This window comes from Gorilla gorilla, chromosome 10 (assembly GCF_029281585.2).
Source record: "Gorilla gorilla gorilla isolate KB3781 chromosome 10, NHGRI_mGorGor1-v2.1_pri, whole genome shotgun sequence".
Classification (NCBI taxonomy): Eukaryota; Metazoa; Chordata; class Mammalia; order Primates; family Hominidae; genus Gorilla; species Gorilla gorilla.
In genome coordinates, this window is record NC_073234.2 from 90,597,159 (window position 1) to 90,885,516 (window position 288,358).

General features: G+C 36.4%; 5 protein-coding genes and 1 pseudogene across 13 annotated transcripts; 4 read left to right on the top strand and 2 right to left on the bottom strand.

Annotated features, from left to right (window-relative positions):
- Nucleotides 1–436: 436 nt before the first annotated feature.
- CAPS2 (calcyphosine 2) lies at nt 437–115,180 on the bottom strand. 9 transcript variants are annotated; one of them, XM_063694160.1, is made up of 19 exons: nt 54,411–54,911; nt 50,992–51,101; nt 49,813–49,862; nt 47,725–47,770; nt 47,522–47,635; nt 45,915–46,091; nt 40,757–40,879; nt 37,289–37,356; nt 29,217–29,336; nt 24,263–24,337; nt 23,300–23,395; nt 23,115–23,208; nt 17,667–17,785; nt 16,169–16,245; nt 14,056–14,210; nt 9,403–9,522; nt 6,690–6,786; nt 3,426–3,509; nt 437–2,127 (listed from the first exon to the last, which is right to left on the bottom strand). In XM_063694160.1, exons 1-19 carry the CDS (start codon nt 54,436–54,438, stop codon nt 2,120–2,122), a joined length of 1,761 nt encoding a protein of 586 aa, XP_063550230.1. In that variant the 5' UTR covers nt 54,439–54,911; the 3' UTR covers nt 437–2,119. The 9 variants fall into 9 exon arrangements, with proteins under 9 accessions (XP_063550230.1, XP_063550229.1, XP_063550233.1 ...); XM_063694159.1 differs by having other exon boundaries at nt 437–3,509; nt 54,411–54,909; XM_063694163.1 differs by lacking the exons at nt 47,522–47,635; nt 49,813–49,862; nt 50,992–51,101; nt 54,411–54,911 and adding exons at nt 65,351–65,405; nt 115,080–115,162 and having other exon boundaries at nt 437–3,509.
- Nucleotides 29,377–30,821, top strand: LOC115936471 (necdin-like; annotated as a pseudogene).
- Nucleotides 58,643–94,545, top strand: GLIPR1L1 (GLIPR1 like 1). The gene is given in 6 exon segments (XM_004053591.4): nt 58,643–59,198; nt 67,984–68,229; nt 71,925–72,025; nt 87,384–87,472; nt 94,239–94,265; nt 94,360–94,545. Coding segments are annotated over 6 exon segments (729 nt in total). The 5' UTR covers nt 58,643–59,024; the 3' UTR covers nt 94,452–94,545.
- Nucleotides 115,181–115,330: 150 nt separating the features above from the next.
- GLIPR1L2 (GLIPR1 like 2) lies at nt 115,331–156,034 on the top strand. Its single transcript, XM_004053592.5, has 6 exons — nt 115,331–115,592; nt 134,629–134,874; nt 137,799–137,902; nt 147,118–147,203; nt 154,934–154,960; nt 155,043–156,034. The coding sequence occupies exons 1-6, from the start codon at nt 115,359–115,361 to the stop codon at nt 155,381–155,383; spliced, it is 1,038 nt and encodes a 345-aa protein (XP_004053640.3). The 5' UTR covers nt 115,331–115,358; the 3' UTR covers nt 155,384–156,034.
- A 48,811-nt stretch (nt 156,035–204,845) lies between these two features.
- On the top strand, nt 204,846–226,141 carry GLIPR1 (GLI pathogenesis related 1). The gene is made up of 6 exons (XM_004053594.5): nt 204,846–205,243; nt 206,033–206,278; nt 214,341–214,453; nt 219,491–219,576; nt 222,638–222,664; nt 222,768–226,141. Exons 1-6 carry the CDS (start codon nt 205,070–205,072, stop codon nt 222,920–222,922), a joined length of 801 nt encoding a protein of 266 aa, XP_004053642.1. The 5' UTR covers nt 204,846–205,069; the 3' UTR covers nt 222,923–226,141.
- Nucleotides 219,746–236,486, bottom strand: KRR1 (KRR1 small subunit processome component homolog). Its single transcript, XM_019039055.4, has 10 exons — nt 235,819–236,486; nt 232,578–232,750; nt 231,086–231,220; nt 230,770–230,895; nt 230,602–230,685; nt 229,471–229,527; nt 228,186–228,356; nt 226,215–226,292; nt 226,015–226,108; nt 219,746–223,899 (listed from the first exon to the last, which is right to left on the bottom strand). The coding sequence occupies exons 1-10, from the start codon at nt 235,901–235,903 to the stop codon at nt 223,757–223,759; spliced, it is 1,146 nt and encodes a 381-aa protein (XP_018894600.1). The 5' UTR covers nt 235,904–236,486; the 3' UTR covers nt 219,746–223,756.
- Nucleotides 236,487–288,358: the final 51,872 nt, after the last annotated feature.

Genomic DNA, 288,358 nt, shown 5'->3' on the forward strand with positions numbered 1-288,358 from the left:
GAGTATAGGGAGATGAGCTTAAGAAAACCAGATCGTTTAGGTTTTATGTGTTAAGGTCAGAGCTTGAACTTTTCTGAAAGATATGAGGTATCAGGGAAGAATTTTATTCAGGAAGTAATGTATATTGTAAAAGGGCATTCCAACATCAATGGGTTCAAACAGGATTGAGAAGGAGGCAGAGTTGATGAGGGGGAGTACACATGAGAAGTGGTAAGAATTTGAACTAAGTCATAAGCATTGAAAACAGTGAACGAGAGAGAGTTAAAGAACCAATGGATAAATTCAAGAACCAATAGCACCTGAGACTGAGTGGATAATAGAGAGTGTGAGAAAAATCTAGAATATCTCAGAGCCTTGGCCTACTGCAAGGGTAGTGCCACTCACCCTGTACAAACAACTGACTAGCAGAATAAATAATGATTAAGTGCACAGTGGCTCCAATATGAAGCATTTATTCTTTATTAAGTACATCCAAGAAATCAGTTTACCTCAGAAGTTTATAGAACTTTAAAATAAAAATGGAAGGATATGACAAGAGCTTCTTCTCATGATCAGAAACGAATACATCCATGTCCACCCTGCAGATTGTCTTTGCTCTTCTCTTGCTTGGCTTATTTTATATATGCCCATTACTTTCTATTTCTTTGTTTTAAGCGCTTTCTTTTTTTTTAAGCACTTTCATGTTTGTCCTTGCTGGTAAACCAAGTAGTGATTATAGTTTATCAGGGTACATGTTTTATATTTGCAAGCACTACAAACTATAATCTCATAAAAGCATGTTACATTATTTGCAGTAAACATAGCCTAATGTACACAATTCTCTCCTGAAATACTTGATAACAAACAACTTAAACTGGAAGTCAAAAGTAATATGTAAAATAAGATATGATCTACAGCTGTATCAAGATTATTAATTACTCTAAGTGACTGCCTCTATGCAGAGTCGCTGGTTCATTAGCACATATATTTATATACTATAAAATTTAAAACAGGGACATACATTTTTAACTATAATTAATTGCTCCATCATGCAAATATGTATGTCCTTTCCATTAAAAGTTAGCTTAAAATTCCTATATAATATACCTTGTCTTTTTAATAAAATGTTTTTCCTTAAAATTCTCAACTTTTATATTTAAAATATAAAAACAGAAAAATCAGTATATACAATTCCATAAACAGTATGGTTAACTGAGAAAGCAATTATATAGCATACAAGCAAGTAACTTACAAAGACATAGAGATCTATAAAATATACATAACTATAAAATTCATGTAACAGCATTACAACATATAATTTAATATTTTAACATTTTCAAAAGGTCTTTTAGAATTACAAAGACTATTAAGCATAGGATTTCAAAAGTCAGTTGTGTTGTGGATGTTTGAAATGTCACTTCTCTTAAATGCTCTTTTATTAAGTTTAACACAAAATAACAGATTTTACTATACCAAAATCAAAGAAGAATGCAGGCAGTCAGGCAAATCCAAAAGCAGAATGATTTACTGTGTCACCGGTTCTAACAAAATACACCAAAAAAATCTCATAAATAGAGCTATTTCCTACAAATAACCACATGTGAATGCTTATGTTAGGAAGATTAAGATTAATACTAAGAGTATGCTGTCATGTTAACACGTTACATTCCAAAAGTAGCTTCCCTTTTTTTTTACAGTATAACAGACTATACATTTTCTGATTATAGTAACAGAAAAACGTGACATGCCAACATTAAGAACAGGTTTCTTAAGAACTAAATAAAAATTATCAATGAAAAACACTATATGCATATTGAGCACCCCCAGTATTAGTCATTTTTAACAAGAACAATTTGTAGGGTTTAAGATGTCTATAGTTGGATAAATTTTTCCAAGAAAAAGATATGTGACAAAAATAGTGTTATAGACTTATTTCTGCCAAAATGTCTTCTAGCATACTGTTTTAATTTTAATAACCTAATTTTTAAAAAAATCAAGAAATAAAGAATTTAGCCAGTGAAAATAGCACTAGAGGTTTACACATATTTTCCCTCTCATGTTTTAGTATTAAGTTTTAGTACCTTCTCACATCTTGAAAAGTGCAACTTTGAATTTGTTGGGTTCACATGTATCACACTTCTCATGTTGCTGCCAAGTATAGATGGATACAGTGATATGTCTAAAGTCATATTCTACAAAGTAAATATTTTCATTTTGAATCACTTATTTTTCTAATTTATGTTATATTAACATAGAAAATTTAAAATTATGAAGTTGAAAACAACTCATAAAGTTGTCTCTTTTCTCTGTATTCCCAGGAAGAAATGACTAGCAAATAATTCAGAAAGAATGATTATAATACATGTAACTATTAAATAACATATATTTAGAAGGAAATGTTTCAATTGTTTGTTATACTAAAACAGATGTTTAGAATATCATACATTCATTTTAGGATATAAAATATGCTTTCACATTTTAGGCAATAATTACTGAACTATTCCTTGGATTCATATATGCAACAATATACTTTTAGGATCTTTGTTTAATAAGATAATGTATTGATTTTAATAAAGAACATTTCCCTTTCATATTGCTCAATAACAATCGTATGCTGGTAAAAAGGATTACAGTTAAAAAACAGAATAAAAGAACAAATACAACTGGGCATTAGAATAACTACATTGTGCTCTATTTAACCAACAACAGTACATAATTTAGAAGACAGATTTAAAAGACAAGTCAGTATTTAAATGAGCATCATGGGGTAAACCTCCATCATTCGAAATATTCTATATACAGAAAACATCTATAATCACACTGCTTGAAAAATTTCTCTTGCATATCCTTTAATATTTTCATGTGTTAAAAACACATTGAATTATTTCACTGGCTTTGGGCCCAATTCTAATTTATCAAATTGACTATGGTGGCAAATATATTCTGAGGAAGAGGTAGCAAAAAACAATGTGAAAGGACAGGAAACTTGGTTAATAAATAGATGTTGCCATATTGTTTGATGCAGATGTAACTTTCCTACTGAAGTTAATAAAAAATGACCTCTAAAATATATGCAAGATAAGTAATAAACCAAAAAGATATCTTTACAAATGTAAGGACATGTGAGCAGGCATACACATGCACAAACACTAACACACCCCTACATCTATCCTTCTGGATAGTTCTTTCCAAATTCAACGTTTTTGAGAAAACAAAACAAAACAAAACAAACAAACAAAAAACCAGAATAAAGGAAGTCCTAGGAAAATATATTCCAGTGTTTGATCATCCTTTACATTGATATCATCTCTCCAAAAAAATGCTTAGTGTTGATGACATATGTATTATTAAAGACTAAATCCCCCATGGAGTACGTAAGATGTTAACAAAATCTTCATCATCTACTATTCCTATACTTAAACCTTCATAGTAATCTTCAAATTCACCATATGACACTTCATCAGACTTGCTGCAGGCAACTTTTAATGTTTCTAGAAAGGATGATTTGATTTCTTCCTCTGTTGAATGGCCTATAAAATAATACTGAGTATGAAACTGTTTCCTGAAAAGTTCAGTGAAATGACTGATGATGATAAAGGAATACTTAATCATCTTATGAAATACTTTCAACAATTTGAAATCTTCTGTCAAACTACCAGCCAATTTATTTACACATGAACTGGAATTATTTCATCTCATTCGATTTGCCACTCCTTCCCTGCCCCCTGCCCTCCTGCACTGATCTATTTCCAGGATCCCAGCACAGAACACAATTTTTTTGATCATAAATTTTTAAAAAGAACAGAGGAATTGAAAGATGAAAGGAAGCTATAGTGACTGGTCAGATAACACTGAAAAGAGAATAAACAGAGGCCCATATATAATAGTAGAAAAAGGGTCAAAAATTTCTATGTGACCCTCTAAAACGTTTTAAAGTCAGGTTATGTTTTAAATAACAGGCTTAGATGGGAATACTACTCAAACCGTTTGTCTAATGGGGTGGACAAAATTAAGGTGAGAGTTAATTTTTTTTCCCTCAAACCAGAGGTTCTCTAATGGACTTAGACAATAATGCATTGCAAAGGGCCTTTCAAACTAAAGGAATGAAATCTACTTTGAATATTAAGAAGTTTGCTTTCTTTTAAAAACATACACAAGAAATAGAGAAAAAGTGATTACTTTATAAAATACAAGTTGAATGTAAAAAGACTGAATAATGGTGCTACGTAGAGATGGTAATATAAAATAATAAAATGAAGTTTTAATTGAATGTTAGTCAAGGCTAAAAATTAATCAAGATCCAAACTATATGAAAACATAGATTTTGGTAGAAATTTCCCTCTTTGTTTACCAGCCATACTTTTGAACAGAGGAGTTTTAACACAGTTTTTTTCCTGAGGAAACATTTTTCACTCAAATTTATATTTCAAATAGCGAAGAATTTCATACCTCCTTTATACCCCTCACCCAGGAAATATCTACCTCCTATCATCTATAACTAAATTTTTTTCAGTCCTCTCGGAGACCAGAAAATATTTACAGCAAAAAATGTTATATTTCTAAAACTATTATACAGAAATACATTTGGGATATACCATTTCTATTAAACCTTAAAATACTTTTATCTAATATATTACTTAAGCAAATTTAAGAAGGAATATTTTCTATAGTTAAAATTAAATTGTATGTGGTATAAGAGCCTTACCTTAAAATCAATTGTAAATTGTGAACAAACTATATCCCAGAGGTGGGCATGTGAATAGATTATAATTTGCAATAATAAATAATAATGTGGTACTTTTTTTCTTCTTTGAAATACAGTGACAAGCTTTCTTCTATTTAGGAATATTTAGCTTGCCTGTTGTCACTTTTAATATGAACGCAAAGACAAATTATGGAATTTTTGAAACCAAAAAAGGCTTTCCCAACAACAACAAAAATAAAACCCTCATCAAAAATTCCATGACACATAATAAAACTGAAGCTATTTTAGCAACCTAATTAATATTATTAGATGAGAAAAGAGAAAGAAAAAATACATGATGTTAAACTATTTCATTCTTATATTTAGTATGACTAACTAAGAGAAAGAAACAGATAATGACGTGTTTAAAGGAAAAAAATACACTAGCAACAATTAAACATACACTAAAAATTCTCATAGAGTAGCTGTAGTTTATTTAATGTTATGAATAAGCAAATCAAACTATTTCAACAAGAAATAGATAATTAGAAATTTGGAATCCAGTGATGACTAGTTTTAATCTTCATAACCAAATCTCATGTTTTTCATTTCATACTTAAAAGTAATAAATTAACCATATATGAGGGTTAATGATGACAAGAAACCAAAGTAATTACAGTGTATCTCTTTTAATAGTAAGGAATAAAATTCTAAAAATAATAGTATTCTATAGTATTTAGCAGTACAGAATTAAACTGTTGAAAAGAAATTGTTCATAAAATATTGTCAATAAATATTCCTTAAAGATGGACAATCAATAAACATACAAATGTAGGTTTAACCTCCCTAGTAATGAAGGAACTCCAAGTAAAATGGGTTTTTTTAACCTATCAGATTGGCAAAGTGAAATTTTTTGGCAAAGTTGTGGAGGAAAAGAACTCTTCAACAAATGGCTATATAATTTAATATAGTCATTTTACAATGTAATTTGGAAGTATCACTTAAAATTTTAAATGCAGACATCCCAGTAATTCTAGGTATTAATATCACTTCAGGGAAGCAGTAGAAAACAGGCCTAAAGAGTCACAAATAAGCACATTTATTGCTTCATTAGTTGTTGATCAATAATTAGAACTTAAAATCTAACAATAAAAGAATGGCTAGGTAAATGATAGTATATTGATTCATAAAAAGAATAATATACTGCAAGATAAAAAATAAGGTGGCTCAATGTGGATTAACATATAAAGAACTCCAAAACATACTTGTGAGTGTAAAAAGCAAATTATATAACATTATCTTCAGTGCGCCTTTCATGTCAAAAAAACTTCAAAAAGTATTAAATATTTATAGTATGCACACAGCCATGAAAATTCATAGAGTAAGTAAAATTCATAATGTATTAATTGAAATATATATATGCTAAATGATAATTTTGACTTCTATGGAAGGAAATGTAAAGAGGAGAGTTGTGGTGGTCAAATGCTTTCTTTATAAAAAGCATGCACTTATAAAACAATTATGTAAAAAAGAAAAAATATAGTAGGATATAAATCTCTAGAGTTACTTTAGGGAATTTAAAATATCCTCAAATTTTGATAGATATATGTATGTTCATTATATGCATAGCTCCATCCCTAGAGAAAGACACTCCTTCATTCTGCTTAAATCCTTAAGTATGGATAACTATATAAGCAGATACAGTAAAAATAACTCTGAGAACCTGCATATGTATTTATCTATTGTCTAAACCTATTTCATTCTTTTTAACTTAAATCCCTTACTATCTCCTAAGTAGGAAATGAGTTCTATACTGATAATAAATATCAAATAATCAAATGAGTATGGGCAATAGACCTAAGAATTTTTAAATGAAGAAAGGCAAATAGTTCATAAGTTTCCGGTTCAAAAAAATAGTTTATTTCCTCCCTAATGGCCTCAGTCTAAGGTTTAAATTAATATAAAGATATTATCTTTATTAAGTAACATTTTCAAAGTCCAATGCATTTTAACTCCGAATAATTACCTGAAATTACTTGAGAATGCTTCTTAGCACAGTAACATTTTCTTATGTTTATAATAGGCACACTGCCACTTTTGTTGAAATCCAGTTTCATAAAGGCCTAAACAGACAAATATTATTATTATTAGTTTGTTGGTTGGTTGTTTTGCTTTGCTTTGAGACAGAGTCTCGCTCTGTCACCCAGGCTGGAGTGCAATGGCGTGATCTCAGCTCACTGCAATCTCCGCCTCCCAGGTTCAAGTGATTCTCCTGCCTCAGCCTACTGAGTAGCTGGGACTACAGGCGCCCGCCACCACGCCTAGCTATTTTTTGTATTTTTAGTAGAGGCGGGGTTTCGCCATGTTGGTCAGGCTGATCTCAAATTCCTAACCTCAGGTGATCCACCCGCCTCGGCCTCCCAAAGTACTGGGATTACAGGCATGAGCCACCACGTCCGGCCTGGCAAATGTTATTTTTTAAGTAAAATTATTAGACATAGGAATCTAATATTCTGTTTTACAGTAGGTTATTTCTGAGCTATAAACAAGACATTTTAAAAGTACTATACTGATACACGAAAGAACAATTATAAATACAGGAGGAAAGATAGTGAAGCAAGATATTAGGAAATCTGTACTCAATTAGAAAGTTCTACCACTTTCTAGCATCCTGACCTTGAGAAAGTAACCTGACCTCTATTTCCATGGCCTCTCTCCCCTGAAAACTGAAGACATGGGTAAAAGACCTCTCAGGTAACTTCTATCTCTAGGATTCATATGAAACGCATAAATGGCCAAAAGAGATTGCCAAGATGAATATTTTAACTCAAGAAGTGAATTTGCAAATATTTCCTCCCTAAAATCAATGAAAAAGTGAAATACCTTTTCAATGAGTTATGTTACTCTATTTCTTGAAATTTAATACACTTTTTAAAATGTAGTTGTGCTATTGTTCCTCTAATTCAGTGTAGCTTTATCATGAGATATCATGAAATATTTCACTGGGAAGAGTATTCACTACTTAGAAAGACACAAGCTACCCAAAGCAACATTCTGCATTCGTAGTGGGGTCAAAACTAGAATCAAGTCTGGTTATTCATAATATTGCATTCACAGAAATATGGAAGCTGTTGTAGATTGACTTGTGTTCCTCCAAAATTCATATGTTGAACCTAATCCCCAGTAGCTCAGAATATGACTGTATTTGAAGGTAGGACCTTTAAAGGGATAGTTAAGTTAAAATGAAATCATTAGGGTGGCCCCTTATCCAATATGACTGGTGTCTCCTTATAATTAGGCAGTAGGGCCAGGCACGGTGGCTCATGCCTGTAATCCCAGCACTTTGGGAAGCTGAGGTGGGTGGATCACCTGAGGTCAGGAGTTCAAGACCAGCTTGGCCAACATGGCGAAACCCTGTCTCTACTAAAACTACAAAAATTAGCCAGGCATCGTGGTGCGTGCCTATAATCCCAGGTACTTGGGAGGCTGAGACAGGAGAATCGCTTGAACCCAGAAGGTGGAGGTTGCAGTGAACCAAGATCACACCACTGCTCTCCAGCCTGGGCAACAGAGCAAGACTCCACCTCAAAAAAATAAATAAATAAAAGATAGTAGGACACAACACAGACAAAGGGAAGACCATGTGAGGACACAGAGAACAGGCAGCCATCTGCAAGCCAAGGAGAGAGGCCTCAGAAGAAACCAAACCTGCTGACACCTTGTTTGTGAACTTCTAACCTCCAGAGCTATGAGACAATAAATTTCTATTATTTCAGTCACCTAGTTTGTGGTATTTTGTTATGGCAGCCCAAGCAAACTAATACAGAACTGTGTAACACTTCTCTTGCCCTCTATTCCCATTACCAAGATTTATGAAAGAGACAAGCCTCCAATTTCTACACCAGATTCTCAAACCTATCACCAGGAAGGACATGGGAAGTATGAATAAGTACACATTTATAAATATTATGTGGTGAATTTGTTTAATTTAAGGTTTTTACTATGTCTCTTGCCCAGTAAAAGTACAGACTAATTTCTCTATTTGGGATTTCTATAGTTATTTACATTATATAGAATAGCTTTGTTTCAATATTAAGTACATATGCAAAAGAAAAAAGATAACTATATTTCTCAAAAGTATGCTGTAAAAAATGGCTACCAAAATCCAAGTAATACATAGCTTCCTATTAAAGTCAGTACTCCTGTTTTTAATTCCAATTTAACATGATTATCTTAATTTACAAGTTAATATTTATCATGCATATTCTAAAGACCAGAGAAACATTTTTTAGTCATCATCCTAAAACAAAATGACTGGAGTATTGACACTGGAACAGCCACAATGCTAAGAACGGTATATGCATTATCTTATTCAATCTTTACACCAACTCTATGAGATAGGAAACTGAGGCTTAGGAATATTTTATAATACATATATTCACGTAGCTAGTCATTTATGGAGGCAACAACTTATGGAGCTAGTAATTTGTTAACCAAAATTTGATTTCAAATTTTATTTTCCTTTCATAGTATTTTTCTAAAATAAATACACAAGTTATTTTGCTTCATTCTGGGTTGATTTGTGTGCATATGGACCTGTTTTCTGTTTTACTAAACCCAACATATGTTATAAGTAAATAGATTTAAAACTTTTAAAAGGTAATTCATTAAAGTTTTAAAATACTGAACCTAACAATCTATTAAAAATCACAATTTGAAAGATTACTTAACAAAGTTACCTTTCGAACATATGATTTCCTGTATTCATTCATTTCACCAATAATACCACGTTTGAATTCTCCATAATCAACCTTGCCATTGCCATTGTCATTCAGAATTAGCCATGCAGACTCAAAATCCTAGAAATAATCAGAGATAACTGTTGCATTTTTAAGTTACATATCGTCACAACAAAATCATCTTAGTTGTATTTTGTTACATCTTCTGTAGTCCTAGATATGATAACTCATTTAATAAGAAAATTGAAGAAGCTACATAAAAATCCAATCAAAACCACTAAAAAAGTGATTTAGAGGAATCTGTGGTGAATGGTTCTGTAAAGTTAGGAGCCACTTAGGAATGGCAATAGCTCACAAATTAACTTTTTTAAGTTTTATTTTTGATGGACAAATAATAATTGTATATAGTTATACGGCACAATATGATATTTCAATACATGTGTACATTGTAGAATAATACAATCATATCTATCATCTTAAATATTTATCATTTATTTGTGATGAGAACACTTAAAATCCTCCCTTTTAGGTATTTTGAAATATACATTATTATAAACTATAGTTTCCATGCTGTGCAATAGATCACCCAGAACTTAATCCACTGTGTAATGAAAACTTGTACCTTCTGACCAATTTTCCATTTTCCTTGTATACCACCCCTCTCCCCATGCTCTGGTAACAAATTTATCTTTTCAACTTTAATTTATTTCTATATCTATACATCTATCTACCTATAGATATATAGATATGTGTGTGTGTCTGTGTATGTGTGGTTACCATTTACTCAGTTTTGAACATTTAAATACTTTTAATGTATTATATCTGTGTTAATTCAAAAGTCACATCCGGTCCTGGAGTGCTTCCAATGGCATTATAACCACTAACTATATTTCTGCTAGTCTTCATGCTTGAAAATATAGATTTGAATGACTCTAATATTATTCTATAATTTACACTGAAAGGTATAATTTTGAATAAATCCCTTATGCCAGTTTATTCACTTTACCATTACCATTTACTTCTTCAGCAAATGCACTATTAATAGAAAGTTCTAACACAGTTTAACTTGACAACAGAGAAATTACAGCATCATTTTCTCAAACTCAAGTAAATATATTTTTCCAATGTTTTAATCAAGTTGTTAGCTTTAAATGTGAATGTAGATAAAATATCTAACAAGGTGCTTAGCAAATAATAGGTACTCAAAAAACATCATCTTCCACTCCCTCCTATTTTTTCAAATAAAACTTTAACTAGAAAAACAAAATCTAAAGATGCCTGCCTTCCCTCAATTCTCAACAACCCCATACATCTTTGTCTATCATAATGTACTGCACATTATGCAGACTTTAAGTGTCTGTGTAGTTAAACTGAAGATGAGCTTGACCTTTAAAATCATGAGTAATATGTACAGGAGAAGACCAACTTGCTCATCCAATTCATGGATTACTAGAATTGAAAGGTACTTCTTAAAGCTTAAAAGAAATAATTTTCAAGAATTGAGTAATTTAACATAATTGTCAACAACAAGAAATACATATTTATATTTATATATACTTAAGAGATATAAATATATATACTCTTTCTTTCAAAGATACGGTACACAATGGAAAATAATTACATTTTAAAAAGCTGAAGGAAATCACTAATAGTAACTCTACATAAATTAGGCTTTTTAGGGTACATATCAATTTTTTTAATCTCAAATCAGGGAGAATGGCTGACTATGCCTTCCCACAAACATTCTTGTTTCAAAATTAGACCTAGGCTAGTGATTCTTAAGTTCTTCTTCTCGAGCTGTTTGTATATGCTTATCATTGCATGAGCAGTTTACAGTGATATTACAGAAAAAATATAAAATATTAAAATATATGAGAAAAGGAGGAAGCATGCTCATATTTTCATATGTTCCCTCTATGTTAGAAGTCTTATATAATTACTGTAGTTTTTGTTCCTAGATCTAATCATAACAATTTAGCAAATTAATCAAAACGGGAAGTATTGTTATGATACAGAAAAATTACTAGACGGGAATATATTTTCTGCGTTCTAGTCCTATATCAGCTATTACTTGTATGTGATTTTATAAACACATACACACGCAAGCACACACACACAAACACACACATATATATACATATATATATTATATATATATGTTTTCATCCATAGGACCAGTTCATAATTCCCATTGCCCTTCCTTGTTCTTGTTACAATCTTTTATTATGACAGTTGGGCACTTCAGGCCTTAGAAAATGGAATCTCTCTCTCTCTCTCTGACCTTCTCCTGCCCTTCTTTCACCTTAAGCTCCTTTCCCTCTTCAAGGCAGGAATCGTCTCCTGCCTTTCTGTGTTGGAGCTGGCCATAAAATATTCTCTGACCTCCCTTGTCTAATTGTAGGCCATAAGACCCCCATTTCAGAAGGGGTCCTGCCCCCACCATGGAGGAAGGAATGCTGCTCAGAGGCCAAGAAGAGTCAGAACAGGCATTCCTTGCTGGGTTTCCTCCTTCAGTCTATCAGTATTAGGTCATACACTTTTGTCCAATCACATTTCTACACAGTTATGCATGTATCAGTCATGCCTATCCAATGTAGTCTCCATAGAAAAGCCAAGAGGACAGGGTTCAGGGAGCTTCTGGGTAGCTAAGCTTGTGGAGGTTCCTGGAGGGTGGCACCCAGGGAGGGCATGAAAGCTCTGCACTCTTTTCCCGATACTTTGCGTATTCATCTCTTCATCTGTATCCTTTGTAATATCCGTTAGAGTAAACCAGTAAATATAAGTTCTCCTGAGTTTTGTGAGCTGCTCCAGCAAATTAATTGAACCCAAGGAGGGGGTGGTGGGAACCCCCAACTCGAAATTAATTGATCACAAGTTCCAGGGACCCAAACTTGTGACCGGTGCTCTATGCAGAGTGTGTTGGGGGAAGGGGTTGTCTTGTAGAACTGAGATCTCACCCTGTGGGATCTGAGGCTACCTCCAGGTAGATAATGTCAGAATTGAATTGAATTAGAGGCTATCCACTGGGTTTCTAAAGCTTGGTATGGGTGGAACCCCCACATGCATTTGGTTGCAGAAGTATTCTGTGTTGATTATTACTGTGTGAAAGTAGAGGAAACATAGTTTGTGTTATTTTTCTATTCACACTCATGTGATTGTAAGCAAAGACATCAAGGCTTTCTAATTTCCTATTGCTGTTTTGTTATTGTTGTTGCTGTTTTAATCTACAAAACGAAGAGAGGAAGTTAGATGATCCCTAGAATGTATCACTAGGTAGGCAAAAGATTAAACATCATAAAAACCAAAAAGATGGGTATGTCAGAACAATGTTAGGCAACATGATATTGGCACAGAATTGTACAGCTGATATGGCAGATTCCCATGTAATTTTCTTATTTGAGCTTCCAAGCAACCCTAACTATAGCAATTACCTCTGGATTGCTCAGGCAGAGCCCCCCAATCAAAAAAGTTAAAAGACTGGTCCAAGATCATACAGTTCAAATAGCAAAGCTGGAACTTGAAACTAAATGTCCTAAGTTCAATTTACAATGTTCTTTCTACAAAATACACATCTTGTGACAAGATCATTTGAAGCAAAAGAGAACAATGCAAGAGATCCTTTATCTGAAATGCTTGAGACAAATGTGGTTCATATGCTTTTAGAATAAAATCCAACCTTCTTAGCATGACATGCAAGACTTTAATGTACCAGACATTTCTCTCCATTCTTCTCTTTTCCTTCCTTCCATAAATTTATCCATTCAAACTAATGCATTATCTACTTAACTTTCCATATGCTGGGTTCTATTTCAGATGTTAATAAAGAGCAGGAACACAAAAACACTCTGGTCCCCACCCTGATGAGACTTAATGATCTACTGGCAGGCAGAGTCAGAAAATACTTACAAAGTGGCATGAAAAAAATAAAATGAGAAATTGGTATAGAAAGGACCAAGGATCAGATGGGAGTGCTCCTTTAGACAGAAGTGTCAGGGTAATGCTCTTGACAGAGAAAGCTGTGGCCTGAATACTAAGAAAACCCAGTATGCGAAGATCTAGTAGAAGATTATTCACAGTGGAGGGAACAGTATATGTGAAGATTATTAATCATTTGCAGTGTCAGAAACAGGCCACACTCCCTTCCCCTCCAAGCTTTCACATGTGTCTCCTTCTCATAAAATACACATTGTCTGATTCACACTCCTTTTTCTCCCTCGTCTGGTTAATTCCTCCTCAATCTTCAAAACTCAGCTTAGATGTATCCTCCTCCAGGCATCCTTCCGTGATCTTTGTTCTCCTTCCCCAGAACCTGTCTTGGAATCGGGTACCTACCCCATGGTGTTCCAACAACATTCTCCACTGAATACATATTTTGTTTTATGTTCATTGTCCTTCAATTATGGTGATCTTGAGAGTACAGAGTATTATCTCAGAGCTTAGCACAATGCCTGGTTATTAAGCTCTTTATAAATATAGGATGGAGCAATGTTTAAACTTCAAAAACCAACAGGGCTTGTAACCTGATAGCTTAACACTGATAAAGGGCATAGAGAAGGAGAAAATAAATGAAAACTAAAATTTCAGTAGAACAGTGAATAATGCCACCTAAGAATAACATATTATCTGCTGCAGAGAATTTTCTGTATCACATACCTTTTCAGACACTTCTAAGTGAAACACTTTTAGAGCTTGCTTAAAATCTGCCTTATCTAAAAGTCCATTTCCTTCCTTGTCCAACTGTTGAAAATATTTTCCCAATCCAGTCAAAATACGAACACCTCTTTTATGTAGTTTTTCTTTTAGCACATCTGTTCAACAAGAAGAGAGATGAAAACAAATTGTTCCTATGCATAAATGTATAAAGCCGCAGTTATCTTTCATAAGAAAATTAAAGTTGATGTAACTGAAAAAAGGAATGTGAATATTCAAACAAATCAAATGTAAGACAAAAGACTTTGGAAAATAGGATGTTTTTAATCAAGAGGATTAAACATAAAATCACATGTAAATATGCCAGAACTATAGCACCACTGTGTGGTGGAAGTGGTATGTTTTTAAAACAGAAAAATACAGTTTCACTTTATCACCAAGAGAATAACCTAAATATTACAAATAAAATCTTAGATTTGGTTGTGTAGACAACCTCTTTAACCACCCCATATCTTTAATCTGTTTTCCTTTTCTTAGTTTTTATCAACTGAATTACAAAATTGATGACAGGCAAGTCACCCAAAAATTATCAGTTCAACATTTTAAAAATAGTTTGAAATCTCCAAATTGTAACTTGTATACAAAATAGCATCAAGGCTTTTGAATTCTATCCTATACTTATATATTTCATAAGAGGTTATTTGCTTAGATCCCTAGCATTCTCTTTGTAGCTGTTATTTCACTTAATGCACTTTGTACCATATATACTTAAGAGTAGATTGGTAACTTTACTAAAGCAGTTATTAGATATAATACATGAGAGAAAAAAACAAATGTCACCGAGTTCAATTGTGACAAATACTGTATTGACAATGATATAATAGAGAAAACTGTTTACACACTTTGGCATCAAGAACATATGAGAGTCCAAACAAAACTTTTCAAATCTGTTTCTTGCCTTCTTACTGTGAGCCCCTTATCTTTAAAAGATAAATCAGGATTCATGAAAATTCACCAATTAGGCCAAGTGTGATGGTTCATGACTATAATCCCAGCACTTTGTGAGGCCAAGGTGGGAGGATCACTTGAGCCCAGAAGTTCCAGGCCAGCCTGGAGAACATAGCAAGACCCTGTCTCTACAAAAACAGAAAAAAAAAAATTTAGCCGGGTGTGGTGGCATGCACCTGTAGTCCTGGCTACTCAGGAGGCTTGAGGCAAGGAGGCTCACTTGAAACCAGTAATCTGAGGCTGCAGTGAGCTGTGATTGTGCCATTGCACTCCAGCCCAGACAATGGAGCAAGACTCTCTCTCAAAAAAAAAAAAAAAAAAAAAAAAAACATAAATTACATGTTAATTTCTGTGATTGCTTATTCAATATCTCTCTCCATTTTATACTATGAGATCCAACAGAGTAACTGTCTAATCGAGTCTACTATACTGCATTTTTCCAACTTTGGAAAATGTTTTAGTATCCAAAACTGACATATATCTAATTTATTACCTACAACAACCCTGGAAATTTAATATGAGAAGTACTATCATCCCTGTTTTAGAGATGACGAAAGAGATGCAAGAGATTTCTCTAAAGTCGTGTGTGTCTTGCACAACAGAGTCCAAACATGAATCTGGCTCCCAGTCTAGCTTTTTTTTTTCTTTTACACTAGGACACCACAAACCTCTTCAGGATATTATCTAGTACATAAGACAAGTATTATATTACAAAAATTACTTTCACATTTCATTCAGTTTATGAGTAAAACCCATATTATCTAGTAATTTCTAAAACACTTAATTTTATAATTCATATAATACTAGTTGGGACCATTAAAGTAAGGAAAATCTTAAAACGTTTAGAAATCCTAAACAATAAAAGCATATATATATATATATATATATATAGCTTATTTTAAAAAGAATATATATATAGCTTATTTATAAAGAATATATATGTATATATATTCTTTATATATAATATACATATATATTCCTTTTTAAATAAGCAAAGGGTAAATATAAATCAAGTGCCACTGAGAAATATCTGGGAAAATGCTGTTTTACTGATTGTAAAAAAGGACTGAAAATTCAAAGTACTTGAGAGTACAGTAATAACACATACCTTGAATTGCTTTGAAGACCAGCCTATCATTGGTTTCTTGAATGATTATATCATCCTCCTGTTCCATAGAAGCAGTTCTGCAATTGACATGTTCACAGGGATGAAATATATATATATTCTATTTTACAATCTTGAGTATAAAAACTCTAAGCTCTTCCCTGCTCCAGACTCAAAGAAACTCTCAAACTTGGAAGAGTGCTTAGAATTTAATCAAGTCCCAACTCTGCCTGCTGCTTTGATGCCTAAGAAGTTTAAACTGAGAGCTAAAATCCTTAAAATCTTACAAGGACTACTTGTAAAACTACTTGTTTTGTTTTTTGTTTGTTTGTTTGTTTTTGAGACGGAGTCTCGCTCTGTCACCCAAGCTGGAGTGCAGTGGCGAGATCTCGGCTCACTGCAACCTCCGCCTCCCAGGTTCAAGCAATTCTCTCACCTTAGCCTTGTGAGTAGCTGGGACTACAGGCACCTGCCACCACGCCCAGCTAATTTTTGTATTTTTTAGTAGAGACGGGGTTTCACCATGTTGGCCAGGCTGGTCTCAAACTCTTGACCTTGTGATCCGCCCACCTCAGCCTCCCAAAGTGCTGGGATTACAGGAGTGAGCCGCTGCGCCTGGCCAACATTCATTTTGTAACAATTTTAATGTTTTAAACATTTAATTAAAACTATTAAATTTAAAAGCAATTTTACCTTGCAAAGCATAAAATGAAAAACTATTATTTTTAAAAGCCCCCTCAAATGCATTCATTTTTAGCAATATAGTAAATGATGAAGAAACACAGACTTCCTTACAGCCAGTTTGTAGGATATAGCCTCTAATGTGTATCTATATATAAAATATATATTATATATACATATTATATATGTATCTATACATATTATGTATGTATAGATCTATACATAATAGATCTATATATAATGTAATATAATGTATAATAATACATATATAATATGTATATATTATATATAATATCACAGGAATATATATTTTTTAAATCAAAATATATATTCTTGTTATTAAAAAAATTCATTTTAAAAGAAACGTTTGATGTATAGAACTAATTTTTCACTATGCACTTTATCAATCAATGAATACTGTAAGCATATGGGACCCTCAGACTTTTTTAGATACTAAAAAAAAATCATAATAACAATGTGAAAAAATTGTTATACTATTGTATTGATATCCTTTTTTAAATTTATTTCTTTTGGTAATACTTGGTAAAATAAAAGTGTTATAGCAAAGGCAAATTAATAAGGTATCTTTAACATAAAATTGAATATTTTCAAATATTTCATTGATTATAACTGTTCCCACACATGAAGTGTATTTGAGTACAAGATAGTACATAAAAAAGACATACGTAGCTATGCTTGTTTTTTCAAAATATAAACCTTAATGAAGTTATAAATACCTTGTAGTAGAATGTCATTTTAAGATAATTTTAAAATAGTGTTTTCACCTACTTTCAAATTGCCAAATGCATATTTAACTTACTTGAGAGAATCCAAAGCTATTTGATCAATATTTGTGATTCGGAGTTTAAGTAATGTGTTTTCTTTGATGCTTTCTGGAAGGCTGAGATGATCAGAACTCAAAAATGTCAAGGTTGCACCCTAAACAAATGAACAGATGAATGAAGCTAGAAAGCATGTAAGAAATAAAATATAACTAACATCAATTTTAAATGATGGATTTTGATTAATGTGACATGATATACTTTAATAAGGGTAAGAAGTATATTTGGAGAATGCTTATATGTATTTGGAGAAACTATATAATATAGATAAAGAAACCAATATCTCTGTCAATCTCAGAAGTCTTCTATTTAACAATCCATGTGAACAAAAAAGTCAGCAATATAATAAACTCAGTTTGTTTAATGAGAATGAGAGGAAAAAAGAACAAATAAGTTAATTTAAATTATGACCTCCCTGAATAGAGCTAATGGCCCACAGAATGACGTACCACAAATTGAAGAACTGTGAAGATTTCTCATACTCTTTCACAGCTGAACTTTTGATGACAGATGTTGCCTAATTATAAAACCTAATTTCAACCTAATTAGAACATCAAAACTTCAGCCACAAAATTCCTATCAAAAAATCTTATTCTAAACTTATAAAATGATTATTTTTATTTCTGAGCTGCTCAAATAAACAAAGCCAGTGTAAGGACAAATACCAAATATAATTTTTTTTTTTTTTGAGATGGAGTCTCGCACTATCGCCCAGGCTGCAGTGCAGTGGCACGATCTCTGCTCACTGCAGCCTCTGACTCAGGGGTCCCAGCAATTCTCTTGCCTCAGCCTCCGAAGTAGCTGAGATTACAGGTGCCCACCACCACGCCCGGCTGGTTCTTATCTTTATTTTTTTGTATTTTTAGTAGAGACGGGGTTTCACCATGTTGGTCAGGCTGGTTTCAAACTCCTGACCTCGTGATCCACTTGCCTGGGCCTCCCAAAGCGCTGGGATTACAGGTGTGAGCCACCACGCCTGGCCAACAAATACAAATTTTAAATATGGGCTTAATTCTGCCTGTTGAATATAAAGGAAGGATGTCCCTCCCCTCCATTTTCTCAGCACATTTACTTTACAGAATTTGTAATTGTAATGTAAGTACTTTCTCCTCTCTTTGAAATGTATACAAATACTTCTGAAAATTAGATAAGCCTGTTGTCAGCTTTATGACCTAGATAAGGCTTTCTCAAGGACCCCTGAGCCACTCTTTGAGTGTAAATATCAAGGGAGAGAGCACTGTTATCTCCCAGTTACTGTGAGACGGTGGGAGCCTAACTTTCTTAGGCACCTTGCTCTAAGTGCAGAACCATCTCCTGTCACAAAGATATGAAAAGTTTGTTTTTTCCCCCTCCCCCGCCCCGGATAAAGCCAATTAGCTAATACAGATAGTCACTCTAATTACCAGGTCAATCTAGGATAAACTATGTGTGACAAATTGTACCGTGGAGTCTTCTTACTTGAGGACTAGTTATTGTTTACACCAAAAACATGTATGTGTCGGGATTGGAAGGAGGTGAGCCCTTTCCTCCCCATCATAATGCTCATTGCCTACATCCCTGTAACAAAAGGCAAGTTTACAAGAGAATAGCAAAACAAATTTATTAACGTGCATAAGCATAGGAGTCATACCAAAAAAAGAAAAAGAAAAAAAGAAAGAAAACTCAAAGAGCCAGATGGCTGATACTTAAATAACCTCCTCACTGGGGAGAGGGAAATGGGGGAGGTTGTAAATGAATGGGCCTGGAAGACCAGACAGTGTTTTGTAAATGATTCCCTTTAGTTGCTGAATGGGACCAAAGGACAAACAATAGCCTGTGGACAAGTTATGAGAGGTGAAGACCCACCTGTGTAACAGCGAGACCATGTCTCAATTGAAAAAGAAAAACAACAACAACAACAAAGGTAAGATGAAAACTGAAAAAAGATTTCTCAATTTTTTTAGTTAAAGATTTAAACATATTTGACTACAAAACTTGGCAATATTTACCTATACTTCAAATTTAAAGCTTTGTGTTTTTTCCTGGTGGGCAAATATTTCACCTCCCCAGCATTTGGCAAATAAAGCCTTTTGGGAAACCAGCTAGCAAGATGCTGCACCACCATAACTGTCAGTATGATGGAAATTAGTGTATATCCAACATGGCCCTTTTGCACTTATTTAGTCTTTCATCCAGTCTTCACTGACTAAAAATCTGGACACATATGATGTTCGCTTTGTCTTCATGTTTTCAATACAAAAATAGAGATATTAAAAATATCGCTTCAGGAATAAGAGTGGTTTAGGCACTTGTACAAGTTGCAACTTATCACATTTAAATCCATTCATTAAATACATATGTACTCAGTGTCTTCTAAGTACTTGTCATTCTTCAGGTTGCTAGGAACATGGTAGTGGTCATGATAGGTAAGTCCTTACCTTCAAGGGTAGTTATACCATCATGTCAGAGAAAATAATGAATAGATAAAAATATACATATATAAGGTCAGGACTATGAAGAAAAACTAAGCCCACTAAAAGAACAGAGAAGGTATGTTCAGATTTGGACTCTTTCAGTCTTTAATCTTTTAGATCTTCATAATAGAATAACACCCAGAAATTAGGAAGGCTTTGGAGAAATGAGTGATCTTCTGATAGCATGAAAAACAAAACAAAAACCTAAAAGATATAAAGAAAAAACTACCAGAGATAGAAAAGAAGATATAAAAAGGAAGAGCCAAAGAATCTGCAATTCAGATTGGAAGATAGAGAACTATGAGTGATAAAGTGAAATATTATCCTGGATTTAGATTATAATAATCTGGGCAGAACACTTAGTAGAACACAGCAGTTTAGATTGACTTTTTAGTTGAGGGAGGGTAAGATTGAGGATGACAAGATTCAGAGTCTCCTGTAAATAATTATTATGTTAAGCAATTAAGAATATGTGATCTGTGTAACAGTGTTATGCATAGAAGCATATGTGTGTATACTTACATGTGTGCCTAAGGGTACAGTCTGTGTCAGTGCATATATGCGTGCATATGAGTAAATACATATGTGGGTACACTTTTTTTTTTTTTTAGACAGAGTCTCGCTCTGTCACCCAGGTTGGAGTGCAGTGGCGCAATCTCAGCTCACTGCAAGCTCCGCCTCCTGGGTTCACGCCATTCTCCTGCCTCAGTCTCCCGAGTGGCTGGGACTACAGGTGCCCACCACCATGCCCGACTAATTTTTTTGTATTTTTAGTAGAGACGGGGTTTCACTGTGTTAGCCAGGATGGTCTCAATCGCCTGACCTCGTGATCTGCCCGCCTCGGCCTCCCAAAGTGCTGGGATTACAGGCGTGAGCCACCGCGCCCAGCGTGGTTTCACTTTTATGCAGGTGCATCTATGGGCACATGTGCACATTCAGGTATTATCTTAAAAACTGGCACCAAAATTTCTTCTAAGGAGTGTTTAGAAAGACTTAATGGGGCATATAGATATGAAAAGGCAAGTTCCACAGCCACATCTGGAAAACAAAACAGAACACCCCCACCAAAAAAAAAGAGGGATAGGGTTGAATATTTCTGCATAAAACAATAGGAGATTGGGGGGAGGAACAAGAGGTGGAAGAGTTAGAAAAATGGAGAAGAGTGCTTTTACCATGGGAAATATTCAAGGGATGTATTTTTAAGAGTAGGGATATCTAATAAATTGTAAAATGCTTACAATGCTACAATGTGAACCTCTTTTGATATCCCCTTCAAAATGTCTGCTACACACACAGAGCATCACATATGTGGTTTATATGTAGCTGGCTGAATTTCTTTCCTTTCTCTCTTTCTTTCTTTTTCTTTCTTTTTTTCTTTCTTTCTTCTTTCTTTCTTTCTTTCCTTTCTTTCTTGGAAATCACAAAAAAGGACAGAGTTCCACATCTACTTCAAAGAAATATGGAATGAGGATAGTGAGAATAAATCATAAACTACACTAAATTTTTGGAGATATCAGCTCAAACTTTAAACTTGGAATATGCATTAAACATTCTTCTGCAGGTTGTGAAATGGGAGTCGAGCTGATTTTCTCTAGATCAGCTTGAGTGCCATATGTATAGTGTATAGTGTATTTAAGTATAAGATGTAAAATTTTTCCTCAACCCATACTTCTCCCTTAACTGGCCACCAAATTGTACTGACTCTACCTATCAAAGAATTTTTATTCTTCTAATTAGCTTCATAGCCAGAGTCACTTGCTTATTCAGGTTGCCATAATCTCTCTCCTAGATTAATATAATTCAATCCTATCCTGCCCTTATGTATCTAGTCTTCAATTCCTTCCCCACATTGTAACCAGACAGATCTTTCAAAATCACAAATCTGATCACGCAACCTTCCCCCATTCCATCCACATCTTCTCTTCCAGTGACTCCCCAATACATGTTAGATAACTCTTTAACGTGGGCTGCTTTTAATAAGCTCTGACTCATCTCTTGCCAACCTCCACCTTGAACTCTCCTCCAACCAGACTGAACTACTTCCAGTTCTCCAAATAAGTCATGTGCTCTCTTCCTTTTTGTTCTTAGAACAAGCTGTCTTCTCCAACTGGAAGCTTTTCCCCACCCTAACCTATTCCCTTATCCCAGCCTTGCTACCTCCTAGTCAAGGGTAGATGGCATTTTCTCTAGGAAGCCTCCTTTGATTCCACAAAACTAGGCCATCACTCCTCCTATCTGGCCCACATTGCCCCTCCTATCTGGCCCTCTTATCTATCTATGTCTCCTATTAGACTGCCAGCTCCACAAAAGCAGGGAATGAGTCTAACTTACTGTTCCATCTACAGATCTTAGGATAGAAACATATATTACCTGAATGATCACTGTGGATAGTGCTGTATTTTACTCATGATATAAAGTGTAAATATGATTTAAAATTTAAGAGCACTACACAAACTGTAACATTATCTATGCTTCACCCATTCTAGGGAATCCTTGTGACACACCACATGCCGGGAATTTCCCAAAGTGGGAAAATCACAAGGAAGATAGGCTATCCATCAAAAAAATGACAGCTCCAGAGGCCCATACCCCTTCACATGGAGGAAACTGTCCATCCTCAGAGGATAAACCTACTTTGGGTAATATTGAGATAGCCACTTACCCAATGACACAGCTTTGAAGAACTTTTCAAAGTACGAAGATACAACTTCATCTGGAGACAACCCACGTTGTGGAATGGGAAGAGGGGTGTTACAGAAAATAAATGCTATGCTTGGATTCAGACTTGAGATTTGGGGCTGGGAAGCAGAAGCTCCTGGCAAAACATCAACCATTAGCCCACACAAATGACCCTGTTCAGGATGCAGGAGAGGAAATAAATTGAAGACTAGAAACCCTACTCCTCCACCTCCATGGGACTCCACAAAATCCACCATCTGGTAGTAAATGTGTGCGCACACACACACCACTTACAACATAAAAATCACCAAGTCGGTATTGTTTTCCTTTTCTTCGTCCACACTGATGACTATAAATGCTTTTTTGAATAAAAGGAAGCACATTTGTTCTAGAAAGTAAATGAAAAAAAAAATGGAAAGTTATATAGCTTCTCTCGGAAGTGAACATCTCCAGAGTTCTAACAATGTTTTATGGCATACCTATTTTTCCCAAATTGTCGATATTCATAAATTGTAAGGGATTGGTCATGAGTGAAAAAGAACCCAATTAGCTCTCTGCAAGCATCACGTCCATTACTGGAAAAATAGAATGAAATCAAACATCTTCAAATAGAATAATTTTTAGATGAATTAACTAAAAAACATGTTCATCTCAAGAAGGATAGCTAACTCTCTTATGTACGTGGCAATGAGTGAAGGTTATGGGAAACTGTAGGGAAAACACAAAAACATAGCTTGCTGAAATGTCCACTAAAAGTTAGATTTGAATGCAGAAAAAACTTACACTGACATGAAAAGTGGATATATTTACTATGTACATTATTAATTCAACATAGACTTTTAAGACAATGTGAATTATCTTTAAAAGTGTTGAGATTGCAAGAAGGCACCCATAGATACAAATTTATTATCTTTTATTGTCATAGAAAGCTTTAAATTCACTAAACAAATAAGATAATTTAAAATACACATTTTATCAGTAATATACAAAGAACATCAAGTAGAATTATTAATTACTGGAAGACTATAAGACTGAAGTAATAGATTTAAAAATTATTTTCCTTGTCACTTACTGCACCTATCAATAATCTGTTAAATCATTAAGATAAAATTAAATAAAGCAGCTTATAAAACATTAGTTTTCAGTTTACAAAACTCTAGTAGTAATATAACTCTTTTAAAAATTCACTGCTGTTACTTTTTAAAAAATATTTAAATTCACTTTAAAGATAACTTTTAATTAGAATGTTTTTCCTACAGATTCATATTTCCTATATTTTTATAACAGATTAATAGCTATTATTTTTAAATGTTTGTTCTAAATTCACGTATTTTTATTTAAATGATACAAACCTATCTAATCTCATTACTGTCATTTCTATTCAAAAAGAGAATACGTTTTTATAATCATAGGATTAAAAATTGTAATAAAATCACAATTACCGTGATACGATCCTACCATCAAACTGTAATTTATGAGAAAGCACATTTTCAGTTAATGTAGAATGAGTTCTTATCCTGTTAAGAAATACATTTTGTCAGTAATTTTTCAAGATACCTATAACTTGATGGAAACTATAAATGTACAAAAAAAGTTATGTTAATATTTTGAAACCACACAGATTGGATAACAATAAAGGTAAAAAAACTCTTTTTTTCAGATTGCTAATTGTAGCAGACACAAAAGAAATAACTCTGAGATATAGTATATAATACGTGAATGACTTTTATATTAGAATCTATAGCATCAAAGTGCTATAAAAGTAAATATTGAACAGAGATACAACATTTGCGACTGGCACTGTTGCAGGGCTATCTGAATGCCATTTCTAACCCTCTTCTTCTTTGCTTCCCTCACACCATAGAATTTGCTCTTAGCGGCCGGGCGCGGTGGCTCATGCCTGTAATCCTAGCACTTTGGGAGGCCGAGGAGGGTGGATCACAGGTCAGGAGATCGAGACCATCTGGCTAACACGGTGAAACCCCGTCTCTACTAAAAATTACAAAAAATTAGCCGGGCGTGGTGGGAGGCGCCCGTAGTCCCAGCTACTCAGGAGGCTGAGGCAGGAGAATGGCGTGAACCCGGGAGGCGGAGCTTGCAGTGAGCCAAGATCGCGACACTGCACTCCAGCCTGGGCGACAGAGCCACACTCCGTCTCAAAAAAAAAAAAAAAAAAAAAGAATTTGCTCTTAGCATCTTGCAATTAAGGATGAGTAAGGGACCTAGTTCTGCCAGTAAGCTTCCAGGAAAGACTTTCTTTTGTCCTGGTAAGAGAGTGGCATGAGAAGAGTTCCTGCCTGTGAACGTGGCAGGGATGTGATGCTAGGAGCCACTATAGCCACCATGAGATCAAGCCACCACATCAGAACGACCAAAAAGATATAGGAAAGCCAGCCTAGAGCGGTAACATCACTAAGCTACTGAACCAAAACCAGTAAATGCCTACCTCCAAGCAGCTAACTATATAAGAAAAATAAATCCTGACTTGTTTAAGCCACTATCAATCGGTTTTCAGTGATGTGTAGCTGAAAACATTCCTTACCAGAATAACTAAAGAGTGGGGAAGAGTGCTGAATGAAGTTCGAACTTTGTCACAGATCAATAGGTTATTTAATCATTATGGCCTTCAGACAGTACTGAATGATCTCATAAAGGCTGCCAGCCCTAAAATTCTATTTAACAATATAAAGCAAAACCAAAGCACCCTACTGCCAATCATCTCCTTTATATTAAGAGATCTGAAGACTAAATGATATATTTCTCCTTTGCTTCACAAATAATTTAAGAATATTCCTTCCATAAAACTGCAGGTATAATGAAATGGCAGTAATGTAATTAGTAAGTAAGTGTGTGGGTCACTGGGATCTTGAAAGCTATACCTCTATAAAATCTAGGTATCTACAAAAAGGAAGCAGGGAACAGGAAACGTGAGCCTGCAAACCAAATGAGAGTTTGTAAGCACAGAGTAGAGCCATGGGAGTGTAACCATCTCAATTCAATTTAATCTGCTGGGATTAATGTGTTTATTGAATGCCCACTATGTGCCTGAAACAATTCTAAATGCTGAGACAATAACAGCAACAGTATGGCTACCATTTATTGAGAATTTCCCAGACACTAGTCATTGTTAAAATGAATTTAATTGTTAAAATCACTTTAATGTGTATTGGTTTATTTAATGTGTATTGGTTTATTAATACTTATAATAACTCTGAGGTGTTATTATTCCCATTTTTCAAATAAATTTTACAGAAACAGAGACAGATGAGTAAATTGTCCAGGGCCATTTGATTAGTAAATGGCAGAGCTAGAAAAAACTTTGCTCTTAACCATTTCATTATATTGCTTTTCAATAGTAAACAGAACTCACTTTAACAGTGACAAATGGAAGTAATAGCTTCAAGGGCCCTACAGGCTTCTTGAAAAGATAAAAGTAAATATGTATTTACATTATAAAATGCAAAGTGCCATGTTGGGTTTTAGATGCCCAATTCCTTTTAGGAACCCAAGTTCTTTACCAATACATAAAGAAGAATCAGAAAGACTGAAGATTAAAGTATGAATTTTAGTATTGATAAAGCTACTAGAAACCACGGCTTAGGTATGCAGCAACCACAAGCTACTCCTTACCACTATAATTAAACAGACTAACCCACTCATTTCCACTGGGGAGGGACCCTCTAAAACAATGCACAGGGCAGAATGTGCTGCTGCCTCCCAAACAAAGGGGAGAGGAAGGGCTGTACTACTCATGCCAATTCCTGCCTCTAAATTTATGAAGCAGAACTCTCTCCTCCTCTGGGAAAAATAAATGGGGGATAAGAGGAGTGAAAGCTAAAAATTCAATAATTCTAATCGATACCCCCACAGGATTTTTCATGGACCTAGATTAGCTTTAAACAAGCTGTAGGTATTTACTCTAATACAATGCAATACTAATTAAGATAGGATAATATTGACGCAGGGAACAGATAATACTGAAGAAAAAGCCTAGAAACCAAATGCATATTTATATGCATTTGGCATGCATATAAATATGTCATGTCATAACCATGCATATAACAACTTGACATATGACATATGTGGCATTACAAGTCAGAGGGAAAATGATTTAGTGGTAGGCAGAGATTATTTTTAAGGAATATACAAAGGACATTAACAATACAGGGAAAGAGGAAAACTGGCCTATGTTAAAACTCCTACTTCTAATTTTAGTTTATGAGACAGATATAATCAAGAGAATGAAAAGGTAACTACAGAGTAGGAAAAGATATGTGCAACAAATATAGTTGAAAAAGGATTCATTTCTAAAATATGTAAATGAGATCCACAAATAAATATTAAAAAGACAGACAACTCAACAGGCTTGAATGGAAATTTTGTATGAAGATATCAAGATGGCCTATATACATATGGAAAAGTACTCAACTACATTAGTCTCCAGTGAAATGCAAATTAAAATCACTAATACACATCCATAAGAAGAACTCAAATAAAAAAAGGCAGACAATACCAAGCTCTGGCAAAGATATGGTGCAACAAGAACACTCATACTGCTACTGGTGGGAGTGTAAATTTCAGCAACCAGTTGGGAAAGCTATTTGGCTGCATCTTTCAAAGCTGAACATATGGATACTAAGTGGTCCAACAATTCTACTTCTAAGTATATACTCAGCAGAAATGAGTACATATGTTTACCAAAAGGCATGAACAAGGAAGTTCGTAGCACCACTATTCACAAACAGCCAAATATCTATCAACCTCTGAATAGATAGGTTGTGGCATGTGGTATAATGAAATACTATACAACAATGAGATTAAAAAAAGACAACTACAAATAACACCGTGGATAAAACTCACAAACCTAATGTTGGGTAAAAGAAGACAAACACATTTCACTATGTATATCAAAATATCATGTTGTACATCTTATATACAATTAAATTAACAAATAAGTGCCATTAGAGAGAAAAAAACAAGCTGGAGACAGAGTCTAGATTTCTTATAATTTCATTTACATAAATTTCATAACCAGGCAGTTCTAATCTATGATATTAAGATAGAGAGGTTAACCTGGTATAGCAGGGGAAATGAATAGTAACTGGAAGGCAGCATAAAGGGAGGTTCGGGGTACTGGCAATTGTCTGTTTCTTGATCTGAGCATTTGGTACATGAGTGTTGTTCTGTTTTTGATAATTCCTATGTTGTGCATCTAAAATTTATGCACTGTGAATGTACGTTTTATTTCAATGAAAGTTTACTTTTAAAAAGGACAGTTTAGATGTGTGGTACATAAATGACGACCTCCTCTGGCCCAACATGTCTACATCCTAATCCTTGGAACATGGGAATACATTATATGATAGAAGGGACGTGGCATATGTGATAAATTAAGAACATTAAAATGGAGAGATTATTGGGATTATCCGGGTAGATTCAACGCACTCACACATGTCCTTATTGGAGGAACGTAGAGAGAAATGTATCTATAGAAAAAGAGTGCCAGAGTGATGCAGCATGAGACCAGCTATTGAAGACTTTGAAGATGGAGGAAGGGGCCATGAGCCAAGGAATGAAGGCAGCTTCTAGAAGCTGCAAAAGGCAAGAAAATAGCTTCACCCCTAAAACCTCTAGAAGGAATGTAGCCCTATCAATCCCTTGATTTTAGGCATCTGAACTCCAGAACAATTAAACAATAAATCTGTGTTTTAGAATACTAAGCTCATGGTAATTGTTACAGCAGCAATAGGAAACTAACACATAATGCTTCCAAATATTTAAATGGATGAAAGCAACGGCTTTCAGAAAATAAGAATGAGACAAAACGATTAAAAAAAGATAAGAAAGTACTAAGAATTACAGTAGTCTGAAAATATAAAAAAGCTACTGTGGGTACTGGTAGATTTTTTTATGTCTACTAAAGCCGAGGTTAGATGTCAGTGAAACTGTTGAAGAATTTAAGTGGACAGCATCAGAGGATTGTAAAAGATCATACCAATTCTAAGGCTGAAAAAGCTACAACATAAAATGCAAAAAAAATCTTATAATCAACACCAAGTTTTAATACGCCAATGAGATTTAGCCAGTATATATAGCACACGTAAAATTTCTCGGTAACTATATGATACATTTTCACATCCATTATCTCCAAAGGTTGTGGCTTTTTTTCCCCTAAATTACAAATAAAAAATCTGGAGGGCAAAGAGAGTAAAATAAGGTATTGCCCCTAATATCATGAAGTAGCAGAACTGGGAGCTGAACTCAAAAAATTCCACTTTTCTTTATATAGAAAAAAGTGAAACAAACACAAAAGCTCCAGCTAGACACAGAAGTACATTTTAAAAATACTTTTAGAACATAGTGCATCCTCTTTTTATGTAATTAAAATCTTCTTACTTTGTTTCATGTAGTGTTCTTTTTCTAAATCGAAGAGGTGTCATCTTTGAATCTGGAAGGATATGATCACTTTCTTTTTGCTCAATGGCTAAATTTTGTTCTGGATCACTGATTACAGCCCTATACAGGAAAATAAAAAGTCCAACAATTAAATATGATCATGCATTACTTTAAAATTCACATATTTATAAGCAGTTCTAAAAGTTCATATACCAAATGCAAATTTACAACACTGTCAGAATATTTTTATTAAATAAATTTATTAAAAAATATTTTCCATAAGAAAGTAAATATTCCTATCTCTTTTTCCAGAAGTATTATCTAAAACGGAACTGAAATTTCGGAGGGAGCTAAGAGCTCCATGTTTTTATTTTACTATTCTTTAAACAAGCAGACACAGTGCTGGTTTCTGATCATGTGGGAGGTGTGTAGGAGAGAACACAGGTAAAGTAAAATAAGAATATAAAGCCATAAATGCCACAACAGAAATTCAATGAACAAACATAGAAGAGAATAACTTAATTCCTAGAAGACATAGAGAAGAGTTTATGAAAGGCATCCTAGAAGAGGAGATATTTGCACTGATTCTTAAAAGGTGAGAGTACAAGACTTCCTCTCCAGGAGTCGGCGGAGGGAGGGCAGACTCAAAGTGCTTCTGGACGCAGAGGCTCTTGTCAGAGGGCACAGACCGGTTGGAACAAAGTAAGGATCTGAGCGACCCCAACTTTGCAGCCGAGGCCTCCAGCTCCGAGGTGCATAGCAACCCTAGGGTTCCGGTAGGCGTTCCTCCGTCCGCGACCCTGGCAGAGCCGCAGAGCCCTCCTGGAGACCCGACCACTGCCCCAGGCCCCGAGCGACCCGAAGGCTCAGCAGCAGGCCGCGGAGAAGGGCGGCGCCCACCAGGCCCCTAGCACTGCCCAGTCTGGCCCGGCACAGCTGCTGCAGAAGGCGCACGACGAGCTCGTGTGGTACATGCGGGTCAAGGACCAGAAGAAGATGATCATCTGGTTTCCAGACATGGTGAAGGATGTCGTCGGCAGCTACAATTAGTGATGGAGGGGCATATTCAGGCTCACCAGCCTCATCCTCGCCCAGGTGTTCGGGATGCACCGCAGAGGCTGACCAGGCTGCACCTGAGGCTGTCCAACCTCCACACCATGAAGTCTGCGCTGATGAAAGCGCTGGAGCCCGAGGAGCTGGACAGGGTGGCTCTGAGCAACAGAAGGGTCCTGACAGGCCTCCTGCTCATGATCCTGAGCCTCATTCTACTTGAAGGGCCGCGGCGCCAGAGACAGCGCCGTCTAGAACGTGCTGCGCGTCCTGGGGCTGCGGCCCTGGAAGAAGCACTCCACCTTCCACCTTCGGGAACCTGCGGAAGCTCATCACCGAGGAGTTCGTCCAGCAGAATTACCTGAAGTACCGGCTCGGCCCCTACGTGGAGCAGCTGGTGTTCCCGGGCAAGCCGCGAAATTACGAACATGCAAATCATGGAGTTCCTGGCCAGGCAGGCCTTCCGGATACTGGGAAGCTATGGAGGAGGCCAGAGCTCTGTGGGAGGCTAATCCCACTGCCTACTGCTCCTGTAACAGTGTCTCTGAGGACTAGCAAGGTCTGGAGGCCGGTGAATGGTTTCTGACCCTCACCAGGCCTGTGGAAGGGTGGGGGTGGGTCACTAGAGTATTCAGGATTTACAGTGCAGTATTCACGTGTAACTTTACAGTACAGTGCTTTTATAACTTTTAATGCAACGTTGTCATTTGGGTACTACTGTGTAGTGTTTAGGACATACGCATGTTTGTTTATAAGTAAGTTTGGTTGGCGCTTTCGCTTTCGTGCTACCTTTCTTGGATTTTTGTCCCAGAGACGTGCTAAACTGATGAAATATATTGAGAAGGTTTCCATCTTATTCTTTCGTATGGGACTGATGATGTGTATTGGGGTAGGCTGCTCCTGGAAAGTTTGGAAGAACTCACCAGCAAAGCTGGCCTAACCAAGAGAAAAGTCAAGGCCCCTCTCTTCATGACCTTGCTGGGCACAGAAAACATCCTCGCAGAGTGAACTGATTTGAACGGAACTGGCCTCAATGTGGGCACTTGGCACACTTTACTAAACACATTTTCAACCCCACCAGGAGTCAATGTTAAAGTAAACATTAAAGATTCTTGTGATATAATCCAAAAAAAAAATTGAGTACAAGCTAGCACTCAGAGGAGAAGGAGTAAGGGTACCACAAGCAGAGGAACAATATGTGTACGGCCACAGGAGTAGACAGCACAGTGAGGACACACCTGAGGACTGAACACATTGTAATGGAGGAGAGTACAGACTCTGCAACTAGACTGCCTGGATTCAATCCTTGCCTGCCGCGATAATTAGCTGTGTAGCCCTATCTAGTCATTTTGCTCTGGGCCAAAGTTTTCTCATTAATAAAAGAAAGAGTAATGGTGTCTCCCACACAGAAATGCTGTGAAGATTAAATAAATTAGTTAACATATACATATTGTTTAGGAGAGTACCTATAATCTACGAAGTATTATAGAAGCACTCAATAGTTGAGGCTTTGCCTCCGAATTCCCCTTTTACTGCATATTTTACTGAATAGGAATAAATATAGAGGCATGATAGCCCATCAGGTGGCATTGCAATGGGCTAGAAAAGTGATAGTAAGGGTCTGCACTAAGGTGGCAGTAAACACACAGTTTGATCAAGGAAAAAAGATCCAGTGTTCCATAGATCAGTAGGGTGACTATAGTTACAATAATATATAGTACATTTTAAAGTAGCTAGGAGATAATAATTCAAATGTTTCTAACATACAGAAAAGACAAATATTTAAGGTTATGGATATTCCAAGTACACTGACTTGATCTTTACAAATTATATTGTTAAATTATCTCACGTACCCCAAAGCTATAAAATACATAAATACAAGAGAACACAAACAAAATATAATAATAAGTAAATAAATAGACAAAGTAGAAAGAACAAATTCAAGAAACACCAACAGAACTAGAAAACTAACTGGATTTGAGGTCACCAAGTAGAAAGATCTATAGTAACTGAACAATGTGAAATGAGATTCAATTAATAATATAAGGAACATAGGTGTCATCGTGTTTTTAAGGCAGAAGAATAGGGTCTGGAGGCAGGAAACCTAAGGTCCATTCACACTGACTTCCTAGAACTAAATCAAAAGGAAAATCCCAACTTTCCACACCCAAGTAACAACAGGACCAGAGGCTACTCCCTTTGCAACCACCCCCCTTTCCTGTGTGGCAGATGAAAAATTGAAAATACCTCTGATTGGTCCCCTCCCAAGACCAATCAGGATGGTTGTGGGCCAAATCTAAATTTGCATAGGAGGATAACTTTGTAACTCACTTCAGCCTCTGATTGGTCACTTTCCATGACCAATCAGATGTTTGCATAGGGTGCAACTTTGTAACTTCACTTCAGCTTCTGATTGGTCACTTTCCACAACCAATTAGACTGATTGCAGGCCACTTCTTCATTTACATAGACAAAGTAGACAATGTATGTAAATAGATAAAGTAGAAAGAAATGTATGTATGTATTTGTCATTACATACATTTACATGTACACCAAGTAACCAATGGGAAACCTCTAGAGGGTATTTAAGCCCCAGAAAATTCTGCAATCAGGCCCTTGAGCCACTTGCATGGGCTGCTCCCACCCTGTGGAGTATACTTTCATTTTCAATAAATCTCTGCTTTTGTTGCGTCATCCTTTCCTTGCTTTGCTTTTGTGTTTTGTCCAATTCTTTGTTCAAAGTGCAAAGAACCTGGACACCCTCCACTGGTAATAGTTTTGATTTGTTATTGTTGTTATTAATATTATTTTAAGGGTAAGAATGATAGGTTATCCTCATATCCTTAGGAGGCAGGAAAATAGGGGAAATGATGCAGGAAAATAGCAAAAGGAATTAAAAGTTGGATAAAGAACAGAATGAGTAAAAGCATGAGAGCAGAAACAAGGTGAAGGGGTGACTGAGCAAGAAGCGAGATAAGAAGCAGAGGTTCAGCAGCCAAAACAAAAGTGAGATTAAAAAAAGTGAGTAAGGCGCTTGCAGTGAGCCGAGATCACACCACTGCACTCCAGCCTGGGCGACAGAGCGAGACTCAGTCTCAAAAAAAAAAAAAATAAATAAAAAGTGGGTAAGGAGCCCCCATGGCCAGCTAGGTTTGGACCAAACCTGTCAGGGGCAGCTCCTCAGAGATGGGCATGCTCATTAAAAAGAAGTATGCTTAAAATGACCCAATATGGTAATTAGCTACTTATGGTTCATGCATATGGACTGCATATCACGCATGTACTTAGAATTATGGTATGGAGATGACACACAAGCACACAAGGGCCAAATTAACTAAGCAACATCTATCAATCAAAAGGCAGACACGGGCTACAGATTAGGCATCCTTGGGAAGAGAAGAAAACAAAAAAAAAACACATAAAAGACCCAAAGTACCAAACTAAGGTAGATTTCATCTCACAGAGCTCAGTCCGCTCCCCCACTCCAAGAGTGTAATACTTCACTTAATACACTTCTGCTGCTTTGCTTCGCTATCTGCGTGTGTCTCGTCCAGTTCTTTGTTCAGGACACCAAGAACCTGGAACTACATGGCACCATCCAGTAACACTTACTTTCCTCCTTAACCAGGTTGGGTTCCACGATTCATCAAAATATAATCCTGTACACACCTTTTAACAATCTTGCCCTCTCTGGCTTTTTCTACTTGCCTGGCAAAACCCTAAGTCTGAATAAATTTGATGATTAACTGGATAAAAGAATAAATGAGTAGACATTTTTTAAAGGGTATCATGAACCTTCAAAACTATGAAAATGAAACAGCAATTCAAAGATAGAAGAACTTATGAATTTATTGAGTTATTTCAATTGCTGGAACATTCAGGAAAAGCTTTAGTCATCTCTACCATATACTGTAGATTCTGTTCATTTGTGTGCCAAGTTAGGAACTAAATCTTCTTTTTAAATTGAGCATTAAGATATTTTTTAAATCCCCAAATGAAAAAGGCTGGCATTTATAAAAAAGTGGCACCTATTCTATTCTCACACTTTATTTATCAGTTCTGTGTTAAATATACATACACAGAATGTTAGAGTTATAAGAAATCTTAATGTTAATTTGGCAGAAGCAAAAATCAAGACATAAAGAAGGAAAATATGAAAGCTCAAACAGCAAATTAGTCACATAGCTAAACCTAAAACCAAATTCTGCTGATTGTATTTAAGTCCTCTTTTCCAGTTCTTTCATTCATTTGCCTATTCAACAAGTTTTACTATACAGCTACTAGACTAGGCAATGGGAGTGTAATAGTGAGCAAAACTTCCAAAGTGCTCTGCCCTCATGAAGCTCACATTCTGAAGAGGCTGAAAGATAATTAGCATGATAAACAGAGAAAAATACAACATGAATTACATGCCCCTATGGAAGAAAAAAAGAAATGGTAAGAAGATACAAAGTTTTGAGAAAGGGATCATAAATTTATTTATGGTCAATTTATTTATTTAAATTTATTTATGGTTTATTTATGGTAAGGCCAAAGTAGGCCTCACCAAGGTGACTTCTAAGTAAAGATATGAGCTAAAATGAGTAAGCAGACATATAAATTTCTGAGGAAAAGGCATTCCAAGAAGAGGGGAAAATAAATGCAAAGTACCTAAGACAGGAATGGAACCTGGTATGTTCCAGAACAGGGATAAGTCAAATGGCTAGAGGAGAATAGGTAAGAGGGAGAGAAGTCCAAGGTCCAAGGTCCAGTGGTGGGCTTGGATAGACTGTGTTATTGGCCCGAATTTTTTAGTAATCCTGATCCATATCCTTGCTATGGCCTCATTATAGGTGGTATGTACTTTCTCACCCCTTGACCTTGAGCTTTTGACTTGCTTTGGTCAGTTACACACAGCTATACGACTCTGCTAATCTCAACTGAACTAAGTCATGCAAATGGGGGTTGGTTGGAAATCTGTTTATCTAGGATGGTCTCAGCTAAGTAGCTCACTGGCATTTGTAGAAGGACCTTTTTCTTGAGACTACCAGGCTAGCCAAGCAGTGTTCTTCTCTCAAAGGTAGCAGAAGCACTAAAGGGCAAATGGAAACACATGAGATCATTTAAAGCCTAAGATCAAACCTAAGACCATTGCTTTTGCTCATATACAACTGGTCAAAATAAAAAGTAAGGCCCTTCCAGCCATGGCAAGCCTTGATAGCTAACCTAAAGACACATGAGCAAAAATTACTGTTCTTTTAAGCTACTGAGTTTTGTGGTGACACATAATTAATACGTGAGCCTTGTAGGTTTCACTATGATTAAAATGAGAAATTCCTGGAAGGTTTTATCTGGCTTGCCTTTTAATGGATTAACTATGGGGTGCCTGGTTGAAAATAAACCAGTAAGAGGCAAATGCAGAAACAAGGAGGCCAGTTAAGTAGTCCCTGAAATAATCCAGGAGACACACAAAATAAGTTTGAACAGGATGGTGGCAGCAGAGGGAGTAAATCTATGTTGATAGCAGGATTGAGCATGTTTGTTGACAAGCTGGATATAGTATTTGAGAGAAAGAAAGGGATCAAAGCATCACCAGGATTTTAGGTCTTAGTAACATGAAGAATTGAGTTACCATGGAGGAAAATTAAAGATTTGGTCATGGAGGAAGAGAGGGCAATAAAATTTCAGACACCCAGATTGGAGAAAGTTAAATTGAAATCTTAGAGAAGCATCAGAATATAGCTGGTTTTTAAAGGCATGATACTGGATGAGATCACTTAAAAAGCAAACACAAAAGAGGTCCAAGAACTGAGCTGTTGGGTACACCCACGTAGGGAAGATGAAGAAGAACCAGGAGAGATCCTGAGAAGGGGAGAAAGGTAGGAGAACAGTCAAGTGTCACGTGCAGGAAGCCATGCAGAAAAAAAAAAAAACAAAAAACCTGCCTCAAAGAAAATAAAGTTTCAAATGAGACAACTGCTGCAGACGGGTCAAGTAAACGAGAACTGAGAAATCATTAGTCTAGCAATATGGATGTCACTACTTATGGAAAAAAGTTGTTGGAGGCATGGATGGTGGAGGTGAAAACACTAAGTTCATGAGACAATGGAAGGAGGGACATGGGAGTCTAGGTATAATTATTTCAAAGAATTTACTGAAAAACATGCATGTAGAAACAGCCATCATTATTTCTGTCATGCATTCTTTCTGCCACACAACTAAACAGTTTTTTCAAAGCTAAGTCTTACTTTTTCCTTGAAGTAGATTATTCCAACCTCTTCAGAAATTCTAGCATAGTTCCATATTATCAAGCAATTCAGCACTGCGTATGTTAAAACTTTAGTTTTCTAAGGGGTTTTAAAATTCTTAACAGTCTCACAGTTCTCGAACTGCACCAAGGAACCCTGAGGTACCACAGTGAACTCACAGGGGCACTGTGGGATATTTTTAATTTTTGAGGGAAACTCAGTGATACTTGACATCACTTGCACACCAAGTAAACTACTAGTTCAGCCTCAGGGTAGTTCACAGTTTCAACAAGACAGCACACTATACTCCTTCAATGATGTTACATCTTTGCAGAGCTGAGTTTTCTATAGTTGCTATGATAAAAAGCAAATATCAGGTGAAAATCAATATGGAATATAAAGTGAAAGCGGCAGCATTGTAAATGATTCTAGGATTTGAGACACTGTGCAGTGCCCATAAGATGCATACAGATCCTTAGTAAGAATAAAGTAAGGATATCTTCTTTCAATTTATGTGTATTATTTTTTTAAATGGTCATTAGTTGTTAGGAAATAAATATTTATTAAGTTGTTTAGAGAAAAATATTTAACAAATAGAACTGTTAGGTATTTCTATTCGTCTAAGAGTGCTGTGAAAAAAATGACTAAAACACTAACGGTGCGGTAAACAGAGAAAGTTTGGGAACCTCTGAGTTAGCCACCCTTTAATTGACCAAGGATATGAATGTCATGCATGAAAATAAATTTAATGAAAACTTTCTGAATTGATTTCTATTACCAGTTGCTAATTCTTACCTAGATAAGTGGTCTGTCATCACTTGCTCTGCAACAATCTGTTTCTTCTTCTCTGCAGCCACAATTTCCTGGGAAGATTAAATAAAGACAATTTCACCATCCATAAAGCAGAACCATACAATACTTAACACAAAAGTTCTAAAACATAAATTAAATATCTCTGATTTCCATCTTAGATATAGATGGAAATAGATTACTATTATAGATTATAGATTACTTTCCATCATTACTAAATTTAAATTTCAATCATTTAATCTACAAATATCATTTGTTTTCTAAGAAATAATACACTTAAATTTCAGTAAAAATCATCAGAATTTTCATGAGCTGCCTTTGCATTTTATGGAGCAGACTAAAGGAGAAAGAGACTATGGCATCCTTCCACTCTATTCCTCCCCTCAAGAGATGTCCTGCAAAAGGCATCTTAACCTGCTCCAAGAAGGCTACCAACACTGACACAAAATAAGCTTAGTCTAACACTATTCATAGCAAAAGAAGGCAAAACTGAGTTTGAATTGTTCGACCTTTCATAAAATATCCAAAACACGGAAAAACAAACAAAAACTCTCCTCATCAAAAGTATATTTTCTCTGCATATAATGCATCAATAATATTTAATAAACTTTTCTCAATTACTAGCTTGATTAAGCTTTCTTAATACTATTTTTCACTTTTCCAATTCATCTGAAACTATTTTTACTATTTTTTAGGTCATATCTAATTGAAATACTGGTAATCATTTAATTCAAATTATATTATCCTGCAGCTATAATGACTAAAATGTATCTTTAGAAAGGCAAATAAAAGAGGTTAAAAAATTAAGAGGTCAAAACAAAGCTTGTTCTATTTTTAGAATGTAAATTACTGTCATCCCCATTGATCACTCCAATAAATGAAATTAAGATAGAGGCTTTGTAACCTTAGAAAAAGTGCTTTATTTAAAATTGAGACAAAATATCAAATAAGAATGTCTAAAGACATATCACAAAAACAAAAAGTAAAAACTTGTAAGAAAATCGGAAAAGTTGGGCACAATTATTTAAATGCTATTTAGCCTACACTAAATTTAGTTTTTTTGGCTTTTTTTGAGACAGGCTCTTGCTACGTTGCCCAGGCTGGAGTGCAGCGGCACTACCACAGCTCACTGCAACCTCCGCCTCCCAGATTCAAGTGATTCTCATTCCTCAACTTCCCGAGTAACTGGGACTACAGGTGTATGCCACCACGGCTGGCTAACTTTTGTATTTTTAGTAGAGACGGGGTTTTACCATGTTGGCCAGGCTGGTCTCGAACTCCTGGTCTCAAGTGCTCCACCAGCCTCTGCCTCCCAAAGTGCTGGGATTATAGGTATGAGCCACCATGGCCAGCCTAAATTTAGTTTTAATAATAATGTTAAACCAAAATTTAATAAGAATGTTAAAATTAAATTTAATGTAGGTTAAATAACACTCTTATTTAGCCTATATTATAGGCTACATAAGGTAGGTTATTTAACACTTTTATTTATTGATAATGTTTAAATTATTATTAAACACTGTTATTTAACATTATTTAAATATTATTTAGCCTACACTGAATCTAGTTTTTTGGTTTGGTAGAAATTCAAAATGTGTAGTTTACACATTTAATATGTCCTATATAAAGCTTATGTTATTTAATACATCTTGTGTCACTCTCTAAGCTCATGATGCTTTATAAGATTTTTATTTAGTAATAAATTTAAAACAGCAATTAAAATGTTTAAAAATTAGCACAACCTAAAAGTAAAGCAAGGTATTTTTTTAATATCTAAGAGTGATTCATAAAGTGGACACTGACTAAAACATTAAAATTATACACAGAAAAGATCCACATTGGCTGAACACAGATGTAAAACCCAGACAGAAACCAAAGAGGGGAGATTAATTAACACCATAGAGCCCATGCAGAAAGCCCATCTTCAGTGTTGAAGCTTGTAGTGCCTTATACTTTGTAGGAAAGTTTAGAACCCATAGGCACACTGATTTAGAGATCTGTGTAAACATAAAGCAGATTACAAGCAGAAGTGACACTGATGGAAGGATCTGTCAACACTAAAAAATGACAAAGGAGCTAGATGAGATGGACACAAAATCTGTAGTTTCACTGCTTCTATTGTCACTTAAGTAGTTTAAAATTAAATAAAGAAGTTTTCACCTACATTTTAAAACAAATAGGTGCTAATTTCAGATGCCCTGAAAGCTTACTCATGTAAACGTTTCCTTAGGGGAAGGAGGAGACAGTTAAATGAGTACTATCAAAATAAAATAAAACTTGATAATGAATTTAGATACATTGCTCCTAATAATGTAGTTGTAAGGAAAAGAAATCCATTAACATCCAGATTGCTTTGAATTACATCAAGAACAATACCCAATGAGCCTTAATTATTGCAATACCCATTTCAAATATAACTTCAGGGATATATCAAAATAAGCCTGATTTGAAACACTATTTTCCTTATAAAGTAGCTTTTTTAATTTTTAGGATAATCCTGATAATATTCATTCTATTAAACATAAATATCCAAGTAATAATAGGCACCAAAAAAATAATGTGCATGTGGTTTAAGTAAAAGAACTCACAAATTTGCAACTTGGGACATCCACAGAAAATCAGTTCACGTAGTCCAGAGATTGATTATATATGACTATTAATTCAGAACATAATTGATTCTGGATGATTGTGACCCAAATAAAATATATATTGAATTGCCACTCAATGATAATAGTAATGTAACTAACTAAATCCATATTGCTTTGTTACTATTTATGCTATTGAAACCAGAGTTTTCCCAACTTGTGAGCCACCACACTGGCATTCCAACAATCCGTTATAAGTATGCCTAAGACATTAATCACTTGGGTTTCTGGGGTGGTCAGTGACCTCCAACTCCAAGCAGCTTGGTCCCTTACCCCAGAACATTACAGAAATGTTTTAATTATCTGTTTGTGCCAGAACTGGTCTAAACCATACTTGCCAACCTAATTGATTCTGCAAAAGACATAATTTAAAGTTAATATTGAGCATCTGGAGTTTTGCTTCACTTTTCCTAAAAAAGAAAAATAACTTATTTCTGGAATTTCCTTAACTGGCCTGAATTTATCTAATGTTAGGAGCTCATTACTTCAAAAAAATAACCAGGCTGCTTTTTTGGGGGAGGGGGTGACACCAAATAAACTCACTAACATAAATAGCAGCCAACTCACATTTTGAACAGTATAAACTAAATTTTTCAAACACCTAAAGATTCAAGACAATTTTTTTACAGAATATATACCAAATATAATTCAATCATTTATAAAAATGAGGACTCAATTTTCCATTAATGAATATTCACCCGAGTTCAAATTCAACTGTTGCAATTATTTATTCCATTCAGTCTTTAAAATCTTAGAAGGCAAATAAGATTAATGGCTCACCAAATAAGTAAAAATGCTGACAACTTACTGCATCCAATTTTCTTGCCCTCTGTTGTTTATTCCAAGGGTTGTCTGCATAACCTTGCTGTAAGAGGGCTTTCCTATCCAGAGTCGTAAGGTCATCTGTGTTGGCTTCTTCGTCTTGCACACACTATGCATGAAAGAAATAAATGAAGCATCATACACATATTTAGAATGTTTGTTTTTAACAAAATATGGGAATAGATAACTACGGAATATCTCAGTGACTATTTGTACAACAGTTAAAAGTACAGGCTTTGAAAATCAGATTGCTTATATTTGAATCCAGCTCTTCCACTTGCCCGCTAGGTGACCTCTCTGTGCCTCAGGTTACTCATAGATAAAATGAGAATTAATAATAGGAACTACTTCCCCAGAAACAAAAAGGATTAAGAGATATACATGTCCAACACTTTATAAAAACTACTTGACGTAGCAAGCATTAAATAAAAGTTAGCAGCTATTATAATTATTATTGTCCAATTTGAATCTTTGAAAAATTAATAAATGTGGGCATGTCTATCTACTCCATTATAAAATTAAATTCAGAAATAAAATACTAAAAGATGAGTGTAACCTTCGAGGTAAAAGATTCTTTGGGATGCTAAAGAGATAAATACCAAATTGTTCTTTGACTATGAGATGTGTTTACGCTACCCCAGCAAAACAAAAAAAAAGTTTCCAATAAAATAGCAACTTTTAAAAAACTTAATAGATTATAAGATTTCTTCCCCCCAGGGCTTATTCTTACTTTAGATCTTCCTTGAAAGGTCACACTCTATCTTAATACTCCTCTCTGTCTTTATGACCTTTGATTGCTATATAAAATTTTGTTATATATATTTAGGATTTATTGCTTGCCTCTCCTAATGTAAGTTCCATGAAAGCAGGAACCTTGTCTGTCATTTTTATTGCTGTATCGCTGGTGGCAGAACAGGATAACACAAAGTGAGCACTCGATAAATATTTATTCAATAAATGAATAATGAATCTCGCTTAGGTATTTAAAAATCAATTTATGAAGATACTTTATCATTTTATTTATTTACCCACTAATATACTTCTTTCTAAATAGTGATTTATTTAAACAGGCACCAAAAAATGCTTAGCATTTATAGGTAAATTAAGCAGATTAATTTAATGCATATATTTAAATATAAGCAAAGCACTGTATTTTGTTCAGGTTGAAAACACTTTCGAAATAATTTTATTTTGTGTCAGCTTGTTTTCAACCTTTTACAAAAGGAAAACTGATATTTCCACTTAATATTTCAAATTCAACCTTCCAAAACCAGACTTCCTTACAGTCTTCCCCTACCTACAGTTAATGGTAACCCTCTTAGGCCAAAAGCCTTAGATCCATTCTTTTTTTATTTTAAAATATTTAATTGACATTAAAAATTGTAAATATGCAATGTGTACAGTATGATGATTTGATATACATATAGATTATGTAATCATTATCACAATCAAATTAATTAATACATCCATCACCACACATAGTTACCATTTGTATTTGTCTGCGTATATGTGTGTGTATGTGTCGTTAAGACATTTAAAATCTGCTTTCTTATCAAATTTCTAGGAAAAAAATACAGTACAGTATGATTAACTATAATCACCACAAATACAGTAGTTCCTCAGAACTTATTTATCTTATAACTGAAAGTTCACATCTGTTCACCAAGTCCCCATTTTCCCAACCCCTCCCCCCGAGTCCCTGGCAACCAATATTTTACTCTCTGCTTCTGTGGGTTCAACTTTTTTAGAGTCCACGTATAAGTGAAAACATAGAGTATTTGTCTTTCTGTGCCTGGTTTAATGTCTTGCACATTCATCCTTGTAGAGTCATTCTCGGTCTTCCCCTTCTCTCAAGTCTATAACCAGTCCATTCAAAAATCTTCTTAGCCCTACCTTCAGAATCTGTCAACAATATGACTTTGTGAGGCACTACGAAGTTCTAAGTCTGAAGCTACCATCACCTAGGTCCAAGCCATCATCGTCAAATTTTGCCTGGATTATTGTGACAGTCTCCTCAAAGGTCTTCCTGCTTTTATCTTTGTCCTATTCTCAATAAAGCCCATCCTCAAAAGAACAAAGTAGCTTTCTGCCTCACAGAAAAAGGCAAAGTCCTCCCTTGGCTTGCGTGGCCTCCCTGATCTGCCTCCCAAACTCCCTTCAACTCTCTTACCAACCTCCTTCCATCTCTCCCTTGCTCTCCCTCCTTTGACCACACTGTCCTCCTCAATATTTCTTAAACACTCCTACTTCATGACACAGAGTTTCTCCTGACTAGCCTGCTCCTCAGGTGTATGCTAAAATGCTATCTTATCTAAAGGTCTCCCCTGTGATCCTATACAAGTTGCTATCCCATACCCAAAGCCCTGACTTTCCTAGATCCCTTCTATACACCACACTTTTCACCATGTGTCATACAAGCTGGGTTGACTGATTAATCATTCCATTGATTGATTTTTTTTTTCTCCTTGCCATTTCCTTCCATTAGGATATAAGCTCTTTAGAGGCAGAAATTTTTGTCTGTTTTATTCACTGACTTACCCCCAGTGCCTGGACAGGGGTATTGCATAAAGTTAAGCATTCAGTAACTATGTGTTGAAAGAATAAATAATAAATGAATAAATTATATTGATCATTTCTAAAACTAAAAGTTTTTTTAGAGTGAAAAAAGAGGTATTTGAAATGAATAATGATAGGTACAATTAGGAAATAAAGATTATTTTCTACAAAATTGAAGTTTGATGATTTTCATGTTTAATTTCAAGATGTCTCATTATTTTAAAAATATATATGTACACATAAGTTTGCATTTTAGGTAACAAAACAATCTGACAACAAGAGATTTATCACCTTTTATAGTAAGTGGAAGGAAAACACAGCAAAGGAAATTTACCATTAGAATTGCCATGGTTTGGATGTTTGTCCCCTCTAAGCCTCATGTTCAAATTTAATCCCCAATGTTGGAGTGGTGTTTGGGTCATGGAGGTTGATCTCTCGTGAATAGATCAGTGTTGTCCCCTTGGAGGCGAGTGAGTTTTCATTCTATTATTTCCCAAGAGTGCTGGTTGTTCAAAAGAGCCTGGCACCTTCGCATGCTCTCTTGCCTCCTATGTTGCTATGTGATCTCTGCACATGCTGGCTTCCCTTGATCTTCCGTCATAAGTAAAAGCAACCTGAAGCCCTTAGCAAGTGCCTAATCTTCAACTTTCTAGCCAACAGACTCATGAAGCCAAATAAACCCTTCTTTCTTTATACATTACCCAGCCTCGGGTATTTCTTTATAGCAACACAAAATGAACGAAGACAAGAATCAAGTAGAGTCAAACTTCTATTTTGCAGTTCAACTGATTATCAGTTGACTCATGTATCATACTGATTAGTTAGCAGTGATAGCCTTTAGTTCTTGCCCTGGATCCTAAATATTTCTAATTTTAGCTTTGCTTTACCAGTAAAGAGAATCAATTTACATGTTGATCTCTGCTTTAAAGAGGGGCTTATACTTCTGATATCAGGGATGTCTTCTGTTTCCAGAGATTACTAGTGTTAATTCATGTAATTGTAACAGAATTTACTACTAGGCCATTTATATAGCAGTTTTGATTCTCATAATGGTATACATTTGAAAAGATATCAAATAAGTTCCTCAAACCCCTTAAGTACAAAATTATTATACAGAGAATCTACAGAAATGCTTTTTAACTAGAAGTTCTTCTATAAGACCACTAAAAACGTATTAAACTTAATAATTTCACACCTTTAATATAGATTCTAAAAAATCAAAGTGGCAAAATAGCATATTTTCCAGAAGAATTTATGTGTATATTGGCTTCTATAAAGCTCTTTATTCTTATTATATAAATACTTACCAATTTTATGGAAATATCTGTAAATAAAATTTGTTTTTCTCTTAAACCAAAAGTAAAAAAAGTCCTCATTCGAATTTGCATTCAAGGAAATAAAAGTTTTACTTAAAAAATATTTTGAACAATTTTGCTGCCACTCAGTAAGGCATGTGCTTACAGAAACCTTCATTCCGTTTTCCCAACATCTGTACAGTGATCTAAATATCATTTGGTATATCCTGCAAACAATATATGGCGAGATGCTAAAAGGTTATGAAATTATTTTGCCTACTATTATAGACACCAGATTATCATATTTCTGTGTTTATATTTGGGTCTGGAAAAATGTTTTCAAAATAAGAAAGATCAAATAATCCCATTAATTGTGTTACTCTTTCAGCTAATCACTGTGTGATTTATTTAATTCTAGATAGTTCCTACATGGATTAAAAAATAGCTAATCACTGTGTGATTTATTTAATTCTAGATAGTTCCTACATGGATTAAAAAATAGCTGAAATGTCATACCTACTTATAAATTTATTATTATTTACCTACAGGAAAATGCTAAGCAAATACAACATTAAAACGTCCCTGGAAACACATTACTCTTATAGAAAGTTAACTGAATTAAAAATTCTATTAAAATTAAAATTAAAAATTATCTTCTTTATGGCCACTAGTATCATGTTTTTCAAATTATTCCTTCTAAAAATCAAGATTGACTTTTTCTGTATGATTATGAAAGCCATTACAATTATTATGTTTAATTTATTATTATATTCATTAATAGTGAATTTATACCTAATATTACACAAAAACAATTTCAGCAACACATGATGTTAAAAAATCATTTCCCATAATGAGACAAAAGACAGTAATGAAGTGATGGTAGTTTTTGCACAAACCAGGATCACCATAAAGTCTCAAATCACTTATCAATTTTAAAATTTAGACTGTCAGACCAACTGAGTTCAAGACAGCTATGTCAACAAAATACATAATACTGTCTTATTTCTAATCCCAAGGTACGTGAAAAACTTCTAACAGAGAAAAGGTGACAAAACTATATGGCTATAACTTTTTTGTCAGAAAATGATGACAATAACCCTTTAAATTTGTTGTGAAAAACAAACTAGTCAATGTAAGTAAAATATTTACAACAGTCCTTGATATGCAGAAATAAATGTTAGCTATTATACTTATTATTACTAATAGCAAGATATGTCACACAAAAAGAGATTTCTGTAATATGTGCAGTTTTCTTTAAATGTCATTAGAATTTTTTAAAGCCTCATACATTACCTTTTCATCTATCTTGTTTCTTGGAGACTGTTTATGTGTAACATTTGATTTTGTATTTTCTGCATTTCTCTGACTATACTGCTTATAGCCCTCTTTAATTTCAGTTTTACATTGCTGATATTTTAGTTTATATTTGTCTGTTGGTGCTGGCAAATTTTCAGGTATTATGTTCTGATCCTATAGGAAAAAAGCATGCTATCAGAAAAAAAAAGTATTAATTTTCCTTATTGGCATTAACAGGTTTACCTCTTACCTTAGCATCCATTCCTTAAAAATGACAATTATAGTCAATGTTCTAAGCAGAGATGGTATTTAAGACATTCAACTGGTACAGACAGCATCACTGACCAATCAGAGCAGACAGAACTGCTCGGAATGGGCAGTTACCTTAAATACCAGTAAGCTTATACCTTGTTTCCTAGCTGAAGATCCATTTAAGAGGAGAAAAAATGACTTATCTTTCTTCTTAGGAGTTTTGGATAAGCTTTTCTTCTGCCCCAGAAGAACTTCACTGTCAATCATTTTTTTCATAATAGATAGAGCAATTGAAGATCACTAATACTGAGAAGGATTGGTTGTCATTTCTAGAATATCAATATATTCTATCTATTTGCAAACATGGAAATATTTGCAAATAAAATTTGTTTTTCTCTTAAACCAAAAATAAACAAATGTCCTCATTTGAATTTGCATTAAGGAAATAAAAGTTTTACTTAAAAAATATTTTAAGTAACCATTTTGCTGCCACTCAGTAAAGTATGTGCTTACAGAAACCTTCATTCTGTTTTCCCACTATCTTTACAGTGACCGAAATATTATTTGGTTCCCTACCACATTTCCATGCGAGTGAGAGATAATAGAGTCAGTGGATAAGAGAAACCTAAAATAAGTGCTATACAAATACAAGGGCATATTGTATTGACCTAGGGAGGGACAGGCACTCCAAAACGAGCTTTTTATAAAGCCAGTCCAACCCTTGAAAAGTGTTGAGGATATTCATGTCTAACCCAGAGGAGAAGGATGAAGCAAAGCTTCAGGGTATTATTGATGCAATTTTCCAAAATGAAACTAAGAACATGAATAGAGTCAGCTTTATGAAAAGACTAACAAAAACAGAAAAGCCCTACACCTATGCTAGTCAGAATCTATATTCAAATTGTGAAGAAAACACTAGATATGTTTGAAGCATAAACATGTCTCAAGGAGACAATCTGGAATGAGCATAGCTACTTACTCCATAGTATCCCAGCAGCCTAAAGCATGAATCAGTTTCCAAGAGACCAGTCTTACATTGCTTAACCAGCAAGATCTGATCTAAGAGCTTGCCATATTTTTAAAATTCCTCAATTCCATATTAGGATATATGTGTACTTTACCAATTTCATTTAAAAATTTTAAAATACCAATTTCCATGTGTGACAAAATGTAAAACAAGTAAAAATTATTTCACCAACCTTACGGTTTGGTATTTAAATACATAAAATATTTAAACTTGGCAAAACATAGACTGAACATAATAATTTTTTTTTATTTTATCAAGAAATTAAATCCAGTGCTAATAATGCATACTAAAATTCTGAAAATTTGATAAGCAAATAAATACTAACCAATTTATTTAGATGATACTGAGTATATGGAGTTTGACATGGTGTGACCCAGCCAAGAGTAGAAGATGAATTTGGCAGGTTTGCTGTACTAAGTGGAATATATGAAAAATTGTCCTAAAAAATAAAGTTAATGATATTTCTTATATGCTATGTGTAATATTGTGTTTTAATGTTTATTATATTAAATACTAAATAAAAATTACCTCATCATCAGAGTCAACAAGGCTTCCCAAATCAAGTCGTGGGACCCTGAAAGAAATAATCTATGTATCCCGTAACTTTTTAACATGAAACTTTAATAATTGCAAATCTTATACGTTACATGTTTTATAAATAGGTACACTGAAACCAATAGTGCCATGGCTTCTACTGGCTTGTGATAGGCTTTTGTTAAATGTTCAGTAATTTTTAACTGGTTGTTAAACACATCCATCATTAAAAATACATATAAATTTATAATTAAATTAAATTATATTAAATAAATACTTGGCCAGGCGCAGTGGCTTATGCCTGTAATCCCAGCACTTTGGGAGGCCGAGGCAGGCAGATCACCTGAGGTCGGGAGATCGAGACCAGCCTGACCAACATGGAGAAACCCCGTCTCTACTAAAAATACAAAACAGGCCAGGCGTGGTGACACATGCCTGTAATCCCAGCTACTGGGGAGGCTAAGGCAGGAGAATCACTTGAACCTAGGAGGCAGAGGTTGTGGTGAGCCGAGATTGCACCATTGCACTCCAGTCTGGGCAACAAGAGTGAAACTGTGTCTCAAAATAAATAAATAAATAAATAAATAAATAAATAAATACATACATACATACATACTCAAAATTCATCACTTCCTGATGATTTCACTGTACTTCACTATTATCTGTGCTCTAGAGATTATCTATGTATCTATGTTTATCCTGTCTCTATGGTAGTGTAATAGTGTGCACCTCTTTCCAATGCTGTGCTTAGTGATGTCATATAGGTACACTGAAACAGCCTTGATGGGATTATTTACACTGAAATTGGCAAATGCTATGAATAGGACTTGGTTTAATATTTGGTTCATTTCTGAAACTTTAACAAGTGGTGGAGAAAATGTTAATAATGCAGATTCAACCTAAAATTATATCATGTCTATACCTGTCACACAGTGAATAGCCCCAAAATACACTGAAGAAACATGGTTTTATATTGAAAACTATTATTTGACTCAGCCAAGAAATCACTCATGTCACTTTTTAAAGTAAATAGAAATATTAACCAATATTCATGTTGGAACTACACTAGTTCATCAGTTGCAACCATAGGTTAGCTAGAGATACAGAGTTCAGCAACAAAACAAAGAGACAATTCTGTGAAAATCTATTGGCTACATGGAATCTACAAGAGAGACTATATATTTGATTAATATTTGTAAATTGATTGCTACACATCCTTTATAGCAGTAAAAGCTATAATCAACTTAATATATGCTCAAATTTCTTTATACTAAACAAGTAAAATTTACAATAAACTTATAATACACTTTCAGAAAACCAGTCCTTAAACTTTTCTCTGCACACAACTGACACAGCCATTGTTACTTACTCGATATCTTGGATCTAGTGTTTGCACCTAACTCTATTCTTTATGTCAAGATGAGCATACAGGTAATCTATCACACAGAACCACATAAATGTTGATGTTTATTCATTTTGATCTTCAGAAATGTCAATATCGTGTGGTTCAGCCTAGTAAATTACTAAGTTTTTAATTTCTATTTTTAAAGAAGCTCTGTAATCTAAAGTACTTGAAAGAATATAAAAATCATATTATTCCAAATTTTAAAAGTCAAAATAACATGTAACATAAAACATAAATTAATATACTCTAAACCAAAAATAAAATAATTTTAAGATTCATAAAATTGTCATACTCCTCAAAATTAAAGCACAGACATAATTATCCTTAAATTGATGCCAACTAAATGAATTATACAAGGATAAAAATTTATACATCTCTTTAATGAATGCATATAGCTGAATTTTCCAAATAAACAAATATTTTCACTTTTTCAGGAAAATGTAAAACATATTAAGGAAAATAAAAAACCAAAGAAGTATTATCTATAATTCTACCATCTTATCACAACAGCTATTTTAATTTTGGTATAGTAATTTTCAGGCTATCCATATGAATATAGATTTTTCTGTGGTTCACAATCATAGCTACATTTATAATTTTGCTTTCTTTTTTAACTAGTCAATGTATGTTATATATGTGCCCATTAAACAGTCCAAATGTGAAGAAATGTAACTTACACTGGTGGGCAAGAATTCTGGTTTGTCCATGACTCAGAAGTCCACCTTTGCTTTAATTAAAAAAAATTTTTTTGTATCAGTATGAATATGAATGTTCCCTTTATACTTTAAGAGATACACAATAAGTCAATGCAATAAAGCTAATTATAATTTTTCTCAGTAAACTCTATATAATAAATTCTTATTAAGCCCCTTCCTACTGTGCTTGAGACACAGATAAAAAGGCAAGTAAGACAGATAATCCCTACCCACATAGCACTCTGCTGGAGAAGACTTTCTCTCAAATAAACAATAATGGGAAAAAAAAGTCTATAACAGAGCAACTACATAGCAGTATGCCCAACCTACTCTAGGGAATTTAGGAAGCTTGTTTTTGTTTGTTTGTTTGTTTGTTTGTTTTGTTTTGTTTTTTTCTTAAGGCGACCTTTAACAGGAGTTCTGAAAGATGAGGAGGAGTTAGCTAGATGAAAAGAGAAGAAAGAAAATTGGTTCAGCTAGGAAACAACTTGTACTGCACAGGCCTCCAGATAAGAGTTAGCATTTGGAAAGGGGTAAAATCCAGAGTGTGAGGGGGGGTAGGGCCAAGCTGTTACATTATAGTACAAGTTAGGGAACTTAGACCTTGTTTTTAAGGAAATGGGAAGACAGTGAAGGGTTTGAGAAAGAAAGTAACAAACATGTATGTGTTTGTAAACATTCAATCTTATTGCCAAAAAAACTGAAAGGCATAAAAATTACAGCAAGTTTAGCCACCATGAAATAGAAGATATATATGAGTCTTAGAAAAACTTCAAGTTAATGAAAATAGAAAATAATTTACCCATCAGCACTTATACCCTATTTCTGAAATGTTATCTGACTTGTGCTTTTTTTGTGATATTAGTAGCAACCGTAAAAATTACATTCTACTATTTTTCTTTTTTTATATTTTCCTTAAACAAATATTCTTAAATAACAATAATAATACAATAAGTTTAATTTTAAAAAATAAAACTAATTCAAGCAGTGGCAAATTTTCAAGTAATTATTATCTTCAATTTTGGTGGTTCCATTCTTCAAATCTAGGAAATGTTGATCCTAAATATCTGTGAATATAAGTAGTCATAAAACATGAAGAAAAGGTTAAAAAATTATTTATAAGTTATCCTGAAAGAAGAAAATTATATAGAGCTCACATACTTGTAGAGGCTTCTTTCTTCCAAAGAATGGCTGAATTTGGCTCCTAGAAGTGGCAGCAACTCCTTTAACCTCTAAATCCATTTGAGTTCCTGTATTTATCATGCAGTATACTTTGAAAAAGGTAGAGTAAATGTTAAATGGTAATTCTTACTCTAATTTTAAATAAGTCATACAAATTACCTAACAAGTCTACCTGGAAAGAAATCATAAGGTTAATCACTTCTAGTGCTTTTACCAATATCGACTTTTTATAGGGCAATTACATTATGACCTGTGTTAGTATGAATAATGGGCCCCCAAAGAAGGCCATCTCTTAATCCTCAGACCCTGTAAATATACCACCTTACATGGCAAAAAGGACTTCAGATGTGTTTGAATTAAGAATTTTAAGATGGGGAGATTATCCTGGATTCTCTGGTGGGCTCAGTGTAACCACCAGAATCCTTGTAAGAGGGAAGCAAGAAGAACAAAGTGAGACAGAGAAGATGTAAGGATGGAAGCATAGGTCAGAGAGGGGTGAAGATGCTAGGCATTCCGGTTCTGAAGATGGAGGAAGAGGTCATGAGCAGCCTCCTGAAGGCAGAAGAGGCAAGGAATGGATTTTCCTCTGGCGCTTCCAGAAAGAACCTGCCCTGTTGACAGCTCGATTTTAGCCCCTTAAGACTAATGTTGTACTTCTGACCTCCAGAACTATAAAATAATAAATTTATGTTGTTTTAAACCACTAAGTTTAAAAAAATTTTTAGAGCAACAATAGAAAACTAATGCATCTCCCTCTTCTCTAATACCACCATGAGATATACATTTATTTCCTTTACTCATTTCCCAAACCTTTATGAGTTTTGGTTTTGCCAGAGTAGGCTGATGAAAATATTTTTAAGAAGCAGTATTCTTCATTTAGAACAAAGAATAAAATGGAGTAAATGGTCCAATTAGTAATAATGTGGTGATTGGTAAAAATGCTAACAAAAGGATATTCAAAGTAATCAACTTGCAAATATGTACAAAATAAAAATCAAACGAATATATTTCATTGAAATTTTGTATATTTTATACTTCACCTTTATATTACCAAGGATAATTTTACATTTAAATATTTATCCATACTTTTTCTATAGTCTTAGATTTATTTTAATAGTAAATTATTTCTGTTTTGTTTTTTAAAGGAAAGATAGCATGGCATCCTGCCAGCTTGGAATTAGACAGACATACATTGTAATCCTGATTTTTGCCATTTTCCCATAATTCAAGTTTGAGTAAAAACTTAATCTCTATGAACCAATGTTTCTATGTAATATGTAAAATGAATTTAATGTTAGTAATTTTCCTGGTGGAGTAATGTAACATTCAATAAATGGTAGCCATCATTATTATTACAATATACTTTATTTATTAAAATTAAGTATATTTATTAAAATTATTAAAATATACTTTATTTATAAAATTAATAAAATATATTATTAAAATATACTTTTATTTCATGCCCAGTGAAAGATATCCCAATTCCTTACTAATTTATCTACATGGTTCTCTTCACCCCATCCCTAGAGCTTCTTCCTCTAAAAATCCCTTGCCATAAGCTTGGAACTCCACTCTAAAGTCAAGGAGACTTATCAACCAATAGTAAACATATTCTGAAAAAAAAAATACAAATCATTAGATTCGAAAATTATCCTATAGCACTACAGATGGCTTTCTTTTCAGAGCTATTTTTCACAAAGAAGCAACTTTTAAAAGTTGCTGTTGTTTTGTTTTGGAGGCCAGGGTTGGGTTGGTTGTTTAATCACACAAATTATTGTATTTGCGATGATGATTTCTGGCTAACAAACCCAAGTTGAGATAAGGACGCTGAACAATCAGCAAAGTGATTTTCTCCACACATCAGTCTCTCAATTATTTATATCCTAGTAACAGTTACAGCTATTTCAAATCACTATAGGTCATTTCAAATCAGTATAATTTATTTGCAAATTTAAAAAGCGGCAACATGTAAATCCTCAAATGTCCAGGTCCTCCCAGTTCCTGTACTTCCCCAGTCAGGACAGTCTTCACTCTTCATTGTCATTAGATTTTCTTTCCCCTAATAAACAGTCAAGACCAAGAAGGTTGGCGTCTCCCACCCTTAACAAAGCATGGATAGTAAATATTTCGTTAATAAGTAAATTAATGTATAGCAAAATACATGTATACATTTTACACATATTCTTAGATTCCTTTCTCTGCATCTAACTGTAACATAATCACAATGCCAACATACAAATTCTGTCTTCAATTAGATAAGATGTTTAAAGCATTGCATTATAGCTATTAGTCTTTAATGCTAGACTGTAAGCCTCATATTTGCTCACCCTATGTCTCAGAGTTTAGAAAGCCCACAATGTAGTAGGAACTTAACAAATGTTTGTTAAATAAGTGAAGTCGGTCAATTCGGAATGACAAAACACAAAAGTGGTTAACTTAGATATAGTAAGAGTATTCAAAGGGCAATGCCGTCATACATGGAACACTTTCCGATCTATGGAATTAGAGCAGTCAGGCAACTGACACCCTATGTAGATAATCTTAAGATTTTGACAGGGCTTCAAAGACAAAAACAGCTCAACCTTCTGATCTTCAAACCGAGCCAGCTGAGATCAAGAAAAGTGAACTGTACTTCGCTAAATGTTTGCCAGTTATTGCAGACCCGAATTCACACGTGGGTTTCAGATCTCTTTTCAGTACTACAACCTCACTGGTAAAGGTAATGGAAGAATTCGAGGGGAATGAGCTGTAGGGACTAAAAAATTAGAAACCTAAACTTAGTGGTACAAGAATCAGCAAACAACTGGCTGTGAGTGAATCTTTGAAACCTATGCCAAGGGTTGTCTTTGTCATTAAGCACTGAATATCCAGCTGGGCTATGTTGGAGATAGGGAGGAGCAAAAGGAAGGCATAGCACTTCTAAATGGCTTCTGTCCCCACTTAAATAGCTGCATGTCATGAGATGATATTGCTAGCATATAATAAATACTGTTGGCTAATGTCTTTAGTGCTACCAAAAATAACTGAACACACTTCCCATTTCCCTCATTTTTTTTTTAAGGATGACTATTTCCACTTCCAATTATTATCACTTCTCTCTTGGTAGTAATATTACTGGCTATTATGTTACTTATATCAAATCAGAAAAAAATGAAAAGCAAAAAATAAACTGATTTAATTCAGCCCATAAATAAGAAAAAAAGAAAGAGATGTAAATACGATTTAGTATTTAAGCTACATAAAGGTAGGGACCAAGTCTATGTTGATCCCAGACGACTACAGACCCAGATATCTGAATTGAAACTTAGGTCATTCCTAATTTCAAGCAAAACAGAGTAATATCTCCTTTCACCCACATCACTCCCCCTGCTCCCAAATTATATTATACTTCAGAGCACCTGCAGTGTAGCAGAAGGAATTCCTCATCCCCTACCTAACTGGGATTCCTGGACAAGACAGGCGAGGGGCACAAGAGACAGTCAGCCTGATTTCACCTAACAAGCTCGGTAAGAAGAGGTCCAGAGTTAGAAGAGTTGGAAAAGGTATCAACTAGCGCGATTCCTCCAAAAACCGCATTCAGAAAGCTTTAGACAGGACAGTCTGGACAGTCCAGGCCCGCGTCTGCAGGTTGCCGGGCAACAGGCGCCGCAGCGCAGGGCTTCTGATTACACTCTCACCTCCTGGGACGAAAAGGTCGTCGGCCCAAGTCCCTTTTTCGTTCTACGCCACCTCCCGCCCCCTCCAATCTGCCTCCTCAGTTCCGCTGCCTGGCTGACCGGAACTGAGCTTGTGGCCGGAGACCCCGCCACGCTCTCAGAAGTACTTGCTGGCTGGAAAACCCAAAGGGGTGAAACCTCAGCTACAGCCGCCAGAGCCTCCCAGGGAACCGGCTCCGCGGCGCCCCTAAACCCCGGCGAGGAGCCGGAGCGGACTCACTCACCTGCGCTTCTCCTGAGCAGGGAAAGGGCCAAAGCCCGGCCCGGATCCACGGCGGTTGTTGTGTAATTCTTTGTCTAATTGAATTCTGTTTAACATATTTCATAAGGCACCTGTCTGTGCGCACAGCCCAGAATGACGTTTTGAGGACAAGAAATTTAAGCACATGCTGCAATATCTGCTCTCAAGGAGCTTACACTTATTTTTTTTAAAGACTGCAATATATTATATAGAGATACATAGATATTAGACATGGATATTACTTTAAATTTGTGTGACTATGTACATATAGATGATTACATGAATAATTGCATATATAAGTATGTGTATTTGTGTGTGTATATATAATTAAAATTTAAAATGATGTGTGGAAAGGGCAAAGGCCTAGAAATCAAGAAACCTGCATTTTATTCTTTGCCTTTTTTTTTTTTTTTTTTTTTTTGAGACGGAGTTTCCTTCTTGTTGCCCAGGCTGGAGTGCAATGGCACAATCTCGACTCACTGCAACCTCTGCCTCCCGGGTTCAAGCGATTCTCCTGCCTCAGCCTCCCGAGTAGTTGGGATTACATGCGCCCACCACCATGCCCGGTTAATTTTTTGTATCTTTATATAGAGGGGGTTTCACCATGTTGGCCAGGCTGGTCTCGAACTCCTGACCTCAGATGATACCCTGCCTCAGACTCCCAGAGTGCTGTGATTTACACGCATGAGCCACCACGCCCGGCCTAAATATTTTTATGTATGCTCTGTACACAATGTCTTGGCATCAACTCCTCATCTATAAAGGGAAAAAGCTGGTTTGAGATAATTCCAAGGATCCACTCCACTCTAATATGCACTAACTTTCCTAAATTACACAGCCAAGAGTCAGGTATTCAAATTAGAAGTAAGAGTTTATGAAAGTTAATCCAGTTCTTTCATAATCATGTTTTTCTAATCTGCAGTAACTTTTCAAAATTAGCTCCCCTCAGAATGTATGTATCAAAACGTGAATATTTCCAGTATTTCCTGGAGCAAATTTGGGAGTAAAAATACAAATAAATTTTTAAAGTATAAAAATAGTGAAGGAAATGAGGTATAATGTAATCACTCTGTATTTTTCTGCTGCACTCCATAAAATTCATCTATCCATTACCCCCACATAGAAAGAAAAGCAAAAACAAATAGCAGAAAACACACATAGAAATAAAACAGAAAGCTAAATTTAACTTTTAAAAAGTTATAAAAGAGCTTAAAAATTCTGGTGCACCAACTAACCTTGGCCATTCCAGAAATAGATGTTCAAGAAAATAACATTAGGACATGCACTTGTTGATTCCTGGCAATTAGACTTTTTACACCTAAATTGTTTTAGTATTTCTGACTATAGCTGTCTAAGCCATTGGGAACATGATCTAAAAAACATAATGTATACAATTCAGACATTTTGTTAAAAACGTCTCTTAGAAGAGCAATAATCTTGGATTATGTTTGACTATATATACTCTACTTTTGCCAATCTTTAAATTCATTACTCTATGAAATTTCTGTTGTTGTTATATGCAGTTAATTTCTTTATACACTAAATGAAACTAAATTAGCTATCTGTTAACCTTTGTCCCTATTAACCTTATCCCTATCAACCTTTACTGTTTTGCAGTTCCAAAAGAGTTTGCATTTGAAGCTCAACTTTAAATTTTCATTTACTTGATCATTCATTAATGCAGCCAACATTCACTGAGTACCTACTACTTGAAAATATTTTACTTTATCTTTGTATTTATTTGTTCATTCAGCCACTTATGTATTTGACAAACATCCACTGAACACCTTCTATCTTCAAATATACCCAGTGTTAGAAAAAGTGAAATATATAAGCTTACCCAGCATTTCCTTTTATGTGATTAAGTCAAAAATATTTATTGAGCCCCTCATATGTATATATACATATATATAACAATTAAAATATAGTTTCTGCTCTCAAGAAGCTTACAGTTGTATACAACATTATTAGAAAGTTAAAGAGAACTCATTTATTTATTCGACCAATTTTTATTGAGAGCCTAAAGATTCAGTTCGTGTTCAAGGTGCTAGAGATGTAGCAATGAAGAAAACAAAGCTACTGTTGTGGTGAAGGCTACAATCTGATAGAGAAGGCAGATGTTAAAAAAAATAACATAAATTCAGGAGGTAATTAATGCAATGAAGAAAAATAAAACAGGTTAAGTGGATAGGCACTGACAGACAGGGGATGTAGAATGATCAGGGAAGACTTCACTGAAGGGAACTCTATAAAGAGCACTGCAGGCAAAAGTAACAGCAAGTGCAAAGATGCTGAGGAGAGGGCATCCTTATCAAGCTGATGGATGTGGCTGATGCAGAATAAGCCAGGAGAGAATGCCGGAGAACTAGCCATGGTCAGATTATGTAGTGTCTTTTGGGCCATACCTAGGACTTCAGATTTTTTATTGTGGCTCCCCACTGTAATGTGAGCCAGTTCCTTAAAAGTTCTCTCTCTCTTTGTATACAAACATATGTATATGTATATATGCCTATAGACATCTGTATCTCTCTCTGTGTAGATGTGTATATGTCTATAGGCATACACACACATATATGTGTATACAAACAGATTTATACATAGAGAGAACTTTACATATATAAATGTATGTGTGTATATACACACATACATATGTGTATATGTATATGTGTATATGCCTATAGATATCTTTATATCCAGGAAGAGACATATATATATAGACACATGTAGATGTACATAACTGTATTGATTTATCTGTATACCTACACGCACACATATACACACACACACACGTATATATGTTCATGTCTTTGGGTGTGGGATATCAGAAGCTCAGTTTGGACTATGTGTGTGATATGAAAGTAGTATATACAGCAATTCTCCATTAGCTGGTAGTAGACTAGAAATATATTATCTATTGCCCAGTAGAATTTCCATTAGGAGCCTTGCATTTTTCGTTTTTTTATAATTTAATTTTCTGCTTTTTATTTTTAAAAAGATAGTAGCTGCATCAAAGTAGTTTGTTTTGGTTTTTGTTTTTTTGTGTCAAGGTTGACTATGGCGGATCATTCAGCAGATGTAAGTACGTGTTCACTTGAATTAAACAGCATTGTAAACAACCTCAAATTACTAAGTAAAGGTATTTATTTGAAACATAGAAATACTAAAAAAATTAATGTCATGGGGAAAAATGCTGGTTTATTACAGAAAATATAACTGATGTAATGAATTTAAAACATTAAGCCAAATGAAGTTGATTTATATTGCACTGCAGGTAAAATAGACAATCAAATGTACTCTGTCCATCCCAGTCTCAAGGTATCAATTAAAGCAACTCTTGGAGTCTACCAGTCACCATACAGTGGCTCTGTTCCAAACTATCAAAAAGGGAAGATTTTGTCAAGAGGAACTACTTGGCTACATTTTCCAGGCATCTATTTTTATCTGTCTAAGCATTCGGTCTCTTCAGACGAAAAAACAGAAGGAAATTATTAAATATTTGACAAGTTGATAATTTAGGATCACTGTATGTCACTGTGTAAGAATTGCCTATTCTTACTCTATTCCCAATCTCTGAGGGAAGTGGCAATATGATTCTAGATTATTTAGAACAATAAAAATCTATACACGGAAGCTGCGTCTAAGAAACGAATATATAGTGCTTTGCACTCGACTGGCCCATTGTCAGCATCCCGCACTTGTTCTTTACCTAACTTGTGTGGCTTGCATATTGCAATCTGTATTACAATCCAGGCGCGCTCTGCAGATTACAGATTGGATCCACAGAAAGCAGTTTGGATGGTTGAAATTCCCTCCACCAGAGGGCGACTCAGAGCTTTCCCCTGTAGCTCAGAGTGTTGTGGAAGGGGAACCCTGCTGCCTGTTCTTCCCCACAGCGACACTGACAAGCTGATCCAGCCTGCTGGGCATCCCAGCGCTGGGCCCGAGCCTGTGCGGCAGGATGGAGCCAAGGGAGAGCGTGGTATGGGGGCGTGGGGAAATCGGGTTGCCCCAGCTGTTACTGGTCCGCGCAGTCAGGGCATCCTCCACATCCTTCCATGGCTCCGAAGAATAAATTCAGTTGTTTATGGATCTTGGGTCTGTGTTTGGTAGCCAGTACATCTTCCAAAATCCCATCCATCACTGACCCACACTTTATAGACAACTGCATAGAAGCCCACAACGAATGGCGTGGCAAAGTCAACCCTCCCGCGGCCGACATGAAATACATGGTGAGAAACAACCAGGGCTGGGCTCTTAAATCCCTGACTCATCCTGAGGTATCTGGGTGATAAATTTCCGGACTTAACTTGTACTAATTCAATCCGGACTTTACATATATGCAGTTAAAAAGAAAAAAATTCACACCTTGGTTGGGCTGTCTCCTCCAGAGTCATAGGAGTGAACAAGAAAGGAAGACTTGAAGCTGTTCCTTGCCTCTTGCGGGGAAGGTGGGGATGCTGGAGCAGTGTTTGGAAGTTGCTTTGTTGCACCACTAAAGTTATAAGTACTGAACACAGGATTATTTTGTTTCCTTTCTTCCATTTTTTTAGCTAGCAATTTCCACCCCCCACAACTAAGATACAAGATACCAAAGAAATAGCCCAGGAATGGAGATTCTCTTGTTCTCTTACTTATTTTTATATCATATGAATCCAAGATCAAAACAACACTTCATATGTAGTATTATTTGAAAAAAATACAGTACTCTATTGAAGAATAAGCATAAAAAGCATTGGATTATTAAAATAATCCATAGAATTTACAAAATTTTAAATACTTGACTATGAATTGTATGATTGGAAATTTCCCTTGCATTGTAACTTTTTCTTGTTTATAAATGCATCATTATGAGCATAAACGTTGATAGTATTAGTCTATTTTATGTACTATGCAGATGTAGATACAGTATAACTCATATCTATTCCAGCTTTCTTCTTTTCTATCCAGTGGAAAACAAAAGTAATTGTAAAATCACAACTCAGGCATTAAAATAAGTTCAAAACTGTACTAGTCTACCGTATAAGAAAATTATATTTTGATGGGGGAGAAAGATTCAAATATGTATCAGAAATGAAACAAGAATAAACTAATCTCTTTAATGCAGAATTGTTAAGATATTTTAATATGTAATGTTTACCAGCTTGGGGTTGTCCAAGGCATAAATTAACTAGAAATAAATCTTCAACGGAATTCAGAAATACTAATATTAGTATTAATATGGGTGATGCCTTTAGAGTTTTATTGTAAATTGTATGGTAAAAAAGAGTAAATGTGGGGTTAAATATAATAAATGTTCTTTATATTTCTTTTGTGCTTATTGACTATTTAAAGCAAAATATGATAACAATGAATTGTGGAGTTTATAATAATGTAGAAACAAAACACATTATAACCAATGCATAAAAAATGAAGTGTCAATAGAATTATTCTGCTGAAAGTTCCTTATATTGTTAAGAATCACAATAATATTTCTGGATGGACCGTGAGAAGTTAAGAATGCATATTTTAATATCTAGAATAACCATTAAAAATATACAAAGAAGTAGAGCTAAAAATCCAGTAAATAGAATACTAAAGTCCTTGATTAATTTTTGGAAAACAGGAACAAGGAACAAAAGAACAAAGAGGGAATCAATTAAAAATAGCAAATGGTAGACTAAAACTTAACCATGTTAAAATTACATTAAATGCAAATGACTACTACATACTTTAATTAAAAATAAAGATTATCAGATTGGATTAATGCTTTTGTAACAGAAACATATCACAAATAGATTAAAGTAAAAAGATGGAAAAAATACATTATGCAAACTCTAAAATTAAGATAGAGTAGCTATATTTATGGCTACCGAAGTAGATTTTAAGACAAGGAGAACTACCAGAAATAAAAGGGGACATTTAGGAAAATAAAAGGGCCAATTCAACAAAAGACACAGCAATCTTCAATACAAATAATTGTAATAATATATTTTAATACACAAAAATTGGCAAAAGTAAAGGGAGAAAGAGACAAAACAGTCATAGAGATTTTAATCTTAGTGAGTAAGAGAACAAATAGGTAAAAATCAGTAAAAATAAAAAAGATTTGAACATCAATTTTACCTAATTGACATTAAACAATTTATACCACACTGCAAAATACAAATTTTTATCAAGTATTCATTACATTCATCAATATAAACAATATGCTGAACCATAAAAGAAGTCTCAATAAATTAACAGTATTTGAAATTTTGTTCTATATTTTCTGAAAAAAAAGACTTAAACTAGAAATAAAGTGTGCAAAATCTCCCAAAATGTGAAGTCAAGCAGCACATATCTAAATGGTCCATAAGTTAAAGAAGAAATAATAATAGAGATTACTATAATTTAGATTCAAATGTTAATGGAAACACAGCATATCAAAATTTGTGGGATATAGCAAAAGAAGTGTTTGGAAGCATACATATAGATTTAAATGAATATTTTAGGAAAGAAGAATAGTTAAAAATCAAGACCTATTCTTTCAACTCAAGAAGGTAGGAAACAAGTTTAAATTAAGCACAAGAAAATTTTTAAAAAGCTAAAGAGGATCATAATTTGATGAAATTGAAAGTAAAAGTATGAGGACTAAAATCAATAATATCAAAAGTTGGTTTAAAACTATATATTAATAAAATTGATAAGCCAGTAGTAAAAAAAAGATTAATGAAGAAAGACACAACTCAAAAATCAATTTTAGGAATAGAAAATCACTTTTAAAAAACTCCACACATTAAATGGATAGAGAATATTTTGAACAACTTTATACTAATAAATTTGACAACATAAAGAAAATAAATGGACAAATGTCTTGAAAATCAGCATTTTATAAAATTGACACAATATTTTGATATGTTGTTTATTGAATGATTACTAGTGAATAAGTGCATAAAATGCACTAGTTTTAATGTACAATTTTTTTTACATATGTATACGTCAGTGAAACTACCTACCTCAAGATTGGAATTTTTATTTCATATATGCGTGCCATGTTATTTATCACATAAAGTCTCATAAATATTACATTCTGTACTATGTGTTTTATAAAGTAACATTAAATCCTTGAACTTTGCCTAATAAAAGTATTGCTTATTATTTTTATTTCTTTGATTTCTATTATTATTTTTCAACTATTGTCTTCTTTGTCTTGTACAAATGAAAGAATCAGGGTTAGAGATTGCCTTTGAACCCAATATAAATCTTTTAACAGGGATATTTAACCAATGTATGAATGAGATCATTCATCTGCATCTTCATCAATCTAAATAGTCTTATGCCATTACATAAATTAAATATGTAATTTAAAATATTCTTAACAGAAAATTCAGGTGAATTCTAAGAAAAAAGCAACACCAATCTTATACAAATCTCTTTGTGAAACTGAAAGAGAAAACCTTTTGGAACTTTATGAGTCAACTTTTACCCTGACACCAAACCAGAAAAAACATTACAGGTTAGAAAATTATAGCTCAATGTAGATGCAAAAAATCTTCAACAAAATTATAATCAATTGAATCCAGCAACACATATAAAGAATATTATATCATGGGATTTATCTCAGGAATAAAAAGTTGGATTAGGACTTGAAAATTAATCAACATAATCAGGAACAAAACTGGAAACACCATTAACAGAAAACTCCCCAGAAAATGAAAAATCTGTGAGAAATCTGACTTGGATTGGGGGAATTTAATTGCTGTTTACAGTCTGCCACTCTTCATAGATTCAATGAGAAAAATTATATGATCATCTCAATAGAGTCATGAAAACCATTTGGTAAAACTCTGCATCAATTCATTTTATTTCATTTTTTTTCCATTTTTTCCTGTAGGCTTTTTTTAATAATAGTTTTGGGGAAAAAGGTGATGTTTGGTTGCATAGAAAAGTTATTTTTTTTCAGTTTTTAAGTTCTGGGGTACATGTGCAGGATGTGCAGGTTTGTTACACAGGTGAACATATGCCATGGTGGTTTGCCGCACAGATCAACCAATCACCCACGTATTAAGCCCAGCATCTATTAGCTATTCTTCCTGAAGCTCTCTCTCCTCCCACCGCCTTCTGCCTACAGGCCCCAATGCGTGTTGATCCCCCTATGTGTCCATGTGTTCTCATCGTTCAGCTCCCACTTATAAGTGAGAACATGTGGTGTTTGGTTTTCTGTTCCTGCATTAGTTTGCTGAGGATAACAGCTTCCAGCTCCATCCATGTCCCTGCAAAGGACTTGATCCCATTCCTTTTTATGGCTGCATAGTATTCCATGGTGTGTCTGTAGCACATATTTTCTTTATCCATTCTATCATTGATGGGCATTTGGGTTGATTCCATGTCTTTGCTATTGTGAACAGTGTGCAGTGAATATACATGTGCATGTATGTTTATAATAGAATGATCTATATTCCTTTGGGTACATACCCAGTTATGGGATTGCTGGGTCAAATGGTATTTCTGACTCTAGATCTTTGAGGAATTGCCACACTGTCCTCCACAATGGGTAAACTAATTTACACTCCCACCAACAATGTAAAAATGTTCCTTTTTTTCCCGCAACACTGCCAGCACCTGTTTCTGGACTTTTTAATAATTGCCATTCTGACTGGCCTAAGATGGTATCCAGTTGTGGTTTTGATTGCATTTTTCTAATGCTAACTGATGTTGAGCTTTTTTTTCATTTGTTTTTTTGGCCACATGTATGTCTTCTTTTGAGAAGTGTCTGTTCATGTCCTTTGGCCACTTTTTAATGGGGTTGTTCTTTAAATTTATTTAATCTCCTTATAGACTCTGGATATTAGACCTTGGTTAGATGGACAGATTGCTAAAATTTTCTACCATTCTGTGGGTTGTCTGTTCACTCTGATGATACTTTCTTTTGCCGTACAGAAGCTCTTTAATTAGATACCATTTGTCCATTTTTGTTTTTGTTGCAATTGCTTTTGATGTTTTCATCATGAAATATTTGCCCGTGCCTATGTCCTGAATGGTATTGCCTAGATTTTTCTTCTAGGGTTTTTATGATTTTGGGTTTTACATTTAAGTCTTTAATCCATCTTGAGCTAATTTTTGGATAAGGTGTAAGGAAGGGGTCCAGTTTCAATTTTCTGCATATGGCTAGCCAGTTCTCCCAGCGGAAAAGTTATTTACTGGTGATTTCTGAGATTTTGGTGCACACATCACCCAAGCAGTGCCCAATGTGTAGTCTTTTATCCCTCACCCCACTCCCACTCTTCCCCATGAGTCCCCAAAGTCCATCATTCTTATGTCCTCATAGCTTAGCTCCCACTTCGAAGTGAGAACATACAATGTTTCATTTTCCATTCCTGAGTTACTTCAATTAGAATAATGGTCTCCAACTCCATCCAGGTTGCTGCAAATGCCATTATTTTGTTCCTTTTTATGGCTGAGTTGTATTCCATTATATGTATATATTTTATACACACACATATATAAAATATATATGTATAAATATATATATACATACCACATTTTCTTTATTAACTTATTGGTTGATGGGCATTTAGACTGTTTCCGTATTTTTAGAACTGCAAATTGTGCTGCTATAAACATGTGTGTGCTAGTGTCTTTTTCAAAAAACGACTTATTTTCCTCTGCGTAGATTTTTGACAAAGATGCAAAAGTAATTCAGTGGAGCAAGGATAGTCTATTCAACAAATGGTGTTGAAACACCATTTAATGCCTATAAGAAAAGAAAAAACTTTGACCTAAAGAGCAAAAATTAACCCAAAATGAATCATAAATTTAAATAAAACTATTAGAAGAAAAACAGGAGAAAATCCTCAGGACAGGGCTAGATGAAACTTCCTAATATAATGAATTATTTTGATTTTTATCAAAACTGAAAACTATTTTTAAAAAGTCAACAAATTTGACCTCATCAAAATAAGAAACTTCTACTTTCTAAAGTACCCTGTTAGGAAGATGAGAGGACAAACTACAAACTAGGAGAAAATATATTCAAACCATATATTTAAGAAAGAACTCCTATCTAGAGAAAGAAGTCTCAAAACTCAACAGTAAAAATAAAAAAGAAAAAAATTCAATTAGAAAATGAACAGAAGACTGACATTTAGCCACAGAGATACACAGATGGAAAATAAGGACATGAAAACATGCTAAACATCATTAGCCATTAGTGAAATGCAAATTAAAACCACAAGGACATATCACTACACACCAATTAGGAAAGCAAAAATAAAAAATAATGACAATACCAAGTACTGGCGAAGATATGGAGAAAATTGATCAGTCATACTCTTCTGGTGGGAATGCAAAATGGTATAGCCACTCTAGGAAATAGTTTGGCAGTTTCTTACAAAAAAAAAAAAACACCTAAACATACACTTACATATGACTTAGACTTGCAATTGCACTTCTGGGCACTTTTTCCTTTTTCTTTTTTCCTAGAAAAAGGAAAACATTGCTACATAAAAACCTGCTCACAAATATTTATGGATACTCCCGATTCAATGCTCTTGAGAAACAGGAGTTTAGTGACTCTATACATGTTTGTAATAGCTCAAACTTGTAAACATCCAAATTTCCATCAATAGATGAAAGTTAAACTGTGGTACATCTATACCATGGAATATGACTTGGTCATTAAATGGAACAAACTATCAACACATGGAACATCCCCATGGCTCTCAAAGGCATTATGCTGAGTGAAGAGAAGCCAATCTCAAAATGGATACATAGAGTAGGATTCTATTTATATAACATTCTTTTTTTCTTTTTCTTTTTTTTCTTTGAAACAGAGTCTCGCTGTGTCGCCCAGGCTGGAATGCAGTGGCGCTGTCTCGGCTCACTGCAAGCTCCGCCTCCCGGGTTCACGTCATTCTCCTGCCTCAGCCTCCGGAGTAACTGAGACTACAGGCGCCCGCCACCACGCCCGGAGAATTTTTTGTATTTTTAGTGGAGACGCGGTTTCACCGTGTTAGCCAGGACGGTCACGGTCTCCTGATCTCGTGATCCGCCCGCATCTGCCGCCCAAAGTGTTGGGATTACAGGCGTGAGCCACCGCGCCCGGCCTCTTTTTTTTTTTTTTTTTTTTTTTGAGACGGAGTCTCTGTCACCCAGACTGGAGGGCAATGGCACGGTCTTGGCTCACTGCAACCTCCGCCTCCTAGGTTCAAGCGATTCTCCTACTCATCCTCCTGAGTAGTTGGGATTACAAGCACCCGCCACCACACCTGGCTGATTTTTGTATTTTTAGTAGCGATGGGGTTTCACCCTGTTGGCCAGGCTGGATCTCCTGACCTCAGGTGATCCACCCGCCTTGGCCTCCCAAAGTGCTGGGATTACAGGCATGAGTCACCACGCCTGGCCACCTATTTATACAACATTCTTGAAATAACAAAATTACAGAACTGAAGAACAGATTGGTGATCGCCAGGGGTTAAAGATAGTGTGGGTAGTGAGTGGTTGTGACTTAATGGGTTAGCATGAAGGATCCTTGTGGTGTTGAAACAGTGCTGTATCTAGATATTGTGGGAGTGATTACTTCAATTTTTACATGTGATAAAATCACATAAACCTACACATATACAAAAATAAATGCATGTAAAACTGTTGAAATCTGTAAAAGGTCTGTAGATAATATCAATGTCAATTTCTTATTTTGATATCATACTATTTTTACAAAAAACATTACCATTGGGAAAAGTAGGTGAAGTCTACACAGGACCCCTGTGTATTATTTTTGTAACTTCTTGTGAATTTATAATCAGTTAAAAATAAAAAGATGTTTAAAAATAACCTTGGCAATTATACCTACATTAAGACTGTTGCTTTTGTCATGAGTTGTTTCTGGACTCTGTTCTGTTCCATTGAGCTATTTGTCTACCCTTGTGTCAATATGACAATATCTTAATGTAGCTTTATGATAAATATTGATATCTGGTAGAGAAAGTCTCCAATTTTATTCTACATTTAAAAGATTGTCTGAGCTTTACTTGGAACATTGCATTTCCACATAAATTTTGTAATCAATTTCCACCCCAAAAAAGCTACTTGGAGTTTAATTAGAAATAAAATTATATGTCATAATCAATATTCTTTTGCAATACAGAATATTCTGGTCCATGAACATTTTATATCTCTCCATTTATTTAAGTCTTTTACAATTTTTTTCAGTTACGTTTTTGCAGTTTTCAGCAGAGAGAACTTGTATATCACTTATTAAATTTATTTATACATATTGAATGTTTTGCAGCTATTCATTTGTAGAATATACATAGATATATAATAGATTTTTGCATATTTTCCTTGTATCTTTCAACTTTCATAACTTCATTTATTTTTATAGTATTGTTTATGTATTAATTTAAATTTTTATGTATCCAGTCATGTAATCTGTGAATAATGATAGATCCCAATCCTTATACATTTTATATATTTTGTCTTATGTATTTACAACTCATGTATTTTATTATACTACCTAACTTCTTGTACAATAATGAATAGAAATAATGAGGGCAGATATCTTGTTTCATTCCTAATCTTGAGGGAAAGTTTTAGTATTTCACCATTTGATAAGATTTTTGTCTGTTTGTTTGTAGATTATCTTTATCAAATTAAGGGGATTTTTTCTTTCTATTCCTAGTTTTTTGCCCCTTTTAATTATCAATGAGTATTCATCCTTTAATTGTAATAAATTAACATGACCTTCTGAATTACTAGACTTTGAATTCTGGCTTATTTTAATCACATTCCGATTTATTTGTTTAGTGACTCTAGTGTACCAGGCCATCTGCTAAGTACTGGTAATATAACAATGAACTGTCATAGAGTGAGTATAAATAAGTATTTCTGAAGTAGAACTAAAAAGAAATGACTAACTATGAACATAATAAATACCAAAGAAAAACTACATCTTATTAAAATAATAAATTTAAGCAAAACTTAATTGATTACAATCATTAGAATAATTTAATGCAAATACTTATGCACAATTCCATTTAAATTATTTTTATCTTTCAGATTTGGGATAAAGGTTTAGCAAAGATGGCTAAAGCATGGGCAAACCAGTGCAAATTTGAACATAACGACTGTTTGGATTAATCATATAAATGCTATGCAGCTTTTGAATATGTTGGAGAAAATATCTGGTTAGGTGGAATAAAGTCATTCACACCAAGACATGCCATTACGGCTTGGTATAATGAAACCCAATTTTATGACTTTGATAGTCTATCATGCTCCAGAGTCTGTGGCCATTATACACAGGTAAATATTTGACATCTTTATTGATTAGTTCTTATTTGTGCATATTTTATTTGCCAGAATTTATTTCTCTGTATGTAAAGTGCCTTTATTTTTCTGGCTGCCTTTACATTTTTTCCTTTATCATAGGTCTTGAGCAATTTAATAATAATATACCAAAGTTTTCTGTATGTTTCTTGTGCTGCAGTTCACTGGCCTTTTTGAAGTTGTAAGTCTATAACTTAAATCAAATTTAGAAGAATGGTGGCCATTGTTTCTGGAAATACTTCTTTCTCTCACTCTCTCTCTTCCCTTCCCTGGAAGTGGGAAGTTCTCTTCAAGTTACTCATGTAGAAAGCCACTTGAAGTTTTCCCCACATAAATTGATGCTCTTGTCTTTTTTCTTGGTTTTCTTCTCTCTGTGATTAATTTCAAGTAATTTTATTCCTACATCTTTAAGTTTGCTAATCTAGTCTTCTGTAATGTTTAGTCTCCTGTTAATTCCATTCAGTTTGTTTTCAATCTTGCACCTTAAAGTTTGTATCTCTACAAGTTTAATATTTTTACATCTTCAATGAATATACCTAATATGTTTTCTCTTTCATCTAGCTTTTTAAGCATATGAGATAGAGTTGTAATAATTAATATTTTCCCTGATAGCTCTAGTATCTATGTTAGCTCTGTGTTAGTTTCAATAGATTGATTTTTCTCTTCATTATGAATCAAATTTTCTTCCATCATATCATGTTGGGTAAATTTTATTATATTCGCAATTTGTACATTTTTGCCTTGTTGAGTGCTGGGTTCATCTGTATACTATAAATATTCTTGAGCTGTCTTTTTGGGTACAGCTAAGTTACCTGCAATTTATTTGATCCTCTTTGTTCCTGCTTTTAAAATATGTTAGGTAGAATAAAAGTAGCGTTTAGTCCAGAGCTGATAATGATCTCTCACTACAGAGGCAAGATTCTTCTGCACACTCTACCTAATACCCTGATAATTATGAAGTTGTCCAATTTGGAAAGTGGGAATAGGTCCAATTTCTGGCTTTGTGTAAACCGTGGTATTATTTCCTCTAGTTCTTGAAAATGGGTCAGACTAGTTTCTTCACATACATGTTTTGATTAGTACTTTGCTGAATAGATGATGAGGACCCTCTGCACATTGTCCTAGTGTGTCACTGTACAATTCTCACCTCTTCAGTACTATGCCATCTAAACTTCTGTGTCCGTGGTCTCCCCAAGACTCTCAATCAGACTCCCATAACTATGAGACTGTATCAAACTTCTCCTGAGCCATAATCTAGAAACCGTCTCCAGGCAATAAACCAGGACAATTATACAGTTTCTATCTTTTTTTTTCTGCAAATCTCAGGGGTATTATGTTGTGTTGCCTAATGTCTTGAAAACCATTACTTCCTATCATTTTCTCAATTTTTAAAATTATTTCAGATAGAAGTGTAAATGTGTCTAAAATTCACCTTTTGGGCCATACTTTAATCCTAGACATGGTACTGAGCCCCTAGGAAAGCCTGTTTAAGCAATATAAAGAGCTAACCTTCTTCTCTAGACTTACCCATTTGTATAAGTTGAATTAATATATAGGGTCTTAAAGCAACTCGTTCTTATCAGAGGTGCAGTGAACAAATAATAGCAACTTCCATGTTCCCTTTATGTTCACTCTTCGTTCAACAACAGGTTGTTCTAAGTCTAGACACTCTCCAGGACATCAGGAAAGATGTTGGTAAAGTATATGGTTTGGATACTAAGGGAAAATTGAGAGAATGAATCAGGTGTCAGATGTCCTGACTAACAAAAAGATGCAATATCCCTAAGATGATATCAAGGCTGAGTCATAGCTTTTATATATCCTTTGTCTTCTCTTTTGCTGTAAAGTAAAAAAACAAACAAAACAAAACAAAACAAAAAAAGCTGGTTCTCAAATGCCCCTTCTCCCTTCGTATTACTAAATCAGGAAGGGGAGCTTACTCTTTATTGGCTAGTTTACACACAAGGTTAAATAATTAGGAATGGTTATATTCTTATAAAATCAACAACTATATCTTGCTTAATGTTCTAAACAAAATAAGGGAAAATTTTCTTGCACTTATCACCTACTGATATTCATATTAGAGTTACATCCAATGTTCATATTAATATTACATCTAGTTTCTTTAATGAAAGCAATACATCGTAAACCTACATAGTGAATATTTATTCTCACGATTCCAAAAGCCCCAAAAAGTCACAATTTAGATAAAATTTAATGATGTAGTTATTCATAAGCCAAATTGTTAAACATGATTTTTTGGAAATATATATATTTTAGTTGTATTTTTGGTTAATTGTTTAAAACATTCAAAAGGAAAAATGCTCTTTTAATCATCTCACTTTATCTCATTTCATTAAGTGAGAAACTACCTCAGAATTGATCTGTCACTTACTCACCAAAACCACAAAGATGGCTAAAAGCAAAACTCTTTTTTTTTTTTTTTTTTTTTTTTTTTGAGACAGAGTCTCGCCCTGTAACCCAGACTGGAGTACAGTGGCGTGATCTCAACTCACTGCAACCTCCACTTCCTGAGTTCAAGCAATTCTCCTGCCTCAGCCTCCTGAGTAGCTAGGATTACAGGCACATGCCACCACGCTCAGCTAGTTTTTGTATTTTTAGTAGAAACGGGGTTTTGCCATGTTGGCCAGGCTGACCTCGAACTCCTGACCTCGCAATCCGCCCGCCTCAGCCTCCCAAATCTCATTTTTAAGTTCTCAGTTCACTTTGGTTTTTCTTGCACTTTTGCTGCCTCTCAGGCAAACGAAAAGCTGGTAAAATATATTTTGTAAAACTATTGACTCTGGCTAGGACAAGCCTATAGAAAACAATTGATACATCAATTTACGAAATAGCTTAGTACATTTTGCTAATAAAGTTGTAAAATAAATGAGATCAGAAATTTGTGTTAAAATTTATTCTGTGTCTAAATTCCTTGAATTATTTTTCAAATGGAGTAAACCAGTATTTTTTTCCCTTTTTTGTTTATTTGGAAAATGAAAAAATTTTATTCTACCACTGTCACAAAAACTAGTAATGTTCCTCACCTCTTTACCTATCTCCTATAACTAGTTTTCCATAGAAGTCTTCTTCCTTTTGAATAACTTTGCTATTCTTTGCAACTAGATAAAAATAAAGATTCACCATCCTTACAGCAGGCATCTTTGAAAATCAACTCAATATGTTTTTCATTCCTACCTACGTCTTGTGACTTGACAAAGGTAAGAATATGGTTAAGATTGCAAAATTTAAGATGTAATTGGTAAAATTTTTCTGAAAAAACAAATAAATGTAAGTTATTGTTTTCATTTATAGTCTGATTTTCATATTGTTTGTATGATATTCCCAGGGATAGAATTAAAATGTATTTCATAAATAATCTAGAAGAAATTATTTTGGCTGTATATTATGAATTTGGTTATATATTATATTATCCTTTTGATTTATGAGAATTACCAGTAAGGAAAAACTAGCTTGGTAGCTCTCATAAAATCAGCCATAACAATATAAGAATTTTAATATAAATATAAACATTAGAAAAAATATGTAACTAATAAATATTTATGTACATTATTTTTTGTAGCATGACAAAGATTATACCAATTCTCTAAATGCATTGTTTGCATAGAATTGTTTTCCATATTTTATCTTGACATTCCTTTTCTTTATAGTTAGTTTGGGCCAATTCATTTTATGTCAGTTGTGCAGTTGCAATGTGTCCTAACCTTGGGGGAGCTTCAACTGCAATATTTGTATGCAACTACGGACCTGCGTGAGTTATTTTCTCTTAAAAATATTTTAATTGAAATTAATGTTGATGATGGTTGCCAAATAAGAGGACCTTATACTAGACACAAGTGTATTTTTGATAAGTAATGACTCCCTCTACAATGCTAATCAAATGAGATAGGTGAAAATAGAAGATGGTGACAGAATACTGCCTTACTTAAAGAAAAATTATACCTATTATAAGATATTTAAACTTGAGAGAGAAAATGATGGAGACTGATAGGTTTAAAAAAAGAGATAATATAAAATATGTTGCCACAGTAATATATAAATACTGAAACACAAAAAAGCTGGAAGATGCTTCTCTAATATAATATAAAATAAGTGGAATAAGAAAATGATTGAGAATGATTGTAAAAGCACATACTTTTAAGAAAAGAACAACATAACTTTAATTGTCTTGCTGATAATTGCATATCTAAATGAAAATATAGCATAAGCTTAAAGGGAAACTCCAAAAATGAAATTCTAGTCCTCTAATCCCAGTGAATCTATACTAGGAAGACTATAGAAACAGTTAATAACCCAGCTCTTCAACAAACATCAATTTAAAAATAAGCAGTAGAAAAGATAAAAACAAAGACAAAGAATAAATATGCAAAACTGATGAAAAGGAGCTGAGATATGCCAAAAAGTACTAGAGAGAGGCAGAAATGTGTATATATCTCTCTGTATTTTCTTCCATGACCTTTCACTTGGAAGCAAAAACAAGAATGAAAAATACAAATTTTTACAGCTTGGGAAAAGTAGAGTTTTTATAGATTCAGAGAAATTATAAAACTACTGACACATTTATTATCATCTTTTCTCTTAAGGAGACTAATCACAAGATTTGAAATGGAAAGAGAATAATAATAGGGGATGAAGGCTCAAGATTTGATGAAAAAGCAGTTAAGCATCATACTGCTTTGAATAAGTCAGGTTTTGGGGTCCAAACAAATTATGTACGTAACAGATTTCTTACGGGTCTTGTGAAAGCATACGAGAATAGTGTTATGTCACCCCTGGCCAAGTGGTAGGGACCAATATACCCTGTCACTTGAAACAAAAGCCATAAAAAGCAAAACAGATGAAGCACATGAAGCAATGGTTTTAAAGACACTGGCTATAATACAAAAAAGGGCTGTGATCTCTGAAAAATAACAACAAAAAAAAGTTAGCCCTATAATTCCCCCAGCTTTCTGTCTCAGTGAGAGTGTTCAGGTCATGGCATATGAAATTACTAAGACAGAGGTTGGCTGGCTCCCTGGGTTGAAGAAATGGAGCTAAAAGTATAGGAATACCAATACAGCTGGAGTTCACGGAAAAGAGTACCAGAGAAAAGAGAACTACACACAGAGAGAACCCTAGAAATCTGCAAATAATATTCCTTGAGTATTGATTAGCAGAGAGTATTGATTAACACATGCACGTGAGGAAACAACTTCAGGCCAGGTTAAGAAGCATCTGAAAGAATAAGAGGACACAGTTCTTGGCACTCACACAGGGAGCAGAACTAAACTGCTCCAGACCCACCTAACAATTCATAATGTAAAACCTGAAAGGATCAAAATGTTCCCATGTAATTTGACTGTATCCCACATAAGAAATGATTGAGAATGATTATAAAAGCACAGAATTTTAAGAAAAGAACAACATAACTTTAACAACAACAACAACAAAAAAAACTCAAGGAGGTTTACAGAAATACACAATACCCAGCACCTAACACTTACAATGTCTGGCATCTAATGAAATATTACCAGCCATATAAAGAAGGAAAAAAATAAGACATAAGAAGAAGCTGAATCAATAAGTTGAAACGAATGCAGAACTTACACAAATGTTATAATTAAAAGAGAAAGACATTAAAATGGTTATTATAACTGTACTCTATATTTTTAAATGTTAAGCAAAGATATGAAAAATATTAAAAACAGAGGACTACAATGTCTGAGATTTTTTAGAAGTTAAAATTAATGAAATATTAGACATTCCAGAAAAAAAGATTAATGAATTCAAAATCATAACATTAGAAATTATCCAAGACAGTGATTCAGGAGTTCAAGACTGCAGTGAGCCATGATTGCCTTGAGAAACAGAGCAAGACCCTATCTCTTTAAAAAAAGAAAAGAAAAAAGTTATCCAAGATAGACTCCATAGAGGAAAAAATATCCAAAAAGATAAAAAGTGTATCAGCTGCAATACAACTTTTAGTGGAAATTGATTTCCTTACATTGGACTCCCTGCTGGCCAGCGGGGCAGGCTGGAGACTGCCTAAGAAGACCAGGTCCCGGGAGGGAGGGGTGCCCACCACCACTGTGGCTCCAGTTGGCCATTTTCCCCTGCTGCTGGTGCCAGCAAGACTGAGTGGTTTGGACCAGGAGTAATTCCCCACAGCACAGCACAGCCACTGTGACAGTTTGTGGCCAGACTGCTTATTTAAGCGAGACCCTGACACATTCCTTCTTGCCAGGCAGGGCCTACCTGAGGGATTTTCAGCACCCCCAGCCAGGGGTTTATGGACAGATCTCTAATTTCCCTGAGAGGAGCCCCTAGGAGGAGGGGCAGCCGCAGTATCATGGACTGCAATCTTACCCTTTTCTGATGGCAAGCTCTGAGGAGTCTGGGTAGTCTGGACAAGGGAAATTCCTGCTTATTTAAGTGGGTCCCTTATCCTATTTCCCCTGACTGGGTGAGATCTCCCAACAGGGGTCTCCAGGCACTGCATACAGGAGCATTCTGGCGGGCATCAGGTCAATGCCCCTCTGGGACAGAATGCCCAGTGGAAGGATCAGGCTGCCATCTTTGCTGTTCTGCCACCTCCACTGGTGATACTTCCAGGTGTCAGAGGGACCCAGGTGAACAGGGTCTGGAGTAGGCCCCCAGGAAACCACAGCAGCCCTACGGAAAAGGGGCCTTACTGCTAAAAGAACAAACAGAAAGCAACAACAGCATCAATAAAAAAAGACCACAAAAACCCCATCCAAAGGTCAGCAGATTCAAAGATCAAAGGTAGATAAACCCTTGAAGATGAGAAAGAATCAACGCAAAAACACTGAAAACTCAAAAAGCCAGAGTGCCTCTTCAGCTGCAAATGATCACAACACATCTTCAGCAAGGGCACAGAACTGGGATGAGGCTGAGATGGATGAATTGACAGAAATAGGATTCAGAAGATACATAATAATGAACTTCACTGAGCTAAAGGAGTATATTCTAACACATTGCAAAGAAGCTAAGAACCATGATAAAATATTACAGGAGCTGTTAACCAGAATAACCAGTTTAGAGAGGAACATAAATGAACTGATGGAGCTGTAAAACACAACACAAGAACTTCACAATGCAATCACAAGTATCAATATCCAAACAGACCAAGTGGAAGAAAGGATATCAGAGCTTGAAGACTATCTTGCTGAAATAAGGCAGGCAGACAAGATTAGAGAAAAAAGAAACAAACAAAACCTATGAGAACTATGAGATTATGTAAGATTGAACCTATGACTGATTGGGGTACCTGAAATAAATGGGGAGAAAGAACTGAGTTGGAAAACACACTTCAGGATATCATCCAGGAGAACTTCCTCAACCTAGCAAGAAAGGTCAACATTCAAATTCAGGAAATCCAGAGAACCCCCGTAAGATACTCCATGAGAAGATCAACCCCAAGACACATAATCATCAGATTCCCCAAGGTCAAAGTGAAGAAGACAATGTTAAGGGCAGCCAGAGAGAAAGGCCAGGCCACCTACAAAGGGAAGCCCATCAGACTAACAGCAGACCTCTCAGCAGAAACCCTAAAAACCAGAAGAGATTGGGAACAATATTTAACATTCTGTTTTGTTTTGTTTTTTTTTTTTTGAGATGGAGTCCTGCTCTGTCACCCAAGGTGGAGTGTACTGGTGTGATCTTGACTTACTACCACCTCCGCCTCCCAGGCTCAAGTGATTCTCCTGCCTCAGCCTCCTGAGTAGCTGGGATTAGAGGCGCTCCCCACCACACCCAGCTAATTTTTGTATTTTTAGTAGAGACGGGGTTTTGCCATGTTGGCCAGCCTGGTCTCGAACTCCTGACCTCAGGTGATCCACCCTCCTTGGCCTCCCAAAGTGCTGGGATTACAGGCATGAGCCATCATGCTGGCCCAATATTTAACATTCTTAAAGAAAAAAATTTTCAGTCTAGAATTTCATATCCAGCCAAACTAAACATCATAAGCGAAGGAGAAATTAGATTTTTTTTTCAGACAAGCAAATGCTGAGGGAATTCATCACCACCAGGCCTGCCTTGCAAGAGCTCCTGAAGGAAGCACTAAATATGGAAAGGAAAAATGGTTACCAGTCACTACAAAAAACACGCTGAAGTACACAAACCAACAACACTATGAAGCAACTATATAAATCAGTCTGCAAAATAACCAGCTAGCATCATGATGACAGGATCAAATTCACATATAACTATACTAACGTTAAATGTAAATGGCCTAAAGGCCCCATATAAAAGACACAGAATGGTAAGCTGGATAAAGAGCCAACATCCATTAGTGAGCTGCATTCAAGAGACCCTTCTCACATGCAAAGACATATATAGACTCAAAGGGATGGAGGAAAATTTACCAAGCAAATTGAAAACAGAAAAAAGCAGAGGTTGAAATCCTAGTTTCTGATAAAACAAACTTTAAACCAACAAAGATCAAAAAAGACAAAGAAGGGCATTACATAATCGTAAAGTAATCAATTCAACAAGAAGAGCTAACTGTCCTAAATATATATGCACCCAATACAGGAGCACCCAGATTCATAAAACAAGTTCTTAGAGACCTACAAAGTGACTTAGACTCCCACACAATAATAGTGGGAGATTTTAACACCCCACTGTCAATATTAGCCAGATGATAGAGACAGAATATTAACAAAAATATCCTGAAGTTGAACTCAGCTCTGGATCAAGCGGACCTGACAGATATCTACAGAACTCTCCACCCCAAAACAACAGAATATACATTCTTCTCAGTGCCACAAGGCACTTACTCTAAAACTGCACATAATTGGAAGTAAATCACTCCTCAGCAAATGCAAAAGAACTGAAATCATAACAGTCTCTCAGAACAAAATACAATCAAATTAGAACTCAATATTAAGAAACACTCAAAACCACACAACTACATGGAAATTGAGCAACCTGCTCTTGAATGACTCCTGGGTAAATAATTAAATTAAGGCAGAAATCAAGAAGTTCTTAGAAACTAATAAGAACAACGAGCTAACACACTAGAATCTCTGGGATGCAGCTAAAGCAGTAGTAAGAGGGAAATTTATAGTGCTAAACGCTCACATCAAAGAGCTAGAAAGATCCAAAATTGACATCCTAACATCATAACTAAAGGAACTAGAGAACCAAGAGCAAACAAACCCCAAAGCTAGCAGAAGACAAGAAAAAGCCAAGATCAGAGTGAAACTAAAGGTGATACAAACAAGAAAAACCCTTCAAAAAAATCAATGAATCCAGGAGCTAGCTTTTTGAAAAGATTAATAAAACAGATAGACTACTAACTAAATAGAATAATAAAGAAGAGAGAAGAATCAAATAGACACAATAAAAAATGATAAAGGGGTATCACCACTGACCCCACAGAAATACAAACAACCATCAGAGAATACTATAAACACCTCTGTGCAAATCACTTGGAAAATCTAGAAGAAATGGATAAATTCCTGTAAACATATGCCCTCCCAAGACTGAACCAGGAAGAAGTTGAATCCCTGAATAGACCAATAACAAGTTCTGAAATTGAGGCAGTAATGAACAGCCTATCAACCAAAAGCAGCACAGGACCAGACAGATTTACAGCTGAATTCTACCAGAAGAACAAAGAGGAGCTGATACCCTTTCTTTGGAAAATAGTCCAAACAACTGAAAAGGAGGGACTTCTCCCTAACCATTTTATGAGGCCAGCATCATCCTGATACCAAAACCTGGCAAAGAAACAACAACAAAAAACTTCAGGCCAATATCCCTGATGAACATCAATGCAAAAATTCTCAATAAAATACTGGCAAACCAAATCCAGCAACACATCAAAAAGCTTATCCATCACAATCAAGTTGGCTTCATCCCCAGGATGCAAGTCTGGTTCAACATATGCAAATCAATAAATGTAATTCATTATATCATCAGAACTAAAGACAAAAACCACATGATTATCTCAATAGGTGCCAAAAGGCCTTCAATAAAATTCAACATTCCTTTATGTTAAAAACTCCTCTCAATAAACTAGGAATTGAAGGAGCATACATCAAAAAAATAAGAGCCATTTATGAGAAACCCATGGCCAATGTCATACTGAATGGGCAAAAGCTGGATGCATTCCCCTTGAAAACCAGTATAAGACAAAAATGTCCTCTCTCACCACTTCTATTCAACATAGTATTGGAAGTTCTGGCCAGAGCAATCAGGGAAGAGAAAAAAAGGCGGGGGGAGGGGGGGGGGTGGTATTCAAATAGGAAAAGAGGAAGTCAAATTGTCTTTGTCTTTGTTTGCAGATGATATGATCCTATATCTAGAAAACCCCATTATCTCAACCCAAAAGCTTTTTAAGCTTATAAGCAACTTTGGCAGTCTCAGGATACAAAATCAATAAGCAAAAGTCACAAGCATTCCTGTACACCAACAACAGACAAGCAGAAAGTCAAATCATGAATAAATTCCCATTCACAATTGCTAGAAAGAGAATAAGATACCTAGGAATACAGCTAACAAAAAAAGTGAAGGACTTCTTCAAGGAGAACTACAAACCACTGCTCAAGGAAATTAGAGAAGGCACAAACAAATGAAAAAACATTCCATGTTCATGGATAGTAAGAATCAATATCGTGAAAATGGCCATACTGCCCAAAGTAATTTACAGATTCAATGCTATTCCCATTAAACTCATTGACATTCTTCACAGAATTAGAAAAAACTATTTTAAAATTCATATGGAACCAAAAAAGAGTTTGTGTAGCCAAGACATCCTAAGCAGAAAAGAACAAAGCTGGAGGAATCACACTACCTGACTTCAAACTACACTACAAGGCTACAGTAACCAAAACAGCATGGTACTGGTACAAAAACAGACACACAGACCAATGGAACAGAATAGAGAACTCAGAAATAAGACCGCACATCTATAATCATCTAGTCTTCGACCAACCTGACAAAAAGAAGCAATGAGGAAAGGACTCCCTATTTAATCGATGGTGCTGGGAGAACAGGCTAGCCATATGCAGAGAATTGAAACTGCACAACTTCCTTACACCTTATACAAAAATTAGCTCAAGATGGATTAAAGGCTTAAATGTAAAACCCAAAACTATAAAAACCCTAGAAGAAAATCTAGGCAATACTATTCAGGACATAGGCATGGGCAAACGTTTCAAGACAAAAACATCAAAAGCAATTGCAACAAAAGCAAAAATGGATAAATGGGATCAATTAAACTAAAGAACTTCTACACAGCAAAAGAAACTATCATCAGAGTAAACAAGCAACCTACAGAGCGGGAGAAAATTTTAGCAATCTATCCATCTGACAAAGGTCTAATTTCCAGAATCTACAAGGAACTTAAGTAAACTTACAAAACAAAAAATCGTTCAAAAATGGGCAAAAGACATGAACAGACACTTCTCAAAATAAGACATTTATGCAGCCAACGAACTATAAAACACAGCTCAACATCACTGGTCATTAGAGAAATGCAAATCAAAATCACAATTAGATACCATCTCATGCCAGTCAGAATGGCAATTATTAAAAAGTCCAGAAACAACAGATGCTGGTGAGGTTGTGGAGAAATAGGAATGTTTTTACACTGTTGGTGGGAATGTACACTCCACAATAGTCAAACCATTGTAGAAGACACTATGGTAATTCCTCAAAGATCTAGAACCAGAAATACCATTTGACCCAGCAATCCCATCGCTAGGTATATACCCAAAAAATATAAATTATTCTATTACAAAGATAAATGCACAAGTATGTTCAGCGCAGCACTATTTATAATAGCAAAGACATGGAATCAACCTAAACGCCCATCAATGACAGACTGGATAAAGAAAATATGGTACATATACACCATGGAATACTATGCAGCCATAAAAAGGAATGAGATCATGTCATTTGCAGGGACATGGATGGAGATAGAAGCTATTATTCTCAGCAAACTAATGCAGGAACAGAAAAACCAAACACCACATGTTCTCATTTACAAATGGGAGCTGAACAATGGGAATGCTTGGCCACACAAAGGGTAACAACACACACTGGGGCCTGTTGGGGGTAGGGTGGGGAGAGGGAGAGCATCAGCAAAAATAGCTAATGCATGCTGGGCTTAATACCTGGGTGATGAGTTGATCTGTGCAGCGAACCACAATGGCACACATTTACCTATGTCACAAACCTGCCCATGCTGCATTTTTACCCTGGAACTTAAAATAAAAACGAAAATATAATTTAAAAAAAGAAAAAGAAAAGAGATGCTAGCAGATTTTTCACTGGACATAATGCAAGAGAAAAGACAGCAATATCTTTAAAAACAAAAGCAAAATAAAACTGTCAACTGAAAATTCTATACACAGAAAATCTTCTAAAAATAAAGGTTAAATATGTTTATAGATGACTGGAGATGATAAGTTTGTGGATAAATATATGTTTTCTTATTTAATTCTCTTTCAAAGATAATTATTTAATCAAAATAAATGTATTGTGATATTGTATATGTAAAATTGAACCACCTTGAAGTTCTTTTAATCCATGGAAGTGCGATAATCTAACTTGATCGTGATAAGTAAAAGATGCACACTATAAATTCTAAAGTAACTGCTAAAATTAAGCAAAAGAAAGAGTAATCGCAAATAAGCCAACAAAGCAGGTAAAATGGAATTTTTAAAAGATATTTAATTAACCCAAAGAAAGGCAAAAAGAAAGGAAAAGGGAAACAGAAAACAGATGAAGCAAATAAAATGAATAAGATGATAGCATCAAACCTAACTATCAATAATTATGTTAAATTTAAATGGTATAAATGCCCTGAATTAAAAAAGAGAAATTGCACAATTGGTTAAGAAATTGAAAACCAGCTTTATGCTGCCTATGACAAACTTTAGGATTCTTTTTTTTACTTTGAATATAAAAACACAAATAGACTAGAAGCAAAAGAATGGAAAAAAGTTTACCATGCTAACATCAGTCAAAGAAGGCTACAGTGCTAGGCACAACGGCAGACACGTAATCCCAACTACTCAAGAGGCTGATGTGGGAGAATCATTTGAGGCAAGAAATTCAAGACCAGCCCTAGCAACAGAGTGAGACTGCATCTACAGAAAAATTAAAAAAAAAATTACTTTGGCATGGTGGCACATGCCTGTAGTTCAGTTACTCAGGAGGCTGAGGTGGTAGTATAAGTAAAGCCTAGAATTTTGCAGCTGCAGTGAACTATAATTTCACCACTGTACTCCAGCCTGGGAAACAGTGTGAGACTCCATCGCTAAATAAATAAATAAATGCTGCACTTTTTACATTAGTATCAGAAAATGTAGGTTTCAGAGCAAAGAATATTATCAGAGATAAATTTCACTTCACAATAATAATTGGGTTAATTAATCAAGAGAACATAAGAGTCCTACATGTTAAGCAGCTAAAAACATAGATTAAAATTATGTAAAATAAGATCCAATATTACTGTAAAGAGAATTAGATAAATCCATAATTAACATTAGATATTTCAATTATCCCATTTGATAAAAGGAAAAACAAGTAGATAGAAAATAAGTAGGGTTATAGAGTTGAACACTCTCAAGCAACTTTACCTGATGGACATTGGTAGACTATACCACCCCAAAACAGAGGAATACATATTTCTTCAAGTGTACATGAAATATTTAATAATAAAGACCACATGCTATGTCATAAAACAGATCTTGATACATTTAAATGTATTAAAATAATACAAAGTATGTTGTTTGATGACAGCAAAATTAAATCACAAATTAACAGAAAAACCATTGTCCAATGTCCAATGTCCAATATTTGAATACTAACATACTTCTAAATAACTCATGAATCAAAGAATAACTCAAAAAAGAAGTTAGAAAGTATGCTGAACTGAATGAAATTAAAATAAGAACATACGGGATGCTATTAAAACAGTAATTATGAGAAAATTTATGGCACCAAAGGCCCACAATAGAAAAAAAAGAACAGTCTCCAGTCAATGACCTTGCCTTCCACCTAAGAAACTAGGGGACAAAAAAGAGAAAAGGAAATCCAAAGTAAAAAAAAAAAAAATGTAATAACAAAAACAAAAGCATACATAAATAAAATAACAAACAGAAAAACAGTTAAAAACATCGATGAAAACTAACGATTAACATTTTATTAATAAAATTTATCATCTGCAAACCATACTGATCAGAAAAAAAGATAAAAATAATATGAGAACATAGGTGATAACACTACAGATGTTACAGATATTAAAAGTAAAATAAGAAAAAAATAATAACATTTATGCCAATAAATTTTACCACTTGGATGAAATGAATTGTTCAAAAGACAAAAATTACACAGGAGAAATAAAGAGAAAAGTATAGAGCAATATCCCTCACAAACATAGGTACAAAAAAATCTAAACAAAATTTAGCTATTGAATCCAACAATATTTTAAAAGCATAATACACTTTATCTAAGAGGGGTATATTCCAGGAATGCAGGTCTCATTTAACATTCTAAAATGAATCAGTTAATCAACCTGAAAATAAGAATTATATGATTATCTCAATAGATTCAGAAAAAGCCAAGCATTCATTCCTGATGAAGACTCTTAACAAGCTAAAAATAGAAGGGAATGTCACAAATCCAACAAAGAACACCTATGAAAAACTGACAACTAACATTATGCCTAATAGTAAAAAAAAAATTGTACGTAACATACCAGAGAGTAAATATGTTAGACTTTGCATGCCACATACACATTTTGTTACATATTTGTGTTTCTTTTTGTTTTGCTTTTTTAAACCATATATATAATATATTATATATATGGTTTAAATATATATAATATATAATAATATATAATATATTATATATGGTTTAAATATATAATATATAATTATATAATATATTACATATAATTATATATTATATTAGTACAGACTGCATAAAACAGATAAATATATAATATATTATTACAGACTGCATAAAACAGATAGAACATAAAAATATAGAAAAACAGACCATAGGACAGATTTGGCCTCTGGGCCACACTGTGCTGATTGCTACTCTATAGAAAAATCCACTGGAATCTACCAAAACTCATCTAAAACAAATAAGTTTAGCAATCTTTTAGGATACAAAATAAGTATACAAAAATGAATTACATGTCTGTATACTAACACTTAATCAGAAATTGAATGAAAATAACATCATTTATAATAGCATCAAAAAATATAAATTATCTAGGAATAGATCTGGCAAAAGAAAGAGACATGTACTGAAAACTACATAATATCATGAGAGAAACTAACAAAGACACAATAGCGACATATATGTTGTTCATGAGTTAGAAGACTCAGCATTGTTCTTTTTTTTTTTTTTTTTTTTTTTTTTTTTTTTTTTTTTTGCTGAATTGATCTATGAATTCAAGACAATCCCAGTAAAAATTCCACCAGGATTTTATTGTATAAATTGACAAGTTGATCAGAAAATTCATGTGGAAGTGCAAAAATTTTGAATAACCAAAACAACTTGAAATAGAATAAATTTAAAGGACTAATACTATTGTTTTCAAGTGCTAATAATATGGTTTTCAAAAGTTATTAAAACTGTAAAATATTCCCAACATTGTGGTATTTGCATAAAGTTAGACAAATAGATTAGTGGAATAGAATACAGAGATCAGAAATAGACTCACACATTGTTGACCACATTATTTTCAACTAATTTTTCAGAAATGCACAAAGGTATTTCAGTGGAAAAAAATTAATAAATCATACTGGAACAATTAGTTATCCATAAAGTAACCTGGATCTATACAACTACAAAAATTAACTCAAAATGGATCGTAGATGTATTTGTTCATTTTCACACTGCTATAAAGAAATACCCAAGACTGGGTAATTTATAAAGGAAATAGGTTTAATTGACTACAGTTCCACATAGCTAGGGAGGCCTCAGGAAACTTACAATGATGGCATAAGGCAAAGGGGAAACAAGCACCTTCTTCACAGTGCAGCAAGAGAAAGAAAAGGAGGAACTTCAAAACATCTTTAAAACCATCAGATCTCATGAGAACTCACTCACTATCATGAGAACAGCATGGAGGAAACTGCCCCCATGATCCAATCACCTCCCTCTCTCAACATGTGGAGATTATAGTTCCCTCCCTCAACACATAAGAATTACAATTCGAGATAAGGTTTGGGTGGGGACACAGAGCCAAACCCTATCATTCAGCCCCAGCCCCATCCGAATCTCATGTCTTTTTACATTTCCCAACCAATCATGCCTACCCAACAGTCCCTCAAAATTTTAAATGATTTCAGCATTAACTCAAAGTCCATAATCCAAAGTCTCATCTGAGAAAAGGCAAGTCCCTTCTGCCTATAAGCCTGTAAAATCAAAAACAAGTTAGTTCCTTCCTAGATACAATGGGGATACAGGCAATGGGTAAATGCTCCCATTCCAAATGAGAGAAATTGGCCAAAACAAAGGGGCTACAGGCCCTGCACAAGTCCAAAATCCAGTGGGGCAGTCATTAAATCTTAAATCTCTGAAATAATCTCCTTTGGCACCATGTCTCATATCGGGGGCATGCTGATGGGAGAGGTGGGTTCCCATGGCCTTGGGCGGCTCCTTCACGGGCTGATATTGAGAGCTTGTGGCTTTTCCTGGTGCATGGTGCAAGTTGTCATTTGATCTACCATTCTGAGGTCTGGAGAATGGTGGCCCTGTTCTCACAGCTCCACTAGGCAGTGCGCCAGTGGGGACTCTGTGTGGAGTCTCCAACCCCACCTTTTCTTTCCACACTGCCCTAGTAGAGGTTCTCCATGAGGGCTCTGCCCCTGTAGCAGACTTCTGCCTAGATATCCAGGCATTTCCATATGTCCTCTGAAATCTAGGTGGAGGTTTCCAATCTTCAATTCTTGACTTCTGTGTACCCACAGGCCCAGCACTGTTGCAGTCTTTCTTCCCCTTAGCTCAGATAAGTCTGAGGTCTTGTCTCACAACCAGGAAGAATTTCCAGTGTGCAGACACTGGAAAGTGAGTGGAGTAGAATTAATTAAGCAAAAGAGAAACTCTCAACAAAGAGAAATGTGGCAGGAAGGGGATGGTTCCCCTACCCAAAGGCTGGAAAGTACCTCTTTGTGGCTGGGACTGGGGCTCTTTAGGGACTCAGAATGAAGAGTGTGTGCTGATTGGTCTGTGAGTATGCCAAAAAAAAAAAAAAAGTTAAAGTGAAGAAACCACTCAAAGCTGGCCACAACAGTGTAGAAAACTACTTAGGAAAGGGTAGGTATATGTAAACTAGGTGAAGGGTGGGTATCAATCAGAGGAGAGTGCACCAAACAAGAAAACAAGTTCTCAATCCAGTCCAAAGATTTGACTTGTAGCTTGGCTTTCAGGTTTTAAACTGTCTTTGGCTTGAAGGTGGGGTTTCACCAGGAACCCAACCCTATCTGCCTAGGCATTTGGCTGCCTCCTGCCACTCTCAACACCATATGGAAGTCACCAAGGCTTGGGGCTTGCACCCTCTGAAGCAACAGCCCAAGCTGTACCTCAGCCCGTTTTAGCTGAAGAAAGAGATGTAATTGACTCATGGTTCCACGTGACTGGGGAGGCCTCAGGAAACTTACAATCATGACAGAAGGTGAAGGGGAAGCCAGAACCTTCCTTACAGTGCAGCAGGAGAGATAAGAGAGAAGGAGGAACTTCTAAACACTTTTGAAACCATCAGATCTCAGTAGAACTCACTCACTATCATAAGAACAGCATGAGGGAAACCACCCCCATAATCCAATCACCTCCCTCCCTAAACGTGGGGCTTACAGGTTCCTCCCTCAACACATAGGAATTACAATTCAAGATGAGATTTGGGTGGGGACACAGAGCCAAACCATATCAATAGACCTAAATGTAAAACCTACAACTATAAAAACTTTAGAAGAAAAGATGAACAAAAACCTCTATGACCTTTAGATAGCCAAAGATTTTTAAACTACCACATTAAAACAATGATATATAAATTTAATGTCATTAAAATTAAAAATAACTACGATTCAAAGACACTGTTAAGAGAATGAAAAGACAAGCCACCTGGAAGAAAGTCTGTAAACAACAATAATAACAGCAACAATTATCAAATAAAGGATGTACCCTGGAATATAGGAAGAACTCTCACAACTCAATATAAAGAAAACTTAAAACTCAATTTTAATTTTTTTTAAATACAAAGAAGATATGTAGGTAACAAATACACACATTAAAATGCTCAACATCATTCGTCATTTAAAAAATACAAATTAAAGTCACAATAAATACTACTACACCATTATTAGAATGGCTAGAGAGTGACCATGCCAAATGCTGGGGACAATGTGAAGGCCATGGTATTCTCATGCACTGTTAGATCTGTGTCCCTATAATGATGCATGTATGAATGCTTTCAACATTCATAGCAACCCTATTGGTAGTGACCAAAAACTTGACCAACCCAAATGCCCATCAATGGAAGAATATGTAACTAAATTGTGGCATATTCTTTAATGGAATACTACTCATGTTGTTATTTTTTATTTGTGTACTCTAAGTTAAAGTAATACATTTTTAAATCTTTCACAGATAGAAGATAAAGAAAGAGGCTTTGAAAAATTTATGGCTTATACTATTAAAAATCAGGCATAATAGCTGTCAAGTCATACATCATCAAATAGAACTAGATAAGGACTATGATATTATACTGTAAAATTAAAACATAAAACACATGTTTATGTTCATACTTAAATATTATTTCATGTACAAAATGAAGAAATAATCATACTACCTATGACAAAAACTTTGCAACTATCACATGCATAATTACACTGGGTTCACATCTCGTTATTCTTCTATAGAATATTCAAGAATAGAACGTCCACGTGATTCGTCCTGTAAGGAATTGTTTTAATAGCTTATTTTAACAAAAGAAATGAAAATAAAATTGAGACATATTATTATTTTTCATTTTCAACATTTATGACTTAATAAATGACTAAAACAACTTGCATACCTGCATGAACAAAATTGGAGAAATTAACAGCCATTTGGCTAATCAATGATTCTCTTTTTTACAGAGGAAATTTTGCAAATATGCCTCCTTATGTAAGAGGAGAATCTTGTTCTCTCTGCTCAAAAGAAGAGAAATGTGTGAAGAACCTCTGCAGTAAGCAAAAATATATATATTATTACATTTAGAGAGTAAAGTTTCCACATATTTATTAAATTTTAAAATTTGGCTTCTCAAGTTTACAAATTATGGACAAGATTTGACTGCTGTTATCTGATGATATAAATCATGTCATAAATTTTAATACTTAAACTCAGATGATTCCTGCTTTCTTCACTGATTACTCCCCCTCTGAAGCTAAAGAGCAGAAAGGAATGAGGTACAACCATGATTCAATTTGCTGCTGCACTGAAAATAACTATGGGTTGAAATGCTTCTTATTTTTACTCGCTTTCATTGACCTCTTGTTATTAGTTATTAGAATAGTGACCCATTCAGAAGTAATTTGTTAGTCAATGTCCAAAGTAATTATGATTTAAAACTAACATGTTTCTCTTTCATGATCAGCTTTTTGGTTCTCAAAACAAATACGCTTTTTAAGACTAAAAGTATAAATTTTGGGCAGTGAGGCCAGAGGAAAAAAAATGGAGCCATGTGTCAACAAAATATCAAACTCTGTAAAACATTTGAAGAGATTTATTCTGAGCAAATATGAGTGACCAATGGCCTGTGAGACAGCCCTCAGGAGACCCTGAGAACATGTGTCCAAGGTGGTCAGCCTACAACTTGTTTTTTACATTTTAAGGAGACTAAGACATCAATCAATACATGCAAGATGTACATTAGTTCTGTCCAGAAAGGCAAGACAACTGGAAGTAGGGCTTGCAAGTCAAAAGTCAAAGGCAGATTCAAAGATGTTCTGATTGGCAATTGGTTGAGTTAAGTAATTGTCCAAAGGCTTACAATCAATAGAAAGGAATACCTCGGTTAAGATAAGGGGTTGTGGAGACCAAGGGTTTATTAAGTAGACGAAACCTCAAGATATCAGGCTTCTGAGAGACTAGATTGTAAATGTTTCTTATCAGATTGAAAGAGTCTCTTCTATTAGACTTAAGATCTGTATTGGTGTTAATGCTGGTCAGCTTTTTCTGAATTCCAAAAGGGAGGAAGGTATAATGAGACATGTCTGACCTCCCCTTTCCCATCACGGCCTGAACTAGTTTTTCAGGTTAACTTTGGAATGCACCTTGCCAAAAGTAGAGGTCCATTCAGATGGTTGGGGGGCTTAGAATTTTAGTTTTGGTTTACATTCTCCCCCTTCTGGCCAACATTTGCCATAGGCAAGATCAATGGCCAGTAAACATTTACTTTATCGCATAGTGTTGTCAGGGCGGCATGGCTGCCTGCCCCAGGTTCATCCTGTCCCTCAGTGGAACCCCTATTGCCAAGGGACCTAGATCCAAAAACTTATAGCCAATTTAAATGTTCCAGCCCAGATGGGAATGGACATGGACAGGCATTCATTAACTGTTAAATTTTTTTAAGTAATATAAAAGCCAACAAACAAAAACACAAAGGTGAAGATACAAAATTGACTTATCTTTAACTTCTATACATTGAGCTGCTGTAATCTTGGTTTTAGTTACAGACTTATAGCAATTAGCTACACAGAACATAAGCATTATTAAAACCTTTTAAGCTAAGGAATTTAGAGCTTTTTGTTGTGCCACATTTGTTTTTGTTGTCTTTAGTAATGTGTCCCAAGGTGTCTGATAAAAATTTTTAATATATATTTATCTGCATAAATCTCATAACTGGGAGTACCCAGGAGGCTTTGTCATGGGTATCTTTATATTCTTTCAGTAATAATTTGTTGTTAATTCTACAGGAATCAGCAAATTATTTATGGTTAGAATGGATTAAAAGGTGCCACATAACAGCTCAGAAGGCAAAGTCCCTGTTTTACCAGCTGTTTAGGCATCTGTGTACCCATCCTTCATTGAGAGGATCTGAACTAATTATATCCCTCAAAACCAGCCCTTGTAATCTCATGCAACCACCTCTTGCACAATAGTCCCTGGGCCTAGAGGGAAGGTGCTTGTATAGTTTTAGCAACAGAGCATATGCAAAGAAAAGCAGATCAGGCTCAATGGGATTCCAAATGAGGAACATCTGCAGGTTTTGTCAAATCATCTGTTGTCTTCAGAATGCCATGATTCTGGTTTTCCTGGAAGAAGTAAAACCATGAGCAATAAATCACATTAATAATTTGACAATTAAAAAAGAATGTGTGTGTTAGAACAGAAAAAGGAAAGTATTCATTAGAACAGAAAAAGGAAACTATTCCACTAGGGCACTAACTAAAAACATAAAAAATTATAACCTGGTACTCTTTAGAGGATTACTGTAGCCAAGAGATAATTCATAATTCCTTTTACCTTCTTTTGCATATAACTTTTAAATAACCTTTGAATGAAACAAACATTATTTACCTTTCAATAAGAATACATTTTTTAAAAAATGTTTTCCTATCATTTTTTAAGTTGGATGTTGCCCAGAGAGTTAATGAATATACATTGTTAAATATAACTTTAGATTCAAACAAACTTTAGACAAGTTTTTTACAAACATTTATTCTATTACATTCACCTCATTATTTAATAGTTCACCTACAGTATTTATAAAAACTGTGATAGTCATCATTTAAAATTATTTCCCTGTTAACCATTTTTATACCCTACGAATTGTGGGTGTTTAGTCAAGAAATAAACTTAAGGCTAACCATATCAGTATTTTACCAATAATTCAGTATGTAGCTGTTTTCATTAAACCAACAATACCAAATGTCTTATTTAGCAAAAATTACACAAGCAAAAATTATTCTGTTTTGGGCTGGCTTTATAGTTTTATAACCCTTGTGCAAAATTTTGACACCTTATAATATTTGCCAGGGATAAATATGAACCCACTTGATCAATAAACAAAGAAAAATGCAACAATTCTAATTCTAATGTTACTTTACGAAGAATTTTAAAGCCAGTTTATTTATTAAAGATTTTATTTCAGTCATGTGAACTTGAAAAGCATGTGGGCTTATTATTTTACTTAATTTATGACTACTCTTAACTTTAAGCCAATTTGGTACCTTGTGGCCATAATCCATAACAACACATAACATAAACACATACATACACACTCATAGAAAGATCCTACTTTTTATTTCAGAACTTTAGCCATAAGATATTAATACAAACTCACTCGTTTACAGAAAGGGAGAAGACTGGATCTAAACAGTGGGTTTTGTCTCAGTAGAAAAGTAACAGCAGATTTAAAGCAGGCAGAAAAGAAAATAGAGAAGTAGAGAACTTAGGAACTCTTGAGTTGCAGATTGACCTTTGGGCTATGAATTTTTCTTTGACGTAATTTGCCTATTAGCTTAAAATGTGCAAAACAGACCATAATATGTAACTAGTTTGGGTACTAGTAAACCTGGCATGCCCTCAAACTTTTTCATTTTGCACAAACGCTTGCAAAGAGAGGCACCCTAAAACTAACACGGCACCTCAAAGTGGATCATTCTCCTTGTCTTTCCTCTTTTTCAGATTGTTGTTCACTTTTTTTTTTTCTTAAAAGGAGGAATGGAGCTGTGGCCTAGGGTTTTTTTGTGTTGTAGATCAATGTGTGCTGATTTTGGGTGAGACTGCAGTGTTTTACCAATGAGTCATTTGCACGCTCTTATGTGTCTCAGTTTCTCTCTCCAGAGGTCTATCACCTCTGAGAAGGCTAAAAATGCCAAGTGAACAGCTCTATATGCATTTCTTGAATGAGTCTTTTAAAACTAATTTTGTTGAGGGTTCCCTGTAGGGCCACTGCATGTCAAAAGGGGTTAACCACCCAGACATTCCCACTCAGTCCCTAGTCACCCAAGGGGCAGCTTGCAGCTTGGAGTAACAAAATGTCCTTTCTCTTCAGAGCTGAGGAGGTAAGTCTCTCATTTATCTCTAAAAATGACAGTTTAAGTTTCTCACAAAAATGCACAGACAAGCCAACTGCGATTAATTTGGGGAGAAAAAGTAATGGAGAAGACACTTTAGAATACACCTCCAAAGTAGAAACCAAATAGGGTACCCAAAAGGCGGGGGTTCTCCTTGGCTTTAGAAAAAGGCAGTGGAGAAGATCCTTTAGAATGCACCTCTAAACTAGAATTAGGATCCTAAACAACAACTTCCTAGGAGGAGAAAAAAAAAAAAGAACTTTTTGACTCTTTCGTAGTAACACTTAGCTTAAAACACAAACATATTGCATAACTATACCAAAGTATTTTATTTCTTTATGTCCATCTATAAGCTTTTTTCCACTTACAATTTTTATTTTACTGTTTAAACTTTTTGTTAAAAACTGAAATACGAATACACACATTAGCCTAGGCCTACACAGGGTCACAGTCATCAATATAACCACCTTCCATCTCCACATCGTGTACCACAGGAAGATCTTGCACATCAAATTATATTCTTTTTTGTAATATATTTGTTATTATAAATATTTTAGAATTTTATTTTATAATTGATTTTATTGGCTTAAAAAATTTAAATGCTTTTGTATATTAGTCTATTAACAGTTTTACCAAACTCTCTTATTATTTCTGACAGTTTATTGATTTTCTTGGATTTTATATGTTGACAAATCATGTCTTCTGTTAAAAATAATGCAAGTTTTGTTCTTTCTTCTAATCTTTATATTCATTATTTATTTCACAAATATTAACAGATAGTTCATTCATTTCTCCAGTGCAATGTTGAGCATAAGCTGTAACAATAGACACACCCTTCTATTATTCTTAAATTTAAAGACAATGTTTCACCATTGTGTATGTTTGTTTTAGATTATTTTCATTGGTCCTCATAGCCAGGTTATAAAAGTTTTCTCTTTTCCTTATTTTGCTGAGTTTTTAATTTGAATAAATGTTAACTTTAACAATTTTTTCCTGCATCTCTTGAAATAATGCTATTTCTTTCCTTTTAATGTCTTAATGTTGTAAACTGTATCAAAGGGTTTCTAATATAACACAGCTACACTGTAAAATTTCAAAAGGTAGCAGGAGTTAAGTGATGCCCCAGTAATACAATATTACATTATTCTTTCATTCTCGTGATAAATCCAGTTTGGTCATGAGGTTTCCTTAAGAGATGGCTAGATTCTTTTTAACTTTTTATTTACAATTTTTTACATTTATTTTTAGAATTGTGCTTGGCCACATAATTTTCCTCCTGCATTTTTCCTTATTTTGCTGAGTTTTTAATTTGAATACATGTTAACTTTAACAATTTTTTCCTGCATCTCTTGAACTAATGCTACTTCTTTTCTTTTAGTGTCTTAATGTTGTAAACTGTATCAAAGGGTTTCTAATATAACACAGCTACACCGTAAAATTTCGAAAGGTACCAGGAGTTAAGTGATGCCCCAGTAATACAATATTACATTATTCTTTCATTCTTGTGATAAATCCAATTTGGTCGTGAGGTTTCCTTAAGAGATGGCTAGATCCTTGTTAACTTTTTTTATTTACAAATTTTTGCATTTATTTTTAGAATTGTGCTTGGCCATATAATTTTCCTCCTGCATTTTTCCTTGATTTTTGACTTCAAGTTTGTATTCGACTCATTTTAAAAAGTTGGCATTTGGACATAATTTTGCCTTTAGTATTTTGGTTACAGTGTGTATAAGATTCTGATTAATCTTTTAATGTTTAGTAGACATTCTCTGTAAAGCTATTTTGTTCTAGTGTAAGTGTGTTATGTGTAAGTTTTAATTACTGACTAATTTTTTTCATCATTATGGGATATTTGGGTTTGTGGAAGACTTTAGTAAATTTTCTGTTTTATCCACATTTCAATGAAATTCTCATATTTTTATATGTACTTCATGTGTAGTTATGTTTCATTTATGTTCTATGACTTTTGACTTGTACTTTTTCTCTTTTTTGTTGATCAATCTTTATCAGAAAATATATTTTAGCTTGGTTGGCTTCTTATTTGAGAGATAGGCAATATAGCATAACAGTTATATACATAGACCTTGGAGTCAGATGGTTTAACTCAAGAGGTGATTAAGCATATTAAATATGATTAAATACACAAAATTATTTGAGCCTCTCAAAAAGTAATTTTTCAATACATTTTAGCTATTACTATAATTCAGTTCCAAATTTTCTATCATTTAACCCAGTTTATATTTTGTAGCATTCATCGCTGACATTATCACTTTTACTCGTCTTATTTATTTATTTAATTTTGAAATTGAGTATAGATTTTTCTCTCCTCATTTTTCCACAATAAAAGGGATTTTATTTTTTGCTGGTAACCATTATATCCAAAGCTAGAATCATGCTGAATATGTAGTAGAAAGTCAAAAAAATTAATTAATTTTTTTAAAGTAGATTATTTCCTAATGAAGTGCTGGATGCTATTAGAATGGTAAACTGGGGAGGAAAGTTTGATGTGGAAAAGACATCGAGAAATATTTAGAGTAAGGACCATTACAGAAATGAAAGAGATTGTTAATGAGTTCTGCATACAAAAAATTCAACATGAAGAAATTACGTTTCTTCAGGGACTTGAATTGGGAATGAAAGCGTGGGAAAAATAAAGTTAACTACTTTATAGCTTTTTCTGGTTTTGACTTTTGTGCCTTCAACACTCAGAGGTGTTTCAGAAATATTTGTTGATATAACACTGTTGGTAGGAAGCATCGTGAAGAGTTTTAAGTACTGTAGGATTGAGTAGGAAAGTTTCATTTTCTTGTTAAAAAGTCAAACTAATTTTTGTCAGTTGATTGTCTTATTCTAAAAGCCATAAAAGCAAAGAAATATCTTTTCTTGTTTTATAATATTTTATAATATTAACTTTAATTTTTACTTTAGGGACTCCACAACTTATTATACCTAACCGTATGTATCAAAATATTTTAGTATTAATTAAATTATTTCCTCCCATTGAAAATCAATTGAACTCTTAACTATTCTGGTTTTTTGTTTTTGACAGAAAATCCATTTCTGAAGCCAACGGGGAGAGCACCTCAGCAGACAGCCTTTAATCCATTCAGCTTAGGTTTTCTTCTTCTGAGAATCTTTTAATGTCATTTATATACAAAAGAAATTCTCAAATGTTAAAATAAAGGAATAGTTTATTGCTTAATATAACTTATCATCATTTTGCTTCTTTATTGAATCTTCTACACTCTTGCCTGATACCTAAATTTAATGTTTGTTTTTAACTCAAAAAATGTATTGTAGTATGGAAAATGGATAGCAGTAGAATAAAGTCTTAAGATTATTTTCTAATTACAAATCCATATGTATATCAAAAGTGTTCCACTCTTTAATTTTCTAATGAGAATGGATTGTCATTTTAGTTATAGTACATTTAGAGAACTAAAGACATTTCAGATATCAAATAGTTTCCTTATATACCAGTAGTTTCCTTTATGAATACCATCAACATCATTCAGAAACAAAATGTTACTGAGGAAAGTTTTTTCAGATAGCATGTAATGTTATACATTATGGCCATAATCAATGGTTGGGGAATAAATCAATGAATTAAACTCAAAAAGGAAAATTAACTAAATTTTCAACCTTTAAAAAGTAAATATATGTTCTGCAAATTAAAGTCACACTCTTCTAGGAGATTTATTTTTAAATATGCCCCACAGAAAATAAAAGGATGCTAACAGCATATCTTTTAAAAGCCATATAAAATGAGTATAGGTAACAACATTTCTACAAACCAGATAATTATTCAGTTCTGGCATTTCTTTTTTCTGAAGGAAGAAAACATAATATTTAATAAATTCAGTTATCGAAATCATCAATGCTGAATTGTTGACTCCTGTGGAGTAAATTATATGGATGTTTTTCTTCTCAACTAAGGCAAGCTCCAGCTTCCCTCAGCTATTGTATTAGGGCTCTCTAAAGGGACAGAACTACTAGGTTATATGCATGTATAAATGAGAATTTATTAAGGAGAATTGACTCACATGATCTAAAGGTGAAGTCCCATCTGTAAGTTGAGAAGCAAGGAAGCCAGCAGTAGCTCAGTCCAAGTTTCAAAATCTCAAAAGTCGGGAAGCCGACAATTCAGCCTTCAGTGTGTGGCTGAAGGCCTGAGAGCCCCTCGTAAACCACTGATGTAAATCCGAGAGTCCAAAAGACGAAGAGCCTGGAGTCTTATGTTTGAGGGCAGGAAGCATCCAGCACACGAGAAAGATGAAGGCTGGAAGATTCAGCAAGTCGGCTCTTCCATCTTCTCCTGCCTGGTTTATTCTAGCTGGCAGCCGACTGGATGTTGCCCACCCACATTGAGGTGGGTCTGCTTTTCCCAGTTCACTGCTCTCCTTTGGCAATACTCTCACAGACACACCCAGGAACAATACTTTGCATCCTTCAATAAAGTTGACAATATTAACCATCACAAGTCCACCCCTTGTCTACTTGAAAAATACACATCTCCTGAAATCATATATAATCTCCAAATAAAGACAATAATAAGGTTATAATTATGTCTAATATAATACAGCTATCCTTTGTACAACCGGAAGTGCTCTAATCGTTAACCTAAATGTTATTACATAAAGTTAAGAACACTTAAATGTCTAAATGAAGTCAGTAAATCTTATGTCACATGATAAAGGAAAAATAGAGGGAATAAAATGAAGATACTTTCTTAGTACAAGTGTATACATGCACAAACATATTCTTAACAAAATAAGGAGAAAATACTTACGACAATTACAGTCCTCGTTTCTGCAACTGGTCACGTGGTTGTATTTATGACTACCTGTTGTTAGTTTCCCATTGACCTTAATCACAGGCATGGCAAAACTAAGAAACGCTCTATGGAGTCTCCTGTATTCCATACATACTCTTCCTTACCTCCATTAAGGAGTAGTAGGTTGATTTCATCTTTTTTGTTTGTTTGTTTTTTGTTTCTTTTTTGAGACGGAGTCTCTGTCGCCCAGGCTGGAGTGCAGTGGCACAATCTTGGCTCACTGCAACCTCCGCCTGCTTGGTTCAAGTAATTCTCCTGCCTCAGCCTTCCGAGTAGCTGGGATTACAGGTGCCCATCACTGCACCCAGCTAATTTTTGTATTTTTAGTAGATGGGGTTTCACCATGTTGGCCAGGCTGGTCTTAAACTCCTGACCTCAGATGATCCACCTGCCTCAGCTTCACAAAGTGCTGGAATTACAGGTGTGAGCCACCACACCCAACCTGATTTCATCTTGATAGTTTAAGTCAATCACCCCAGCCAACACCATAACTCTTGTTAGCCTGTTGACTTAGAGGTAGGAGGAGCCCAGAGTGACCAGGTGGCAATCCTAACCTCCAGTTTAATAGAATACTTCTTGTATCTCCTGGTGGCAGCATTTCTCCCTCTGGAACTAAGATCTGTAGACCAGCAGAACGTAATGTCATGGGAACAGGAAGCAAAAATTTTGCTAGTGGATCACTAGGGGAGATGGTGAGTGGTGCCACTTCCACTTCCACCCTTTGATGCCTGGACTCGTGAATCCTGGCTATGGGAGAAACTGTGCCATATATTGGATGCTGATTCAGAGCATACATAGCTTCTGAAGAACTTTGCCCCAGCTCTGTAAAGTATTGTCACCTAGTTGGCGTAATTATGACTTCAAAAGGCAATCCCACCACTCTATCAATCCAGCTGCTTCAGGATGATGGGGAACACGGTAAGACCAGTGAATTCCATGAGCATGAGCCCACTGTTGCACTTCTCTAGCCACAAAGTGAGTGCCTTGGTTAGAGGCAATGTTGTGTAAAATACAATTATGGTGGATAAGACATTCTGCGATTCCACAGATGGTAGTCTTGGCAGAGGCATTTTGTGTGCAGATAGGCAAACCCAGATCCAGAGTACATGTCTATTCCAATGAGGATAAATCACTGCCCTTTCCATGACGGAGGCAGTCCAATGTAATCAACCTGCCACCAAATAGTTGTCTAACCACCCCAAGGAATGGTGCCATATCGAGGGTTCAGTGTTGGTCTCTGCTGCTGGCACATTGGGCACTCAGCAGTGGCTGTAGCCAGGTCAGCCTTGGTGAGTGGAAGTCCATGTTGCTGAGCCCATGTGTAACCTTCATCCCTGCCACGATGGCAACTTTGTTCATGAGCCCATTGGGTGATGACGGGGTGTCTGGGGAAGAAAGTTGAGTGGTGTTCACAGAATGAGTCATCCTATTCACTTATTATTAAAATCCTCCTCTCCTGAGGTCAACCTTTGGTGAGCATTCACATGAGATACATATATCTTCAGTTTTTGACCAATCATAGAGGTCCATCCACATACCTCTTCTCCAAATTTCTTTGTCATCAATTTTCCAATCATGCTTCTTCCAAGTCCCTGACCATCCACCCAAACCACTCGCTACAGCCCATGAATCACTATATTATCAAACATCTGGCCATTTCTCCTTCCAAGCAAAGTGTACAGCCAGGTGCATTGCTCAAAGTTCTGCACACTGGGGAGACTTCCCTTCACCAGCATCCTTCAGGGATACCAAGAAAGGGGCTATGGTGCTACAGCTGTCCATTTTGGGGTGGTGTGTGTATATCATGCAAAACCATCTGTAAACCAGGCCCTAGTCTTCTTTTCCTCTGCCAACTGATCATAGGGAACTTCTCATGAGGCCATCGATGCAGGCTGGGGGAGAGAAGGCAGGATGGCAGGAGTGGGGGCCATGGTCATTTGAGCCACTTCCTCATGTAACTTGTGCCTTCAGGATCTACTTGCGCCCCATCATGTATATACCACTTCCATTTGATGATGAAATGCTTCTGTGCATGCCTAACTTTATGGCTAGATGGGTCAGAAAGCACCCAGTTCATGATAGGCATTTCAGGTTGCATGCTAACTTGATGACCCATAGTCAAAAGTTCAGTTTCTACTAAAGCCCACTTACAGGCCAAGAGCTTTCTCTCAAAATGAAAGTAGTTATCTGCAGAAGATAGCAGGGCTTTGCTCCAAAATCCTAGGGGTCTCTACTGTGATTCACCTATGGGAGCCCACCGAAGGCTCCTAACAGCATCTTATCTGCCACTGACGCCTTAAGCATAATTGGATCTGCTGGGTCAGATGGCCCAAGTGGCAGAGAAGCTTGCACAGCAGCCTGGACCTGTTGCAGAGCCTTCTCCTATTCTAGACCCACACTCAAAACTGGCAGCCTTTCAAGTTACTCGACAGATGGGTCAGAGTAACACACCCAAATGAGGAATGTGTTGTCTCCAAAATCCAAATAGGCCCTCTAAGCATTGCGCCTTTTTCTTGGTTGTAGGAAGGGCCAAATGCAACAACTTATCTTTCACCTTAGAAGGAATATCTCCACAGGCCCCATAGCACTGGACCTCTAGAAATTTCACTGAAGTAGAAGGTCCCTGAATTTTAATGGGGTTTATTTCCCATCCCCTCGCATGCAAATATCTCACCAATGAGTCCAGTGTCTTTGCTTTTTCTCACTCATTGGGTCCAATAAGCATTATGTTATCAATGTAATGGGCCAGTGTGATACCTTGTGAAAGGGAAAAGTGATCGATATTTCTGCAAACAAGATTATGACATAAAGCTGGAGAGCTGATATATCCCTGAGGTAGGACAGTGAAGGTATACTGCTTGCTTTGCCAACTGAAGGCAAATTGTTTCTGGTGGGCCTTATGGACAGGAATCAAGAAAAAGGCATTTGCCAAATTAATGGCTGCATACCAGGTACCAGGATATGTGTTAATTTGCTTGAGCTATGAAACCACACATGGTACAGCAGCTGCAATTAGAGTCACCACTTGGTTAAGCCTAGGATAATTCACTGTCATTGTCCAAGATCCATTTATCTTCTGCACAGGCCAAATGAGAGAGCTGAATGGGGATGTGGTGGGAATCACCATCCCTGTTTCTTTTAAGTCCTTGATGGTGGCACTAATCTCTGCAATCCCCCCAGGGCTGCAATATTGTTTTTGATTTACTATTTTTCTAGGTAGAGGCATCTCTAATGGCTTCTTTTTGGCCTTTCCTACCACAATAGCCCTCACCCTATCGGTCAGGGAGCCAATGTGGGGATTCTGCCAGCTGCTAAGTATGTCTATGCCTATTACGCATTCTGGCACTGGGAAAATGACCACAAGATTCATCCAGGGACCCACTGGCCCCACTGTGAGTCAGAACTGAGCTAAAATTCCATTAATTACCTGACCTCCATAAGCCCCTACTTCAACTGGAGGACCACAATGACGTTTTGGATCCCCGGGAATCAATGTCAGCTCAGAGCCAATATCCAGTAGTTCCTGCAAGGTCTCATCAGTCCCCTTTCCCCAGTGCATAGTTACCCTGGTAAAAAGGCAGAGTTCTCCTTGGAGAAGGATGGGAAGAAGATGAACAGTACAAATTTTTGGTAGTATAGTGGGGTCCTTCTTCAAGGGAATCCAGCCTCCTCTTTATTCAAGGAGTTCTGCGTCTGAAAGTGGTTCAAGTCTGGAAACTGATCGAGGGTCTGTGATTTGCTATTTTTATAATACAAATTAGTCTTTTGTCCACTCGACCTGAAAGTTTTCTGCCTATACAAATTAAGTAACAATGCTGTAGGCTTCCTATCAATTTTACTTCTAGAAGCACCATAATTAATTAGCCAGTGCTAGAGGTCTACACGAGTCATACTATTCTGATTGCTGCTTTGGCTGTGCTGTCCATTATGGTAATTATGCCCACCTTGTCTTTGACGGTTGAGTGCCACTACTTGGCCCCTGCCACCTCGGGATCCAATTATTCCCATTGAATGTAAGTTTTCCAATTGAGTGACTGTGGTTCCCACTGTAAGATCTGGCATACAGAGAGGAGCAATTGCAGACTTCAAGGATGTAGGTACTCCCCTCACAAATCTGTTTTGCAAGGTATTGGTGAAGGGTATGTCTTCTGGATCTGCCCAGTTGGAATGAGTAGGTCTAAATGATGAATTCACTCTAGCATTTCAATCTCTCTAAGCCTTTGGATCCCTTCGTCTACATTAAACCAAGGGACATCTGGCATTTCCAGCTCACTCACAGTGGGCCATCGTTTGATCCATGTTTCAGCTAACCAAGCAAATAAACTATTAGAACTTTTTTTTAACTCCCCAAGCTGCAACATTAAATGAAGAATCCCTGTTTAGTGGGCCCATATCAATAAATTCAGCCTGATCCAACTTTATGTTTCTTCCACCATTATCCCACACCCTTAATATCCATTCCCATACCTGTTCTCCAGATTTCTGCTTATATAAATTAGAAAACTCAAGCCATTCTTTTGGAGTGTAGTGCACTTCTTCATGGGTCACACCCTGAACCTTACCTCTAGGGGCCTGCTGGGACTTGAGTCTAATTATAGGTCTAGAAGCAAACAGCAGTGTTGAGGATGTGTCCCAAGGAGAATCAGCTTTGTCTTGCCTGGCAACTGCCTCAGGCAGTACAGGGTTAATCTCCTGAAAGGTGGAAAGGCTGATGGCAGTATGGATGCGAGAGGGGATATTGCTACCACCTCTGGCAAAAAAGGCTCATCAGAATTTAGGAGCTCAGCGTCACCAGCCTCATCCCTCATCAGGGTCCTCCCACACATCCCCATTCCAAGTTGTAGGGTCCCATTCTTTTCCAATCAATGTCCTCATTTTAACAGTAGATACCTGGTGAGGCTGAGTGTGCACCTTTCATTGCAGGTCAGCCACTCGCATGATAAGAGCTTTTGTCTGATTTTCCACAATTTAGCCCTTTGTCTTCAGGAGTTAAGACTCTCACTCAGGGCAATCTTAGACGATCTGAGGCTCAGTATGGGCTTCTGGAGCTGGGAATTAGAATCACTGAGCTCATCATTTTCTTTCATCATTTTGTCCAGGGAATTTAGAAGCAACCAACCAACTTTATTATATTCCTTGATTCTCCACATATAGTTGAAGGTATTATGTATACAGTCACTAAACTCCTTGTTTCTCAAGAGCATTGAATCAGGAGTATCAATGCATTTATTTTGCATAACTCTTTAAACAGTTCATGCCAAGAACTATCAGTGTTCTCCATCCTATCAGAAGTAGAGTCCTTAGCATTTTTGAGTCTAATCAGATTAAGCAGCCAACTCCAGAAACCCCAAAACCAACTAAAGAAATCCATCCTTAAAATTCTGTTCCTCTAAAACCACTCCTGGTACCAAAATCTGTATTTGGCAGGGTTCCCTAAAGGGACAGAACTACTAGGATATGTGCATATATGAAAGGGGTTTATTAAGGAGAATTTACTCACACAATCACAAGGTGAAATCCCACGATAGGCCATCTGTAAGTTAAGAAGCAAGGAAGCCAGCAGTGGCTCAGCCCAAGTCCCAGAACCTCAAAAGTCAGGAAGCCCACAATGCAGCCATCAGTCTGTGAACAGAGGCCCGAGAGCCCCTGGTAAACCACTGGTGTAAATCCAAGAGTCCAAAAGCTGAAGAGGCGGGAGTCTGATGTTTGAGGGCAGGAAGCACCCAGCACAGGAGAAAGATGAAGGCTGAAAGACTCACAAGTCGGCTCATTCCACCTTCTTCTGCCTGCTTTATTCCAGCCACAGCGGCAGCTGACTGGATGGTACCTACCCACATTGAGGGTGGGTCTGCCTCTCCCAGTCCACTGACTCAAATGTTAATCTCCTTTGGCAACACTCTCACAAACACACCCAGGAACAATACTTTGCATCCTCCAATCCAATCAAGTTGACACTTAATATTAACCATCACAGATATATATATATATGTGTATGTGTGTGTGTGTGTGTGTGTCTATATATATATAAAATATCTGTAATATATATAATCATTTTAAATGTATTTTTAATAGAACTGAACATTGTTTTGTATATATTGTCAGATATCTAGGAATTTCCACATAGCTGGGTGATTGATACTTTTTTTCCTTTTTGAGACAGGGTCTCACTCTGTCACCCAGGCTGGAGTGCAGTGGTGCAATTTTGGCTCACTGCAACCTCCACCTACCAGGCTCAAGCAATTCTCCCACCTCAGAATCCCGAGTAGCTGGGACCACTGGCGTGTGCCACCACGCCTGGCTAATCTTTGCATTTTTTTGTAGAGATGGGGTTTTGCCATGTTGCCCAGGCTGGTCTTGAACTCCTAAGCTCAAAGCAATCCACCTCCCTCAGCCTCCCCAAGTGCTGCGATTATAGGCATGAGCCACTGCGCCTGGCCGATTGGTGCTATTTTTTATAAAGAAGCCAAGTAGTTTTATATTTAAGTCTGCTTACATCTGTCAGTGTTCTCCAGAGAAACACAACCAATAGCAGAGAGAGAGGGGGAGAGGGAGGAGAGAAAGAGGAAGAGGTGGAGTGGGAGGGGGAGAGGCAGAAAGAGATTTTTAGTAATTGGCTCACAGGATCCTGTGGACTAACAAGTGGAAATTTTTAGGGCAAGCTGTCAGGATGGAGATTTAAGTGAGTGTTGCTGTTGCAATCTCTAGTCCAAATGTTGAAAACTCAGGCAAAATGTTTATGTTGCAGTCTGGAGGCAGGATTTCTTTTTAAGAAAAACTCAGTCTTTGTACTTAAGGCCTTCAATTGGTTGAATGAGGTCCACTCACATCAAAAACGATAATCTGATTTACTTGAAGTCAACTGATTATAAATTTTAATCACATCTAAAAAAATATCTTTACAGCAACATCTAGACTAGTACAACCAACCAACTGGTCACTGTAGACCAGCCACATTGACACACAAAATTAACCATCACATTACTATTTGACATCACGTATATAGAGTCTTATATTTTTAGTAATGTAAGCTTTCACTATTTGTTTAACTATTGCATTGTTAAAATTCTCATCCATAATTACTTGCTTTTTAACTTGTGGTATGAAATAACCTAAAGGTAAATTCACATGTATGTAGAGTATATTTTTCTACCTATTGCTTTGTTTATCATTCTGTTATCTTCACGTATTTTTAATTAAACATTTTCATTAATAATTAAAACATCCTCTGATTTTTAATATAATTACTCCTTTACCCCTTTATACTTATTCATTCAAGAGCATATGATTTTCTTTAAGTCAGATTCAAATTTAAAATTTAAAATTTTTTTACAGAATTATATTCCCTGATGAAGAGGTACTTGTCAAAGAGTGTTAAATTAGCACTGCTATAGGAACTTTCAAGTTGTGACAGTTCTCAGAAAATGGAGTTTATTCACAGGACTTTGGGTCCATGCTAAAGCTATAAGCAGAGGCTAGAAAGGCAGAGCATCTCCATCTTATTAGTGGGCTTTCCTCTTACTGTCAAGAAGAGAAAATTCTGGGCCAAGGATATGTCTTTTTTATTTCTTGTGATCTTAACAACAGCCTCTTGACAGGACATCTTGGGAAGCCTGTCATTGCTTGAGGTTCCTTTACTCTGAGCAGACTGTTTATAGTGATTTTAAGTAACCCTCCTATTTCACTTAGTTTGGAATTGCTAGACAAACTGCTCTAGGCTTAGCTTTTTCAAACTACTGAGAATAGTTAACTCAAGATTTAAGTAGTGCATTTTTCAGGAGATTCTCTCGTCCTGCTAGGACAAGTTTGGGTTGTCAAACTCAAATAAGTGTGTGTTCCCAGAAATTGCTGAATCACTTCAAAACATGAAACAAAGAAATCAGATTTGCCAATAATAGTTGGGCCAGTTTTCTACCTCTTGGGAGAAATGGTGAAGAGATAGTTTAAACAGTATTCTCTGTAGTTTATTATTATTATTATTATGCATCCCTATCAGTAAAAAAAAAAAAAAAAATTGTAGAGTGACCAAAAATCCTAGTTTGCCTGAGACTGAGAGGTTTCCTAGAACATAAGAAAATATGCCCAGACTAGGACATTCTCTAACAAATGTGGAAGTGGTAACCCTTCGATTAAATCAAAAGGTACTATATGTACATTTAACTAAATGTATTATGTATATTTTTATAATAAAGTAATATATTACAAAATACATAACAATTGAACCTAAAAAGGATGAGGTAAAATAAATTTAAAAATAAGTGTTAAAGAGATGTTTATGCCAGGAATATAAGAAGAAACACTTCTGACAGTTTTATATTATTTGCTTGCATTTGTATCTTGACAACTATATTGAATCGGCAATTTCCTCTTAGCAATTTTTGCAGGATATGTGATCATTTTGAGATGGTTTGCTTAGTTAAAACTAGGTAATTTGAACTGTAATTAAATTTACCTGTGATCACTAACTGTACCAGGGGAAATAAATAAATTCCATTATCATCACTTCGAGTGGAACTCCCATTTTCTCTCAGGAAAGCAACATATCACTTGCCAATGTCCTCCAGACTAAAACTACCAGCAACTCACCTGTAGTTATATTCACTGGGTTTGCTTCTTGCAGCTAGGGAAACTACATTGATTATTATAAGAATAACTCAATAAATATTTATAAAGCACGCTCTCATGAAAACTAATATAAAAAAACATTTATTAAGCATGCCTAATATCTGGCACCATGCTAAGTGTTAATAATTATTTTTAGTTCTTGTGAATTCAATGAGTGAAAATAAGAGTATTTAAATTTAATAATAGTAATACCTAACAGTAGGTATTACTATGCCAAGCACTAAGTGCCTTACATCTAATAACTTATATAATTCCCTCAATAATGAGGTAGATGCTATTAACTTTTATTCCTCGAACTACCAGTAAAGCTAAACATATTTTCATAAACTACATTCAAATTTACCAACATATTGTTTGAGAGTAATTAAGAAAGGCTAGGAATGTTATTTTCACCTTTGATGAAAAGATTACAGGAAGATGTTTCAAACATATGACCATACTTCATATTGACCTAATGAATACAGAAGTAATGTACATTCAGGAGTCAAATTTTAATATAAATAGTCTCAGATTTATACTCAATTTTATGGCTCGGTCTTTTAGAGACTGATATGGTCTGGCTGTGTCACCACCCAAATCTCAACTTGAATTGTATCTCCCAGAATTCCCACATGTTGTAGGAGGGACCCAGGGGGAGGTAACTGAATCACAGGGGCCAGTCTTTCCTGTGCTATTCTCATGACAGTGAATAAGTCTCATGAGATCTGATGGGTTTATCAAGGGTTTCTGCTTTTGCTTCTTCCTCATTCTCTCTTGCCGCCGCCATGTAAGAAGTGGCTTTAGCCCTCTGCCATGATTGTGAGACCTTCCCTAGCCATGTGGAACTGTACTAAGTCCAATTAAACTTCTTTCTTTTGTAAATTGCCAAATCTCAGGTATGTCTTTATCAGCAGCATGAAAACAAACTAATACAGCGACAAACGATACTTTAGTTCCAGAGGTCCAAATTCCTCCTGGAATCTAGTTATATATACTCCATCATACCTATATGTGAAAAGAATAGATGCAGGATGAATATTTCAACTACACTGTTATTTAGACTTTTTTTTTTTTTTTTGGTAAATTACCTGTTCATTTTCTTCCTCTATTTTTCTAATGGTTCTGCTGTTATTCATTTTCTTAAGTTTTTTTTTTTTTTTTTTTTTGAGACAGAGTCTCGCTCTGTCACCAGGCTGGAGTGCAGTGGCACAATCTCGGCCCACTGCAACCTCCGCCTCCCGGGTTCAAGCGATTCTCCTGCCTCAGCCTCCCGAGTAGCTGGGACTACAGGCATGTGTCACCATGCCCAGCTAATTTTTGCATTTTTAGTAGAGACAGGGTTTCACCATGTCGGCCAGGATGGTCTCGATCTCCTGACCTCGTGATCTGCCCACCTCGGCCGCCCAAAGTGCTAGGATTACAGGCATGAGCCACCGCACCTGGCCTCTTACGAAATTTGAATGGCTCCCTGTGCATCTGGGATTTTAATCCTTGGACATCTTTCTAGCAAATTTCTCAGTTGACCTATTTTACATTTTAACGAAGTAAAGTCTATCTTTCTACCTTTCAAAGTTGGCTTTTATGTGTGGATCATTTTGGTTTTCTCCTTTAATGCTTCTCATGCACAATTATCTGAATCTTAAATTTGAATTATAGAAAAGATCAATCGAGTATGTATAGAAAAGAAACAATGAGAAAGAGTCAATAAAATAAAAACAATGTTTCTAATAACATCTATACAGAGAACAAAATAATACATTTTAGTATCTTCAGTCTTATCCCATGATCATTTTCAGTAAATGTAGATTAAAAATACATTTTTTAATTTGCTAGCTTTTATCCAAATCAAAAAGCATATGGAATTAGAGTATTATTTCCTTAAAATTTCAAGTGTAGACCAGGCATGGTGGCTCACACCTATAATTTCAGCACTTTGGGAGGCCAAGGTGGGTAGATCACCCGAGGTCAGGAGTTCAAGACCAGCCTGGCCAACATGGTGAAACCCCATCTCTACTAAAAATACAAAAATTAGCTGGGTGTGGTGGTGCGTGCCTGTAGTCCCAGCTACTCAGGAGGCTGAGTCATGAGACTCACTTGAACCCAAGAAGCAGAGGTTGCTGTAAGCCAAGATCATGCCACTGCACTCCAGCCTGGGCGACAGAGTGAGACTCCATCTCAAAAAAAAAAGAACAAGAATTTTAAAAAATAATTTCAAGTGCAGTGTACAAGTGTACAGAAACTGAGAACTTAAGGAAAGTCACAAATCATCTGAGATAAGCAAGAGGCTTAAAGTTTATTCCGAAATTGCTCTTGTTTTTAAAATTAAAGCTATATCTGTTATACACGACAACAGAAATATTAAATGGGTATGCAAAAAGTATATAAGTAGCAGAATTTAAATAATTTAATGAAACCTTATTTTCCACATTCCTTGTAAAGAAATAAATGACTCTGCCAATACCCTCTAACAATTCCAATGCCCTCAAGAAACCGAATGTGATAAATTATTTTCATCACTTTCAATATAAAATAACTTAAAACTGTTTTGCCCCAAATTTCAAAGTTCAAAAATCTACAACCATTCAAACCTTATTAGAAAATGTACACAACCTGTGATTTAATACATATTTCATGAAACTATGATTAAATAATTCTCATGTATTACATGCCTCTTTAAATTTTTTGAAAATATATATCATAGAATATAATGCATTAAAATTTTTTTATATGAAGTATATAATGGGAGCTGATTCACTGACAGATACGAAAGATTGAATATTTGCAGAACATTGTCAGCAAACCCCACTTCTTTCTACAGAAACCAAATGAGATGCTTTTGTGTGTCCTTCCATACTCCTATCTTAGTCACCTGGGCTTAAAATCTAGCTTTACAACACTAATCAAAAGAAACCAAGATAGCTATATTAATTTTGGCTGCAGCCAACTTCAAAACAAGGAAAGTTATCAGGAATAAACAGGGGCATTACATAATAATAAAGGGGTTAATTCTCCAAGAAGACATTACAATCCTTAATGTATATGCACCTAACAAGAGAGTGTAGAAATATATGAGACAAAACTGATAGAATGACAAGAAGAAATAGACGAATCTACTATCATAGTTGGAGACTTCAAAACACCTCTATCTGAAATGTATAGATTCAGCAGGCAGAAAATCAGTAAGGACATAGTTAAAGTCAACAACAACATCAATCACCTGGATGTAATAAGACGTCTATACATTATTCGACAATAGCAGAATATATATTCTCAAGCTCATATGAAACATTTACCAAAATAAACTATATCCTGGACCATAAAACACACCTTAACAAATTTAGAATAGAAATCATGTAATGCCTGCTCTCAGACCACTAGTAATTGAACTAGAAATCAGTAACAGAATGATAACCATAAAATTCCAAAATAAGAGATTAAATGGCACACTTCTAAATAACACATGGTCCAAAGAAAAAATCTCAAAAGAAATTTGAAAATATTTTTAAATAAGTGAAGACGAAAACAACTTGGCAAAATTTGTGGGATGCTGCAAAGCATTGCTTAGAGGTAAATTTGTAGCACTGAATAAATATATTAGAAAAGAAGAAAGATCTAAAATTGCATATGCTTTCACTGTGAGAAACTAGAAAAAAAAGAACAAATTAAACCCAAAGTAAGCAGAAGAAATAATAAAAATTTGAACAGAAATCAATAAAATTGAAAACAAAATTAATAGAGAAAATTAATAAAACCAAAAGCTGGTTTTTTAAGGCATAAATAAGATTGATAAGCTTCTAGCCAAGCTAACAGAAAAAGGGAAAAGACATAAATTATCAATTTCAGAGATGAAGGAAGGAACATCACTACAGATCTGATAAACATTAAAAGGATAACTGAGCAATACTGTGAACAACTCCACACCCACAAACTTAATAATCTAGATCAGTGGGCCAATTCCTTGAAAGACACATCTCTCACAACTCATGCAAGAAGAAGTAGACAATCTGAAGAGGCCTATACCTATTTAAGAAATTTAATTGAAAACTAATAACCTTCCAAAACAGAAAGCACCAGGCCCAGATAAATTCACTGGTGAATTCTACCAAAAATTTAAAGAAAAAAGTGATCAATTCTGTATAATGTCTTTCAGAAGATAAAAGCAAACAGAATACTTAACTCATTCTATGAAGCCAGCATTACCCTAATACCAAAATCCTGCAAAAACATTACAAGAAAAAAAATACTACAGACCAGCGTCTCTCATGAACATAGATGCAAAATTCCCCAACAAGATACTAAGCAAATTGAATTCAACAATGTATAAAAATAATTATATTACATGATGGAGTGGAATTTATTCCAGATTGCTCTGGTCTGAATATTTGTCCCCTCCAAACTCATGTTAAAATTTAATTTCCATTGAGGCAGTATTGAAAGGTGGGGCTTTAAAAAGATTATTGGGTTATGAGGGCTCTGCCCTCATGAATGAACCAATACATTCATAGATTAATGGATTAATAGGATAATAAGTTAATGGATTAATGGGTTATCACAGGAGTGAGACTAAAGGGCTTAGTAAAAAGGGGAAGAGGGACCAGAGCTAGCATGCCCAACCTTCTTGCCATATGATGCCCTGCACTGCCTCAGGACTTTGCAGAGAGTTCTCAACAGCAAGAAGGTATTTCACCAAATGCAGCCACTCAACCTTATGTTCTCAGCCTCCATAACTGTAAAAAATAAATTATTTTTCTTTATAAATTACCCAGTTTCAAGTATTCTGTTATAAGCATCAGAAAATGAACTAAGACATAGGTATACAAGCCTGGTTCAATTTGCAAATCAATTAATGTAATAAATCACATCAATAGGCTAAAGAAGAAAAATCATATGATTATATCCATAGATGCAGGAAGAGCACTGGACAAAATCCAGTATGAACTCATGATAAAAATTCTCAATAAACTAGGAATAGTAGGAAACTTCCGTGAGATATTGATAAAGATATCAATATTTACAAAAAAAAGTTATAGCTAACTGCATACTTAATGATGAGAAACAGGAAGCTTTCTCACTAAGATCAGGAACAAGGCAAAGACGCCCCTCTCATTACTGCTCTTCAACTTCATACTGGAAATCCTTGCTAATACAATAAGACAAGAAAATAAAAGGTTTATAGATTGAGAAGAAATAAAAATGTCTTTGTTTGCCGATGACATCATTATTTATGTACAAAATCCAAAGAATCAACAAACTCCTGAAACTAATCAATGATTTTAGCAAGGTTGCAGGATACGAGGTTAATATAGAAAAGTCAGTTACTTTAAATTGCTTTCCTATATACTAGCCATGAACAAGTAGAATTTAAAATTGGAAACATAATAGCGTTTAGCACACACAAACAAACACTTAGTCATAAATCTAACAAAATATTTACAAGATCTGTATGAGGAACACTACAAAAGTATGATAAAATAAATCAAAGAACTAAATAAATGAAGAAATATTCCTTGTTCATAAATAGAAAGACTAAATATTGTTAGGATATCAGTAATTCCCAATTTGATCTATTGATTTAATGTAACCCCAATCAAAATTTCAGCAAGTTAATTTGTGGAGACTGACAAAATTATTCTAAAGTTTATATGAAGAGGCAAAAAAACTCTGAACAGCCAATACATTGGATGAGAAGAACAAGGTTGCAGGACTAACACTACGTGACATTAAGACTTACTATAAGGGTACATGTCTCAGTCTGTTTTGTGCTGCTATCACAGAATATCTGATATTTGGTAATTTATAAAAAAAAAAAAAAAGATCAATTTCTTACAGTTCCGGAGGCTAGAAAGTCCAAGGTTGAGGAGCTTGCACCTGGTGAGGGCCTGCTGGCTGTGTCATCTGATGGCAGGAGTTCACAGAGGAAGAGAATGCATGCGCATGTGCAAAAGAAGGGAGCTGAACTCACTCTTTTATCAGGAACTCACTCCCTCAATATTTTACCAATCGTGTGATAATGGCATTAATACAATTCATGAGGACAGGGCTCTCATGAACCAATCACCTCTTAAAGATCCCACCCCTCAATGCTATTGTATTGGGGATTAATTTTCCAGCACATGAATTTAGGGGGACACATTCAAACAATAGCAAAAATACAATAATTTAAAAAGGATAGTATTGGTGAAAGTAGAAATAAATCCATGGAACAGAATAGAGAGCTGAGAAATAGAACAGCATAAATAAAGTCAACTGATCTTTAACAAAGGAGCAAAGGCAATATAATGGAGAAATGTAGTCTTTCCAACAAATGGTTCTGGAACAACTGAATGAATGTCCATATACAAGAAAAAAAAATCAGTCTAAGCACAAACTTTATACCTTTCACAAAAATTAATCAAAATGGATCACAGACCTAAATGTAAATACAAAAGTATAAACTCACAGAAGGTTATATAAGAGAAAATCTAGATGATCTTTAATTTGGCAATAACCTTTTAGATACAACACAAAAGGTATGATTTATGAAAGAACAAATCAATAAGCTGGGTGCCATTAAAACTAAAAATTTCTACTCAGCAAAAGACATTCTCAAGAGAATGAAAAAACAAGCCACGGCCTGGGAGAAAAATACTTACAGAAGATATATGCAATAAAAACTATTACGCAAAATATGCAAAGACTCTTTAAACTCAACAATCGAAAAACAAACAGCTTAATTTAAAAATGGGTCAAAAACCTTAATGGACACCTCACCAAAGAAGACATACAGTACTCAAATAAGCATATGAAAAGGTGCATCATATGTCAGCAGGAAAATGCACATTAAAATACCAGTGAAATACCACTACACACCTTTTAGAATGGCCAAAATCCAGAACACTGGCAACACCAAATGCTGACAAGGATGTGGAGGAACATGAGCTCTCATTCATTGCTGGTGGGAATGCAAAATGGCACAGCCACTTTGGAACACAGTTTAGTGGTTTCTTAAAAAACTGAACATTATGCTTACTGCCATAGTCTGTTTAATGTTGCTCATAAGAAAATACCTGAAACTGGGTAAGTTATAAAGAAAAGGAATTGACTTCTTAGAATTATGGAGGCTGAGAATTTCAAAGTCAAGGGGCCATATCTGGTGTGGCCCTTCTTGCTACTGGGGACTCTGCAGAATCCCAAGGCAGCACAGAGTATCACATGGTAATGGGGCTAAACTAATCCATTAACCCATTAATCTATGAATGGATCAATACATTCATGAGGACAGACCCAATCACTTCTTAAAGGCTCCACCTTTCAATACTGTTACATTGGGGATTTAGTTTCAACATGAATTTTGAAAGGGACAAATATCCAAACAATAGCACTTACTATAACATATAGTTATGATCCAGCAATCATGCTCATGGTATTTATCCAAAGGAGTTGAAAACTTATGTCTACACAGAAACCTGCACAAAGATGTTTATAACAACTGTATTCACATTTGCAAATTGATATGTTTTGGCTCTGTGTCCCCACCCAAATCTTACCCTGAATTGTAATAATCCCCACGTGTCATGGGAGGGACTAGGTGAGAGGTAACTGAATCATGGGGGGCAGGTTTTTCCCGTGCTGTTCTCATGGTAATGATTATGTCTCATGAGATCTGATGGTTTTATAAAGAGTAGTTCCCCTGCACATGGTCTCTTGGCTGCCACCATGTAAGATGTCTCTTTGCTCCTCCTTCGTCTTCCACCATGATTGCGAGGGCTCCCAGCCATGTGGAACTGTGAGTTCATCAAACCTCTTTCCTTTATAAATTACCCAGTCTTGGGTCTGTCTTTATTAGTGGCATGAGAATAGAATAATACACCAATACCTAGAATCAACCAACATGTCCTTCAGTAGCTACTGGAATAAAGAAATGTTGTCACATCCAGAAAATGAAAAATTATTCAGTGCTAAAAAGAAATTAGGTATCAAGCCACGAAAAGACATGGAAGAAATTTACACACATATTACTAAGTGAAAGAAGCCAATCTGAAAACACTACATACTGTATGACTCCAACCATATAACATTCTGGAAAAAGCAAAACTATGAAGACAGTAAAAAAAAAAATAAGTAGTTGCCGGGGTTAGGAGGCAGGGAGAGATGAATAGTCTGAGCACCGGGGATTTTTAGGCAGCAAAACGACTCTATATGATACTAAATGCTGGAAACATGTCATTATACATTTATACAAACCCATGAAATGTGCAACACCAAGAATGAGCCCTAATATACACTATGAACTCTGGGTGCGAATAATGGATAAATGTAGGTTCATCAATTGTAAATGTACTACTCTGTTGTGGGATGTTGATAATGAGGGAGTTTATGTATGTGTGGGGACAGGAGGTACATGAGAAATCTATGTACCTTCCTCTCAGTTTTGTTGTGAACCTAAAACTGCTATTAAAAAAGAGTCTATTTTTAGAAAAGGAATTGGTAAAAAAACAAAACAAAACAAAACAAAACAAAAAACACAAAAGTAGCTCTACCACTCCCTGGCTGGGTGGCCTCAGGAAATTTGATTTCTCTTTTTCTCAGTTGTTTTTCCATCTGTTAAAGGGATAATAACTATTTCTTAAGATTTGTGTGACTTGAGTGAGTTGACATTGTCCAAGCATTTTAAATAGTGCCTGACACATTAAATATTTGTGAAATAGATTAAAAATAGTATTCACCACTCTGTATTGTAACTGTTTGATGATTCATCTGTGTCACCTTTAACTAAAAGCTCCCTGTGGATAGACTCCATGTCTAGCTTGTTCAGCATTTGAGCCTTTAGCTGGGCTGTGAACACAGGAAGTACCAAGGAAATATTTATTGAATGAGATGTCTAGCAGTGGAATGGGCTTCCCTGTTGGTCTAATTATTTAAGAAAAGGATGTGATGATCACCTGTCAGTGATGTTCCGGAGAGTATACCTAACACAGAAGGCTAGCAATAGTGGCTAAAATTTCTTCCAAATCTAAGATTGCATTATTCTATTTATACTTTTTCTTTAGCATTTTTTGCAGTCTAACAACAGTACCACCATAATAAAAGAATTGCATCTTTCAGCACTTGCCACCTTCACCCTTAAATAGGTTCTAGCCATACTAAAATACTTCTAGTGTTTAGGATCTTCCCCTCCTTAGGCACATTACATGCTTTTCCCTTTGTTTAGAATGCTATCTTAGACTTGTCTGTTTCACTTTCTGTATACAATTTCCAGAAAGGCTTCCCTGGTCCTCCACAAGAGTACCAAGCGTCACTCACATGATGCAACAGAATTTTGGCTTTGTATTTATCACATGTTTTAAATACTGCCTGATTGCTAATTCACTAAATTGTAAGCTGCTTGAAAGCTGGATCTGTGTCTTGTCTACTGATCTTTCTCAATCACTTAAAACACTGCATAGTAGTAAGTATTCAAGGGCATGAATGAAACCATCTTACATAGGTCTATTGTTTTTCAATTGTGTGCATCACAGACAATTTTTAAAAGCACTTTTCTTTTTATAAATGTTTGGCTAACCTGTTACACTGTTTTGTAGTAAAATTCTCTCCCAATGTCAATTTTCCATATCAGCTTAATGCTATTAAGCACAATATGTAATATGCAAACGTGTATTCCAAAACTAATACTTGCTTTTTTTCCATGCTTAGAATTTAAAGTCTTCAAAGCAAGTTGGTTTTGTTTTGTTTTGTTTTTGAGGAAAATGTTTGGAGGTAAACAGATCAGGCCAAAATCAGCTAGATATTAGCCAATTTTGTCTGGAACAAAAAAAGAAAACAAAAGAGTTCGTTCTTACTGTGAATGCCACAATTAGTGAAAAAGATGAATCTTGATATTCCGGGCTGTCTGAATTGTGCTGATGAGAGAAGAAGTAGAAATGCTTTAACCTTTGAAGAGGTTGGTGATCCCTACTCTCCCTTCACTCCCATTTATTTTGTGGTTTCCCACAAAGGTTCATTTAAAAACTGAAAAAAATCTCATCGATTAAGTTGGCCTTAAGAACTTCTTTGGCCTTAAGAACTAGCAATATTTCTGTATTCCATTCTGTCCCTGAGGAAAATAAAGGGCAGGCCCTGCACCAAATTTCCAACTCAACAGGTAATGGGGAAAAAAAATTTAATTGAATTTGTATCTGTATCGCAGAAAAATCATTTCACCTGGCATAATTAGAAGGTTCCTCAGACCTGTTACTCAGCAATTGGCATTTACCATACAAACTGATGACTCATTAATAACGACATATCATTCAGTGTCAGAAATCAATTCGGGATAACATTTCACTACATTAGTTTAGTGAAAAGGGCTTACTCACGTAACACAAGTCTTTCTTTAGTTTGTCAGACATCTATTACCAGCTTTCTTCACTCTGCAGGTCTAGCTTTCCCCTCCTCTCCCCCTCCCCTACCCACTCTCCCCTCCCTCTTCTCTCCTCCCTCCTCCTTACCCCCTCCTCCCTCCTTTGTTTTTCCCTCCTCCCTCCTCCCTTTCTCCTTCCGGGAGGCGGGACAAGGCTTGCTTGCGTCCTCCGTAGATTGGCAGGTCACTGGGACGGCCAGCGCGTGCGCACTGGCCTGTCAGCGGCCGGTGGACCATGGAGGCCGCAAGGCCCTTCGCCCGGGAGTGGAGCGCCCAGTCCCTTCCCCTGGCAGTAGGGGGCGTTTTGAAGCTGCGGCTCTGTGAGCTGTGGCTACTGCTACTGGGTTCTAGTTTGAACGCGAGATTTTTGCCACACGAGGAGGACGTAGACTTTATCAACGAGTACGTGAACCTCCACAATGAGCTGCGGGGCGACGTCATTCCCCGAGGGTCTAACTTGCGCTTCATGGTGAGGCCGGAAGGCGGTTTGCCAACCCTTCCTCTGCCGTTGCCACAGCGCCTCCCTGGGTCTCGGGAAGTTGGGGCCACTGCTCTGAGGCTGAAGGATCGCGGAGAACAGCACTTTTAGCTTGGATTTTAAAGTACACGTGAAGTTTATACAGAGAAAAACTGCGGACACTCTAACACATGCTTATTACCATGATATTACACAGGGCCAGGACTAAGGTGATGGAGGCACTGGCCTGAAGTGCAGATTTTAAGGGGGCGCCAATTCAAGAAAATGATATTTTAATGCAACGGGTTTTTAAAAATCAGTGCAAAAATATCAATATCAAGGATAAAGAAAATGTTAAAAAATTTAACAAAGGTTCCTTGGGTCTGGATTAGGGAAAAACAAGTGCGACACTCTCAGGGTGATGCAAATCAAGATGAGATTCTGTTTGTATTTGAAATTTTTATTTTTAGCTTTTTCCATCACCGATGTCACATTAGCTTTGCCTTTTAAAAATGTTATCTTGATTTTTTCTTTTTTTTTTGGTGCCCATTCCAAATTTGGCTCCTAAGGAAGTGTCTCAGTTTCCTCACCCTAGTCTTGACCCTGATTTTGCCTTACCTTACAATGCTGTTCTTGCTTTCCCCCTCTTTTACACCCTGTAGTCATTTAACAACTCATCAACTATTCCCTGGTTGCTATTGAGTTTTCGTGACTGTCATTAAAATGACTGAAAATCCGGCAAATAAATAACTGTCCTCTTAGGGAATTAGAAGCTTCAAACTTATAAATTATATTGCAAGGACTACTTTCCTAGACATGTCTTTTCTTCCTTCAGCATTAGTTCTTAGCACAAATTTCAGAAATGGGATAAATAAAGGGTATGATATTTTTTATTAATTTAACACATAGCAATTGCTATGCTAAAGGGTAGTGCCAAATTTAGCAAATACCAGCTGTTCTGTTTTCACCACATCCTCACTGATTTGGACATGTTCAATTACTTGCTAAATGAATAAATTACAAAAATGGTCATTTGTTTTAATGTTGATTTTAAAATACTATTTTGATAGGACATACTTGAGTTCTTTCTTCGTCATTTCCTTTAACCTTTTATATTGTCAGCATTTCCATGTCAGATTATATGCTGTCTTATAGAAATATGCTAGCATTTGGTTCTATCTGCTGAAGATACTTTTTTCTAAGCCAATTCTTTATATTTTGAATTCAATTATAGAGTTTGGGGATATTTGGGAGTTTCAACTAATTTCCCATTTTTTGTGAGTAATTCTGTTTCTTCCCAATTTGAAGATTATCCTTACTCCTGAAAATTAATAAACACATGATACTTTCTAATACAACTTTTCATAGGTTTTCTATCTCATCTCTAAAAATTATATAGTATTTCAAACATAAGGTATATAAAATAATATACCTGTATACCCACAATCGATATTTTTAAATATAGACATTTTTAAAGGAATAGTATTTGATATATAGGTTAAAGTCCCACCCTAAATTTTTACCTTTTTCTTCTTTCTTGAAGTTAATGTATATTTTTCCCATGTATTTTATTAGGACATAAATATTAACTGTAAATAGTATAGTCTATCATAATAGTATGGCCTATTTAAAATGTTTCTTTAGCAGATTTGGACATCACTCAATTTATTTTAACTCTTTTATTGGTTATTTTTAGTATTTTAATATATGTACTTTTTATAAATTCCAAAAGTTAATACCTGTAAACTCCACCCAAATATTAATAAGATCTTAGAACACAAATTCTGAATACTTTCCATCCTTATTCATGCTATTGCCGTGTAGTACTTTTGTTCTACCTTGCTTTTAAATACCAAAAAAATTGTTGTTTTTAAAAAATTGTATTACAATATACAGGACATAGCATTTACCATTTTAACCATTTTTAAGTGTATAGTTCAGTGGCATTAAGTACATTTGCACTGTTGTGCACTCATTACCACCACCCATCTCCAAAATTTTTTCGTCTTCCTGAACTGAGACTCTGTACCCATCAAATAATTACTTTACTCTCCATCTCCCCTCCTCCCAGGCCTCTATCACCATTCTACTTTCTATTCCTATTAATTTAACTTCTTAAGGTACCAAATATAAGTGGAATCATATAATATTTGTCTTTGTTACTAGCTTATTTCATTTGGTATAATGTCTATAAAGTTCACCCATGTTGTAGCATGTGTCAGAATTACCTGTCTTTTTACAGCTGAATAATATTCTATTGTATGCATATACCACATTTTGTTTATCCATTCATTGGTCAGTGGATATTTAGATTGCTTCCATTATTTGGCTGTTGTGAATAATACTGCTATAGACATGGGTGTACATTTATCTGCTCCAGTTCCTGATTTTGCTGTTTCTGGGTATATACCCAGAACTGGAATTGCTGTATCATATAATAATTCTATGTTTAATTTTTCAAAGAACCCCCATTCTGTTTTCCATAGTGGCTGCACCATTTTACATTCCCACCAAGAATGTTCAAGGGTTCAATTTCTCCACATCCTTGATAACACTTGTTATTTTCTGTTTTATTTTCTTTATTCCTCTTTTTTTCTTAATGATAACCATCTAGCAGTTATGAAGTGATACCTCACTGTATTTTTTATCTGCATTTCCCTAATGATTACTGATATTGAGCATCTTTTTATTTGCTTCTTGACCAAGATTTTCTCTTCTTTGAAGAACTATCTATTCAAGTCCTTTTCACACTTTTTGGCCAACTTGTTAGATTTTTTGTTGTTGAATTATAGGAATTTTTATAGATTCTGGATATTAATCTTTTTCAGATATATGATTTGAAAGTATTTTCTCCCATTTTGTAAGTTGCCTTTGCAATCTATTGATAATTCCTTTGATAAACAAAAGTTTTTAACGTCAATGAAGTATAATTTATCATTTTTTGTTGTTATTGTATGTATTTTTTGTGTCGTATCCAAGAAGTCATTGCCAAATTCAATATCATGAAGCTTTTCCCCTGTGCTTTTTAAAGGTTTTATAGTTTTAGGTCTTTGAGTTAAGTTTTGTATATTGTGTAAGGTAAGGGTCCAGCTTATTCTTTTGCATGTGGATATCCAGTTTTCCTAACTTCATTTGCTGGAAAGATTGCTGTTTTCCCCATAAAATGGTCTTTCCACCCTTGTTAAAAATCATTTGACCATATATGCTGGCATTTATTTTGGGGCCCTCTATTCTATTCTGTTAGTCTAATATGTCTGTATGCTATTAATAGTTCAACAATGATTACTGTAGAATACTGGTAAGTTTAGAAATTAGGAAATGTGCATTCTTCAACTTTTTTCATCTTCTTCAGGATTATTTTGGCCATACAGGGTCCTTTCAGATTTTTTACGAATTTTGAGATGTATTTTTGTATTTCTGCAAAAAAAGAAACATTATTGGGATTTTGATATGGGTTTCCTTGATTTGTAACATTTTGGGTAGAACAGGCATCTTAACAATATAAAGTATTCCAATACATTAACACAGTATGTCTTTTCACTTTTTAGTATCCACCTTAATTTCTTTCAGTAATATTTTATTTTCAGTATATATGTTTTTCCCTCTTTGGCTAAGTTTATTCCTAAATATTTTATTCTTTTTGATGCTATTGTGGTGGAATGGTTTACCTAATTCCCTTTCAGATTATTTATTATTAACATATTGAAAAGCAACTAATTTTTGTGTGTTGATTTTGTAACCTGCTACTTTTCTCTAATTTTCTGAATTTATTTATTGGTTCTAACAGTTTTTTGTGTGTGGAATCGTTAGGGTTGTCTACATATAAGATGACTATGTGGCTACTTTTCTTCATTTTGTTAATGTGTTCTATCACATTGATTAATTTTTATATATCGAACCATTCCTGCACCAAGGAGTAATTCCACTGGGTTATCATGTATAATTCTTTTAATGTGCTGTTACATTCAGCTGTTTTTAATGTGCTATTAAATTCAGGTTTTTGTTGAAGATTTTTATATTAATATTCCTAAAAGATATTGACCTATAGTTTTCTTATAGTATCTTTTTCTGGCTTTGGTATCAGGGTGATGCTGGCTTCATAGAATGAGTTAATAAATATTCTCCTGTCTTCATTTTTGGGGAAGAGTTTGAGAATTGATGTTAATTCTTCTTTAAATATATGTCTTGAACTCCTATTAGAATTCACCAATGACTCCATCTGGTTCTGGGCTTTTCTTTGTTGGGAGATTTGTATTACTGATTTTTATTATTATTTTATGAAATTATTATTTTATTATTTTTATTAAATCTTATTAGTTATAGGTCTGTTTAGATTTTCTGTTTCTTCGTTACTACCTTTTGGTAGATTGTATGTTTCCAGGAATAAGTCTTCTGTCTTTATTTCTTACTCAGTCTTGCTAAATGTTTATCATTTTTGCTGATCTTTTTGAAGAACCAGCTCATAGTTCTGTTAATTTTCTCTGTTGTTTTTCTGTTCTCTATTTTATTTATCTCTGCTTCAATCTTTATTATTTCCTTCCTCTGGTAACTTTGGGTTTTGTTCGATTTTCCTTTTCTTTTTACCTATGGTGTACAGTTAGGTTGTTGATTTGGAGTATTTCATCTTTTTAAAAAAATGTAAGCTCTTACACTCATACATTTTCCTCTTAGCGCTGTTTTTTGCTAAATTCTATAAGTTTAAATAGTTGTGTTTTCATTTTCATTTTTTCCCAAGGTATTTTCTTTTGTGATTTCTTTTTTGATTCATTGCTTAAGAGTGTGTTGTTTAGCATTATTATTTCATTTTTTTAATTATTTTTTGAGACAGGATCTCACTCTCTTGCCCAGGCTGGAGTGCAGTGATGTGATCTCAGCTCACTGCAGCCTTTAACCCTGGGGCTCAAGTGATCCTCCCATCTCAACCTCCTAAGTAGCTGGGACTACCGGTACTCACCACCACGCCCAGCTGATTTTTGTATTTTTTGTACAGGCAGGGTTTTGCCATGTTGCCCAGGCTCGCACCTGGCCCATTATAATTATTTATGCTAGCAACTATTACTTCTTGTATTGCACTACCACTTTCTGGAATCAGTTTCCTTGTGCCTAAAATACGTCTTTTAATAGCTCATTCAGCAAGGGAGTGTGAATAGTAAACTTAATATTTCTATATGTAAAATAATCTTTACTTCACACTCTTGAATGATATTGTTCTCTCTCAGCACTATCTTCTGTCTCCCACTGTTGCTTTTGAGGTTTCTTTTGTTAGCTGAACTCAGAGGTTCCCACAGTATGGTTCCTATACCAGCAACAACAGAATCACCTGTGAACTTGTTAGAAATTAAAGTTCTCAGGACCTATCCCAGACTTACTGAATCAGAAATCCTGGTTTTGAAACCCAGTACTCTGTATTTTAATTAAAGTCCTCCAGATGATTCTGAAGTGTGCTAAAGTTTGAGATCCACTAGTCTTTTGGTTGTTATTTTAAAGATGATTTATCTTTTCTCTCCAGCTACTTTAAATATTTTATATTTGCTGTTCTGTAGTTTTACCCCATACTAGTACTAAGCATGCATTTATTTTTATTTATTTTGTTCAGGACTTTTCTTTTTAATCTCTGGATCCATGTCCGTTGTTAAGACTAAAATTCTTCAGTATTATTTCATAGAATGTTGCCTCTTCCCCATGCTCTCTAGTCTCCCTGTCTTGAACTCCTATTAGATGTATGTTTGACTTTTTCATTCCTTTTCTCCACAGCTCTCCATTTTCTCCCTACAGTCCATCTCTTTTTCTGTTTTCCTTCAGAGTCATTGCTTTAGAACTGCTATTCATTCACTAGTTTTCTCTTCAGATTTTTATGATATATTTAACTGGCCAATTGATTTTTTAAAATTTCTAGACTTTTTTTTTTAATTTGCTCATATTCCCCCAGTGTCCTGTTTTCTCTTATGATTTCTATTTTTACACTCAATCATTTTAAACATAATTATTTTATATTTTCATAAAATATTTTTAGTGCTTTATTATTTTAGTTTCTTTGGGTGCCAGTTCTCTTGTTTTAGCTACTGAGCCTCTGTCATGTTTATAATTTTCTATCCTATGCTTATTTTCAGCAGAGATTGTGTGTGTGTGTGAAAGAGTCCCCTATTGTCCAAACAGTGGAAAAATAAATATTGCTACAGACTAGTTTTTATTAGCTTTTGCCTTACTCCCCTGTTACAGTCAGTTTTACATTTATATTTTTTTAAATTTATAATGTGTTAAGTTTTGATATTTAAAATTTGTTTGGGTATTCTCAGCATATATAGGCAATGTAAGTATAGTGTCCACTTGTAGGCATAGGATAGATCTAGAACTGATTTCTCACATGACATGACTTTTTTCCGTCTGACTTTCTGTCACTTCCTCAGACTTCTAGGAAGGGTTTGGTGGTCTGCTTCATTTAGGAAGAAGTCGGCATCCTGATTTTTCCGCAAATATTTCAGTCCCAGAACTTGTCTTAGATGGTTCTATGGCTACGTCTTCTTCCTATATTGTTGGCATTTATATCTAATCTGATATTTCCTCTCCTCAGATTAGGCACATGAGTTCACCACTCTGACTTTTAACTTTTCTCTTCATTTCTGGCACTTGAGTATTACCTTTCCTGCCTTTGAGCTCAGCTGTGGATTAAAAAAAAAAAAAAAAAAAAAAATGCCGGGAGCGGTGGCTCAGGCCTGTAATCCCAACACTTCGGGAGGCCGAGGCGGGCAGATCACTTGAGCTCAGGAGTTCTGACCAGCCTGGCCAACATGGTGAAACCCTGTCCCTACTAAAAATACAAAAATTGCCGAGCGTTGTGGCAGGCGCCTGTAATCCTAGCTACTCCGAAGGCTGAGGCAGGAGAATCGCTTGAACCCGGGAGGCGGAGGTTGCAGTGAGCTGAGATCGCACGACTGTACTCCAGCCTGGGCGATAGAATGAGACTCCGTCTCAAAAAAAAAAAAAAAAAAAAAAAAAAAAAAAAAACTTTTATCATTTGAAGATTGAATTATATGAATTGCTCTTCAACCATTTTTGGCCTAGAAAACGCAAGCAATTTCATAGGATTTAAACTAAACATTTTATTCCCATTTTTATGGGTTTGTAATATTAGAAGATTGTGTCTTAGCTTCGTCCTCTTTGTTGCTTGAACTTTCTTACATTCTTGGATGCTAGGAGCACAGAATCCCTCCCTTCTTTTTCTGAGCTGTTCTGGGGCTGAGTGATTCCTAATTCTAACCTGACATGGTAGTACTAGGAGAAGGCTCAAGACTTAGACTCCTCTCATGTACCAGATAATGGGCTGTAGTTTTATATCTAATATCAATTTTTAATTTAATATTACAAATAAATCTTCCTCCTTTTTTAAAAAAAGAAAGAACAGTGCAGTCAATGTTAACATTTTCTAACAGCCACTTCAGTTATGTTCCCTTTCTCCATCCCCAGAGAAAATAACCTTTATGAGTTTGATATGAATCATTCTAATACATTTTTTAAGGTTTTGAATATATATGTGATTATTAGACCAAAGACATAATGTTTGGAGGTTTCTGTCTTATATTTCTATAAGTGGCATTATGTGAAATTTATCATGTTACTTGGTTTTTCATTCAAAACTATACATTTGAGATTAATTCGTTGATATAAATCTAGTTAATTCAGTTTTTTTGCTATGCTATTTATCCCTTAAATGTACTACCTTTTTTACCTATTCCTTTATTGATGGACATTTAGGTTGTTTTAAAAATAAATAAGCATAGCCAGGATATTTTGAAAAATGAGGGTTATTGAACATATTAGATTTTATAGCATATAATAAAGCCTCACTAAGTAAAATAATACGGCACTAGTATGTTAAAAGATATACCATTGAAAGTTATAGAGTTCAGAAATAACCCAAATATATGAGAGTTTAGTATATGATAAAAGTAGCATCTCAAATCTGTGAGCTATAGATAGACTTTTTAATAAATTGGTGTTGATCAATCTGGGTAGTCATTTGAAAAAGGTAATATTGCTTCATCCATACATCAATATAAATTCCAACTAAGTCAACAGTTCCCCACAGACAAGACAACAAAAGTATTGTTGAACTTTGGAGTTTTACTAGCCTGATAGGTAAAATATGATCTGTGATTTTTATTTCTCTTATTATAAGCAAAGCTGTGTATCCTTTCATGTGAATAAGGATCTGTTAGTATCCTTTAATGATTATTTTTCTATTAGTTTTTTTGCCTTTTTTTCTCCCATTATTTATTTGGGAAATGAGCCCTTCATCTTTGGTATGAGTTGTAATTATTTTCCCAGTCTGTCAGTTTTTTAAATCTACATATGTATTTTTTGTTATTCAGACTTTTTAACATTTTTGTGTAGCTGACTAATCAGTTTTTTAAAATTGCTTCTGGATTTTGTGTCAAAGTCAAAGACCATGCCTACTCCATGTACTACTGGTGTGAAAGCAAAATGATATAGTCCTTGTAAAGAATCTGGCAATACCTACTACATTACAGATGTATTTACTCTTTGGCTCTCTGGTCCCATTTCTGGTATCTATCCTAAGGACATACCGCACAAGAGGGAAATGGTATCCCTAAACGGTTATTCACTGTAACATCATTTAATATTAACAAATTATTGGAAAAATACTCTAATCTCCAGCACTGAGGGTTAACTAAAGTAAGTGTGGTTCATCCACATAAAAGAATACCATACACCTGTGGGGAAAAAAAAGAATGAGAATGTTTTTGTTTTTTTATTTTTATTTTTTGAGACAGAGTCTCGCTCTGTTGCCCAGACTGGAGTGCAGTGGCGCCATCTCGGCTCGCTGCAACCTCTGCCTCCTGGGTTCATGCCATTCTCCTGCCTCAGCCTCCTGAGTAGCTGGGACTACAGACACCCGCCACCGCGCCCGGCTAATTTTTTTTTGTATTTTTTTTAGTAGAGATAGGTTTTCACCACGTTATAGGATGGTCTCAATCTCCTGACCTCGTGATCCTCCCGCCTCGGCCTCCCAAAGTGCTGGGATTACAGGCGTGAGCCACCGCGCCCGGCCTGAACGTTCTTTATACTAACAACACAATATCTCATGGATCTTGGAAAAGCAAGGTACATTATGATACGTTTTGTATAAGAAAATTTAAAATAATGTATATTTGAATAGAAAATAGTGGACAGATCCACGGAATTAATTAGTTACTTATAGAAGTCCTAGGGGAAAGAGGATGGTGGAGAGCAAGACAACATGACTTCTCAATGATTTTATGTGATTTTGTTTTTATAAAGTATTAGATATCTGTTCAAAAAAATTATTTTTAAAACAAAATGTTCTTTAATGCATGTTGATAATTTCACTGGAGATTATAAGTGATAAAGCATTCATGAAACAAAAAATATATACAGCAAAAAAATGTAATGGCAACAATTTAAAACAATATCCTCAGTAAAATACAGTATTTAGTGTATTAGGGCTAGCATTCCTGAAGTCTGATCTTTGTGTACGATGGCATGAAATGGGCAAACAAAACATCAAAATGGAAGTGAGCATAATTTTATATATATATATATATATTTGTATTTTTGTTATTTAATCATGTAATTTTAAACATGTGAATTGAAGTTAAAGATAATTAAGATAATCATAAAGATTATCATAATGATTTGATGTTGGTGGCTAGCAGATGGGAAAAGTTAGTTGAACTTCCAGATTTACAAAAGAGAAGTGAGCAATGAAAAGAAACTTCATCAAGCCTGCAATATGAGGAGGGAAAAATACGAAATGACTTTTAAAAAACTGTAAACATAAAATAATATTTTAAAATAAACTAAATGTATGTTATCATAAATATGAGTGAATTTAATTTCTTTATCAATAATTTGCAAAAATATATACCTGGAATGATTGAAAATAAAAATATGAATAAAAATATTTATAAAACTTCCAATTTAAAAAAGAGAAACAATATTATAAAATAATATAGAAATGAAGACTAAAGATAAAAAGAAATACTATGTATTAGAAAAAAAAGCTATAATCCATGAAGATAAAATAAAGGCCTTCGCACTGGCCAAAATAGAAAATATATCAAGTAAAATTTCCTAAAAATACAAAGAAATATTTTTTAAAACAAGATAATTGTGGGATGTTTTCTATACTTCTTTTAAAGTCTTATAAAATAGATTTGAAAGTAAATTATATATAGCAACGAATAAATAATCCTGTCAATAAGGGATTCTAATATCCATGAAAAACATCTGTTTCATGCTCATAAAGAAAAACTTAAGTAGAAATTTTACACGCTAAATTTCTGACTAGAATGTAATAAAACTAGAAAGTAAGAACAAAAAATGTTGGTTGATAGAATCTTAACTACTTAGGAATTAAGCAACATTCTTCAAATTATCTTCGGATCAAGAACAAAAAACAAAATTTCCCCAAAATATGGGCACAATATCAAAACACATGACATAAATAAAGGAAAAGGCAATTAACTGTAAATGTCATTTTACAGAAACTGACTGACAATATGTGAACTAAAAAATTCAAAGAAAAGAAACAAAGAATGAGAGAATAGCTGTATAAGTAAAATTAATGAAAAATAATTTTTTCTAATAAAACAGCATTCTTATTTGCAAGAACTGGAAAAAAAATAGACACATTCGTGATAAGCCTCAGGGAATAAAAAGAGAAAACAAATTATTTTAGAAGTGAGAAAAAGATTTATAACCACAGATGGAGATGAGATTGCAAGAAGTGTAAGACAATATTTATTATGTCCAACCATGTTAATAATATTAGGTATCTAGATGAAATCAAGTGTTTTTCTAGCAAAATGTAAGTTGCAAAGTAAATACAGAAAGAGAAAACCCTAACAGCAATGCTTTAGAAGACAGTAGCAAGATGTTGAAGATCTGTTCTTTAAATAGGCCTCAATCTTAGGTAACAATAAAGATAATTCTGAATAATCTTCAAAGAACAGATAATTTCCAATGATATTAAAGTGTTTCTGTGTGTTTAAAAAATGGAAGATTCAATTCATTTTAGAAATCTAGAATAACAAATCTCCAAATGTGATAAACATAACAAGGAGAAAAAGGGAAAAAAATGTAGGCCTATTTCATTTATCAATATACATTGGACAGTAAATAGAATAATAATATTCTCTACTCTCTTAATAATGTTTTCCTTTACTCTTCCTCAGTCACACTGTGTACAACTTATTACTTAAATTTGTTCAGTTTCCAAAATCAGTGTTATGTATATTTTGACGAAGACTCTGAGCCTTCTTGAATAGACCTTGACCTTGGGCCCTGTCCTAAAGCCTACATTGCCCAGTTTTATTGCAAATCACACCTAGCCCAGTTTAGACAGCATCTGTTGCCCTTGATGTCTAATCACTCTGGCCTGCCTTCAGCAAGAATCTTTGTAGTCAGTTTAGCAAGAATCCCCCTACCCTTGATGTCTCCTTTTAGTAATTCTCCATGCACTGACTTCCTCACTCTGTTCCATGGGTATAAATCCCCACTTATCCTTGCTGTATTTGGAATTGAGCCCATTCTCTCTCCTCTAACATGATAGTCTTGCCACCTACCACAATAGCCCTAAATAAAGTCCTCCACTTTGTTAACAAGTGTCATGAACAATTTTTCCTTTAACAGTTATGGTACTGCTGTGACTCCGATGGTAGCAGATTCATCATTGGATCTCCAAACCTCTCACCCAGGACCCCAAGGGCACCCCTTTGAAGACTTTATCTTCACTCCTGAATGATTGATTGGGGATCCATTGGTGAGTCTGACTCCTGAGCCAGTGCTCCAGATGACAGTCTGTTGAAGGACGGTGAGGATAGATTTTTTGATTTTTAAGCTTCTGTAAACTCTCTGAAGCTGGATTAGAGTTTTAGATTTCTTTGTCTGAAAGGTCCCTTCTAGGCTTGAAATTTATTTCCTGTTCTTTCTTTCAAGTGGGGATTCACTTATCAATCCTGGACTGAAAGTCTTTCTTCCTGGCTCTTTGTTTTGCGGGGAGATTCACTTCCTGAGTCCTAGGCTGGACATTTGTCTTGGCTTCTTATGAGGTCTCCTTGTGGTCTCCATTTGATTCTGCTTCTCTCCTGGGAGCTTTTCAGTTTACTAACCCCCATCCCGTTTTTGAGCCCCTGGTAACTCTATACTCCACTAACTATGTCGACTTCCTTTTTTGTTGGTGTGAATTTAACTAAGGATAATTTGGAACATCAGTGGCCTCTTTGGGAAACTTCAAATCTCTGCAAACTGGCTCCTCTAAGACCCCTCCCTTCCCATCATCTCTGCTCCTCCTTCCTCCTTGTACCACCTTTGATCTTCCCTTCAGTTCCCTTGATATGTCCACCTTCAACCCCCTACCTCCTTCATCCTTCTGTTCACACCAGCCTCTACAGTTACTAGAACTTTAGATCTCCTGCCCCCATTAGAGGCTTTCAAGAAACTCAGGAACCCTCAGAAGCAACTACCTGAGACTAAAAAGGAAAAATAACAAATTGGAAAGAGACTAGATATTTGATCTACCCAGATAGGCTTTGGAAATATCTAAACAACTATTTGATTTTCCCACAGTCTTTCACCTAAAAAGTAGTTCACAGTGTCTGTGAGATTACATATCAAGACAAAGAAAGCCTTAAAGGCTTTTCCACAAATAATGGTAAAAAGCATTAGCCCTCATATTGAGCAGATCACCTTAACTTGTTACTTCTGTTAAAAACATAATTCCAAGTATTTTATATAAATCAGTGAGTTTTCTATTATGGTGTTTCACTTGACTTGTGGCTAAAATTTTAGAATGGACCTATAAGATCTCTATATATGTCTCTCTCTGTGTGTGTATACATATGTATGTTATGTATATGTGATATTTTCTTACCTTGAGATCGTATTACAAATTTAATTTATAAAATCTCTTAAAGGAGGTCTACTAAAATTGCCTTAGAGCTCAACAAGGCTTATATAAATTAAACGTTCCTCAAACTCTCAGAAAAATACAAACTAATCCACATTCTTTTCAGATTCACTTGACTTGGGTGAATCTTTGCCAAATAAGACTGGTTTAGTAATGTTGGTTTAATAAAACACGCTGTGTCTTCTGAGTTATCAGAATTAATTATCATACAAGCATATATTTTTATTCTACTTGGGTTTACTAAGTCAAATAAACTTGTGATAGCTACTAGATATTTAAGATTATAAAAATTATAAATTCAGCCTAAGAACACATGTACAAATAAAGATGTAGTAAAAATGAATTTCTTGATATCTATTACTTTATAAGTATCAAGTGAAACAATAAAACAACGAATGTGTATTTAACCCTTTTTAGTTTTTTTGCTGTTGTTATTCTTTTATATTTACCTAACATGCATGTGCCATAAGAATAGTTAACAAGGAAATAACTTGAGATGCTAGGTAGCTTTGTTTAGTGTTATGTCTTACTGAAAATAGTTTCCAAAATCTTTTTAGTAACTTATAGTCTTAAAGTTATGTTAGATTAAATTAATAGATATTCATTGATAATTTCTAAGTAAGATAAACTGCTGAAACATTCATTTTTAAACATAAGTTTAAGTTTACACACTTTTAGTTTTTAATACTATGAAGCAGAAAATACCTATAAAAGCTAGTGAGATGGTATATTCATAAAATTTGCTAGTCTACTATAGAATGCTGGTATGTGACAAATAATTCACAGTAATTTACTTCCTAGTTTTTCTCTGTGAAATCAATGGTACTAATGTATACAAACACTTTGTATGAAAAGTTTACAAGGAATGTAGGATATGTTTTTGTCAAGAGAAGGAGAAAGTAATTTTGTCTTAAAATAAAATGACTGGTCAAGATGAGAAAGAAGAAAATTTAGGACAATATATGTGGCAGACTGCCACGATTACTGCTTGAGACCATCACTACAACAGTTACTACTGTTACTGCTTGAGACCATCATTACAAGACTGAACAGAGGACAAACGCAGAAATGAAAACTTAAAAGAAACTGTTTTGAAGGAAGGGTAACATGGGGAAGAAGAAGAGGGCTCCCTGCCTCTAGTGAGCAAGGGCAGCCACCCTGAGCTTCCACAGCCCTTTGTATTTATTGGGTAGAATGAGCAGGAAGGAAGAGGTAACAATTGGTCAGCTGCATAATTGATCACAGGTTCATATTATTACTAATAGGCTTCAGATGTACCTAATCACAAAAAACACTTATGCCTGGATCATGACTGCCCTCAGCATTCTTTCTGGGCAGCAGAGGCAGTTTGTCAGTTTGCCAACAACCCACTTTCATGAGAACAGTTTGCAGTTTACTCATATAGCCTCCAGTGGTTATATGAGTTGATCATGCCCCTCACTCTTTCGGTCTTCAACAAATATAGAAATATGGATATAGAAAGTTTGAAAAGTCTTGTGAAAAGAAAAAATTATGTTGCATGGTCAAAGTTGGCTAAGACCAGATGGTTTTATTTATAATGGTTTTTTAGAAAACCTTAAATGACATTTAAAATTAAAAGTACACTGATGCAAAACTAGAATTTGATTTTTTCTCTGTAAAAATGACAACATTTACTTGGGTAACTGGTCTGCTCTTAATAAGAAATTGTCAAAAGTTTTTTTTTTTTTTTTGCTTTTAAAGTAATCGACTTAGAATAAAAAGATTGTGTATCTTAAAATAATTTCCTGTGCTTTATATCAACTTTATTATTTTCCTGATTATTTAAGAAAACCAAGTATTCTCACTTTTAAAAGAGCTAAGGTCTTTTAAAAAAAAAAAAATTATGTTACCCCCATAGTTACTTTTGAAATCTTTTGTCATATTGGTTAAATAGATTGCTTAAGTATTGTTTCATAGCTGTCTAAGATCTTATTTAGTCAACTGTTCAAAACTTTTGAAATTTTTTATGACATTGCTTTTCCAAGATCAAATTCTAAATGAAACCTTAATTTTGAACTGAACTGGAAATTTCCCAGAACCCTAGACTATCTCAAAGAATTTGTTCCTTTACTTTGTTTTTTTAAAAAAGTTAAAACTAATTAGACTTATTTAATAGGTTAAATTGCATGAAATGCATTGTCAAATAAGAAGAAAGGTGTTGGGCATGGTGGCTCACACCTGTAATCCCAACACTTTGGGAGGCTGAGGTGGGAGGGTCACTTGAGCCCAGGAGTTTGTGACCAGCTTTGGCAATATGGTGAGACCCTGTCTCTACAAAAAAATAAAAGAATTAGCTGGGTGCGGTGGTGCACACCTGTAATCCCAGCTACTAGGGAGGCTAACAAAGGAGGATCAGTTGAGCCCAGGAGTTGGAGGCTACATCGAGCCACAATCACACTACTGCATTCTAGCCTGGGCAACAGAGCAAGTCCCTATCTCAAAAAAAAAAAAAAAAAAAAAAAAAAAGAGAGAGAGAAAGAGAGAGAGAGATACAAATACGAGAGGGGCCTGACAAAGACTCTCTACTTAACCAAACTTTAGTCAGACTTTCCTGAGCCCTCTCTGGCTAGGCCTGGGATTTAGGCCCTGTCCTATGGCCTGCATCACCCAGTTTTCACAAAAGTCCCACCTAGCCCAGTTTAAGGAGAGTCTCCCACCCTTGATATCTGATTACTCTGAATATCATCTGATCAAAATCTTCATCCCCTACCCTTGAGCTCTACCTGGCCTGACCTGACTACACTGGCCTGTCTTCAGCAAGAATCCTGTTAGATCAATGTAGCAAGAACCCCCTCAAACTTGATGTCTCCTCATAATAATTTTTTATTAATTGACCCCCTCATCCTACTCCATGGCTATAAATCCCCACTTATCCTTGCTGTGTTTGGAGTTGAGCCTCAGATGTCTCCCCTGTTGCAAGTCTTCTAAAGCCTTCATTACTGTGTTAACAAGTGTCATGAATATTTTTTTCTTCAATAATGAAATTTTTCATCTGCAACTTTATATCCTTCAGCTTATTCATTGAGATATTCCCATGTATTGAATGGATGAATAAATAAATGAATGTGTAAAAGCACAAAGGGAAAATTAAAAGACAGAATAAAATGCAAAGTTCCTAAATCTTACAAATGGTGTGGAACTATAAAACAAAATAAAGGGGAGAAAATTAAGAAATAACAGAAGCAAATTTTCTAGAGCCGAGGAGAGACATAAGTTTTTAGATTAAGATAAATGTCAGGGAAAATTGTGAAATACAATATTTTGTACACTGTTTATCTTACACATAGAAATTATCTTTTCTATAATTGTCTTTGAGCTAGGCAATTTACAATTTTTAAATTGTAGAAAAGTAATTGTAATGTAACTAATTTTGCTCATAGAAATGCAAATTCATTGTGTCTGATGAAATGTAATTGACTATTTCCCTGTGGATAAGACCCAGTTTTTGCATTTATTTGTGAATGGATTTCAGCACTTCTTGACAGCATGTAACCTTGAGAATTCTTTGGATTTTTCTTGAACAAGCTATAATATCTTAGTAGTTCCCTCATTAATTAATCACTTAAAATCATTGACACATGTATGAGAGTTATGATTATACCTTCCTTTTAAAATTATTTTTTAATGGAGTCCACCAAATGCTAAGCCCAATTAATGAGAAAAGGCCCATACCTAGACATATTCCAGGGAAATATATTGAAATAAAATCTTAAAATCTTCCTGTTGATAAGAGAGTAAAAATTAGAGTATGGATTCAGCTTTTCTAGCTAAACAAAGACTAATGGCTAACAAAAATTTTTTGCCTTCTCAAAGCACATTTATCAACCTTGTCTTGACATATTTCATTAAATATCTCATTAACTGCTTCTTGAAACTTTAACCTCTCTTTTCAATTATGATTTTTATTCATAGTTGAATAAAAGAATTTGGAGCTCTTACAATTTGATAGTCATGAGAAGTAAAATGCTTATAAACTTAGAGTTGGGAATTAGATTTCATGGATTTAAATCCAGGCTCCACAATTTTACTGTCTATGAGATATTTAATACATTTAAACTACTTAACCTCTTTGTGTTTTAGTTACTTCCTCTGGGCAAACAGAAATAATAATAATAATGCATACCTCCTAGGGTTATTGGAACATTCAGTGAGATAATACATAAAATACACTTAAAGTAGTGACTGCTATATAGTAAGAATGAGGTATGTGAAGTATATGCATAATAAATCAGGTTGAAGTATAGCCCATGGGACATTGTTTGCAAATAGGAAACAATCTAAAGGTCTATTAATGGTGAAATGGTTACATTTATTATAGGTATCCATGCTGCGGAATACTATGTAGACCTTGTAAAAATTAAGCAAATCTAGTTATGTTAATATGGAACTCTTTCTCTACATGAAAACTGAAAGTTAAAGGCCAATAATATTACATATGATACGATCACGATAGTGCAAGGGAAAAAAATCACAAAATACCCATTTAAAACAGCCAAACTTATAGTTAAATATGTGTATATGTTTGTATATACAGAGACAGAGAGATGTATAAACAGGCAATTTTTTTAATAGTGGTTACCTTAGGGGAAGGGAAGTAGTAGGGAGATATTCTAAAGGTCTGATATGTTTATTTTCTATGTTGTATATATGTGTAATCTATGGGATTCACTAAGAAAACTCTAAGGCAAGCTTGTTCAATCTGTGGCCTGCAGGCTGCATGAGGCCCAGGACAACTTTGAATGCAGCCCAACACACATTTGTAAACTTTCTTAAAAGGTCATGAATTCTTTTGCGATTTTTTTTACTAGGTCATCAGCTATTCTTAGTGTTAGTGTATTTTATGTGTGGCCTAAGACAATTCTTCTTCCAATGTGGACCAGGGAAGCCAAAATGTTGGACACTCCTGCTCTAAGGAAGTATGAGTATTGATTTTCAGATGTTTACTTTCTGATACACTGTAACATATGTATTTAGTATTTTTGGTTTCACCACTATTTTGTTGATTTTTCTAGTGTGTGGTTTTTGTTCTTGTCCTTCACTAACAATTAATTTAATGAGTCTCTAAATGATGATAAAAGCACACATTTCTGATTATTTCCAGATAGCTAGCCAGGGAACAGCATCTTATGCTATTTTCTCCTATTTCTGCAACAAACTTTATATGTGCCTTATTTGTAACACTCACCAACTACTACTATGTGTTAAAAGTTCTTGTGTGTGTGTGTGTGTGTGTATATATATATATATACACACACATATATATATTCTCTTTCTGTCTTCTCTTTCTCTCTTATTCTCTAATCATATATATGTATCAGATCTTATATATATAATATATGTAATCCTATATATATATGGTATATATCTAATCCGATATATATATAAGATGTATATCTAATCCGATATATATAAGATGTGTATCTAATCCGATATATATAAGATGTATATCTAATCTTATATATATAAAATGTATATCTAATCCGATATATATAAGATGTATATCTAATCCGATATATATGATGTATATCTAATCCAATATATATAAGATTTATATCTAATCCAATATATATAAGATGTATATCTAATCAGATATATATAAAATATACATAATTCTAATAAAGCAGTGTGAGGACAAAATTTATGCTGACTTAGCATTTTATTCTTGACAATATGATATTGTGCATATAATCATTACTTAATAAATACCTCTTAATATTTTAGATTGTTGTATTTCTGTGTACAAAAAGGCATGAGTTTAAAAATATATACTCTGAGCAGACTATAGGTAAGTGTATTACATACTTCTGAACAGACTACATGTAAGAGTATTATCATGTCCATCATCTAGCATTCTAATATTTTAATTACAAATATATACATAGTCCTTTGTCTCAGGAAATGGTCATTTCATTTTTGATTATCCCATGGAAGTTTTTCCCAGTAGAAATTTCTCAACCAAGATGCACAAGTACAAAGTTAGAATTGTTTCCTTTAAATCTAATGATAACTCAAGAAAAAATATTTTAGACTACAAAAAAAAACTTATTTTGTTCTCTTTGCTTTTTGAATATTTTTCAGACTTGGGATGTAGCTTTATCACGGACTGCTAGAGCATGGGGAAAAAAATGTTTGTTTACGCATAATATTTATTTACAAGATGTACAAATGGTCCATCCTAAATTTTATGGTATTGGTGAAAATATGTGGGTTGGCCCTGAAAATGAATTTACTGCAAGTATTGCTATCAGAAGCTGGCATGCAGAGAAGAAAATGTACAATTTTGAAAATGGCAGTTGCTCTGGAGACTGTTCTAATTATATTCAGGTATCTAATTTTTATTTTGTTATTAATTCAAACACTTCTTAATTGCTTTATGCCTGGTTTTATTATGTTTCAAATTTGTACACAAACTCAAGTAATAAAATTATCACATTTAATAGGATCACAATTTTAATCAATCTTCCTAGTCTTCAAAATGTCTACCATCCCATCTTTTATGTGAACCAAACAATTAAAACATTATTTTAAATATAGTAAACCTAATCTCCATGTTCAAAGATGAAAGGCACTTTCCTAAAAATAATGTACACTGGAAAAGGAGGAAAGAAACCAGTAAATAAAAATACTTTATAAATGATTGACTATGAACATACGTAGAAGATGCTTTTGCACATAGCAGTACACATACTACTGTATAGCTGATTGTTTAAAACATTTGAAATGCAAATTAATAGTATTATTTCCCTGCCTCTGGTTCAATAATCCACCCTCACACTTTATACTCCAGGAATATTGAAGCACTTTTCATTTCAGGTACATAACCTTTGTTATTTTATACATCACATTGTTGAACAATTATTTATTTATATGTCTGATACTACACTGAGGGCAGGGACCTTACCTTTTCATCCATATATTCTCAACATAACAACATGACATTATTTAGGTCTGCAATAAATGTTTGTTTCAGGAATCAAGAAATTATTGCATGAACTCCCACATTTATTTAAAAGTTAGTTTTTCAATCAATAGACCCTGATGTCACGTTTTATGTAGAACTTAACACTTTGGAATTTGTTCATGTTGAACTCGTGTCTTTCTCTTTCATCCAATCATACTTCAAAAATTTTTTCATCAGTTTTTTTTCTGATCATTTCTTTCTTCTAGAAAGTTATAGTGATTCTCCATTGACTTGCTCCTATCAAACCTAGCCTCTTTAATATGACTTTAATACTCAATAAACTAACCAAATCTACTCCCTAACATAGTACTCTATGTTTTTACTCCTTAATTCTAGTCTCCTAGACCTTTTCGTTTCCTGCATTTGACATGCTTAACTTCACTTTAACTCTTGCAGATACTCTATTCTTTATCCTTTTAATGTATCACCTTTTTTAATGTGTCTCTTTATTTCTTTAAGAATCACACTTTTAAAACCACTAAGGCTTGAGATAAAAGAATGAAACAAGAATGGTTCCTCTTTCTTGCACAGAAGTTAACAAAACAAAACAGTACTTTTTGGTTCACTTGGAAGTATTAGAAATATTAAAGTTATACAGATAATTTCTGGAATGCCTTTGATTATTCCCATCTTTTTCACTCCAATTCAAGATCTGTTTCTCTTTTGTAGGAACCAGCTCTTTTATTTCATTTTTTAATGAAAAGGCCAGATTTTGTTTTATCCTACAATAGAATTTTCTTAACAAAGAGAAGGAGAAATGTCAATAGCATTCAATACTTCTCTACTCTTGTATCATTTTTACTTTTCTATAATTGGATTGTCTCTCTTTTTCTCCGTTTTTTCCACAACTTCCATCTTTTAAAAACTTTTTCTCCTCTTTCTCATCTTCCTCTCTTCCAATAACCTAGAACTTTCCAGTTCAACCAGAGGTTGAAAATTGATTCATCAGGCATGACGTCCTTTGGCTCTGAAGCATTATTCTGGATCAACCGTGTTCTCAAACAGTTCTTACAAGCTAAAATTGACAAATGGGATCTAATTAAACTAAAGAGCTTCTGCACAGCAAAAGAAACTACCATCAGAGTGAACAGGCAACCTACAAAATGGGAGAAAATTTTCACAACCTACGCATCTGACAAAGGCTAATATCCAGAATCTACAATGAACTCAAACAAATTTACAAGAAAAAAACAAACAACCCCATCGAAAATTGGGCAAAGGATATGAACAGACACTTCTCAAAAGAAGACATTTATGCAGCCAAAAAACACATGAAAAAATGCTCATCATCATCATCACTGGCCATCAGAGAAATGCAAATCAAAACCACGATGAGATACCATCTCACACCAGTTAGAATGGCAATCATTAAAAAGTCAGGAAACAACAGGTGCTGGAGAGGATGTGGAGAAATAGGAACACTTTTACACTGTTGGTGGGACTGTAAACTAGTTCAACCCTTGTGGAAGTTAGTGTGGCAATTCCTCAGGGATCTAGAACTAGAAATACCATTTGACCCAGCCATCCCATTACTGGGTATATACCCAAAGGATTATAAATCATGCAGCTATAAAGACACATGCACACGTATGTTTATTGTGGCACTATTCACAGTAGCAAAGACTTGGAACCAACCCAAATGTCCAACAACGATAGACTGGATTAAGAAAATGTGGCACATATACACCATGGAATACTATGCAGCCATAAAAAATGAAGAGTTCATGTCCTTTGTAGGGACATGGATGAAACTGGAAACCATCATTCTCAGCAAACTATCGCAAGGACAAAAAACCAAACACCGCATGTTCTCACTCATAGGTGGGAATTGAACAATGAGAACACATGGACACAGGAAGGGGAACATCACACTCTGGGGACTGTTGTGGGGTGGGAGGAGGGGGGAGGGATAGCATTAGGAGATATACCTAATGCTAAATGATGAGTTAATGGGTACAGCACACCAACATGGCACATGTATACATATGTAACAAACCTGCACATTGTGCACATGTACCCTAAAACTTAAAGTATAATAATAATAAAATTAAATTAAAAAAAAGAATATGTTATTGGTAGAACCTATTGAAGTATTTCCCTAAATATAGTGTTGAAAATGCTGCCCACACTCCTTGGTAACTCTCTACATGTCTCTAAATGAAAATAGTTTATATTTCTTGAATTGCTTGGTGAAAAGTTCTATGTGAATGGAATATATTATTGTTTATAATATGAAAGTCAATGTTTAAAATTAAATTTTGTGTCTTTCTTGAAAATTTTATTTTAGCTTGTTTGGGACCACTCTTACAAAGTTGGTTGTGCTGTTACTCCATGTTCAAAAATTGGACATATTATACATGCAGCAATTTTCATATGCAACTATGCACCAGGGTAAGTTACTTAAAATTAATAAAAGAATATAAAAATAAATTCAGAATATTTCAAGGTAAGTTTTTCTAACTTTTAATATATTTTTATAAGTGTTTTTTGAACTATAAAATAAATATAATACTTTACATTGAAATATTTTCAATCAATTTTATAATGAAATAAGTCTTAAATTGGACATATTGATTGTACTTATACACTAGCCAAATATTACTTCCTGGAGTAACCTTAACTTTAGTATTATTTCACAATATTTCACTTAATTAGCATGACAAATTATTTTCCAAAATAGTTTATTCTAAAATTTATAGTAAAAGTAGAAAGAAAATTAGATGTGTTGAAATTTATTTAGTAAGAATTGTTTCATGAATATGTCAGTTTTGTAACATGAAGAACACTTTTAATTGACCACCTCTTGGAGATTACATTATTAACTGGGACCTGTCTTATATGTATAAGGAATTGTAACATCTCAGAGATTGAAAAGCACTTCAAACATCTTTTAGTCAAGCTATTCATATATGACTATACCGTATGCCTGAGTGCCTTCAAATGGTGGAAAATAACTGCATCTCAAAATAGCTTCCATTTCTTGAGAGCTCTTTTGGAAAGTTCCAAGCTTTCTTACAGGTCAATATAATACTATAAATAATATTATTATAACTTCCAAATAAGTTAGAAAATGTTTGAATTAACATCTTAAATAAACAGTAAGAATTGACTGCCTACCAAGATTGAGAAGGAATTTCTGCCAAATAAAATGCTTTGGGACTAAACCAGACAGAAAAATGTAAAAAGCAGTGATTACTGATTGTATTCCCCTGGCTAAGAAAAACAAAAGAACTATGCTGTGCGTCAAATTAAACTCAGAAAGCTCTTTCCTGATGAGAAGTCTTGCTAACTTTGAATATAGACATGCAAAATAAGTTTGGAATATAGAGTTGCAAAACATTTTAGGTGTCCTTTCACTCCTACAGACTGGAAGCATTGGAATACCTATTACATGCAGAAACTTTAAAAATTACTACTGATTGGTCTTGCAGATTCAAACGGAATTGTACACTGGGGAGGAGGGGGTTGGTAGAGGTTTTTCTGGGGCACAAATCCTCATTTATTCACTCAGCAAGTATGTACAGGCTCTGTTCTTTCTGCTAACAAGACGCAAAAAGACACCACATTGAGTTTATAGTCTTGGCAGGGAGACAAACACTTTTTAGTAAGTGAACACATAGATAAATAACATTTTAATTAGACAATAAAATATACTGTAAAAAGCAACATTAGCAAATAGAGAATGACTGGTCTAGAAGATAGATAGGGTAGTCATAGAAGAAGGGTGTCATTTGAGCTGAAAACCAGATGTTCCAGGTAGAAGTATGTTCCAGATAGGAACATGTATAAAAATCTCAGAGATTGGAATGAGTTTAACATGTCGGAGAAAGGAATAACTGTGGTTAGAGGTAGGAGTTGAGGTGGAGAGTTAGATGACACCTAGACCAAATATAATAACATACATTATGTTAAAGATTTTGGAATTTACCCTAAGTAATGACAAAGCCATTGGAAGGTCTTAAGCACAGAGTGACATGATCTCATTTTTGTTTTGAAAAGAACACCTTAACAAAAAGATTACTGTGGCTGTTGGTAGAGAATGAAATATAAGGAAACAAGAGTGTAAAGAGGAAGTACAATTAGGAGGCTGTTTCCTGTAGTACAGGCTACAGACTGATATTTTGGATTAGGGTTTTAGCATGTGGATTGTTTATCGAGTTGGATAATGAATTACCACAAATGTAGTGATTTAAAGCAGCACACATTTATTATCAAACAGTTCTATAGGTCATGAACCCAGGCATATTGTGGCAGGATTGTCTTCCCAGGGTCTCAAAGGCCAAAATCCAGATGTTCACTAAGTATTTACTTGGAGGATTGGCGAAGTACCTGCTTCCAAGCTCATTCAGGCTGTGAGCAGAATTTAGCTCTGTATGGTGATGGGACTCTTGTCCTTGTTTTCTTGCTGGCTCTGAGCCATGTGTTGTCTCTTCTTCTGGAGCTGCCCATGTTTCTTTGACACATGGCCCCACCATCTTCAAGTCAGCCAAGGTATGTCAGAGCATTTTCATGTTTCAAATCTCTGTCTCCTCTTCTGTGACCAGCTAAAGAAAACTCTCTGCTTTTAAAACACCCATAGGATGAGTCAAGGCCAACCTAGATAATGTCAATATTTTAAGGTCAGTGGTGCCTTATAATATAATTATGGAAGTAAAATTCATCATATTCACTCTCCTGAGAATTATGCATGGCATGTACCTGAGGAGTGGAGGATCTTGTGATTCATCTTAGAATTCTGCCTACCATAGAATGGAAATGGTGAGGAAAGGTCAGTTTCTGGGTATATTATGAAGGTGGAGCTAATAATACAAGCCGATTGGCTTGAGTTTAGGGATAAATTGAATAAAATAATCAAGCAACACTATGCCTATGTGTTTAGTCTAAAAAACTGGGTGGATGGTGATTTCATTAACTTAGAGAAGATCAAAAGATATGTTTTCTATTTGGGTATATTAGATAGAAAAATAAATGTAGGAAATGTGAATGAATCATGAGAAGCAGATAGCCATATGAAAGTATGTGGTTGTTTTCTAAGTAGACGAAGCTTCTGGTATAAAGGCCCTGAAGTGGAAGTCACAGTGAATTAGATCAGCATGTGGGAGAGTGAATATGGAGATAATTTAAGAACTAAGTCCTGGGGCACTACGCTATTTCAAACTAAGGCAAAAGAGCTAGTAAAGGAGAATGAAGAGAGGCTAATGAGGTATGAGGGAAACCAAAAACCTGCTGGAAAGGTACTTGGAAGTCAAGTGAAGAACATGAGCTAAGAAGCCCAAACTGTTTAACTCTATGAGATGCTGCTGAGAGAATGAGAAATTGAGGAAGGAGAACTGACAGTTCCATTAGATGAGATGAAGGTATTTGGTGACCTTAATAAGAATAGTGAGTACAAGGGTCTCAGATGACTACAGTGATAAGATGAAGCTACCAGTTATTGAAATTACCCTTTTTTTCTTGCTACTCTCTTATTGCATAAGCTTCTTTGTCTTGCAATTTGTTAACCATTTTTCCTTTGATACAAATATTGGCAAGTCTACCTTGAAGGATCTAGACTGGAACAGTTATCAGTCAACTCAGTCCAATTCTTATTTGATTATGTACCTAAAATAGGCAATCACATTATCTCTCTTAAGGATAGTTGGTAGAAAAATCAATCCATTACAATATTATAAAATACTGGGTAGAAATGAATGTAAAACAACCAAATTGAAAATTAAAAGGTATAGCGGGATGAATGGTGCCCCCCTACCAATGTTATGTTTACGTCCTAATTTCCAGAACCTGTCAATATTACTTAAATGGCAAAAGTGTGAATATTACCTAATATGGCAAAGATGTGGTTAATATAAGGATCTTGAGAGGAGTTTATTCTAGATTATTTGGGTGAGGGCTAAATGCAATCACATGTATACTTGTAAGAGATGGAGAGGAGGATTCAGCATAAGACACACAGAAGAGGAGGCAGTGTGACCACAGCAGAAGCAGCTACAGTGATGCATCCACAAGCCAAGTTGCTAAGGCCACCAGAAGCTGGAAAAATCAAGGAACAGATTCTTAAGAGCCTTTGAAGGGAGCACAGCCCTGCCAACACCTTGATTTTGGACTTTGGGCCTCCAGAACAGTGAGAGAATAAATTAATGTTGTTTTAGCCACCAAATTTGTGGTAATTTGTTAATATAGTTACAGAAAATTAATGCAGAATGGAAGAATAAAACAGACCTGGCCATGCATACTGAAAATAACAAGTCAAAACAACCTTGAAAATTTTTCTCAGAAACACAAAGGTGAAGAATAGAGGTCAAAATATATATGAAAAAATAAAGGAAATATGTATGGCATATAAATCTACAAATTGTTGTTTCCAAAGAATAGAGAAGAGCCAAGGAAAGAGAAATAATAAAGAAAAGAAAATGTTCCTAATCTACAAAGATATCTGTATAAAGATTAGAATACTTTATAATGTATCAGAAAAAAACTGAAGCAATATTTACATATAATTATTTACTAGTCCTTATTTTTCATTTTCAAAGATAAAAACTCACACATTTTAAGTACAATTCTAAAAAGTAAAATAAAACAATATTAATTCAATTACTCTGAAACTTAAATATTAGAAAGGACACAAGGATGACCATAAGAATTTATGCTTCATTGATAGGTAATGTTATTAACTGAGCTAGGAAAAGATATAGAGTGGAGGGAAAATAACTTTTATTTTTAGGCATGTTGGATCTGCAGTTGACTACAGGACCTTTCATTTAGTTAAATATAATTTTGTTGTAAGTGTGCCAAAGACATTACACATTACATTTTATGTAATGTAATTTATAAATATTTCCCCTTATTATGTTATATAGATGAGGGTCAATAAGTAGATCCAAATCCATATGTAATGATTGTGATAAAGTTGGCATTTAAAATCACTGGTTAAAGTATTTAAGTAATGGAATTAGGAGAGCCTACTGGCTGGATAAAAGTAAAACTGAGTTTTTCACTCATCTTAGAGGATTAAATTTCTAATACATAAAAGACTTAAACATTAAAAAGTGAAGTCATGAAAGCTATATTAGTGAATTTACTTACAATTTGGAAGGTATAAGGACTTACCTATCAGAACATTAAAGTCCAGAAACTATAAAGGAACACATGTATGAATCTGAGTATAGAAAAAATTATTTATTAAATAGAGAATCCTTTCCCCATTGCTTGTTTTTGTCAGGTTTTTCAAATATCAGATGGTTGTAGATGTGTGGCGTTATTCCTGAGGCCTCTGTTCTGTTCCATTGTAGTATAGTTTGAAGTCGGGTAACGTGATGCCTCCAGCTTTGTTCTTTTTGCTTAGGATTGTCTTGGCTATTCGGGCTCTTTTTAGTTCCATATGAAATTTAAAGTCGTTTTTTCCAGTTCTGTGAAGAAAGTCAGTAGTAGCTTGATGGGGATAGCATTGAATCTATAAATTGCTTTGGGCAGTATGGCCATTTTCATGATATTGTTTCTCCCTATCCATGAGTATGGAATGTTTTTCCATTTGTTTGTGTCCTCTTTTATTCATGTCCTTTGCAGGGACATGAATGAAGCTGGAAACCATCATTCTCAGCAAACTAACACAAGAACAGAAAACCAAACACCACATATTCTCACTCATAAGTGGGAGTTGAACAATGAGAACACATGGACACAGGGAGGGGAACATCACACACCGGGGCCTGTCAGGGGGTGGGGTGTGAGGGGAGGGATAGCATTAGGAGAAATGCCTAATGTAGATGGTGGGTTGATGGGTGCAGCAAACCACCATGGCACATGTATACCTATGTAACAAACCTGCATGTTCTGCACATGTACCCGAGAATTTAAAGTATAATTTTAAAAATTAAATGAATAAAAGAAGAGACAATAGAATGGATAGGGAGAAAATAGGAGAGAAAATAGACATGACACCTCAGTGAAATTAATGAAGCAGTGTGGCAGGAGTAAATAAGTGAGCACCCTGGAAGGAAGATAGGAGGTTATAGCCAGTGAGTGAAATGTCTGATTTTGTGAGTTCAGAGGTGGAGCTGTTTTAAGAGGTAACAGGATCCAGAATGTAGCTATAAAAGTGACAACTATGGAGAATTGGGAAGCATTTTGATAGTAAAGACATCTAGTAATGGAAAAACCAAGTTATTGGATGAATTATCTAGATGAATGTTGTGATCAAATAGGTACCAACTTCTGAGAAAATGAAAAATGATTGACTAAAAATGATGTGTCAGATGCCAAAGTCTTCAGTGAATAAGGAGGCATGATCTGAAGGTAAATATCTCTCTCAAGGAGGATTAGAGGATGGCACAGCTAAATAATATCAACCTTAAAGGAGCTTTAACTGTTTAACTGTTTTAACTGTTTAACTGTGTTCCACAGTCCTTTAGGTGCAGGATATGTTAAGTGAAGGGAGGAGACCCAGCCAACAAAGTTTTACAGAAAGTGATGTAAATAAAATAGCTTTGCACATACAGGGATAATTTGAGACAAAAAAAAACAGAGTTCATACTTTCGTTGACCTTGAATAGGCCCAGGAAATAGTCATGGAATTTTTGGCAAAGACAAATATATTAGATGTTGCAGAAAGACAGCCAGATGGGATCTCCATTATAGTTTATCTTCCTTGCTGTTGCCTACACTGTATTTCTCTTAAACTTATTGGAATAGATTCTTCTTGGAAAAAAATAAGTCTTCTTGGAAAACCTATAGATCTTCCAGAAACAAACTAGAAGTCAGTGTTGTGGTGATACATAAGAAGTAGTGAAAAATGAAACGAGTTGTAAGTAGTCTAGTTGTTCTGGCTGTATGAGATGGAAAAATCGACATCTGTTTCATGTGCTTTGGCTCTTGTTCTGTGAATAATGTACAGACTATGTGAGTCTGGTTGGAGAACTTTGAAGAATCTGCCTACAAATTGTAATTGCTAGGTTGTCAAGCTATGGGCTGGATTACCTCCTTGATGAACAAGATGGTGGCAGATACGAGTCTAGTGTAGGCAAAGGAAGTTTCTACAACCACCGGAATTGTGCTCTCATTTTGAAAGACTGTGTATCTATATCAAAGTTTGAATAATGGCCTTCTAATGAACTTGGGGTTGGAAATGGGTACACTTGTCTGTTAGGCCGCCCAGGTAACATGTCCTTATCTAGGATCTGGACACATGCTCTATAGGTAGCATTGTACTGAGGCTATGGCCAGATAGAGGCTAAAAAAAGTTCTAGAAGACTATGTTCAAGAGTCTTGACTTGGTCTTGGTGAACCACTGGTCTGCTTCTTAGAAAATGCAAATTTTCTAAGGCACTGCCAGGGCAGCTGTGAAATTTCAGTGGACTTTGCTGCTTATAGATAGTTACCTATTATTTCCTCCTAATCTGGCCCAATAATTCCAATTGAAGTTGGGAGTTGTGTTGTGGATTCAGACTCAAGTTAATTTAGGTTCACTTTCTTAGAAACTCAGAACTAGAGGAAGATTAACATAGGGGAGGGTATTAGCCTGACATTTCTGGCTGTCTAATAGAAATAATGATTATAAAACTCAAATCTTTGAAAGAGGGGACTCATTGTAGTCTACCACAGTGTGGATTTATTTATTTTCAGTTTTATGTATGTATGTATGCATTATTATATTTGTTTATTTGCCTTCCCACAGTTTTTCCACGCTACAGATATCAGACATTATGATCTTGGGGTGATGGGACTATGCTCTAGTTCTCAAAGGCAGTTTTTATAGTGAGTAGCTTTTTACTTAGGTATAAGGACAGAGGTCCCCCATCCTTGGGACCTTAGGAGACAATACATCTGCTTTTGTGTTGGAGGCATCTGTTTTGGTGAAAAGGGGTTGGGACAGGAAAAATAGACCAGGGTGTAGCTAAAGGCGACTAGATCAACTCTTGAGTTTCTGCTCTGGCTGGGTTCTAAACAAAATGCATTTCTTTCTTGAAATAGTTGGATAATAGAACAGTGAAACTGAAGAAGTGATATATGATCTACAAATAACCACAAACCTCTGGATGTCCTGATGGACTTGAATGCTTACAATTCAAGGGTATCAGATGCCTTATTGGGTATCACCCAAACTCTCTGATTAAATAAGATATATCTGAGAAATGTGATACTCAGGTTTTTGAATATATATTTCTTAGGCTTGGCCATTCTTCTAGAAGGCCTAACCAAGGACTTAAATAACGAATGTTTGTTTTTATAGCTCCCAATTATATACCAGGTAAATAGGCAATACTGATTAAATTACCAGGATTAATGATGCTGCCCCCATTCAAATGTATCTTTTCCCTACTTGTTTTTTCTACCTTTCTTATCCTAGATCATTTATTTAAATTTCCCAATTTAAAAGTACTTTAGGGCCTTTTTTCTCATTTAGCTGTAGGCAATTGATGTAATTATTTCTTACTTCTCTCTTTAGCTCTGTACAATGGGTTAAATCTACTTTGTAAACTCCCATTTATATTTATTTGCTTCTTTATAAATTTATGTGTTTTTATATACACCCCCAAAATAATTGATGCAGATGAGTCTTTGGGACACAAGCATTTCAGAATTTTGTAAACTCTACAGATACTTAATATATCATTTATATGAAACTTTTTATGTATTTGGGCCAACCAGGAAGCAATTAATTATAAAAAATTCTATATCATTTATTTTTAAATTTTATTTCTTTATTTCTTTATTTATTTTAGAGACAGAGCCTTGCTCTGTTGCCCAGGCTAGAGTGCAGTGGCACAGTCATAGCTCACTGCAGCCGCAAACTCCTGGACTCAACTGATCCTCCCTCCTCAGTATCCCAAGTAGCTGGGACTACAGGCACGCACCATGCCCGGCTAATTAAAAAAAAAATATCTTTTTGAAGAGACGAGGTCTTGCTATGTTACCCAGGCTGGTCTCGAACTCCTGGTCTCAAGAGATTATCCCACCTTGGCCTCCCAAAGCACCAGCATTACAGGTGGGGAAGCTACCCCACCCAGCCTACATCATTCTTTTTTTTTTTTTTTTTTTTTTTGAGACAGAGTCTCGCTGGAGTGCAGTGGCCCATCTCAGCTTACTGCAAGCTCCGCCTCCTGGGTTCACGCCATTCTCCTGCCTCAGCCTCCCGAGTAGCCGGGACTACAGACACCTGCCACCGCACCTGGCTAATTTTTTGTATTTTTGGTAGAGACAGGGTTTCACCGTGTTAGCCAGGATGGTCTCGATCTCCTGACATCGTGATCTGCCTGCCTCAGCCTCCCAAAGTGCTGGGATTACAGGCATGAGCCACCGCGCCCGGTCTACATCATTCATTTTTAAAGGATACATTTTGCTATAAACTAAAATGAAAGAAGCTTTAAAACCGATTCTTATATTTAATTATAATACTTTGTTTCTAGGGCATGGGAATTCGTTTCAGAAAAGACTGTTTCCTAGGGGAGAACAAAAGGGAAACATTGAATCTCTAATTAAAGTATTTCCTTAAGTCCAGTTTCTTAACCTGCTTTTTTAACCTGATTAAAAATTAGTAACTATATTATTTAAATTACATGTAAAAATGGAAGCTTATTCTAACTAAATGTTTTCTGCTTTTTTATTTGTAGAGGAACACTGACGAGAAGACCTTATGAACCAGGAATATTTTGTACTCGATGTGGCAGACATGACAAATGCACAGATTTTCTATGCAGTAAGATAAACAAAATAACTTAAACATGAAAAAAATGCATAATGGATTGGACAACAAGAAAAATAAGTGATTGAACACTAGTTTTTTATGGTCATGTTAATATTATTCCTTTGATCAGAATGCTACTATTATGTTATCAAAGGATGGTTGACACAGTATCATCTTTAGATTTTTCTAAACTGCAGAGCTTTTTCTGTTCTATCTTAACCCTATTCCTTCCCCTGAGGACATACCAGAGTGTCAGAAAGAAAGAATGAGAACTAATAGTTATACCCTTAAAAAGCTTCACAGTTTATGCCCAAACAGCAGCCTGTTTGATAATAACTGCTTTAAAGGACAGTATATTCCAAAATATTTATGAAGTAGCATATATTTAATACCCTTTTCTTTTAGTTTTTCCTCCAAAAAGCTGAAATCTCCAAATATTTCAAAAGTAAAAAGTAGAAAATATGTTTGATTACATTTTTCTTTTAGTTTTTCCAAACATGAGAGAATATACTCCAAAAGTATAACTGTAGCTAAAATATACAATGCTTAGAGGAATATGGTAGGAGATAAATTTGGATAATAAGTAAATAGCATATTATGTTGTTTTTTAATTATTATACTTTAAGTTCTGGGGTACCTGTGCAGAACGTGCAGGTTTGTTACATAGGTATATACATGCCATGGTGGTTTGCTGCACCCATCAACCCATCATCTACATTAGATATTTCTCCTAAGCTATTCCTCCCCTAGCCCCGACCCCCTGACAGGCCCCAGTGTGTGATGTTCTTCTCCCTGTGTCCATGTGTTCTCATTGTTCAACTCCCACTTATGAGTGAGAACATGCAGTGTTTGGTTTTCTGTTCTTGTGATAGTTTGCTGAGAATGATGGTTTGCAGCTTCATCTATGTCCCTGAAAAGGAAATGAACTCATCCCTTTTTATGGCTGCGTAGTATTCCATGGTGTATATGTGCCACATTTTCTTTATCCAGTCTATCATTGATGGGCATTTGGGTTGGTTCCAAGTATTTGCTATTGTGAACAGTGCTGCAATAAACATATATTTGCAGGTGTCTTTATGGTAGAATGATTTATAATTCTTTGGGTAGGTACCCAGTAATGGGATTACTGGGCCAAATAGTATTTTTGGTTCAAGATCCTTGAGGAATCCCCACACTGTCTTCCACAATGGTTGAACTAGTTTACACTCCCACCAACAGTGTAAAAGTGTTCCTATTTCTCCACATCCTCTCCAGCATCTGTTGTTTCCTGACTTTTTAATGATCACTGTTCTAACTGGCATGAGATGGTATCTCATTGTGGTTTTGATTTGCATTTCTCTAATGACCAGTGATGATGAGCTTTTTTCATATGTTTGTTGGATGCATAAATGTCTTCTTTTGAGAAGTGTCTATTCATATCCTTTGCCCACTTTTTGATGGGGTTGTTTGTTTTTTTCTTGTAAATTTGTTTAAGTTCTTTGTAGATTCTGGAAAAGAGACAGGGATTTGCTCTGTCACACAGGCTGGAATGCAGTGGCATGATCATAGCTCACTGTAACGTCGAATTCCCGGGCTCAGGTGATTCTCCTGCCTCAGCCTCCCAAGTAGCTAAGACTATGGGCATGTGCCACCATGCCCAGCTAATTTTTTTTTTTTTATTTTTTGCAGAGACAGGATCTTGTTGTGTTGCCCAGGCTGGTCTCGAACTCCTGGCCTCAAGTGATTCTCCTACCTCAGCCTCCCAAATATATTATGTTTTCGTGCTGAAGAAAAAACAGAAACAAAAACTAGTGGACAGTTTTACTATAACACCATTGCAGGGATGAATCCACCCTAACATTTCTGCTCTTGCTTCACTTGAATCAAGATGCAAACTCTTGCTCTTCCTCTCTTCCTTGTCTTTCTTTTTCTGAGAAATTCAATGCTAAAGTCATTGGGCAGGTCAGGGGAATATAGCCATCTACACAGAGGGGCATCCAAAGGTGATATGTTAGAGCCTAAACAGCATAACAAAGGATCCACACGAGATGCAGTGGGCACGGAAAGGAAACCTAAGCAAGGTGAGGATGCTGTCCACATAGAGATGTGGCCATGTGTGGGAAGTCAGAGCCCTCCTGGAATGAAGTAACTGTCCATACATGAGGTTTGGGGTATCAGAGCCAGAGCAGAATAAAAAGATGTCCATGCAGGGATGACTCAGTATGTGGCATTTGTGCCCAGGCAAGGTGAGGAGAGCATCAACATGGGATGGAAGGGAGAGTCTGAGCCAGTGAGGAAGGCATCCCTGGGGGGATGGTCCTGCAGTGGTTGTTGGAGGCCAAGAAGAATAAGGAGAAGAGTCCATGTTGGAGTGGGCTGAGAAGAGATTTCAGAACCTAAGCCAGTAAAGGGGGCATCCATACTTAAGGGCAATCACACATGAGGTGTCTGAGTGCAAATTAGGTGAGGAAAGTTTTAATGTGGGGAAGATGACTTGACATGGGTGAAGTCAGGGCCCAAGTGGGGTAAGGAAGGAATCCACACATGCAGAAGCCCAGAGCTGGGTTTCAGAGTCTGAGTGGGGTGGGAGGGTGCCCCAGCGTAGGGCCAGCCCCTAAGTTGGCCTATTAATACTAGACAATTTTTCAGCATAAACATATTCCAAATATGACATTGGACAAACTTATACTAAAACAATATTTATTGCTTTCTGAGATTCAAATGTAACCTGACATCATTTATTTTTATTTGCTAAATCTCAGTGTCTAAGCAGAGTGAGGAGGGCACCTATGCGTGCTAGGGGCTAGAGACAATGATGGGAGATTGGAAGCATACTGGGGGATTGATCAAAAAAATAAATTAAAAGTATAATGAGGGCTAGTTTTCTCACTGTCAGAAATGGAATACAAATATGTAAAGGAAAAAAGTAAGCATGAATCTTGTGGTGAATTGAAATTTTAAGTGTTGGAAATTAAGAATTTTAATAAACATATATATAAATGTGTATATATACACAGATAAAACTATAACTACGGACTCAGTTTCAACATGGGAATAATCGTAGAGCCTCAAGAACAGAACCAAAACAATAGAACAGAAAATACAACTAGAGAGAGATATATAGATACTTAAATAAGTAATAAAACAAATTTTACAGAAATAAAAATACTTGAATCTAAACATTGAAAGTGCACACTATGTGCCAGGAAAAAGTGACACAAAATAGTCAACACAGTAGACATAGACTAGTAAATTACTGGACTTCAGTGGAAAAGAAATAATCTTAAAGCATCCAAGCAAAAATGTAAGATCAGTTATTAAGAAGTTTAACAGTCTGGGTTGAATCAGAAAAATAGTCACTCTAAGTATTTTAGCAATAAAGTATTTAACATAGGAAATACAGTTTATCTGAATACTGTAAACACTAAGGGAGTGAAGGTCAGGGAAGTGGCCACAGTAAGGCAGAGAAGTGGCAACAAAGCAGATAGTTCTCCATTGTATTATACTAAGACGCCACTGTGAAACTCACATTGATCCATCTTACCTGGCCTACTATCACCCCGGTGGTTGCTTTTCTTATATCTTTCCTATTTCATTTGCATTCCTGTCATTGGCAAACTCTTACCTGAAGCTATACAGAGAAAATAATTCACAGAACTGTACTTCCTGGTTTCAGCTCTACAATACAAAATTGACTTCACACTCACGTGGTAGTAATGCTGCTTTGGCAATTGACGTTCCCACGTAAAGGGGGAAAATTCAGTCTGGCTTCAAACTTCTCTACCATAACAGTAAATGCTAAGACATGGTGGAATGATGCCTATATACCCTTAATATAAGAAGTGTCAACCAAGAATTTATATACAGCAAAGCCTATTATTCAAGTGTAATGAAATAGACAGATGTTTTGGGAGCATGCAGTTACATTTGGTGTATAGTTCTCATGAGCACTTCTTCAATAAACTAACGGATGACATTCACCAAAAAGAAGAGATGAATGAAAAAACTTGAGTGAAAGAACTCTCTGTGAGCCCTGAATCTTAATGGATAGACTAAAACTCAAACAATCTGAGAGTTTTAGTCACAAAAAAAATACAAGAAATATTGGAAACATGCAAATGATACAATTAATAAAACTTGGGAGGAGAAGAGAGAGATAGAAAAAATATGCTTATTTCCTCATCATTTATAGCTAAGGGCCAAAGATACTAAATAGACTATTTAAAGCTGACAAACAATAGAGGTGTAAGTAAATTTAAATGTATGTAACTATTTAATGAAACATATAATCAATGAAAATTAATGATGAGAAGTGAGGAAAGATGCAAAGAATAAACATACTATTACATAATTGCTCATACTAAGGTATCAATAGACGCACAAATACCAAATGAGAAAATACAAACTATATGACAAAAGACTTTTTAAAAGAAAATCTAATATAGAAATCATTACATAAAATATGAAGTAAGACCAAGCGCAAAAGGCTAAAATAACTGCGAAGATCCAAAGGAAGGTCAGTTCATCTCCAAGGTGCCTTAATAATGAGTTCTAAATTTTCCCCTAAGAGTAATATTATTGCAAGACAAAATTCTTTGTTGCTATTGGGTTCTCTATGTGAGAACTCATTTGTCCTCCTGCTGTGCTTCCTAGTGGAATTCAGGATTGGTTATCTGACCATCATATTGTTTAGCTCTGTGTCCCCACCCAAATATCATCTTGAATTGTAATCCCCACATGTTGAGGGAGGGACCAGGTGGGAGGTAATTAGATCAGGGGGGCAGTTTCTCTCATGCTGTTCTCATGATAGTGAGTGAGTTCTCATGAGATCTGATGGTTTAAAGTGTTTGGCAGTTGCCCCCCACCTCTCCTGCCACCATGTAAGATGTGCCTTGCTTCCCCTTCACCCTCTGTCATGACTGTAAGTTTCCTGAGGCCTCTCCAGCCATGCAGAACTGTGAGTCAATTAAACCTCCTTTCTTTATAAATTATCCAGTCTCAGGTAGTTCTTTTTAGCAGTGTGAAAATCAACTAATACATGAAATTGGTACCAGTTATAGTGAGGCATTGCTGAAAAGATACCTGAAAATGTGGAAGCAACTTTGGAACTGGGTAACTGGCAGAGGTTGGAACCATTTGAAGGGCTCAGAAGAAGACAGGAAGATGTGGGAAACTTTGGAACTTTCTAGAGTCTTGTTGAATAGTTTTGACCAAAATGCTGACAGTGATATGGACAATGAAATCCAGGCTGAGGTGGTCTCAGATGGAGATGGGAAACTTGGTGGGAACTGGAATAAAGTTCATTCTTGCTATGCTTTAGCAAACAGGCTGGTGGCATTTTTACCCATGCCCTAGAAATCTGTGGAACTTTGAGCTTGAGACAGATGATTTAGGGTATCTGGCAGGAGAAATTTCTAAGCAGAAAAGCACTCAAGATGTGACCTGGCTGTTTGTAAAAGCATACAGTCTTATGTATTCTCAAAGAGATGATCTGAAATTAAAACCTATGTTTAAAAGGGAAGCAGAGCATAAAAGTTTGGAAAATTTGCAGCCTGACCATGTGGTAGAAAAAAAATATATATATATATATATTTTTTCTGGGGAGAAATTCAAGCTGGCTGCAGAAATTTGCATAAGTAACAAGGAGCCAAATGTTAATCACCAAGACAATGGGGAAAACGTCTCCAGGATATTTCAGAGAGCTTCATGGCAGCCCCTCCCATCACAGGCCCAGAGGCCTACTAGGGAAAAATTGTTTCATGGGCCAGGCCTGGTCCCCGCTGCTCTGTGTAGCCTTGGGACATGGTACCCTGCCTCCCAGCCATTCCAGCTTAAGCTGTGGCTCAAAGGGGCCAAGGTACAGCTCAGGCCATTGCTTTAAAGGGTGCAAGCCCCAAGCCTTGGTAGCACCTTGGCAGCATCCATGTGGTGTTAGGCTTGCAGGTGCATAGATGACAAGAGTTGAGCTTTGGGAGCCTTCACGTAGATTTCAGAGGATGTTTGGAAACACCTGGATGTCCAGGCACAAGTTTGCTGCAGGGGTGGAGCCCTCATGGAGAACCTCTACTAGGGCAATGCAGAGGGGAAATGTGGAGTGGGGGCCACCACACAGAGTCCCTACTGGGGCACTGCATAATAGAGCTGTGAGAAGAGGGCCACCATCATCCAGATCCCAGAATGACAACTTGCACCATGTGCCTGGAAAAGCCACAGGTACTCAATGCCAGCCTGTGAAAGCAGCCACAGGGCCTGAACCCTTCAGAGCCACAGGGGCAGAACTTCCCAAGTCCTTGGGAGCCTACCCCTTGCATCAGCCCTGGATGTAAGACATGGAGCCAAAGGAGATTATTTTGGAGCTTTAAGATATAATGACTGTCCTGTTGAGTTTTGAACTTGCATGGGGCCTGTAGCCCTTTTGTTTTGGCCAATTTCTCCCACTTGGAATGGGAGCATTTACCCAATGCCTGTACCTTCATTGTATCTTAGAAGTAACTAACTTGCTTTTGATTTTATAAGCTTATAGATGGAAGGGACTTGTCTTGTCTCAGATGAGACTTTGAACTTGGACTTTTGGGTGAATGCTGGAATGAGTTTAGACTTTGGGGACCCTTGGAAAGGCCTGATTGTGTTTTGAAATGTGAGAAGGACATGAGATTTGGAAGGGGCTGTGGCAGAATGATATGGTTTGGCTCTGTGTTCCCACTCAAATCTCATCTCAAATGGTAATCTCCAAGTGCTGAGGGAGGGACCTGGTGGGAGGTGATTGGATCATGGGGACAGTTTCCCACATGCTGTTCTCATGATAGTGAGTGAATTCTCATAAGATCTGGTGGTTTAAAAGTGTTTGGCAGTTCTCCCCTCACTCTCCCTTCTGCCACCATGTAAGACGTGCCTTGTTTCCCCTTCACCTTCCACCATGATTTTAAATTTCCTGAGGCCTGCCCAGCTATGCAGAACTATGAGTCAATTAAACCTTTTCTTTTCTTTTTTTTTTTTTTTTGAGACAGAGTCTTGCTCTGTCGCCAGGCTGGAGTGTAGTGGCACAATCTTGGCTCACTGCAACCTCCACCTCCAGGGTTCAAGTGATTATCCTGCCTCAGCCTCCCAAGTAGCTGAGACTACAGGCAAAACCTCTTTTCTTTGTAAATTACCCAGTCTCAGGTAGTTCTTTATAGCAGTGTGAAAATGGACTGATACATCTCTCAACCCAAATGAGCAGAAGAAAAGGAATTTATTTCCTAAAAACTATTATTATCTCATTGGACTAGTTAACTAAAAATACTGAATGCCAGGCTATAGAGCTAACTTTGCCATCTGGGAAATTAAGAGCAACTGAGAGCTTCTGAAAATAAGAATTAAATGAGGAAAGTGAATAGATTTCTAAGATTAATTAGGAGTTATCTGTGGGGGCAAAGAGAGATGAAAATAAGAGATATTGTAAAATCCTAGAATGTTGGAGCTGGAACAATATTTTAAGCGCAGAAGTGGAGAAATGTATGTAAGGTCAATGACATAAAGCCAGAATTAGCACTAGAATGCATATCTCTTTATGCATATATTTCCATACTTTCTGTAGCAGACCAGGCTGATTTCACTAAAAGAGAATATATTGTACTTTAAAATTGGCTACTGGTTGGAGGGAGGACATCAAAGATAATGCCTGAGAACTAGGAGAAAGTGACACTATTATTGGGAGATTATCTTATTTTTTAGACAAAGAAGAAATTTTATCTAATTTTTGTGGACTTTCTTTTTCTTTCTAGGTAATGCAGATCGTGACCAAGCCACATGTATGTATTGTTGTCCTTTATTTCTTGAACAATTTAACTGCTTTATGTGAAATCCAGCTTTCAATTGCTTCTTTGTTTACAGATTACCGATTTTGGTATCCAAAATGGGAAATGCCCCGGCCAGTTGTGTGTGATCCACTGTGCACATTCATTTTATTATTGAGAATATTATGTTTTATGCTGTGTGTCATAACTGTTTTGATAGTACAGTCTCAGTTTCCAAATATCTTGTTGGAACACCAAATGATATTTACCCCTGAGGAATCTGAAGCAGAGAATGAAGAGGAGGAAAAAGAGGAAGAGAAGAAACAGAAAGAGGAAATGGAAATGGAAATAATGGAAATGGAGGAGGAAAAAGAAGAGGGAGAGGAGGAGGAGGAGGAGGAAACACAAAAAGAAAAGATGGAGGAAGAGGAAAAATAAGAGTAGAAAGAGGAGGAAAAAGATGTATCACCAATATAAACCAAAAGTGTAATACAAAAAAAGACAGACAAAAAAAAAAGTAAAACACTGAGTTTTAACAAGAAAGAAAATATGCAAACCACCATTGGAATGTTTTTTATTCCCTTCTCTCCTATACTTATTCAATCAATTTAAATTTGTAAAACAAAGAAACAAAAAACATGTAAGGTGGGCTCTTTGACACTAAGAACAGATAAAGATGTGACAAGAAAAACACTGAAAAACATTTGACCAGTCTAATTAATCTTAAGATTTCACCATGTTATTCTAATAAAGCAGGGAATTTTCATTTTCTAAACATGTTTCCGTCTCTGTGTTTTAAATAGTAAGGTGCTTAAGATCATTCCAAGTTCAGAACAACCATTGAATAAAATTTGTATTTTTTTGTTTTTACTGTTACTGTCATAGTTTTTATTGGTGGTAGTGGTATTTTCATGTGATATTAAGGTATCTAATATTATTATTTGTCTTTGTGGTTTTTGGAATAGTTTAAGTGGTACCTGTACATCCTGCTAGGATGCAAACTTATTATTTATAATTCATGTTCAATATTTCATTAAAGACTTGCTGTAATTTTCTGCCACCAAGGGCTAATAAATGCCAGAATTTTAATTAGTTGTGGTAGAGGAATCTGTGTGCTTCCAAATTTATATGATAAAATAAATAAATTTTTAAAAAATTATTAACTTGTTATTCAATATGTATAGTAAAAGTTAACAGATTAATAAGATAACTACTTACCACTAGTAATACTAATAAATGAACTAAATAAAAATACCTAGCATAGGAGATTTCTTTATCTATAAAATAAATGGATAGTACTAGATGACCACTAAGACCTCTTCCATCAATGAATATTCATGGATCAACTTTGTAAAGGAATCAATAGTAGTTGTGAAGTACACTAAGCAAGCACCTGAGGGAAAAACTTGATTCCCATGAAAATATTCCTGAACTCAGCACCTTATATGGCAAAATAATAAATACCTTTTATTACTCAATTTTAAAATAGGCAAAAAGCAATGTATAATATTTTTCCAATTGCCATTCCATGCTCAGCTGTCTTATTGTTGCACACTTATTAGAACTCAATGTGACTGAGATGTGAAAGGTTGATATAATTCTATTTATGACAGGGACTTAGGGAACTTATTCTAATTGAGAATCAGAGGCTTAATAAACCTGAAGGTTTAAGTGAAAGAAATGACATTGAAAGAAAGAATCACTGCATATCTGATGTTTTCAAATAAAACAATCTCTGTTTTCTGGTTTTGATAGAATATTGTGTTCTAAAGCTATATTTCTCAATGTGTGGTTCCACTGAGGGAAAGAAAAAAAAAAAACCTAGCATAGCCAAATACCTCAAATGGTATAAATGCTATGTGTATTAACTCTGTTGTTCTTTAGTTGTATGAATTTTCTGTTAAAAACCTGTTCGAAGTAGGGCAAGATGAGAATTATATTAAAAAGCCGTGAGCTATCCTCTTGGATTTGAATGTTTCTGTTTGGTTTGTTTCCTTTGCTTTGTTTTTTTTCAAAGAGCTCCTGTTTGTAGAAATTAGATATTTTTCTATCTATGAAGTCAGCCTCTGTTCCACCAGTCCCCTGAGAAAAAGCCTTAGGTAGAGAAAAGGGCTAGTTCTCTACAGTGACGTTATTTATTATTATTATTGTACATTTGTGTTGTATTTCATAGCTTCCAAAGTCCTTTCATGTAAGTATTTAATATTCAAAACCATTCCTGTGGACCTGGCATTGCTTCTATTTTTAAAATAAGAAAACTGACCTTGGATTTGTGAACATTTGATGCATTTACAAGTACAATTTCTTCATTTATTAATTCCCACACATGACTAACTTGTTATGTATCTGTATGCCTAACAGAACCTGGGCCTGGCCCAGGAAACCATTTTCTCCTAGGCCTCCAGGCCTGTGATGGGAGGGGCTCTGGTGAAAACTCTTGACACGGCCTGGAGACATTTTCCCCATTGTCTTGGAGATTAACTTTCATCTCCTCATTACTTATGCAAGTTTCTGCAGCCAGCTTCAATTTCTCCTCAGAAGATAGGGTTTTCTTTCTATCACATTGACAGGCTGCAAATTTTCCAAACTTTTATGCTCTGCTTCTTTCATAAAACAACCCAAGTCACCTCTTGAAAGCTTTACTGCTTAGAAATTTCTTCCTCCATGTGAGAAATGGGAGTTCTTCTTCAAAGATTATAAAAAGTCACAATTTCTTACTATAAGATTGCTATATATATATAGTGGATTATATATATATATAGTGGATTATTTATATATATATATAGTGGATTTTATATATATATATAAAATCCACTATATATATATGTATTCCAAATCAGCTGTCCTAGCTTGCTCCAGCATGCCTGGACAGAAGTAGACAAGCCCCAGCCCATAGTGCATGCCACTCCTTATTTGGAGATGCTTCCTTAACTATCCCTGGGCAACTTCCTTTTCTTTCTTTGTTCTATTCCCCTTACCTAATTAAGAAAGTTTTAAACTAATAACCAATCAGGTAAAGTGTAGAATGTGAGGTCCTATTCCAGCCAATGAAAACTGGTCACAGCAGTAGGGTAGACATATCAGGTTATAAATTACTCTGTCTCCTTTGTTTGGTGTGCTCTTGTGGCTGGACGGCTACTGAGTAGCACCCTTTCTGCAGAAAGTAAAGCTCACCTGGCTGAGAGATTGTTTGTTCCCACATTCTTTTTTTTTTTCCCGACACCGAAAACTTCATTCCCAACATCCAGATGTCCTAAATGATCTCTCTCAAGTTCAAAGTTCCACAAATCTCTAGGGCAGGTGCAAAATGCCACCAGTCTCTTAGATAAAACATAGCAAGAGTCACCTTTACTCCAGTTCCCAACAAGTTCTTCAAGCCCATCTGAGACCACCTCAGCCTGGACCTTATTGTTCATATCACTATCAGCATTTTGGTCAAAGCCATTCAACAAGTCTCTAGGAAGTTCCAAACTTTCCCACATCTTCCTGTCTTCTTCTGAGCCTTCCAAGTGGTTCCAACCGCTGCCTGTTACCCGGTTCCAAAGTCACTTCCACATTTTCAGGTATCTTTTCGGCAATGACTCATTCTAACTGGTACTAATTTACTGTATTAATCCATTTTCATGCCGCTGATAAAGACCTACCCAAGACTGGGCATTTTACAAAAGAAAGAGATTTATTGGACTTACAGTTCCACCTGGCTGGAGGGGCCTCACAATCATGGCAGAAGGCAAGGAGGAGCAAGTCACATCTTGCATGGATGGCAGCAGGCAGAGAGAGAGCTTATGTAGAGAAACTCCCATTTTAAAAACCATCAGGTCTCGTGAGACCCATTCACTATCACAAGAACAGCATGGGAAAGACCCACCCCCATGATTCAATCAACTCCTACTGGGTCCCTCCCACAACTCATGGGAATTATGGGAGCTACTGATGAGATTTGGGTAGCGATACAGAACCAAATCATATCACTACCCAAAGGAAAAGAAATCATTATATTGAAAAGACACCTGCATCCATATGTTTATCACAGCACTATTCCAAAGACGAAGTCATGAAATCAATGCAAGTGGCAGGTATGTAATGTCCCTGTTACTTCCGATTGTGTTTATTTGAATTGTCTCTTTTATTCATGGTTATTCTAACCAACAGTCTATCAATATTTTTTATCTTTTCAAAGAGCCAATTTTTCATTTTTTTGCTCCTTTGTATCATTTTTTTGGTCTCCATCTCATTTAGTTCTGCTTTGGTCTTTTATTTCTTTTCTCTGCTAGCTTTAGGTTTTGTTTGTTTTTGTTTTTCTAGTTTTTTTTTTTTTTTAGGTACAATGTTAGGTTGTTAATTTGAGATCTTCCTATCTCTTTAATGTAGGCATTTAACACTATAAACTTTCCTCTTAGAACTGCTTTTGCTGTATCCCAGAGGTTTTGGTATGTTGTGTAACTAGTTTCAAAATTTTTTATTGATTTCTGCCTTAATTTCATTGTTTACCCAAAGATCATTCAGGAGCAAGTTGTTTAATTTCCATGTATTTGTATAGTTTTGAGATTTCCTCTTGGTATTGATTTCTAATTTTATTCCACCCTGGTCCAAGAAGATACTTGATATGATTTTGATTTTTTTAAATGTATTAAGACTTGCTTTATGGCCAAGTATATGGTCTATTTTAGAGAATGTTCTACATACTGATGAGAGAAATATATATTCTGCAGTTATTGTGCACTGTTCTGTAAATGTCTATTAGGTCTAGTTGGTTTAGAGTTATTTCAGTCTAGACTTTCCTTGTTGATTTTCTGCCTCCATAATCTGTCTAGTATTGTCAGTCAGGTATTGAAGCCCAACACTATTATTTTTTTTTTTTTTTGAGGCGGAGTCTTGCTCTTTCGCTCAGGCTGGAGTGCAGTGGCGCTATCTCGGCTCACTGCAAGCTCCGCCTCCCGGGTTCATGCCATTCTCCTGCCTCAGCCTCCCGAGTAGCTGGGACTACAGGTGCCCACCACCACGTCCGGCTAATTTTTTGCCTTTTTAGTAGAGACAGAGTTTCACCGTGTTAGCCAGGATGGTCTCAATCTCCTGACCTCGTGATCTGCCTGCCTCGGCCTCCCAAAGTGCTGGGATTACAGGCGTGAGCCACTGCACCCGGCCTCACCACTATTATTTTATTGCTGTTGATCTCTTTTCTTACATCTAGGAATATTTGTTTTATGAATCTGGGTGCTCCAGTTTGGGGTACATATATACTTAAGGTTGTTATATCTCCTTATTGAATTGATCCCTTTATCATTATATAATGATCTTGTCTTTTTTTTTTTTTTTTTACTGTTGTTGATTTAAAGTCTATTTTATCTGATATAAGTATAGCTACTCCTGCTCACTTTTGGTTTCCATTTGCGTGGGATATTTTTCTCACCCCTGTACTTTGAGTCTTTACCCATTATGTGGCATTCTTGTAAGCAGCATATGGTTGAATTTGTCTTTTTATTCAATTCACCAGTCTAAATTTTTAAAGTGGAGCATTTAGTTCGTTGACATTCAAGATTAATATTGATATGTGAGGTTTTATTCTTGTCATAATGTTAATTGTTACCTAGTTGCTTTCTAGTCTTATAATTGCTTTATAAGACCCATGAGTTTTCTTTTGTGTTCTTTTATAATGGCAAATATTATCCTTTTGTTTCTATGTTTAGAATTTCTGTGAGAATTTCTTTTAGGGCCAGGCTAGTGTTAACAAATTCCATTAGCATTTTCATGTCTGAGAACTACTTCATTTATCCTTCATTTATGAAACTTGGCTTAGGAGGATACAGAATTCTTGGCTGGCAGTTCCTTTCTTTAAGAAGATTAAAAATGGAACCCCAATCTCCTCTGACTTGTAAGGTTTTTGCTGAGAAGTCTGCTGTTAGTCTGATGGGATTTCCTTTATAAGTTATTATATGTTTCTCTCTTGCTGCTTTTAGGATTTTTTCCTTCACATTGACTTGAATAGTCTGAAGACTATATACCTTGATGAGGTATATCTTGTAGAGTATCTTCTAGGGATTCTCTTTGCTTCTTGTATCTGAATGCCTAATTCTCTAGCAAGACTAGGGACGGTTTCCCAAATTGTTCCCTTGGATAGGTTTTCCAAGCTTCTTACTTCTTCTTCTTCTTGCTTAAGATTGCCTATAACTCGTAGGTTTGGTCACTTTACATAATCCCATATTTCTTGAAGGCTTTGTTGATTTATTTTATTTTATTTTTTAAATTTTTGTCTGCCTAGGTTAAATCAAAGGATTGGTCTTCAAGCTCTAAAAGTCTTTCTTATGCTTGTTCCAGTGTATTGTTAAAGCTTTCAGTTGTATTTTGTAACTCCTTCAATAATTTTTGTATTTCCAGAAGTTCAGTTTGCTTTTTAATATGTATTTCTTTAGTAATTATTTATTCACATTCTGAATTTTTTTCTGATTTCTTTGTGTTGGTTTTCAACTTTATCTTGGACCTCATTGAGCTTCCTTACAATACATATTTTAAATTCTTTATCTGTCATTTTAGAATTTTCATTTTGATTAAGATCCATTGCTAGAGAGCTAGTATGATCCTTTGGGAGTGTTGAAACACTGGTTTTTTATACTGTTGGAATTCTTATGCTGATTCCTTCTCATCTGAGGAAGCTATCATTTTTTATTTTTGAATTTACTTTCTTTTGAATGACACTTTTTTTCCCTCGAGGGTGTGACTGTAATGTATATTGTGTATAATCATTTGGCTTTGATTCTGGGTGCTTTCAGTGAGCCAAGGTTCTGTATGAGTTCCTTAGTTATAGATAGCTTTTGTGTGGTGGCTTTCTTAAATGCTGATTGTAGTAGCAATGTATTGGGTATATAAGCAGGCTCACTACCTTCTGCCAGGCTGAGAGTGCAGAGGCCTCAGGAAGCTTATCTCATGCCCTAGCACTGTGCTCTTCAATCAGCAGGTTTTATATTTGGTTGGGCACTTCAATTTCCAGTCCAGTAGGTGGTGTTTATGGGTAAAAGCTGGCTACCACAGAGGTTGATGCCTATGTTCTTTTTCTTTGTTCACTGGGAGGGGATTTCTGTTGTCACAGGCAGTTGGCTGGTCTGTGGACTACTCAATGCCCTGAGTTCCTCACTCAGCCCAGAGCAAGGGACAAATTTGGGCAGAGCTGGACTTCCAAACTCGTCTTTGAATACCCCAGTTACTAGTGGAAGCACCCACCCTGATGGGGCAGGGGGGCAGAGAGGGGCTCAGGGTCCTGAGGTCTCCACTATGGGGGGATAAAGGAGGCTGCACTAAACAAGAAGACAGTCTGCTTCCCTATCACACACCTGTCCAGGGGCTTTTGTTATTTGGTTCAAATAGATATTGTCCTTATCTTCAGCCCACAATTCAGCTGAGGTCAAGAAATATTCCCATTCCATGGCTACTCCTGAAATGGCCTTGGGGCAGAACCTCTTCCCTCAAACCTTAACAGACAGCTCTGCAACTCACTTGCACTCTGCCATAGGAATGCGAATGGTCCACATTGGGATGGGCCCCACCCTTTGTGCAAGCTTAGGCCAGTAGGCACACCATCTGTGGGGGTGAATTAACCCTCAATAGCCCTAGAAATGTTCTCCCCAGGTGCTATTGTGCCAATTCCCAGCAGGGACAGCTGCTACTGTGTCAATTCCCAGCAGGGACATCCGCAGCAGTAGATGAGGGGTGGAGGAGACCTTATTTCCACATCCGTTCCAGGCACTGGTACTGCCTGGCTGCTGTGGTGGAACCACCCTCCTCCCCTACAGAGCCCAACACCACACCCATTTCTCTGCTGGGAGGGGCACAATCATCGTCTTCTCACAAGCAGGGAGCTCTCAGGCAGATGAGAGTGCACAGTCTGGTTTCCTTTGTCCCAAAGGGTGCTTTGGCACTCTCTCCCTTTGGTGTGGGTGAGGGTGGGATTTTTGATCTGCAGTTGGCTGTATCCACAGACACAGCACCTGCAGATATGGAGGGCCAACTGTACTGCCTCTATCCTGGAACTTTAGCTGCACCTTCAAAAGACTATCCTAATGGTTTATCGGCCAGCAATTTCTACATAGTGTGATGTATAATATAACCAGTGGGTTCCACAGTCAGGACACCCCTCCTGAAACTCCTTTACTGCAAAGTGATACCTCTGACTGGATGCTCGCTTCTGTGGGATTCTGTGCCTGTGAATCAGGAACTCAGTAAATCCCCAAATTGTGGTGTTGGCTAAGACTCTGAGGGCTGGAAAGTCAAATTCATATCCAGAATGGGTGTCAGAACAGGTATCTGTTTCAACGAGAAAGAACTATTGACTTTTCCATGATGGAAGGGGACTAATATAGTCAATTTATTACAAAATGCCGGTTGGTCTTTTCAAGTAGTAGCATGGTGGGGACTCATCTACATTGTTGATAGGTCGTACCTACAGAGGTATTTGGATCAGCCTCAATAAGTGGGAGTTCATACAAACAGACTTATGTGTTGCATTCATGCATTCCATTTGCCTGTAATACTTATTCTGGGTAGAAAAAGGACCAAGGCTGACTAATGTCAACTGGTTGAGTCATTTTGTCTATTGATTATTCAGTGGCTCTGGTAGGCATTAATCTATAAAAACTTTTCACACACCATTCCCACTCCCATATCTCCACTCATATGTCATTGGCCCAGACCCTCTTATTTCTGATCTTCCAATTCTTTTATTTCTAAACCCCTGACCTCTGGCCAGGCATTTGCCACAGTTCACACTTATTTTCACCTCAGGCCACTTCTGCTTTCATACAAAGTGAATGGCCAGGTACACCCAAAGTTCCACCTTGAAAATGTTCTCTCACCACTGTCTTTCAAGGCCGCCGCCCCTGAGGATGGCTGTAATGTAGCCATTGTCTATTTTCAGCTTGTACCCACCTGTCAAGCCAACCAACTGATAAACCAAGAATGAACTTTTTTTCATTTCCTTTATCTAGTGGGACAGGAACCCCTCTCTCATATGGTGCTAAGTGAGAGCTGAAAGAAGATTACTGGTACAACTGTGGTGGGTGATATGGAGCTCTAGGTTGTCTGCTTACGTAGTTTACTTATGCCCTCTGTTTCTACTTAGATACAATCTTAAATGTACCATTTACATCTTATAGATATGTTGTAACTGGAACTGCCTAACTTTATGATTCAATCTGACAAAACACAAATCATGATGGATGGTTCTGGACACATGGTCACTTGGTATCCTATCAGTTTCTATGCTTCTGTCTTTGTAATAGAGAATACAAATGCAGCAATTTGTGCATCAGCATCTTCCTGACCCCTGAATCTCTAAAGTTCTTATTGAAGTGACAGATTCCTCTGGAGTGCATATGCCTTACCAAGACCTCTAGTATGCTAGTCACTTCTTGCTCATCCTGCCAGATCAGCATGATGCCATTAATATAATAAATCAATTTGAAATTGTACAGGATTCCAGACAGTCCAGATGTCTTCTAAATATTTTCTGTCAATGGGTAGAACTGTTAACATAGCTCTAGGGCAAAATTTTATTCTTTCCATGTGAATGCAAACTACTTCTGATTCTCTTGATTGATTAGGATTAAAAAAACACATTTGCCAAACTAATGCTGCATACTATATATCTGAGGCCTTATTAATCTGCTCAAGCAATAATACAACATTCAGCATGGCAGCTATGACTGGTTCTATTACTTGGTTGACCTTGTGGTAGTCCACAGGTTTCCTCCAAGATCCATCTATTTTCAGCAGGGACCAGACTGGTCCATTAAAAATACATAGGATAGGCCAGGTATTGTGGTTCATGCTTGTAATCCTAGCACTTTGGGAGGCTGAGGTAAGTGGATTGCCTGAGCACAGGAGTTTGGGACCGACCTGGGCAACGTGGTGAGACCCCACCTCTACTAAAAATACAAAAAATTAGCCAGATGTGGTGGTGCATGCCTGTAATACCAGGTACTCAGGAGACTGAGGTACGAGAATCACTTGAATCTGGGAGGCGGAGGTTGCAGTGAGCTGAGATTGCGCCACTTCACTCCAGCCTGAGCAACAGAGTGAGACTCCGTGATATAGTTTGGCTGTGTCCCCACTCAAATCTCAATTTGAATTGTATCTCCCAGAATCCCCATGTGTTCTGGGAGGGACCCAGGGGGAGGTAATTGAATAATGGAAGCCAGTCTTTCCCATGCTATTCTTGTGATAGAGAATAAGCCTCACGAGATCTGATGGGTTTTTCAGGAGTTTCTCCTTTTGCTTCTTTTTCATTTTCTCTTGCCACCACCATGTAAGAAGTACATTTGCCTCTCGCCATGATTCTGAGGCCTCCCCAGCCATGTGGAAGTATAAGTCCAATTAAACCTCTTTTTCTTCCCAGTCTCAGGTGTGTTTTTATCAGCAGCATGAAATAGACTAGTTCAGTAAATTGGTACCAGTAGAGTGGGGCATTGCTAAAAAGATACCCAAAAATGTGGAAGCTACTTTGGAACTGGGTAACAGGCAGAGGTTGGAACAGTTTGGAGGGCTCAGAAGAAGACAGGAAAATGTGGGAAAGTTAGGAATGTCCTGGAGATTTGGTGAACGGCTTTGACCAAAATGCTGATAGCAATATGGACAATAAGGTCCAGGCTGATGTGGTCTCAGATGGAGATGAGGAACTTGTTGGGAACTGGAGTAAAGGTGACTCTTGTTATGTTTTAGCAAAGAGACTGGTGGCATTTTGCCCCTGCTCTAAAGATTTGTGGAAGTTTGAACTTGAGAAATATGATTTAGGGTATTTGGTGGGAGAAATTTCTAAGCAGGAAAGCATTTAAGAGGTGACTTGGGTGCTGTTAAAGGCATTCAGTTTTATAAGGGAGGCAGAGCATAAAAGTTTGGAAAATTTGCAGCCTGACTAATTTCTTCTGGGGAGAAATTGAAGCTGGCTGCAGAAATTTGCATAAGTAGCAAGAAGTCTAATGTTAGTCTCCAAAACAATGGGGAAAATGTCTCCAGGCCATGTCAGAGACCTTTGTGGAAGTCCCTCCCATCACAGGCCAGTAGGAAAAAGTGGTTTTGTGGGCTGGGCCCAGGGTCCCCGTGCTGTGTGCAGTCTAGGAACTTGGTACCCTGTGTCCGGGCTGCTCCAGCCATGGCTGAAAGGGGCCAAGGTACAGCTGGGCTGTTGCTTCAGAGGGTAGAAGACTCAAGCCTTGGCAGCTTCCATGTAGTGTTGAGCCTGTGGGTACACAGAAGTCAAGAATTGAGGTTTGGGAACTTCAGCCTAGATTTCAGAAGATGTATGGAAATAACTGGATGCCCAGGCAAAAGATTGCTGCAAGGGCGGGGCCCTCATTGAGAACCTCTGCTAGGGCAGTGACGAAGAAAATGTGGCATCAGGGACCCCACACAGAGTCCCTACTGAGGAACCACCTAGTGGAGCTGTGAGAAAAGGACCACTGTCCTCCAGACCCCAGAATGGTAGATCCACCAACAGCTTGCACCATGCACCTGGAAAAGCCACAGATACTTAATGCCAGCCCATGAAAGCAGCTGGGAGAGAGGCTGTACCCCGCAAAGTCACAGGGGCACAGCTGCCCAAGACCATGGGAACCTACCTCTTGCATCAGGGTAACCTGGATGTGAAACATGGAGTCAAAGGAGATCATTTTGGAGCTTTAAAATTTGACTGCCCTGCTGGATTTCAGACTTGCATGGGCCTGTAACCCCTTTGTTACACCCAATTCCTCCCATTTGGAATGGCTGTATTTACCCAATACCTGTACCCCCATTGTATCTAGGAAGTAACTAGCTTGCTTTTGATTTTACAGGCTCACAGGAGGAAGAGACTTGCCTTGTCTCAGATGAGACTTTGGACTGTGGACTTTTGAGTTAATGCTTAAATGAGTTAAGACTTTGGGGGACTGTTGGGAAGGCATGAATGGTTTTGAAATGTGAGGACATGAGATTTGGAGGGTACATCTTTATCAGCAGTGTGAAAACAGACTAATACACTCTGTCTCCAAAATATATATGATAGGGACTACCACTCCTCCGATTTTAGATCTTTAAAGGAGAACAAATCTCTGTCATATCTTCAGGAAACAATATTGTTTTTTATTTTCTGTCTTTAAGCTTGGTAATGTCAGAGGCTGTGTCTTCCTCCACAGCCAAGGACCCAATGTCGAAGACTATCCAATAGTAAATTGGAGAGCCAGAGAAATGACCATGCAGTAAATCTGCAAACCAAATGGACCCACTGCAAGATAAACTTTAGCTAGTAATATTTTACCTTGCCCCATTCACCTCCATGTAACAGGGCCCATGGTGATACTTTGGCTCTCTGCATATCAATGTCAACCCAGATCCTGTGTCCAATAGTCTCCCAACTGCGTGTATATTCTCCTTTTCAAGTACTTATTCACCACATAAATGTCCATGGATCCCTTTGGGAAAGACTAGACAAATCTTTAGAGTACATACAGAAGGGGGTTACTAAGGAAATCTTTAAAGTACATACCAGTGGTGTTTTTCCAAGGAATTCAGCCACCTCTTTAGTCAGTAGGTTCCAGGTCTGAAAACTGTCTGAAATCCAGTAATTAAGCAAGGGATCATGATTTTTTACGACTTACTTCCTTGAACCACTGCTAAAACCAGCTGTGCTAGTTCAGATTCTCCAATACTAAAAAAAGGTGTGCTAGTTCAGAAGGCAATGTCAAGATAACATCAGAAGCACAAGAGATAGTGGTCCAAGAGACTTACCTCCTTGGACCACTACTAAACTTATTAAGGCTTACTTCCTTGGACCACTAGTTCAGACGCTCCACTACTAAAACCAGCCATGAGAAGTGCAAGAGATTTATTCATTGATGTGTGTAAAAGCTAAGGCATTAACTAGTATAATATGGGAAGGAGAAAGAAAAAGAGTAACTTTACAGGAGAGAAAACTGACAAACACTACCTCAGCCAGGTGATCCAGGTCACCATTAGGTCAACATCAAGTCATGTTAATAGTCACGTTAATAGTATGTATTTTTGATATGATGAGAATAGCACTTTTCCTCCGTGGTCTTCTTCCCAAGAATACATAATCCCAGCCTAACTGTGAGAAAGGCAACAGATGAATCTCAAATGAGGAACATTCTCTAAAATACCTGACAAGTACTCTTTAAAACTGTCAAAGTCATCAAAAACAAAGGAAGTCTGAGATACCATCACAAACACAAGGAGACTAAGATTAGAAGTATGTCTACTCAATGTAATATGATATCCTGAATGGGATTTTGGAAGGGAAAATAAAAGGGTATTAAGTAAAAACTAAAAAAAAGAAATAAAGTGTGGACTTTAGGTTAATGATAATGTATCAACATTGGCTCATTAATCATGAAAAATGTTCAATGTAAGATGTTAACAATAGGGGAAAGTTGGTATGAGGTATATGGGAACTCTGTACTATAAAATTTTCTGCAAATCTAAATGTGTCCTAAAATATAGAAGTTTCTTAAGAACATTTTGTAAAAGGTGTATTTTATGGCACATGAAAATTACATAAAATTTAAATTACAGTGGCCATGAAAAAAGTTTTATTGTAACACACACACACACACACACACACACAATAAATGGCAGAGGAAACAGGAGTAGACAGAAAATGCTTTATACCACAATGTATATCTGATACTTTTGAAGGGGAGTGGGGCAGGGGGAAGGACAGAGATTCAGGAGGAAGAGGCTCTAATTACAACTCTGAAAAAATCTGAGCCCACACAAGGGAAAGTTGTGGCACAAAAATCCTCAGTGGAGATCTTTTGTGTCGGGAGAAGTATGTGTTGGGCAAAAATGTCTTAGTACAGTGTCATGCTTAGTCATTGAGTGGGGCTGGCCAGGAAAAGAGTGGCCTTGGCTGAAATGCTTTGGCAGATTTCAAAGGTGCTGCAGCTGGAGACTGTCAGCTCACTGCACTCCTTTTGACAAGTTCTCTTGAAGGGAAATCTCAGGGATGTGCCTCCATATTGCCACATGGGTAAAGCAGATTCACCTGAGTAACTGAGAGTGACATTTCACATAGATCAAAGCTGTAGGGAAAAGAGAGATCAGACTGTTACTGTGTCTATGTAGAAAAGGAAGACATAAGAAACTCCATTTTAACCTGTTCTCTGAACAATTGCTTTGCCCTGAGATGCTGTTAATCTGCAACTTTGCCCCAACCTTGAACTCACAAAAACATGTGTTGTATGGAATCAAGGTTTAAGGGATCTAGGGCTGTACAGGATGTGCCTTGTTAACAAAATGTTTACAGGCAGTATGCTTGGTAAAAGTCATCGCCATTCTCCATTCTCAATAAACCAGGGGCACAAACACCGCAGAAAGCCGCAGGGACATCTGCCCTGAAAAGCCAAGTATTGTCCAAGGTTTCTCCCTATGTGATAGCCTGAGATATGGCCTCGTGGGATGGGAAAGACCTGACCATCCCCCAGCCTGACATCCATGAAGGGTCTGTACTGAGGAGGATTAGTAAAAGAGGAAGGCCTCTTACAGTTGAAATAAGAGGAAGGCCTCTGTCTCCTGCCTGCCCCTGGGAAAGGAATGTCTCAGTATAAAACCCGATTGTACATTTGTTCTATTCTGAGATAGGAGAAAAACCGCCCTGTGGCGGGAGGCAAGACATGTTTGCAGCAATGCTGCTCTGTTATTCTTTACTCCACTGAGATGTTTGGTTGGAGAGAAGCAGAAATCTGGCCTACGTGCACATCCAGGCATAGTACCTTCCCTTTAACTTATTCATGACACAGATTCCTTTGCTCAAATGTTTTCTTACTGACATTCTCCCCACTCTGCTCTGCTGCCACATTCCTCTTGCTAAAATAGTAAAAATAGTAATCAATAAATACTGAGGGAACTCAGAGACCGGTGCCGGTGCGGGTCCTCTGTATGCTGAGCGCCGGTCCCCTGGGCCCACTGTTCTTTCTCTATACTTTGTCTCTGTGTCTTATTTCTTTTCTCAGTCTCTCCTCCCACCTGATGAGAAATACCCACAGGTGTGGAGGGGCTGGCCCCCTTCACAAAGCATTTGTACAGCATATCTTATAGCTTTTAAGCTTTCAAGGAGAAGTTGAGGGGGAAATAACTGTGGGGGTTTTTAAGAAGGATTCTGACTAAAGAGTCTGAGATTAAACTCCCTCCATAAGAAAAATAATTCCTGGAGGATGAGATGAAAATTCCAATTGATAAGCAGGTTGGGAAGATCTGAAGCTATATGGTTAGGTCATGGTGTAATGGCCTGAGGATAAGTAACTGTGCCTTCCTGAACTCTTGGGTACTGAGCTCAATGCACAATATAACCCAAATCACAGGGCAAGAACCATATCCAAATATTAAAAGGACACAGAAATGCAGTGGTGAAAGAGTGAAAAGTGTTGGACTGGCAAATCTGACAAATTGTTATGAGGAACACCTGACCCTATTGTTGGTACAAATGTGATGCGTGAGTAGGAAACTCAGCTGGTGCCACTGAGAGTTAAGTAAGGAAGTTTCTTTAAGTGGGAACTTTGGAGTAGTCAAAGCTGAAAGACATGGAACCATTTTAATAGAATGGCCCCATGGGGTACAATAGGAAACTACTTCTGGCAGAAGGCTGGCGGAGTGCTACAGGGAAGAACATTGGGCTTTTAGACCTAATGATCCTTGATTCAGTTACTCAGCTCTTTGTCTTTTAAATATAACTATAAGCATTCTAGTGGGTACTGGATGAGACTATACCTTCTAATGAGTGACTTCAATAATTTTAAGATCAAAGATTCTAATAAGAACTTGAGCATTGCATGAAAAGCATTTAAATAAGAAACACGCAGCTCAGCAAACTGAACTGATTAAATGCAAAGAATACATTCATAAACCTGCAAAGGTGAGTAGCATGGAAGGAAACCGTGGGATCTATGAACAATGGAAGTCACCTCCCTACAGGCAAGACTATCCCCATGAAATGACTTACCTCTAACACTGAAAGCTGTGCCCCACTGTATGAGACTCTTAATTCATAAAAGGAAAAAAAAAAACAACATGGAGCTTGGCTTATGGATGACAGTGCTTGATTAATAGAGATTTGTATTTGAAAGAATGCCAACTAACAGAAAATTTCTAGTAAAAAATGGAGTATATCAGCAAAATTGACAGAATTATATCCAATGTGGCTGGCATAAACTCCCATTGAGATAAATGGATGAGATAGATACATACATTGATATCTACTATTATAGATATCTATTTATATAATAACTCTGTCAATGACTAATGTTCTAACTATTTGTTTTGGCAAGTGAGGCACAGTGAATCAGACATAAAAATACCAATCATTAGGATGCTGGATTAAGAAAAAAAAGCCATGAGTCTTTAATTTAAAAGTAAATAGTGGTCATACCAATGCCCTTCAGTCACATTCAGAGGTAGAAAGTGAGAGTGACTGAGACTACAAGATACATTTAGTGTTAGTGATTTCTTTCAGTCTTTGGTATGAGTTAGGGGCACAAAAATATCTCTTGGAGTATACATGAAAGAGAAAGGGGAGAAATAATTAGATTAAAACTTTGAGATTAAGTCCTGCCATATAAACACATATCTGAACCCTTGTCCAGTTATTTCTTTAGGATAAATTGTTAAAACTGGGATGGTGGGGTATAGAAATATTGAAGGTATTTGATTTGTTTTGCCACAGTAATCTTTTGGAAATGTTAATAGCTCCTATCATCTATGAATGAGAGTGCAATCATTAATTTTATTCTGTCAATCTGACAGACTACAAATGCCATCTGCATGTTTTAATTTACATTTTTAATGCTAGCGAGGTAGGAAATTTTGTAATGCTTTGAAGTTCTTTTATTGTTTGCCTATACAAATTCTTTGGCCATTCTTCAGTTGGTGTTTTTGTCAATTTATTATTGACATGTAAGACTACATATATTTAGGGATGCTAATCATGCTATGTTACATGGGTTGCAATATCTCTCCCTAGTTTGCCATTTGCCTTAATATTTGCCTATGATGCTGTTTAGAATCTCTCTATATAGCAGGAGAGGTGGCTGTCAGTATCCTAGGCCTATCCCTTACATCTCACAAAGGAGAGACTGTGGTGTGTCTTACTAGCTTCAGCCCAAAATTCCTAGGAATGACTCAAATTGACTTATCTTAGACCATGTTCTAATTCCTGAATCAATCACTATCCTCAAAGAATGCAGAGAAAGATCAAGAAATACTTTGATTGGCTCAATCTGGAATCTGTGCCCATTTTAGCACCTGGAGATGGAGGACTAGGGCACCATAACTGAAGCCAAAACATGGCTACAGAGAGCAGGTGGATAGCAAAACTTTCCAGACACAGGAACACTATACTTTACCACAGTTAACTGCAGCAGTATGCCACTGTAATTTTTCCCAGGTTAATAGACAATAGTCCTGACCTCGCTTCGTGAATAACCAATTAATCACTCATATATGTTTGGGCACATACCAGACCTAAAAAAATCTCACAATTGTGGTCAAATATAATTTTGAATTTGAAATTTCTGCACCGGAAAATGCTGAATTAAACAAAGTTAAAGTGATCCTTCTTATGTACTACAGGAATTCTCAGAGCCTTTGAGATGCCAAGTATGAATTAGGTACAGTTAAACTGTGTGTAGAATACACAGAAGTTTTTGTGCTTTTTATCATTGAGGACTTTCTCACGTATCTATTTTTTTTCAAAAGAATACAGTTTGGTAAAATGTTCCATATATTAAATTATTATAAACACTTGCATTTTTTCTGGACTTTTAATTTTATTCCATTGATCTATTTAGTTAAGTTTGTCATAAGAAATGGATTATACTGAGATGCTGTTAATCAAGAAATATCATATCTCCTCCCTCCCCTCAACACCCACTCCCTGGCTGCATGAGAATTATAGAAGACAAAGTAATTGTTTACTGTTAGCAAGGGCTTTATCCCCAAATCCCACTAAAGAACCACAGTGAGCTTGCTTAAGCCATGTCCAGCTATGGCCTGTGCATTCTCTCACCCTACTACCTCAACCTGGCTCTCAGAGCCTACCACTGAGTAGAAATGAAACCCACACCTGCCAGCACCAGAGAAAACAGAAGCAAAGGAATTTAGCAGATATATATCACAGGCCTATCCTATGTGGGTAACAGGGGAAGTGTTACAAACTCCAGAAGGAGCTGCCTCCAGGCATGGAAGAAAATAGAGAAAAGAGCACATCTATGTTTATTAAGAGTTTTTAGTCTGTTTGAGTTCTGTACCCAAACAACATGGCCCACTCAATGCAACGAAAAATGATAAGTCAAGATCAGAATTCTTGCTAGAGGTAGAGTAAGAGATCTAGAATGAATATAAGTGCCTGAGCTCCTAAAAGAAGCCAATTTATTCATTCTTCTACCAGTAAAATTATTATGATTAGTGTATTTTCCCATTCCGCTTAGAAAAATCACTCATTTTCTTTTTTCAAGTTTTTGTGCTAGTCTCACTTATCTTTTGAATGAACTCTAAGATACTTTTATCATGTTATAAACTAATCCAATTATTATTATTATTATTTTTGAAGTGGAGTCTCACTTCTTTGCCCAGGTTGCAGTACAATGACGCAATCTCAGTTCACTGCAACCTCCGCCTCCCAGATTCAAGAAATTCTCCTGCCTCAGCCTCCCACGTAGCTGGGATTATAGGCAAGTGCCAGCACACCTGCTAATTTTTGTATTTTTAGTAGAGATGGGGTTTCACCATGTTGGCCAGGCTAGTCTCGAACTCCTGACCTCAAGTGATCCGCCCGCCTCAGCCTCCCAAAGTGCTGGGATTACAGGCGTGAGCCACAGTACCCGGCCCAATTAATATTTTTTAAAACTTTATTTTGTTATAGAAGTTTTAGGTTCACAGCAAAAATAAGAGAAAGGTACAGAGATTTCCCATATATCTCCTACCCCTACACATGCATACTCTCCCTCATTACCAACATGCCCCTCCAGACTGCTATATTTGGTGAACCTGCATTGACACATCATAATCACCCAAAGTCCACAGTTTATATGAGAGCTCACTCTTGGTGTTATACATTCTACAGGTTTGGACAAATGTATAATGACATGTATCTGCCATTCTACAATCATACAGAGTAGTTTCACTGCCCTAAAAATCTTCTGTGCTCTGCCTCTTCACCCCTCCATTCCTCTTCAACCTCTGGCAACCACTGATCTTTTTAATATCTTTTATAGTTTTGTCATTGAAGTATCTCCTATGTTATCTCCTAGGAGTTTTAGAGTTTTGTCTTTTCCATTTAGGTCTATGAACAATTTTCATTTAAATTTTTGTGAAAGATGTAGGATCTGTGTCTAGATTAATTTTTTTGAATGTGGATGTGCAGTTGTTCCAGTACAATTTATTGAAAAGACTCTCGTTGCTCTATTTTATTACCTTTGCTTCTTGGTCAAAGATTAGTTCACTATATTTATGCAGGTCTATTTGTGGGCTTGCTAGTCACACCATTGATCAATTTGTCTAATCTTTTGCCAATAACATTATAGTAAGTCTTAAAGTTGGATTGTTTATTTAGAAGTGTGCTTATTTGGGGATTTTTTGGTTACCTTTCTGTTATTAGTTTCTAGTTTAACCCCACTGCAGTCTGAACACAGACACTGTATGATTTCTATTATTTTAGATATGTTAAGGTGTGTTTTATGGCCCAAAATGCAGTATATCTTCATAAATGTTCTATGAAAGCATGAGAAGAATGTGTATTCTGCTGTTGTTGAATGAAGTAGTCTATAGATGTTCATTATATCCAGTTTATTGATGGTGTTACTGAGTTCACCTGTGTCCTTACTGATTTTCTGCCTGTTGGATTTACTCACTTCTGACAGAGTTATGTTGAAGTCTCCAACTATAATAATGGTTTCATCTATTACTCCTTTCATTTCTATCACTTTTTGCTTTATATAATTTGATACTCTGTTGTTAGGTACAGTCACATTATGGATAATTGTCTTTCTGGAAAATTGACCCCTTTATCATTAAATAATGGTTTTCATTATCCTTGATAATTTAACTTGCTTTCAAGTGTGCTTTGTCTGAAATTAAGATAGATACTCCTGCTTTCTTTTTGATTAGAGTTAGCATAGTATATCTGTCTTTATATTTAAAGTGGACTTCTTAAAGACAACATATAGTTGGGTCTTGCTTTTTGATCCACTATGACATTGTTAGTCTTTTCATTGGTAAACTTAGATAATTGACATCCAAGGTGATTATTGATATAGTTGGACTAATATCTACCATATTTGTTATTGTTTTCTATTTGTTTTCCTCTTCTTTGCTCCTATTTTTGTCTTTCACTCTTTCTGCCTTTTATGGTGTTAATTGAGCATGTTAATTGAGATTCCATATTCTCTCCTTTCTTAGCATATGTCATATATATATAATTTTCTTTTTACTTTTTTACATGGTTACCCTGGAGTTTGCAGTATACATTTGCAACTAATCCAGTCCACTTTAAAATAGTTTGCCACTTTACAGGTAATGTGAGTGCTTTCTAATAACAAAATAATCCTAATTTCTGTTTCTTATCCCTTGTATCAATATTGTCATCCATTTCACTTATATATAAGCATATACAGTATACGCACATAAGACATGTACATAAACGTACATAATCAAGTACATTGTTGCTATTATTATTTGAATGAACTGTTATCTGTTAGATCAATTAATAATAAGAAGCATACAAGTTTTTGTTTATCTACACTTTTTCCTTCTTTGATGATCTTCCTTTCTTTGTGAAGATCTGAGTTTCTGGCCTAAACTATATTATTGTCCTCTCTGAAGAACTTCTTTTAACATTTCTTGCAAGGCAAGTATACTGGCAACAAATTTTCTCAACTTTTGTTTGAGAAAGGTTTTATTTCTCCTTCCCTTTTGAAGGAATATTTCACAGGGTACAGAATTCTAGGTTGTCATTTTTCCTCCCAGCACCTTCAATATTCCACTCTACTCTCTTCTTGCTTGCATGATTTCTGAGGAGAAATCAGGTGTAATTCTTTGTTCCTCTATAGGCAAAGTGTTTTTGAACTCTGGCTTATTTCAGGGTTTTTTCTTCACCTGTGATTTTCTATAGTTTGAAATAATATGCCGGTGTAGGGTTTTGCTTTTTGTATTGTTTGGCATTTATCCTCCTTGGTGTTCTCTGAGTTTCCTGGATCTGTGATCTGGTATCTGATAATAATTTGGGGAAATTCTAGTCATTATTGTTTCAAATGTTTTTTCTACTTCTTTTTATTTTCTTTTTGGTATCCCCCTTATACATATTTGCACCATTTGTGATTGTTCCACAGTTTTTGGATATTGTTTCCTATTTTTTACAATCTTTGTTCTCTTTGCTTTTCAGTTTTGGAAATTTCTGTTGATAAATCTATAAAAATCAAGGCAAGTGATTCTTTCCTCAGCTGTGTCCAGTCTCCTAAAGAGCCTGTCAAAGGCATTCTTCATTTCTGTTATGGCGTTTTTTATCTCTAGTATCTTTTTAATTCTTTCTTAGGATTTTCATCTCCCTGGCTCCATTGCCATCTGTCTTGCATGCTGTCTACTTTTCCCGTTAGAGCACTTACCATATTAATTATTGCTGTTTTAAATTCCTAAGCTTGTAATTCCTACATCCCTGCTATGCCTGGTTCTGATGAGTGCTCTATTTCTTCAAATTATTATTATTATTTGTTGGCTTTTTAGTAAGTCTTGTAATTTTTTATTGACATACATGATGTACTAGGTAAAAAGGAAATGCTGTAAATAGTTATTATTTAGTAATGTGGTGCTAAGGTGTCAAGGGAGGCAAAGTGTCCTATAATCCAAACATTAGGCCTCAGTATTTCAGTGAGCCAGTGTCCCTGGACTGTAAAGTGTACAAGTGCTCCTCAGTTTCCCCTCTCTCCTTAGGTGAGACAAGATGGCTAGAGTGGGCTGAAGTTGAGTATCTCCCTTCTCTAATGTGGAGTTCAGTATTTCCTCCAAGTCAATTAGGCTTGTATAAAACCCCTGCAGGTTAGGCTCTGGTTAAATAGCTTCTGCTGAGAGCAGACCTTGTTAAGAACAGAGTACTCTGGAGTATTTCAAAATGGTTGCTTTCTCCTTCCCCCTGCCAGAAGCACAAGGTAATTTTTTTTTCTGTGAGGATCTTGTCGAGTTCCTAGAGGTAAAATTCACAGAAGTTTGGGGTTCTCTTGGAGTTTTTAACCCTCAGATTTGTCTACATTGAACCTCCAGCAACTCATCAATTACAGTTCAGGTTTTCCTATGCTGGCACTGGTTTCTGCAGCAGCCTCTGCTCGTGAGTCAGCTCTGGTAAGTCATGACTCTCTTTATTTGCCTGTCTGTCTCTCTAATATTGAAGGCAACAGTTTGCCCTGTGTCCTCACCTCACTTAAGTATCCAAAAGGAGTTGTTAATTTTTCTTGTCTTTCTTTTTTTTTTTTTTTTTGAGATGGAGTCTCTCCCTGTTTCCCAGGCTGGAGTGCAATGGCATGATCTCGGCTCACTGCAACCTCCACCTCCCAGGTTCAGACGATTCTCCTGCCTCAGCTTCCTGAGTAGCTGGGACTACATGCGCCTGCTATCATGCCCAGCTAATTTTTGTATTTTTAGTAGAGACAGGGTTTCACCATACTGGCCGGGCTGGTCTCGAACTCCCGACGTCAGGCGATCCATCTGCCTCGGCCTCCCACAGTGCTGGGTTTTCAGGCATGAGCCACCGCTCCTGGCCAGAGTTGCTAGTTTTTCAGTGTGTTGAGCTTTTTACTTGGTAGGATGGAGTTGTGATGTCCAAACTCCCTACATGCAGAATCACAAACCAGAAGTCTTTCAATCAGTAATTCTACTTAGGATTTTTATAATTGGGATCATATTCAATTTATATTTGAGGAAAGAAAAGTACTTTTATCTGAGAAATGTGAGCCCTTTCAAATTATTGGGCCCAGAGAGACATTAAAATGAGACAGCAATCATGTCCTACTTCTCCATTTTGAGCTACATATTCATCTACTGAAACTACTTGCTATTGCCTATAAATTAAACTAATAATGCCACACTGGACACCATAACCCACAACCCATGGCTTAACAATGTATAGCCAATCACTAATCAATGTTATTTCTGTAAACCTATGAGAATTCCTGACAAATAACTTTGTATTAGCCCACTCCCTGGCCCATTGTTTTGCCTTTACAAATCCACTTGCAGCTGTTGCTAATTGGAGTGTGTATTCAGGGCCATTGAATCTATGCTCCCAGGTTGCAGTCCTCAGCCTTGGCTCAAATGCTCTGCTTATATTAATTTTGCCTCAGCTTCTTCCTTTTAGGTTAATATAAGTTAGTGAAAATTGACACTTTTCAATGCAATTTTCTAATTCATGAAATTGGCTCCATATTCATTCAATTTATGTATTGTCTCTTGTCTCTTAACTGCTTTCCTCTGTAAGACACTATTTTGCCTCTGCTGCTCAGCTGCTTCTTTCACTATTTTTTTCTTTCTTCCTTGAGGATACCTTCTATATCCTCCTTACTCTTTTCTCTCTTGTTCATGATACATTCCTGAATTACAAATAAATAATGTACTAATATGTATATATTTGAGTCCTTAATTTTATAATTTATATATAATTATTAGGATGTAAATGCTTAATGCTATAAGTTAATAGATTATTCAGTGTCGGGGGCATCTGCATACATGTTACTCTCTACCTTTAATGCTAAATTTATTCTAATTTTTAAAGCTATGAAAATCTATTTTCTCAAGCAGGTAATATTTATTAAATAATCATTCTTCCTTTAAAAAGTAGATTATAATTACAGCTCTAGTATGACATAATCTATTGAACTGTTTACATAACTTAAGAGAAAGAAGAGTAGTAGTATTTTTTGTAAATATAATGATTTAAAAACTTTGTCTTGTACTAAAACCTCAATACCTGGAAGCAAACTACCTGGATTCACTATTTCTACTGTGATTCCTTTACAGAGGTATAGTAATGCTTATTTTGTTACCCTCCCAAGATGATCCCAAAGAAAATCTTTCTCTAAGCAGATTCCATTATATTGCTGTCCTCTCAAGTTAAGGTACTCAGGAATTACCAGCAAAATCTGGATTAGATGCTGTATTAGTTTCCTAGGGTTACAAACTGGGTGGCTAACATCAGAAATTTATTCTCCCTCACTTCTGGAGGCTAGCAGTCTGAAATCAAGGTGTTGACTGGACCATGCTCCCTCCAAAGCCTCTAAGAGAAGATACTTTCTTGACTCTTCCAGCTTCTTGTAGCCCCAGGAATTACTTGGTTTGTGACAGCATAACTCCAATCTCTGCCTCTATCTTCTCATGATTATCTTCCTTCTGTGTGTTTCTGTGTCTTCACATGGCATTTTTTCCTCTGTGTATTTCTCTTATAAGGATACTAGTCATATTGGATTTGGGTCCATCCTAATGACCTCATCTTAACTTGATTACACGTGCAAGGACCCTATTTACAAATATCATTCTGAAGTACAAGGGGTTAGGACTGTAACATATCTTTTGGAAGGAAACAACTCAATCTATAATAGGTGCCTTGGGTGGGATGCTGATATCTCTCTGAATAACTTCCCTTAAAGTAACTTAATTTTTTTTGCTTCGCACACAAAGCAGAAAGTAGCTATCTCCATTGTATCACCACTCTGATATAGGCACCAGCCCTTCCCTCTATCTTCTTCATGCTCACTGGGTAGAGGTGAAGCCGTAGGCAGAACAGCTATCTTGTGAGTACGAGATAAAAAGTATGAGTGGAATGGCCTGAGGCTGAGGATGATGAAGCAGGAGTATAGAAAAAGCTTGAAATACTGTTGACATTACATTGATATTGAGCCCTCCCTGGGTTGCTCCTGTCCCCATTTGGACTTCTTTTTGTTTTAGAGACGTTATACTCTATAGCAATTAAGTTATTGTAAATGAGTTTTTGTGCAACTAATATATGTTCTCTCATGTTTGGTTTCTCCCTTGGAAAACAACCTCAAAACAGTGGAACTCGAAACAGCTTGTTTCTTTTCGCACTGGTTCTTGTGCCCGATAGTGGGGAAGCTGTAGGCCGGCCTTCCCATTCTGGCCCCGCCCATCTTTCCCCACTTCCAGACACTAAGCAGGGAGCTCAGACCACTGTGCACTCTGCCGATCAGCCTATTGCCTGAGGCAACAATGAGTTTCTCCCGGTAAACAATGATCATGTATATACCCAGCTACATTGGCTGCAGCCAGCTCTTACTGGATAGTAGCTTAAACCACAAAGCCTAATATAAAACCTGCTGACAAAAGTGCATACAGCTGTAGAAGCAAAGGCAAAACACCCTATCCAACATTCTCTACAGTCACACCCCCTAGGGTGAGGGAGAGGAAAAGGGAAAAACAATTATAGGGAAAGAAACAAAAATAAATCCTACCGCTTATGCAAGCTTTTGAAAGTGAATCATGTTTATAAACGATTAAATATTGACATATCTTAGAAGTGCAACAGAAGCAGATAACATCTTTTTAATATAATAAGTAATATATATTTTAGTCGTATTTTTCTTTTTTTGTTTTGTTTTAAATCAAAGTATGACTACATTCCACACCTATTAATGGAGTTGTAAATTATGATTTCATCAGTGACAGATGTTTTCCTCACAAAAAGGACTATCAGTAGCAACTTACTTTTTCCTATGTGTGATTGTGTTTGACTTTGTCTTTGCTGACTTTAATTTTAGATCTCAAATGACCTCAGACACTACCTGTTGGTAAATTTCATGTTTGGTTTCTGATCTGGCTGAATGTTTCTTAATCCTTTCTCTCTCTCTGGTTCAGCTTTCCTAGCATTGACTTTTACCTAAATTTTTAAGTCTCCTTGCAACTGGCAGTGCCAAGGAATCCTGTCTGAGTCCACCTACATTGGGTTAATAAAAGTAGTAACACTTAGTAAGAGTGATCAAGAGAAAAACAGAAAAAAACAAAAATTACCAATATCAGGAATAAAACAAGGGACACCACTAGAAGTGCAAGAGAAATTTAAAGAATAAGAAGGTGAATAACTTTGTTAATAAATTCAACAATTTAGATGAAATGGACAAATTCTTGAATGAATTTTGAAAGCAAACATGACAATAAAGAACACTTCTGAATAGCCTCGTGTTAAGAATTGTAAAGGATCTAAGATTTTATCTTAACTGCAAGCTAACAAGTTAGTAACACTTTCAAGGAAAGAAAATACAAGACCTCTAGGTCAGAGATAAACAACGGTATTTTACTCATAGCAATGGTAATACATTACACTTTTTAAAACAGTATTTTCTTACAATTTATTTTTATTTGAATATATGTATGTATAATTTAAAAAATTGAATAATTTTCTCAGTATGTAAATAAAGCTGTCATTGGAGCCACTGATGACAGGACATTTTTAAAAAGCTATTTTAGCAAAGAAACTGCAAAAAGAAAACAGGAAAAAAAAATTGGCAATCAAAATGTTCAAAGGAAACAGCAAAACTGCTGTTGAAACCACCATTTCCTTTGAGTTGAGCAACTTCAAAATAATGTTTCTCAGAAGTGTGAAATTAAGCTAAAAATGTTTAGCTAGCTGAATAATATAAACATTAATACAATGTTATCACACTATATGGCCTACATTATCTCTTCGACTATTTACATCATGTATTCCCCCCTGTAATATAAACATTCAGATGCCTGACAAATTTAGATGCCTAACAAGTTTAACTCATGAATGATTAAATCTAGCAGTGCTATTCAAAATCATGTAAGTACTTATACATACCAGCATTACCTATTAATTTTATTTATTTCTGCATGTTTATTTAGAAAGTATCATGGGAACCAGCCCCCAATATTTCAAGGTAGGTTCTTTTCTATTTTCCCTAAGTGTCAGCTGGTCTGAGAAATAGTACAAAAGAAAGACATTTTACAGCTGGGTCTTTGGGGGTGACATCACATGTCGGCAGGTTCCGTGATGCCCCTGAGCTGCAAAACCAGCAAGTTTTTATTATGGATTTCAAAAGGGGAGTGGCGTACGAATAGGGAGTGAGTCACAAAGATCACAGGCTTCAAAGGCAATAAAATATCACAAGGGCAGAGAGGCAGAGCGAGATCACAAGGCCAGGGTGAAACTGGAATTACTGATGAAGGTCCATGTCCCGCTGGGCACGCATTGTCATTGATAAACATCTTAACAGGAAACAGGGTTCCAGAGCAGACAACTGGTCTGACTAGAATTTTGCCAGGCTGGAATTTCCCAATCCTAACAAGCCTGGGGGCGCTGCAGGAGACCAGGGCGTATTTCATCCTTTATCTATAACGGCATAAGACAGAAACTCCCAGAGCGGCCATTTTAGAGACCTCTCCCTGGGAATGCATTAGTTTTCCCAGGGTTATTCCTTGCTGAGAAAAGAATTCAGCAATATTTCTCCTGTTCGCTTTCTGGAAGAAGAGAAATAAGACTCTGTTCTGCCTGGCCTGCAGGCAGTCAGACTTTATGGTTATCTCCCTTGTTCCCTGAAAATCGCTGTTATCCTGTTCTTTTCAAGGTGCCCAGATTTCATATTGTTCAAACACACATGCTTTTCAATTTGTGCAGATAACACAATCATCACAGGGTCCTGAGGTGACATACGTATTCAGCTTACAAAGATGATGGGATTAAGAGATTAAAGTAAAGATAGGCATAGGAAATTATAAGAGTATTGATTGGGGAAGTGATAAATGTCCGTGAAATCTTCACAATTTATGTCCAGAGATTGCAGTAAAGACAGATGTAAGAAATTATAAAAGTATTAATTTAGGGAACTAACAAATGTCCATGAAATCTTCACAATTTATGTTATTCTGCCGTGGCTTCAGCTGGTCCCTCCATTCGGGTTCCCTGACTTCCCACAACAAGAAAGAATATCCTATTGGAATTTATAATAATTTTAAAAATTTAGCCATCATAATTATCTTAGGATAACTGGTATCAGAAGAGGATTGTTTAAAGCAAATATACTTTTTAAAAATAACTTCAACTTTTAGATTTAAGGGGTATATGTGCAGGTTTGTTTCATGAGTGTATTGTGTGATGCTGAGATTTAGGGTATGAATGATCCTGTCATCCAAGTAGTGAGAATAGCACTCAATAGGTAGTTTTTCAATCATCACCCTTCTCTCTTTCTCCCCCACTCTAGTATTCCCCAGTGTCTATTGTTCCCGTCTTTATATCCATGTGTACCCAATGCTTAGCTCCCACTTACAGGTGAGAACATGTGGTATTTGGTTTTCTGTTCCTATGTTAATTCACTTAGGATAATAGCTTCCAGCTGCATCCATGTTGCTTTGAAGGATGTGATTTCATTCTTTTTTATAGCTGCATAGTATTCTGTGATGTATACATACTATATTTTCTTTACCCAATCTACCATTGATGGGCACCTAGATTGATGCTATGTTTTGGCTATTGTGAACAGTGCTGAGATTAACATACTAGTGCATGTATCTTTTCTTGCAGAATGATTTATTTTCCTTTGGATATATATCCAGTAATGGGATTGCTGGGTGAAATTATAGTTCTAAGGTCTTTGAGAAATCACCAAACTGCTTTCCACAGTGGCTGAACAATGTATTAAGTGTTCCCTTTTCTCCACAGCCTTACTAGCATCTGTTGCTTTTCACTTTTTAATAATAGCCATTCTGACTGGTAAGCCACCTGGTTCTTCCTGTGAAGAGGTTGTGGTGCAGTGGGGCCCTCTACACACCACATCCAAGCATATCTCCAGGCCTCTGGAGCACCCACTCTCCTAGATTAGGAGTTTAGGCTGCAACCCCCTCTCGGTACACAGAACTTGGGGCCAAGGAGGTTTCCCAGCTCCAAGCCTAGAGATACCTCTAAGTGCTTGGGGGCTGCTCCCTGGATTCTCCCTCAGCACGGGTTCTTGTGCCTGCCATTGGGGAACCTGTAGGCAGGCCTTCCCATTCTGGCACCACCCATCTTTCCCCACTTCCAGACACTAAGCAGGGAGCTCTGACCACTGTACACTCTGCTGATCAGCCTATTGCCTGAGGCAACAAAGAGTTTCTCCCAGTAAACAATGATCATGTATATACCCACCTACATTGGCTACAGCCAGCTCTTACCCATAAATGCTATCTACTGGCTTGAATCTTAAACCACAAAGCCTAATATAAAACCTGCTGACAAAAGTGCATAGAGCTGTAGAAGCAAAGCCAAAACACCCTATCCAACATTCTCTACAGTCACACCCCCAAGGGTGAGGGGAAGGAAAAGGGAAAAGAATTATAGGGAAAGTAACAAAAATAAATCCTACCCACATGAAAAGAATTATGAAAATTAGAAGTGCCAACATCTTCAGATGTGAAGGTCTCAGTGCAAGAATTCTGGCATCAAGAAAAATCTGAATGGAGTGATACCACCAAAGCATCACACTAGCTCTTCTTCAGTGGTCTCCAATTAAAATGGAAACTCAGACATTACAGATAAAGAATTCAAAGCATAGATTGCAAGGAAGTTCAACAAGATTCAAGACAAGGTAAAAAATCACCACAGAGGAGCTTTGAAAGCATTCCAGGGAATGAAAGAAGAGATAAGCATCTTTATACAGAAATCAATCAGAGCTTCCAGAATTGAAAAACTAACTTAAGGAATTTCAAAGTAAAATGAAAGGCTTTATCAATAGACTAGACCAAGCAGATGAAAGAATCTTAGAGTTTGAAGACCAGTCTTCCAAACTAATCTAGTCAGACAGAAATAAAGAAAAAAGAATTTTTAAAAATGAACAAAGTCTTCAAGAAATATGGGATTATGTAAAGCTGCCAAACCTATGAATTATTAGTATTCCTGAGAAAGGAGAAAAGGTAAACAAACTGGAAAACATGTCTGAGAGAATAATTCAACAAAACTTTCTTAATCTTGCTAGAGAGGCAGACATCCAGATACAAGAAATCCAGAGAACACCTGTGAGATACTATACAAAATGAACATCACCAAGGCATATGTCACCATATTGTCCAACGTCAATATTGAATAAAAAAATCTCAAAGGCAGCTAGAGGAAAAGGTCAGATTATTTACAAAGCAAACCCCATCAAGCTAACATACTTCTCAGACTTACAAACCAGAAGAGTTCTGGGAGCCTATTTTCAGCATTCTTAAAAGAAATTCCAATCAAGAATTTCATATCCCACCAAACTAAGCTTCATACATAAAGGAGAAATGAAGTCTTTTCTGAACAAACAACCACAAAGGGAATTTATTACTAAACCAACCTCACAAGAGATCGTTTTATTTTTTTTTACTTTAAGTTCTGGGATACATGTGTAGAACATGCAGCTTTGTTACATAGCAATACATGTGACATAGTCGTTTGCTGTACCTATCAACCTATCATCTAGGTTTTAAGCCCCGCATGCATTAGATATTTGTCCTAATGCTCTCCCTCCCCTTCCCCTGACCCCAGGACAGGCCCCAGTGTGTGGTGTTTCCCTCCCTGTGTCCATGTGTTCTCATTGTTCAACTCCCACTTATGAGTGAGAGCATGCAGTGTTTGGTTTTCTGTTCCTGTGTTAGTTTGCTGAGGAAGATGGCTTCCAGCTTCATCCATGTACCTGAAAAGGAAGTGAACTCATTCTTTTTTATGGCTGCATCGTATTCCATGGTGTATATATGCCACATTTTCTTTATCCAGTCTATCATTGATGGGCATTTGGGTTGGTTCCAAGTCTTTGCTATTGTAAATAGTGCTGCAATAAACGTATGTGTGCATGTGTCTTTATAGCAGAATTATTTATAATCCTTTGGGTATATACCCAGTAATGAGATTGCTGGGTTAAATGGTATTTCTGGTTCTAGATCCTTGAGGAATACCGCACTGTCTTCCACAATGGTTGAACTAATTTACACTCCCACCAATAGTGTAAAAGTGTTTGTTTCTCCACACCCTCTCCAGCATCTATTATTTCCTGACTTTTTAATGATCTCCATTCTAACTGGCATGAGACGGTATCTCATTGTGGTTTTGATTTGCAGTTCTCTAATGACCAGTGATGATGAGCTTTTTTTCCATATGTTTGTTTGCCATATAAATATCTTCTTTTGAGAAGTGTCTGTTCATATCCTTTGCACACTTTTTGATGGGGTTGCTTTTTTCTTGTAAATTTGTTTAAATTCCTTGTTAGACCTTTGTCAGATGGATAGATTGCAAACATTTTCTCCCATTCTGCAGGTTGCCTGTTCACTCTGATAGTTTATTTTGCTGTGCAGAAGCTCTTAAATGTAATTAGATCCCATTTGTCAATTTTGGCTTTTGTTGCCATGGCTTTTGGTGTTTTAGTCATGAAGTCTTTGCCCATGCCTATATCCTGAATGGTATTGCCTAGATTTTTTTCTAGGGTTTTTGTGGTTTTAGGTTTTACATTTAAGTTTTTAATCCATATTGGGTTAATTTTTGTGTAAAGTGTAAGGAAGGGGTCCAGTTTCTGTTTTCTCCATATGGATAGCCAGTTTTCCCAGCACCATTTATTAAATAGGGCATCCTTTCCCCATTGCTTGTTTCTGTCAGGTTTGTTGAAGATTAGATGCTTGTAGATGTGTGGTGTTATTTCTGAGATTTCTTTTCTGTTCCATTGGTCTATATATCTGTTTTGGTACCAGTACTATGCTGTTTTGGTTACTGTAGCCCTGCAGTATAGTTTGAAGTCAGATAGAATGATGCCTCCAGCTTTGTTCTTTTTGCTTAGGATTGCCTTGGCTATATGGGCACTTTTTTGGTTCCATATGAAGTTTAAAGTAGTGTTTTTCTAATTCTGTGAAGAAAGTCAATTGTAGCTTGATGAGAATAGCATTGAGTCTACAAATTACTCTGGGCAATATGGCCATTTTCATGATATTGATTCTTCCTATCTGTCAGCATGGAATTGTTTACCATTTGTTTGTGTCTTCTCTTCTTTCCTTGAGCAGCTGTTTGTGGTTCTCCTTGAAGAGGTCCTTCTCATCCCTTGTAAGTTGTATTCCTAGGTGTTTTATTCTCTTTGTAGCAATTGTGAATGGGAGATCAACTCATGATTTGTCTCTCTGCTTGTCTATTATTGATGTATAGGAATGCTTGTGATTTTTGCACATTGATTTTGTATCCTGAGACTTTGCTGAAGTTGCTTATAAGCTTAAGGAGTTTTGGGGCTGAGACAATGGGGTTTTCTTAATATACAATCATGTTATCTGCAAACGGAGGCAATTTGACTTCCTCTCTTCCTATTTGAATATGCTTTATTTCTTTCTCTTGCCTGACTGCCCTGGCCAGAACTTCCAATACTATGTTGAATAGGAGTGGTGAGAGAGGGCATCCTTGCCTTGTGCCAGTTTTCAAAGGGAATGCTTCCAGTTTTTGCCCATTCAGTATGATATTGGCTTTGGGTTTGTCATAAATAGCTCTTATTATTTTGAGATATGTTCCATCAATACCTAGTTTGTTGAGAGTTTTTAGCATGAAGGGGTGTTGAATTTTATCAAAGGCCTTTTCTGCATCTATTGAGATAATCATGTGGTTTTTGTCATTGGTTCTGTTTATGTGATGGATTACATTTATTGATTTGCATATGTTAAACTAGCCTTGCATCCCAGGGATGAAGTCAACTTGATCATGGTGGATAAGCTTACTGATGTGCTGCTGGATTCAATTTTCCAGTATTTTATTGAGGATTTTCACATCAATGTTCATCAAGGATATTTGTGTGAAAGTTTCTTTTTTTGTTGTGTCCCTGCCAGGTTTTGGAATCAGGATGATGCTGGCCTCATAAAATGCATTAGGGAGGATTCCCTCTTTTTCTATTTGGAATAGTTTCAGAAGCAATGGTACCAGCTACTCTTTGTACCTGTCATAGAATTCAGCTGTGAATCTGTCTGGTCCTGGGCTTTTTTTTTTTTTTTTTTTTTTTTTTTTTTTTGGTTGGTAGGCTATTAATTACTGCCTCAATTTGAGAACTTATTATTAGTCTATTCAGGGATTCAACTTCTTCCTGGTTTCGTCTTGGGAGGGTGTATGTGTCCAGGAATTTATCAGTTTCTTCTAGATTTTCTAGTTTATTTGTGTAGAGGTCTTTATAGTACACTCCAATGGTAGTTTGTATTTCTGTGGGATCAGTGGTGATATTCCCTTTGTTATTTTTTATTGTGTCTATTTGATTCTTCTCTCTTACTTTCATTAGTCTAGCTAGCAGTCTATCTATTTTGTTAATATTTGCATAAAAACAGCTCCTGGATTTACTGATTTTGTTTTTGATGGGTTTTCGTGTCTCTATCTCCTTCAGTTCTGCTCTGATCTTAGTTATTTCTTGTCTTCTGCTAGCTTTTGAATTTGTTTGCTCTTGCTTCTTTAGTTCTTTTGATTGTGATGTGAGGGTGTTGACTTCAGATCTTTTCAGCTTTCTGATGTGGACATTTAGTGCTATGAATTTCCCTCTTAACACTGCTTTAGCTGTGTCCCATAGATTCTGGTATGTTGTCTCTTTGTATTCATTGGTTTCAGATAACTTCATTATTTCTGCCTTAATTTCATTATTTACCAAGTTATCATTCAGGAGCAGGTTGTTCAATTTCCATGTAGTTGTGCAGTTTTTAGTGAGTTTATTAATTCTGAGTTCTAATTTGATTGCACTGTGGTCTGAGAGACTGTTATGATTTCCGTTCTTTTGCGTTTGCTGAGGGGTGTTTTACTTCCAGTTATGTGGTCAATTTCAGAGTAGGTGCCATGTGGCACTGAGAAGAATATATATTCTGTTGTTTTGGGGTGGAGAGTCCTGCAGATATCTATCAGGTCCATTTGATCCAGAGCTGAGTTCACCTTCTGGGTATCTTTGTTAATTTTCTGTCTCGATCTGTGTAATATTGACAGCGGGGTGTTAAAGTCTCCCACTATTATTGTGTGGGAGTCTATCTTTTTGTAGGTCTCTAAGAACTTGTTTTATGAATCTGGGTGCTCCTTGTTGGGTGCATATACATTTAGCATAGTTAGCTCTTCTTGTTGCATTGATCCCTTTACCATTATGTAATCCCTTGTCTTTTTTTAATCTTTCTTGATTTAAAGTCTGTATTATCAGAGACTAGGATTGCAACCCTGCTTTGTTCTGTTTTCCATTTGCTTGGTAAATATTCCTCCATCCCTTTATTTTGAGCCTGTGTGTGTCTTTGCATGTGAGATGTGTCTCCTGAATACAGCACACTGATGGGTCTTGACTCGTTATCCAATTTCTCAGTCTTTGTCTTTTAGTTGGAGCATTTAGCCCATTTACATTTAAGGTTAATATTATGTGTGAATTTGATCCTGTCATTATGATGCTAGCTGGTTATTTTGCTTATTAGTTGATGCAGTTTCTTCACAGTGTCATTGATCCTTTATATTTTGGTATGTTTTTGCAGTGGGTGGTACTGGTTTTTTCTTTCCATATTTAGTGCTTCCTTCAGGAGCTCTTGTATGGCAGGCCTGGTGGTGACAAAATCCCATAGCATTTGCCTGTCTGGAAAGGATTTTATTGCTCCTTCATTTATAAAGCTTAGTTTGGCTGGATATGAAATTCTGGGTTGAAAATTCTTTTCTTTAAGAATGTTGAATATTGGCCCCACTCTTTTCTGGCTTGTAGGAATTCTGCAGAGAAATCCACTGTTAGTCTGATGGGCTTCCCTTTGTAGATGACCTGACCTTTCTCTCTGGCTGCCCTTAACATTTTTCTCTTCGTTTCAAACTTGGAGAATCTGATGATTATGTGTGTTGGGGTTGCTCTTCTCGAAGAGTATCTTAGTCATGTGTTCTGTATTTCCTGAATTTGAGTGTTGGTCTCTCTTGCCAGGCTGGGGAAGTTCTCCTGGATAATATCCTGAAGTGTGTTTTCCAACTTGCTTCCATGCTCCCCGTCACTTTCCAGTACACCAATCAATTGTAGGTTTGGTCTTTTCACATAGTCCCATATTTCTTGGCGGCTTTGTTCATTTCTTTTCATTCTTTTTTGTCTAATCTTGTCTTCATGCCTTATTTCAGTAAGGTGATCTTCAATCTCTAATAGCCTTTCTTCCACTTGATCAATTCAACTATTGATACTTGTGTATGCTTCATGAAGTTCTCATGCTGTGTTTTTCAGCTCCATCAGGTCATTTATGTTCCTCTCTAAACTGGTTATTCTAATTAGCAGTTCCTGTAACTTTTTATCAAGGTTCTTAGCTTCCTTGCATTGGGTTAGAACATGCTTCTTTAGCTCAGAGGAGTTTGTTATTACCCACCTTCTGAAGCCTATTTCTTTCAATTCATCAATCTCATTCTCCATCCAGTTTTGTGCCCTTGCTGGAGAGGAGTTGCGATCATTTGGATGAGAAGAGGCATTCTGATTTTTGGAATTTTCAGCATTTTTCACTGTTTTTTCATCATCTTTGTGGATTTATCTACCTTTGATCTTTGAGGATGATGATCTTTGGTTGGGGTTTCTGTGTGGGGGTCTTTTTTATTGATATTGATGTTATTGCTTTCTGTTTGTTAGCTTTTCTTCTAACAGTCAGGCCCCTCTTCTTCATGTCTGCTGCAGTTTGCTGGAGGTCCACTCCAGACCCTATCCATGTGGGTATCACCAGTGGAGGCTGCAGAACAGCAAAGATTGCTGCCTGCTCTTTCACCTGGAAGCTCTGTCCCAGTGGGGTACCAGCCTGATGCCAGCCAGAGCTCTCCTGTATGAAATGTCTGTCAACCCCTGTTGGGAGGTGTCTCCCAGTCAGGAGGCACGGGGGTCAGGGACCCACTTGAGGGGGCAGTCTGTTCCTTAGAGCTGGCGCACTGTGCTGGGAGAATCCCCTTTGTCAGAATCAGCTGCTGTCTTCAGAGCCAGCAGGCAGGAAAGATTGAGTCCACTGAAGCTGTGCCCACAGCCACCCCTCTGCACTGGTGCTCTGTCCCAGGGAGATGAGAGTTTCATCAGTAAGCCTGTGACTGGGACTGCTGCCTTTCCTTCAGAGATGCCCTGCCCAGTGAGGAATAATCTAGAGAAGCAGTCTGGCCACAGCCACTTTGCTGTGCTGTGGTGAATTCCACCCAGTCCACACCTCCCAGTCTCCTTAGCACTGTCAGGGGAAAACTGCCTACTAAAGCTTTGGTAATGGTAGATGCCCCTCCCCGCAGCAAGCTCGATCCTCCCAGGTCTACTCCATACTGCTGTGCTGGCAGTGAGAATTTCAAGCCAGTGGTTCTTAGCTCGCTGGGCTCTGTGGGAGTGGGACCCGCTGAGTGAGACCACTTGGCTTCCTGGCTTCAGCCCCATTTCCAAGGGAGCATATGGTTCGTCTCGCTGGGGTTCCCAGGCACCACTAGGGTACAAAAATAACTTCCGCAGCTAGCTCGATGCCTGCCCAAACAGCTGCCCAGTTTTGTGCTTAAAACCCAGGGCCCTGGTGGCGTAGGCACATGAGGGAATCGCCTGATCTGTAGATTTCAAAAAACTTGGGAAAAACATAGTACCAGGCTGGGTAGCACAGTCCCTCATGGCTTCCCTTGGCTAGGGCAGGGAGGGCCCTGGCTCCTTGCACTTCCCAGGTGAAGCAATGCCCCACCCTGCTTCTGCTTGCTCTACGTGGGTTGCACCCACTGCCTAACTAGTCCCAATGAGATAAACTGGTTACCTCAGTTGGAAATACAGAAATCCACCTGCCTTCTGCATTGGTCTAGCTGGGAGCTGCAGACTGGAGCTGTTTCTATTCAGCCATCTTGGTCCCTCCCTGACAAGGGATCCTTAAGGGAGTTCTAAACATGAAAACAAAAGAATGATATCTGCTACCACAAAAACACACTTAAGTACATAGCCCTCAGTCCCTATAAGCAACTACACAAGAGACCACAAAGCAATCAGCTAACAACTTCACAATAGTTTCAAAGCCTTACATATCAATATTAACTTTGAATGTAAACCTTCTAAATCCTCCACTTAAAGGGCAAAGAGTGGCAAGTTGGATGAAAAAAACAAAACTCATCCACCCATCCAACTGGTGTCTTCAAGAGATCCATCTCACATGTAACAGCACTCACAGACTCAAAGTAAAGGGATAGAGAAAGATGTATTATGCAAACACAAAGCAAAACAGAGGAGGGGTTATTTTTATATCAGCAAAATTATGTGGTAACACAGAACAGCGTTTTTCACTTCACAGTTGATTTTCAAAGTAAAGAGAGTCATTAAAAAGTATGTATCAGAGATCTTCATCAATTTTCCAAAGAACTGTTACCATCATTTGACATTTAAATTGTTCTTTTTTTTTTTTTTTTTTTTTTTTTTTTTTGAGATGGAGTCTCGCTCTGTTACCAGGCAGGAGTGCAATGGCACTATCTTGGCTCACTGCGACCTCCACCTCCTGGGTTCAAGTGATTCTCCTGCCTCAGCCTCCCTAGTAGCTGGGACTATAGGTGCGCACCACCATACCTGCCTAATTTTTTGTATTTTTGGTAGAGAGGGTTTGACCATGTTAGCCAGGATGGTCTTGGTCTCCTGACCTCATGATCCGCCTGCCTTGGCCTCCCAAAGTGCTGGGATTACAGGCATGAGCCACCGCACCTGGCCTAAATTATTCTCTTTTCAAGGACTAATGGAGTTACTATTTTGTTTGCTCTCCTTCAAATGTTAATTGGTTTAATTCTAGTTAGCTGTTTGTCAACAGGTTTCGAATTTCTAAAATCCTGAATCTCTTGTGAGAATTGTGATGTCTTTTTGCAATTTATTTATTATATCACATTTGCCTTGTATTGTTGGACATTAACAGCACTGTACAATTAATAAGAAACCTACAAAGATGTTGACTCTTCCCACTAGGATTAATTGTAATTATATAGAAAGTAATTGTATAAGTTTGTTAGTAAATTTGTGTGTGTGTTATGACTACTTTCGTTGCCCTATGCCACCTTGTACAGGTGGTGGGTGACTTGAATGTGAATACTTGGAAGTTGAGGATGCCATATTTTAATTGTTATAAACGTATATGTTAGTACAGAATTTTATAGAGTCTCCTGATAATGGGGCATGGTGGCATTATCACCTTTTTTTCTTTTTATTTAAGTTGTGGGATACATGTGCAGAATGTGCAGGTTTGTTACATAGGTATACATGTGCCATGGTGGTTTGCTGCACCCATCAACCCATCAAATTCTATGTTTTAAGCCCCGCATACATTAGGTATTTGTCCTAATGCTCTCCCTCCCCTTGCCTCCCACCCTCTGACAGGCCCCGATGTGTGATGTTCCCCTCCCTGTGTCCACGTATTCTCATTGTTCAACTCCCATTTATGAGTAAGAACATGCGGTATTTGGTTTTCTGTTCCTGTATCACCTACTTTTTAATTATAATCTCATATTGACAAGAAACTTGAATTTACCAGATAGTTTGGAGAAGTATAAAAACAGAATATTCTTAATATAAATTTATACACCACGTTCCCAGTTAGAAATATTCCTAAGCTCTTTCAGCCTATACTTTTGTGTTAATCACTGTATCTATACTGAGCATTATGGATTTTTTATTTAAAACGGCACGCTTTAATAGAAACATAAGCCACACATTTTATTTCACATTTTCTTTTAGCTACATTAAAAAGGTAAAAAGAAGCAAGTAAAGCTAATTCTAATTTTATTATTTAATCTAATGTATCCAAAATATTTCAACTTACAATCAATATAAAAACTATTAGGGAGATATTTTACATTCTTTGTTTCATACCAAGTCTTTAAAATCTGAAGTATATTATGCATGTAGAGCACATCTCAGTTTAGACTAGCCACATTTCAACTGCTCAGTAACCGCATGTGACTAGTAGCTCTAGTATGAGATAGCACAGATGTATTTATTTATTTATTTATTTAGGGACAAGGTCTTGCTGTGTCACCCAGGCTGGAGTGCAGTGGTGTGATCTCAGCTCACTGCAACTTCTGCCTCTGAGGCTCAAGTGATCCTCCCGCCTCAGCCTTCCAAGTCGCTGGGACTGCAGGCACCTGCCACCACACCCAGCTAATTAAAAAACATTTTGTTTTATTTTTTGTAGAGATGGGTTCTCACTATATTGCCTAGGCTGGTCTCGAACTCCTGGGCTCAAGAGATTCTCTCACCTTGGCCTCCCAAAGTGCTGGGATTACAGGAATGAGCCACTGTGCCCAGCCCTGATAGCACAGATTTAAGGATTGAGCTCTTACAAGTGGCTCATCTCTAGAGCACGTCTTATTCAATATTCAAGTACTTTTCTTAATATGATTTGAGGTAGGGATTCTGTATTAGAGGGTGTTATGAACTCAATGTTTGTGTCTTTCTAAAAATTCCTACGTTGAAACCTTAATCCCTAAGGTTGGGCCTTTGAGAGGTTATTAGGTCCAGATGAGGTCATGAGGGTGGAGCCCCTATACGGCATTAGTGTCCTTATAAGAAGAGGAAGACACTAGAGCTCAGTTGCTCTGCCATGTGAGTACACAGCGAGAAGCTGACCATCTACAAGCCAGGAAGATAGCCCCCATTTGGAACTGAATTAGCCATCACCCAGATGGTTGTATGGGACTTCCCAGCCTCCAAAATAGTCAGAAATAAATTCTGTTGTTTAAACCCCCCAGTCTACTAAGACAGAGGGAAAGACCGAAATGTAATACAATGACGACGACCACTGCCTCACAATTTGGTGGAAAAGAAAGACGTATGAAAACGAAATAAGGGAACAAAGAAGAAAGGCGATTCTTACAGGAGTCAGAAAATACAACATAGAAAAGGTAACATTTGAGTTGGGCCTTGAAGGGTAAGCAGGAGTTTGATAGAGAAATAAGTAAGCAAATGGCATTCCAGTCAAAAGGAACAGAAACACTGAGTAACTGAAGAACCTGGTATTTTGTGTCTGCTAAGAAGTTTAATAAACCTGAACTACAAGAGACAGGGTCTCCAGGGTGGGTAGGTGGCCTGAGGATTGCAAAGTGTTTGTATCAACCACTGCTCAAAATAAGAAGATCTGATTTAAAATGTTGCTGAGCAACAACAAACTGATGATGCCCACAGCATAGTTTTTCTATTTTCTGTAGTTTTACTTAAACTAAAATTTTTTATCAAGGATTGGCTAAGTTAGCTCATAGGAAGATCCTAAGATTACTGAAGATTCTTGTGTGAACATGCTTGCGATTTTTGATTATTGGCTTCCAGGCTAGATAAAGATATAAAGACAGCTTGGGACTGGGGATGCTGGGCTAAGAGTATAAGATAATGAGAAGCCTGAAAGTCACCATACATATGGAGAAAAGATTTAGCAGCAGGGGCAGTGAAGAGCTTAAGAAGTAGAAGGGAGACTCTTGTGGCCAAAGGACAGGAATTGGGGGATAGAGCAATTCTACTTGGTAAGGCCCAGGGTATGTCTGTTTGGAAGATTTGTTAACATTGCTGGAATAGAATTGGTTAAAGAAGTTCGTGGGCGGAGTGTTAGATATTCAAATGCAGATAAAGACTATAGGCCAAGGCTCAAGACCTCAGGGGTTATAGAGAAGGTCTGAGGATGAAGATGGTATGAGTAGAACTGGTATAAATGAATGTCAGACATCTCAAATGTTACTGAGGGAACGCTGTGTAGCAATGTCAGCACTGGAAAACTGGGAGCTATTTGGTCCCAACATCCCAAGATACAGTGAATGAGAGTGAAAGAATGCCTTTAGCCAAGCGCTTTACCAGGGATAGGATGTCAAAAGGGCAAAGAGAAGCAGCATGGCACAAAATAGTGGTTCTCAAACTTTAACTGTGTCCCAGAAACACTGGGGAGAGCTGATTAAAAGCACCGATTGGTTGTTATGGTGTGGACATTCAAATGCATGTCAAGAGAGCCACTGTTACAAAGAAGAGAGACCGCCTGGGGTTTTTTTATTTTTTTTCTTGCTAGGGTATGCAATTTCTTTCTTTTTTTTTTTCAATTATACTTTAAGTTTTAGGGTACATGTGCACAACGTGCAGGTTAGTTACATATGTATACATGTGCCATGTTGGTGTGCTGCACCCATTAACTTGTCATTTAACATTAGGAATATCTCCTGGGTTTAATTCACTTCTTTCACTTACTAACAGTGTAAACTTGAGCAAATTACTTAACTCTGACTCTCAGCTTCCTCATCAAACATGTAGCTATATAATACATACATTTCAGGATCATAATGAAGTAAACTTGAACTGAGAACATGCCAGACTATAGTGTGCCACGAAAAGTATCAGGCCGATGGTCACGGGACACAGTGAACTGGCAGAAGATAGCTACTCTCTGTAAGTGGAATAGTCTAGTATGTAACTATTAGGCCTCCCCAGTCTTGGGCAGGGTCGAAGCTATAGGGCAGAAGATGAAGGCTCATTGCTATATATCTATGCTAAAGAAAGTTTTAAAAAATATTTAAAGACAAGTATAACAATGTTTAAGAGTTTAGAAGTTCATGTTACTCAATTCTCATCTTAATATTATCTTTAAATCCATATTTTTAAAAGTGACTTCTCTGTTTAAGTATGAGCAGCATAGATTCCAGCAGTGCTTATAAATCAGGTGTGGTGGCTCACTCTCTTTTTATATCACATCAGTCAAAGAAAAAAGCAGAAGTTCCACAGCAGCTTCCTCTTTGAAGAAACTGCCTCAAGGGCAGCTAAAGTAAGGAAGTGATAAAGTAAAATCTAGCATGCAAAGGGAGAGAAAATATAAGTACTTAAATATATGAATTAACAACATGCCTTCTTTGACCAGACTTCAGTCAGGCTCCTCTAAGCCCTCTTCTCGACTGGGGCTTGATCTTGGCCCTCATCATTCCCAGACCTGCATAGCCTGGTTTTAGCAAGAATCCTGTTAAGTCAATTTAGAGGAAATATTTCCCATTCTTTTCTGATCATCCTGGCCTGACCGCAGCAAGAACCCTGTTAGATCAGTTTAACAAGAATCCCCTCATCCTTGATGTCTCTTCTTAGTGATTTTTCCATCCAGACTCTGCTCCTTGGCTATAAATCCCCAAGTTATACTTTACTGTACTCAGAATTGAGCCCAATTCTGTACTAAGGTCTTTTTTTCCTTTTTGCAATTTTTTAAAATAAAATATATCTTTACCACTTTAGTGTCTGGCTCTGGTTCTCTTTAATAATATGTACAACCAGATACATGTATACATATAGTTCCAATGTTTAATATATGGTCTCAATGCCCATATGCTGATGATGAAAGTATAAATTAGTACAAGTTCCAAGAGAGTAACTGGATACTCTACATTTGAAATCTTTAAAACACTCATATCCTATTCACTTATTCTAATTCTAGGAATCAATCTTACTAAATATAGAATATATAAAGATAGCCACAACATTATTATAATAAGGAATAATTGAAACAGATCTGAATATTCAACAATAATGTGTTATGTAAATTATGCATTCATTTGCAAAAACATTGTATAGTCCTTAAAATGTTTATGAAAAATTATAATAACCAAAAACATGTTTATGAAATAATAAATACAGAAAGCAAGATACAGAATTGCATGAAATTATGCCCTTGATTAACAAACAAAATTTCTATATGTGTATTATATATTTCAAATATATATATGAGAATATGTATAAAAGATTGATAGAGGCACATGAAAATGTTGAGAGGGAGTCTTCTGAGATGTATTGATAATTTTTGTTTCCTTTATCCTCAAAAAGTCAGGATTCTTAGTTGCAAAGAAAAGAAGCCACTAAAGTGGAAATGATATTTATTAAAAGCAATTAGGTAGCTGACAGAATGATTAAGGCGGCTGAGAATAGTCTCTAGGCTAAGCTTCCTAGGGCAATGCCCACCAAGTCTGCTGTAAAGAAAATCATCACTGTTGCTGCTATTGAATAATAAATGCCAGCAACAGAACTTTTCTAAAACTTCTGGCTACCTGCTCTTCTAGAAAACTACCACCTCTTAAACTACTACCCCCAAAAGCTGTACATGTCTGTTGCCAACTATCTGTCAAAAATAGAAGCTTCATGCAGAGGCTGTTTCTTCATGATGCTCATCTCCAGATCAAAGTCTTAGAGAGCTCCGAGCAGAGGAGTGACATAGCTGACTTATATTGTAAGAGGATAATTCTGACTGCCAGAGGAGCATATATGTAAAGGGCAAGGAAGGAAGCAAGGACAGTACTTAGAAGCTATTGTAATAATCCAGGCAAGAAGTAAAGCCAGGTTGGTAGAAGGTGGAGTGATGAGAAATAGTCGAATTCTGGATACATTTCAAAGACAGACATAATAGGATTTGCTAATTGCCTACATTTGAGGAGTGAGAGAAAGAAAATGCAGGAATAATCCCAAGATTTAGACTTGAGAATTTGGAAGATATTTTGGTGACAATGTACTGAGATGAGGAAGATCTTGGGGCAGACGTGACAGGTAGCAGTTGAGTGCGTGAGGTGAGCTCAAGGCTGGAAATAGAAATATGGAAAATGCCTTGCATAATAGCTGGCAACTAGTGGGATAGTGGGCAGGGATTTCCTGTTGGGTACAATTTTGGGCATATCTGGGCTTGCCTAATCAAAGTCCTATTTTCATGTAAATGAAGGAGCCTCCTAGGAAGAAAGTTATGCTGAAATTGACCCAGTAGAAAATTCTTTAGCCCTTGACAGAGAAGGAAGATTCTGAACAGCATGGATACCATCACTCGAATTTATCTCCTAATCCAAATTCTGTAGATAGGCAATCAGGGAAGATGTAAGTAAAACCTAAAGGGCGTCTGAGCATGTAGCACTGCTTTGGGGCTGACCCTATGGACTGACTTCTTGAGGCACCCCTAATAGAAACCCATGGAACCGTGGCCACACAAGAGATAAGACAAGTGTCTGGAAAAGTAGCATAAGCTCTTGGTGGAAATGGACTTCTTCACCAGTTAATGTAAAAGAAACCCTCAGACAACCTTTTGTGGGTGATTTTACAAGGTGTTGAGGTCCTATGTTAGGCAGTTGTAGGCAAAATCAGTGAGGTATGTATTACTATCCTAATCTGACACAGTTGGCTCCATTTGGGGAAGAAAGATCTGGTTGTAGTATATATTATCACTAATGAAAGGGATTGAGAAAAGTAGTAAGAGTACAAAAGAATAGATTATTTCTTCTCTTACGTCTGAGAAATTGAAAGGAAATATCACATAGCAGAATCCTTGGCAACCAGAAGAATTCAATGTAGCTATAGTTATACTTGAATATACAAATATAATTAACCTAGTCCTGAGAACTGCGTATAACCCAAAATCATCCAAGCTAGGCAAAAGATGTTAAAGTAAAAAATTAATTTTACAAAGCTATATATTTTTAAAAGGCAATTATTTTTGAAAATGATCCTTTGTTGGGTAGAGAAAGGGAATACATAATAAAGCTAAAAATGTCCAAACATACAACATAAAATTGTTGCAGTCTAATAACTAAAAAAGCCAATATTACTGTTTTGTACATTATTTTAGAAGAAATGAGTATATTTAGTAGGAGCATTGCTCTGCTCCAGTGTCATTGTATAAGAATTAACCTTGAATAACAAGTGGCATTTGCCCAACATTTTTCATCTGAATATCTAAAACTGTTTAAAAACTAATTATAAAACATCATTTATGGCTCATTAAATACATCTATTTCTAATAGGAAAATAAGGTATTTATTTAGACTATTCAAATGAATACCAAATGCAGTGTATAAAAAGTCACAAGGTAAAGAACCCGTCAAGAAACAAATTTAACACCATTGTGAGTAGTTTATATCAAAAATCCATTATTGATCTATAGCAATAATACTTATAGTGTCAAGATATATTTTTTCTTAACTTGATTTTATTCTCTTATCAAAATGTAATGCTATAAATATGAAAGTGTTCTAGGTTAAACGTAGCCTCAACTGTATGTATGTGTATTAGTCCATTTTCATCCTGCTGATAAAGACATACCCAGGACTGGGTAATTTATAAGGGAAAGGGCTAGGCGCAGTGGCTCACGCCTGTAATCCCAGCACTTTGGGAGGCAGGCGGATCACGCAGTCAAGAGATGGAGACCATCCTGGCCAACATGGTGAAACCCCATTTCCACTAAAAATACAAAAAAATTAGCTGGGTGTGGTGGCATGTGCCTGTAGTCCCAGCTACTTGGGAGGCTGAGGCAGCAGAATCACTTGAACCCGGGAGACGGAGGTTGCGGCGAGCTGAGATCGCGCGACTGCACTCCAGCCTGGTGACAGTGGGAGACTCCGTCTCAAAAAAAAAAAAAGAAAAAAGAAAAGAAAAGGAGGTTTAATGGACTCGCAGTTCCATGTGGTTGGAGAGGCCTCACAATCATGGCAGAAAGCAAAAGGCATGTCTTACACAGCAGCAGGCAAGAGAATGACAGCCAAGCAAAAAGGGAAACCCCTTATAAAACCATCAGATCTCATGAGACTTATTCACAACCATGACCAAAGTATGGGGGAAACCGCCCCCCATGATTCAATTCTCTCCCACAGGGTCCCTCCCACAGCATGCGGAAATTATGGGAGCTACAATTCAAGATGAGATTTGTGTGGTGACACAGCCAAACCCTATCAGTATGGAATGCACTTATGCATACCTAGAGTAATAAAGGAAAAGAAATAATAATAATAGCTGGTATATATAGTACTTACCCTGTGTCAGGCACTACCTAATCTGTTTTTAGAAATAACTTCTTATTTAAATTTGTTTATCAATCCAATGAAGAAGGTAATATTATCATTCCTATTTTACAGATAAGGAAACTAAAGGACAGAAAGACAAAATGCCCATTCATACACCTAGTACAGGGTATTTGATTTGAACCCAGACAGTCTAATGAACTTGTGCTCTTAACAACTACAGACAAGATTTGCAATGAGACCTTAAGTTAACATCTTACTAGTGTCATTCCCCTGGTCCAGTTATTTATCCTCTTTATGTCCCAATATTTTCATCTGTAAATAGGAATAATTATGTGTATACACATACATATATATACACACATATATGTCACGAGATTATTATGAGAGCATAGTGAGATAATGAATTTGAAAAGGTTTGGTGCTTGTCATCACTGCTGCCAACTGACCTAAGCTAACATGGCCTCAAATGTCAGGTTCTTTTGATAAATATTGAAGCCTCTTGCAGTTAGAGCTGAGTTATGCAAAGGCTATGTTCCCCTCCCTTACAAACCCAGTACCTGATAGTATGCTATTATGAAAGTAAGTCTTGGACAAATTTTGCTAAATGTCTTAACATTCATTAGCAAACAATTACAGAAACATTCCTGCTTTCTACTCTTAGACGCTCCAATGGTAAGCTCACTAAACAGACATTCTAAAGTTAAGACTAGCAGCCTTGAAGTCAAGGCAGAAAACGGGGACCTCTTGTGAGGTGGCAATTCCCTTGAACACTACACCAGCAGTAACAGAGATCTGAGGATGTCTGCTTCTTTATACTTCATTCATGCAATAGCAGGAGGCTGTGTTCAATCTCCCCACAAGCCATTCACCATGAAAATTACTCATTTTGCCAGTGAAAATGATTCTCTAACATGCCCTGTTCTAATTAACAAACTCTCAGGTATCAATTTCCATAACCATATCTGAAGTGTTACCATCACCTTTGGAGTGTGGATTCTTGGTTAGAGTACTTCAGCACTAATTAACTGCTTCTAGATTATGGACTACCGTTAACTTGTACATTGTCACATACGTAAAACTAATTTATACCAAATTAAAGTATCACCACACAACAATGTAACAGTGATGTGTTTGCTTAATAAATATAGCCCCTCCCTCTTTCTGAATCCTTTATCTTTGTCTATCCCCACACCCAACACATAGCCCCAGTAGAATAGGTGGCTAGAGGTTTTGGAGCCTAAATGGTTTTGGAATCTAATCAGGAAGTGTGGGATTATAGAAAATTCTATATAATTTCTCCCCAAGAAATAAAAAAGCTCATCATATATATAAATGGATATATTTAGAACAGTATAGCAAGGTTGAGATTTTTCCACATAATATAAATGATTATCTCTAGCTACACAAACTGTTGCTTTTTATAAGACACTTGAGTAAAACTTGCGGGGATAGAGAGACATAGTCCATTATGCAGTATTACCCACATACTGAAATTGTGGATATTCCTTTAGTCTTTTATCTATGCATGGGTTTATCAGGCAATGTATATGTATGAATTTGTGCATGATTTTAAAGATCCCATGACTCTCCAAAATAATTGCAGTTTATTTTATTACTATGAAAGATAGCATGTTCTCGCTGTAAAAAAATTAAACGATACAGAGAAGAATTAAAAAGAAAGTTAAAAATCTTTTAAAATGCTACCATGAGTGATGAGCACTAACAACCAATCTCTCTGTCTTAACACACATGCATAATTTTCAAAGAGATCATGGTGAAGACTTGGGTTAAGAAGTGAAAAAAGTCATAGCAAAGTTCAAAGCCTTCTAAGCAGTGCAGGCTTACATTTGCTTCCACGTAAAAGTTCCTGTTCTGTGGCAAACCACTTCTCTGGACTTTCTGTGCAAACGTGTAGTGTGAATTGAAAAGTTTTAGAGTTGTAGCTCTAAGGAGCTAACCTGGTCTGCACAATAACACAAAAATCATCTCTGTGACGGCAGACTTTCCCTTTTGCTGATTATTTTCAGGAAATTAGAGAAAAAATATTAAATCATTTCAAGACCAAAATAACATTGCTCATTCTTGGGAGTTGTATGTGTATAACAGGGATTACACAAGCAACCAAAAAACACCACTGATTTTGCTTGCTCGTGGGGTTTCCTCTTTCTTGTTGTTGTATTCAAAACTCAGTCTAGCTCACAGAGACCCAGAAGAAGATGAGAAGCAGGCCTTAGACATGGTTACCACTTCAAACTGGAGAAAGGTCTCTTTGTTTATTGTCACTACATTGATCAAAAAGTTGCCTATGAGACCTGGATAAGACACTGCTTATCTCAGATTCCTATAATGTAAACACATGCTAGTAGAAATTAGGCAGCCTGGACAAAATTTGAATTTATGTATGAGTATTTTTAAGGTTATTTGTGTGTGTGTGGCAACAGTAATTCTGCCTTATGGTTCTGTAATGGTTTTTGTTTGTTTGGTTGGTTGGTTGGGCTTTTTTGAGATGGAGTTTCACTCTTGTTGCCTAGGCTAGAGTGCAATGACAATCTCAGCTTACTGCAACCTCCGCCTCCCAGGTTCAAGCAATTCTCCTGCCTCAGCCTCGCAAGTAGCTGGGATTACAGGCATGCACCACCATGCCTGGCTAATTTTGGTATTTCTAGTAGAGACAGGGTTTCACCATGTTGGTCAGGCTGGCCTTGCACAACTGACCTCAGATGATCCGCCCTCCTCAGCCTCCCAAAGTGCTGGGATTACAGGCGTGAGCCACCGCGCCTGGACCGTATGTTGGTTTTTAATGATGGGGTCTCGCTCTGTCACCCAGGCTGGATTGCAGTGACCTGACTATAGCTCTTCACAGCCTCAAATTGTGGGGATCAAGCTATCCTCCCACCTCAACTTTCTGAGTAGCTGGGGCTACAGGTGTGCCTGAAATGTTTCTTTACTTTTTGTTTGCATTAGAAATATTTCCCCACCTCATTCTATTTTCCATATCTCTTAATTTTCTAAAATACACGTGTTTTCTAAAACCAGGTCTGAACCCCACCTACAGCTAAAATCCTCCAATAACTTCCCATGACTTTGGTGATAAAACAAAAAATCATTAGCAGAATTGAGAAATCCTTCCTGATCTGACTCTTAACTTCTCTCCCCCAAGTGGCATGAAAGCATCATTTGGATTCTGAATTCCATGACACCAGGTATCAAGTTTCCTACCAGTCAGAATCACTACTTATTTACAGACCATATTTACAGAGGGAGACAATATGGAGAGGTTCTTGCTCTATTCTTGCCGTAACACCATGTCTTCAACTTCACAACTAGATATATAGTTCCTATCCCTCTAATTCCCTTCTCCTCTCCAGCCCTTTTTCACTTGATCAACAGCTAGCTGATTCTAGCCTCAGCAAAGGCCTCACCTGCTGTATGTAGGCCAGCTCTGCCCTTTCCAGAATGGGTTAAGTATGCTCTCTTGTGTGTCCATATCTCCCTGTGCTTTCCTATATCCAGATCTCCAACAGCCCCTGTTGTAACCATCCTTGTCATCACCATCTCACAGCTCTTACCACTGTAAGCTCCTTGGGGCCAGTGACTGTGTTTTTATTTCTGTATTACTAAGGTGAATATACAAGGCAGGAATTTAATATTAGCTAGTTCATTTGATCCTGCCAAACCTCTATAATTAAGGAAGCAGAAAAGGTCCCATGGCCTCATTCAATAGGTGGCTGAGGTTTAGAGAGTTTTGTATCCTGTCCAAGGTCTTACAGCTAGTTAGAAACAGAAACTAAATTCTCAACTTGAGTCCTGTATTCTTTCTACTATTCTCTCTCTCAATCCCTCTCTCTCTCTCTTTCTCTCTTTCTCTCTCTCACACACACACACACACATACACGCTTACATGTTTCTGCCATCGTGAATGAATTCTAGGTCACGTTTATGATGTTAACCAGATATTCCAACCACTATGTGTTGATATGACTCTAAAAAGAAAAAGATTTCTGAAAGCATTTTGCGAGGCATTTATAGAAGTAAGAGATATTTTCATTTTATCACCGCAACCTCCATTAAAAATTGGAGACTATTATTCCTGGAGACTTCAGAATTTTCTTTGGAAACATCTCCCAATTCAAAAGGAAGTCTGACACAGCCTCATAAAAATCTATGTCGTAATAGGTGCTGTGTCACTGAAAACCACTGAAAAGACAGGGTTAAGAACACAAAGTGAGCTGCACACCATATATGGAGAAACCCGTTTCTTAAAACTAGTGATGAACTCATGCTCTGTTCTGTTTTCTCAAAGCTGAAGTCGGCTAGGTTTGCAAAGCTGTGGGCTGAGCACTCAGGCAATCACACTCTCAGAAACTGCGGCGGCTCTGGACTGCAGCCTCCCAAAGCTCCATGCCAGACAAAGCATGCGTGTCACACTTGCTACAATAGCCTGGATGGTTTCTTTTGTCTCCAATTATTCACACACAGCAAATATTTTGCCAGATATCGAAAATGAAGATTTCATCAAAGACTGCGTTCGAATCCATAACAAGTTCCGATCAGAGGTGAAACCAACAGCCAGTGATATGCTATACATGGTAAGGAAAATATCATTAATTGTGGCGTCAGTCAGTCAGAAACAACTAATGTGTACTGACTTTGGTGTTAATACCTTCATAATACTGAATGATTTTTTTTTCCATTGTGATTAATGTATGCAGTAAATTCACAGTCTGTGATCAAAACACATCCAGTTTAGCTCTGTCTACCCAACTGTTGTTATAAGCAAGTGCCACAGCACATTTTACTTCTCTTTGGACACTTCCTGTTTTCTGGTTTTCAGTGGATTTTACTTCTCTTTTTGTTATTTTCCTCCCTGTCAATTTTTGTGATTTGGTTTTCTTTTGTTTTGTTTTTTTTTTTTTTTTTTGCCTCTGAATTTACTTTTTTTGTTGCTGACAAAGTACTGAGTTGCTCAGGTAGGCAGAATGGCATCTGGGGAAAGGATGGGATTTTGATTCAGTAAGGCTTGGGATTGGATTTCAGATCTGTGGCTTTAAGCTGGTTTTTAACCTTTCCGAACTTCTTAGGATATGGGCTGTTGTGGTTATGGAATAATGTTGTGAAACACGGCACACACTATTTTGCCCATAATTAGCCTTCAGTGAAATGTCAGTTTTCCTCACTTAGATTCTAAATTCCATGATACTAAATTGTCACGTTTCCTACCAGCCCTACTCGGTGCTTGAAGACCATATTTATAGAGGACTCATATGCAGTGGTATCTTCTCTCCTTATCTCACCTCGTTTTCCATTCAAATTCCCACTGTACTCACCCCAGTTACACTTTAGATGAACCCCCTATTGTTTAATGTTTATTTTTGCAGACTTGGGACCCAGCACTAGCCCAAATTGCAAAAGCATGGGCCAGCAATTGCCAGTTTTCACATAATACACGGCTGAAGCCACCCCACAAGCTGCACCCAAACTTCACTTCACTGGGAGAGAACATCTGGACTGGGTCTGTGCCCATCTTTTCTGTGTCTTCCGCCATCACAAACTGGTATGACGAAATCCAGGACTATGACTTCAAGACTCGGATATGCAAAAAAGTCTGTGGCCACTACACTCAGGTAAGGATCTGCCCTATATTATCTTGAAACTGTCTTTTCAAGTGTGAGGAGAAAAATTGTACTATGAGGTTAAGAAAATGTATAGTATGCTAGTATTCCTGTAAATATAAGGGAGTTAAATAGAACAGCCTCCAATAACAGAAAATAGTGCTTGAAAAGTTTAGTTGTGTGAACTAAACACATAATGGGTAATATGTGAGGCCCACCAACTTGGACAGGCTTTGAACAATTCCTGTAACAGCTATTCTCCCATAGGACTTTATTCCATTTGTGAGAAATCAAAGAACCTTATGAGTGAAAGGATTTTCAGGTTCCAGCTGGCATGAGTTTTAAATGAAATTTGAGCCAATTGTTTTGGGACTATAAAATTGGAAGAAACAAGACTCTCAGACAGAAACATCAATAAGAACTGACGCTTCCACAACCTCTCATTCTCTCAAACATCGACTGAAAACCTACTGTGTGCCATGCACTAGGCACCACGCACGGTGCTACACAAGGAGGGAGAAAAAGTCAGTCCCAGGCCAACAGAGAGGCCAACGTGTAAACTTATATGAACCATTCTGAGGGTATTCTGCCCCCAGAATCCATATTATTAGTCCCAATAGCCACATTCAGAGCCACCCATTGAGTTTTTTTTTTTTTTAGTTTTTACTCAAGCTGATTCTGGCTCCCTAACCCTACCTCACATTTGCAGCATGATGGAAACAACTCTCTAGGGAGCATCTGTCATAATCATCTTCAGACGCTGCCTTCCTCTCCTGGCTACATTTTGTTTATTTACTGTCACTTCCTGGCCATCCTTGTCAAACCAATAACGTACGGTACTTAACCTATAATTGACTGTTTTGGGGCACAAAAAATCAGTTGAAATGAGGTATGAAGGCAAAAACGTTTCTATCAAGGCAGTTACATTGAAATATTAGGTGGTTTTAAGGAACAACATGGTGTTAGAAAAACTCCCTCACTCCAGCACAGCCTTACAAAGCCTGTGATCTCATTCGTGGTGTTACAGATGAACCAAGTTTGGTGCAGTTACAAAAAATTATTATAAGAGTAAAATGAATTTCTCCTGAATTTACTTCATAAACTAACAATTTTGGTTTACATTTACAAATAAATTTAACCAGGAAATAAGTTTCCTTGGATTCCAACAAGACCTAGGGGAGTAGAAAGCTAAATCTAGATAGCCTACAAGTGGTACTTGTACTGTTATGCATTGCGGTATTTAAATACTCAGAAATAATTGTCAGTTTGAGTGTGCCTACTTTCATTTATTTATTAGTCAGTGTTTAAGCTTTTACCCTATAACAGGCACTAGTGATATGTCTTAGTCTAGATTCTTGGAAAACAGAGCCTGAGACAATAGTTTATGAGCTAACATTTTATTGGGATACAATCTTGGAGAAGCGGAAGTGAGGAGAAATAGGGAATGAGCCAGGGAAGGAGGAGAAATACAGCTGGAAATGGTCCCTGACCCTCAGAAATTGACCTTTTGGGAGAGACTTATGTGTAAATGGATTATGACAGTGTTTGGCTGGTACAATTTAGAGAAGCTGACAAAGTGCCATGTGAGCAAGGAGAACAGAGTGAGCAACTTATCCAGCCAAAAGGAAGTGTAAAGCTTCACACTGCTGGAGACGTGTGAATTGATTCTTGAAAACTGAGTGGGAGTTTTTCAGATGAAAAGGAAAGGGAAGAGAATTCTCAGCAAGGTGTGGAAAGTATACAATGTGTATGAATGGGCCTGGTACTTTAGATCAATGGCAAGAAGCTCAGCATGCCAAATATATAGAGGTCAAAAGACTGTAAAATTGACAACAGACTCCTAAACCATGCTCAATACACAAGTTAAGACACTCCATGTTCACCATTCCAGGAAATCGAAAGAAGAGAACATTTGAGTTTATGTCATAAATGCCTGAGATTTCACAGATGGCCCTCCCAAAGTTAAGTGAGCTTACTTGTAAAATTTCCCCTTACATCTAAGGGAAAAAGGAGGACTAATATTTTGGTCATGAGAAAATTCATTTTCTAAAACCCAGTCCCATACATACAGATATTAAAACCCAAGCTCAGTGATCCTAACATGAGTGATCCTCTTTAAGAGACCGCTACATTCTACCCCCACTTCAGAAGAGGGGCACTCATCATGGGGAGAATGTCCAAGAACCCCCTGGGCTAGGAAGATAGAGCAGCAGCAATCACTTTTTAAATGGGCATAGTGTTTAGCTCTCTACACTGAAGACCTCATTCAATTATTGCCACAAATCTATTAAGGAGATGTTAATGGTATTACCCACAGGTGAATAAACAGACTTAGAGAGGTTAATAAGTTGTTCCCCTGATGTCATTTAGCTAGTAAGATGAAGAGCTGAGGTTCACATATTAGATATGTTGGAAGGCTTAAATAATAATTTCACTTGCGTCCTTGTGAAGAGACCACCAAACAGTCTTTGTGTGAGCAATAAAGCTTTTTATCACCTGGGTACAGGCAGGCTGAGTTCAAAGAGAGAGTCAATGAAGGGAGATGGGGTGGGGCTGTTTTATAGGATTTGGGTAATGGAAAATTACAGTCAAAGGGGGTTGTTGTCTGGCTGGCAGGGGTGGGAGTCACAAGGTGCTCAGTGGGGGAGCTTTTGAGCCAGGATGAGCCAGGAGAAGGAATTTCACAAGGTAATGTCATCAGTTAAGGCAGGAACAGGGCATTTTCACTTCTTTTGTGATTCTTCAGTTACTTCAGGCCATCTGGATGTATACGTGCAGGTCACAGGAGATATGATGGCTTAGCTTGGGCTCAGAGGCCTGACAAATAAAATATGTATACATTATCTAACAAAATACTAGTATTTAGTAGGCATTGAACAAAGGGTAGATCCTTACATGAGCTGGTTTTCCAACAATCATAATGGAAGAAGGATCTGATAGCTAGGTGAAAGACTCTGTTTTCATTGTGACAAGAAATCTTCCTGGGGGACTCAAAACTACTCAATTGCTGTGTTAAATTCATGCTGGACAGTTACTTTAAGTGGATATTACAACCTCCTACTTATCCTCATCTTATCTTCAAAAATCGAGCTATTTGCAGATTTTGGCTGTTGATGGGAGGTTGTACAGAATAAAGAAAATAGATTCAGGCCCATTAACTCCTCACAAAATGTATGATATTTCTTGATGTATTCATTCAACACTTTAGCTTTGTCTTCACTGGAGATAGACTAGCATTGAGAAAAAATGTTGGTGTATAAAATGGAAGATGACTCAAATTCGACATTCTGTTGCTGACAGTTCAGCTTTATAAAGTTTAGAAATAGTTTAATTAAAGTATCTGGGCAGGGTAGATTACTTGGATTTGATAGTGCTAGGATTTCTCACTAGATGGCGCTACTGATCTTATTTTAGTTTTTGTCTCCCTGCCTCCTCCTCCCACCCTCTTGACAGCTTTATTTTTATACTCTCATAGAACCATGGAAATGTGACCTGTTTCACAATTTCTGTAGTAGGTTTCATATATGTTACAATGTTACCATACTCCCGATAATGAACCAGAAGAGCTCATACCGAGAATTGAAAGGGAAAGATGGTGGGAAGGGGTTGTGGGCCTAAAAGGGAGACATCTTCCTTCCCTCTGGGTTCCCCAGGTGCAGTGCTTTTGTAAGAAAGGTATAAAGAGTGGTTCCTGGTTCTGAAGAGCTTGCTAAAAGAGAAAACACTCTAAAAGCATCTTGCTGAGGGCATGGACTGTCCTCACAGTACTTCATGGCCAGGCAGAATTAGGTTCCAATCTTTCACCTACAAAAGGAAGAGCAATAACACTTTATAAGGATTAAACATGATGTCACATGTAAAATGCTTAATGGTACACCTAAGTTCTCAAAAATGAGTAGCGCTTATAATTATGGTTTTTTGTTTACTACAGTAAGAAAACATACAACAGAAACCTGCCTGATAAAAAAAAAAATTAAAGTGTTAAGAATTTTTAAGCCTAAGAAACTTAGTGGTAAGGGAATGAAACAAGAATATTTGCTGAGTGCTTGCTATGTTCCAGAAGCTCATTTAAAACTTCAAAATAGGCCTATGGAGTTGGTATTGTTATTATCTTCATTTAATAGATAAGGAACCTAAGACCAAGGTCACACTGTAAGTGGCAAAGCTTGAATATGAACTCAAGCCTTGTGGCTCCAAAGCCCACAAGTTTAACCAAAAACCAGAGTGCCCATGAAGCTTTTAAAAAGAGACTGACTTGGAAAGACAGATAAACTGTGCTACATCCACGTAATAAATATTACTCAGCAATAAAAAGCAGTGACTACAGATGAATACAACAAATGCTTATACTATGTGAAAGAAGCCAGATTCAAAAAGCTATATTTAGACTGATTCCATTCATATAACATTCTGGAAAAGGCAAAACTACAGAAACAGATTAATGACTGCTGGGGTCTGGGGGTGGGGGTTGACCACAAAGGGGCTCAAGGGAACTTTCTGGGGCGATAAAAATATTCTATATCTTGAATGTGGTAGTGGCTACACAACTGTACTCTTTTGTCAAAATTCGTAGAAATGTACATCTAAAAATCATAAATGTTATTGTATCTTTATTATACCCTAATAAACCTGACTTTTAAAAAAAAAGGCCAACTAAAACACACAAAATGAATGGTAACTAACATTTGCACACTTCTGAGGAAAAAGTATTAAAATGGGGAAGGGATCCAAAGACTAAGAATACTTTTGATATAACAACGCTACAGAAGAAAGTGCTGGAAGACCAAAGGATAAAAATATAAAATGAGCCAAGGTGACAATAAAGGAATAAAGACAACACTGAACACAGCATGCATAGGAATTACCTGAGGAACTTGTTAAAATGCAGACTCCAAAAACAACTCCAGTGACTGGCATTCAGTAGGTCTGGGACAGGCCCAGGATCATTTTAAACAAAGGACCCCACATAAAATCACTTGAGATATAGAATAAAATTAAGAAATTTTAAAAATAAAACAAAACTGATTAGAAAGTAGAAGTTTAAGGATCAAACCTGAGGATTAACAACCCTTATAAAACTGGGCTTTCGCAGTGAGACAGAGGCCTAAGCTGATTCATTGCCTGTTCAGGCTGGAGTTCCCTGCAGGGGGTTCCTGGGGATAAAGAAATGTTTCTAGGGAGCACCCCTTTTAGATCATGGAGTAGGGAAGTACAATCGCCCTTGCCAAAGGAGGGTACCCTCTCCAGTTGCCAAACCAAGGAGAAGGCAGCCCACACTCTGCCCATCATCTCCCTAGTCACGTCCCCACTTCTACCACACCTTTAAATCTTGGAGAAGCTGAGACTCCAACCTCAGCTCCCCTCTTGCCTCACTTCCTACTCTCCCTCCAGGTGTCACAGGAAAGGGGTCGGGATCCAAACCCCAAGAGGGGGTTCTTGAATCTCGCGCGAGAAAATCCAGGGTGAGTCCGTAAAGTGAAGGCAAGTTTATTAAGAAAGAAAAGAAATAAAAGAATGGCTACTCCATAGACACAGCAGCCCTGAGGGCTGCTGGTTGCCCATTTTTATGGTTATTTCTTGATGATATGTTAAACAAGGGGCAGATTATTCATGCCCTCCCTTTTTAGACGATACAGGGTAACTTCCTGATGTTGACACAACATTTGTAAACTGTCATGGTGGGAGTGTAGCAGTGAGGCCATCAGAGTCACACTCATCGCCATCTTGGTTTTGGTGGGTTTTAGCTGGCTTCCTTACTGCAACCTGTTTTATCCGCAAGGTCTTTGACCTGTATCTTGTGCCAAACTCCTATCTCCCCTGTGACGTAGAATGCCTAACCGTCTGGGAATGCAGCCCAGTAGGTCTCAGCCTCATTTTACCCAGCCCCTATTCGAGATGGAGTTGTTAGGGCCGGGCATGGTGGCTCACGCCTGTAATCCCAGCACTTTGGGAGGCTGAGGCAGGCAGATCACCTGAGGTCAGTAGTTTGAGACCAGCCTGACCAACATAGTGAAACCCCATCTCTACTAAAAATACAAAATTAGCCGGGCATGGTGGCACATGCCTGTAATTCCAGCTACTTGGGAGCCTGAGGCAGGAGAACCGCTTGAACCTGGGAGGCAGAGGTTGCAATAAGCCGAGATTGCACCATTGCACTCCAGCCTGGGCAACAAGAGCAAAACTCCGTCTCAAAAACAAACAAACAAAAAAACAAAACCACAACAAGAAAACATAACACCAAGATGGAGTTGCTCTAGTTCAAACACCTGATACAGGGAATAAATTTCATTTATTTTTAAAGTAAACTTCTTCGTTTTCTGCAGCCACACTGGCTTTTCTTTGAGTTCTGTGAATGGGTCAGTCCCACCCAGGGATCACACAGGATGTTGCCCTCTGCTGGAAGACTCCAGACCAGCTCATTCCAGCTCCAGCTCCACCTCATTTCTTCAGAGAAAGGCACCATGCCATATATGCCCTTAGCATCTTCTACTTCCTATTCACAGTGGTCAAACCCTCACCTGATAAGTTTCATGACTGCTTTTTTTCTAAGTTTTGTGAATGTACCCACTGGTTCTAGCTCACTCAATTTTGAATGTATTTGGCACAGTTCTTATGACAAAATTGCTCAAAAACTTATGAGTAAAAAATAATTTAAAATGTAATTTGGTACTGCTGTAAAAAGGAGCGCATTTAATTGCTGGCTGTATCCACCTTTAAATACTTTCTTCTTTAGGCTTTTGTGACACCAAACACTCTTGGTCAAGATGGGCTATATAATTGAATTTGTGGAGCCCATTGCAAAATGATGTGGAATCTTTTGTTCAGAAAGCAAAAGAAAAGCACCACTAAAGGTGCTAAAATATGTGACAGCACTGATCTAAACCAAGCATGGGGCTCTTTTGAGTGCTGGATCCCATGTAACAGCGCAGGTCTCTCTGTTCTTGGTTTCCCTCCTACATCACTGACCACTCCTTCAGTCTGTTTTGCAGGCTGGTTTTGTGTTTGCTTTCATTATCCCAGACTCTCATTTACTTGATCTATTATATTTGCCTGTGTGATCTAATCTTGCCCCATGTCTTCCAGATTTACATCTCTAGCCTTACCCTGTCCTCTGGACTGCAGCCACCAAGTCAATCTTCACTTGATGTCTAATAGGCATCTCAAAATCAACATATTCTGAACAAAACCCCTGCCCACGCTCCCACCTACCCTCCTCCTTCCCTAGTTTTCTCCATCTCAGTAGATGTTTCTCAGGCCCCAAACCAAAACTTTATCTCTTCCCCTCTTAGCCTACACTCAAAATCCTTTTAACTTTACCTCTAAGCTGAGCCATGAACCTGATTCATTCTTGGGAGCTCCACTGGCATCACCCACGTGTGAGTCACTATCTTTTCATTCTTGTACCACTGAAACAGCCTCCAAAATTACCTGCTTCCTGTTTCCCTTGCTCTTCTCAGTCCATTCACTTCATAACCACCAAAGTGACCTAAGACATGAAAAAGAACATAGCACTCACAAGAATCTCCCTGATCGGTTTCTCTGCCTTTGACCTCACTGCTTACAACTCTCTCCAACTCATCAGATCTTGGCTTCACTTGCTTTCTTCCTGCCAATCTATAATGCCAAGCAAATTCCATCTCAGGGCCTTTCTCCCTGGTGTTCCCTCTGCTTGGAATGCTCTTCCTCCATTGTTTAAGTTTCCTGAATGTTTGTCCTGAGTGCTGCATCCTCGTCGTCCAAGTCTCAGTTCAAATGCTTCCTCTTCAGAGATGTCTTCCCTGAACACCCAAGTAAAATCAGCATCACCTCGCCCGCAGTCACTCCCTATTGCATTACCCTGTTTTATTTCTTCATTGTACTGTCAAAAATTATCTTATCGTTTATTTCATACACACACACCCACCCCAATAATGGTAACTACAGGTCTATCCAGCTGATTTCTGAGCATCTAAACCTTCCTGGGTTTTAAGCACTCTGACTAGAGTGGTATACCTCACCATGTTTATGAAGACCTAATCATACCCAATGCTTATCTTATGGTTTCTCTCTGTTAAAAATCCTTATTTCCTTTCAGGTTGTTTGGGCAGACAGTTACAAAGTTGGCTGCGCAGTTCAATTTTGCCCTAAAGTTTCTGGCTTTGACGCTCTTTCCAATGGAGCACATTTTATATGCAACTACGGACCAGGGTAAGTGCCTGAATCAACCGGTTTATAGGAAACGCCTCCCCAAAAAACAACAAAAAAAACCATTTTAGCAGTATTCCTCTTCATTGTAGAAAATCTGGATAGTAAAGTATAAATAAAAAATTAACATAACCTTTAATTCTTCTGCCCAGAGATATACTTCATTAACATTCTGGTACATTTTTCTTGGAGAGGGTGTGTGTGTGTGTACATCCTTTATATATACTATCTAACTACATACGCACATATTTTTAAGAGTGGTAAGACTAAAATATTCATCAGGGATATAAATTGTATATGGTAATACCACAAAGTGGAAGAACTGATGTTATATTTATTGGTTTATTAGAAACTTGGCAATTTTACACAATTTTCAAAGCAAAACAAATTCCTCAACTTATATAACCTATTTCATTTACTTTTGACAGTTGTTTTTAAAACAGATATAGTTACCACTTTGGGAAACAGGGAAAACACGTTCCTCCTACTTTCTTTAAACTTACATATGTGTGCTTGTGTCATACACATATTTAGAAAACTGATCATACTGAAAATATACATTTTCCATTTTTCACTTAAAATTATGCTGTGAAAAATTTTCCCCTTTTCAAAATTTTAAGTGATTTTAATCATAAAAATGGTAGATTGTTTATATAATGCTTACAATGCTCTCAGCACTGTTAAAGTGCTTCACATATATTAACTTAATCTTCACCAGAAGTTTATGAGATGGCTCCTGTTACTACCCCTGTTTGGCAAATGAGAACAGCAAGGCACACACGGGTCAGCAACCTGCCCAAAGTTCTACAGTTAGTGACTATCACTGATGGACTTTGATCTGGCTGTCTAGCTCCAGAGTCCATGCTCCTGATGGTACCACCATCCTGTTGAAGAATTTAGATTGTTCACTATATTTTCATTTAATATATGATGAACAACCTCGTATATATATCTTCAGTCACTGCTATTTCCCTGTAATTCCTTGAGATACCAGCACGTAAAGACTGTGACCATTTTTGTTTTAAGTACATATTGCCAAATTACATTCCACCATTATATCAATTTGTATTTCACCATCAGTACTAGGTATTATAATTTCTTAGTATTTTCTAATTTGATGGAAATGGCATTTCATTTGCTTTCTTTTGCATCTCTGTGATTACTAGTAATTATAAATTTCTTCACATAATTGTCTATATTTTCTGTGAATCATGTGGGCTGACCATTTTTCTACTAGATTTTCGTATTTATAAGTTTTTACATTTTAAAGGTTTTTAACCGTTTGCAATATATATAATGATCTTTAATTTGTTGCCTTTGAATTTTTGGATTCCTGGAGATTGGCTGAAAGAAAGCCATTTCCATGATGTAATGTGCAGAAGACATGCTCAATATTCTGACTGAGTGCTGTAGGTGTGAAGGAAGAGACAAAGCAAGTGTCATTCAGAAGATGACAGCTTTGACTTAATATCTTAAGAGTTGGAAAATAAAGAAAACCCAGAAAAAACTAGACAAAGCCATAATTCAGTTAGTGGTAACTTTTCATATGACTTTTTTTTTTTTTTTTTTTGAGACAGGGTCTCTCACTCTGTCACCCAGGCTGGAGTACAGTGGCTCGCTTATGGTTCACTGCAGCCTTAACCTCTCAGGCTCAAGCAATCCTCCCAACTCAGCCTTCCTAGTACCTGAGACTACAGGCACATGCCACCATGCCCCGTTAATTTTTTGTAGAGACAGAGTTTTGCCATATTGCCCAGGCTCGTCTCCAACTCCTGGGCTCAAGTTATCCACCTGCCTCAGCCTCCCAGAGTGCTGGGATTATAGGCATGAGCCACTACACCCGGCCTCATATGACATTTTTAATGGTTAAGATACAATTAATTTACTGTGTGACCCTGGACAAGTTAACTCTGAATCTCAGTTTAACCTCCAACAGATCAGGATAACAGCATCCATCACTTAGAGTAGCTATGAAAGTGACAAGAGAAGGCTTTGTAAAATACTAGGTATATATAATGCTTGGCAATGGTGAATGTTTTGTAAGTATTCATGATTTTTATTCATTAAAGTACAAATGTAAATTTTCCTGGTTTAGACTCACTTATCTTCAGAGTTATAAACAATATTAAATTATAAAACTTACAACCAAAGTTATAATGCTTCCATAAAGACTAACTTCAAATATTCATTTATTCAACAAATATTTGTTTTACTGAGCTCCAAAGGAGAACAGGGCAGTCTCTGTCTTTATGAGAGTAATATTTATGGGGCAAACAGATAATAAAAATTTAAATAAAATAACTGCATCATTATAGGGGCAATTAAGGAACTATAAACAATAATGTAATAGAAACTATCAATAGGCAAGGCCCCTATTTAAAATAATCAGGGAAGGGCTTCTTGTGTTATATTTAAGCTTAGGCATGAAGAATGAGAAGGAATCAGACATAAGAACTTCTGGAACAGCTGTCTAGTGGAGAAAAGAACAGCAAAACTTCCGTGAAGAAAAGTTTGGCAAGTTTAAACCACAGAGACTGGTGCCCTCGGTCTGCTAAACAGATGAAACGGGGGGAGGAAGGCAGTTGCAGATCTAGCGGGAACTTTTAGATCATGACAAAGTTTACATAAGAAGTCATTCAAGTGTATTAAGCAGGGGAGCGATGAGACCTTTAAATTTGGACATCCGTGTGGATGGAAAATGGATTAGAGGAGCATAAAAGGTAAAACAGACCAGTTAGGAATGTCCTCATTTCCCTCTGCCCTCTGAGGTATTATTTTCCTATACACAAAAAGTTGTAGGCCCCCATTCCACATCATCTTAGGAAGTTCAGTATCCTCCTCAATATTTCTGATACCTCAGAATGGGGTCTGGGATGCTTAATCTTCCAGTTGCCTGTAATACTCTCCTCTTCATTTCCCCTGGGCACCATGAACAAGGGTATGGTATGTAACAGATCTTTACTCAGAGTGGATTAGTGGAGGAGAGGATTATAGTGCAGAAGAGGAAATAACTTTGACCACAAGATAGTCAAGATAGTAGCAGTGTGCTTAGGCTGTCACTGCCTTAGGGACCCTTACCCATATTTATCTTTTTCTTTAAAGAAAGATTTGTCTTCGGTCTTCCCCTGGGTCCCATAACCCCAACCCTCTTCTCTCTCAGGCTACCAGGGAAAACACTGAAATGTCCTGTTGCTTTATTGTGCTGAATATTTTAGGTCCCACAGTCTTAATGACTCCCATCTAGACAAATCCAGGCCTTTCCAGTAGCATGTTTCTCCCAAGATGAATACTACCATTTCCACAGACCTCACCAACTGTCTTGGTTTTTAGCTTATTTTTAAGTAGCATTTTTTACCTTTTCCTTTATAGTTTGGAATGCACAACTAAGTATCATAAATGATTTTATTAAAATCATTCTAGAACTTAAACCACTTAATACTGTGCTTATTAACAATGAAAGACATTCCAATGATTAATGTCTATTTTGGACATCTTTTGAAATTGCTATCAGAATTTCTACTATACTACCTTTTTTCCATGGTGTAGAGTAAGCACAGGGCTAATTAAATTTCTGAAGCAACTTAAAATTTGGAGCAAAATGAGATAAGAACATAGATTTGGGGTTGGAAATAAGGTATCATTATAAAGTTGTGTGTCTAAGGTGAGAGTTCTCAACTTTGGAGGTAATTGTAGAGTGTTGGGGAGAGGAGGGCCATAAACTTTGATTAGAAAAAAGTTTTATTTTTATTTTCACTAACCTCTATTAAAAATAACATTTCCTTTCATTATGAATGAAGACAACACTCCACCATCATATTAGCAATAAACGTGACTCTGACTTAGCAGTACCATCTTTGTAAATATCAGATATTTTCATACCACATTCCAGTTGCTGCAGAGAACTCAAAATATAGCTTGTGTTCATCACTACTTTGAAACTAATAGCCCCCTGGTAGATCTTAATAGAGAAGTACATATTACTTTATCACAAATCTTGTTTTAAACATTTTGATAACTATTTCAATTTAATTGGTTTCCTTTATAATCCTATGTATTTTATGCATTTAACAACAAACTGTTGAGAAAGAGCCCATAGGCCTCACAAGACTGCCAAAAGGGTACGATTACACAAAAAAGTTTAGAACTTTTTCCAAAAGCAGAGTTCCAAAAAAAAAAATTAGTGCAATGGCAGGTTCATTGAGATAACTGTGCAGCCTCTCCCCATTACTACTATGAGGATATTTATGGGGATATAAAATGCTTGGATATTATTTCACTTTCTAGTCTGTGACCTTGGTCAATTACTTATACTCTGTGACTCAGCCTCTAGCTATATAATGGGTATAAATAGACAACAGTAACTTCCTCATAGGGTTTTTGTGAAGATTATTTCATTCAAGGTTGTTTAGAACAAAGACAAGCACATGGTAGTGCTCACTAATTAGTAGGTATTATTCATATCACATCTTGTATGTGAAAACAATTTGCACTTTAGAAATTCCCCCATACCATTATTTATTATTTTTTTGGAAGGCACCAGCCAAATGGCTCCTATCCAGTGAAAATTATGGAGGGCTGACCAACTGAGAATATTGAGAATGTGGGTCACCATAGCTTTTCTAAGATGGACAGTTTTTTGAATGGCAGTAATCATATAGGCCAGAGGGTAGGTAAAGAGAGGGAGCACAGCCCTGGAGTCAAATCCAGGTTTCCTCTGACTCTGAAATGTATAAATTGTGATTAAAGGTATCTCTTACATCTTTTGTCTCATCTGTAAAACAAGAATAACTTCCTCTCAGAGCTGTCACAATTAAATGGGATGCAGATTAAAACAGGTGCATAGACACAGGTACATAGAATGAACTATGCAAATATTAGCAGCCTTCCATTTCTGCCTTCCTGTCTTCACTTCTATTACCAGCTCTCTGGACCTTTGTACTTCACTCCACTATTCTTCTGGATTTAGTTAAGGATTCATAGTAAATTGCAATTTTAAAAAACCGAAAAACTTCTAATGGACATCCTTCTTCTGCTTTACAGAGGGAATTACCCAACTTGGCCATATAAGAGAGGAGCCACCTGCAGTGCCTGCCCCAATAATGACAAGTGTTTGGACAATCTCTGTGGTGAGTAAAAGGAACAATCTACCAATAGAATAACGTAATAGTAACATGTAACTTTCTACAGAATTAACAATGAAACCATGTTTTATCCTAACGGCTATCTTCAAGGAAACTGGCATCAAGTAGCAATTAAACCAATGGCTTACTGTTCTAGGAATACATTTAAGAGAAATTTAAATGTGAAAATCACGTTCTTTTTATTTAGTTCTAATTGGTCAAACAACAACAAAAAAAACTGTCAGAAACTGTAGACTAAGATTCCTAAGATTTGCTTATTTCAGCAAGATCAAAAATAAGTATAACAGGTCATCCAAACAAACAGAATTCTGTTTTTTTTGTTTGTTTTTTTTTTTTTTTTGAGACAGAGTCTTGCTCTGTCACCCATGCTAGAGTGCAGTGGTGTGATCTCAGCTCACTGCAACCTCCATCTCACGGGTTCAGGCGATCCTCCTGCCTCAGCCTCCCAAGTAGCTGAGATTACCATGCCACCATGCCCAGCCTGGCCAACATGGCAAAACCCCCCTCTACTAAAAATACAAAAACTAGCTGGGTGTGGTGGTGGATGCCCGTAATCCCAGCTACTCAGGAGGCTGAGGCAGGACAATCACTTGAGCCCAGGAGGTGGAGGTTGCAGTGAGCAGAGATTGTGCCACTGCACTCCAGCCTGGGTGACACAGTGAGGGTCTATCTCCAAAAAATGAAAATAAAATAAAGCTGCAACATGGCACTTTTTATTAGCCAGACAGCATTTAATGAAGAAGTGTAGAAGCTGCAAGCAGTTACATTTCCAAGGATGTTTTACTAAACATCCAAAAAATTCTGCTTTGTGATTTTGAAATATTAGTAAGTGGCCAAGAGTTTATTTCTGGTTCTTGTTCTAGACACAAGCCCTTCCATCCCAGTATGTTTTTATTTTTACCATGGTGTGAAGGGGAAACTTCAATTAAGCTGTGCAAAGCCTGTGGTACTTTCGTGTCCATATTTGTAACAAACTGAACTCAGAGCAGCCGGGCTAGAGTAGGGTGCTTAGAATAGAGGAAGGACAGAGTCAGCCAAGTTCCACTGCACGAAATTTAGTTTGGAAAAAAGTGTTCCATTGCTCACGTTTTATAAGGTCCCTTGCAGGCCTAAAATTATAAAATTATATATATTAAACTGCTTGCTCTCCTCCTTCCCATTTAATGTTGAATACTTATCTTTACATACAATCGTACTTTTGCAAAGTTTTCTGAGCCATTTTTCTCCCAGTCCTATCATTCTTTATTTCACTTATATCACTCTTGTGAAGAAAAGTCAGTAACATGTAGCCACAATGCAGATAATATCAAGGTATCAATGTATTCACTGAATTCTTCCTTTCACTCTGCACTTCAAAACATAATTTCTTCCTTCCAAATTAACCAGTATACATAAGAGCTAAAACTATGGATTTCAGAACCAGTATGCCAAGTTTTAGTGCAATTTCCAGTTTGACCACTGTGACTTTGGGCAAGTTTCTGCTTCTATTTACTTTTTTCAATGAAACAGTCCAGTGAAAAAAATGTTTCCCTTTAAAAATCTAGGCAATTAGTAACACTACCACCACCACAATGACAAAAATACTTCTGGTTTTAGCTTTTGATCTTTGGTGATCTAACTTGAGATGATCTTTAATCTTGGGGAATAACATTTAGGAGATTAAAGCTGTAGTCCAATAATGAAAACCCTTGGACTCTTGAGAAAACACATGCTAACTTGTATTTATAAGATGTGAAACTCATTACCCATTTACTTCAGATAAGTGCTCAACATCTTACAGATTGATCTTGTCACTAATTTCCTATTCTCAAAGCTAGATTTATGTAATTTGTTTTCATGTAGGTTTAGGCTTACTTGAAAGTATTCTACTCTTCGCATTAATACTGAATAAGTAAGATTTGTGACTAAAAAACTTAAGAATCACCATTTGACCTTTTATAAGGTCTGATGAAGGTAAAGGTTAGAGGATAAAAGCTTTTATTTAAGAGATTCTTTCTCAGACAAATTATGGCAAGCACTGGAGCATAAATTCCTTTGCGGTATTCCTTTGTGGTCTCCTAGATACTGCTGGTAGTTCAATAAATACCCTTGGAGGCCAAATCAGGACTGTTTTACGAAATGTGCTGGGCATATTAGTGGTACATAAGATGATTTTAGCTAGTTCACAGATGTACGTTTGTTTCAATAGTTGAATATTGAACATTCAAAAATATATATAAGAAAAAATAACTAACTAGAACATCACACTCTTGATTTCATGGACATAACTAACTGCCAAGAAAAGTGAGGGTAGCATCTTTACAGTAATTCACCACAGACAAAGCCCACTCACAGGTATGAAGACCAGGGATGCTCACCAGTGCCCAGAGGACTAGATGATTGATGGGTTCTACCATGAGCATCTAATAGCGACTGCTGCAGAACTGGTGTGGAAAAGGTTTCTATTTTATAAAAGAAAGTATCCAGAAGGCTAAAGGCAGTTGTGGAATTTATTTCTTCCCAGTGCTCTGATTGTCAAAATTTGAATAAAGCTCAGTGAAAGGAGGACAGTAATTAATGACTTGATAGCCAAACAAACATCGTAATGATGATTTAGTGATATACTAGACTGGATGAAAGAGAGGTCACTGTCTTTTCACTATGGACTCATCATAAACAGTATCATTCTTCTCAGGAAGAAACTTATTTTTAGAACTATATTTTAATAAATTTCTCACATTCTAATATTTAATTTTTATTTTTTAAATTTTATTACCTGCTAGGTATGACGTGGAAAATGATTTTCCATTTATAGTAATGGTATAGTTTCCTTTTTATGAAAGGTTTATAAAGTTTATATAAATAAAGTTTATATAAAAAGTCAACTTAAAAATACCAAGTTAATTCAGTCAGTTCAAAAAATTTTGAATAATTAAACTTGGAAAGTCACTGCAATAAAGCCAAAGCAAGTTAATGGTCATAATTATTATAAGTCTTAGCTTTTTAAAATAAAACTCTCAACTGTATCTACCCTTTTAATTTTTTTTCTTTCTTCCTAACTTTACAGTTAACCGACAGAGAGACCAAGTCAAACGTACGTACATCAATCTTAAATTGTTTCATTAAGAGCTATGTGAATTCTGTCAGTGCATTATGAGGAACAATGTCTAAGAGGATATTCTATGTTTGTTTCACAGGTTACTACTCTGTTGTGTATCCAGGCTGGCCCATATATCCACGTAACAGATACACTTCTCTCTTTCTCATTGTTAATTCAGTAATTCTAATACTGTCTGTTATAATTACCGTTTTGGTACAGCACAAGTACCCTAATTTAGTTCTTTTGGACTAATACAATTCAGGAAAGAAAAAAACCCAAAAACCAACCTTATTCATGTATGGCTTTTTTTAAACCAATAACAATTAGGTGTACTTCTATTTTAAAACATTTCAGAAAAAAAATATGTTATAGCAATACTCTTACTCAAAAGAAGAAATTTCCTAACTCTATCAATCAGATAAACTCATCTTTACTATAAATAAGCATTACTTGCAGGTTGCCACAGGTGGACTTTTAGTAAGTAACCTAACCCATGTTTCAGCTTCTAAATCTGCAAAATGAGCAAGGTACAGTAGCACATTTTTAGGTGATTCTTAGTAACTCCAGTAGCCTTCATTAGTTAAAAACATTATTTTTTGCATGCTGCTTCGACTCTAAATATCTGGTTTTCCCTGTCTTTTTGGTTTACCACTTCCCCAGATTCAGAACAGAGGAGTAACTAGGGGATCTGATTTTAGAGGCCTTAATTTTCTGTTCATGGACTGTTAAAAGTAAAACCAAATTTTCAAAAGGGATAAACCTAAATATTTACTTGTTATCATCAGAGAGGGAACATCAAATGCTGGGACATCATTACTAACCAATAGCATCAGACACTGGATTTAATGGATAATCACAATGGTCGTAATGTATACAAAGACATATATACCACTTTCTAGTATAAATTTTTCAAAAAATACAATAATATAATTTATAAAGAACACTCTTTATGAACAACCACCACCACCAAAAAAAAAAAAAAAAAGCCCTCAGAAAATTTCTCACAAATAAGGCAACTAATGCCTGGTATCTCAAAATCCTTTACAAAAGGAGATAGATAGTTCTAGTCAAGGAGTTTTGGGTATGTTACTTTTTTTTCTTCTTTTTCTTTTCATCTGCCTCCATCTTAAGCGCAATTTCTTCAGCTGTAAGAGCTCCCAGTTTCTTATTCTTTGCTTTCTTAACCTTTTCCTTGATGCTGGCCACATCAATTTTAGTTTCAGTAGAAGCTAGACAAATTAAAAGCACAACACATGTAATACTTTAGATTTTACCAAGTAAAATGAAGAATATATGTTTAAGGCAGTAACTTCAGAGTACTCTTATCAGAGCACTCTTATAATTGAATAACTGAAAGATCACAGTATAAAATATAAAAACACTTGCCTAAAGCAGTTAGAAATTTCTTCAGACTAAGATAAAACAAATCATAAAATACTTTATATAGTAGTACAAGTATACATAAAAGTGGCATAAATGGCATAATTGAACCAATTACTGGATTCAACTATATTAAGACTATTTCCTTAAATCCTACTTCAGACTAAATTATTTTACCTACATTCTTTTCCATATTTTGGAACCATATTTTGGAACTTTTGAGTCCTCATTATTTTCCATCTTGCACATTAAAATAATTTAAAATTACATGTATCCCTTCTCAGTAAGTTTAATCAGCTAACCCTAAGCTAGAGGTCAAAATCTACTTCCTCTAATATCAAAACCAAAATTTAAAGTTTTCCAAATATTAATTCAATATTAATTGAATAGTCAATGAATTAATTCATTTAATATTAGATTAATTCATTGAATATTAATAATATTAGATTAATTCATTGAATATTAATTTGATGAATGACTAATAGTATTTTAACAAGATTTTGGTATATTTAACAACATTTTGGTAATAAAGACAATAATTTGGGAGTATTTGGAAGTCCCTCTAATAGAAGCCAACTATCTAATCAATGCCAAAAGTGTGAACAAAATAGAGAAAGGAAGCAGTGAAAAAGAATGCAACTTTTTCTTACCATTCAAAGTACAGGATCACAGCATAAAAGAATCATAAGATAAGGCCGGGCGCGGTGGCTCACGCCTGTAATCCCAGCACTTTGGGAGGCCGAGGTGGGCGGATCACGAGGTCAGGAGATCGAGACCACGGTGAAACCCCATCTCTACTAAAAATACAAAAAATTAGCCGGGCGCAGTGGCGGGCGCCTGTAGTCCCAGCTACTCGGGAGGCTGAGGCAGGAGAATGGCGTAAACCCGGGAGGCGGAGCTTGCAGTGAGCCGAGATTGCACCACTGCACTCCAGCCTGGACGACAGAGCGAGACTCAGTCTCAAAAAAAAAAAAAAAAAAATCATAAGATAAAACATCATAATGTACAAACTACCTAGCAACCTGAGAAGCACAGAGTGTTAAAGCCTCCACCGTGTGGAGAAACTAAATTAGGGTAACTAGCTATTGAGTACCTTCAAAGCACTCAACTGACAGGTTGTACAAACTGGAAATTATAATAATACTTACGACATTTCTACCTTTTATATAACCAATAATCTACCATAGAATATAGTATTTTTAAAGCTATTAACAAACAATATATTAAAATAATAATGTATTATATCTGTTTCTGACCAAGTCTACGTACAATATTGCTGGTGAGCCCTCTCCCTTCAGTGTGTCACTGTTCACTTTGGAGGGTTACTTTAGGAAGAGGACAAGTGTTACCACAGGGGAAAAAAAATGCAGAAGAGGATGCATCAGAAGAAATGAAGAAATGGCATGAGAATGTTTTCTCTTAGTGTCTTTTAAATACTAGGTTAGTGCGAAAGTGATTTCTGCCATTTAAAAACCACAATCACTTTCGCACTAATAGCTCCTGAATAAGACCTGTCAGCATCCTTTAGTCTAAGGTGATGAGAAATCCATGTTACCAATATAGAAGCCAAACTCTAAGGCAAGATCACATAAAGAGAAGAAAAAGTACAACTTCTGATAATTCCTCTTTGAGAGGCATGACAGCAGAGCTCAGGGATCTTCTTGCATTTCTACAGAAGATGCACTGGCTGCCCTGGGTTTGTATCTTTCACAACAAAGAGTCTTTTCCAAGCACAGACCAGAGGTCAGGAGAGGATTGTCAATCCAGTTTGCACTGAAATAGGCATTAGCTGCCTCTGAATTATAAATTATCTCAGCCATCCCTTGTCCTTAGGATTCGTAATTAATGAAATGCTAAGAGAACTGATGAAAAGATACAACTGTTTCTTAAAGAGATTCAGACAAATTTACTATGGGTTTACTTTGCCTAATTAATAAAGACTTTTACATCATAGAAAGCATTACCTTCCTTAGGTTTCACAGTTGGTTTTTCCTTAGGTGGAATAAATGCTTTGTTTCTTTCCTCTTGTCTCTTACTGATGGCTTCTGCTTGTTTAGCCTACATTAATAAATAAAAAATACATCAGTTAAATGTATTTATAGTTAAATAATTCAAGTATCTATGAACTTTGCTATTCATGTGAGCCAGACATAAAGTGCCGTACCTTTATTGCTTCCATTTTCTGCCGCTTCTTCTGATTTGCCTTCAAAAAGTATTCACCACTAGCCAATTCTTTATCAATCTGTTGAAAATGGTATTTACAATTACATCAGAAATAATGTAGAGGAGAAGTCATGTCCTAAGCAAGTCACAATACCCTTAGGGTAAAAACAATGGGGTCAAACTCTGATTTATTAATAAAAATGGTAGTGACATAAAGGAAACAGAGTCTAAGCTGAGGGGAATACATACACAAAAGTGTGGAGGTAGGAAAGCACCTCCATGGAATACAACCCAGAGTAGTTCAGGGATATGGCATGGAAGGTCACTGATTCAGAAAAGTGTGAGAAGAAACTGGAGAGTTTTGGGGAAAATTTGAAGAAGCTTCAATGGCAGACAAAGTAGGAGGGATAAGATTTAGAAATAACTGTAGGTTTCTGAGAAGACTGAAAAGACCAAAGCATAATTCTAATGGAGAGGAATGAAGAATAGATGAGAGCCTGGAATAAAGGTAGTGGCATGCAGAATAAAAGCCAGAACTATCAGGAATTGGTGACTAATTAGCAAAAGCAGCAGCTTGTTCATTCAATATACAGCCAACATGTAAAATGTGTATAACTGACCTGTCTCCCACTTACATAGCATTATTATATCTAAGGCACTGTTCTAAGCTCTTTATAATCACTCATTTAATCCTCACTAACAATTCTTTAAGATAGGTATTATCATTACTCCCACTTTAGGTATGGGGAAACTTAAGTATGGATGGGATAAATAACTCGCCCAGTCACATAATGAATAAGTGTAAGAACAAGTCAATCGAGACATCACTGTTTCAAGAAGCTTACACAGCTACGGAAGAAAGATAAGTCAATTACTACAAGAAAGGGCCATAAGAAATAAGGCAGGTGTTACAGAAGCATGGTTTAATGACTGCATCACTCCACTTTCCCCCTAACTACTATCAATTTCCTCCATGATCCAACACTTCCATTGTTTTTTCACTATGATCATCATTTTCCCCATCAATCACACATCTTCCCTGAAAGACTCCAACCATGGTTGTGGAAAAAAGAGATGTAGAAAGCAATGAGTTCACATGCTGAGCAGAAGTAGAAAGGGAAGGCTTTAGGATATAGCCAAGGAAGGGAATAATGAAGCAAGAACCCCCAGAAGATAGGTGAAGATGGAATTCAAAGAACACATAGAAAAGGCTGATGCAGGTGGAAGAAAACCCATACGTGAGAGAAGAGGAAATAGAAAGGGGTTCTTATCTGGTGGTCTCAAATATTTCAATAAAATGCAATGTCATATGCTAAACATGGGAGGGCACTGAGAGAATTAAGAGGAAACATGAATTTTGAATAAAATTAATCCAAAGATAAAACTTTCTCTAACTTAATTTGGTAGCCACGTTGCAAGGAAGAAGTCAAGTTTTTAGACTGATCCAAGTTTTAGAGCTTTGCTGAGAAGGTGGGACAGAAGTAAAAAGGGGCATGAATCAAAACGATGTGCAAGAACAAAATGGAAACTGGTCATGGTGGGAAAGGAAATGAAGCAGAAGACACTTAACAAAAGGAATCATAACTTAGAAAAACGGTGGGTGTTACAATTTACAAATTAAGATTTCAGAACAAGAACAATCATAGAGCACACAGTCACAATAATGTTGCCAGATCAGAGAAAAGAGTATTGCAGACTAAATTGCTGAACTTTTATCCATGGAACATTTACAGTGGCTATAGGGTCACAAACCTCCTGGATGCAGTTTATAATCAATGTGAAGGCCCCACTGCACACCCCCATGCACTCAGCTCAAAATATGCCTATTTATATTTACCCTCAGTTTCTTATAGCTCTGCACACACAAATATATATATACACATATCCCACCTGAAATACTTTCAATAAAGTTTCTGACCAAATACATTAAAATAGATTCTCCTTCATATGAAGTTCAACATTTAGTACTAACCTGACTTTCTGGTTGAGGTGGTGGGAATGGCGTATATTCTTTCTTAACAGTTTTTTTCTTTGGTTCCTTGCGTTTATTCACATTTTTATGTTTGAACTGCGGCAAAAACCTCTCCCAACTTTGTGATCGTAATTCAGAATCTTTTGCCAACTCTCTCTTAATCATTAAGCTCTTTAGTCATGCAACAAAGTAAAAATTTTTACTTTCCAAAGCCACACATTTGTCAGACCCAGACATTATAAATATTGCTTCTATAAATAATAAAATAAACAATTCCTAGTTTCTTTGGTGAAATTAAACCAATTACATAAGCAAAAAGGTAGGTTATCACGAACATGTATAATTATTAGAAAACCATTAGAAATTTAATTATAAAATGCAGAATTGTTAAAATGAGACAAAAATAAAACTGAATTTTCAACCATTATTTCATTAAAACATTTAAAATGCAACTTATAAAAGCAGGGAGGGCTCTCAATTAGCTGATGTTCCCTGCAAGCAGGAAGTTTTCAGTAGCAACTGAAATATCATAGAAAAAGACAAAAGTAAACTTTCTCACAATCACAGAAAACCAGTATTTTCACATTTCCCTATTCCATTTAAATTTTAGACCTTGGAACATCAGAGGATGCAAACCAGGGACCAGACACATAGGTTTTTATCTGCAATATCCCAATATCCCAATGTAACTCAAAATCACTTTCCCCCAATCTAACAGTGACTTTATAACTTAAGTTCATCAAATTTAAGTGGATTGCTCAACAAACCCATCATAAAATAGTTCTATATACCATGGTTACATTTCCAAGAATAATCAAACTTTGTGCACACAGGGATATAAGAGATCTCTCTCAAAGGGGCTACAATTTGAGTGTTAAATTCATAAAAAGGTTTTCATGCAACATGAGATGTTCCAGATTTTAATAGAAAAAGGCAGATTTCTGAAAGATCATATCCTTAAATACATGGGTTCATAATCTAAGAAAACTGGATTGATATGATCTACAACAGATTCTGTGAAGCTTACTTTCACTGATTACAACTATGTAACATTACAGTATCCCCTTCAGTAGTTTTCACACTGTGCTCCACAGAGAGCTTCTAAGTACCTACAAAACTGGGGTAGAATTAAGTAGGCTGAAGTCTACCCCTAATTTACCCAAAATAGCTCTGCTTTATCTGTTTGTGCATTAGAATTTCATAAAACATTTAATTTCAAGAAAGGTTTCTGTAGCTAAAAGAAGTATGATAATCACTGGTACAGTTATATATAATTACCACTCACTTTAATGTTATAAATTGGATGAATATTCTTCATAGTATCTAGGACTACTTTTCTAACCTGAAATTTGCAAAGAAAAATGAATCAGTCACAAGGATTTTAATGAGCTATGGAGAAGAGGATTAATACTGCAAAATATCTAATCAGGTAATGGGTACCAAATTAAATAATTTAATTAAATAATTAAGTAGTTCCTTCAACTGCTCTGAGTGGCTTCTCGATCTTTCATAAAGGCAGTCAATCTCCCTTGAATACAATACAGTTTCTCAATTACTGCTAAAATGTAGCACAGAGAACTAATATAACACTCTAAAGCAATGTGATTTAGGAGGAAGAGGGCTGGAATACAAGGACTGCCAATGCATACAGGAAAATCACTTTCCTGTTCCAGCTTTCTCATTTGTAATATAAAGATAAAACCATATACCTCAAGACTCTCTTGTAAGAACTGTATTCAATATACTTAATTATTGCTCCATGAGAAAAGAGCAGACAATTTATGACAAAAAGGGCCAATAGGATTACTATTAAAGGCCCTGGAAAGGAAGCACAACCTCATAAGCCAGATCCAGACAGTAATAGTACCAAAAGGAGTTAACAGAAATAGCATTTGCTCCCCAGATTTTCTCACCACATGTAATTTGAGAAGTTAAAGAAAATGTTCATGAAAAGTTATTAAACATTATACTAAAATTCAAACAAAAGAAAATACATCTTGAAGAAAAGTTTTCAGAGTGTGACCTCTACTGGCTGTATACACTACTGCAAATAACTGGATTTTTGCTCAATTTTCCCGTCATTTGGGCATATGTAACTATACCATGTTGTTCATACATGCTACAGACTGAAGATCTTAATGCTCATTTAAATTTTATAGTGGGAGGAGTAATAGTGTGCAGACCATCTAAGTCAGAAATGGAGGATGTCTCCATAGTTGCCAAGGTTGGCCAAAACATGTTAGGGTCCAGATACGATGATTCCCTTGAATTATATGACATAAAAAGTATTTACTAATGGGAAATCAAAGCACATTCTAAAAAAATACAATTATAAAGCATTATCCAATAAACTATATTATAACCAAATTATTTGTTCTCTGCTGAAAATGAATCGAAGATAATACATAGTTCTCACCTCTTTTAAGCCACTAAAAGGTCCAATGGCTGAAACTGTGTTTCCCTGAACCATAATGTAACAATTAGTTAAGAGTTCCAATGCCTGTATCAAGAGATCAAGTTAAAATTCATTACTCTGAAAAATTATTAAGGAAGAGACTCAAGTTTTCCACTAATTAAAAAATACCTTCAATGTAGATCCTTTGGGACCAATAAGCCGTTGTCTTCGTTTTACAAATCTCTCTTTATTCCTTACTAAAGAACCTATTTTAATGATGTCACATGCAACATCATCCTGAAGAATTCGTACTGCCTTTTGCAAAAAAAAAAAAAAAAAAAAAGACATTATCAACATTTTTTTACAATTACATTCATTTTCCAGGCCCACCCTATTGTTATCTAAGCACAAATATGAAAACTTGATGGTGGAAGGAGGAAAAGATGGGATGTTATAGGTTAACACTGATGCAAACAAAGCAAAGTCTCTGTAATTCTAGATTTACCTGTTCAAATGAAACACTCCTTGCTAACAGTTTTATCAGATCTCTGGCCCTAATGATGATATATGGATCAAAAGTCTTCTTTGTAGTACAAACAGTCATGCTGCCTTCGATCAGGTCCAGGGTTGCATTAACATGCTACAAAAGGAAAGAGCAAACAAGCAGTTGTCTAAAAATGAGTTTTTTTAGATAATTATAAAGCCTCTCCTAACCAACCTATTAATTTCTGTCACCTCTCAATTCCTATCAATTACTTCCCTGAAGAAGCTAGGAAGTTAAGTATAAATAATGAATACTCAATTACTTTCACACTTTACAGACTATAAGAAACTGGAGCAATTGAAACCATTTACCCTTGGTTTTAGAATACTTTGTACCCACTGGAATATAAATTGCCTCTAATTTAAAAATTATAAATCAAACAAATGGGGTCATACTTAAAATCTGACTAAGGTAAAAATGTAAAGCTGTACAGCTTCCCTATTCTGGACCCAGCTCCAGTCTACCACCTGCTCCATTGGGTAAGAATTGACTTTCCCTTTCAAACTTTTCTAGCTAATTAGGGGACTAAATACAAAGTAAAAGCAAATTATCATAGTTTCAGAAAAAAGCAATGATTAGAAAACTTAAGCATTAACTTTCAACAGGAAAAAACAGATTTCAACAAAGCGAATTAAAATGCTATTTTCTGACTTGTGAGCATAATCTCAAGAATATTTCAACATAGTTAAGTGCTGAACAATTCAACATATGGTTGAGTCTCTATGAGTTTACAAAAAAAAAAAATGAGCTCAATCCCAGATGCAGCTATAAAACACAACCTGCAGCTTGCTGAGCCACCTTCACCCACAATGGCACAACCAACTCCAGAGCAGTCCCACAGTGAGAAACACATTTTATATCACAACCTAATACATACACACACACACACACACACAAAGCCAATATCAAAAAAAGATACTTTTACCATGTGATATGTCATTTTCTAAAGGCTCATTATAGCCATTAAATTGACTTCTCAATACACTAATGGGTTTCAATCCCCAGTTTGAAAAAAAAATGCAGTTATCTAGGGGCATAGCATCAGCAATAAATAAGAAAAAGTTGGACACATCCACATCTTCCATTTAAGATGAAAGGTAATCAATTAGAAACATGACTCAGCTCAGACTGGGACAGATACATGACAACTATCATGGCCTGGAGCAGGCATACTGAAATTGGGACTTCACAGGTGAATTTCAGACAGTTGAGAAGCTCCTAAAATATTAAAGGTATGTAAATTTTTCAAAGTAATTTATTACTTATAAAATTAAAAACAAATGAACATTAGGTAAGAAGAAAACTTACCTAAATAGTCCAAAATACCAAAGGAACCAAAGTAACGAGCTATGTTAGCACCATAAAAAAAAAAAAAAGCATTAGCATACATACACTTAAAGGCATAAGCAAGAGCAAAGTCTCAAATAAATGTATTGATATAAGATACACATACATGTTCATTTAAGGCTTTCTGCACCAATGGCCAACACTCTTTCAAGTAAGCTTCCCTGTATTTTGGAAACAAAGTTGCGAAACTGCTCTCCTCCAAAAGTCCTCTGGGATTGTCCTCTTTGGAAAAAGCTGGTTCCTTCCAACCATCAGGAACCGTAAGGAGTTCTGATTCATCTACAGAAAGGAAAAAATTTACACATCACATTTTAACTGTCTTTTGGACATACACATCACATTTTAACTGTCTTTTGGACACTTTATGAATATCCTATGCACATATTCACAAGCCTTCCAATACTCCTTGCATTTCCTTTTCCCCTGCTTTTTATATTATTCAAGAGTCAAAGAACATTCCTCTGTCATTATCATCAATTCTCTGTATTAAAATTATCTGTACACATTTCAGTTGCCTCATATGACAAAGTTCCTTAAGAGCAGAAACCCTCTTCACACTAGTTGGCATATGCCAGGCAGATAGTGAGTACTGCAGAAACATGTACTGCACTACACTATCATAAAATTGAAGATTTGAATGCCATTTTGATTAGTATTTTAAATACAATTAACCTTTCTGACTTTCCTGGAGTGTATGGAACCTGGATGTGTGTGTTTGTGTAAAACTTATGAAAGAGGATTCCAGTTTATCTTTCAGTTAATAATCACTGGTAATTCTAGATTTTCCTAAGCATTTTGAGTGCCTTATTTCCATATGCCTTTCATTGTAACTATAAAAGGTAGAATCTGTATTATTATTCTCATTTTATAGAAGATGGTCTAAAAAGGCTAAGTGACTTGCCTAAGGGAACACAAAGCTCACTCAGCCTGGGACTCCTTTCACTACAAGAAAATGCCTCCTAAGGGCAGTAAATTATCTTCTGAATCATTTATTTAAAAAACTCTTGGTCTTGAATTTGAAGAACTCCTTAAATTCAATAGCTATACTCTAATTCAGTTATACTCAAAGGTATGATCCATAGACTTGCAGTATCAGCACAAACTGTAAGTCTGTCAGAAATCCAATTATTGGGCCCCACTACAGACCTACTGAATGAGAATCTCTTCGACGAGGGACAGGAGTCTGTGTTTTACCATGCTCAATAGGAGACTCTTAAGCACGGTAAAGTTTGAAAAACAGGTCGTTACCCTATGTTAGCAGCCTCAGACAGGTAAACTTTCTGCTTATACTCACATCCACTTTGCTATTTCTGGTTCAAATCACAGACAATTGGCTAGTCTTTATATAAAGGATTCTCCAATGTCCTTTAAAGAACACGAATTCCACAAAAGTGATTACTTATATATTATGCATTTTTTTTTTTTTTTTTTTTTTTAAAGACAGGGCCTCGCTCTGTCACCCAGGCTGGAGTGCAATGGCTCCATCCCAGCTCACTGCAGCCTGGACCTCCTGGACTCAAGCGATCTATTCTCTTGCCTCAGCCTCACAAGTAGCTGGTACTACAGGCATGTGCCATCATGTCCGACTAATTTTTTTTTTTTTTGGTAGGGAAAGGGTTTTGCCATGTTGACCAGGCTGGTCTCCTGGGCTCAAGCAATCCCCCCTCCTCAGCTTGCCAAAGCGCTGGGATTACAGGAGTGAGTCACTGCAACTGGTTACTTACAATGCTTACCTGACGAAGTCCCTATCCAATTTAAACACTTCAAAGGCTATGGATCCTTTTTTAAAATCCCCACTACAACCTCAGAAAAAAAACTGACAAAAGAAATACTCAGGAGTTTCACAATTAAGGAAGCCTCAAAACATGTGAAAAGATATGCAACCTCATAGGTGATCAGAAAATGCAAATTAAAACTGCAACCAAATACCATTTCATAACTACCAAAATGACAGAAATTCAAAATTCAGATAACATGTATTCATACGAATGTAAGGCAATGACAATTTCGTCCACTCCTAGTGGGAACAAAACTGACAGTAGCACTTTAGAAAAAAGTTAGCATTACTTACACACACCCTACACTTCAGTGATTCCAATCCTATGTTCGCAACCTAGAGAAACCCTTGAACATGTTAACCAGAAGACATGTACAAAGATGTTTTAGCAGTATTGTTTATAATTGCAAGCAATTGGGAACAATCCAAATGTCCACCGATAGTAAAATGAAAAAATAAATTGGGGTATATTCATACAAGGAAACACCACATAACAGTGAAAAGACTAAAACTACACCTGCAAGTATCACCCTGTTTCAAAAACAAAAAGCTAAATCTAAGAAGCAAGACACAGAAAAATGCATACGGTCCACTTTCATGTATATAAAATTTAAAAAACAGGCTAAATTAAGCCACTTCATGACTACAAGAAGAGGAACAGAATGCAACACAATTCAGGGTGGTTACGTCTGATACAGGAAAAGAGAATATGATCTGAGAGGTGCACGTAAGGGTTTTAGGGGTATGGCAATGCTCTATTTTACTTAGTCTGAATGCTAGTTTCCCGCATGGTTTTATTAAACTCTATATAAGTTGTATCCTCTGCTATGTACGTTACATAATCATTTAATGAGCAACAACAAAGAAACTTTGAATACTTTCCCAATGCATCTAAATTGAGAGTTCAATGTTTTTAACACTTCCTATAAGCCTGGTTGAACAGATCCCCAGGCTATTTCTGACTTCTCTATCATTCACACTGAAGAAAACAGGTAAAACCAGACTACAACGCAGGAGTTAACAATTAAAAGGTAACACAACCTAAAGAGTAAGGGCTGTGTCGTCTAATATTTTAGCATCTGACAAACAGGAATTGATAATCTTTCAAAATGTCTTTACTGACAAACTAGAGCTAATGACATGTCGGATAGCTCCTTTCCCCATACCTCACCCCATTATCAGGGTCCACTCCTGTATATCATGACTACCTATTCCCACCTCACCCTATTCCTCATTCCGTCAGTGACTTTCAGCCACCAGCAGGCTACAAGGTTCTGCGTCGCCCTAGGCATTTTCTTAATACTCATCCTTTTACAAAAGACGTAATCCGCAACAGCTTCGCTTTGGGGACCCTTTAGCAAAAGCAATGAATTAGGAACACCTGGGTGGCACCATCCATATCGGCCAGTCGTTCCTGTGGGCCCAGCCAAAATCTTATCAGCGATTATTCAGGTACTCAACTACACAGTACAGGCTCCATGTGGTTTTATAAGTCCACGAGCAACGAAAGAAAAAAACATCGCAACTCAACGTACACAAACCCCAGGCTTCGGTTCCCACATAACATCACCTTGGTTCTCCGGCTTCGGCTTCTGGTTACGAAATTCACTTTTTCCAGCCCCTTTTTCTGGCCGCTCCAGCGAAGGAGACGCCATTTTCAAGCTGCTTCCGGTGGCTCCGGAAATGAAACTGTTCTTAAACCCTACCGGCTAAAACGCCTACACTCAAAATGAGTTCCGCGGAACTCAGACGAGGAGATCTGCGCAGTCTCCGTGCGTACGTGCGTTAAAGCCCGCGCTTTTACACAAACCACAGCTTCTCCTACGTGGCCAATGAAGAGCCGGAGACTTTCTCCCAGTATGCCCTGAAACCATGGAGTTTGCGTACTGGGACTTGTAGTTTAGCAGGCGGTATAGGCAAATTGGATACTGTTTTATCCGTAGTTTCCTCGTGGCCTCACGGTCTAACCTGGACCATCGGACAGCGGAGTGCTACCAACCTGTCATTGATGTCATTCATTCTTTCGATAAATATTTATATGTTGGCCAAATATGCACTAGATGTTGGGAGGAAGTACAAATATGAGAATGCAATGTATATTGGGCCTCCACTGCAAGAAGTGACAGGAATAGCTACTATTTATTGTGAGACTGCTTTGTTTCAGTACTTTATTTACATTATTTCTAATTTCAAAAACAGTGACAAAATTAAACTTTTCAAAGTTGTTTCTGATGGTAATCTTCCCGAGTGTTGGTATTTCTCTAAGTCAGAGGGATGGTAATTCAACATCCTGACGTTTCTGAAGTATTTCAACTAGCCTAAGATTCTCAAAATCTCTAAACTCCTTTTCTACCCCCAACATTACATAGGGCTAAGATGTGTAGAGAGGTTCATCACTAACTACAAATAACTACACTTTTAGAAGTATAAAAGTTCTTCGACATGCCAAATACAAGATTTTTTTTTAATTTTGATTTTATTGCTGGCATTTCTAAAATTTTCTGCAGCAAATAGGGAAAGTCTTTGATAGGTTAAATTCCTTGCATTAGTGAAATACACGTTTGTCTGATAAATCCACTCTCGTGTATCTTATACAAAAATTTAGGTTTTCATATATGAGATCCAGGTATGAAACAGATTGTTACATATGGACAGAAGAACCCACGACAGAGGGGTTTTTTGTTTTTATCCTGTGAGTTTTATAAATGACAGGGATTTTATCTCTGTTCTTTTAATTTCCTCAAAAAATGATAAATTCCTAAAATAGAACAGATAGCAGCAGGTGTGAGGAGTACACTTCATGAAGCAGGTTTTTATCATTCTTATTTTAAGTAACTCAATCACTAATAAGTGGAAGGCCCGTCTTCAAGTTCAGGCAGTTTGACCTAGCAGCTTCAGGGGGCTACTATTCATTAGGAGCTTCAAATGTGTTAGAGGGCTGATAGGGATTAAGGGGAGGGAATAGTCTAGAAATAATATTTGTGTTAAAGCCCTTTATTTTATAGCAAAATTTTCTACATAGGCTTTTCTTCCCATTTACGTGTATATTTTTAATCTTAGTATTGCTATTATTTGAGGAATATTGAGAATATGATGGAGATGGGAAAACGAAAACCCACCCATCCTTTTCTTGGCACTATTGAGTCTGTTTGTAAAACCCAACCTTTTAATTACCATACTATGCAGAGCCCACAGTTCACCTGTCCCTTATTGAAATTTTTACATCTTTTTCCAAATCATTACTGAAAGGGGTGTAAAAACATGGATAATAATTGAGTTATAAGATTCTCTAACGTCCTCTAGACCTCCTATTATAGATGACACCACACTAAAACTGTCTGCTTTCCAAAGGAAAAGATTCATCAGGCTCCTACAATAAGTTATTTCAACATTAAGTGATTCTTTCCCTTCCCTAACTCAAAAGCCCTCACGTTGTCCACCAACTGAATATACAATATAAAAACAATATATGATTGGAAGTTAAGTGAATTTTTTGAAGTCTGTTACTTGCCTTCCAGAACCCATAATCTAACACAAGTTATATCACAGGAATAGGGAGTTATCTTACGTATAGGATATAAAAGCTTTTACTAAAAAATCCTGCAACAAAAATCACAAATTAATTTAAAAATATTAATTATAATGACTATTAATCATATACTGAAGGGTATATATAATTATACATACTTTTTCCTCTGTGATAATATGAGATAAAAATATAGCAAGATACTAATTTGATGCTAGTAGTTATAAGAAGTAATGTACAAAAATTAAATGAATAGAAAATTGCATAAGACTGAGAGGCTGAAGCTTTTCCTTAGTACACATACATTTTTTTTTCAGTTTTAAAACAGACTCTGATGCTTAAATATTGTTACTCATTAACTGAATTTTCATATTTTGGCTTGACAAGCAGGAATAGTACATATATATACTTACTAAAAATTAAAATTGACAGTCAAATTGAATGAGAACAATGTTTCAACAATTTGCTTAGACTATGTTTTAAGCAATTTTGAAGAAAAATTTTAAAATAAACGTGGTATGGAATAAATAAATTCCAAAATTAATTTGACTAGTTCTTCTAAGAATTAAACATTGTAACCAATATTACATATGAATAGTTTGAACTTTTAAAACCTCTAAACAATAGTTTCCACATGTGGGAATTATTTGCTCTAGATTCCGTACTTTGGAAAAGAGCAGATCTAATTTCAACATCTTCCAAAAATTCATTAGAATTGAAAGAACAATTTGATTTTAAATAAATATTGAATAATAACTAAAAATTATAAATATTTATTGAATACATATTGAAAATAAATATTGAAAAATCTCCTAAAATCACCTTAGAAGACTATAAACTCAAAAGTGATTATCAAAATGACAGTGTACAAATTTTCATCTCAATTTCAATGATTCACTGATTATAAAGTATTCAAAATAATAATTTAAAATTTAAAATGATGAGAAATAGGGTAAAAAAATAAAGGATATAAAAGAGGGCTAAATATTCGCAAAACATTTAATGGGTTGGTTACAATAATATTCAAGGTGATAAAAAGATGTAAGCAATTCAATCGAAAAATGAGGAAAGCCCGAGGGTGGTGGCTCACGCCTGTAATCCCAGCACTTTGGGAGGCCGAGGCGGGCGGATCACGAGTTCAGGAGATTGAGGCCATTCTGGCTAACACGGTGAAACCCCGTCTCTATTAAAAATTCAAAAAATCAGTGGGGCATGGTGGCACGCACCTGTAGTCCCAGCTACTAGGGAGGCTGAGGCAGGAGAATTGCTTGAATCCAAGAGGCAGATGTTGCAGTGAGCCGAGATCATGCCACTGCACTCCAGCCTGGGTGACAGAGCAAGACTCCGTCTCAAAAAAAGAAAAGAAAAATGGAAAATATATTAGTAGATATTTGTGATGGTTAATTTTAAGTGTTAACTTGACTAGGTAATATTGTCCTGATATTTGGGCCTACATTATTATGGATGTTTCTGTGAGAGTACATTCAGATGAGATTAACATTTAAATCAGTGAACTTTGAGTAAGGTAGATTGTCCTCTATACTGTGGGTGGTCCTCATCCAATCAGTTGAAGACCTGAATAGAACAAAAACATTGACCTCCCCTGAGAAAGAAGAATTGTGCAGCAGAAGTCCCTTGGACTTGAATTGCAGCGTTGTCTTGTCTTTGTCTCCAGCCTGCCAGCCTACCGTGCAGATTTTGGACTTGCCAGCCTCCATAATCATGTGAACCAATTTTTAAAAATAAATAAAAATAAATTACACACACACACACACACATTGGTTTTGTTTCTCTGGAGAGCCCTAATACAACAATTTATAGTAGAGCTAATCCAAATGACTGACGAACATATGATGTTCAACCTCACTACTGTCAACAAAGTATACAGACTTAACAATGAAATATCACTTCTCACCCACCAGATTGAAAAAAAAGAAAAGAAATAATAAACATACATTTAAAAAAAATACTGCTAGAGGAAAGAATAGTCTCATACATGGCTAGTGCAAATGTAAACTGTTACTGCCTTTTTGCAGAGCAATTTAGCAATATAAAATACACACATATGGTTCTGCAGTAATTCCACACCAGATAAACTATTGAATAGAAATAAAGGGCCATTCAATTAGAATGTTTCTACAATAGTGTTGATTACTACCTTCTATAGAAGTAGTTTAGTGAAATATACTTTGGAGCCATACTGACTAGTTTGCCACCTATTGGCTATATAGCCTGGGGCAAGTTTCTTACCTACTCCTGCTCAGTTTTCTAAAATGGGGAGAATAACCTAACCCCTCAGTAGCTTAATACATGTAAAGCACAAAAAAAAAAAAAACCTTAGCACATGGTAAACACTTAATAGGTGTTAGCTATTATTGTTTATACTGGCAAAAAGTAAAAGCATTTAAACTATCAATTAGGGATCTAGTTAAATAAATGGATGTTTCTTTCATAACCATGGGCTATTATACAACCATTTATAAGAATTAAATCTATATGAAAAAATACACAGAATATTGAGCAATAAAAGCCAGATATGTAATATAAACATACACATACACACACGTATATATAATATGATCTCATTTTTCTAAGGCAAACCATTCATTTATTCAACAAATATTTACTGAGCATCTATGACATTCAAGACACTGTTCTAAATACTTGGTTATATTCTATGTGCTGAACATAATATATGAATACATGAGTTTGTATGTGATTGTACAATAAAAAAATTGGGACAGATACACATTAAGATTTTAAGACTGGCTAACTTAGAGATGAAGATGATTAGAAAAGAAGATGAAACTAGGCAAAAAGACAAAAGAAGATGTCCATGATAAAATAGCATGTATAAAATGATACTATTTACATACAACTGTGTGTGTGTGTGTGTGTGTGTTTGTGTGTTTCTGTATGAAAAGATGGTCATCTAAACGTTGACTACGTTACCTCTCAGTATAGAGACATTTCAAAGTATGGCAATTAAATGGCAATACAGTTGTAAATCAATCACAGTATACATCATTTTTCTTTAACATCCTTGGAAATCTGAATATAAATATGTAAATAAATAAACAAATAGAATATGTACTTAAATGACACTAAAAGGGGAAAGAAAAATGGACATCTCTAAAGGGTTTCTTGGCACAAATCTAGAAACTAGATTGGAAAGCCCTTGGGTCACAGCCACAGGCAGGCCTTTCTTTTTCTTTTGGAGACAGAGTCTCGCTCTGTTGCCAACGCTGGAGGGTAGTGGTGCCATCTCAGCTCACTGCAAACTCTACCTCCTGGGTTCAAGCAATTCTCCTGCCTCACCCTCCCAAGTAGCTGGACTACAGGCGCCTGCCACCATGCCCGGCTAATTTTTGCATTTTTAGTAGAGATGGGGTTTTGCCATGTTGGCCAGGCTGGTCTTGAACTACTGAACTGAGATGATCCACCCACCTCGGCTTTCTAAAGTGCTGGGATTATAGACATGCCCTTTTTGATTGTGACTTCTCTCCTCTTTAGCCTCTTAAGCAATCTAGACCCACATGCAGCCACAATCATCTTCCTGTGAGAAATGTGCTCCACTTGTTCTTACCCTGCTTATTCATTTTCCTCAGGTAAAGCACAGATTGCCCTCACAACAACTCTCCTTTGGAATTAAAGACCTTAATTCTCACGGTAACCAGAGGGTAGAGGAGAAAGAAAGAGTAAGGATGAGATTTAACAATGTCTTTGGAGAGTGTATTATCTTTTATTAAAGCAAACAGGAAAATGGCGAATAAATGTGGTTTATTTTTATTTAACATTTCTACACTGATTTATCAGAGATAAAAATTAATTTTGCACAGTAATCTACTTTCTTGCTAACTTTATTTTCTTTTTTAATAATCTAGATAGGATTTCTCAAGTACATAAGGTTGACACATTTTTATTTTCTTTTTTTATTATACTTTAAGTTTTAGGGTACATGTGCACAATGTGCAGGTTTGTTGCATATGTATATATGTGCCATGTTGGTGTGCTGCATCCATTAACTCGTCATTTAAACATTAGGTATCTCTCCTAATGCTATCCCTCCCCCCTTCCCCCACCCCACAACAGGTGCTGGTGTGTCATGTTCCCCTTCCTGTGTCCATGTGTTCTCATTGTTCAATTCCCACCTATGAGTGAGGACATGTGGTGTTTGGTTTTTTGTCTTTGCGATAGCTTGCTGAGAATGATGGTTTCCAGCTTCATCCATGTCCCTACAAAGGACATGAACTCATCATTTTTTATGGCTGCATAGTATTCCATGGTGTATATGTGCCACATTTTCTTAATCCAGTCTATCATTGTTGGACATTTGGGCTGGTTCCAAGTCTTTGCTATTGTGAATAGTGCTGCAATAAACATACGTGTGCATGTGTCTTTATAGCAGCATGATTTATAATCCTTTGGGTATATACCCAGTAATGGGGTGGCTGGGTCACATAGTATTTCTAGTTCTAGATCCCTGAGGAATCGCCACACTGATTTCCACAATGGTTGAACTAGTTTACAGTCCCACCAGCAGTGTAAAAGTGTTCCTATTTCTCCACATCCTCTCCAGCACCTCTTGTTTCCTGACTTTTAATGATTGCCATTCTAACTGGTGTGAGATGGTATCTCATTGTGGTTTTGATTTGCATTTCTCTGATGGCCAGTGATGATGAGCATTTTTTCATGTGTTTTTTGGCTGCATAAATGTCTTCTTTTGAGAAGTGTCTGTTCATATCCTTCGCCCACTTTTTGATGGGGTTGTTTTTTTCTTGTAAATTTGTTTGAGTTCATTGTAGATTCTGGATATTAGCCCTTTGTCAGATGAGTAGATTGTAAAAATTTTCTCCCATTCTGTGGGTTGCCTGTTCACTCTGATGGTAGTTTCTTTTGCTGTGCAGAAGCTCTTTAGTTTAATTAGATCCCATCTCTCAATTTTGTCTTTTGTTGCCATTGCTTTTGGTGTTTTAGACATGAAGTCCTGGCCCATGCCTATGTCCTGAATGCTATTGCCTAGGTTTTCTTCTAGGGTTTTTATGGTTTTAGGTCTAACGTTTAAGTCTTTAATCCATCTTGAATTAATTTTTGTATAAGGTGTAAGGAAGGGATCCAGTTTCAGCTTTCTACATATGGCTAGCCAGTTTTCCCAGCACCATTTATTAAATAGGGAATCCTTTCCCCGTTTCTTGTTTTTGTCAGGTTTGTCAAAGATCAGATAGTTGTAAATATGTGGCATTATTTCTGAGGGCTCTGTTCTGTTCCATTGGTCTATATCTCTGTTTTGGTACCAGTACCATGCTGTTTTGGTTACTGTAGTCTTGCAGAATAGTTTGAAGTCAGGTAGCGTGATGCCTCCAGCTTTGTTCTTTTGGCTTAGGATTGACTTGGCGATGCGGGCTCTTTTTTGGTTCCATGTGAACTTTAAAGTAGTTTTTTCCAATTCTGTGAAGAAAGTCATTGGTAGCTTGATGGGGATGGCATTGAATCTATAAATTACCTTGGGCAGTATGGCCATTTTCACGATATTGATTCTTCCTACCCATAAGCATGGAATGTTCTTCCATTTGTTTGTATCCTTTTTTATTTCCTTGAGCAGTGGTTTGTAGTTCTCCTTGAAGAGGTCCTTCATATCCCTTGTAAGTTGGATTCCTAGGTATTTTATTCTCTTTGAAGCAATTGTGAATGGGAGTTCACTCAAGATTTGGCTCTCTGTTTGTCTGTTATTGGTGTATAAGAATGCTTGTGATTTTTGCACATTGATTTTGTATCCTGAGACTTTGCTGAAGTTGCTTATCAGCTTAAGGAGATTTTGGGCTGAGATGATGGGGTTTTCTAAATATACAGTCATGTCATCTGCAAACAGGGACAGTTTGACTTCTTCTTTTTCTAATTGAATACCCTTTATTTCTTTCTCCTGCCTGATTGCCCTGGCCAGAACTTCCAACACTATGTTGAATAGTAGTGGTGAGAGAGGGCATCCCTGTCTTGTGCCAGTTTTCAAAGGTAATGCTTCCAGTTTTTGCCCATTCAGTATGATATTGGCCATGGGTTTTTCATAGAAAGCTCTTACAATTTTGAGATACGTCCCATTAATACCTAATTTATTGAGAGTTTTTAGCATGAAGGTTGTTGAATTTTGTCAAAGGGCTTTTCTGCATCTATTGAGATAATCATGTGGTTTTTGTCTTTGGTCTGTTTACATGCTGGATTACGTTTATTAATTTGTGTATGTTAAACCAGCCTTGCATCCCAGGGATGAAGCCCACTTGATCATGGTGGATAAGCTTTTTGATGTGCTGCTGGATTTGGTTTGCCAGTATTTTATTGAGGATTTTTGCATCAATGTTCATCAGGGATATTGGTCTAAAATTCTCTTTTTTTGTTGTTTCTCTGCGAGGCTTTGGTATCAGGATGATGCTGGCCTCATAAAATGAGTTAGGGAGGATTCCCTCTTTTTCTGTTGATTGGAATAGTTTCAGAAGGAATGGTACCAGTTACTGCTTGTACCTCTGGTAGAATTCGGCTGTGAATCCATCTGGTCCTGGACTTTTTTTGGTTGGTAAGCTATTAATTATTGCCTCAATTTCAGAGCCTGTTATTGGTCCATTCAGGGATTCAACTTCTTCCTGGTTTAGTCTTGGGAGGGTGTATGTATCGAGGAATTTATCCATTTCTTCTAGATTTTCTAGTTTATTTGCGTAGAGGTGTTTATAGTATTCTCTGATGGTAGGTTGTATTTCTGTGGGATCGGTGGTGATATCCCCTTTATCATTTTTTATTGCATCTATTTGATTCTTCTCTCTTTTCTTCTTTATTATGGTGGTGTGGTGCTGAGAAGAATGTATATTCTGTTGATTTGGGGTGGAGAGTTCTGTAGATGTCTATTAGGTCCCCTTGGTGCAGAGCTGAGTTCTGTTCCTGGATATCCTTGTTAACTTTCTGTCTCGTTGATCTGTCTAATGTTGACAGTGTGGTGTTAAAGTCTCCCATTATTATTGCGTGGGAGTCTAGGTCTCTTTGTAGGTCTCTAAGGACTTGCTTTATGAATCTGGGTGCTCCTGTATTGAGTGCATATATATTTAGGATAGTTAGCTCTTCTTCTTGAATTGATCCCTTTACCATTATGTAATGGCCTTCTTTGTCTCTTTTGATCTATGTTGGTTTAATGTCTGTTTTATCAGAGACTAGGATTGCAACCCCTGCCTTTTTTTGTTTTCCATTTGCTTGGTAGGTCTTCCTCCATCCCTTTATTTTGAGCCTATGTGTGTCTCTGCATGTGAGATGGGTTTCCTGAATACAGCACACTGATGGGTCTTGACTCTTTTTCCAATTTGCCAGTCTGTGTCTTTTAATTGGAGAATTTAGTCCATTTGCATTTAAGGTTAATATTGTTATGTGTGAATTTGATCCTGTCATTATGATGTTAGCTGGTTATTTTGCTTGTTAGTTGATGCAGCTTCTTCCTAGCCTCGATGGTCTTTACAATTTGGCATGTTTTTGCAGTGGCTGGTACCAGTTGTTCCTTTCCATGTTTAGTGCTTCCTTCAGGAGCTCTTTTAGGGCAGGCCTGGTGGTGACAAAATCTCTCAGCATTTGCTTGTCTGTAAAGGATTTTATTTCTCCTTCACTTATGAAGCTTAGTTTGGCTGGATATGAAATTCTGGGTTGCAAATTCTTTTCTTTAAGAATGTTGAATATTGGCCCCCACTCTCTTCTGGCTTGTAGAGTTTCTGCCGAGAGATCAGCTGTTAGTCTGATGGGCTTCCCTTTGTGGGTAACCCGACCTTTCTCTCTGGCTGCCCTTAACATTTTTTCCTTCACTTCAACTTTGGTGAATCTGACAATTATGTGTCTTGGAGTTGCTCTTCTTGAGGAGTATCTTTGTGGCATTCTCTGTATTTCCTGAATCTGAATGTTGGCCTGCCTTGCTAGATTGGGGAAGTTCTCCTGGAAAATATCCTGCAGAGTGTTTTCCAACTTGGTTCCATTCTCCCTGTCACTTTCAGGCACACCAATCAGACGTAGATTTGGTCTTTTCACATAGTCCCATATTTCTTGGAGGCTTTGTTCATTTCTTTTTATTCTTTTTTCTCTAAACTTCTCTTCTCACTTCATTTCATTCATTTGATCGTCCATCACTGATACCCTTTCTTCCAGTTGATCAAATCGGCTACTGAGGCTTGTGCATTCATCACATAGCTCTCATGCCGTGGTTTTCCACTCCATCAGGTCCTTTAAGGACTTCTCTGCATTGGTTATTCTAGTTAGCCATTCGTCTAATCTTTTTTCAAGGTTTTTAACTTCTTTGCCATGGGTTCAAACTTCCTCCTTTAGCTCGGAGAAGTTTGACCATCTGAAGCCTTCTCTCAACTTGTCATTCTCCATCCTGCTTTGTTCCATTGCTGGTGAGGAGCTGCATTCCTTTGGAGGAGGAGACGCACTCTGATTTTTAGAATTTTCAGTTTTTCTGCTCTGTTTTTTCCCATCTTTGTGGTTTTATCTACCTTTGGTCTTTGATGATGGTGACGTACAGATGGGGTTTTGGTGTGGATGTCCTTTCTGTTTGTTAGTTTTCCTTCTAACAGTCAGGACCCTCAGCTGCAGGTCTGTTGGAGTTTGCTGGAGGTCCACTCCAGACCCTGTTTGCCTGGGTATCAGCAGCGGAGGCTGCAGAACAGCGAATATTGGTGAACAGCAAATGTTGCTGCCCTGATCGTTCCTCTAGAAGTTTTGTCTCAGAGGAGTACCCAGCCGTGTGCGGTGTCAGTCTGCTCCTACTGGGGGGTGCTTCCCAGTTAGGCTACTCGGGGGTCAGGGACCCACTTGAGGAGGCAGTCTGTCTGATCTCAGATCTCCAGCTGCGTGCTGGGAGAACCACTACTCTCTTCAAAGCTGTCAGACAGGAACATTTAAGTCTGCAGACGTTTCTACTTCCTTTTGTTTGGCTATGCCCTGCCCCCAGAGGTGGAGTCTACAGAGGCAGGCAGGCCTCCTTGAGCTGCGGTGGGCTCCACCCAGTTCAAGGTTCATGGCCGCTTTGTTTACCTATTCAAGCCTCAGCAATGGCGGGCACCCCTCCCCCAGCCTTGCTGCCACCTTGCAGTTTGATTCCAGACTGCTGTGCTAGCAATGAGTGAGGCTCTGTGGGTGTAGGACCCTCCGAGCCAGACGCGGGATCTAATCTCCTGGTGTGCCGTCTGCTAAGACTGTCGGAAAAGCGCAGTATTAGGGTGGGAGTGACCCAATTTTCCAGGTGCCGTCTGTCACCCCTTTCTTTGGCTAGGAAAGGGAATTCCCTGACCCCTTGCACTTCCTGGGTGAAGCAATGCCTCGCCCTGCTTCAGCTCATGCTCGGTGCGCTGCACCCACTGTCCTGCACCCACTGTCTGACAATCCCCCATGAGATGAACCCGGTACCTCAGTTGGAAATGCAGAAATCATTCGTCTTCTGCATCGCTCACACTGGGAGCTGTAGACTGGAGCTGTTCCTAATCGGCCATCTTGGCTATACTCCCTATTTTCTTTTTTTTAAATCTTATTTTAGGTTCAGGGATACATATGCTGACTTGTTATATAGATAAACTCCTGTCACGGGGGTTTGTTGTACAGATTATTTCATCACCCAGATACTAAACCTAGTACCCAATATAGTTATTTTTTCTGCTTCTCTCCTCCCACCCTCCACCCTCGAGTAGGCCCCAGTGTCTGTTGTTCCCTTCTTTATATGAGTTCTCATTATTTAGCTCCCACTTACAAGTGAGAACATGCAGTATTTGTTTTTCTGTTGCTGTGTTAGTTTGCTAATGCAGGAACAGAAAACAGATGGAGCTGGAGGATGGAGCCTCCAGCTCCATCCATGTTCCCTCAAAAGTCGTAATCTCATTCTTTTTTATGGTTGCATAGCCACGTTTTTATTTTCTAACATACATTAGCTGCTTTTCATTCCAGTCAACTTCATGGAAAAGTTTAAAATTCTAAATCAATATATCTAACAACTCAATAACAGTAATGATACCTGTGGCTGTAAAAGTAAGCCCTCTTCTAACTCCAAGTGATTTCATGATGAAATAGGTATCTAGTCAAGCACACACAAAAAATGTACCCTAGCTGTAAACTAATTATACATTATCAGTCATAAAATTATTATATTATTAACCTATCTTTAGAAAAATAAAGTGTTGATAAAAGTGAATTGTTCTGCATGTAACCCAAGAACCCTGGGAATCTAGGACAGAGACAGGATTTACGAAACATATTCAGCAAGTCTTGAAATGCTTTCTGCTGTGCAGCAGGATGTTTCATGTAGTTGGTGCCTGGGTGAAACATCTTTGCAGGATACCCACCTCTTTCTCCAAGGCCACACTTCGCAAATTCTGTGGAGAATAAGGTATATTGTACTGTTTTGACTCTAACCAGACATGTAATCCTAGATAAGACTTAACCAACTGGTTTCTTTTATTGTAAAATGAGAGAGTTGGGTTAGATCACTGTTTTTCAAACTTTAACCAGCCTCAGAATCACATGGAGGGGTGGCCCCACTCTCACTTTATAGTAGTATAGTAGGCCCTGAGAATTTGCAGCCCCCCAACGAGAAAGAATTATTGAACCCAAAATATCAATAGTCTCAAGGATAAGACACTCTGGCCTAAAGGTATTCTGAGTTGCTGTTATTCTACTTTAAAGGGCCAGTAAGTGCCTAACCAAGCATGCCATGAAAGCAGAGTTATTTTCCACTTTTTTTTTTTTTAATTTAACCTACCTAGGGGCAGTATTAGTTTGGTACCAAAGCCAAAGATTCCAGATAGCTGTTCATTATGATGCTGGGCTCCTCTGTGGACAGGTCTCCATTTTCCTCAACCATATCATTGTGGAATTCTGTTGCCTCATGACCTGAAAAAACACTGGGATTTGTACATACAGTGGACCCTTTGTGTTGAAAGACACTCATTACTGCTTAAATATTAGTCTCTTCAGGCCCCAAGCCAATAAAACATTCATATTTTCATTGGGAATCTAGCATCTCCTATAATTTACAGGAAATCTTCCCTCTTTCTCTTTGTGATTGTTCTCATTGATAAGGACCAGCTTTGATATAATTTTCAGTTAGAACGTTCTTCCCCCTAAAGGAAGCTGGAATACATTCCATGGTATTATGTTCCACCATAGCAACGGAAGGCTTTTTATTGCATGCATGAATATTCAGGATTTAATCAGTGGCATGTGAAATGTATTGATACTACTGAGAATTATTTTATGCTAATGGAAAAAGCAAACGACAGTCTTTTATTTGTAAACATAACACTGAAAGAACACTTGAACTTTTCTGGAAAGCAAATCTTTAGTCATTTGTTGAAGCTATATGCCTTTCCCAACCTTTAGATGGCAGTAACTGCAGATGGCCCATAATAAAATGAACTTTTTAAGTGAAATATTTTAAACATTTAATACATTTATATTTTTAAAAATGATTTCATGATGTTAATAAGATGGTGGCATTGCTTCTTCATAATTTCAAATTCTCTAATTAAAAAGTCTAGCTACCTGACACTGGGAGGTGTGTAAATGCAGGCTTTAACATAATACTTTTTATCATCCAACAGTGATTTTAACCTCTTTTTGTTTACCATTCCCTTTACTATGTGATGAAATACAGACTGTTTCCCCAGAAGAGCACATGTTTGCATAGACATAATAGCACTCTTCCATAGAATCCCTAGAGGATCAGGCTACCAGTTTAGGGGGCCTTGCCTTAAAGCAACATGAGAGGAGTGTCTCAGAAGCCTGAATCTGATCTTATAAGCACTAGAGTGTCCTGCTCTTAGAGTTGCCCAGGGGAGACAGAGGGGATGGAAGCACTCTTTACCTTTAATAAATAAGCATATGCCTTCTTCTACAATTATGATTTCAGTATGATTAAATAGTTGCATAGAACTATACTTCTCAAGACTCCTTTGATGGCAAGTCATAGAAACTCAAAGTAACTTATGTAAAAAAGAGGATTTATAGTCCCATAACCTGGATACTGCATCTAGGAACTCAACAGTGTCATCAAGACAGTAATGCCCTCCCTCAGTCACTGGCATGTTCTCTCTCTCTTTCTCTCTGTCCCCCTTCTGTGTCTATCAGCAGTTCTAGGATGTACATTCCCAACAGAAGAAGAGCTTCTTTTTCTGAAGATCTATATAAAAAGTCCCAGGTGACCACTTATGTTTAGTTTGGTATTTATCAGTTCCATGCATATTTTTGTTTTTATGGCTACTACACACACACACACACACATACACACATACAATCTTTAAACAAGATAAAGTAGGGTTTACATATTTTATATGACATATTGTACATTATACTTAATAAACATGTATGTAATTATTATATAATTATTTTATATTAGTTACATTCATATAATGTATAGGTATATTATATATATACAAAATCATATATATAATGTGCATGTACTTATGAAACTTGCTTTTTATGTGGAATATATTGTTTTTAGATATATTCATCTTGAATCCATGTAATGCTAGTTCATTCTACCACAGTAAATAACTTTTGAAATTAGTTTATAAAAGACATTGTGGCTTCCATCTTTGTTGCATTCTCTCTAGCTCTTCCTCTCTCTCTGTCTCTCTGGGATCACTCATTCTGGGGAAAGCCAGCTGTTGTGTTGTGAGCAGCCCTGTGGAGAGGTCCCTGTGGTAAGGAACTGAAACCTGTCAACAGCCACATGAGAGAACTTGGAGGCAGCTCATGTAGTTTAGTCAAGCTGTCTGATGGCTGCAGCCCTACCTAATTGCAGCCTCCTGGGAGACCTTGAGCTGCAAGCTCCCAGCTGAGCTGCTCACAAATTCCTGACCCTCAGACACTGTATAAATGTTTAAGTTGCTAATTTGGGGGATAATTTTTACACAGACAAACATAACTAACACAATATTGAAGCAAATCTAAGAATTTATCAATATATCAGGTTTTGGTGGGGATACAGACATGAAATTTTTTCTCAGTAGAAATAGTTTTCCCTGGTTCTTGCCACTAGAGGGCAAACGGTCACAAATAATGGCTTTTTCTATTTCCAGACAACTCAGATGTCCGATGCAAACATTCTTAGAGACCATCTGCTCTGTTGCCTTACAGATGAGTATACAAATGCCCACAGACATTAACTTACTTGTTCAAGTTCACACAGGCTAGATCTTAACGTAAAAACTCAGCTGCAGTTAATAACATACAAACCAGCTATTTTTAAATTTTTTTAAATTTTTGTGATATACACCTGTACACCATACATCTATGTATATATATATATACACCTATGTGTATACATCTATACATAGGTTTATACATTTATGGGGTACATGAGATGTTTTGATACAGGCATGCAATATGAAATAAGCACATCATGGAGAATGGGGTATCCATTCCCTCAGGCATTTATCCTTTGAGTTCCAAACAATCCAATTACACTATTTAAGTTGTTTTAAAATGTACAATTAAGTTATTATTGACTATAGTCACCCTATTGTGCCAATTAGTTAACTATTAATTAATGCTGCTATTTCTGAAAGTCACTAGGTACAAATAAAGAAGGCTTTATCTTTTTTATTTCAACTAGCATGTTAAAATTCCTAAGATCACAAAATTTATGATAACAACTATTGCTATTTATTGGGTACCTATTGTGAACAACTTATTATACACATGTGCTACATGTCTTTTCATTTAATCTATCTAATGAAGCTTTGAAACTTACGCCTATCAATGCATGAGGGTCAGTGTCTTGTCCAAGGACACGTAGCTAGAAAGAAGGAAAACGAATTTGATTCTGATAGAGGTTAAATCTCTTTGCAATATTTTTCTTAGGGGACGGCTCATAGCCTCTGATTATACCAGAAGTTTGTTGCTTCTGGAAACTTTTAGTATGTTGAGACATTTAAATGATTGCCATATAACATTGGAACAGAAAAGAAAAAAATTGATGACTCTCCTTCCCTTTTTCCCAGAAAAATTCTCTCTCTCTCTCTCTCTCACACATACACATGCACACACACACATCACACACTCTCTCTCTCTCTCTCTCACACACACACACATATTGCCTCTTTCCTTCATTCTAGCAGACCAGCTTTGTGTTACTGGTTAACCTTCCTAGAGCTTCATTTTGTTGCACCTTCTTCATTTCTAAAATAAGAATACACCTATCTCTTTTAAGCTCTCAGCAGGGATGCTGTGATGATTAATGAAAAAGTCTTCATGAATCTCATTTGATTTTGCAGAAGACAAAAGTTTAATAAAGCTGAAGAATCATTATAATGGTAATTAGTCATATTTTAGGACAGATGGGCAAGTGTCTGGCAGTGGTGGCTTAGCTGGAGCTGTTGCCACACCAAAGCAATAAAGTAATGTCAATATGTCAGCCACATCAAGTTAGACGCAAGGAGGGTGCAATAGCAGCCTACTTCACACACTGCTTTGTTCATCATCTCTGCTTGGCACAGACTGGGACAGAGTTACAGCATTTCTAAGACAGACAGGCAGGCAGTTCGAGAAGAGCCACCTCATTATTGTGGCATATAATCTCCAAAGATAGCCACCACTGATAGCTTCCTTCCTTGTTGATATGCATGTTACTCCTCATACTAAGAGAGTGAGGAGCCCCTTGAATCTGGCCTGGCCCTGTGACTTGTTTAGATCAAGAGAATACTGTGGCTATGACTCTGCTAATTCTAGGTCCAGCCTTTAGAAAGACTGGCAGCTTCTGCTTCCTCTATCTTGGAAGAATGATGCAGGATAAGAAGTTCAAATACCCTGAGCCCATCTCACTATGAGAAAGCCCAAGCTAGCCATGTGGAAAGAGGGACAGAAACAGGCCTGACCAGCTCTCGGATATTCCAGTCATCCCAACTGAGGTTCTGAATGTGAGTGAAGAAGCAATCTTAGACATTTCAGCTTCAGTAGATACCATGTGGAGCAAAAGAACTGTTCAGTCCAGATTGTTTTTAAGCCATTGTGTTCTGGCATGTTTCTTATATAGCAATAGATATTTGAAACACCTATCAACATTTAAAATAGGGTCATATATCTCTTGATATTCTCTCTTTGCTAAATGAAGTAGAGGATTTCTTCAGAGAAATGAATAAGGGAAAAACAGTAAGAGTTTGATACAGTTGAGAGGGTAGTTGCTTTTTAGAGGATACAGATTTTAGTTTTATAAAAGTCTGATTAAGATAGAGCAGTTATCCTTTCTTTGTTCACTCAGGCATTCATGCTCAAATATTTGTTGAATAAATATATTGCTTACTATACATCAGACATATGGATTATACACACACAGTCTCCAACTTATGATGGTTGGACTTACATCATAACCTTCATAAATTGGAGAGCCATCATGTTTTTCACTTTCAGTACAGTATTCAACAAATTGCATGAGATATCAAACACTGTATTATAACATAGGCTTTGTGTTAGATGATTTTTCCCAGCTGCAGGCTAATATAAGTGTCTGAGCACATTTAAGATAGGCTAGGCTAAGTTCTGATGTTCTATAGGTTAGGTATATTAAGTACATTTTCAATTTAGATTATATTTTCTAACTTATGATGGGTTTATCAGGACACAATCCCATCATAAGTTAAGGAACATCTGTAGGGCTAAGTGAGATAGATAATGTCCCTGATCTCATAGTGCTTATATCCTAATTGGGGAAGACAAATAACAACCAAAGCAAAAAGATAATTTCAGTTGGTGATAATGCAATTAATCTGGGGAAGGGTAATGTGATAGCATTATCAGAGTCTTTCTAAGGGTTCCCCACAATGCATTAGCAATAAACTAACAAACAGAAAAAAAAAAAAAGAAAATGTTCACCCCGAGATTGTAATACAGTTTAATTATCTGTAACCTAATTAGCAGTTTCTGGGTATGAGTAAACACAATTCATGGTGTGGGCAGGGCTTTCCCATTTTGTATTTTGAGTCTTAGCTTTGTTAACACTGAAACTGATCTGGTGGGGTAGATTTTTTTCTCCTACCTTATTAGCTTTTTAGGGAGGTAAAAATGGAATGTGCTAGCATTGGTGGTACAGGTACTTTGCTGGTCCACATGCTGTCTATTAACAACATTCCTAAGACAGAGCCATTGATGTACTCAAAGAAAATGAGTTTGATGGGCACCTTGGTTGATTCCATGCCTTCACTATTGTGAATAGCACTCTGATGAACATATGAGTGCATATGTCTTTTTGATAGAACAATTTATTTTCCTTTGATTAATGGAATTGCTGGGTCAAATGGCAGTTCTGTTTTAAGTTCTTTGAGAAATCTCTGAACTGCTTTCCATAGTGACTGACCTAATTCACATTGCCACCAGCAGTGTATAAGTGTCCCCTTTTCTCCGCAGCCTCACCAGCATCATTTGTTTTTTGACTTTGTAATAATAGCCAGTCTGAGGCCAGGTGCAATGGTTCACGCTTGTAATCCCAGGCATTTGGGAGGCTGAGGCAGGCGGATCACTTGAGGCCAGGGGTTCAAGACCAGCCTGGCAAACATGGCGAAACCCTGTCTCTACTGAAAAAATACAAAAAAAATTAGCCAGGAGTGCTGGTGGGCACCTGTAATCCCAGCTACTCGGGAGGCTGAGGCAGGAAAGTCGCTTGGACCTGGGAGGGAGAGGTTGCAGTGAGTGGAGATCGCACCATTGCACTCCAGCCTGGGTGACAAGAGTGAAACTCCATCTCAAAATAATAATAATAATAACAACAATAATAATAATAATAGCCAGTCTGACTGGTATGAGATAGTATCTCATTGTGGCCTTGATTTGCATTTCTCTGATGATTAGTGATGTTGAGCATTTTTTCATATGTTTGTTGGCCACTTGTATATCTTCTTTTGAGAAGTGTCTCTTCATGCCTTTTGCCCACTTTTGAATGGGGTTATTTGTTTTTGCTTGTTAAATTGTTTAAGTTCCTCATAGATTCTGGATATTAGACCTTTATGAACATTTTATCCCATTCTGTAGGTTGTGTGTTTACTCTGTTCATAGTTTCTTTTGCTGTACAGAAGCTCTTTAGTTTAATTAGGTCTCACTTGTCAACTTTTGTTTTAGTTGCAAGGGTAGATAGGTTAATGAAATGTGGTACATACAAGCCATGGAATACTATGCAGTCATAAAACAGAACAAAATTATGTCCTTGGCAGCAACACAGAAGCAGCTGGGGGCCACTACCCCAAGCAAATTAATTAAGGAAAAGAAAATCAAATACCACATGTTCTCACTTACCAGTAGGAGCTAAACATTGGGTACTAATGGACATAAAGATGGCAACAATGGACACTCGAGACTACTAGAAGGAGGAGGGCAAAAGGGTTGAACAACTAACTACTGGGTACTATTTTCAGTACCTAGGTGATAGGATCAATAATATCCCAAATCTCTACATCACAAAATATACCCAGCTAACAAACCTGTAGATGTAGCTCCTGAATCTAAAATAGAAGTTGAAATTATTTCTTCAAATGAAAATAAGTTTGAATTAAGAGAATCAAGGAACTAGATATCTTACAGTCCTACATTTCTGGAAGGCTTCACTTACTTAATTTCTTCTGAAGAAAGGGCATTTTTCATAAGATAATTAGAAAAACCACTCTTCTTTTGCATACATAGCATGGTTCTCTGTGATATCCCATGAACGTTCTGTTGAGACCCTTCCACATTCTTTTGAAATTAGCAATGATTTCCTTGAAAGAGGAAATTCTGTCTTAATTTCTTCGTTTATTTATCCTCTCACACAATATCCTGCCCATAGTACATGCTTAATAAATATTTGTTTAATAAGTGAATGTCGGATTAAGAGACCAGTGCCTACATTTGAAACCCAGCTCTGCAACCTACTAGCAGTGTGATCTTGGTCAAGTTACTTAATTACTCTCAACCACTACATTGTTACTTTAAAATTAATATTAAGTTTCCAAAATGGTGACTCTTGATAAATTAGAATAGACACATAGCCATTGACAGCTAATGCTGGCAACACTGTGTGTGTGTGTGTGTGTGTGTGTGTGTGTGTGTGTGTGTGTGTGTGTGTATAATGTATACATATATACATGTATATGTATACATATTAGTTATATTTGTATTATGTATTTTAATTAATTTCAATCATTTGTAGACATACATATATGTGTATGTACATATGTATGTATATATATATACACATGTGTATATATGCCTACAGATGTGTATACATACGCCTACATATATATACATGTATATACACACACGTATATATATATATACACGCACACACACACACACACGCATATATATATGTGCCTGCAAATGTAATCCTTCCCTCATAGAGGTTATTTGCCTTTAGATAAAATCTGGGAAAAGCGAAGATCATTACTGCTAGAATTCAATTTGAATATATTTTTACTTAAATACTGACTTTTTAAACTTCGCTTTCTTCTAAGACAAATTTCTTAGTTGGCCAACAATAACTGGCACTGTCTAAGCATCTATGATAACTTATCAAGAGTCACCACTTTGAAAACTTAATAATATTAGTTTTAAAATAATTATGTGGTGGTTGAAGTTTATTAGTGGAAATGAGGCAGGAGGACAGAGGAAAGAAACAGCAAACTTGATGTATTTTATGACCTAAAGGTCTAATGACAGAAGAGCTAATCTTACAATGCCTGTTCATGAAAAGCTCATTGAAAAGTCCCATGATATTAATAAGTTAAATGTCCTTACCTACAATGAATCCCAGTAGAAATTTTACAATAAATTTGTCTTCAGTGAAAGGTACTAGGGTAGAGAAAGGAAAAATATCACATAAATTAAGAGTTTTTGCCATTTTTTATGTTTGTCACATATTTGTGGACTAAGTAGATGAGGAATTATTGATATAGAATTCAACAAAATTCAATGAGATATAATTATAATTATAATTTTAGAGCATAGGATTTATTTGGCAAAATGGGAACATATAGTGGTTGGGATGCACCAGTGTTTAAAAATGAATAATAATAAGATAATATTTTGGTTAGGACAATCAGCTTAACATCAAAAGCCATTTGTTTAGACTGTAATTTAACAGAAAATATAATGCTAATATTCAGTTTATATAATAATCCCTTTAAGTGGTAGAAACTATAGCCTTTAAGAGTCAAACCTCTTCTTTTTTAACTTCTAGGGAGAGCCTTATCTGCTCTCAAAAGGTCTTAAAATAACCATCTGATCTTTCAAAATCTATATCAGTCCTAATTCTAGGGTGTCTCGTCCTTCAGCGAACATAAAAGTTTATAAATAGATTTAGAAATAGCAACAACAAGTGATTCCTCCTTCTAAAATGCACTGTTACCTTGGATAACAAATAACTGAAAGATTTCCAACTACTTGCATTCCTTTCTGACCAGGCAATCTGAGGGCACGCTCTAGCCCCCAGCCATCCAAATGGCAACTCTATTTGGAATAAAATTAGATAGAAAATTATCACTGTAACCTTACAAACACTGAGACTACCCCACAGAAGTAAGCTGGTAAAAACATAAGATAAACAGCAGATCCTAAAGATATGCCAAAAATTTAAAAAAGTGTTTTTATCGTTGAACTCCAGCTGCATATAGTGTACAAGATGGAGAATATGAAAACCGGTTACACATTCCATACCACTCTAAACAGCTCAATGAAGATTCCTTGGGATTTATTATGACAGATACTGTTACACTTTCTTTAGCTCTCAACTTAAAAGCATATGTTTGGTTCAATCCCCACCCAGAATTACTGGGTTTATATCACTGTCAGGTAACCAGTGTCTTCCCAGATAGTGGAATATGTTACTGAAAATATCTTTATTTGCCTTCACTCACAGATTCACACACAGCGGGGACTTAAATGATCCTTAGTCCTGGGAAAGTGGGTGATGAGGGGGTCAGGAACGGCGCAGGTAGAAAAATGTTCTCTTAGTGGAATGTAGTATTGGCTGTTCACCCAATTTCTGCAGATGACCTAAATAACAATTGCCTTAGAGATGCTGGCAATTTGAAATAAAAATGACAACCTCTATCCGATGTTGGCTAGCATCTCTTGAACCATCTAGTCTTTTATTTATTCCATAAAAATATATCAAGTGCCTTCTCTGTTCCCCAAAGTGTACTGGGCCCTACAAATACTGCATTTAATGATACAGATGTTGTTCCTAACATGCATATGAACTTGCAGTGTAGAGGTGAAGGGAGACACTAAACTACAGTAAACTAAAAAGCAGCGCTAAACACATGTTTGCGGTCAAGTATTACATATGGGACGCACATAGTGCTATGGAAACCTGTTATAGGAATGTCCTTACTTCTTCCAACTGGTAGAAAAGGACACCAAAGTGATCCTCATCTGGGTATCCCAGTGCAAATGACTTAATTTCCTGGGCTTTGGTTTCCTTGGATAAAAGTAAGAGGAATTGGAATAAATGATTTCTACAGTCCCTTTCAGTGATAAGGTGCTGGAATCCTTTTCAAATCTTCCCAGTCCCAAAAGCATATTCCAATGGCATATTCTCTGCAAGAATAATTTGAGGACTTGTTAATGACTAAGTGCAGACAATGGTTATGTCTTTGACCATCCCTAGAGTGCCAGCAGTGAAGCTTAATTTTAGAAACCTGGGATGCTCACTGACCTCTACTGGAAATACGCTACGAAGAAAGTCCTTGTGGAATCCTGTAGGTCTTACCGTCTGTTTCACAAATGCCCCTTTTCTGTGTGTGTACCAAGCTGGGTAGGGGTACTATTCACTTCTGATTCATAGTGAGCTGTAACGTGCCCTAAAGGTGCTGTCTCAGAAGGTTGTATCCTCTCATTTTTCTCCCTTAAGTAATCAAGTAGATAAACAAAACCCCCATATTATTCTTGTTAGCCTTTCATTACCAAAATAAGGGGAAGAGTCACATAAACAGAGAAATAGAAACCTGCTTATGTTTTCCATGGTTTCTGAAGTAAAGATGCAAATGACTTCTGTAGTAGATGCTGTAGTATGGCTCTTTCAATACCTTTTCCAACCCTTCTCTTGTTTTCCTCTATTATTGATGCCAGAAAATGGAAATGCTTAACTCTCAGTCTCTTTCAGGTCGTGGTAGCTCAATTCTGGCCTATAAGATGTAGAGGAAGTCCCTAGAAACCAAAAAGCCTTCCTATTGCTTCGCTTTTCTCATTCTTCCTGTTTGGAACAGGCATGTGATGGCTGGAAATACAGCAACAATAATGAAACTGAGAGGATGAAAGTCACGGTGAAGTTGATGGAACAGAAAGAAAATGAACTTGGTTCTTTCATGACATATTAGAAAAGCCGCCTCAGCCTTGAACAATCTTCATTAAACCTGATATTTAAATGTTTACTGGGTTTTTGTTTGTCACAATGAATATAATTCTAACTGATCAACTTCTAATAATAATAATACTGATTGTATACAGAAAGCTCATATATAGAAACTTCAGGGTGGACTTGGTGCAGTTGGAAGTAGCCTAAAATTGATCAGAATATCTTCATACTGGTTTAGGTTGTATAAAATCATCCTTGTTATTTCACAGTATTTTATCTTCTAGGTATAAGATTTTGATCAATAAATATTAGAATATTCAAACTAAATGGAAAAGCTGCCAGTCCCTACATTTACTGACAAGAAGACTAAAATACTTTTAATTTTGAGAAGCTCAGTGTTGTGACCACTCTGAATTCAATGGTGAGGTGATGTTCCCCATTCAGAGGGATAGCGTCTAAGGCTAAAATATTTGTTTTTAAAAATGCAAGGTTGTCTCAAGCTACATATCATGGGGCATATTAAACAAAAGTTCCCACTCTGCAGAAAACATCCCTCAGATATTTAAACGTTTTGGGAATGTGAGGGGTTGTGTCTTATTACACAAAAAGTTTTGAAAATATCACCACTCTAGGCTCTAGAGTCAGCCTACCTGGCTAAAATCTTTTGTAAACCCTTACTGGCAGTACAATTTTAACAAGTTATGGAACTTCAGTAATGTTCAGTTTCCTCACTTGTAAAAAGGAGTTATAACAACAATTACCTCCTAAAACTGCATCTACTGGATAATAGTTACATTTCCAGTAAATGCTATCAATTACAATTATTGTGGCAGAAGCTTTACCTTAAAGTTTGTTTATGTTTCATTTTTGGTTGACATTACCTTTCTTTACCTGTGTTTAAGTTATGTGGGTCTTTATGGATAAAAAGTCATCAGCAGTGTTTTTTAATAGATGATATGTAAGCCCACTAGACTCCTTGGAGTCCACGAAGCACCTTGAAGGCAAGAAACATTTTTGCCCAGTGTCCAGCACACTGTTTGGCACATAGTAGGTGCTTAACAAACATTTGTTAAATAAACAAGTAAGTGACTGCTATGAAAGGAGATAAAGAAAATCCCTTGGGCAACTCTTTGTTACTTTACATTTATAAGGGGCCAATATAAATAATAAAATAAATAAAAGCTATATTTAGAGCATAAAGTACCCAATGTCTCTGCATACTAACTTCTGAACTCCTAGAACTTGTTTTTATCTACAGTGTTACTAGCATTTTGAAAAGACCTCAAATGCCTGGGCTCTCTTTGTTATTTATTAGTTTTGTTTGTTCTGTTCAAGTAGTATAGCAATGGTGTGGGAATTAAATTGAAACCATATGAATGATGTGTTAAAATCTAACATGTTCATACAGGGGAAAGCAGAACCAGACAAGAAACAAATTTTAAGTCTCAAGAAGCCAATTTTGTATTTCTGCAGACCCCACATATAGAATCTAGGCACTGTATTAATAATACATTAATGCTTTAGTCTTCTAAAGAGTGATTTGCTCAACAATAGGCCTTCCTCGGCAGTTTTATGCTGTAGTTGACTGGCATGTATTGTCCTTAAACACAAAAATATAACTATAAATAAAAATGTAAACTGATCAGAGAAGGGAACTCAACATATGCCCCTGATTTCCCTTAGGCATGCTTGGGGATACCCACACTCTTGCAACGAGAGACAATAAAACAATGATTTCAGGTGCTGTCACTACAGAACAGGTAGAATCAAGAAATTCCTGAAGACACTGAACTGCAATTTTCTAAACTTCAGGTTAGATGAAAAGTTGATGTCTGCTACCTTGTTGATATTTGACACATTCTTGGGTACTATATCTGTTATGAATTCCATTAGTTTTGTTTGGTTACAAATAACAAAACAAGCTTAAAAAGCTGCAGCTTAAAATACCTAGAAGATTATTTTCTTTCATGTAAAGTAGTCCAGAGATAAACAGTCCTAGATTGGTATAAACATATCAAATATTCTTAAATGTTTTCTCCAACTCATGCATTTTAACTAGAAATTTGGCAGACTTGAGCAATTCCATGTGATGGTGTTGCTATGTTTTGATTAAAATGAACTCTTACCTAATTCCAAAATGTATATTTCCCCTTAAATAACAAAGCATTGTCACAATTTATAATTTTTTTTTTTTGAGATGGAGTTTCGCTCTTATTCCCCAGGCTAGAGTGCAATGGCACAATCTCAGCTCACCACAACTTCCGCTTCCCAGGTTCAAGTGATTCTCCTGTCTCAGCATCCTGAGTAGCTGGGATTACAGGCATGTGCCACCATGCCTGGCTAATTCTGTATTTTTAGTAAAGACGAGGTTTCCCCATGTTGGTCAGGCTGGTCTCAAACTCCCGACCTCAGGTGATCCGCCCACCTCGGCCTCCCCAAGTGCTGGGCTTACGGGCCTGAGCCACCGCGCCTGGCCTAGAATATTTTTAAAAAGCAATATAGAATGCTACATTGATTTAGGGACAAACATAACCGAAACATAAATATATTTAAAAAACAGTTTAAAAATGTGTTCATACACGCATGTGTGTGTGTGCGTGCACACGCGCGCATCCCAGGCTCACTAAATTGGAATTGACAAAGACTTTTAAATATGTAATCCTGTTAGAGTAAGTAGTTAGACAGACATGAACAGGGCAGAAGAGGGTCCCCCCACCACCCAGGAATGCCAGGTGACCATCAGGTGATGGTCAGGTAGTTGTTAAACTGTCTCGCTAAAGTAATAATTGGTCACACCTGGTGCCAGGGAACGGCAGTCTCCCAAAGATAAAAAAACACCCGAAGTTGGTGGTGAGCAGCTTCCTAATAAGATCTGAGGAGTTGGGCAAGTGGGTTCAAGCATGCACACTAAGAGGCAAAATGGCAGAGTTTAACTCATGTATAACCTTTCTCTAGGAACACGCGACTGGTAAGGAAAAAATGCCTCAAGAGAGCATGCGTACAACTTCAGTAAACACACTGTGCGTGCAGCCCCTCCAAAATGCTGGCTGGCACATGTGGAATGCCAACGTATAAAACCCCAAGTCAAAGGTAAAACTGGGCAGTTGAATCTCTCACGTTGCCCACTTGACCCCCCTCCAAGTGTACTTTACTTCCTTTCGTTCCTGCCCTAAAACTTTTTAGTAAACTTTCACTCCTGCTTTAAAACTTGCCTCAGTCTCTCCCTCTGCCTTATGCCCCTTGGTTGAATTATTTCTTCTGAGAGGGCAAGAAGTGAGGTTGCTGCAGACCTGTATGGATTCACTGCTGCCAACAATCCCATAATTTCTTTGTTAGAGTATCCAAATAGTATCCATGCAGGAGATATATTTTCCCACAAACATTTGTGAAAGGGAAATAAAAACTCAGGACCCCAATTCACTATGCCAAAAGGAAAAAATTAAACTGAAAGCAGAGTCATACAAGAAGCTGCCTTTCCTTTTGTTCCTAAGCAAATAGCTACAGATAAAAGGTTATGTTCACCTTATCTTATGTAACGTGCTGCCAGATGAATACATAATTGACTATTCCCCTACCTGCTCCTATTTTCTTGCAACACGTGGGTTACCGTACCCACCCTTTTTTCCCTCCAGCCCACTTTTTCCCCTTTAAATACTGAAGCCTTCAAATTCATCTTTGGAGAAAGGCACAGACCACACATTATTTCTGTGATTCCATGTTTTCTTCTTCCAGGTATGTCCTTAACCTTGGCAAAGTAAACTTCTAAATTGATTGAGAACTGTCTCAGATGCTTTTTGGTTTACATATTGTAGGTCTACAATGTGCAAATTACCTGCATATTGTCTGAGACATAGTTCTTGCCCAAAAGGAGCCCCAAATCCATAAATATAGAACTCCAAAGACACACGCTATATTACGGGTGGTAGGTATCACAAAAGTATCACAAAAGTAAACCTGAGAAGAGAGGAGGGAGTGAGGAAAACCAGGGTGGCTTGGAACTTTCTTTGCCAGGTGGTGTGAGAGAGACAAGGTCTGCACAGAAGGGGATCGATCTGCAGGGCCTGAGAGTCTTTTACTACATGGCAGAGAACCATTTCAGCCCCATTAGCACCCTTGAGGCAGTTCTGCCACCCCCGTAAACAGAAGCTCCTAAACCTGGCTTAGGCGAGTGAATAGGAAAAGCCATCAGTGCTTAGCAGGCAGGCTCTTTAACATGCATTCACGTTGCTGGTCTGAATGTCGAACAAGGGACAGCAAGGTGTGACCCAGAGAGACAAAAATCACTGCACTACCCCTGTTTAGGTCCTCTTCTGCATTCTCATTAAAACGAAAAATATAAACTGAAATCTATCCAAGCATAAATTTCACTCAGTCATCCACAGCCCTGGGCTTTATGCCGATTTTGCTGATATCGATAAATTATATCTGTATCCTTCAACATTTTCAGTAATTCAATTTATTAGGAGACCAGATTTATCCACCTCCAATTTTCAGTTCTATCCAGTTCATCTTTGGTACCCAAATCATTTCAGAGAGAGCACTACGTGAAGATGCAGGTGTATGCAAGGGCTGAAAACACAATTTGTTTCATCCTTCTAGGGATCAAAGTTATTTGCCAAGTATAGCCTTAACATTTGGGTGTCCAGCTTAAGGCATAAGACTTTTCTTAAGAATAATTTTTCCATTGCTTCTCTAAAAAAAAAAAAATCCAATATAATGTTGACTAGAAGATATCGTGCAATGTTTTTACATATCCTCCAATTAATCAAATATATACACTTGTGTATATTTATTTTAAATTGAATGCCTATTTAGATTTTGTTTAGTTATGAAATATTTTAAGCATATGGAAAGCTACAGAAACAAAAGTCATTTAGTACCCAGTATCTACAATAACATTTTGTCATTTTTTTTTCAGAGTTCCTAACCTTTCAGGCCCAATTACTATCACTATCTTGAGGGTGGAGAGTGTCTCTCCCATGCATACTTTTATACTTTTATTAAATATGCATGCCCCACAATATCATACAGTATTGTTTTATGTTGATTTTAATTGATAAACATGGTATACTGAACATATTTTGCAACATGCTTTGTACTCTATATTATTGAGATTTATACATCATAGTACACACAGCTCTCATTCATTTTAACTTCTAACACGATATAAATATACTCTTATTTTGTATTGTTTACAGATACTTTTAATTATTGTTTTTGCTACTGTAATGAAACCAATGAACTTTTCTGTACATGTATTCTGCAATGTGTAATAATTTCTCTGGAAAATACACTTAGAAATTAAGCAACTGGGTCTTAGTTGAATATTCATCTTTCATAAATATTGCCAATTTTTGCTGTAAATAAATATTCTCTTTTCTCCACATCCTCACCAACATTCAGTTTTTAGCCTTCAAATTGTATCAGTCTGATAATCACAGAATGGTATCATATTGTATTGCAAACAACTCCATCTAGTATGTAGTTTTTCTTTTTATTTTGTATGGTTTTCTTTGATGAATAGACACTAAAAATTTTCATAACTCCAATTTGTAAATATCTTTTTTATGATTTGAGGTTTATGTATCTTGTTCAAATTTTTTTCTCTTCACAAACTATGATCATAAAATATTCTCATTTTTCCTAAGGCTATCAAGAATTTATTTTTACATATTTTTACATTTTGTCCCTTCAAATCGATTTTTGTGCATAGTGTAAAGTGGGAAGCAAACTGTATTATTTCCAAATAAAAAAACCAATTGTCTCAGGACTATTGATTAAATTGTCCTTCCCTATGGTCTTGCAATGCTTCCTCAGTCATAGATTAAGCTTCCATATATGGGCTTTCTAGTCTGTTTCACTGGTTTACTTACTTATTCCCATACTAACACTATGCTTTTTAAAAATAATACATACTGAAATCTAGTACTGAGATTTTCTACATCTTGTCTTTTTTAAAAATTGCATAAGAAATTCTTGCTCCTTTGCTTTTTAATTAAATGTTTAAAATCATTTCTGAAGTTACACACATACATACACGTCTTTGGGATGTTGGGATTGAGATTTGGTGTTGGGATTTGACTGTGTGATCACAGTGAATTTAACATTAATTTGGCAAGAATTGACATGATACTGAGTTTTTCTATCCATAAACATGATGTCGTCTTTCTGCTTATTTAAGCCTTCTTAAATGTCTTTCCATTATGTTTCATAAACTTCTGCCCATTTTTATTAATAGATGTATTCCTAGGCCCCTAACAACTTTGTTCTTATATTAAATGATGTCTCGTACAATTACATTTTCTGCTATCGTAGACAATTAGGAATGTAATTGTTTGACTTTCATATATCAATATTATATGTAGCAAGCATTCAGGACACTCATTAATTCTATTAATTTGTCTATAGATTTTCATGAGATTTTTACGTAATTACAGAGTCTCTGTATCATGATAGTTTTTTCTTTCTTTCAAGTCCTTAACCTTTTATTACTTTTTCTTGTCATACTGCCCCAAACACTCAATATAATGTTGAATAGAAATATCAAATATTGTTTTTAAATATCCACAAATTAATAAAATAAAACACATACATACATACATATTTGTTTATTTTTATGTCAGAGCCTATTTAGTCCTAATTAGATGTTATACATTTCTTTGCTCACTACTGCCACTCTCTCTATGGATCCAGTTCGTTTCCTCCTGAAATATATCTGTTTTTTTTAATTCTTACCTAAAGAAATTTCTTTGTGTATAGAATTCTAGGTTCACATCTTTTTCAGCATGTTATGGATACTATTCACTTGTCTTCCTGCCTTTATTGTTGCTGATTACAACATGGCTATTGATCTAATAATTCTTTCTCTGTAGGTAATCTTTGACTTTTCATCTTGCTGCTTTTAAAATGTTCTCTGTCTTTAACATTTTGTAGTTTTACCACAATGTGTCTATATGTGTATTCTGTTTTCCTTATTCTACTTAGCACCTGTGTGTTTTCAGTCTGTAACCTCATGTATTTTCATTAGTACTAAAAATCTTCACCTGTTGTCTCCTTATATATTATCTCTTCCCCACTCTTTCTTTTCTCTCTTTGAAATTCTCATTAGAGTTTTATCTTATTCTGTACTCCAATTCTCTTAACCACTTTTTGATATTGTGTTTATGCTTCATTCTAAGCCATTTCCTTAGAGGTTTCTTTTAATTCACTATTTCCCTTTTTAGCTGTTTCATTTCTATACATTTTATTTGATTCTTTTTCATACTTATCTGTTCTATTTTCAGTATCCTATTCTTCTTGGTTTCTAGTTCTTTTATCTCTTAAATACATTAAACGTATTTATTTTATAGTCTTTTTCAGATTGTTCTATTAGCCAAGCTCTTATAGAGTATTAATCCTCCAAATGGTTATCTCCACTAACTTTACCTACTAAATGTTCTTTGTGTAGTCAGTAACTTTTTTAAAATTGTGAGCTAATTTTTAGTTGAAGATTATTTTTCTAGTGTGGGATTCCCAAGCATCCTATTTTTTGAACTATTGGTACAAAGCATTTTTACATTTGCTTCTGCTGGTTACCTCAAGGTACTTATTGTTTAACAATGTCTAGAATCACACTGTTGGTTATTTCTCAATTAAGGAATTCTACACAAAACTAGTAATATAAATTTGGATTCCATATCTGTATATAGATTTGCCAGTGGGATTTTTTTTCACTCAGCTTTAGGCCAAGATAAGCTTTCTAGTGACTCATCTAGTGACTCATCTTGTAGCCTTAACAATGTTCCGTATGTCTGTATGGGCATCTCAGTTACAGTATTTTAGTTCACAACCAAAAACCAAATTTGCTGTCCTAACATGGGTATTACCCAGTCCTAACTGCCAATGAAGGATCCAATGAGATATCAGATTACAAGGCTGTTACACTGGCTGTAAAGTCTTTTTTTTTCTGATGATGATTTAAGATTTCCCTTTTAATTTTTTATTTAATCAGCTATTTATATGTGAGGGGTAGGTGTGGGGAGGGGTGTGCACACACACAGGCTTGTCTATTTATTAGGTTATATTGTATATAGCATTTCCATCTATTTGTGATAAGAGGGGTTCCATACTAGGTTGGTCCACATGATTGACAGAACTAAGAGGTTTGATTAATTCATGAATACAGAAAAACTTAGATTACATGGGACATTCCTTTCTATGAAGCTTTTTGTATTTCTCCTATAGTGCCCAGTCAACTTATATAATCAAACAGATTTTCAGCCATGTGCTTATTACTGGCTGTATCCAGATCCTTGGATTCATCTCTAGTTTCTGGTTTCTCAACTAGGAAAGGCTGAAATAAAGCTTCTTCATAAAGAAATGTGTTTTAAAGATTATTTAAATTGTAACAATAAATATATTGATGACACATCATGATAGCTATTCATCTTATGAAGATATCCAAAACATAAGTCTTAGGTCACTGGAGGGAAATTAATTAAATCAATAGGGAGTAATTCCAACATGTCATTATTTTACAGGAGAATAAATGATTTTGGCTGAATATCATTTTTAAATAAAAGATAAAATCTTCTCTCACTTTCATTAACAGAGTGTCCATCTCGTTAAAATAAAACTAATGGGTGCTTTTAAAAATTCTCATTTCCACAATTAGTACAGTTAAGACCCCCAAGAATACTGATCTAATTTTATTATTCAAAATTCTTTTTTTATATTATGAATCATTTCATTGTCCACATGCCAGTTACCACAGGAAACAAGAATAGTCCTAGATCAAAGAATTGCACAATCATAAAGGATATAAACATGTAAACAGAGTATTATATCTTGATATATGTTTGAGCTACATTTCCAAAGGATGATGTGTGACAAACTACCACAATTCAGTACCATTCAGCCTTAGCTATGAAGTAGGGAGTGGAAGAAGAAATAGTGTGAGGCCAGGGCCTTATATTCCATGCTAACAATTTCAAACTTTATTTGGAAGATGATTGAAAGCCATTGAACAGTTTTAAGCAAGGAAGTGACTATACAGTCATATTTCCTTTTAGGTAGATGATAAATATGAAGGGCTGAATCTAGGGATAGGGATACCAGTTAGGAGGCTGTTTTAATATTCTAAGGAAGAATCAGTACAGATAATGGGTTGTCACAATAGAAATGGAGGTATAGGAAACAGAACTGAGAAATATTTAGGAAGTAAATCATTAGGGCTTAGAGACTCACGAGATTTAGAAAGAATATGAGGGGAAAAAAAGAAGTTTCAGGTGACTCCAAGACTTCTGGTTTCAGTGATGTAGTGGATAGTGGTGCCATTAACTGAGATGAGGAAGACAGAAAAAGAAGCAGACATGAGGAAATTTATAAGTTTTTAAGTGTCTTCGGGAACAAGATATACAAGCACGGTGCTTAGGTGAGCAGGCAGGACTACAGAATGAGATTTTTTTGCATCATTAATATATAGATCACGGTTAACTAAACTCTAGATAGCATCCATGTTTGAGAAGCAAATGGGTGATGAGATTAAAGTGGACTGTCAAGAGTGGGAGGAGAGTCCTATAAGCCAAAAGGGCAGATTTTCAGTATGAAAATATATGGAGTTGTGTGTGTGTGTGTTTTATTGCTAATGGTGGTCCCATTTAGATACTTCTAAGGTAACTCTATTCACTGTCTTCACTCTTTTTTTTTTTTTTTTTTTTTTGAGACGGAGTCTCGCTCTGTTACCCAGGCTGGAGTGCAATGGCACGATCTTGGCTCACTGCAACCTCCGCCTCCTGGGTTCAAGTGATTCTCCTGCCTCAACCTCCTGAGTAGCTGGGATTACAGGCATGTGCCACAACGCCCGGCTAATTTTTGTATTTTTAGTAGAGATGGGGTTTCACATGTTGGTCAGGCTGGTCTCAAACTCCTGACCTTGTGATCAGCCCGCCTTGGCCTCCCAAAGTGCTGGGATTACAGGCATGAGCCACCGCACCTGGTCTTGTCTTCACTCTTTATATAAGAATTCACCATCCATAGCAGAAACTTTTATATGAAAATGCAAGTATTAAAAGTAAACAAAACTGAAATTCCAAAACGTACCAGTTAAGGGAGTAGGGGGGAGCTAAAGAGTGTATCAAGGATGACTTTGATGCAATATTTCTGGTGTTTCTTAAGAGAGCATATTCTTCAAGATACTAGCAATCTTGTCCATGAATGCAAAACACCACTGAGTAAATATAATTCTAGACAAGAATGAGAGTTTCACAGCTCATTTTTCTATCGGCCAGCAGGGTGCTGCCACTGTTGTTAATAGTCATTGTTAATGGAAGAACTAAAAAGCTCTTTTTGAAGAGAGAGACATCCCTTTATGCCAAAGTAACTGACTAAAAATCTATGCTATTACGCAAATTAAAAACCAGGGGACAAATTTTAATTAAAAATATTTATAGCAAGTGGAATAACAGCTGCCAGTTTCTCTCACCACTCATGAATGTGTTTTGCAGCTGGCTATAATTCTCTCTTGTTTCAATCAGCTTAACCAATAATAACAGCTGTTCACTAGACAGGGGACATTTTATTAGCACCCGTTTGATATGTAGTCACTGCTTAAGAACTCTTTAATATGAATGATTTTTAAGAGAATCACACCGTGACTTGATGGATCATTGTCTAAAGAACTTTTTTGTTTCTCTAAATGAGTAAAAAATTCCTTTGACCTCTAAAGCATCTCCATCTTCCATAAGGCTCAAACAAGTCTATGAATTTCTTAGTCTAGTCATATAAATGTCTAAGAACATTTTAGACCACATTAAGCAAAACTAGGGAAAAAAACATAACAGGAAAGGGAATTGGGAGGAGTTAAGAGTGTATACAAGGATGACTGATGCAGAATTTTTAAGAGAGCATGTTCCTCAAGATACTAGCAATCTTGTTCTTGAATGCAAAACACCACTCAGTCAGGGCCTAATCACAGCTTTTGTTTGTTCATTTGGTTTGTTGTTTACTAAGTTCTCAATGTTTGTCTAGGAAGACATTCTGTTCTAGTTCATGAAAAACAGAAAAGTCAGACAAGAAGTCAATGAAATGAACTGAAGTTGCTTAAACCAATGACACACATGATGACAAAACATTTAGTAAATCTACGACATATGTTAAGAGAGGAAACTGATGACTCATTTGAAGGGGATTCACAGTAGACTCTGCAGCTCAGAGCTTATTGAATAAAGGCAACATTGTCCATTATATACTCAGGTGGAGTAAAACAGATCTGATTAGCATAGCTTAATAATGGAAGGAAAAAAATGTTTTCTTAAGAAAAAATATAAGATAGGTTATTAGAGCAAATCTTAACAGAATTCATAATCTTGCTACTAGAGGAGACAGCAAGAAAAAGTGCAATTGAAACTTCATTCTTATACACAGATCCAAGGTACCGTATATGGGACATGCTCATGATTTTCAGTGTTTTCAGTATTCCTTTGGAATATGCCTTTCTAAAGATATTCCCAGCTTCCACATATTAGAAACTTATCTGGAATTAAACTAGATACCAGAGGTCAACTGGACCCCTAGTTTTATTCCCTAAATGTTGTATGTATTAAACTTTTTACTGGAAGCATTTATTGAGTCATTTAAAAAAAAAGATGACATTAAAAAGAAGTAATTTTTGGCTGGGCAAGGTGGTTCATACCTGTAATCTCAGCACTTTGGGAGGCCAAGGTGGGTGGATCGCCTGAGCTCAGGAGTTCAAGACCAGTCTGGGCAACATGGTGAAACCCTGTCTCTACTAAAAATACAACAAAACATTAGTCAGGAGTGGTGGCACATGCTTGTTGTCCCAGCTGCTCGGAAGGCTGAGGTGGGAGGATCACTTGAGCCTGGGCAGTAGAGGTTACAGTGAGCCAAGATCATACCACTGCACTCCAATCCTTCATATTTAAGTATATGATGCTGCTGAGCAATCATTTCTAAAACAACATGAAACAGACTGAAATTGTACATGAGGATTAGAGAGAGCCAACCAGAAGCAGGAGACTGGATACTGGACCTGGAGACCTGAGTTTGAAGCACAAATTTCTTACGGCGGCCCATAGCAGCCCAAGTTTTGAAATACCTAATTGCAAAAATCAGATTAAATTTACAGTCAAAGGTCTGTCTCTTTACCAGACTTTTTGAGGCAAGAAGGAAAGAAATGGCATTTTTTTTTTTTTGAGACAGAGTTTCACTCTTGTTACCCAGGCTGGAGTGCAATGGCGCGATCTCAGCTCACTGCAACCTCCGCTTCCCGTGTTCAAGCGATTTTCCTGCCTCAGCCTCCTGAGTAGCTGGGATTACAGGCATGCGCCACCACACCTGGATAATTTTGTATTTTTAGTAGAGACTAAAAATACAGCCTGTTGGTCAGGCTGGTCTCGAATTCCTGACCTCACGTGATCTGCCCATCTCAACCTCCCAAGTGCTGGGATTACAGGCATGAGCCACGGCTCCCAGTCCATTTTTATATTTACATTAAAATGAAGAAGCTCTACACAACTTTAAGGGCTTTTCCTGCTCTGATTTTCTTCTAAAACTTTGAGTGCCTCCATCTGAGTTGCTGCACTAAATTTACGTGGAAGGCATAAAAATAGACAGGAAGCCAAATTTACATTTTCTATGGGCCAGAAAACTTCATTTTAAAATAGAAGAGAATTGTCAGGAGATAGGAATGAAGTCAGAGAAATCATAAAGGAGAGAAGCATCTGACGTGTGTGTGTGTATGTGTGTTTTAAGGTGAAGGCAGAAAGACAAAATTAAAGGTAATTAGACAGAGTGAGAATTTGTAACAATGGGATGCTTTTATTACAATATTTCACTTTTATGCTTTGAACAACTGACTTATTTGAAGCCATTTGAGTTTATTTTAGTGCAAAGGAAAAAAATACAAATATGGGGACTTCGAAATGGCAGCTTAACAAGCAGAAATGATAGCAAAATCCTTCATTCTTTCTGCTTTTCACTGAACATCCCCATTGAGGCTACTTACTGGCTGCTGTGTAATCCTCATGTTTGTAAAAGGATATGCTTATGATTTTCTAGTCAGATCAGAATAGAATAATCAATGTCTGCAAAGCACAAGTGGTTATCCCTGCTCTAATTCCATAAGCACCAGGTATTATCAATTAAAGATGTTCCTCTCAATCTGCTATGAAAAAAATGTACATGTTGGAAGCTGGTTGAATTTTGATTTATAGCAAATTTACAATTTTTTACATTTTCTTTCACAACCTGCTTTTCATGCTTGGATAAATTTTTATGAACATGATTTGCATCTTGATTCTTGAAGTTATGAACAAATCATAGGACATGAATAAAAAGGGATATGGTAAGGCTATACATCTTCTGTTATCACGCTAAAGTTGTATGACATGTTACCGTTGCATGTCTCTTTACCAGTTTATTTTCATTTAAACCACCTTGGATCTACATGACTTTGTGTTTACTTTTAATTCTACTGCATTTATTCTTTACATGCATTTAGAAAACGCAGCCATACTTATTAAAAGAGTACTCATAGCAGTTCTGTAAAAATTAATGACTCAAAGAGAAAGAAATAAGAAATAAGTGATTAGTTAGAAAGAAAGTTGCAAAGCATTCCTTTGTTTTCCTTACATACTTCTAACTCATCTTTGTGGTACTTTCTGGGTTAGTGGGGAGGGTGGGTTGTAAGGATAAAGGATTTCAAGGAGCCTAAACTGAAAAGAACCTGTGGAACCGGAAAGGTAAGTCAGCTAGAAAGGAAGAGAATAGATGTAACCAAATATAACTTGATGAAGGTTAATTAGCTCTCTTACTTATACCCCAGTACTCTAATTTATTACAAAGCATTGAGTAGAAAAAAACCTGACATTTCCATTTTTCCCCTGTTTACTAGAGATACATTCTCTTACTCATTCCAACTAAAATTCAGACAAGCCTCAACTTCAAAAGTTTCTGAGTAAATTAGATATATTCAGTTGTTTATAAAGAAAGCCTATTGAATAGATATAAAATTGCAAACTAGCTTATCAATCTTGGTCTCAGATTTGTTCTTTATGAATCTTTATATAAGCAAAAAGAATCTTTTACTCTCTGGTAGGAAACATATCTTGCTTCATGCACTTTTATGACACATTTGGAACCTTATGTTATTTTTATTTGGTGATCGGCCAGAGGTTCAATTATCAACTTTGTTTCAAATATAACTTATTTAATTGTATGTTTCTTTTATCTTTTTTAATATTGGCAGTATTAAACAACCAGATCTCAATTAAAAAAAAAAAAGTAAAACAATTGTCTCCACAAGGCAGCACGAAGTGAGTTCAGCACATCCCAGGGAGACCAGGAAAAAGAAAACAGGCATAAAAAGCCATGAGAATATTTAGACAAGGCAAACACAAAAACTCCTATGCTATGTGAGTCATGTATATAGTGGACCAATTTTATGTTCATTAATATTTATTGAGAACTTATTAATGTCAGGAAGCTCTTTGTGGAATTTCTTATTTGTTCTTCACAATAATCTTATGAAGTTGAATCACTATTAGCCCTTTTTAATAGATGAAGAAACAGGCCTAGAGAAGGTAAACAATTTTTCCAGTGAGGGGGCAAGGATTAATTCCAGTTTTATTTGACTCAAGAGCCCATGCTCTCAACAAAGGTATATATCAACTCCCTTCATGCCCTGACGAGAGACTTCACATACCCTCAAAGTCACTCACAGCCCTGACTTAAAAGAGCAGTGGATTTGCTCCTCCAACAAGAAGGTCTAAATTAGCAAACATTATGTGGAATAAGTAAATTACAAAGATTGAAACAAGCATCTTCACTTTGACCCTCTTCCATCTAAATTCTAAGAAAGCATGTACATACTCCTCAGATGACTACATCGTTTACTTTCATGTACTTATTTTCATCTGCACTTTCCAATTTCTGAAGAAATAAACACAATTTAGTAAGATTAAATGCTTTTTTTTTTCATTTCCTAGGTTTCCAACAATTGTTCTGGGAAGAATGGGCTCAGTTCTCCCTCTGCTTGTCAGAATGATTAATTAGATTTAATTTCATGCTGTCTCCTCTGCTGTCTTTTCCCTCTCTCCAATGACTAATAACTCTTCTACAAAGTCCAAACAAATGGCCTCCGTATCTAGTTTTTATTTTTGGAAGTTTTCCCCATCCAAAATGCATAGAACCTCTTCACAGACAGCAGCTTAGAAATTCCTGGCTAGGATTCCTGCCCTTAACAGTCGCACTTGATACGGCTAGATGGCCCGTTGATTGATATCTTGGGTGGCATCATGCCAGCTCAAAAGTTGTCAAGCCATTTGAATCAAGAATCAGCACTAGGCAGTGATAAATACGGATGGGCAGCCTGCGAAGCAACTCTGTGAGGGGCCATATCTTCTCCAGGAAGTACCCTTGTGCCAGCACTAAAGCATTAACACCACGTGTCTTTTTCTGCACTTGACATCTGTGGACACTTAGAGTGTGTGACAAAAGGAGGAAGAGAAGGAGGATAGAAAAAACAAGAGAGTTTATAGGTGTGGCTAGCAAACCATAGAGAGGGATTCTGGTGGGGGCCCAGGAGTCCATTAGGAACCCTGCCTTACTGACTATTTATCATGTTATGTGAGAATAACAGGTGCCTCATTTCAAGGCCAGGGCTTAAGCACAATTGAAGGAAGAGGCTGGGAATGAGCAAGTCAAATCTCTGTTTCTAGCCATGCCACAGACCTTTAAAAAGGGGAAAAGAGTCCATTACTCATTATACCACGTGACCACCAGATGAAACCTTAGGGTGGGAAACAGCCCCTTTCCAAGACACAGACACAAAGAAATGAATTTAAACATGTCATAAACCCAGATCACTGGCATCCTGAGTAGGTGAGAAGACACAGCTGTTTGGACAGTCCCAGACATCCAGACGAATTTGACATAGCTTTAATAAATTCATCAGTAAAATGAAGATATCTGGTAGTCTAAATATGTGTATAAGCATGGAAGGACTTCAGATTCAGGCTTTGTGGGGCTGAAACACTGCCTTGTGGCTAATTTAAGGCTCACAAAGTTTAACAACTGGCCCAGTGTCATTTTTCAGATAATCCTCAATTTCCTCAACTGTAAACTGAGAATAAAACTAAAACATACCTCACAGTGTTGTGATAAGGCTCAAATGAGATGATTTCTACAGAGCACTTATTAAATGGTAAAGTCCATACAGATGTATCATTGAGCATTTTAGAGTAGCTCATGCCTTTGTAAACATGACTTATGATACTAATCTCTATCACTGATAATTTTTCAAAATCATATACAAAACACAGCTTATAAATCATGACTCTAGTATTGGTACTACAATTGTTTTTAAATTGGTAATGTTTCAAAAGTAGTCATCTTGGGATACCAAGTCTTCAATTTTTTTTTTTTTTAAACAAGATCTCACTCTGTTGCCCAGGCTGGAGTGCAGTGGTGCAATCATGGCTCACTGTAGCCTTGACATCCTGAAATCAGGTAATCTTCCCACCTGAGCCTCCCAAGTAGCTAAAACTACAGTCTCACACCACCATGCCTGGCTAATTTTTATTTTGGGTAGAAATAAGGTCTCCCTATGTTGTCCAGGCTGGTCTCAAACTGCTGGGCTCAAGCAATCCTCTTGCCTCGGCCTCCCAAAGTGTTGGGATTACAGGCATGAACCACCATGCCCAACTGAGATACCATGTCTTCAGACTAACAAGGAAGTCATTTCACTTCTTAAAAGTTATCCTGTTGAGTTACCTTTGGAATCTATATACAAACTGAAGAAAAAAATCAATGCTCATTTATGACCCAAAATAGCATCCACCCTATTTACCTGACAATACTTTGTATGCCTTTTGGCTCAGATCCAAAAATCAAGTTTATACTCAAAGGAAGATAATTTATATTACGCTTCATGGTTACAATTCCACATAACCTTACCATTTGTATCTACCTGCAATTCTTTAGACTAGGCTGGTTAGGTTCAACCAAGCCTGGCTTATAAAGAACCTGAGGGAGAGAGAGAGAAAGAGAGATAAAGAGAACGAGTCTATACACTCTGATGCAAACTCTGATTTTTCTGTCTCCAAGGGGATTTCTTATCCCAGAGAGGAATTATCCCCATTCCTTGGGTTGTTCTCCTAATCTATCAAATCCTCAAATCATTAAGTCAGTTCTAAAGTGTGGTTGCAAAAAAATGCTTTGAACAATGGTAACACCGTTGGCATGTGAATATAGTCTCCCAGAAAAGCCATATTCAAATTTCTGACATTTTCACAAGTGTAAGTTCTGATATATTCATTTAAAAGTCTGTTCGAATTTGTATCTTAAAACAACCTTGTGTGTTATTTCTAAATCTCTTATTTTCAAAAGAAACAGGCTCAGAAGGTTTAGGGACTATAAGTATCCATTGACATTGGTTCAATTGCCAAATCAGTATTACAGTAAGTCAGTATCAAATCATGAAGAAATACACAATGAACTCAGAAGCATGGTGGAAAAAAAAAAACCCCTATGTATATGGTGTTATCAATGTAAGGTTATTTTCACATTTTGGACATATTTCTCAAACTTAGAAATTCATTCCATATTGATTCTGTTTTTTCTTAACATGCCAAAATGAAATTCTAAAAGCTCAATGTTACTTCTTCAGAGAAGCCTTTATTCTCTCTGTCCCTCCAGACTATAAATGGTTTCTTTCTGTGTTCCACTGACACTTGGCTTATGACTTTTTTTTAACATTGGCACATTACTTTCTAGTTGTTTATTTGTATCAATCTCCAATTTATACACTATGAGTTCCTTGAGGGCAGGGGCCCCTTCTGGTTCCTCTTTTCTAGCCCATAGCATGGTGCCCAGTACATAATAATATGTTCAACAAATGTTTGATGATTGAATATATGCAGAAAATTTAAATTATGAGACAGTGTAAATAAATAAAAAGGAAAAGGAGTTTACAACATATAAACACACAGCCAGCCCAATCAAATGATTACCTATCTATCGTCTTCTCTTTATCTCTCAGAAAAGTGTCAGGCATTTTGATTCAGAAATTCTAAACAGCATGCAGCCATAGCCACCTCAGAAGGACCTGAGCTGAGGACACCGCCTGAGGATTATGGTTGTTAATAGAATTATTTTTAGTCCCTCTGTTTAGCTGAATGCATTCCTTTGTGGGGAATTTAAAGTGCTTCATTCACATGTCCGCTTAATTGTCACAATCCTGTGGCTGTGTCGGGACAAGATTAGCACTGCATTTCATGAATGAGGAAGCTGGAGAAGGTTGACTCATTCAAGGCCACTCAGGTAGCTCTTAGGAAAGAGAAGATTGGAAATGCTTTTCTTATTCTTGGTGTTTCTGTTGTGTGGAACTGCCACTGATTTTAGCATCAGAGTAATAATCAAAGCTTGACTGCCACTGAGAGATCCAAACATTCACAAACCTGAGAGTCTTGGTGGCTAAACTGCCACAACCAAGAACATACTGAGTCAGATCCTTTTTACCTCCTAATATGTGAGGCCTGAAGCTCAGTTTCTGTGAATTCCTTCCTTGGAAACAGCTACATAATTTTCGGGGCCCTGTGCAAAGTAAAACTGCATGCTCCTTGTTCAAAAAGTATGAAGAATTTTAGGAAGCTTTCTGCAGATCATTCAATGAAGCATGCAGGGCATTTCTGAGGTTCCTCATTCAGGCAAGTAGCTTTTTTCTTGCTCTTCTATCATTGCCCAGATCTTTATCAAGTTTTACTTAACTATTACTCCTAATATCTTCTATCTTCTTTACTTGTTTTCAGTAACATTATTCAGTGAACCTCTATGCTGGCATTGGGATGAAATTCCTAAAATAAAAATCTGTTGAGGTCATTACCTTGTTAAAAATCTTTCAAAGATTATTTCTTATCTCCTGGGTAAAGTAAAACTTCTTATGCTTCTCTTTCGGTTATTTACTGGCATATAAAAAAAAACACCCAAAACTCAGTAGCTTAAAACAGTCACTATGTATTTGCTCACAATTCTGGGTTTGGCAGTTGAAGAAGAGATCAGCTGGGATACTTTGTCCCTGCTCCCTAGGGTATTGCTGGGCTCACTTATGTATTTTGTGGTCAGGTGACAGTTCAGCTAGCAACTAGCTGGTCCCAGATGGCAGTTGACTAGGGCTTTCAGCTAGTGTGCCTCAGTTTCCCTCCACATGGGCTCTCCAGCAAGCTGGCTGGGATCTTCTCATAAGGGAGCTGGATTTTAAGATAGTAAAACTGAAAGCTGGAAATGCCTCTTGAGGCTTCAGCTCATAAATTGCACAATGTCACCTCTGCCACATTTTATTTGTCAAAACAGATCACGAGACCAGCCCAGATTCAAGATGTTGGAGAAATAAATTTTACCTCCTGAAGGAAGGAACAGCAACATTACATTGCAAAGAGGATGTCTACAGAGTTGTGAGAAATTTGTGGCTGTATTTTGTAATACCTTAGTAACACCTTGCCTTGCACTCTTCATGACCTACACTTACTGACCTTTCCTTCTTTGTCTCCCGTTACTCTCAAAACACAATATTGTTTTGGTAATTATGATGATAATGATAACAACAACAGATACAGACATTGATATTATCTTTGTGTCAGGCATCATAGCTCATGTGCATGTATCATGGCATTTTATCCTCCAAATTCCCTATAATGCAAGTAAATGGATATTTTATCCCCATTTTAGAGATGAGGAAACTGAGACATTCAGGAGCTTACTAGGTCTCACAACAAAAAAGAACCTAAACTGGGATTCAAACTCAGGTATGCATGATTCCGACATTCATTAACATTGTACCATGCCACACAGCTATACCAAAGTGTTTCTCTTACTTAATGTGTACTCACATGCCTTTATGACATTCACATGCTATTCCCTTTGCCTGAAAAAGCCTATATCTGTCTCTTTCCTTGTCTTCCTTTTCTGTTTCATCCCCTTCTTCACACACAACAGAAAAGCACATACACAACTCTTTATGAAAACGTTTCTGACTATCCCAGGCAGAGTTAGGTGTCCCACTGTGTGCAGATCTGCCTTTCTGTTTCTTCTTGAGCATTTACCTTTTGACATAGGAATATTGTCTTATTTTTCTTTTTTTTTTTTTTTTTTTTTTTTGAGACGGAGTCTCACTCTGTCACCCAGGCTGGAGTGCAGTGGTGTGATCTTGGTTCACTGCAACCTCTGCCTCCCGGGTTCAAGTAATTCTCCTGCCTCAGCCTACTGAGTAGCTGGGATTACAGGCGCGTGACACCACACCCGGCTAATTTTTGTATTTTTAGTAGAGACGGGGTTTCACCATGTTGGTCAGGCTGGTCTCGAACTCCTGACCTCGTGATCCACCCGCCTTGGCCTCCCAAAATGCTGGGATTACAGGCGTGAGCCACCGCACCCAGCCTAAATATTGTGTTATTTTTCTATGCAACTCTCAGGATTAGTATTTACCTTGTAGTCATTGTTTAATAAATGATTATTGAATGGAACTTTTTAAAGCATGCTAACTTTGATAATAATTAAGATTATATTCAGGCTTGTTGATAATTTTTACTGAAATAAGCAATTGAAGTAGTTGAAATAGCCAAAACAATTGTCCATGTAGAGTTTCAGACAATCTTTTGCCGGTGCCAGTTGCATTAGACCATTCATTCGTTTATTCAATTATTCAGGCTTTTACAGGACATTGTGTACTTTGATAAGGCATTCATGCATTCAGTCACTCATTAAGAAAATTAACAGATGTAAAAATGAACCAGTCTTATGTTTAAATAACACTGGATTTTCTATTTTGCTTTGTTTTGTTTTTGTAATCAATATAAACTACACTCTAGATTAGCTAACTTAACACCCATTCCCAGCCCTGTTCTTTGCTTGATTACCTTCACTATCGAGGCTATAAATACTATATACTCACTTTCTCAGCCTCGCTTGCAGATGTGGGTAGTCATGTGGTACAGTCTTGTCAATGATGCATAATTTGAAATATGTTAGAAATTTTTTTGTGAAAATTTTATTTTCCTCTTTAAATAAAGACTAGACACTCATTTCCCTTTCTCCCTGCTGTGAGTACAGACATAGTGCCAGGAGTTGTAGCAACCATCCTATAACTATGACAAACAACCATCATGCTATGCACGGCAAAGTATTAAAACAGAAAAAACTAAATCCCCCACGACACAGTTGAGCTGCTGTATAAGCCTCCTGACTCTCTACATACAGACTTTATGCCAAGTGAAAAGGGAGAGCCCTACTTGTTTAAACCACGATTGGTCAAATTTTTTTCTTACTTGTAGCCAAATACATCCCTACCTAAGGCACATACAGTTTGGCAATACAGTGTGGAAATTACCTAAAAGGATGTGTGTGTTTTGGGGGAGGGGATTATTTTATTTAAACAACAACAGTGTAACATGAGTCTATAAGGGCAAAGATACTTGTTTTGTTTTGTCTTTATTCACTGTAATATCTCCGCAACTTAGAGTAGTAACTGGCACATAGTAGGCATTCAATAAATATTTGCTGGCTGAGTTAATAGTGTAAATGAGGAGCTGCCTCTTGAATTGTGTATCCTAGCTTCGCTTCGGCAAGGTGCATTTTAGCTGTATACCTTAAATGGCTTTCTGAAACCTAATGGCAACAAAAGTTTCATGCAGCCTCAGAAGTCAACCACCATAAGAAGAAGCTTCAGGCATCCTCAGAAGAAGTCAATAACTATAAGAGCTTCTAAATTTTGTGAAATCCTATTCCCATTTCATTATAATATCATAAAAGTCAATTTAAGAGGATACCCGCAAAGGATCTGAAATCACAGCTATAGTGATGTTACATTTGACCTGGGTTCACCTGCTGCATGACACCGTGTGCACAAATCCCTTATGCTATCTCTCCGACAGGATGTGATCTGGTAAGGAGGCTTTGGAAATGTAGTTATAACATTTGCAGTTTATTGCCTTCTCTCTGTATTTTTCATCAGAGAGATGACAGAGGTTCATGAGGCAGAGAAGTGCTACTTGTTGAACTTCGGGCTTTATGTATGTATACGCAGGTATTTTACTACCTTTCGCATCCAACAACTCTCACTAGATCAGAAGCAACAGATGACATTTGAGTGAATTCTATACTTAAATAATTCATCATGATGCATTATTTCTTCATCTATCTTCAAGAGACATTTTTTAAAGAAGGATCCTTCCTCTTGTTGATCCACTCTAACAAAAATATCTTGCTTTATTTTCAGCACGTAATAGGTCTTTGAGAAAATACTTGTTGTGTGCACAATTAAATTATAAGCTGTCAGTGTAAAGAAAAATATGTCAATGTTAATTTAAATAACTAAGAATGAAGTTCACTATCGTGTCAACAATTCATTTGTCACCTTCTGAAAAAAATATTGTCAGAATCACTATTATTCCTCCTTATTAGAGATTTCTAGTAAAAGGTTCATGATGATCCTTTAAAACTAGTCCTTTGCCCATCTTCATAACGACTTTTGCTTTATAGAAAACAATACCAGTTATGTGATTCAAAGTGGATTTTTCTTCTAGAATAGTCCTGCCTATAATGTCCAAGGAAGAGCAATTACTCTCTCGAGAACCATCTGAACTAGTCCAACAATTTTCTTGAGGAAAGCTTGAAGTATTAACCTGTTCTCACTTTGTTTTTTAAAAATAAAAACACATGTGGTAGTAAGAATTTAGTTTCCATGAATGTGCTGCATGCTGGTCAGAAGACATGAAGTCCTTAGATTTTTTTATGAGAATTAATACAACATTATGAAGGCCTTTTAGTTCTCCATTTACCTTGGGAGCTCACTAGCTCTAATAAGTGCAATAGTAAACTTTGACATTTCTCTAAATTGTGCCAGGATGTTAGCTATGAGAAACATGTTTGGAGGTTATTTGCCTCATTTTCTCCTTCCTTTTGCTTTCCACTCAGTTTTCCCCACCTTGCACACAGGTCTGTTTACCTAACTACGGAGAATTTGTGCTTGGTTTGCTTCAGCAAAGAAGTAATTGGATTCCTCTATTGATTTTTGACCCCCATTCTAACCTCAACCATCACCCTTCTCTAGCCCAAGGGAGACCTGAGCTTTGTTTTTAAGGGAAAGGGCAATGAAAAGTCAACGCACAGGTCAGGGACAGGCAGTAATGAAACACCGGGATCAGGTGGCAGCAGCTTCAGCTCCTTTCACAGGACGCTGAGAAAGAATGAAGACTCAAGGACACCATTCAGAGAAAAGCAAATGGTTTGTTTCAAGTGCTTGGTTATGCTCAATCTCCTGTCAGCCATTGTTGTCTTGCAGAAACATTTCCAGCTACGCAACTGGCCTGTTTTATGGAGGGACAGAGCAGTTTATGGTAGAGATGCTCTATAAACTATTTTTATAACCTTGAAGGACATTAGATATAATCTATGAAGCAATGAAAGGTATGAGTGTTTTGCAGATTATCCCCCAACATTAGCTTCCCAGGAGTACCCCTTTTACAAGTCTGTGGTTTATGCTCCTTTGGGCATGGACGTCAGATCACTATTTTGGGAACTGACAACAATAACAGCCAGCTTGACTGTGTTCATACTCTCGAGTGTATATAAGCATCCACAAAATTTGGCTTCTTAATGTGAAATGACACCTGATATGAAACTGTCCCCTAAGGAGGTGTCGAACACAAAAATTCAATGGAAGCTAGGAAGCATGCGTCCAGCTGCACGTGCACACTGAGAAAAGGCTTTTTCAAATGTAGTAAAAGGAACTCTGTAATGAATTTAAATCTAATACAAGTGAACTCTGTAATGAATTTAAATAGTCTACCGTATGTTTTATTAGAAGAATGTCATTTGGGGCTTGGTTGGTGGATAGAAAGTTTTCTAGAGGCCATGTCAAAAAAAAAATACAAAAATATATAAAAGAATTTCTGATGTTTATTTAGTGTTTGTGAAGATCCAGATACTATGTTAAATATTTTTCAAGCCTCATAGGTTCATAATTAAATTCTTTAAGGAAAGAAAGCACTATTATGATCTCCATTTTGCTGTAAAGGAAACTGAAGTTTAGAAAGGCCAACTAACAAATGAATGCTTAACCCAGGTCTATCTGAATCTAGTGCTCTAAAATCTTAACTGATAGGCATTGTTGAATATTTACCTATGATTTCAAAGCCAGGCATTATACTAAATGAAACTAAGAGATAATAACCTGGAAAATGTGAATAGTCAGAACTATTCCATTAAACAGCCAGTCAGAGTTGAGTTATACAAGGATTCAAAGAAATGTATATGTGTGCTTCACACAGAAATTAATTTTGGAATGGCCAGTTTGTCAAAAATGATAGCATTTTTTTTTTTTAAGACAAGAGTCTTGCCCTGTGGCCCAGGCTGGAGTGCAGTGGCATGATCTCGGCTCACTGCAACCTCTGCCTCCCGGGTTCAAGCAATTATCCTGCCTCAGCCTCCCAAGTAGCTGGGATTACAGGTGCCCGCCACCACACCAGGCTAATTTTTTTGTATTTTTAGTAGAGACAGGGTTTCACTATGTTGGACAGGCTGGTCTCAAACTCCTGACCTCAGGTGATCCGCCCACCTTGGCCTCCCAAAGTTCTGGGATTACAGGCGTGAGCTACCGTGCCTGGCCAGCACTCTTTTTGAAATACTAATTTTTAAAAATAGATGAACTGTGCCTTTTTTTTCTTTTTTTTGCATTTTATCACAAGATCATGGATCTATGCTATACTGCAAGCCCATTTCTTTCATCTATTCAGTGGTTTCTGATGACCTAACACTGTTAGGTAAAGGTGCATGTGTTGCCAGTAATTTTCTCACTAAGAATTACTTTAACTTATGTGGTTAAAGGTGTCAATACCTTTCCAGGAAAAGCACTGAGTGGGTTAGTGGAAGGCACACACTTATCAAGCAGCAGTTCTTGAGCAGCAATGCTTGTTGTAAAAGTGCTAATATTTATTTTCCACACTAGAGGACAGTGCTTGAAAGAGTAACAGTCCTTACTTCCAAGGTTAGGCAGCACCAAGACTGGAACAATCAGACCATTGTTAGCTCCCCTAACCCATGTGCAGAGCACATAAAGATTTTATTTCTTTGGGAGAAAAAAAGAGAAATAAATATGTTTGCCCTAACATGCGGCAGTAATCAATGATGATGCTGTATTAACTTCCTGGGCACAGGGAAAGAGAAATGCCAGTAAAATTTACTAATTAGAATTGCCAAAGAATGAATGAAAGAAGACATCTTTATAAATGCATGTGAAATCCTTTCACAATAAGCTCTTAAAGAAAGAATTTTTGTTGAAGCTGTGACTAAATGCTCAGAAAAATAATCTGATGTTTTGGGTTGATTATCATTAGAATTCAGTGATGAAAAACTTATTTACATAAACATCTTGTTTTCTCTCATCAGTATAATAGTCATACATGCTGTAGGGTACAAAATACAAGGCCCAAAACATATATGTAATGTTATTTGATGGTTAAGTTTTGCCCTTGGAAGCAGGAGATGGGTGTTGGAGAGGGAGTGGTTAGTGGTGTTTGAAGATGGATTTCAATACTATAGAAACCCCTTTTGGTTTTACCTGCATGAATCTTCAAGCAAGAGTATCACTAACTACATAGACTGTCAAAAGGGAGGCATTGTTTCCTTAAGCCATAATTAAAGACAGTCCCTCGCCTTGACCTTTGCTTGAACAAGGACCATTGGGACCCTGAGGGATTAACTCAGCATTCACACTTTTCAAAAGGGGCTGGTGGGAGTAAGAAAGAGGAGGAATATGAGAAACTAACGAAAGATTTCATTGAAGGGCACCAAATCCAAGACTTCTCATTGTTCCTGGAGCCAGCCCAGGTGATTCACCAATCAGCCAGTGGAAGGGGCTCTGTTTTACTGAACTGAGGTGGGTGTAGTAACCTCTGCTTTCCCATTCTCAACATCTGACCCTTTTCTACTTCACTGTTACCCTCATCTTCTGTTTATATTGATTGCCTACACTGTCACAGAATTGAAAAATACTGGGGAGCCCAGCACACTCCTGGGTACTACAGCAGATTACACCAATTTTAAATCTTCTCCCTGCCCTGAAGGATATATGGATACACTCGGTAATAGAAAAGCTTACCGTCTAGTGGAGAAGATGCCCCGATACCCAATCAACCATCCCCTCTCCTAGCGTGAGAACAGCCCTATCTGAGCAGTACTAGGTATTCACTCCTATTCATTTTCTACCCCTGACTTGAGGACACAGTCCTGGGGACAGTGACCCCAAGATTTCTTTCTTTCTTTCTTTCCTTCCTTCCTTCCTTCCCTCCCTCCCTCTCTCCGTCCCTCCCTCTCTCTCTTTCTTTTCTTTGAGTCTCGCTCTGTTGTCCAGGCTGGAATGCAGTGGCGCTATCTCAGCTCACTGCAAACTCCGCCTCCCAGGTTCACGCCATTCTCTGGGACTACAGGCGCCTGCCACCATGCCAGGCTAATTTTTTTGTATTTTTAGTAGAGACGGGGTTTCATTATGTTGGCCAGACTGGTCTCAAACTCCTGACCTCGTGGTTCACCCACCTCGGCCTCCCAAAGTGCCGTGACCCCAAGATTTCTAACAAAAATCACCACAGTCTGGAATATCGAGAATTTTGTTCAGCCCTCTGTAGCTATGTGACCCTGTACAGCCCTGCCCAAGACAACTAACCACTCTGTACAACAGTTTCCTCTTTGCAGAATGAAATTACAGATGTAACCACATCACGGGATTAGTGTGTGAGTGGAAAGGAAATAAGGGTGGGAACAACCCTGATGCCCATCACAGAGCTCTTTCTGTTATGGATCCTTCATGAGCTCATAAACTTCACTAATTTCAAAAGAACAGGCTTTATTCAGCCTTCATTTGGGATGTACAAAATTTTGGCCCCGGATGGAGACCTGATTATTTACATTCCAAAGGATCTTCAACTTTAAAACCTTAACACAGCATTTTTTTAAAAAAATGAATTAGCTGGAGTTGTAGAATACTAGATCTGGTTTAGATTTTAGAGCTGTTTTAGGTAGTCTCCTGGTGATCCACCTCCATATATAAATAAGGAAATAGCAATTGGGATGTTTTCCTTGGGCTAAGAGCAATTTTTTGGAAGAGCTAGTCTTAAAACCAAATCTTCTGATTCTCAGCCCTGTTGGTTGGTCAGCTAATAACTGCAAACACGAGATTAGAATCAGATATAAATAATGATAAAGTGGCCTAAAACCATCACATTATTCAATGAGATTTGCTTATTAAAGAAATCTACATTGCATACCCATTCAGAAATATATTTATAAGAAATACTGAAGTACAAACAGCAAGAGGAACCAAAAATGTGTGCACAAATGCAACCAACATCAATATGCCATCACCAGCCAACCAGGTTATTTCTAGTCTTATCAAAATCAACATAGCAATAAAATGTCTCCTTGTCCTTTCAACCTCCTTATTAAAATGCATTAAATTTGTTTTTTTCATACATAGAAAGATAAGGTTATTAATTACAGGAACTGCTTATCAGCAAAATGTAAAATAGCAGGAAAGTCATTTGATGGTTTAGCTAAGAAGAAAAAGGAATAATGGGAAGAAAGAAATTCAGATGAAAGAAGTTGAAGGAAATGAATATTAAATTCATATTCATAAATGATTTAATTTTTTAAATTGAAACATTTCCTAGAAAGAAATCACATATTTTAAAAGAAAGTCGATTATGAAGTATACAAGTATATATATATGTATGTAAATTGCCATTTAAAATTAAAATAATAAACTGTTGTATATTTTACTAGACCTTTTACAAATAAAAAGGATCACCTCACCTCCAGAATGGTCCTGGCAGGATTGCAGGTAGCTGGGGTCAGCAGAGGTGTGAGGGAGAGGTGATCTCAGCATCTACTCCAAATGCCTCGCTTTGATTCCTATATAACCTTGTTGATAACTGGAGTTTTGGGGAATCTTAGGTTTTAAGAACTTCATTTCACAGGTACTTAAAATTAATATCCTGCAAATAGAAGGTAGAGGATTACCTTCTCTTCAGAAAGCAGAAAAATGGAGCAGTCAGTTCTATCAACATAGCCTGTATTTGGAGCACGGCTTTTAAACAGGCAGCCAGGTCTCTGCTGTTGTGTTGTCTTCCCTGTCAATCAAAGTGTTTGGGAAATGGATTCTCAACGTTATGTGTCAGTCAATAACCTCAGTCTTGAAACAGAAGACCATAACAAGACTGGATTTATTTGCATTTAATTTCAATGAATTTACATGTCATGGTCACGAGTTTTAATTTCCTTCACAAAATAAATTAGTGAAAGTCACTTGTACAGTATTGATAGGAACAAAGATTTTCAGCCTAATTTATCTGAAATATACATATAAATTTAGTAAATTTAAGCACAACCCCTAATTTAGAGGAACAGATAGACACTAGGTATTTGGGAGCCATTATTCTTTTCCATTTTAGTAGGAAGTAATTTTTTTCTTTCTTTTTTTTTTTTTTTGAAATGGAGTCTTGCTCTGTCGCCTAGGCTGGAGCGGTGCAGTGGTGTGATCTCTGCTCACTGCAACTTCCGCCTCCCAGGTTCAAGCAATTCTCGTGCCTCAGCCTCCCGAGTAGCTGTGATTACAAGCATCTGCCACCACGCCCAGCTCATTTGTGTTTTTAGTAGAGACAGTGTTTCAACATGTTGGCCAGGCTGGTGTCAAACTCCTGACCTCAAGTGATCTGCCCACCTCGGCCTCCCAAAGCGCTGGGATTACAGGTGTGAGCCACTGCGCCACTTTTCCTCAAGTACAAAGTAATATATTTAATATTTGGTGTTGATGAAGGAGGAGTTTAAATTCACAAAGCCTTATGGGGAAGCAGCAGCTTTTGTAGAATATAATATTCTGTTTATATTACCTATCAATCACCTATCTACCTATCTTCTATTTATTGAGTAGTTTTCCAAAACCTTTTCAGCTATAGAACACTTAAAAAAAAAAAAACTCATCTGAAAAAGTCATATTAAAAACAAAGGTGTTCTGGCTGTGTTTGGGGTGAAGCCCGTGCCCAGGCCCACTCTGCTGCATCCTCATTTGTGGGTTGAAAGGAGAGACGTGTGTTTCTGGGAAAGGGGCAGTACTGGCTGAAGGAATTGCTGTGACCCCATGGCAGCTGCCCTTGGCAATCTCAGGAGGAAATGCCTGCAAACCAGGCTGTGTAACAATAGCCAAACAGGCTGCTTTAG

What these genes read in the sequence shown, in the direction of transcription:
- GLIPR1 (XM_004053594.5), top strand. Translation starts at nt 205,070, where the DNA reads ATGCGTGTCACACTTGCTACAATAGCCTGGATGGTTTCTTTTGTCTCC. An exon ending in TCTGTGGCCACTACACTCAG is followed by an intron (nt 206,279 to 214,340) that starts GTAAGGATCTGC and finishes ATTTCCTTTCAG; the next exon opens with GTTGTTTGGGCAGACAGTTA. An exon ending in ATATGCAACTACGGACCAGG is followed by an intron (nt 214,454 to 219,490) that starts GTAAGTGCCTGA and finishes TCTGCTTTACAG; the next exon opens with AGGGAATTACCCAACTTGGC.
- GLIPR1L2 (XM_004053592.5), top strand. Translation starts at nt 115,359, where the DNA reads ATGGAGGCCGCAAGGCCCTTCGCCCGGGAGTGGAGCGCCCAGTCCCTT. An exon ending in ACTGTTCTAATTATATTCAG is followed by an intron (nt 134,875 to 137,798) that starts GTATCTAATTTT and finishes ATTTTATTTTAG; the next exon opens with CTTGTTTGGGACCACTCTTA. An exon ending in AGATCGTGACCAAGCCACAT is followed by an intron (nt 154,961 to 155,042) that starts GTATGTATTGTT and finishes CTTTGTTTACAG; the next exon opens with ATTACCGATTTTGGTATCCA.
- CAPS2 (XM_063694159.1), bottom strand. Translation starts at nt 54,438, where the DNA reads ATGAGGAATTCCTTCTGCTACACTGCAG. An exon ending in AGAACACTACATGAAACAAA is followed by an intron (nt 24,338 to 29,216) that starts GTAAGAAGATTT and finishes ATTTCTTAACAG; the next exon opens with GATAAGAACTCATTCTACAT. An exon ending in GCATTCTCAAGTAATTTCAG is followed by an intron (nt 3,510 to 6,689) that starts GTAATTATTCGG and finishes ATTATTTTATAG; the next exon opens with GCCATTCAACAGAGGAAGAA.
- KRR1 (XM_019039055.4), bottom strand. Translation starts at nt 235,903, where the DNA reads ATGGCGTCTCCTTCGCTGGAGCGGCCAGAAAAAGGGGCTGGAAAAAGT. An exon ending in AGAAAGCCTTAAATGAACAT is followed by an intron (nt 231,221 to 232,577) that starts GTATGTGTATCT and finishes TTCCTTTTGTAG; the next exon opens with CATGTTAATGCAACCCTGGA. An exon ending in CACCTCAACCAGAAAGTCAG is followed by an intron (nt 226,293 to 228,185) that starts GTTAGTACTAAA and finishes CATTTTCAACAG; the next exon opens with ATTGATAAAGAATTGGCTAG.